General features: G+C 40.1%; 4 protein-coding genes, 2 long non-coding RNA genes and 1 other non-coding gene across 11 annotated transcripts; 3 read left to right on the top strand and 4 right to left on the bottom strand.

Moving 5' to 3' along the window:
• The first annotated feature begins 536 nt into the window (after positions 1-536).
• AGGF1 (angiogenic factor with G-patch and FHA domains 1) lies at positions 537-25224 on the top strand. Its single transcript, XM_038125870.1, has 14 exons — positions 537-951; positions 1942-2038; positions 2502-2707; positions 3423-3569; positions 5847-6035; positions 14829-15177; positions 16725-16836; positions 18163-18214; positions 20267-20368; positions 20719-20884; positions 21129-21211; positions 22286-22413; positions 23269-23368; positions 24132-25224. Exons 1-14 carry the CDS (start codon positions 772-774, stop codon positions 24330-24332), a joined length of 2112 nt encoding a protein of 703 aa, XP_037981798.1. The 5' UTR covers positions 537-771; the 3' UTR covers positions 24333-25224.
• LOC119696184 lies at positions 16928-20256 on the bottom strand. Its single transcript, XR_005255520.1, has 2 exons — positions 19504-20256; positions 16928-18234 (listed from the first exon to the last, which is right to left on the bottom strand). It is a non-coding gene; the product is annotated as an uncharacterized LOC119696184 (long non-coding RNA).
• Positions 25225-26398: 1174 nt separating the features above from the next.
• Positions 26399-26527, bottom strand: LOC119696223. Its single transcript, XR_005255547.1, has one exon. It is a non-coding gene; the product is annotated as a small nucleolar RNA SNORA47 (small nucleolar RNA).
• A 2038-nt stretch (positions 26528-28565) lies between these two features.
• On the top strand, positions 28566-123470 carry PDE8B (phosphodiesterase 8B). Of its 5 annotated transcripts, none has more exons than XM_038125869.1 (22): positions 28566-28593; positions 81183-81239; positions 85849-86039; positions 87374-87433; positions 89400-89457; positions 93710-93798; positions 96476-96554; positions 97046-97186; positions 98551-98639; positions 99029-99089; positions 105280-105331; positions 108502-108579; positions 109444-109520; positions 110715-110879; positions 111633-111678; positions 112101-112236; positions 113426-113624; positions 114584-114801; positions 115771-115906; positions 119051-119218; positions 120763-120892; positions 121414-123470. In XM_038125869.1, exons 2-22 carry the CDS (start codon positions 81213-81215, stop codon positions 121527-121529), a joined length of 2316 nt encoding a protein of 771 aa, XP_037981797.1. In that variant the 5' UTR covers positions 28566-28593; positions 81183-81212; the 3' UTR covers positions 121530-123470. The 5 variants fall into 5 exon arrangements, with proteins under 5 accessions (XP_037981797.1, XP_037981792.1, XP_037981793.1 ...); XM_038125864.1 differs by lacking the exon at positions 28566-28593 and adding an exon at positions 51427-51791; XM_038125865.1 differs by lacking the exon at positions 28566-28593 and adding an exon at positions 51427-51791 and having other exon boundaries at positions 121154-123470.
• A 1973-nt stretch (positions 123471-125443) lies between these two features.
• On the bottom strand, positions 125444-151229 carry WDR41 (WD repeat domain 41). Its single transcript, XM_038125871.1, has 13 exons — positions 151082-151229; positions 147008-147123; positions 144090-144138; positions 142293-142424; positions 141861-141923; positions 141291-141402; positions 139888-139950; positions 138026-138136; positions 136512-136696; positions 132945-133066; positions 131855-131943; positions 128165-128298; positions 125444-126355 (listed from the first exon to the last, which is right to left on the bottom strand). The coding sequence occupies exons 1-13, from the start codon at positions 151130-151132 to the stop codon at positions 126203-126205; spliced, it is 1380 nt and encodes a 459-aa protein (XP_037981799.1). The 5' UTR covers positions 151133-151229; the 3' UTR covers positions 125444-126202.
• Positions 151230-196482: 45253 nt separating this feature from the next.
• LOC119695807 lies at positions 196483-199068 on the top strand. Its single transcript, XR_005255391.1, has 3 exons — positions 196483-196543; positions 198001-198098; positions 198528-199068. It is a non-coding gene; the product is annotated as an uncharacterized LOC119695807 (long non-coding RNA).
• On the bottom strand, positions 196644-202513 carry LOC119695806 (orthopedia homeobox). Its single transcript, XM_038124952.1, has 3 exons — positions 202429-202513; positions 201058-201467; positions 196644-197174 (listed from the first exon to the last, which is right to left on the bottom strand). The coding sequence occupies exons 1-3, from the start codon at positions 202463-202465 to the stop codon at positions 196644-196646; spliced, it is 978 nt and encodes a 325-aa protein (XP_037980880.1). The 5' UTR covers positions 202466-202513.
• Positions 202514-205183: the final 2670 nt, after the last annotated feature.

The following is a 205183-nucleotide window of genomic DNA, read 5'->3' as shown; positions in this document are numbered from 1 at the left end:
CTAAAACAAACAAACACACACACAAAAAAACCAAACCCTCAAACAAAAATGCGCTCTACTTTTCCATGAAAATACACGCTAGAATTACTTTTCATTGTTTTATACGATGCAGCTGGAACCCTGAGGCCCACCAGCAGCAGCAAACTCTGCCTGGGATGACCAAGCGCAGGTGTGGCTGGAGGTCGGTAACAGACTTCCAGCACGTCCGGCGCCGAAACCGCCCCGCCTTTCGGGGTTGCTGCTCATCCTTCATCCGGTCGACCACACGGCGCCCATACCATGAGCAGCACCGCCCACCCCAGCTCCGGGTGTCGGCCCGTCCCTGGGAGCCTCCACCCCACCCCACCCCACCCCGCCCCGCCCCGCCCCGCCCCGCCCCGCCCCGCCCCACTCCGCTCCGCTCCCCCCTGCCCCGCTCTGCTCGTCCCCGGGAGCCCCGCCTCGCTCCACCCCGCCCCGCCCCCGCCCCCGCCCCCGCCTCCGCCGCAGCCCAGCCCAGCCCTTTCCCGCGCGCGCGCGCGCGCCGCTTCCGGCTGCTCCCCCCGTTTCCGGGCCCCGCGCCGCGCTCCCGCCCCGTGGGACGGACATTCGCGCACCGAGCGGGACAGCTCTCGGTGCGGCGACGGCGTGCTCCCCGCGCCGCTTCCTGCCTTCGCGCCCGGCGGGCGCCATGGCCAAGGCCGGGGCCGGCGGGCGGGGCCGCGCGGGCGCTGCGGGGCGGGCGGAGGACGGGCTCTGAGCTGCGGCGCAGGGGCGGCCGGCCGGCCGGCCATGGCCTCCCCGCCGGGCGCCGAGAGCCGAGCGGAACCGGGCGAGCAGGAGGAGGCGGCGGCCTTGCAGGCGGAACTGGGCGCGTGCCGCGCGCAGCTGGAGCGGGCGTGGCGGCGGCTGCGGCGCACTCAACGCCTGTACCGGCGGGAGCGGGAGAGCGGCGAGGCGCTCAGGAGGCAGGTAGGGTCCCCCGCCCCGGGTACCGCGGCCTCATACCCTTCCGCCTCCCCCGGGCCGGGCGGCACGGAACTCCCGCGGCCGCCGCTCCCCGACCGGGAGCCGCTCGGCCCGCGCTCCGCTTGTCTTTTCCTGCCGATGTGCCCGTTTCACACGGTCCCTCTGCTCCCAGAGCTCGCCGGGCTCTCCTGGCCTGCGAGGGGCCAGAGCAGGTTTGAGGTCTCGAGTCAGAGCTTGTTGGTGAGAACGGCCTTCTCTATCACAGGGTTAGATTTGCAGTCGGAAGGAAAAATTACATGTAGCAGAGGGAAAGAAGTTTATTGAATGAGGTGTGAGGTAAAGGAAGAGTGGCAGAATTTCTCTGTGAATGCTTATGGCAAAAGAGGGAGGTTTAGGGGAGCCCTCATTGCGGTGTATAGCTTCCTTGTGAGGGGAGGCAGGCGGGCAGCACTGATCTCCTCTCTGGAAGAACCCGAGTTGTGTCAGGGGCGTTTTAGATTGGATATTAGAATAAGGTTCTTCACACAGGGGATGCTTGGACAATGGAAGAGGTTCTGCAGAGAAGCAGTTACAGCACTAAGCCTGACAGAGCTCAGCGAGCATTTGGAAAATGCTCTCAGGCACGTGGTGTGACCCTTGCAGTGTCCCGTGTAGGGCTGAGAGTTGGACTCGGTGATCCTGGTGGGTTCCTTCTAGTTCAGAACATTCTGTATGCCACAGTGATCATTGCTTGAAATCCAAGTGTATGAGGTGGGCATTTAGGAATAACCTCGGTTAAGTTTTCTGCTCCTTTGTGAGCAGAAATTATGTGTTTCTTTATGCCAACCATTCAAGTACGAAATTGTCTCCTACCAAACAAAATCACTTGAAACACCTGTGATGCCATTATGTTTTGTTTGAATTACAGAATGCAAAATAGGCTGACTCTCTTTTCTGAGATTGCAGACCACTAAAATGCAGTATTGTGTTTTTAACATGCAATTTTTCTTTCAGGTAGAAGAACTCACTAAAGAAATCCATAATAGAAAGGAGAAAGATACGTCTAGTGTAGAAGTACAGACAGAAGACTGTGCTGCATGGTCACAAGCAGGTAGAGAGGGTGGTGACTGTTTAAATAGGGATGTAGAACAGTATCTTAGTTTGAAAATGTGTAATATAGAATACATTTCAGGTCTGTATCCTTTGCTGAATTAAATTCAGTAACCTGACATTATCTTTCAGACCATTTTGTATTCAAGGCATTAATTCAGGATAAAATGTAGCATGGACTAGCAGAATTCATGCCATTGTAATTTGTTACGTATAAATCTCATGTTGCAAACATACATGCTTTACCTATTTTTGAAGTGTATGAAAACAAGACATAATTTATTCAGTAGGATTAGAATAAATTCAGAGTAGAGGCACTACCTAATGTTTGATTTTCATTAGACTACTTAATGGCATAAATTTCCAGTTTAAGATTTAGCATCCTTAAACTGCATTAGTAAAATACTTCCTTGCTAATTTATGCAGCTTCAACTTTTCTTTCTCTTCCTTCTCTCCCCTAGCAGATTATTACTACTATGAAAATTATTACAATCACGCTGATACTCAAGATTGTGCATCTGAACTGCCAGTGCAGCACAGTCATGGGAGTGAAGGCACTGAGCAAAATTCCACAGAGGAATCAGAAGCAGGTGTTAATATTCCATTGAGGAAGGATAGCACCAGAGCTATTGAAGGTGGAGAAGAGGAGAATTTCATCCAGAATTCACAGGTTTTTGGACTGTCTGGTGTTTTACCAGTTTTGAAATCAGTACTCTGTTAATATTCCATCTAAAAGATGTGCTTGTGGTCCTGAGAGCTGTATACAAAATTATTTTTTGTGATGGTCTAGTGGTGATAATACCCTTGTACTTCATAACTAGTTCTTTTTATAGTACGTTCCAAGTGGAGCACCCTCTTCGATTTGTGTCTTGGAGTTTGAGAGATTTTGTAAAAAGGCATATATATCCTGTGTAGCCTGGAAGCGAGATTTTTTTTATCAGCAGAGTATGTCCAATATGTCCATGCTGATTTTCTTAAATAGTGCTTTTTATTTTTTCTTCCATTGACATAAGGAAGCAAGATATAAGGAGAAGAATATTGATGGTGGGGTTTCTTTGTTTCTTTTGTGGTGGGTTGGTTTTCTTCCCTGCTCTCCAGCCTTCTCTTAGGTCACTTAGTTTACTGAGTTTGTGTCTTAGCATCTAGCAACTGAAGTGGAACAGAGGGCAGAAATTTGTCTTAGGGATGCTCTGAAAGATGTTTCCTGTGTGTATATTTGGTGTGAGTCACTTTTGAGTAAAGCTGGGGAAAAACAAAAGACACAGGCTGAAGCCTTGGTTCTGTTGAAATGAGTAGGAGTTTACCAGTAAACCACAGCCAGATTTTTGCTTTCTGAAACAGTCCAGGTTCTTAGAGCGCTTACCTTTCTTGCTTTCTGTTATCAGGAGACAGAAGAAACTTCAGTACCAGAAGGTTCTTTGGCAGAGAGTTTGAGAGCTGCTGCAGAGGCTGCTGTTTCACAAACTGGATTTATATATGATGAAAATACAGGATTGTATTATGACCACAGCACTGGATTCTACTACAATTCAGTAAGGATCATTTCCAAAATCCTTGGAATTTTTTGTCTATCACAAAAGTTTTGTTAGTAAAAGTTGATATGAGCAAAGAAGTAAGATCCAAGCTGATATTATGTTTTGAAAAACAGGTTACTGAAAATGAATAGTGTTAAAAGTTTGTTAATTAGTTTATTAATTATTTCAGTCAAACAAAGATACCAGGCTAAGATACAAGTTTAGATTTTCTGGTTTTTTGATGTCTCATAGGTCTGTAAGTTACTTGGCATTGTACAAATTATATGCTATAAAGCTGATCTGTAACTCTTTCAAACCTAAAAGCTTGAGCTTAAAGATGTCTTGTTCAGAAAAAAACATATTTCTGAAGTCAGTTGCCTCTCCACAGTGAAGAGTATTGAGAAAAAATACACAAAATGTTAGTGCTTTTACTTGAGTACTGTTACCAACTAGTTTGATTCTCCAGGAAAAGAAAGCACTTTTTTTAGAAGTATTAGAAGAAGATAAGATGGTGGGTTAGAATTTCTTAATGGTTACTTTTTGCTATACCTTTTTATACAGCTTTTGCAAAGGTTTTCTTTTTGTCCTGTGAGGTGTGTTTGTGTATGTATACAGATCTGTGGATAGATACGTGTACACTGTACTGCACTGAGAACAGAGAGTTCGTTTGCAGTGTTGTATTCAACTCAACAGTAAAAATTGCATGGGGTACACAACTGTTTATTTTTAGGATGCTTCTGGACTTAATTTTTAAGGTTCTAAAGGATACCATTGGTTTTGACATCATTTATGGATATAGTTACACATAAATGTTTGGGGCTATAGATTACAGTTTATGGTAGCATTATCGAAAAGAATGTCTTTTCTTGGTACCTAAGTGTTCTGAATTACAGGAAATGTTCTTGCACTGGGTCTGCTGGCACAGTTCTGATGGTGAGGCCAGGGCTGCAGGGATAGCCTCTCTGAGAGAAGGCCAGGGGTTGCCTGGACATGGCTGGTTCCACTGCAGGGCACAGCACAGCCATTAGACAAGCTGGTGGGGCCTCTCTGAAACCAGTGTAGGAAGGGGCATAACTCTGCACAGTGAAGTCTGTATGGAGGGGGTGAGTGTGAAAAATAACCCTGTGAACACCAGGGGCAAAGAAGAAGGAACAGGAGGAGGTTCTCCAAGCAGCAGAGCAGCCAATTTCCTGCAATCCAGAGAGGAGACAGAAGCTATTCATACTACAGTCCATGGAGGATCCCACACAGAAGCAGGTCCTTATGATGCCTTCTTTGGCTACCTAAAAACAGACCAGACAAAATTAAGGGAACAAAAAGCAGTTACATTTGTTGAAGGGCCCTCAGGTACATTTAGGGCAGACAAAGACACACACACCCCCCCAGGAGCTACACCCAAAAAATGGACAACAGGTCATGTGTTTTTATACTTATGTAATTTTGGTCCATTTGCATTTTGGGGATTAATTTTCCCATTACGGTTTCAGGTAATGAAGTAATTTACCCCAAGTTTGCTTCCACCCCCAACTCACTTTTGTTTACATTTCACAGGGCCTGAGACAGTGAGCTGTCCTTGATTCCTCCCAGGCCTAGAGAGGAATTGTTTTGTATGGCCAAAATGTGAAAGCAGTAGCTAACACTCTATATGGAGTTTAGAGTTGTACACTAAAGAAGTGCAGGACTACAAATATATGAAAAATAAAAAAGCTAAAATCCTAAAGCATCACTTAGGGGACTGGAGAGCCCATGCCAGGGCTCAGAGCATGTTTACCTGGTAGGAGCTGTGGCCTTTGGAGGACCCATGCTTGAAGCAATTCTTGAAGATCACATGCTGGGCAGGGGAGAAGGAGCAGCAGAGAGGGACTTTTCATTAATTGATCTCAGCCCCTCTACTCCTCATTTCCCTGCACTACTCGGATAGGGGAAGACAGGGAGAGGAGCTGGGAATTACATGGTACCACTGAGCTTGTGATTAAAAAAGGGACTGGGAGAGATGTTTTTAATTTGATCCTATCATCCAGCTGTATTTTAGCTATTTACAAGTCGAATCTGGCTTGCCCATGATAGTGACTTTCATCTCTTGACCCATGAGCTTTCCATCTTATTTTCTTCACCAGTCTTGTTGAGGAGGAGAGTTGACAAAATAGTTGAATGGGCATCTGGTAGCCATCCAGGATCAAGCCACCACAGTTCTTTCATTTTATCAGAATTCAAATGTGGTTCTTTATTAATCAGACGTTTCTTTGAACAGTATTTCTATTGACTTGATAACATTGTTCTTCATTTCTTATAAAGGAAAACCAACTGTATTATGACCCAGCAACTGGAATTTATTACTACTGTGATGTGGAAAGTGGCCGATACCAGTTTCATTCACGAGTGGATCTGCAGTCTTACCAGGCCTCTGGTACTAAGCACACCAAGGATAAAAAGGGGAAAAAGAAGCGAAAAGAACCAGAGTGGATTGCTGCAGATGAGTATAAGGTAACCTCAGAAATGATAAACAGAAAATGCAAAATCTATTGGGTTTTCGTTCATGACGCAATTTACAGGCTATGGGGCTTGGTTTTATGCAGAGAATGTATGCTTAATTTTTTTAACTATTTAAATGTACTTAAAATATATACAGCAGGTTGCTAACGTGTAGTTAGTGTTCAAATAACTTTCCCACTGAGTGATTAAGGATGAAACTTTTAACTTGGATCTCTTCATTTTTTCAGTATTTTTTTAAATACTACTCAACTGTAAAGGAGTCTAAAACTGAGTGTTAGTGAAGTTTTTTGAATTGCAGGCACACTAGAATGAATTAATTCAGTGTTGTGTGGGCTGGATTTCCATCAGAAATTCAGTGGCAATGTCTTGGGTTTGGGATTTTGGCTTGTGATTTGGTGTTGGTTTTTTGTTTGGTCGGTATTTTTTCAGATTCACATTATGAACCAAAAAAATGTAAATTTTGAAAATACACTCATACATAATCCTTTCTCTGTGACTGCATTCCAGAGCGTTGTCCATTGCCATTTTACTATATCTCTACTATCATTTGGGATTGGTGTTTTTGAAGTTCTATTTCTTTGCATATTATGCTCTCCTGTTGATACTTGTTCACTGTATTTTCATTGTTATTAGGATGTGGATAAGCTGTACATCTTAATAAATGCCCATTGTAATTAAGATGTATTTTAAATTACAAAATTTTTCTGAGTGCTAAGAAAGCACACCATGTGGTGTGCTGTCTTGAAAAACATCACTGACTCTTAAACACCAAGAAGTACTAACACAGCTATTAAACCTTAGAAGGCATTTCTGTTATGATCACTCTTACTGATGTTGAGTCCTATTCTGTCAATTTGTTTTATTCAGGTAAAATTGAATATATTGATTTCTCTAGTTTGAATTCACCTTGGTTTGCATTCTTCAAAGCTATTGCTTTCACCATTACATAGTTTCATTATACAGGCCTCAGACATGCAGATTGGTTAAAGTCTGAAATAATTACATTACTGTCCAGGTACCCATACGTAATAGTCATTCAATAGTCAACATCAGTGCACAGTTAAAAATTTTAATCAGGATTGAAATCATCTGAAAGACTTGAAAATGGAAACTATTTACATTAAGAAAAAGTGTAATTAGGTTAAATGGATAATGGTTGTTGACTGGTTACATATTTTGTAAACAAATTGTGTCTAATGCAGGAATTTGTGCTCCTTGAGGAAACTTCAAGTGAACCCTTCCATTTGGAAAGCTTGATCTGGGAGCTTAGCAACACAAAGTATAATGAGTCTTTGTAGAATGATTCTCTTAGAGAACAGAGCTATTGCAGTGGAAGTGCGGTTTTACCCAGGTTCGGGGCCTGCTCTGTGCAAATACTGAATTAGCATTCTGCCACTCTCAAAAGGCATTGGTCAATACAGAACTTTACCCATCATGTGTCAGGAAAGAATCATGAAAAGCTCATAGGAATAAGTCTTTATCATAAACTGATGTATCGGTCTCTTAAATTTAGTTCTGTGATAAACTGTTATCTAAACCAACAAGAGTGTTTATAAAAGTTGTAAGCTAATGTATAGCTCTGACGTATCAAATAATGTTGGCTACTTTTTAGACTCCCATCATAGTCTACTTCTGTAACCTGATTATACTAGAAATAGAGGTTTGTCTTAAGCTTACTTTATACCAATGTTTTTGTTTAGATAGTTTTGTTAACAGATCTTTTCTATGAGACTTCCACAGTCACAAGGTAGGAGGTAAACATCGGTTTTTTTTTCTTGTCTGCTTTATTGATGGCAAATTGCGTCTTTTGCTGTATTTATTAATTAATTTGTTTGACCAACAAGGTAACAGGGAAAACATTTAAAGTATACCGTAGTGCACATATCTTTTCTTCTGTGAGCAGGGAGTGAAGGTCTGTGTCAAAGAAGTAATTAAGGTCTTTATTTTTTTAAACATTTAGAGGGAGACTACAAAGTGAAACATGGGAAACTCTCCATTTTAAACTTCAAAAATGAAAGAATGTCTTTTTGTTAGTGCACTTGTTTGTAAATGCACTGCTGGATTTAGAAGAAGAACTTACTGATATATTTTATATAACTGAGTTAAAACATTCTATTCTTGTACTGTGGTTATTAGTTACTTAAAAATTCCATGTTACCTTAATATAAAAGATTAAGATTTTCTAGATTAAAAGACAGTATTTTTCTGTTAACAGATTGGAAAATTAGTTTATAAGCTGCACAGTCAAGTGCATAGATGCATGGTATTTTTTGGCAGTATAATTGTTGTCCAGTTTAGTCTTGTATTGGCAAAGGCACTAATTAGTTCATGGTAGAATAAAACTAAGAACATCTGGTTTTAAATAGGACTTTGTAGTTGAAGCATTGAATATTGAAATGCTTGTCTCCAAACTTACTGCCTAGCCTTCTCCCTTTTCTTTCCCAGAATGCTGCTTAAATTATTGAAGTTATAATAATGCTTTTGAAGACTAGTACTTCATTACGGCTTTTCCCAATTGATTATTAAATTGTGCTGCTAGCCTGAAAAATGGTCCCAACATTGCCTCATTTCTTGACCAAAGTAGGTTTTGCTCGTGTTTCTTTTTCTACAGATGGTACAGGTAGGAGAACGGTTTGATTTAATGCCGGGGCTGTGGACCACTAGTGTTAAGAAAGCAGGGTGTCCTTATGGAACATGTCATTCACCCCATGAACTTTATAATTCTTGGGTGAAGCTGAGGTGATTTATAAGAATATCCATGTAAAGCAGGGGAAGACAGCAGTAGTTACAGAATCATAACAATTTCTTCTGTCTTTTTCAGTTAAAGGAATAAATGTAAACAAATATTTATAGATGTTTATAATTACTTAGAAATTGTCAAATGCAAGAAATTAGGAAATTTAGCAGTTATGTGTGTAGATTATCAAGCTGTATGTTTCTAGGTAGATGGTATTAGTAAGCAATGATTTTTAACAAAATTGCATGTGATTTTTGAATGACTTAATATAAACCAAAGTTAGTACCTTTTTTGTTTAAAAAACGATTGTAACTGGAACAATCCATTAACTTTCTGTTTCTGGTCACCTGAGGGTTTTTTGTTGTAGTTTAATTTCTAGTTATTGTGAGGAAGTTCATGTACTCAACTATCTTACATACAGTATTTATTAGTAAGTAGGAAACTAGAATACTTTACAGAAATAGCAAGTGAGTTGTCAAAAAATATTATAGCATTCTTAACCCAATATAATTCTTAGAATGTAAAGGATAAAATTATTATGTTAAAATATTATTGCATTTTTTTAAAAAGTGAATAACCTTTTGAAAAGCAAGAAAATACTCATAAGTGTTGGATAATATGAATGTAATTCTAATTGTAAAAAACAGCAGAGGGGAAAATTGTGTATTTACTATCACCTGGGGAACGCTCCTAATTCATACAAAAACTTTCCTTAAAGACATCCTTGCTTTTCAGTCACAAACTGAAAGTATATTACAAATAGTTTTCTTTTGACTTGTGAAACAAAGTGTGCTGTCTCTACTTGCTTGCTTTTAACTGACAATCAGGATTTTTTTTTTTCCAGGATGAAGTGTTAGCCTCTGTGCAGGTCATATAAAAACATTGTTAGAATACCTTGAAACTTCTAAACATACAGTTTAGTTCTGGTATCTTTTTGTAGGGGTAGGTCAGAAAAAAGGTGGGACAAGAAACATGGTATTTTCTCCTGTACAAGAAAAACCTTCAAATAAGTAAATTTGGAAAACTTCAAAAATTTTTTAAAAAGTGACATAAGTGGTAATAGGATTCCTGGCCCAATATCAAGATCCAGAGCTTCCATACTGTTTGGAAAATATACTCTGTGCAGTAGTGATCCTGCAGTTCTACTTGCTGCACTGGGGCTATTAGAAATACATAAAAAAATTTGGAAGAAAGTTCTGACACATGCCATTTTTTCCATAAATTGTTTTTAATTTTCAAGCTACCACCTACTAAATTTTATTTCAGTGTGGTACTCAAAATTAACTTCTACCGTGTTTTTTTCCATTATAGATTGATTGTAGCTACTTCTGTAGGAGAGAGGCAAGGTGGTTTTAGCAGTGTTTCCCATTGAACTCTTGAAGCAGTGATTTTTTTACTTTTTTATCACATATAGTTTACTTTTTGCTGATATTCATCCCATCTTTAGGTACGTCAGTTGACAGAAACCATGGCTAATCTGAAGATTTCTTCTTTTGGATTGGCAGCTTCTGGTAAAGGTAGAGTTGAGACAACAAACACACATTAGTCCATGGATGTTTACCTTTAACCTTGATTTTTTTTGAAGAAAATAGAAAATCTAGTAATTGATGTTTGGATACATTTTTTTCCTAAAGGAATTAATAAATCTTTTAAAGCTATTTAATCAAAATCTATTCACCTGCAAAGTAGTTTTGAAATAGATTTTAAATACTTTGTAAGTAACATCTGAAGAAAACTTTGATGGCATTCTAGAATATTTGAGAAGTATTTAGCATCCCTGTATAACATAAAGGGTCTGTACTAAAGAAACTACTCATTTTTAGGTACAGTTATTTAAATTAGAGCTGTCCACCACCAGCGTATAAAATGGCTCCTATATGCTGTAGGAAGAGTGGTTTTTTTCTGGCATTTAGATTTTTTGTACTGGAAAATTGAGTATTGTGTAGGGTGGATGAGAGTAACTGAAGGACTTGTGGAATGATTTTAGCACATGAAAGCTTAGTCATTTGAGTGAAAGAGCTATTTTTAAGTGTTTGAAAATATTTCTTTAGTAAAATACTGAATTTCAAAATAATTTCAAATTGAGAGTGTCAGTGCTAAAGGTGTACTATTCAGTCCTGTAGAAGAGTGCTGAGAACAAATGAATCTGCTAAATCACCTACTTCTAGCAGACCAAAAACCAGGCTGCACATTTAAGAAAAGTTGTATCTGTCTATATTTCTCTGCTTTGTATAAAATAAATTTAGAAAAAAAATAGTTTAAACAGTACAGTTCTTAGAATTGAGCCAATTATGCTCACAGTAATAAGTTCCCATGCATGGGGATGCTGAAGAATTGCATGAACATGCATGGTGGTCAGCCATAGTACAGAAAAATTGAAATTTTTAAGACAAAATTTCTTGCTCTGTAAAGCAAAAAGTATTGTTAAATGCTTAAAATACTTAGAAATTTTTATTAAAAACAGTTAAATTACAATGATAGTATATATTTTCTAAGTAGGACAGTCTGCATTTCAACAGGTCATTGTAATCAGTACTTTGTGGCATATTCTCTATAAAGTAAAACCATCTGTTCCACTCACATAACCATGATTTGTTATTCTTATACTATAAGTCCTCATGGGATACATAAATATCCTGATTTCAAAGTACTTTTGGCTGACTTTGTCAGGGATGCAGAAATATGAACCAACTGAACTCTGTAGTTAAAAAATAGTTCATTGTCTGTCAGACTGATCACACCTCTCAGCTTCAGCTTAGTGAGAAAAATCCCAGAGATCTTGTGGTAATACCCAGTAAATATAAAGTTTTTCAAACCTGGATCACATTGAGTCTATCCATGTCTAACTCATGACTGTTGGTGTCAGTCTAGATGTATTGGGCAAAGCAACAATGAAAAAATATATGTGTATGAAAAAATAGGGTGTAAAAAATGTTTATAATGAGCATCTACTTGCTCATACTTTGTGTCTTGTGGCATGAGTTTGGGATGAAGAGTTAGGTAGTCATTGAGAAATTAAGTACATTGCTAGAATTTATTGCATTTTTCAGGGTACACTAGTACCCTGAAATACTACACAAATATTTACCGAATTTTGTGCTAACTGCCAGTTCCTGGTTTTTAAGTGATGACTCTGTGGAGGCAAGGCATTAGGTGCTGTTTTCCTAGTTAGACTCCATTACATGCTACACATGTTCTGTGTTAGTACTGATAGTCAGCCATGGTTACTCCAGTCACCAACTGAGCCCCAGACAGCTGCTCACTCACTCCACCAGCAGCAGGATTGGGAAGAGGATTGGAAGGACAGGAGTAAGAAAACCTGTGGATTGAGATATAGCCACATATGCAAACAAAAGAAAAAGCAAGAAATTAATTCACTGCTTCCCTGCCTGGGCAGGCAGGTGTTAAGCCATCCCCAGGAAAGCAGGGCTCCAGCACAGGTAATGGTGAACAAAGGCCAAACTCACAACATCCCTCCTGCTTCTTTGTCCCTCCCCCAGCATTTTATTGGTAAGCATGATACCATGTGGTATGGGATACCCTGTGGACAGTTGGGATAAGCTATAATGATTGTGTCTTACTTCCGACTCCTTGTGCACTCCCAGCCTCCTTGCTGGTGGAGTGGTGCAAGAAGCAGAAGAGGCCTTGGTTTGTGTGAGCGCTGCTCAGCAATATTTTTTTTTTTTAATCTCTGCATTATCAGCCAAATCTTCAACACAAATTTAAACCACAGCCCTACACTAGGCACTGTGAATAAAATCAGCTTTACCCCAGCCAAAACCAGTACATAGTCATACATAATGGAGAAGGACTTGTGCAACACAAGATTGTGTCAAATGCTATAAGATTCATTCAGTATCCATATGTTTAATGTTTATACACTTTGTCCAGATGTGCTTTTTAATACAGATCCATGAAATCATGAAGTGCTCAAAATCCATAATTAGTTTTAAAATTCTTTATTTCATACAGGGTTTTCAAATGTGAAGACTGCATTTTTATCAGTACTTAACTATTTAGTTTATTTGCTTCCTTAACAGTTGAATGCAGCAATTGTGGAAAAAAATATAGAAACTGCTGAGAAGAGGCTTGATGGTCATATTGGCAAAATCATAGAATAATGTATGTGTGGAATCCATGGTCTACTTATAAGACTGTTTTTAAAAATTCCTGTTTTCAACACAGAACCAAGAGTCTTCTCTTTAGTAGCCAGGCTTTGAAACAGCACCTTTTTACTTTCTAGTTTAAAATATCTGAAATTATGCCAAAAATCACGGAATATCACGGGATTCACTGGAGTTGAGCGGTTGAAGCCTTGTACTTGGGCATCAGTGCATCACAGTCATGTCTTATTTCGCTTTGTTTGTGGTTTGAGCAGATGGTGTAGTTTCTTTGTTTTCAGATTAGATTCGATTATATTAGAATATCCTGAGCTGTTTTATTAGGTTACCCTGTTATAGAAGTAATATGTTTTAGAGTGCAGAACACCTTGGTATGTTTGGTATCAATATAATACCCGTACCAAACATAAATATAGACAAACACACTGAAAAATATAACTCATAAAAGGAAAAATCAGATTTTCCAAAAATATTTCTAATTGAATTAATGTGTTGGACAAATCTAAACTGTGTGGGCTTATTTGTAGCAGGACTACTGCTTTTTTTGTTTAAAATAAACAACATTACACAGTGACCTTGCTATCCTGCTTCTTTTATCTTGCTTCAAGAACTTAGGGGATTCAGGGAGGAGGGCTAGTGCATTATAGAGAAATCCTGAAAAAACCAATAGTCTTTCAGTTAAAGCATAAAAGTCTTTTTTAAAAGCATTGGTTTTACCTGAGAACCTGCTGTCTTACTGAAGGTGTTTCAAAGGTACACTTTCCTAACCAACAGCTGAGAGGAGTTCTTGTGTTTGTCATAGTCTGTAGCACTGATGCATTTTAACAATTCTGAAAGTGCTTTAATTTTCATTATATTAACATTCACATTATTTCACTTATCTTGAAATGGAAACGCATGGAAGAAGGTCAAGGATGTATTTTTTACCTGTTGTGTTGCAATATTTGCTGCAATTGAATGCATTTACTCTGAACTCAAAATGGCACATAATTTAATCTGAGATTTTATTTATCTTTTAAAGCTACTTCTGTTCTTCTTTCTGTATTTTCTCTTTGTTTCCGTTATTTTATTTTTTTAACAGACTTGTCAAGCTACTAGATTGAGAATTGCATTTTCAAGGTACACTGGCAAAATTAATATGAAACTTTTGATTTCTCATTTTAAAAATGTTGGGTTTTGTTCTGTTGTTTTTTTTTCCTGATGATGAACTAAGTGGAAGTGGAGGAACCTGCAATGATCCAATCTGTCTGATATTCAGTAGAGAAACTGAGAAACTTTTTGAGTAGAAAATGGATTTTTAGTATAACTATTTCACATAGCATAAGTTAAGCTTGTACTCTCTGTCTGCTGTCTTGATTAAAGGCTCTGTTAAAGATGGGGTTTTGAAAGGAGGAAGAAGGAACAGGTCTAGAGTTAAAGCATGAGGGAGCATTCCAGATATTCTGGACTCTGGTAATAAAAAAGAAGACAAAAACAGCAGGAAGATACAATGAAGATCACCTTCTAAACAAGTTGCAAGAATTGAATAAGAGAGGGACAGGAGTGAGTGTCATAAAAGCAAAATAGGAAAATATTCAAAGTGATGTTGTACAAGTTTGAAAATAAGGACAAGATTCTAAAGTTTCAAAACATTTCTAAAGTGTGAGAAAAGAGTATCGTTTAGAAGAGAAATAAGTGAAGTTTAGAAGAGATGGGCAGTCATGCTTTCCCAAATAGAAGATGGTCTCAGTCACATCTGAGAGGATGTGGCAATATTTTTACTGAAATATAAAAGTTCTGCTGACTGCATATGTAAAACTTTCTGGAAATAAACTATTTTTAAGTAGTTCTAAAAATAATTCTTCCTAAGTGAAGAATTTACTTCCAGGCTATTCTTTAGAAAAACTCAATCTGTAAAGACTATAACATTGTATAACTCCCCTCCAGGATTTGGACACAGAAGAGCAGAAATCATCTAACAGTCTGAGTTGCTTTTCCACCACCGAGCAAGTAAGTTCTACTGAAGAAGATGAGTCTCCAAATGTAAGAAAGAAGACTAAAATGGACACAAAACCACTAAACAGTCTAACAGCCAAAGAATCCATTTCTCCAGATGGTATAAATTCACATTCGCACAAAAGTACACCAGACGCTGCAGCGTATACAGATGACAGAACAGAAGACACAGAGAGTGAGCCAGAAGAAGGTGAAATTACAGATTCTGAGTGCGAAACCTGCAGCGAGGAGGAATTAACAAGTGAAGAAACTGGTGATTCAGAATACTCAGAAAATGAAGGTGAATTATTGTGGATTATATATGTTATTATTGTATTTTTCCAGAAGCCTGTTAAAAAAATCAGTTTGGATAATTTAAAAAAATATATAAAAGCATGTGACTTGAGATGATTTGAAAATGTGCTATATGTTACCAGCATTTCTTTCCCTCTCTTCACTTGTTCAAAAGTAAGTCGTAGTTTTTATAAAAGCTGTTACTGATGTAACATCTGTGCTTGTATAGAAACCTCAGGGATTGCAAAAATTTTGTTTGATTGGGAAAATGAAAGGAGAAAATAAAATTTGCTGCTAAAATAGGGGTTCTAGACCAGTAATTCACAGTAATTCAGTGTATTGACTCTCTTAAATTAATATACAGTGTTTTTGATACTGTTTGTAAACCATCGTGTGCAATTGAATGCAAGATGGGTCTACTGTGGTGAAAAGCAGCACAGAGTAGTCAGTACTAGTTGAAATCCTATTTTGCATATATTCCAGTGGCAAATTGTGAGAAATGGATATGGACAGGAAACTTGTATATTGTTTTATACCAAAGTGTTCTGCTAGGTCCTTAAAAAACAACAAAACAAAAAAGAAGGTAACCTGTGAAAGGCTTGATGCAGCCCGTCAGAACTATGTATGTGCAAAGGATATTCCAAATCACAGAATTAAATACAACCCTAGAAAACTGTATTGTAGCCATGCCCTGCTCACAGTGTATTGTCAATTTGTTTCTTATGTTTTCATTACTTAACTACTCAGATTGTAGGTGATTAATGCTAACCAAAATGTGCTTGCTACCATCAGGCTTTCAGACTTAATTGTCTTTTCTTAATATCCAGTTTTGTAGTAATGCTGAAGTAATAAAAACTGGGGACAGTTTCTCCTCCCCTAGTACCTTTTTAAGGAAGTGTGTTCTCATCTATGTCTGCTCCTAGCTGACGTCATGGGAGATTGCTTCTACAAATGTACATCCAAGTACAGAATTCATACAGTTGTCAGAATATAGTATCTTAATATACTTATCTGGCAAAAAAGCATATGCATCTGTAGGTTCTGTCTATTTTTTTTAATCCATGTTGATGAATAGCATTGCTATGAGAAAAAAACAGTAAAAATACATTTGACATAGAAATTGTCAGATATAAAGTTTGATATGTGATAGGTCTGTGATGTGGTGAACAAAAAGGTGCTGCCTTTTCTCAAAGTAAAATCGTTTTCTAATTTGTAACAATTAATGATCAATAAATTTATAGTATACTAGTAAATTTTGTGAATGTATATATATTTTACTGCTGTAACTAAATAGTTGTCCACATGTAAACCGGAATTAGGAAAATATTTGTAATACTTTGTTGTTTCAAAGGCTTTCTGAGTGCATACCTGTCTCATCAAAGTTTTCTCTCAGATGTTGTTACACATTTCTTTTAATGGAAGTTGTATATTTTTCAGCCAGCTAATGGCTGAATGTTTTTCAGCTTTGTGAAAACTCTAGACTATAAAGTTAAAACTGAAATGTGTTGGTAGTAATGGTGGTGGTGATGGTTTTTTTTTCCTATATAATTACAGATGAAGAAAAGATCTGGCCTCCTTGTATCAGAGTAATTGTAATAAGGTCACCAGTTCTACAGACTGGGTCACTTTATATTATCACTGCTGTGAAACCTGCTACAATTGGAAGGTAAAACTGAATAAAATTTATATTTTTATATATTTTTATATATATAGATATGAGGTAGCTTGAGATTTTTTTTTATATATATATATATATATATATATATATATATATATATATATATATAATCTCAAACTACCTGTCTTTGAAAGCTGTGGAAGGCACTTAAGATTGCTTGGCTCTTCATGCTTGTCATCCTAGCCTGCAGCAGTTGTGAGGTGCTCTGAGTTTGGTTAGTCCACATTAAGAAATTCAAGTCAGGTCACATAACAACATGTTGTCATGATAATGTAACAGCATACACACTTAATGCAGCTTAGCAGACCTGAATTGTTAGTGATAACTTGATGTTGTGACTGAGCCCCCCTGTGTCAGTATAGCTGCAAGCCCTTCTTTGAAAACTTGTTTCCTAGAAAGTAAGTAAATGTTGTCTCATGCCACTGAAGTACTTTTTTTCCAGAAATGGAAGAATGCCCTTCGGAAATCCAGGATCACTAGGAAGCATATCCTAGACTTCCTCACACCTTCAAATTTCAGTAGGGTTTGTTCATTTGCTTTAGATAATTAGCTGGTTTGTACTACACTGTATGCATTCTTAGTTGTTAAGCTGGTTTGTTCATTGTGGATGATGAATTTAATGATGATGTAAAGCTTTTTTCTATGCTTACTTGAAAACCTTACCCTGGAAAAGCTGTTTCTGTCTAATGCTGATAGACATGTTTTGATTTGCTCTAAAAGGTTGAGTCGTGTATGTGAAGATCAACAGACAACTCTGTTTTGAATTTTCATATAGGTCTTTTACTAGCTGCATTGCTTCTTAATCCCTTAGTATGAGAATGTAATACACAAATCCCTTCTTCCTACTGCTGCACTGTTTTGGTAACAAAAAATGCAAACAAGCCAAAATTCAGCCTGTACAGATTACTCTTTGTTTACTTTTATTACCTGCCTAATGCAACCAAGAGTTCAGCTTCACCATGGAACATGGACACCAAGGTGCATTAAAGAGCCTGAAGGATGCAGAGTTCAGACTGTTAAAGGCATTGAATGACAGTTCAGATAGAAATACCAGGTTTATAGATCAGAATTTATTGGTACTCTTTGATCATTTATTAATCATGTGCTTTATATCATTTATACAAATGGCAGAAGGGACCTGAAGCAAGTCTACATTGTGTGTACAGCAACACAATATTTTCTATCTGTAAAAAATTCCTAATAGCTTAGAAGAGAAATACAATACTACAGTTCAACTGAAATATACCTTTCATAAGCCACTTTAAATACCTATTTATGCTTTGTTGTGACTTATATATCAACTTGCCTTTTCAGAGAAAAAGATGCTGGACACACACTTCAGATTCCTGAAGTTGGAGTCAGTAAGGTAATTCTTGTTCATGTCTGCTGAAAGGTAGATCAGAAGACATAAATGTATGAATGAAGCTTTAGATTTTATGGCTTTAAATTTGGAACATAGTGTTAATTTTTTGAAAGAACTTTCAGAATGAGATATGGCTTTAGCCAGACTTGAATTTAGAAAAAAGGAAAACATACACTATTTTACTGAATGGGAAGTTAACACAAACAACAGTGTGTTTTCAAAGTCTTTGAGTCTTTCATTTTGTAGTTATTGAACTTGAGGACAAACCCTGTTAAGTACTAATGGTATATAAAATTTGATGTCAGATAGTAAGAATTTCTTTACCAAGTAATGCAATCTTTGCAGTCACGCTCAGAGCAAAAGGGTTTCTTTTATTTACTTTCAAGCAACTGTGGAAATTATGTAGAGGGAGTTCGAAAAATTAACAGAAGTCCTTTGAATAGTAGATAGAATGGAAACTTTTTTTATAAATTATGCTCTGTTTTGCTAAATACTTCAACACAGTAAATACAGCACTCCTAAAAAAATAAAACTGTAGATTGACAAAGTTGTGTCATCCAAACAAAAAGTTTGTTAAAAAAAAATCTATAAATGCAAGTATCTCATGAAACACACTTTGCTATGTCTATTTTAAATTATAGTTCTCATTAATCAGCTGCTATATTTCATACTGTTATGAAATGGCATACTTGAAATGAAATTTCATACTTTCATACTGTTTGTATATCACACTGCTATACGAATAATTGCCGGAGTAAATATTTCCCTGCTATTAATAACTTTTTCAGGCATGTGTTTGAAATTGGGCAAATAAAGAAGCCAAAAGACTTATTTTTCTGTAATGTTACAATTTTAGTACTTCACAGGTACTGAGTTTATATAAGAAGTTACTTCACTTTTCAGATAAGGAGTCAAATGTGAAAAGATAAATTACATATCTGCAGAAATAAAAAGTTATGTTCTAGTTTTTTTTACTCACTAATCTTACTTTTTAGCTGTGGCCAACTTTGGTGTTTGCTTTTCTTGAGCGGAAATTGAGATTTTAAAAAATGCTACACCCTACAGATTTAGCCTCTTTAGAAGTTTTAGTTCTATTCAGTAAAGCAGAAGTAGAAAATAAAATGTCTATTGAATGAACTAGTTAATCTGTATCATTATGGGATTGTTCTATGTAGTAAGAAATGCTAGCCAATATTCAGTTTTGTTTTTTTTAACTGAAAACAGCAACTCCATTTGCTCTAAATTGTCAAATTTGAAATGAAACTTCTCAACAGCCACTTCTCTAGACTTACTGCTTTTACTGGAAGTTCTAGTAGGTTGGAGAAGTTGATACTTCAGTTTGTTCAGTGGCCTTTTTGGAGGTAGTACACATCTTTAGGAATTTGGCCAGGAGTTGTGCTTTTTCTGGTCTGTGGAAGCAATACCTATATAGAACTGCAACAAGACCAAAAAAAAAAAAAGAAAACAAAAAATCCCACCATGTTATCAGTCTCAATATCAGAAAGGAGATAAAAGAAACAGCAAAAGATTGGTACTAATTGTGTCCTAAGTATTAAGATGCAGGAGGAGGTGAGTTATGTGAAAGTTACAAAAGCATGGAATTTAGGGAGTTATTTCAGATATGAAAGACCAAGTAAATGGAAGCAGAATAAGATCTGTTTTTAAATGAGAGTGCTATAAAATACCATTAGAGCAAAAAGCCTGTTATTTAGAAGAACAGTTAAGAAGGCTCTATTACTGAATCTTGCAGTTCTTTAAGTAAAGCATACTTGCCATGTTGGAAGAATATAGAAGAATATAGTTGACAAGTACTGAATCAGCTTATGTACAAAATCATTACGTTAACTGTATATATTAGTTCATGCTGTTGTGGCCCATTCATTTACATTTATCAAAAATGAAATCATGAAATGTGAAAACTTTATTAACTGAGAGTACCAGAGCCACTCATTTTGACGGTCTCAAAATATATTCTGAAATCTTACTGTAAAATAACATTTACATTGTTAAGTATTCACTTAACAAGAACATTTAACTTAGGCTTCTATTTGTCAGTTTCATGCAGAAGTGTATTTTGACCACGATTTGCAAAATTATGTTCTTGTGGATCAAGGCAGTCAGAATGGAACAGTTGTTAACGGAAATCAGATTCTCCAGGTGAGTGCCTACTGTTTTAGTGCTCTGTATTTTGCAGAAAACTAATCTTGTGGTCATTTTAAATGTTTTATGGCAAATCACTTACAATGCCATTGTATGTCTTCTGTCATATATAGTGCCTGCCTTGGTTCCCTTCTGATTTTAGGGCCTTGGAGTACTTTATGTTTGGTTATACTGGGAAAAATCTGCTATGGTTACAGTTGCTAGAGTGAAATACCCACTGTAGTTAAACAGTTGCCTACATTTGTGAAACCAAACTGAACTACTGAGTTGTAAGCAGTGTGCATGACATAGAGTTCGTGTCCTTCATGAGTTTTTAACTTGCCTGCTAAAACTTTCGTTTGTTGTAGCCTAAAACCAAGTGTGATCCCTACATCCTGGAGCACGGAGATGAGGTGAAGATTGGTGAAACTGTGCTTTCTTTTCATATTCACCCCGGCAGTGATACTTGTGATGGATGTGAACCGGGACAAGTTAGAGCACATCTTCGCCTGGACAAGAAAAAAGAGTCTTCTGGTTAGTAATATTATCACAGGATACATTTTTTATTATGGCTGCTTACTTTATAAAAATAATAATTAGTTCAGTTTTCATATAATTTTCTTGTCAGCTTGTAATAGTTGTACATAATGATGCATTTTCTTCTTGGTATATGTGTCTATGTATAATAATGTCAGAACAAAATTTCTCTCATTTGTCTTATGATTCAAAACATTGTTACATTAATAATTACAAATTCAATCATGTGTTCTTCTTTTAGTTTGTCCAGCACTTAGCAAAGAAGAGAGAGAGCTAGTCAGAAGAAAAGCATTAAAACAAATACGGGTAAAATATGGTTTACAGGTGAGTATACTGTAGAAGTCGATGAAGTTTTTGTAATCTTGCGGTTCTTACCTTTTTTTTTAGTCTTACCTTTTTTTTTTAATCACAATTACTTTGTGATTCCTATTTTAAGCCATAGACTTTGTTGAATAAGGGAGGTTTTCAAATGCCCTTAAACTTAGCCTCGTTTGTCTTTTGTACCTTAAATAATGATTCTTTACAAACCTCTACAGAGAAAGATGATGATAAGAGGGCATGAAAGTTCCATTGAAAACTGAAGATCCTTTCAATGTGTACAAGATTCCTATTCCTTTGGAAATTAAAATTTTGCAAGACACTTCATTTTTATTTCTGTAAACTAAGTTTTCACTGAGTTGCAGTCCTATCTTTCATTTGGAAAGGAAACATAATAAGCAACTGAAAAAGTTATGGAATGGAATAAGAATTTTTTTCAGGTTTTTAAGTCCATAGAAGAATACTAACATGAACATACAGGCAATATAATATATATGTATTCAAATTACTTCTGTTGTAGAGATAATTCTAACAAGCAGTTGCTTCCAGCATTTGTACTAAGTATTCATGTAGAAAACAGAATGCCATCATTTCTATGAAACTCTTCAGGTACCAAAATAATACTAATACAGAATCCATAAACATACCTAATTCTGTAATTTATTCTGAAAAAAAGTAGTTGCTGAGGAACAGCAACTACAGCAATAAATGGTTATATAAAAAGCCAGTGGCAAGTGCACATGATTTTCTGCTTAATATGGAGAGATTGACTCTTCGTACCAAGAGAAGATTCAAAAGAATCTGTTATTTTATTTACAGCTTCTGAGAAATTACTGAATTTGGCAATGTTATGTGATTGTAGCAGTAATATGGTTTACAAGGTATGCCTGTAAGCTAAGAAAATACTAAGTGAGGACTGCAGGTTTTGTTGAGATTTAGAATTAATAAATGTTTGAGATTTAGAATTAATAAAAAAGGCTGAAGCTCCCATACTTTTGGAGGGGAAAAGGGAAGTTAACAAAAATAAAGAATTTAAACGCCACTCTCTTTGTCTTGATGGGATTAAATCTGCTTGGAAAGAACACAGAATATGAAGACAACAAGGCAGTGAACAATCCAAAGTACAAAGACAGAGCAGGAAAACGCAGAGAGACCGTTGGAAGTGAAGGAACCTTCCAAAGAGATGATAGTTCAGCTTCTGTTTATATGTAAGTTGGGGGTGGGGGGAAGTATTCCCCATGTCCTTCTCTTGTGAATCTTAAAAAAATTATGATAAACTAAGTATCAATTTGTTACTAGTATGCAGTTTATTAAATTACAAATTACTTGTATATATTGTGTTAAGAGAGCTAGAAAATTTTAAGCTTTTCACACTTCCCATTTCATATGCTCTTTATTAACTCATCACCTTCCATATAAAAATATATGGAAGGTGAGGAGTTAAGGATGGCCGTAAGGACACTTACATCACTTCCTTACCAACTCAAAAATGTAAAGAACTCCTCAGCTGCACTAGTGACATCTTCAATAGTGTCTGTTTCTCAAGTGGTTCAGTTTTTATTTTTTCCTATTCAGTCCCAGTAATAGCACACATGCAGATTTTTCACCTGCAGCTTCTCTCACTGTCAATATCCAGCCATGTATTTATCCAGGACATGTATTTCCGTACCTCTCAATTGACACTTGATGTTCCTTCAGTTGTTACTTGCCTCTGCATCTGTATTTGGGGTTTTTTTGAAGAAGCATGAACTTGCAGGTGTGTGAAAATTAATAAAAAGAAGCGTGAGATGGTGAAATAGGAGCAGTAGGATGATTTGGCAGCGATACTGCTTTTTCCATATTATAATCCATACTCTCCTACCCATGATGTATCTTTTAACTCCTAAAGCAAACAAGTTCAGTTTTAAGAAAGCTGATACGGACCTGAGGCTTGTTCTTCTGTACAGCTCTTGATGGACTGATTCCTGATTTTTATATGTATGCACATTTCTGTTGTTCAGTATTTGAAAGCATATTCTTTATATTAACTCTTGCTTATTAGTCATCTTAAACTTTCTTCAAAGTGAAATCAGCAACAGCAACAAAGGACATAAAATGTTGGAGAAGATGGGATGGAAGAAGGGGGAAGGTCTGGGAAGGGATGGTGGTGGCATGAAGGATCCGGTAGGTCTTTCTGGTTTTCACTTGAGACAAAAATAATAGGAATGTATTTGTAGTGAAAAGTATCTAATTGTATGCCACTATTCACTTAAAACTTATAAAAACCCTAGTTAAGAAGGAATAATCTCAGTAGGACTAATCTCACATTATTTTTTCTTTGACTAATGGGGTATTTTGAAATTTTTCAGTAGTGTTGTTCCTTCACTACACTGTGTTTATTGGGAAACTAAGCAAAAGAGGACAGCTTCTAGCCATTGAATTAATAATCTCATATTTGAATACAATGTCTGGAGGAAAATTGGAGTAATTTAAGTGATGTAATTTGAAGATCGGTTTAGGGTGGAATTCTTTCACAGAGGCTGATGTAGCACAAAAATCAAGCTAGATGATGGGCAGAAGTCACTGTAGCCAGCAAATTGTGGGCCTCTGTGGCAGCCATGTTAGCCCCATTTTTGTCACCAGAGATGTGTTGGCTTTTGGCAGTAGTGCTGCTCAGAGCCACACCATACCCTGTGTTGTGAAACTAGCCAGCATAGGGATCACATGCTGCTCACTCGGTGAGGTGTATTACACAGTTATTTTTGTGGCAGGGGACATTATTCAGGACTCTAGATCATAGTTCCAGAAATGGTGATGTGACACATCATTTTCATGGTACTGTTCATGTATGATCTAGGAGGGGGTGGCATGTGTATTACCAAACCAGAATTTGTAGTATTTAGAATACCTAACTTGCAATTACAACAATATTTCATGTATTTGACAGATCCAACTGGAGTTACATCAGAAGCATGCAGGTTTAGGTACTAGGAGACCAGCCTCAATTGAAGATGTTCAGCTTGTCCAGAGCAAGAATAAAAAGAACTGGGAAAAAGCAAGAGAGAGGTTTGCTGAAAACTTCCAGGACCCTAAATCACAAAGGGATACAGCTAAGAGTACACTTTGGGTTAGAGGGACTGTAGACTGAACTATCTAGTCCTACAGCAAGGTAGTTCCTGAGTATAAATAATTGGGAGAGAATTTATTCTTTTTGCTTTTGCTAAAGGAGGAGTTTGGTTATATGTAACATACAGTTGTGGAAAAACTTATTCAAGATTAACTCTGTTATGTTAATTGGTTTTCTGTAGTCTTCATGCTTTTATACACATATTTAATACTATATGAATGGAGTTTAGAGGGATATTCAAATTTAAGTACTTGAAAATTTTCATCAGAAACAGGAATCTTCCATTATGTTTTTACACTTCACAAAAAGCTACGCAAAACATCTGTTACACTTAAATATGATACCTTTAACACTTGAACAGTCGTTTAAAATCAAGATGAAAAAATAAATCCCCCAGATCCCTAGTAAAAAAAGTACCATATTGCTGTTTCTTCCTGTTTGCCATAACATGCTCAACAAGAGGCACACCACTCTTAAATTCATACAGTTCAGTACTAACTACATGTCTTAGCATACATTTGGCAAAGGAAAAGGGGGAAAAGGCTTGTTTTTAAATGATTCATCATTACTGTTCAAAAATACCATAGTCCACGAAATAAACTACCAGCATTAGTGAAGAAAACAATGTTCAGAGACAGCTTCTAGCAAAATTTTCTTCTGTGAAGAACTTGTTTGAGATTTGTTTAGTAAATCTGTATCATGCCTTTAAAAGAGGAGGTATGTTTAGAAAACTGCTGTCTATTTGTATTTATTAACTTCTTTTTCTGATACATCCATTGCTGGCAATGGAGTTTATGCCAGAAAAAAACAACACAAATAACTGATTTTTGATGGGGAAGGATTTCCAAACTAAAGCTAAAAGATTGATATTTATTGAATGTTCCTAAACACAATAAATCATTGTCAATTTAAGCAGATTGACAGTGCTTCTTCAAACTGTCTTGTCCATGTGTTGGATGGAAGTGCTCTTCTAAAATGAGTAAAACTCAATCCCACTTTGTTCAAGTTGAAGTTCTGATACTTATCCCAAGGAAATGTGGTAGTCTCACTGTCCTACCAGATCGTGCACACAACTGTGAAGCACTGTGGAGTAAAAGCAGAACAAGTTACCAGCCATTTATCTTAATCTAGACACATTCAGTATAAAGCAAAAGATCCAATCTGTTATTTAAATCATGAAACTCGCCCAAGTTTACAACCTGAAGCACACGTTACTTCTGCAGACAGAGGTGAAAAGCAGCATAACTAAAATGAGGTTGCCTTTGAAAGCAGTTAGTTTTCTACTGATTTAGTGATAGACATGTATTATTGCTGTTGCAATAATATACAAGTATTGCTGTATTATGTACTTTGCTGTTGCATTCCTTTTTATTGGCAACTTCACATTTTCAGAGGCTTTTTCTAGCTGTGAAAAAATGTTTTTTAAGTTCTGGTCTGTAGTTGTTAAGTTTTAGTTCACCATTTATCTAAAAACCTCTTCCTGCTAGCAGGAGGAAAGAGCCCCTGTATGCTAAAAGAATGGTTTTGTCTTTTTTTTCTTTTTACTTCTCTAGTCTTCAAAGTAAATCAAACTATAAACCTTAATGTGGTGTGAGTAGGAACCGTAACTTTCCCTCTCCCCAGTTATTCAAGTGCAACAGCTCTAAGAACAGTGAATCAACAAGTTTGCATTTTATGAAGTTTTTGAAGTAAGACTTCATTTGTCTTCTGTGAGAGGCATGGTCTCACACAGTCAAGGCTGACTGCTTTCAGTACTGCAGCTTCCTCTTTCAGCAGTTCCATATAAAGGGCTGAAGCTTAGACTTGGTTCAGTGTTGGTGCGACAAATCCTATTCTCTCTTGATGCTGCCTAGGGAAGTGGAAAAAGCAGTACCATTAATACACAGATTGTTAACAAAACAGCTGGAGGTAAGTTTGAGTAATCCTCATCAAGCAGTTGTGTGCCTTTATTGAGTAGGAAGACTTGTATTGCACTAAATATGACTCTTCATCCTTTAGTGACCTCTTACAAATGAGTGAAGTGAAAATTAGTGACCTCTTACAAATGAGCGAAGTGAAAACCACCAGTGGTGTGCAAGCCTTATGTGCAAATGCAGTACTGCTTTCCCTCATGTCAGAAGGGGAACATAAGTTGCTATTGCACTGTTATAATTTTGGAGGTTATAACCAGTAAGATACAGCATAAAGATTAACTGTCTTACCTTCTCAGTCCTCCAACCATCCTGTTGCCTTTCCCAGCTTATGACGCTTCAAGTTGCTTTTTTATAGCCAAAGTCAAGTTTCAGCAGTTTGCTTTATATATACTGTTAGCAAATATATATAATCCTAAAGTTCTTAAGGATAAAATTAATCAGTTTATATAAACAGTTTTCTGTAGTCCTCACAGTGAATTTTGTCAACTTAGCAAACATATTTCTGAAATATAAAGAGTAGTAGGTACATTCTTATCTTAAGAGCTGAACCATCCAGCTGGCACAGAAAAACATGCAGTGCAATCAGTATTGTGTGCAAGGCCCTGAACTATCTGCATATGAACTGCTTTTACAAAACATAACATAGGATGAAACTGGAGTGTTTGTTCCAGCAAAGCTGCTGAGCTGGTTGTGTTAAGTGAAAGACTGAGGCTTTCTGCCAGCAGATGAATCCGTGGCAGCAGGAAGAGAGGTCAAAACCAGCATCTTGGTTTCCAAGAAGATGTACTAAAAGGTGCATTCCAGTGGATTTTTTTCTGTGTGATCTTTTTCCAAGTGCTCTGATCTCTTAACGAGGAATTTTATTTTTTTTTTCTCAGCGAGTTTCTGACTTCTAAACGTGTTTCATCTGCACCTTATTTTAATCCAGCAATGCCTCTCTGTTGATGAACATACCTGCGTACGGCTTTTACAGTAGCAGTGATCCTCGTTCTGCCCTTCAGCGCACCGGGGCATCCGCTCTCCTCCGTCCGTGCCCAAAGGTCCTGTTGTCATTTCAGCACTGCAAGCAGGACACATGCTGCCTCTCCCGCCGCTCCCGCAGCGCTTCGTTTATTAGGGCAGGGGAAGAAACGGGGCTGGCGGCCCGGCTTCCTGCGCTGTGCCCGAGAGGCCGCGAAGCGAGCCGCGCCCAGCGGCACCTCCCTCCGCAGGGGCCGGCCCCGCGCCAGCCTCCGCCCCCCCTCCATCTTGGATGGCCTGACGGCGCGGGGAAGAGGCGAGCGGGACCGGCTTCGCCCGGCACGGAGTCGGACGGCACCGCGCCGCCTGGGGCTTCCACTGCCGGGCAGGGCAGAGGCACGGCGCCGGGATGTGCCCGAGCTGCCCGCCGGTGTGCTGCTCTGTAGCTCAGGAGCAGAAGAGGGAGCAGGGAATGCATCGCATTACCAGAGGACAGGCAGACAAACGAAAACGGCAGGCGTAGATAGTAGTTTGAAAGTACGCATACATGACTTTTTAAACATATAGACTTGGAAATGATCCTAAGAATGAATGAGTGCCGTCTCAGGAGTGATCTTGAGAAAGATGCCAGGAAGCCAGCAGAGCACCTTATTCACACAGAGCTGACTCTTAAATCTGCCGTGCCCTGCTTGTCTACTGTAAAAAGCCTTACAGCCCCTGCTCCTCAGGCTACCCAGGCCCTCTGTTCATCTTCCCTCCCTTTTCTGTTCAACCACAATGATGTTGCCTGGTTCCTACTGCAGATGGTGTGCTTTGGCCAAACCTCAACTGCTGGGCTTTGCGGAACTGGAAAGTTCACAGATTGTCAAGCTAGAACATGTAGCACTCTGAGTTTTTCACAATAACCTGTTCACCTCCAACATTTTCCTCCTTCAGTCCTTTATTTCTTTGTTGTTTCCTCTGACTTATTTTTTTCTCTACACCAACAGATTTCTTTATTTAGCTGCTTTCTACACATAAAAAAACAATGTGCTGTGTAAGTAAAACTGTGATACTTAAGTTACCACCATCAGATTGCTCACTGGGCTTGTTTTTTCAGCATTTTAGCCTCTTTACTCAGCCTGTACCACCACCAGGCAGGAATAGTCTGAAGTGCCCAGTGATGTTGAGTAAGGCTTATTGTGAATCAAAATTACAGTTTCCGTTCCATTAGTTCCTTGGCAAATCCCTAATCATTCAGTTTGATTCTTCAACTATGCACTAGAAATAATTCTATTTTTTCCCTTTTTAGAGGTATTCAAAAAGCAACCATTTCTATGTGGCCCTGCTTGAGTGGGAGTTGGACAAGATAACCACCAGATGTTCTTTCCAACCTCAGCTGCTTTGCAACTCTGTGATTACCACAGAAGGTACAGTGAGGAACTGATTGGCATTTGGATATTGCAGGGGTAGAGGCCATAGGCATATTAGGCAAGCAGAAGGAAGTATTGAACTCACAATAGTAAGAAAACCAACAAAGAGACTAAGGAGAATGGGCAGTTGAAGACTTTCCAGCAAGGAAAAACCTCCTGACCACTCTGCCTTTCACCAGCTATCTCTGAAGCTGGGATTCTTGATCCTATGGAGGTTAAGTTGCAAGAACAATAAGCATGTGATGAGTGTGAATGGTAAAGATTAATGGTAAAGATTAATGGTAAAGATTAAACCAGAGTTTTGGAGATGGCTTGAAAGGCTGGCAAGTCCAGCATTCCTCTACTGAGCATAGCAAAGAAGCATAGGTTTAAAAAAAAAAAAAAAAAAAGTGATACAATCCATAAGTGGCACAGAATGGATCATTTCGGTTTTTTAATTGTTGTCACATGGTTTTTAAAGAGGCATTCTCTGTTGTGTAATGTTGTGCAAAGTTGTGGTGCTCCCAAAGATTTGGTTAGAGGTAGGTCTGCATACAACTGTCTATTAATGGACGGTTGCACAGTGTACTATAGGTGCACTCATCCTCCATGAACACAGTGGCAGGAAAAACCCCACTAAGGCATATCTGGGGTGTGTTTTCTGTTTGGAAGTCTTTCTGAGAGACTTTTTGACCCTCGTTGACCAGGAGGTTTGGGGGGTTTTAGGTTGTGATTGACACAAGAGAAAAGAGCTTCTGTCTGGTTGTGTTACTTGACCATGAGCAGTTGTTATCTACTACAAAGTCAATGTGATGTGAACATGGTAACCAGGGGGCCACTAGAAGTGGGCTTCTTCTCTTTGTTCAGGTTGAGCACAACATAACTGCATGGACAAGTCCCCTGTCCAACAGTTCAGAGCTTTTTGAAGCACTTGATGAGTAGGAGGGTATAACTGGGGTGTTCTTGAAAAGAATACAGAAGTTCAATTTTTAATTTTACCATATAAATGCTTCATTTGAGACTTTTACCTTTATATAATAGAGACTTGACTTGGAAATTGCTCACAGTACAAAAGTTCCCTAAAATAGCTTTATCTACTGTTTGTCTTTAGTGTATTTAAAGAAGGATATATCTTCTGATGAATTTGAAATATGTGGGGCTTTATTACAAACTGAGATACTTTCTGTGTTCTTTGACTTGATCGGGAAATACGTATGAAAGATGACTGTGACTTTCAGCTTTACCTGTTTTGCCACATGACTGTACATGGGGCACCCTGCAGACATCCTGCCATTAGGATGATGATTGAAGCCTGCACCTTGCTTGCTCAAATGCCCGTTTACGTTGAATTTTGCCACAGCCAGAGTTGAGTGAAAACTGTATGTGGTTTTAATGCTTGTAACCTTTCCCACTTTGGAAGTACGAACAAGCTGCTACATTCCTTCTTCCTCAAGTCTTCTGCAAAATCCATGTCTTTTTATTTCGAGTTATTTGAGTGAAGCATTACAAAAATGTTTAAACAACTGTCTACAACATCGACATGATGCTCACCTCTTTCCTCACTGTCCTGTGACTTGCATTCAGTGTTTTCTTCCCCCTAGACACTGCTGACACCTGGCTACAGTAATATGCCAATTCCCAGTATCCACCATTAAAATTAACGAACTATTGAAGCCTAGATAAATCACTTCACTCATTACAAATAAAGATTAAAAAGGCTTAACTGACTGTAAGGCTCATTTTTAAAATGCTGCAGTAGATGTGTTATCAGGAAACCTTTAAGTGGAGATCTCAGTATACTTCCAAGGCTTCCTGTAACAGCTGGCGGGATTATTAATAGCTGCCACTGCTGATTTAGGTAAAGAGTATGCTTTCTTGAGGGATTTTTACTAATTAGTCATGTCATTTTGTTCACCATAGTTTTTGTTTTGCTTTGAAAGAAACAAGTTTCTATTCACTAGACAGTGTGCCTGGGTTTGACATCTCAAAAGAGCAACCTACAGATTCTGGAATGTAAAGATAGGAGCCTCAACTGGGATTTCACCCTGACTTCAGTGAGTGCACACTGGCTGCCATCACCTAATGATCTGACTGTTGAAGCCCATAAGCCAGTATTATTAAATAGATAATGGCTTGGATGCTGGTACAGAGCTCTGCACACACCTGCCCCAGCTCTTCAAGCTGGAGGAGAAATCAAAATAGTTGTGTCAGATTGTGCAGGAACAAGGTAGTGGTTTGATGCTGGCTTGATGCCAAGCACCCACCACAGCCACACTCTCACTCCCCTTTGCCTGTGGACAGGAGAGAGGAAATACAACAAAGCGTTCCTGGATTGCAATAAGGAGAAGTTGCTCACCAAATACCATTGCAGGCAAAACAGACTGAATTTCAGGATATTACTTGAATTGATTACTAAAAAAATCAGAGCAGTATAATGAGAAGTAAGATAAAATCTTAAAATCTCCTCCCCCATTCCCCTCCCTCCTTTTCCAAGCTCTACTTCCTACCTGTGCAGGGAGACAGAAAATAGGGGTTACAGCCAGTTCATCACAAGTTGTTCCTGCCACTGCACAGGGAGAGGGGTCCTACCTCTGCTCCAGTGTGGGGTCCCTCCCCCAGGAGACAGTCCTCCACAAACTTCTCCAATGTGAGTCCATCCTACAGGCTGCGGTTCTCCATTAACTCCTCCAGCATGGGTCTCTTTTCGCAGGATGCAGTTCTTCAGCCACAGTCTGCACCCAGTGTGGGTCCTCCACAGAGACACAAGTCCTACCAGGAAACCTGCTTCAGCTTGACTGCCCCTCTCTTGGTTCACATGTCCCTGCCAGGACTGTACTCCAACAAGTTTCACAGCCTCCTTTCAGGTGTTCACCTGCTCTGCTGAGGGACTCCTCCTGGGGCTGCACTGGAAGCTTCTGGCAGTTTCTCTCAGCAGCCACCTCTGTTAGCTCCCCTGCTACCAAAATCTGTCCATGCAAACTGAATACAGTGTTGGTATAGAAGTCTACACACATACACATGTTCCCTAACTCTTCAAGCTGGAGGAGAAATTTCACAGAACCACAGAATATTCTGAGTTGGAAGGGACCCAAGGATTATCAAGTCCAGCTCTAAAGTGAATGGTCTATATGGGAATCAAACCCACAACTTCGGCATTATTAGCATCATGCTCTAATGAACTGAGCTAATCTCATTTTGTGACTTAAAATGGTTATGTCAGACTTTGCAGGAACATAATCCCAAACTGAGAAAATGTGTTCTCGTTTTGCAGCACCATCCTCCTGCCAGACTATGAGTGTTACACTACTGCAGTTAGCCAAGGAAGATCTTGCTGTTGTAATTGATTTAGATCCCCTATGTTTGCTCACCTAAATAAAGCATTTACTGGCTGTTTGTATTCAGCATTTTCTTGAATCACCAACTATTAGTGCAGTGACAGCCCCACTAATAGTTGGTGTTATCAAAGTGCCAGCCAAATTGCAGCAATGTTACAGGTGTCAGGATACTTGCTTATTTTGAAAACACCGCACTTTTCAGATTGTGTATCTTTCTTTTGAATAATTGCATGTTTTATATTCTGCATACTGTTAAAAATGGTCTAGAGCCTTGAAATACCTAACTCTTAAAAGCTGCACTGGCATGATTTTTTCTACTGGCTTCAGTTGGAGTGACTCAGTTGATGGTTAGCAATGGTTTTACAAATGTATTTTGGAATCCATAAGACTCCTTTGGAGTAAAAAATCCTTTTATGCAAAGTAAAGATAACAGTCTTCACTTTGGGCTTTCAGAATGGTATTTTTTCACCAGCTACTTGCCACTTGTAAGTTTCTGTTGATTACGTAAGAATATGATGTTATTTCATTGATGGTTGCACCTGTTTGTTTATTGGGGGTTTTTTGATGATGACACCTCTTTGAGTTCAGTTCAGTTACTTGGAATTTAATTTAGAATTAATAAGAACAGAAATACTTTCCTAGCCCTAGATCCTCAGAATGCGAGATGGTAACCAAAGCCAAAACATGGCTGAGCACATTGATACATCACAAAGAAAATCGGCATGAAGAGAACATTGTTATCATTGCAGTAAGGCCCTCAAGTGCTGCAGAAATGCGAGAACTATACTTTCCAGTTGTTAACTGCGTTAACTCCACTATCATCTCAATGATGTTTTCTTGCTTTGTGATTTAATGTATAATTATATTCTTGTGCCCTCTTTACTCTCAGAGTCCCTAGCTTTTACTGCACAAAACACAAATTTATTTAGTAAGCAAACAAATGGATCCAAATTTTTTGCCTTCAGTTTCCATTTCCCCAGTCATGTCTCCTATTCATATCTTCTGGCCTACAGCAAAAATCTCATGTTGTTCCTTGGATGTGCATGTTTCATCACTGGGATTCCTGCTGTCTGGTCTGCGCTCTACATCAGCACACTTACAACCAGTGCATGAACATGAGGCTGAAGATGCTGCAGTAAGTGGTGGCAGCAATTTAATTAATGATTTTTAGGATTTAAAATATATGCACATCAGCTACCTGCTATTTTCAGGTGATAGAATCATAGGTTCATAAAACAGTTTGGGTTGAAAAGGACCTTAAAGATCTCCTAGTTACACACTCTCCCATGGACAAGGAAACCTTCCACTAGACCACCTGTCAAATCTGGGTCTCTCCACTGTAGAGTCAAGGGTGTTCATGGAAGCATCAAGTGCTTTGCACAGGTCCAGTTAGATGACATTCCCTTATTCACCCATTGTAGGAGGCCACCAAATATATCAGACATGATTTGTCCTTAGTGAAGCCATGTTGACCACTGTGTTGGTTACTGACATATGTTAAGTCAATGAACAAGCTTTAGTGCTTTGGTGCACAAAACCAATCTTTGAAGGTTCTTATCAATACATGGTCAGTGTCTCTCTGTGCTGCAGTCTTCCAGAAGAGGTGAAAGTCCAAGATCTTCTTTGGACTATTAAAGTTTCCATAAAGCATTCATCACACATGGAAGAATTCGACCAAATTTCAACCTTGAGGACTGCAATTCCCATTGGATAAATTTCCTGTGCCAAATTTTCCCTATGTTTTTCCTTGTTGTTTCATGTCAAAAGTGGTCATGCTGTAGCTATGCACAATTGCCTTGCTCTTGTAGGGCACTGACATTATCACCAGGGCTGCAAAAGCTGGAGACCACTTTATTTCCAGCATGGCCACATAAGTAGGGATTATGATCAGAGTAATGTCACAGAGGAGCACACCTACACAACATCTCCCAAGAGCAGAAAATATTTCTGCCTGGCCTGACATGGCCTGGTAAACGTTGCTGAGATAGAGGCACCCTGAAGGTATGCAGAGAGTCTGTTATCACAAATCTGGTGGTTTCAACACTCTTTATAATTGCAGTCACAATTGAGAATTCAGCTGCCTGTTTGGCTGATAGTCAGAAGAACATGAGACCTAGGTTTTCCCAGGTTGGAAAAGTGATTTATGCACCTCTGCCCTCATGCTACATGCAGAATGAAAGCCTTGTTCTGCATGTAGGAGAAGTGCTAGAAGTTTTTGAAAGACTGATTTCACCAAGAGAATGGCAGTGGGTTTCCTGATTATTTACAGTTTGGCTTGTAAGTAATCTAAGCATTTATTTGGCACTCAGAAATCTCTTTTTCTATGCATACCCTCCTCTCAGCTCCTACTGTGCCAGAAGTTGGAAGTAATCTGGAAGACTATACCAAGAATGACTAGAGGACTTGAAAACACGATTGGAATGACAAGCTAAAGAATTTGGTTTATCAATTCTTAAAAAAAAAAAAAAAAGAAGAGTGCATGAACAAAGAGTTTGCAGGCATGGTGTTGAAGAGAATGATAACCAGTTGTCTACCAAATTTATGAGGGAAGAAACTAGTAAGAATGAGCCTGGTGTGCAGCACAAGATGACTGGATTTGGAAACTTTTCCCCTTTCATGGGTGTCATGGAATTTCCAGGCATAATGCACATTTATTATAGCAAGTTGTACAGCTGTCCCTGTGCAATGAGTTCTTGTTTTGTACAAGGTCTTGCTTCCAAGAAGGCAGCCAGGGTAGATGTCCAGGAGCTTCTCCCAGCCCTATTCTAAGTGCTGTTGTGTGCTGCAGGGACCATGTACAGGAGCAACCTAGTAATGTTGTTGGACCGCTTAAGCAGGGAGTTAGTCAGGTCGCCAGCAGATCATTTCACTTCTTGAAGTGCCCTCTGCCTTCAAGTGTAAGTTATAGAACACTTGGTTTTGGGTGTGCTTTTTTTACTATGCACCTCATGCTATTATTGGTACATCTCTCAAATTCAGACATTTGCAAAACAACAGAAACCTTTACTTTTCTGAACTTACTTTTCTGAACACTTTTTTGGCGTTAAATGAATTCACGTGATGCCACTGACCTCCATGCTGTGCAACCTTTACATCTTAATGGAGTTAGACTCCCTGTTTTGCATTTCATTTCAGTGTATTCTGAGAGACTAAGTGGAACTTATTAGGAAATTGATTTTTTCCTAAATGATTTTTCTAATTTATGTCTCTTGTTCAGGTTTTCCATTTCATCTCTGATTTCATAGATCTCTGTGTTCTTGGTCTCAGATTTTCCTGCTGAGAAGTGCTGACTGCTGTGTAGCATACGGTTTTCTTGCAGCTATAATAGTAAAAAAAGAAAAAGGAAAAAAAGAAAATTACTATCTTCATATTAATCAGGAAAGAACGTGTCCCTGGCAGCTTCTGTTCAATCTGAGCCCAACATGGAGGATGACATAACAACTTGCAGTACTGATTTAAGTGCCACATCTGTTACTGAGAAATAAAAACCTGATAAATGAGCTTTTGTCAAGACCTCTTTACACATCTAAAAACTTACAGGCATTTTTAATGTATAAATGTAGATTTAGAAGTAAATCAGCATAGATCCAGCCATACCGTTTGACACCACCTATTGTGTTTTTGCGTGAAACACTGTCCTTCATATTGGCAATCTTACCTCTAGCTGTGTAGGACTATAATTCATGCATATGTGCATCAGCACATGTGAATGGGGCTAAGCAATCCTCATCAGGTCAAAAGCTCTGGGGCGTGGTTTTCTTTAAGGTTGGCCTCATTCTCCAGAGCTGCATTGCTCAGTTTTGATGATTCAGCCTCCCAAGATCATTCAGTGTGAACAAATTGAACAAAAGTACATTCTAATAAAGCTACCAGGACTCATTTGCTGAGGTCCTCTACTAATCTAATGCCTCTTCAGACTGCTTTCAGAAAATATGGAGGAAGCGAATTCCAAGCAATGGATTAGCACCTACTGGGGCCTGATGTCTGTCACACCTACAGCTCCTGGGAGCCCACCTCACATAAGTGAGGTGGACTAATTACTGTAAGCCTAAATGCAAACTTTGCTTTGGGCTGAATGGCTTATTTCAGCATAGGCCTGTGCTTCTCTGACCCAAACCTGATGAAAATACTGGGTTTAAATTAAGGGACAACTGATTTCTGCTGGGTTTTGCACTGAGAAAACAACAAGGTTGAAATCACTTCTTTGAAAGAAGACACCAGAGCTCTGCATGCAGACAAGCCTTTAAGCTTCAGTTTGTTTGTGTGATATACAGACAGAGAATACAAAGGGCATCCTTATTCTCCTACCAATTCTGATCCACACATCTCTCTTTACTTGTTGTTCTCTGCTGGACCCATGAGATCATCTCAGTTTGACTTTCATTTGTGACTGCAATAATAATATTTTAGAAGATGATATGTGGTGAGAATACCCGTCCTAATATTGTTAACAGCATGGTGAAAGACAGGATGATCACCTGGCCAGGGCTGAAAGTAGACTCTAGAAGTGCTATTCTCCTTAGCTGGGGCTGATTTCATTCTCAAGTCTGTTTGCCAGTGTAACATGCCGACATGCCATCAGATTTCCAAAATGCTCAGAAGAAGGACTTGCGCTGACAGCTGCACTGATGAGTGCCCCTTATGATTCCCCTCCCCCAGCTCATTAGCATGCGTGTTTTCCCTTATTAGTGTTCATCATTATGTGAACAGCTGGTAACTGTTCTGTTTTTCTTCTCATCAAAAAGAGGGCTTCACAGCCATGAGGAAAATTAGTATTAGGTACAAGCAATTTTTAATACTGACTCCAGGTCCATTAGTTTTTTCATTATCGTTCACATCATCATCATGGCAAGGGTGGGCAGGTAGGCTGCAGGCCTGATTCTCACCTCACTGGGAGGAATATAATGGGAGAGAAAGGCTTTCAAAGGCAGCAGGCTTACACCAATGAAAACTGGGGTCAGTGCAGATCAGGGTCTGACTCTCACTACATTTTTCATGGCTGCCTTTAAAATATGAGTAGTTTCTCTTCGAAATCCATTTTAACTGTAATTAACTGTAATGAAGATTTTTTTTCTCTGCTTGTATTTCTGAAATACATGCTCCACCAAAGGTTTTAAATGACCCCTCTGCTACATATCTTATAATCAATGTATAAATTATTCCCCTCATGTATTTAAGAAGAAGATGAGAAACTAAAAGATAATTGTTAACTAGACACATCTCCTGGGGTTCTCACTTTGGTTTTTCTCTCAGTAGATGACTGGTTAAGAGGGAATATGCATTTTTAGTGGATCTGTATTCAGGACTCCAGCAAGGACAGTCAAAATATTTTGTGAACAGTCTGAAATACTACAGCATTTAGATATCCAGATTCCAGGCTCTTAACCATTTTGGAGTGATACCTTGCCCTGGATTTTTAAATTACTTAGGAGGGCTATTGTCTTCCATGCTTTTCCTTCCGCATGTAAGATATTTTCCATTTTCTGTTCTCAATCCATAAGCCTGAGAACGTAGTCGTTTTCCATAGGAACCCAAGCAATATATGCATGATTTTTTTTTTCTGTTGTGGGAAATTTAGTAAGGTAAGCTGCAGTAGAGGTAAGAGAATATAAGAGCTGGACTTGTGTCTGACTGCATTAGTGAAACTCTTTCTGACTACAAGTGCCTTTATTATGGCAAAGTCTCCTGGAATAATGTCTGGTGGATCTAGAAATGTGGTAAATATATGAAATTTCCATAGGAAAGAGAGGTCTCATGCTATCTCAGATTTTTTTTTTAATAGTGTTTTTAAGTTCAGGTGGGCTTGAAACACTATGTATCCACTCCCTTAAGGCCCTCTCTCTTCCCCTCCCACCATGGTGGAATGGGGAGAAGAATTGAAATAAAACTTGTATGTTAAGATAAGAACAATTTAATAATTGAAAATAAATAAAAACACACTAATAATGGTAATAAGAAGGGGAAAAAAAAGTGCTGCATTCTGCAGTTGCTCAACACCTAATAAACAACACCAGACTGCCCTTTCCCAAACCCAGACTGGCCCCCCAGTTTATATACTGGGCATGACCTTCTGTGATGTGGAGTATCCCTTTGGGCAGTTTGGGTTACTTGTCCCAGCTATGCTCCCTCCCGGTTTGTTTTTTTTTTTTATCTCCTCACTGGCAGAGCACAAGACAAGGGGAGAAAAGAGTCTTTGGCTTAGGATAAACAGGACTTAGCAAAAAGCCAAAACATCAGTGTATTATCAACACCATTCTCATTTGGAATCCAATACACAGCACTGTCAGAGCTACTGAGAAGAAATTAACTCTACCCTGGCTGAAACCAGGACAAACAGTACACTGTTTTTACACTTCTTGAACATTCAACCCAACTGAAAACAGACTGTAAGTCAAATAATTGCTGAAGAGAGCAAACATAAAATATATTCTGTACATAGGTTCATAGGTGCATTCTGTACATTCTGTACATAGGTAAAAATACTCTCATATTTATAAAAATAAGTTTAATTTTTTTCTGAAAAATATGGAACTATAAAGCTGTGATGTATGAACACGACAGATTAGATCACTGTCCAGTATTTTTCCAGGTTAAATACAAGGGCAAAACAGTGAATAGCCTTGCATTGAAACCAAGTAAATTCAGTATGTTCTGCAGTTAAATTAAAATATACTTTGATGCTATCAGTGTGTTGGAAGGCATTCAAAATTTAATTCTGTTCCCTCTATATTTCCCTCCCAATATTAATATGCTGTCATATTTTTTTCATTTGATTCTAATCTCACATTCCAAAGAAAATTAGTTTAAAACAAATTGGTAAAATAGTTTTAAATGAACACAAGTTTTTAACCAGTCAGATTATGAAAATTAAGGAAATGGTGGGAACAAGCTACATGAAGATAAATAATTAAATTGGTTTTGAATGTTGAGTTGTTCCCCTGTCTTCCAGTGAAGACATGCGTACAGTGATCAATTGTCCCAACAAAGTCGGTGAGACACTATGTTCTCCTGCATTCCTCCCCTTACGGGACGGCGTTATCATCTCTGGAGCTGCTCATTCTGGGCCACCAGAGGGTGCTCAGACAGCAGTATTACTGGGAATTCGTACATCGTCCGTTCAGGGATTTGGGGCTTTTACGCAGCTAGCCGTGCCTTTAATTCTCATGTTCCTACCTGTTTTGGCTGGTTTGTTCATTTGCTTCTTTGTTTTATCTGTGTCTCTTTATTTAGAGCTTCTACAAGGTGAGGGGTTCTTGCTGAATGGCTTAGTTCTTCATCATCTTGGCGTTATTTTAAATTTTAATGATCAGAACAGCACAAATACTCTTACTGCATCCCTCCTCATATGGCCAGACATGCCTTACTACTCTGCAAATGTGAAATCAGCATTAAACAACAGCTTCCTAGAGATTAAAGTAGATGTGATAGAATCCAGGAATTCAGGACCAGGATAAGCAAACCTGTAGGACATGGCTCACTCCCTTCTCTGTCCCCTTCTGAGAAATAAGCATATATGTCTTCTCCAAACATATCAACTTCCACTTCCCATGCAAGGAGGCATTCCATGTCCTGAAACTATTCACTGTGTCACCAGTACTAAAAAGGCTATGCAAATATACAAACTTGCATAAGCCTCATGCATGATGAGTGTTGCCACTCTTCTGTAAGTAAATTTCACTGCATCACATAATGTTATCCTGTGTTAAAAACTTCCACCAGGTGGAAGTTCTGTTAAAAACTTCCACCAGGTGGAAGTTCATTTGTGGTGACTTCAAAAACTTCATGTGTAGACTCTTCCATACTCTCCAGAGTCAAAGATAGGAAATCTTAATCAGAACGTCTGAACTGCTAGCAACCAGCCTCACAGATTAGCTAGGCTTTGGTGGTACTTGAGTAATCTGTGGAACACCACATACCTAGACAGTGCCAAGAAAACCCAAACAACATTATTTTTATTCCCCATTTCTGCTTCAGTCTACAAGATAGGCCAACAAACTGTAAAGAACCATTATTTAATTAAAAATTGTTTTGAGAGATTATAGGTCAAAAGAAAAACCCCAAACCAAAACCAAGCCCACCTCTTAGGGGATTCCTGGAATGAATGGATTGGAAGGAAAGAGAGTACCAAAAGAACAAGAAGAAAAGTATGTATGTCTGTAGGCTATTGGCAATTTTCAAAAATGGTGAGGGAAAGGAGATAAGGTTGCTGTAAAGAAAGTACTCCAGAAAAGTTCCAGCCTGTGGATACAGAATTGAGTGCCTTTGCTGTATACAGCTCTGCAGGCATATTGTGGATTAAATTGTTCCAGAGTAAGCCAGAGTTTTTAGTTACTTGGGTTAGAATGTAATTTTTCAGGGACAAAGACAAGGAGTTTTCTTAGAGTTTTAATGAATTCACTCCTTTTGAGAACAGATTGTACTTCTGATTCTTTTTTCACTGTCTTCTGTAGAACTGGGTATCACAATTTCTTCAGAGAGGTTTTTCTGACCTGCTGAAGCAAATGTATAATTGTGATCATATTAAGTACTAACTGATGCTAAACTACTCCTTGTGCAAAGGAGGAGGAGAAAGTCATCCATCTGCCTTCAGTATTTTTGATCTGTATTATTTCAGAGTCATGTGAGTAAAAGAGCAGTAGTAGCTGTAGATGATGATCTTGTCATGGGCAGAAGTATGGTATGTATGCAGGTAGACTAATTTAATTTTGATCATTTTAGTTTTGACTCTTGGTCATAAGACAGGGTGAATATGAGATGATGGTGACAGATAGGAGAAGGTAGGACTGCTTTGGGATAATTTTTCTCTCTTGGTTTTATTTGATAATTTCTTTTTTGATTTTTTTTTTTAATTTATTTAGAATCCTACTTCTGGTTGTGCTCAGTCAACTGGAAATCATTATTGCCCTGTGAGTGAATGCTCACTGTCATTATTGACTCTTCCAGCAATATGGAGGACTCTGATAGAGAGGAATATTATCAGCCTTTAAAAGAACTGTTTAATGGATTAGCAAGAAAGCAGAAAACTGATTTAAGGGGTCACCACTTAATTACAGGAAAATTAGGCAGAGATAGCAAACAGCTTAATCTAAAACCCTGGAGGTGAGAGAATGATGTGAGAAGGCACTAATTTTACAAACCATTATTGCTATGGAAAAGGTTTTTTTGAATAGAAAGCAAAGGTGTGACCCTGTAGACAGGTGGGGCAAAAGGGCAAAAACTAGAAGAGAGAAAAAGCTCACAGAGGTGGGAAAAGACACAGGGAATGGAGAAGCAAGAGGAGGAATTTGGAAGTTTGAAGGGAAACTGAGGCAGGGTACTCTCTGCAAAAGCACATTTTAATAAACATTAGTGGGTACTGTTGTAAGTCTAAGGCAGCACAATTTTTTTACTAGGGTTTGTTTCTTTCTTTCGCTGAAGTTGTGGCATTTGTTAGTATCTGAAATAACCCACAATAGAAAAATAATCCCTCTCATACAATGCACTGAGAAACCCATTATGTCATTTTAAAGTCAGATTTTAAAATGGATTTGAACTTGGCTTATTGATACAAGCCTGTAAACATTGCACACAGTGATTTGCAGCTGCAAATAAAGCATATTTTACCTACCTGACTTGCGGATGAAAATGGTCTGGGTCAGCAAACAAGTAGCAAGGAGTTGTATATTGTTGCAAATGGTCTTGCTTCCCTAGGTTTTTCTAGGAGTGTTTTCCAGAAGTAGGTTGGACTGCCCTCTGATCTGCAATCTCTTGTGTTTATTCTGTTACCAGAAATAAGCTGGGGAAGAATGGTAGTGTGTTCATACCTTTTGTCCTTGCACCAGAAGTTATCACTCAACTGAGTAGTACATTTACCTTTGTGAGTTCTGTGAGGAGTGCTTTGCTTCTGGAGATCTCACAGTCTGTGTGTTGTGATTTTCCAGGCTAGGGGGCCTGTGAGAAATCAGCCTGTCTCCTAAAGGGGAGCACATTCAGCTGCTGTAAGCTAAAAAGACACTACACAGCCATGCAGAGCAACCCAGCACAATGGCAAAGAAGGTGGTAAAATAGGTAGGACCTGGTTGCCGCTCCTCCAGTAATCCATCCATACCCATGTGGAGCCTGTGACTTGATCCTAGATTTATGAAATTTCAGTTTGCCTTCAGGAATGAGGGCCAAAGGGGCAGCTGCACCTCTTTGTTGCTGCTCTTAGAGCATTATGCCTTGAACACACCACAGCTTTTTATACTCTTATTTGCCACGTGCAAAGGACTTTTGTGCCTTTTGTGCAGGTATACTTTTAACACACCTACTACCACAGCTGGGAAGAAGGTAGTGAAGACACTGCTTGGGTGATTCTTTGAGGGCAACACAAGTCATCTTCATTGCTTATGGAAATAAGCAATTGCAGCTGTTGTACTAAAGACAGAACTGTGCAGCTCAGAGAGAAATGTGTGGTTCTGCCACCACCACATCCTTCACAAATTGGTATGCTTTATATCACACTCTTCATGGGTTTTTGTTTGGTTTGATTTTTTTTTTTTTTGGAAGTTTTGCTTTTGAAGTGTTTTCAATTCCTGCTCTGAAAATTGTTTTTCTCCAAGCTTGATATAACTACAACTAATTTATAGATACCCTGAGATTACTGTATGCAAAGGATATGCAATTTTAATATTACAGGAAATAGAATGGTTTGTTTGCTTTTTTTACTGCCAAGTGCTGGACCTAAGAAGCCTTCACTGTATTTCTAAGATTAAATCGCTTTAGTCATTCCTACAGTAACTCATTATTTTGTGTGCTACACTAATTCATCTAAATGTAGAATAGCAAGCAAAAATGCTAAAAAGAGAGTCAGACTTTCTAAACTGTGTCTATTTGTAGAAGTCTACTGGAAACTCTTTGAACTGACACCCCTCACTCTCAAGTGACCAGCAATTCTATTTCATCCCCTGTGGTTCAAGTCCAGGCTCAAGAAGAGGGACTAGGCGCAAGAACCAGCCACCTAAAAAGCAGCATAAAGCCCACAGCTTTGTCACCTTTATATTTTATATAAAATGGCAGTGAATTGTCCAGGATCTAAAAGATCTATAGATCTATTTGGATCTATAGATCCGAATCTATAACTATTGTTGCTATTTATTAACATTATTATTATTATTATTATTACTATTACTGAGTGGTGTTTGCTCTCTGAAAAAAAAATGGTTCCTTCTTAGCCACAAGCAATGCTTTTCTAAGCACGCATCACATGAAAAATCTCTGTCAGGCAGTGTCCTGTTCATCCAGCTGTGCTCTACTAGACCGTATTGTTAGATATCTGTTTACTTTAGCTCCTAACATCAACCCTTAATGATTTTTTTCTGTTTGTTTTTGTGATGGTCTGAAAACTTGCAGAGAGATTAAAATCTTGCTGGTGTATAAGGACTGCATAAAAAATAATGAAGGAGAAATGCAGGGAAAGGACTGTGAGGAAACTGCAAAAAGTCTATGTTGCTGTATCCAAAACTTCATGCTGGGGGCCCTTGGAGCCCCTGTGTCCAGATGAGCACCCTGCCCTTATTGTGATGCCATGGCTGGGTAAGATATTTCTGGGTTTTTATTGCAAAGACAGCATGGCTGCACAGAATGGCAAGTATAATTAACCAGTCCATAATTTGTCTACCTTGGGAAGCAGGGTACCAGGGCAGACTGTGATGCTTTCTTCTCTGACAGTTACTGGAAATAACTGGGCTAAGCTGATTCTGAGATTTCAAGTTGGCTGACTGATGCCTGGCACTTGTGCAGAGGTTCTGAAGAAAGAAGGTTATACCTCCTCTGAGACCACATCAGGGCTGCAGTGCCAAGTATCCAAGAGTATGGCTGTGTGCAGCTGAGGCTGTAGCTAACCTCCCACCCAGCTCATCCATGCAGGACAAGGACCTTGAGAGAGTGTCAAGGTCTCTCTGTCACATGAGCTCCCAGACAACAGCTCTTGCAGATGTATGGTCACAAAAAGGGGGATGTTCTGACCTGCTTTTGAGGACAGTTCAATATGTGCACTGTTTGGCATTTCTGGGGAGCTCAAGGATTGTATTTGCTGACTGTGTGTCTTTTTCACTAGAAATAGGGCAGATCTTCACAGTCCCTAGCCTCAATCTGACATAACCTGCTGATCAATGCTGGTTCTGTTTCTTCTGTCTAGAACTAATTTTCTGTACAGGTTTAGTGCATTGGGTTTATTTTGTGTAGTAGTTGGGGGTTTTGGTGGTTTAGGTTAGACAGTTGCTGTGACTTGACCACTACTTGTCCCAAAGTTCCCAGTCATCTTCAATGTTCCTTTGCTATTGTGATATTTACATGCTCTCCACTGCCTTGTATGCAAGCCTTTGATTTTTTTTCTGTAGGGATTGTTTTTTATGGTATTGTCTGAGTATCTTATAGAGTTCCTTCATTGAGTACTTGTGTACCTTTGAAAGCATTGACAATATTAATTAACTCTGCAGAAACAGCAGTACTCCAAAAGGAAAAGCAGACATTAGCGGTTTTTAAAGCATGGGAGGAAGAGTAATAAAGTGAAAGAGTCAAACCCAAAGATGTCACTGCCAGGATGATGCTTTCCACCTACCTCGTACAAGCTGTATACTAGAATATCTCAAAGATTAATATAGGCTGTTTGAAATATGTTTCCAGTCCCACTTCTGGCAGTTTAGATTTGTTTCAGATCGTGGCTATACTACTCTGAAGGATCCGTGGGTTTCGGGCTGTAAATCCCCCCGGCTAGTTTGGGATTTAAGCCCGCACGGATCCTACATGGACGAAGTAAAGGACGAGAAGCGCTCTTTCTCCACGTGGTTCTGATGGCCTGTTTATTAGCTGGAAAGGGACATCCGTATCATAGAGCATCCAGATGAAAAAAGAGACCGAACTTCAAACCCAAGGGACATTTATACCTGCGGAATGGGAGGCGGAGATGGAAGGCCGCAGCCAATGGGATACCAGTGAGGAGGGGCGAAGGGAGGAGCTACAGGGGACAGACCACCTTATCAGAGGGATACAAGGGGAACAGTTCATGTAACATAACACCCAGTGCAGAACATTTAAATACCTATATAGTGCATCACAACACTACTCTTTCTCAACTTCAGGCAATTTGTGTCCCTTCTCCTCGAATGTGAGGCTGGGTTTTACTGGAGGATCCCGAAAAGCACCAGCAGCGAGCTATCAGTTCTGCTCGTGCGTTTACCACTCTCTGTCAAAGAGAGCTGTGTAACTCTTAGCCGTGTCAATCATGCTAGCCTCAGCGCACTTGGCTGACCCTACTTTCCCCGGGCGCTTTACTCCATTACTAAATGATCCAGCTCAGGGCCAGCAATGATCCAGCTCAGGGGCAAGAGAGTAGGCCCGTGGGGCGGGGAACTCGGGGAAGCCTTTTTCGCTGCTTCCTCACGGGAGGCTCGGAGGCGAAACTCATCTTCCTGGAGCGCTGCCAGCACAGCGGGGCCAGGCGCAGGGCGGCGGCGGGAGCTCCGGGGGCGGGCCGGCCCCGAGGAAGGGGGTAGCGGCCGCCGTTCCTTGGAGGATGAACGGGCCGAGGAAGAAGGTAAGGGGAAGCCGGGACGGTCGGGGGCTGGCGGGACGACCCCAGGGACTGCTCCCTGCTTCAGGGTGCTCGAAGTCGGGGCTCGACGGCGTCGGGTGCTGACGCTTTCCGGGCGTTCTCCCACTCCGGTCTGCGGGGCTGGAGGAGATGTGTCCCACCGTCTGCCCGGCCCCGCTCAGCGCGGCTCGGCTTCGCCGGGAGTTGTGCTCAGTAGTGCCCGGAGCCCCAAAACCAAGGAGTCAACCTTTTCGGTGGTGGTGACCACCCGAGAGGGATTTTCTATGCAGATATTCCCGGAGAGCAATAATCAAGGGAGAAGAGTTCTGTTGTTGAAGTAATAACGAGCAAAGAACAAGCTGCTTTTGAGGGAACGACCACCAAGTGCTGCTTGGGGGAACTGTTCAGTACTGTCAGGAGAGCTGCGGGCTGCACTTCTTAGCTTTTGAGTGCTGTGGAGAATTTGATTCCAGCCACCACAAAGGCAAATCAAAGGGTCTGCTCGAGAGCAGCAGCCTAAGCTTTTAAATGTGGAGTGACCCATCTTATTCTAGAAAATTTGCTCATAACTAGACATATATGGCCACTGTCCTGCCAGAAGTTAAACTCCTCGGGTAAATGCTAACACCTGTTGTTACTGCAAGTGGCTGAAGATTGTTGTTGCTAAGTGTTTCGATATGTTACTCTTCCTCTTCAAAACGTTGTTGTAAAGGTTTGCTGTGTCTCTTGAAATAAAGCTGATAGTAAGGACAGTACCATTTTGGCCCATTCTGGGGAAAATGACTGTAGGTGTTCATCCCCAGGAGGGAATCTGCACCCCTGGGACGGCTCATCCCCTCTCAGCAGTGAGGAGCAAAATGCCAGGACTGCATCTTCTCCTGTCTGTAGGGAGGGAGAAGCAACTGTGGACAGAGAAGGGCAGGAACCAATGAACTTCCTTGCTTGCACACAAAGCAGTGGAGAAGGTAGAGAGTGAGAGAAGGCCGCCTGCCCCTCTGTGCAGTCTCAGAACAATTTGTGCCTGGAGACTCATACAGTCCCAAGGGTTGCTAGTGGAAAGGAAACCAGACTGAGTTTCCTCCTCAGCTTTGCTCCCTTGAAACAGGCTTCTTTCCCCACTTGCAAAATATCCATAATGTAAAGTGTTTTATTAACTTCTGGGCAAAACTGAACTAAGTGGCATTGTCGAAGCCCACCAAAATCTGACTGTTAAAGGAAGATCAAAGTCAAGTTCTATGGTGAGATTAGCAAGCAATTCCAGGAACCTCATTCTATTGAACATACCTACCAGAGGGTAATATATTTTGTAGGATTTTGCAACTGGGAGACAATTATTTGAAGCAGTCACAGAGACAGTGTAACAAAATCAAGGTAAATTAAAACACAGTTCTGCTGCCATGAGTGATTTTCCAAAGTTATGAAATTAAAGGAATTTGTGGCAGGAATTTTTTTTTATAAAGGATTATTTTGCGTTTTGGTTGAGTTTGAGAGAGGTCATTACTGTTAGTGATGTTCCTCTTCATCTTTGTTGAGTGAATCATTGGATTTGTGGACTGAAAACCACACTTTGCTCTTTCTCAAGCAAAAGTAACCTTCACCTCTTGTATTTAATATATTTTTCATTTCCAAGTACCATGATTTATTGTATTGTTGATAAGTAAAAGCATAAAGTTAGCATTTGATGATGCATTATACATTATCAAAGTACCATAAAGATGGGGATGTTTTTAACAAAACAGTGATGTACCAAGAAAAGTTCTATTCTTGCTGTCATGGCTATTTTTTCTCATGTCTAGTTTAAGTTAAAAACAGTGCATGGAATTTGGATAATTTAAGTAACTTTTAGGTATTGGCTTTGCTGAAATCTGGGTGTACAGTTATTTTTTACTGTAGTTAAGAAATTTGTTGGACCAATATGAAAAGGCTGAGAAACTGTTGAGCCTAAGAGCCTAGTAATTTTATTTCTTTTTTTTTTTTTTTTGTACAGGTTTATTTATATATTCTTAAACTGGTTTTACAGTAAATGACCCATGAATAGAGGTAACTGTCTTCAATTGCGGGTTGTCAAGTACCAGATTTTCAAGTCTCTGTAAAATAGGACCTCTGAAGTAGTATATTCTTACTGCAATGAACTGGGATTTATGGATGATACTTCCAATAATACCAACATAAACTTCGCAATCTACTCAGAGCATATAGCCTTAATATTGGGGTCAGAGTGAAGCCTATCACTGGCTTTGGAAGGGATATAAAGTTTTGAGGAGTATATTTTCCTCATTCTGGAGGGATTTACAGGTGTAAACACCATATAGAATATATATCCACTGCTTTCTACTGGAAAAAAACCAAAAATACAAGATGCTTCAGGGAAACCTCTGTTTTCCAAAATCATTCATATGCTTAAATTCATCATGTTGAAATTAGTCATGTGTAAAAAACTGGTTTCCTGTGAGCATAAAATTTGTTAGAATACATATTGTTGCAGTTAAAGCCAGTAAAAGCTCTTTAGTAGTGCAAAAACTGATACATGTGAATATTTTCCAGTGCCTGGATGCACTGACTTCATTCTGGGGCCATACTAAATATGCACTTCTGAGGGCAGATTCTGCTTCAACGTAGTTGTTCCTTCTGTACGCCCTTGGTTGGTGCATGCTGCTCACAGTAAAGCCTTCTGCTTTAGTGCTCATAAGTCAGGGCATACTACAGCAAGAAGACTTCAGGAGCATGACTGGAGTATGCTAGAAGAGTTGTGCTGTAAGTGTGCACCCTCTTTAAATATTCCCTCTTTCTCCTTGTTCAGTAAATCCATGGTTGTCTTCTCACAGGCAAAATGCAGGAAGAGCACTGGTGGTAGGAAAAGGAGTCTTTAACTTTCCTTCAGTTCCTACTTCAGTGACAGACACTTCCGCGCTGCAGCCACTCACTCAGCTCTGCTCCAGCTTATGCTCACACTGATCAGCACTTACTTGTTCTATATTCTTGTGTCTCTAAGCTCCTTCTGAGCACCATGCTTCTGAGGAGAGGATGAGAGTTGGACTGTTAAGCCTGGAAATGAGCAGACTTACGGCATATCTCAGTGAAACTGAAGGAGGGGTGCAAGGAGGACAGACTCTTTCAGTGGTGCACAGTGACAGGTCCAGAGACAATGGGCATAAAAGACAATGTAATATGGGAGATTGTCTCTGAGCATCATCAGGGAACTGTAAGGGTGACTGAGCACTGGAATGAATAGGTAGTCCAGAGGTGTCATCTTCATACTTGGAAATACAAAAAAATACATCCAGATATGCCCACCCTAGTCAACCAGCTATAGATGGCCCTTCTTGGGTGTGTGGGGGATTTCACCAGATGTTCTTTTCAAACTCAACCATCCTTTGGTCCTAGGACTTTTTGATTCTGCTCTCAGGCAAAGCATTGTTACTCCTCACAGTTTCCTCTTGCTTTTCAGCAGTCCACATAGTTCCCCATCCTGCAACAGCCTTCACTCCTCTCAAGCACTCTGGCATGTTGCGCAGAGAGGCTTATCCTCTTTAGTTATGCTCTTTGACCATAAACCTTAAGTAAACAGCGTGGGGGTTGCTACTTGAGGGCTGCATTTAGCAATGCTTCTCCAGAATTGTGACTTATTCCTACAGCTTATTTTCTGGCATCAACTCAAATGTGTACCTAAGCAAGGGAAATCAATGTAAGAATGGGCAGATTCCTGCAATGCTGTCTGAAACCAACAGCAAAGTTGTCACTGAATTCAATGGGAACAGGGCAGAAACTGGAATACTAGGATGTTAAGGAAACCTGATTGACTGACTGACTGACTAACAAAATAACTTATCTGATAATTGATATCAATTCAGAAAAAAAAGGGACTGTGAATAGCTAGCAACACAGTTTAGGGTAGTATATAATATTTTCATCAAGCTCATTCTGCAAAGTCAAAATACAGTTTATGTTCACATCCTTTATTAAAATTCTAAGTGCCATTGATACCTGGGGTGGGTAAATTCCAATGAAAAACATCTCAGACTAGTCAGTTAACAAATCGTAGCAGTCTTTTGGGTAACATCGCTTACCCAAAAATGATAGGTTTTGTATGTACCCAGCAAGTGTATGGGTTCTGAGTGGCATTCCTGAGCTCCTGGCTTTCTTCCAAATCTCAGTTGTAGTGTAAGGCAGGCAGCTCAAATCCCCAACTTAAGTTTACCAACCATTAATAGAAAGGAAGAGAGACTTGAGAGTATTGCAATGAATGTGTAAAACTGGCTGCTCGTGTTATTGAGGTTTTAGGACACGTTCATCTGCAACTAAGTGCATTATGCTCTGGGAGGCAGTGAGGTCTTATGCAGAACTGCAGTCTAAGCAGCAAAAAAGGCTGCATGGTTGAGTGATGAAGCACAGTCTCCTTCCTTTTACTTATACTGAGCCTATCTCCAAGGTTGTCCTCAAAGATAGCCACCAGCAGAGTACTGTGGCAGTGTGCAAACATGTAAATATGTAGCATGTGCAGGATATAAATCACAACTTGATTTGTGAATAGTGACAACTAGTGGGGAAAACAGTTACCTAGAAAATTGTGATTACCAGGGCTAACACGGGCTCACTGTGGTAACTGGAAAAACTAAAAATACTTTGTCAAACAAACTGATGATCTCAGTCTGGTTTCTTGATGGAGTAGTGCCTGTCTTATGTTGCCATAATTGCAATGATCCATGCACTGCATCAAGACAGGCAGAGGCTAAGACTCAAAGTCTCTCTAAACTGAGGCATTTTTTCTGTGAAACCATCACTTAAAAGTAAACTGAAATCTAATTCGTGAAAGTGATTCAAAAGCATTAAGAAACAAAAATAACATGTTCAGACCATTTTGTTGTACATCATCACAATCCTTGCACCAACCAGGCTTCAGGTTTCTAGTATTTTCACATCATTGACTAAAACTAGGGGGAGAAACAGTGGTCAAAGATCAGGAGGAAGAGGAAGAAAATATATATACACAAGTGTTCCTTCGTGGCTGGGTTTCAGATAAATGCTTTATTAGGCAGGAAGCATACTGCTTGGATGACATTACCAATTCTTGAAGGATTTATTATGTGCCATTTAAAAACAGAGGGATTTAAACTAAAATCTTGCAAAGACTTAAAACCTCCATGTTTAGCTTTACACCTCCTACATAGTTTCACTGCAGTCAATGAAACTATTCACTGTGGAAAGCTAAGAAGGTGTGTAGATCTCTGTAGCATTAAACATTTTTCTTGATTATCTCACCAGGGACTGGAAACAGGGATTGGCAACTATCAGACACCGAGGGTAAAATGGCAACTTGTGTCACTGAATATGGGCTTAATTGAAAAGCAGCATTGAGAATTGTGAAACAATTCTGGCCTTTTTTCCCTAACTTGCAGTGGATGCTATGTGTCTCTAAACTGCTCCCTTCACTACCCCCAAACAACTGAGATTTGCTCACCCAAGAGTAGGGCACATTTTGACTGCCAAAATAAGTATTAGTAACTTTTTTTTTTTTTTTTAAGTATTTAGCACAACCCGGGTTGCTGGGGATGTGTGTGTCTGTGTGTGTGTGTGTGTAATGTTGGCCCTACGGGAGGCTTGAAAACAGACTCTCTGCCTGGGTCACGAAGGGGCTGCACCACCGATGATCATTCTTCTCACCCTTCTTCTCATCCTTCTCCTCATCCTCCTCCGCTTCCCCCACCCCAGGTGAAGACAGCCCGGTCGATGGTCGCTGGCGCTTCGTAGGACGCTGCCGAAGAGGGGAAGGGACTTAGCAGATCTGGGGACCCCGGAGGCAGCGCGGGGAGCGGGCGGGGGTGACGGGGAGGCGCCGCAGGGGTGGGAATGGCCGGGACAGCGCCACCGGCGGGGGGAGGCGCCGGTGCCGGCGGCGCGGGGTGCGCGGCTCAGGGGCGGCGGCCCCGCAGCCCGGGCGGGCGGCAGGTGGGAGCGGAGCGGAGCGGAGCGGAGCGGAGCGGCGGTGCAGCGGGGCGGGGTGGCTGGGAAGGGAAGGGATGGGCTGCGCACCCAGCATTCACGTCTCGCATAGCGGTGTGATATACTGCCGGGACTCGGAGGAGTCCAACTCCCCCCACCAGACCACCACGATCTCGCAGGGCACCACCACCCTGCACGGCCTCTTCGTTAAGACAGACGCGGCCGACTCCATCCCCTCCGTCCTCGCCTACCAGAGCCGGCAGCCACCGCCCTCCGCCGGCCCCCGCCGCAAGGAGCGCAGGGAGTCCGGCGGCGCCTCCGCCCGGTCCAGGACGCCCCACTGCTGCAGCGTCGAGGCGGAGACCCAGACCAGCAGCTCCAGCGCCAAGGTAAGTGTCGCCGCTCCGGAGGGATCTCCTTCGGTGCCGGTGCGGGTCCCCGCCGGCCGCGGCAGAGGGAGGACGGTGCGCGGAGCCAGCGCCTCCCCCGCCGGAGGATGCTCGGCGGGCGGGATGCAGCTGGCAGGAGCGCTGCCCCAGTGCCCACTGACTCACTGCAGCTGCGGCGGCCGGACCGGGCCGGGCTGGCACTGCTGCGGGGGGGCCTCCTCGCCTAGAGCTCGCCGGGGGGAGAAGCAGCCGCCGGGCCCCTCGGGCTCCCTCCGCCTTTCTCCGCCCCGAGCCCACAGCCTCGGTGCGGCTCCGGGGCGCCCTGTGCTGGGATCGTCCACGCACACCCAGCGAGCGGGGAAAGGGTTTGTTTCGAGCTCTGTGGCTGATGGCAGAGAGTACTTGGTGCTGGCTTTATGTACTCCATCCCTTTTTCTTCCCGCCGTATCTGGATAAAATGAACTGTTGCTTCTTGGCGTGGGTGTTCGGCTGAGAACCGAACCACTATAATCTGCGCACGTATGCTAATGCACCTTGCTGGTGTAGGGCTCTGGAGATGCTCCTGGAGGAGCGGGCGAGGGCTGTGTCGTGTAACGTGCCTGGAAGACTTGGGTCCCCCTCTCAGTGGCTAAGGCAGGCACTGCTGCAACCTGCCTGTCAACGTCTTCACTTAAGTTTAGCACTTGAAAAGAGATCATTGCGTTGGATTTTTTTTCCATTAGGTTTGTTTGGTTTGTTGGGTTGGTTTTCTTTTCTTTTTTTTTTTTCTTTTTTTTTTTTTTTTTCTTGATATCAGAGTAGGAAACTTCCCTGAATGCCTTTTAGAAATTAAATTTTGCCTTGTTGCCCCCTTCCAAAATTTATTAATTAAAAAGAAAAAAAAAACCAAAAAAACCCCAAAACCAAACTGGTGTCATGATCTTAGCTGCATCTTAGATCTTAGGTTACTTTTCTGTTGTACTAAGAAAGCAGGATATCATGTCACAAAGTAATCCTAGTATTTTGTTAGAATATCAGTAAGAAATTGCAAAGTTATAAAATGTTCCTTAATAATTTAAAAATTCAGAAGTCATCTTAAGAAAAACATAAGTAGGAGAAATCACAGAAAAAACCTCCAAACACCCCCATGGCCCATTGCCAGTTTGTTAGTTCAAATGCTGAGAAACTTGTAGAATTGTCTGCAGTCACATTGACTGTTTTAATCATTTAGATGAAGAGCCTGCATCATCAACAACTGGGACAAAATTCAAGCATGACTGAAGTAAAACAATTCTTGTATTTCTTGGATTTGTAGATTTATTTTAATGTTTTTTACTAGTGAGAGTGCAGTACTTAGGACAAAATATGATTTCTTTTTTAATGTAGAGGAGAGCAAAATCAAAACATTTTAAATTGTTTTAAGTTGAGAATTGAAAAGAAAATTGGAAGAATTGGGAAAAAAAGGTTTTTTTAGAGTCATGACTTGGTTCTCAGTAGTTGTTTACTATATGTTATTACATATAGGGCATACATTGTGTGCTGTTATAAACAAATCTATTTCCCAACTTTCTAGTTATTTAAACTGCATGTATTTCAGATGTTTTTGAACTTTCTGATTGGTATTGTAATGTTATGGGTTCAATGAGGCCCAGTGCTGGATCCTGCCCTTGGGTCACAACAGCCCCAGGCAGTGGCACAGGCTGGGGCAGAGTGGCTGGAAAGAACCTGGGGGTGCTGGTGACACGGCTGAACATGAGTCAGGGTGTGCCCAGGTGGCCAAGAAGGCCAATGGCATCCTGGCCTGGATCAGCAATGGTGTGGCCAGCAGAGCCATGGCAGGGGTTGGCCCCCTGTACTGGGCACTGGTGGGGCCACACCTGGAATCCTGTGTCCAGCTCTGGGCTCTTCACTACAAGACATTGAGGTGCTGGAGTGAGTCCAGGGAAAGGAAACAGAGCTGGTGAAGGGTCTGGAGCACAAGTCCTGTGAAGAACAGCTGAGGGAGCTGGGGGTGAGAGAGAAGCCTGAAGAAAAGAAAGCTCAGGGGGCACATTCCCGCTCTCTACAACTGCCTGAAAGGAGTGTGCAGCTGAGGGGGGGACTGGTATCTTCTTCCAGGCAGCAAGAGACAGGATGAGAGGAAACGGCCTCAAACCGCTCCAGGGAAGGTTCAGGTGGTACATTAGGAAGAATTTCTTCACGCAAAGGATTGTCAAGCATTGGAAGTGACTGGCCAGGAAAGTGATAAAGTCACCATCTCTGGGTTATTCAGGAAATGACTAGAAATGGCACTCTGTGCCATTGTCTCGTTGATACAGTGGTGACTGGTCAAAGATTGGATTTGCTCTTGGACATCTTTTCACAGAATCACAAAATTAACTAGATTGGAAAAGACTTTTGAGATCATCAAGCCCAACCTATGACTTAACATCACCTTGTCAACTAGCCCATAGCACTAAGTGCCACATTCAGTCTTTTCCAACCTAAATGATTCTGTGGTTCAGAATTGTGATTATTTTGATACTTTCACTTCCTTTTACAAATTATGAGTTTGTTAGGTGTCTGGGATTTTTGAAGTTATTTAACAACTGTTTCAATTATATAGTAGAAATATTGCCATTCTTATAAAAATTAAGATCTGTAACAGTTTTTCAATTTTTTTTTTAATTGAGTTAGAGCTGCCATTCTTACTGCCAGTCCTGGCATGATTTTTTACATCACACTAAAGTATTGACCACAACAGGGTTGGGTTATTATAGAACTATCATAAAAGCAAAATAGTATACTATACTTGACAGATTATAAGAAGTGGAAAAGTGTGGAAACATGTTTCTGCAGTAGTACATGATAACAATATCTACTTCCATAAAAGCTCAAAAGTGAAGAATAATATTATTTATTTTGATATGGAAAGAGTTTCTAGCAATACCTCTTGGTTTTAGCTGCTGTTGCATGTATTAGCAGTATTGGATATTCCATACCATATGGCATCACACTTGGGAAAAGATGGAGGAAGGTACAGGGAACATTTGGAGTGATGGTGTTTGTCCTCCCAAGTAGCCACTGCACATGATGGGCCCCGCTCTCCTGGGAATGGCTTTACACCTGCCTACCCCTGGGAAATGGTGACTTAATTCCTTGTTTTGCTTTGCTCATGTGTGCACCTTTTACTTTACCTATTGAAGTGTCAAAATTCATGAATTATTTCACTTTTACTCTTCAGATTCCCTCCCCATCCTCTGGGATGCCTGAGGCTCAGCTGCCTGAGGCTTAGTTGCCATGTGGGGTTAAAAATCTCATCTAAGTGTATTAGGGGACAAAACCTATATACTGGCTGTTAGTGTTATTATATATTAAAATAATTGTCTGTTCTGTAACTGCTCAAACCACTTAAACCATGTTGCTTGGTGTGTCTTCATTTTGTGTTCTAAACTGCTCTTTAGTTGTTTATACAATCAAGTATTGCACTTTACATTTGATCCTGCCTCTATACAATGTTTTTAAACTCATCCACTCTGTATGAAACTAGCATTAAAATAAATCAAGCTGTAATAATTTCAACCCTCTTCAGTTCAAATAAAAATTAAAATAAAAGCCAGCCAAAGAAAAAAAAAATCCCATATCACTTAAAATATGTGGCTTACCGAAACGTTACTTTCAAAGTCTATTTGATCTGTATTCATTTGGTGTGAGGTCAGTGTTACAAAAGATTTTTTTTTTCTTTTTTCTTTTTTTCTCTTTTCCTTAACGAAAAGTTCTGAACTGTTCAGAGCATTGAGATGCGTTGGTCCCATCCCACTCACACTGTTTATGAGTAACCAGTCAGCAATTTTGGTGGGTGGGTGTGCTTCTTTTGATCTTGAAAGCCTGGTGAACTATTATCTACAGGTTGCCTGACAAAGATCTCAAGCGGACTTGTTGCAGGTTGATTTGGGAGAGGACCCACAGTTTCTGGTGCCCAGCCATACACTCTGTTCTTAAAGTACTTGGGTAGAAGCACCCAATTGAAAAAAACCAGACATTCCTTCCCCTTGTACCCTCCTTAACAAAGCAAAACAGTATCATGAAAAGAAAGAGTATGAATATCTCAAATGTTCCATCAGCTTTCTGTAAAGATACAAGGCATTTAGCTTCCATCACAGAAGGATAACAATGAGCTAAGAAGATGCTGACTGTATAATGGCTGCTTGACCCATTGCCCAGTTATTGCTGGTTCTGAAGTGCAGCAGTACCAGCTGTTCAGCAAGAAGTAAACAGTTTCTTGGACACTTCCTTGGGGATTTGAAAATGTAAAAAAATGCTTACCTTATGTATGTTTGCATCTTTTAATTATGGCCAAATCTTAAGCAGAAGTTGTGAAAAGTTCTGATTTTCTTGAGTATCTTGAGACTTCAGCATTAACAAAACAAAACTCATGTTGCTGACATATTATCTAGGTAAAAAAACCCTCCAAACAACTTCCAAGCTTCCATTGATTACTTTATCATATTTTTCTTCTTGAAATTACAAGAACAGCAGGTATAATGATTTGGTTCTTCTTACTCTGTCTTCTTTGTAGAAAAGACTTGTTTATGAGCCTCTCTTGATCAGTCACAATAGCAACAGATTTTGACAGTTATCAGGCTTTTCTGTAGCAAAATAATTATTAGAAGCAAAGTTCAGGAATAAGCAAAAATACAGTGGGACAGTATCTCTTACCAGCTTTGGCTGTGTTAAGTTCCAAGGTGTAAGTGTTGGAACATATCCTTCTCTTCAAAATGTCAAGGACCTAGGGTTTTTTGGTTATTGGGGTTTTTGTTGGTTGGTTGGTTGGTTGGTTTTTGTTTGGTTTTTTGTTTTGGGTTTCATTTTGGTTGTTTTGTTTTGGTTTGGTTTTTATGTGGGGAATAAGTCAAAGACTGCAGCTGCCAAATACGAAGTGGAGAACATCAACAAATCCAGCCACTGAGAGAGTCGTATCAGGTTCATAGGTCATGTAGAAATACAGTCATAAGTATTGCCTTGATTTCAAACATAATTGTCTTTCAAGCAGTACCATGTATAAGAAAAGTCAGGGTACTTCTTGCACTTCTGTTTTTATTTGAGGTGTACTACGGTTTAACTGGCTAGTAGTAAGTTCTGTGGCATGTGGAACACACCAGATGTAATGTAAACTTAGAAAATAAACCTCCCAACTCTGTAACTTAGTGTGATGAAGGTCCATTTCACAACTCAGTAGGACACCTGAGACATAAGGCACCTCTTGAACATAGCTGAGGTCTGCAGAGTTGGCATAAAAAAACTGAGCAGGCCAAAAAAGTGTTGAAATATGTTACAGTGCAGGACCTTGTTAATTTAGGCTAGCTGTTCTCTGAGAGGAGCTGGCCTGAATAGCTCTTACCATAAAGAAAATTACTAGTATATAGGTGTTCTTCTGTGACTAAGCCCAGATATCTTAAATGAATACAGTAAAAGGACTTTTTCTGCTCTGTATCTAACCTTTCCATTCCTCCTTCAAATGATGCAGGTGAACTTTGGCAAGCACTGTAGTTATGCTCTTAAGCAGTGCTAGACAAAAGAACTGTTACAGAACAGACAAAACCATTTCTTCAGAAAATATTAAACCACCTGGCAAAGACAAACCTGATTAATGACTTCACACTGAGTCACACAACATTCCGTACTTCCTTGGAAGTTCTGGACTGCTCTGGATGATATGCATTTATATCACTAAATATAAAATGAGCACATGTGCGTGCACACACACACATGTATAAGAAAAGAGAATTGCTGAAGGCTTGTAAGAGAACAATAAACCTCAATAGTTTCATCATTAGAACTCAACAGGACCAGGACCCCTCTAAGTCCTTCAGTAAAAATTTATTTTAAGACTTCGGCTTTCAGTGCCCAAAATACCAAGTGGTTTTAAACTGACCATTAGCAACATCTGTTTTCCCCTTTTACTGTTTGATATGCACAAAATGAGACTGAGAGTTTATCTTCTGAGGAGCATGGTGTGAATCTTTCAACATTTTCTCTATTGTATATGTAACTTTCCTAAAAGTGCCTTTAGTGTGTGTGGCTGCTAGAAAACAACATGTGAAGTGTTTTATGATGCAGCAGAGTTTACCATTTTTGGTGAGTCTTGTCAAACCCAGCATTACAGCTTAAGGAAATCAACAATCACATTTACTTATGTGAAGACCAAAGTACAGAGCATTGTGAAGAGCAGCCTGTGTGTTTGAAGTGGTTGAGAGCATGAGCTTACAGCTAACAACTGCCACCTGATGATCTCTTGTGTAGTACTGTCTCCCTCTGGCACAGATCAGTAGGTGCATTTCTAGCCCAGAAAGTCACCAGCAATCACCTTGCTGCAGGGCAGCAACACAACACCTGGCTGTCCCCTTGCTTCTCCGAGGGCATCTTCTCTGGGGCAGTCTCACAGACCATAAAGTAGAATGAGCTCATTCTGCAAGAGCTTCCACAGCTCCCCCAAAACACCAGTGCTTTTGGCTTATGAAGCTTGAGTCATCTTTCCCTCTGTGTGAGGAGGAAGCTCTGTGCAAAGATATATTGTTAATTCTGAGTTAAGGTGACATTCTGTGCAGCTTTTTGGTGGCAGTGTCTACTCCCGGTAACTTTCTTCACTTGAGAGGACCATTAGTCCATTTGCTGGTGAACTTTATTTTTCCCTTTTGGTTCAGCCATTTGTGTTAACCACAGCCCCATCCTTCAGCATCCAATTATTTATAAATGTCTTTCTCACCCATGTTGTCAGCTCTAAAAGAACAAAATGCATCAGAGACATGCTGTTCCTTTGTATTACCTCTGTCTCTTTGAATAGCGAGGTACTCTGGAGAATAGTTTTAAAAAATCCGTGTATATCTCTACCCTGTAAATCTCTGACTTGGATATCCAATGCCAAATATTTCATATCTTGGATGTAGAAAGGGTAGAGCGCAGATTTATGCTGAGAAACCCCTCAGCTAAATGGTGCTACATCAGAAACTGTCTCAATATTAAGCTATTAATAATGTGAGTTACTCACTTTGAAAATGCATGTCTAATTTTGTTGTAGATTTACAATTCATTGACCTTTTGCCCTGGATTCAGATTGCATCTGAGGAGGCAGCTTTTGGTCCAAAAGGATGGAAAAACTGGAACAATGCAGTTGGTTTCCTAGGATGGAAGAATGGAGCAGGAATTGTAAAGATCTGGGCCACTTGGACTCCAGTACACAGAATTCACAGACAATACAGCTAGGTGTGAACGTGTGTATAAATATTATTAAACCATATTTAAATAAGAATTCCAAAGGAACAATGCAACAGATGCAAAGGACTCTGCATCAGTAGAGTCAGTAACATCCACTGATGAAATGGGCAGAAGGGAGTTTTGAAGCAATATAGGTAGTAAAAATCAAGCTATTCAACATCTGTTTGTAAGCCTAGGAGAAACTGCTCACAGTCAGTTTTCATATAGAGCTGCAGCCTGTCAGATTTAATTACAATTCATTCATTTGTTTATATTTGGAAGAGTGAAGTCTGATTCCTATCTTGTTATATGCATGTTTTCATCAAATAGTGATGTAGTTACAGGTGGTATACTTGTCAGTGCTATAAAAAAAGTCAGTATAATTGAATGTGGAATTGAACATGAAGTCTGGTGTTAGCTTGGGAGCTACTTCCAGCAATTTTCCCTTTTCTCTTAGGTTAGCCATTTCGCTACAAGAACAGTGACAGAGGCTTTCCTCCTCCCCTGCTGCAGATTTGGAAGGCTGTCTGAGGGCACTGTGGACTTGAATGTTGTCAATGGTCTTTGTTCTCCTGCAGTTATCGTGTCCATTATGAAATGCAATTTATAAATCATTATGCTACCCCGAAAACCAAGAAACCTCTTTTAGAAAAGGAGAGAGAAAATTAGGTTTAGCTTTTTGTGTGTGTTCTTTTCCAAAGTTAATCAAATTTCTTCTGAGATGCCAGAATAGGTGTTAATGTGATGACTCGGGTGTTTTCTGGATAGACACCCAAGCTCAAGTCTCTGTTTTGAAAGTGTCTAGAAGGGTTCTCCCATGTGAGTACCCTTCTTCCTGGACTGTTGGCTATTGTGTGTTTCTCCTTCTCTTGCTTTTAAGATTGCTTCCCTGAAAGCCATGCATTCCAAAGAGTCCTGCCTGATGAATGACTACTTCCTCCTTGTCACAAAGACAAATCTTTCTTAAACAGCTGTTTAATTATATTGTGAAAAAAACACAAGATTTCATAAAGGGTGGTTATGTTACATTCCAGAATAAATCCATTCACATGTATCAAATGTTTAGGTCTGTGTTAAAGCTCTAAGCAGTGCTGTGGCTCATGGAAGAAGTCCGTAACTGCTATGTCAAATACCTTTGACATGGCCTTGTTTCAGGCAGCTGCATTTTACCTCAAATTGCAATGTGGAGACTAGGATAGCAAGACAAAAAAGTTAAGATTTCTTTCATTATCATGGTCATGGTGTACTGATCTGCAGCTGCTGGACAGCTCTCCTTCCCCTTGGAGCTCTGGATAGCAGCCACAGGGCACTGATGGAAACCTGGGAAATCTTTGGCTACCTTTGTTCCAAAGACATCAGAAAGGTCAGCTGAGGTACTATGATGGTGTGGTGGGTGGTTTGAGAAGAGATGGATGAAGTGAAGATCTGAGATGGGCTAAGCAGGTGAGGTATCATTGTTCAAGTAGTAAAAAAATTATCAATCTAGCCAAGCTGGGGTGGTTGTGGATGAGTCCACTGTTATGGGCTGGAGGAGGTCAGGGCAGAGACATGCCAAAGGGAATGGGCTTAAGGGTCATGTGGGTAGAGAGGTGTTTTGGGGGAAAATAAAAGTCTTTTCTTGGTGGCACTGGATGTCTTTGATGCTTAGGAGTCTTTAGGAGATGTGATGTCTGAATCTAGAGATTTCTGTCCAAATCTTAGAGCTGCACAGCAAAAAAAGTATCTTTACCACTCAGTGCTGCTGCAACAGGAATTGCCTAGATGGTGTTCTGTGTACAAAACTGTAGTAATGTACCCACTGCTGCCTAAAGTCATACCCACTGCTGCCTAAAGTCACTTGCTAGTCTCTGGTTGTATCTGTTTTATTAATGAGCCCATCATAGTAGCAGAGGACTCCTTCTACATCTTATAGTCAAACATTTGAAAGCAAGAGAGAAGTATTTAATACTAGTCTAGACAAACTGAAGATCACTAGTCATCTGTTTTCTGAAGGACGTTTTGACAGAAGAGAGACAGAGGCATTCTCCCCAAAAGAAAAATTTCAACAACAAAATAACACCAAAGCAAAACAAGTCGACACTAAGAATGAAAATTGTTCCAATACGGTGATACTACTGATATAACTGGTTTTAGTATAACTTCTGTGATAACTTTGTTAAATGGCAGCAGGCACTCCTGTATTGCCATCCCAATTAGGAGAGAATTCACACAATGCGTTAGCTCTGTGAGTCTGGTGCATGGGAATAATTTAAACATAATGTTTTTTCTTTCAAATGTAACTTTGTATAAATGGTCTCATTTTGTCAGTTTCTTTGAAACATTCTGGGATTTATTTTTTGGGGGGGGTGTTTTGGGGTTTTTTTTTGGTTGGTTGGTTGGTTGGTTGGTTTTTTTTTTTTTTGTTTCAGTGTGACAGAACTTTACTACTCTACTTCTTTAGGTGAGATTGGACTGAGCAACAGAACTTTTTTTTTTTTTTTCTCACACCATTAGTGGGTTAAAAACTATGTGTTTGATAGATTAATTTAAGGCTCACACTCAAGACAAGAGTTGGGCAAATCTTAAAGACCATATATTTTAAATGTCATAATTTTAAGTTAGATTCTGTGCATCCTGATGGTAGAGATGTCAGACTTTTTTCTTTCAGGTTTATGAAAGTGAAATATAAAATTATTGAGACCAGAAAAACTAGTGGGACTCATGAGTATTACAGTCAATCAGAATGGGTGTCTGTTTGCAGATACACATTAACAAGAACAGCTGATGCTCATACAGATCTCTCTTGGCCCTCTGGCATTTTAGTGGCTTAGGGACTATCCATACTGTTCAAAGAGTTCAGTAGTGAACTGTCTTCAAAGAAGGAAATATTTTTCATGGGTTCCACTGCATTTGTACAAAAGGCTATTTTTAGATGAAGCATTTTTTGCCCCTTTGGAGCTATAAGACATCTGCAACCTCACCTTAGATTTGAAAAATCTGCTGTGCTGGAGGTAACTCCTTTAAGGCCATCCTTTCAGGTTTGCTTTATTGTTATTTTTCATTTAGTTGCAAATGAAAACTGCCTACAGTTGCAGACCTGTAGGCAGTTTTAAACTGAAAAAGGTGCTGTATTTCTCTAGCTCATATGTGAAGTCTTGTCAGAGAATAGTGTTTTCCAGCATGGCTGATGCACATGATTGCCCATCAAAGGATGACCCTTAACCGTCTGAATTTTTTGTGTATCATTTCCTATCACTGAAGAAAGAGAATATTTCAAAATCTAATGAATGAGCTTAAAATACAGTGTTTACTGTACAAAACAATGTTTAATGATAAACATAAAAACTTGATATCATTTTGCACTTCCAGCCCCAGTGTAGAAATGTGAAATGCATACATATAGTCCAGTAGTACGAATTCAGAAGTTGCCATGTTAGAATGCAAATCTTGCATCTTGAAAGATAACACTGACATCAGTGAGATGATGATCTGGCTTTTTTAAAATAGGCAGTGGGTAAAAGGCTATTCAAATTTTCTGAAGATTTCCCCACATTTTATTTTTAATTCAATAGGAATAAATGACTGGTCTGTGATACATTATCTTGTGGCTAAGGGGCTAACAGGGATCAAAACAGCTGGCATTATACCTCCTACACAGCCCTTAGCTATTTTAGCTGTAGTTGGGCTGGGCAGTGCTGCTGCTCCAATTGGCTTGTTCCTAACTCTCCCTGATAACTGTTCAACATTTCTTGGTAGGTGAAGGAGGGAGTGGCCAGGCATTGGTGCAGCATACAAGATTTGCGTCACTTGGAGATGTCAGCAGTGCTTCCTTTCATTGATCTGCCACACTCCCTGTCACAGGATTTTTGGTTTTCACCTGTTCTTTCAGCTTAGGAAAGTGATCACATAGGGAGAGGATAGTTTGCCTTCTTTGAACAATGGGAGATTTTTTGTATGTTTTTACATATACTTGCGATATTCTTATCTGCAGGTTGGGTGAGCCATCTTTCTTCCAGTTTTGGTTGACTTTATTCCCAAAATACATTTCATTTATTTTATTGCCCCTCTCCTTTCCCTTTGGAATAGTTGCAGAGGTATTGCCATTACTGAAAATTATCAAAGCAGGATACTTTTAAATGTGTGAATTTCTTGGTTCTTTTTGGTCACAGTTCACAGCCTGCTTCTACCAGCTGCTAAGTATCTTCAATCATTCTTCCTCACTCTGAAGGAGGGTTGTTCTTTATCTATTCCAAGTATTATCTAAACTGATTAGTCTCTGACAATACAGGTATATCTTCTTTTTTACTATCAATATGCATGCCATGGACAGGAAAAAATCATGGCATAAATGTGTGACAGAAAAAAGTACCTTCATGCTGCCTATCAAAGAACTAAGTGTAAAACAGGGAAGAGCCTTCTGTGCATCTTCTCTAATCTCCTTTCAAATTTTTCCTGCTTGCCTTCTTAAAAATTCACTCAGCAACTGACTTGTATGCTAATGGGAAGTTAGTAAGAATTGTATTTTCTGTTTATTTGAAAATTTCACTGCAACAAGAGAAATATTTCAGCCGCAAAATTCTGGGAAAAATGTTTCATTTATTCATAAATTAGAACTTACTACAGTCAGTTTGAAATTCTGGTTATACTTTGATAAAAATGTTCACCTGATTTACTGCTTCTTCAAAATGCTTTATTTCTAATACATTAATATCTTCTTAGGATCCAGCTGAAAAATTTCTCCCTATCTGGTACTGCTAACTTCATGCTGCAGTGCAGAGGTCCAAAGGCATGTTACGATAGAGATACCCACAGTAGTTTTAAACCAACTTTAGGTTACTAAAGCTTGAGTGCTAATGATTGCTGCAACATCAGCTGCAGAATGCACACTGTCAGGATGGATACAGGCTTCAGCAGCTGACTACACCTGACTACAGCCCAGCAATGTCCTATTTTGAGGTTGGAAGCATAGGACTGTTACCTTAGAGCTCTTGCTGAGACTTAGCCACTCTTGTACTAGGGCACCTAACCAGGTGCATAAGCACCTCAGCTGTGCCTCTATTATAAGGGAGAAGTAGGTGGCCTTGAGCAACTAGATCAGACCTAAAAAGACCCAGTGTCTCCCCAAATGGAATTGCAGTGCTTGCTGCTCTTCCTCCTTTGTTTGGTAACTGCCATGAGTTTTTTTTAACTTTTTGTGATGATGTATTTCACACCTTCGGTAGATGTTGCACTGTTAGATCAATATTCAGGTGAAGAATTTAGCAATCAGACTGTAAATAAATATGGTTTCTTATTTGGTTTTCTTCTGATCCCAAATCTGTGTAAAGAAACTAAGCAAGGTGGGTGAGTAGGCTGTTGCTGGTTCTGTTCTCATTATGTTTCTTTTCATGGAAAACCTAGTTGTATGAGGCAGCACACAGATGAAATGCTTTCCTGTTATTGCTGGCAGTGACTGAAGGGTAAAGCGTGTGACAGTGGGTCGTGTATGTTCTACTACTGCACATATAAATCCATGAGGACTACTGTCCTGCTTCATGCTGTACACATTTCAGTGAGAAGTAATAATCTCAGGTAGGAACAACTGCAAGTCTGCCTGTCAGGCGCAACATAGAAAATCATTAAACCAAGCCATCTTAAATAAGATGAGCACTCTTGCAGCTGCTTCATTTTCTCAGAATCAGTCTTTAAAGTAGTAGTAAAACATGCTTATAAATCTTTTCAAATTAGAGTGTATTTATCCTATTTGTACAGTCACAGCCTCTTCGCTAGTCTTCCATGACAATAAAATAATTTGTCGTGGGTACCAGTGAAATTACTGTGTTCATAGTATAATGTAGTTACTTGAATGTGTGTAAAGGCTGTGCCTAAACCTGTGTAAATACTGCACTTTTTGGCAAGTGTCTCATGTAACAAAGAAAATTCTAACTAACCAGTATGCATGAGAAATGCAGAAGTAGTTTTTATTTGCTGTAAGCATAGGTAAGGCTTCTTCATTTTCCCAAAGTGGTAATATGATCAATAACTACAAAATTATTGCATTTTATTAAATGCAGAAGTAGGGTAAACCCTTTTATGGTCTGATACAGGTAAAATTTGACATTTCAGTGTTGCAAGCTCTGAGATGGGCCAATGCCTTTCATGCTGTGACTTTTGCCTCCCCAGAGAACACTGCGGAGACAGTTTCTGCTTTGGGATGAGGATTCCTGCAACACCGCAGAGGTTGTCTCAGTGTGACCAAGTGAGAGCAAACTCCCTTGGCTGGAAGTTTTCAATGCATAGATGAAGATCCCACTCCCCCTAAAAATGGGAACTGTGCCTAGCCTTGCCTTTACCTTGCCTTTGTAGATTTCCAAATATATATTTCTTGGATTACCCATAGTAAGTGTTTTGAGGCAATCATATTTTGAATGTGGTAAAAGTGACTGAAAAATACCTCTGCATACATGATTGAAATTAAAATGAAAGATTAGAGAGTTACTTTATTTCTAATTTTTATTTTTAATGGCAAAGTATATTTTTGGGGTGTTGTTTTAATGAAGTGAAATATAAAAAAGCCGGTTAATACAAAGGCATTTAATTTAAACTTTTATGGGACAAAATGTATCTGCAAATATATGTATGTCTCTGCTAGAAGCTTCAAAGGGAATTGAAACACAAGAAACTTCAATCAAATGAAATATTAAGCATAAGCCAGCACTTCAGACTTTTATGGGGAGATGGCATTTTCTCAGAATTATGTTTGTATTCAGTACACATTTTCTTAAAAATTGATGCTGAAATGGGTCAGCAGTGCATGCTTCTATAAACTCCCCATAGTTCTCATGACTAGCAAAATTACTTCTCACCTTCTTTCGCATCTTTCTGCTAACTTTTGTGGGGGCTCTTTTCCTGAGACCTCCTCTTGTCCTCTGGAGTACACAAGACAAATCCCCATCTCAGAACAGTTCTCTCTGCATCGTAAGTACACCATGCTGACTGTAAAATTGCCTTTAAGTCTATCAGAGCTTGTTGTCTCTGACCTACTGCAGATTCATACCTACTGCAGTGGTGTGTCAAGGCCATTTGTTCTTTAGAGTACACAAAGCAAATTCCCATTTCAGAACAGATCTCTCTGCATGGTAAGTCCACCATGCTGACTGTAAAATTGCCTTTAGGACTATCAGAGCTGTTGTCTCAGACTTACTGTGGATTCAGGGTATGTTTGTTCACACCACTTTTGAAAATACAATTATATCTACCCAGAGGACTTAAAAAGTCTTGGCTTTATTTTTAATGACAGTTTTCTGAATAATCTGTATCTGTTACGGGGCAGTCTCTATGAAAAGCATAATGATTGCAAATTACATAATGTGTCAGACTGTGCTGTACTTCTCAGCTATATATAAAAAAGGAGGTAGTGTTCCATGGTGCACATAGCACGAGTTCCCAGCAACAGTACAAAAAATAAGTAAAAGAGCTTTTTTTTTGGGAGGGTTAATAAGTAAAAAATTACTCCTGTGTGTTTTGGAAATGTATAAGGCATTCAATAGGGAATGGATGTGGGAGGTGTCACATGTGCTTACACTGGTCTGGTGCAAATTATCCTGTGTTGACCATTCTCAGAGATACAATGTTAGTTTTGTGGCTTGATATGACCCTCTGCAGCTGTTGTGTCTTTGCAGTCCTGATCTTCATTGAAGCCTGACTTAGCAAAATATTTTGGGACACAAGTGGAACCATCCAGCTTGACTGGAAAAACCAGAGCACCTGTTTGACTTTACTCTTTCTCGGGGTCATTGGACCCAGAAGTCTAAAATAGCCCTGGGGTGGTTATGACACGTCTGGCCGCAAAGTTTGGAGCAGTTGGTTAGCTCCATGCCATTGAGGGAAAAATGGGCTTTCTCCAAGAGCTGCATAAGTGAAAATTCATTGTTTTAGTAATTTTATATGGATCTGAAGACTTGAGGTCTAAATTCTGTATGGGGTAGTAATGATAAATTTGCAATGCCATAACTGAAAGGGTATGGGGTGCTCTTTTGTTAGTCAGTGTGAGGATTCAGCAACCTGCATTACCACTTCATCACAGGGTTTCTACAGGTAGGACTAGTGAGCAAGTCAGAGTGTTCTATGTGTGCTCAGAAATGAACTTTTTATGTTCTTTGACTGTAACAATTATAGATATTTTATTACAGAAGAGAAGGCCTCCCAGCCCAAAGTCTCTTATTTGCTTTTGGGAAGCATTTGATCTTTAACAGCAACTTGCTATCTGAAGTAAAATGTAATTTCTGGACTCTTGGATCAGAGAGCTGGCCCTTACAATTGTTGGAAGCCACCTCCTGTATCTCCTTCAGTTTCATCAAAGCCTTTAAAAAGTTTATTTCTGGTCTCTGATTTACTGATGGGAGTCCTGAGCTGTCATGTCTGCTTTTTCTGTTGTATTCACCTGAGAAACCTCTATCAGATAGCAACATAGCTCTTTGTATTTTGAATTTCACCTCATTTCTATGACTCCTGCAGTCAAGGCTCTCTGCTACCCTACCTATCTTGCAGTTGTTTTTTTTCTCCAGTTTTCTTAATAGCTTTGCCTGTGGCATTCCAACAAACCCTTTTCAGCTGTCTTGAACAGGACCACTTTATTAAATTTCTTTCTCTTGAAAATTTATGATTTTATATAGTCAAAAATATTTTTCATACTTTTCATAAAATATTTAAATATGGTTTTATCTGCACTTATTTTAGAATGACCCCATATGTTTTATAAAATGATATTGTATTGCATCTTTTGTTCAATATAACTCAATATTTTTGTTCTTCCTTAGAATTCTGTCACAGAGTGACACAGAGTAGTACAAGTGGCCTGAACCACTTTACCTGCTCTCTTGGCAGCTCCTTTCCATCAGTTTATGACCATCAAATATTTCTTAACTTCTTTGAAACTGAATGGTACCCAATAAGAAACTTACAGAAGTTTCCTGTCTTGTGACATGCACCTGCAGTAAGTACAATATTAACAGGGAATACAACATATTTCCCTGCAGAATGCCTCCAAAGATAGCTGTAAAATAAAGAGATATATGAGAGAGATATATAACAGAAAACTCAGCAATAGCTTTTTCTGTTGTAATCTCATGGACTGTAGTGTAACAGTGTGAATAATTTACACATAAGCAGTTATTCATTGGAGTTGTCCATGATACCGGGTCTAATCCACTGAAGTGAAGACATCATGTCTCATAAAATCTGTGTTGGTGAAAATGTTTGTCTGTGAATTGAAACAAATATTTTATGGCTTTCAGGGCTGTATTTCTTAATAAGGGTGGTTGGAAAGTGTCAGGCTTTTAATGTCCATGTGATCTCTTGGAGAGGAGATTAATACTCTTCCACAGTTCATGGCTGGTATATGGTTCCTGTTGCTTAGTAAGGGCTTAATTCTTGGCCATTTGGGCTATGCTGCCTTTAACTGTACAAGATGCCCTTTTTTGTCTCCAGAAATCTTGCTCATAAAATAGAATTAAACAATTGCTGATCTGGGTTCAGCTTCTGCAGCATAGGGTGCATTGAAACTAGGCAACTGCAACTCTTCTTTGGGGAGAGAAAATTTGGCAGTTAACGTTGCACACAGCAGGCAGAACTTCAGCTTTTGATTCTTAAGGATGGAAGCCCATGCTGTGCATGTGCAGAAGCCATGGGAGAAAGCTGATGGGCAAGATATTTGCAAGAAGGTCATGCTTCCCTGTGTGTGCAATTTTTTTTTTTATCTTCTCAATAATGTGTTGGTAGTAAGTTGCATAATTACATCCTGATAATGGACAATCCTAATGGTGAAGAAAAATGACTACATTGTGTTCAAAGACACGTCAGTACATAAAAACTGGACTAGCAGTAAGAGGTCTCTGTAGAACATTTGCATGAGTCTTGTGATGGTGGGTCTGAACCGTGGCACTTAATTTGATGGTGCTTCTCCTTAGTAAGACTGGAACAAAATGTCAAAAAAAATACATTTTCCAGAAAGCTTTTCATTTCACGCACACACACTGTGTAAGTAGTGATAAGTAATACGAAGATTATTATTGCTTATTGTGTAAGTAATAATTTGCACTTCAGCAGACCAGGTGAAGGCCTATTGTATGCCTTCTTTCCATGCTTTTGCAGAGCTTATTTGGATTGCAGCTGTATGCAAAAGTTATACCCTAAAATCAGGTGTTTATCCTACCTGCCTTTATATGAATAGAATAATGGCAGTCAAATTTTCATGACTGCACTCAAGTTTGTAAGACTGGATAATTAAGTTTCATCAGAGTATTTCTTTCTATATATTAGTTTCTGTGAGGTATGAATTCTTCAGGTGCATCTAACACCTGCTTCTCTGTTCCTCTGAGTCAGAGCTTCCCCTTTCTCTACTGCTTCATGTATGTCACTGATACCTACCTTGTATAAATACTCCTTCTACTCTTCCTCACTCTTCATCTCTGTTTGGGTAGGGCTCATAGGATCAGTCAGCCCATGTGTCCTATTATAAAAGTCTTTTGTCTTTGAAAATTGTAAAAAATGTGAGACAACCTTTGTAAACACCTTAGTCTTGAACGACAAAACACAGAGGGTGGAAATGCTGGGTTTGGGTAATGTCTGTTGTGGCTTAGAGTGGGCAAGGCATTGTGCCTATCACAGAGTGTGATATCTGGATATCAGTCTTGGAGTATTTGAGACATGACTGCTGCTGTTGGATTAGCTGCAATGGCTTTGTCAAAACTAGAATAAAAACTTGAACTGAATTAAATGTGATCATGAATTATTCAGTCAGCATAAGAGCCTTGGAGCTGTTTATTTTGATGAGAATTTGGCTTTGATTTTCGTTGTCTGCACAATTTTTAGTGTGAGACATGGCACAGACTTTCATGTTGATAATTTGTAGTTTCACAATAACAGACAGTGCTAAGCTGGAGGCTTTGTAACAGGAGACAGCATCACTTGTGATCTTTGAGATGGTAGGGTCTGCTCTGGGAATAATGCTATCTGTGGGTTTCTAACTAAAGGGTCAATGGCAAAATAGTTAATTTTGACATATATGTAAATGCTGGTTTTGGATTTTAAAGACAGTGTTAGACTGTAATGGGGAAAATGTGGTGTCTATTATCCTATAAATTTGGGGAGATTTAATTTTTGTTTTATTGGTGTTTGTACTGTGAATTTGCAATTTGGAATGTTGTTGGGTTTTGTATTTTTGTGGAGGTTTGGGGATATTTTCAATAGAGTTCCTAGGCATAACTCTAAGACATATCTTGTGGATTCTAAAGTTTTAATCAAAAGCCAAACTAGTTGTTTTCCACTGCCTGCTCCCAAACTCAACAGTCAAGACAAGTGCTGCAAAACAAATGCTGTCTGACAGTGTGAAGGAGCAGGGAGGAGAGAACATTATGTTTTCAAAGGACATGTATCTGTCCTTTATGCACAATGCCCTGTTCTTTACTGGAGTTTATTTTGGTTTTTCTTTGTAAAATGTAGATCAAAGTTCAATGCTGAGTTTTTTTCCTAACTGCAAGACAATTCAGAAAACTTCAATAAATGACTCACTCTCATCAGAAAATGTTTGTTCTGGGTTTTGTTGGGGTTTTTTGCCTTTTATTCTTCTTTGTTTCAGCAAGAGGAATATAGTGTTTTATAGAGGTTTTAGGCTGAGATAGTAGGTGGATTTCAGAAGCTGGCAAAAGCAGATAGGAAGAAGAAGGTAGGAACAGACTTCTTTGAACCAGGAAAATATTCATTCCAGCAATGCCCACCCAAGAGAAGAAGTAAGAGGGGGTAATACAAAGCCAATGCTCTGATGGTGACATCCATCATGCATCTCTGAAGAAGGAGACTGGTAACTGCTGCAGCCTAGGGCTGGTGTTGAAAGCTACCAGTGTGTACAGTGAATAGTGTTGCAGAAATGGTAGAACAAAACCACATGTTGGTTTTGCATGGTCTGGTTTTTGTAGCAGGGAGCCACAGGGCTGGCTTCTGTGAGAAGCTGCTGGAAGCTTCCACCACCACGTCTGGCAGAATCAATCCCTGATGGCTCCGAAGGAGCCATCCCTGCTGGCCACACCTGGGCCAGTTAGAAATGTTGGTAATGCCTCTGTGATAACATATTTAAGAAGAAAAACAAAACAAAGTGGGCACAGTTTTTCCTTGCCAGAGAAGAGCACGAGGTGAGAATGTGTGTGGGAAACAACATGGAGACTCCAAGGTCAGTGGAGATAGAGGGGAGGAGGTGCTCCAGGTGCCAGAGCTGAGATTCCTCTGCAGGCCATGGTGCAGACCATGGTGAGGCAGCTGTGCCCCTGCAGCCCATGGGGATCCACAGGGATGCAGAGATCCACCTGCAGCCTGTGGGGGAGGTGCCCGTGCTGGAGCAGGTGGATGCCTGGAGGAGGCTGTGGTCCAGTGGGAGACTCCATGGAGAGAAGGGCCTCTGCTTCCAGGCTGGAGCAACCTGTCCTTGGAGGACTGCACCCCGTGAAGAGTGACCACGCCACAGCAGTAGTTTGGGAGGACTGCAGCTTATGAGATTGGAACCATGCTGGGGAAGTTCATAGAGAACTGTGTCCTGTGGGAGGGACCCCACGGCCTCACAGGGGAAGGACTCCTTTCCCTGAGCAGCAGTAGGAAACCTGGGGTGATGAACTGACCCATGCCCTGTCTCCCTGTGCTGTCTGTGGGAAGGAGGGAGGGTTTGGGGGGAAAAGGTGTTGTTTAAGGGCTTATCTTACTTCTCATTATCTTCCTCTGATTCTGTTGGTAATAAACTCAATATCATTAATTTTAGACTATTTTGCCCTTGGAGTGTTTTCTCCCAGTCCTTATCTCAAATCATGAAGCCTTCATGAAATTTTCTCTTTTCTGTCCAGCTGTAGCAGAGAGAGTGAGTGAGAGGTTTTCGTGGGCACCTGGCATTTGGCCAATGTCAAACCATGACACCATAGCACATGCCTTGAGTCATTTTTTTTTCCTTTTAACCTTTGTAACAGAGTCCATAATTACCTACATGTGCACTTGCACACCAGGATTTCAGGTGCTGCTTCTGACTGCTCTAGACTGTTGAGGCATAATCTTAGTGATTTTGTTTACTTTCAGTAAAATGCTAAATTGTTTATTCTAAACAGTGGAAGCCAAGAAAACTGTATTTTTCAGGCTATTTACTACTGGAAGAGTAATGTTAAATTAATTGAGGAGGTAACTCAGGTGTATGCAGGTAACTTCCAGATGCTTTTTCTTAATCAGTGTTTGGAAGGCAAAGTAAATTTTGTATTGTAAAATAATTGTTTGATTGCAGACTAGCAATATGTCTCACAAGTTATGAGTATTTACCAAGGCCAAGAGGTGATGGAAGGCTTATCATGACTATTTAGCTAATCTCTTCCTGCAAGTTATGTTCTAGTTGTTTCTCTTCCTATTTCTATGATTGTATTACCTGAAATATCCAGTATTGAAACTCACTTCTTAGGGGTTTTGTGTCAATTTTAATAGCCATGCCCAAGAATTGATCTACTGTATTAAACCATAAGCCTGTCTGCCTGTTATCTTGTCTTGGACAAGTGTAAGGAGCCTTAGGCAGCAGAGAGAAAAGAGGGTAGATGGAGAGGGATCACTCCCTGGTAAACTGAAGGGCCTGAGAGTTGAGGTTATGCTCCTACTCATGTGTTCTGCAGCAGCACAGGGGCCTACCTTTGGTAAAATTTGTTCAACTGCTCTTTTAAGAATGCCCTTTCCAGTGGTCTGCTCTAAGTGCAAGCATCAAGTTTCTTGTATTGGGAATACTCTTGGTGAGTCATTCTTCATTCTGCTTTACGCTGCTCCTGATTTCATAGATGCTTGTTCAGTTCCTTAGGAAGCTCTCTTCCTAGAAGAAGCAGCCTAAGACATCTTGAAATTTCATTATTATTCTTGTTGCTTTCTCTTCAATTTTTCTAGTGTTCCCTAATTTATCTCAAGGAAAGCAAAAGATTATGTACAACATTGAAAGTGTTGGTTTGCCATAAATTTACATGGTATTATAAAGTTGTTTTGTTTGAATCTTTGTTCCTATCCCCACATTGGTTGCTTTTTTGACTACCTCAACATACAAAGATGAAAATACAATTAACTTTTCTATCTCTCTGTATCTATCGTTTTGGATTTTGCTCTCTCCCAGACACCAGTACATGTATTTTTGAAACAGCTCAGTCTCAGTTGGTGTGTTTTTCCCTAAGGTAAAGAAGTTTGCTCGGATTCCCTGGTAATGTGTGTGACTCATGCTTCTGCAAAGTTGAGAATGGACAGTAATGACAGATGGATTTACAGAAAGAAGTCTTACCGTGCCAAGATCCATGAGTCTGGACATAGTCTCTTCACTTGACAGATGTTTGTAAAAGTTTGTTTTCCCTTCACCTCTTCACACTGCAAGGGTATTAACATAACTTACCTGCCAGGCATATTCGGTGAAGTGAAATTTGTGTGCTAACAAAATAAATGTACTCTCAGAGAAACTTCTGTTGATAAAGTCAAAAGTATTCAAAATAAGCTTGATGCATTCTGTAGTTGTTTTTCCTTCAAAAAATCTAACATAGTAGTTTGGAAATTAAAGCACTTGTCCAGAAAATGGATTTTACTTCCTGTCTTGTCAGTACAGGCTGGAATTGATTGCTGAGCAGCAGCCATGATGACAAGGGATGGGCAAAACCATGGCTGACCTGATCAAGCATTGCAACAGCACCACTTGAAGGGACTTGATGGCCTTCAGGTGTCCCTTCATTCCAAAAGTTTTGTGATTCTTGATCATTGGAGTTTCAGTGAACATCTTGAGCCGTTAGCCAAACCCTTCTTATTCATGTTCCCAGTATCTGGGGCAAGGGGAGGAAATTTCCCAGTGCTGTGAGTTTTGAGACACTCTACATGGTCCGTGAAGAAAGGGATGATCTTAATTTACATGTCCTGCTGCTTTGTGAGCAGAAAAGCATAAGCTAAGACATAAAGCTAAGCTATTAACAACAAGGTTAGGGGGTGTAAGGGACAGTGTCACTCTGTGCTTGTCCTGCTTTTGCATTTTCCAGTTTTCCATCTGCTTTTGGCCATCTCTGAAGACAGGATGTTGGATCAAGATTGGTTGGTTTTACTGATTTTTTTGATTGTTCCACACAGGTTTTTTAAAAATGGGAATGTGTCTAGAAATCTCTTTTTTGGGTTTTATTAAGGATCATCCTACTAAAATGTGTTCAACCGACTGTATCTTGAATACCAAATTTATTCTATATTGACACCAAGAAACAGAATTTTGGTAGTGATCCTAACAGTGATCCTTGAATTCAGGTAAGAAAAATCTGCATGGTGGGAAATTGTGTGTACAAACTGCAGGGCTGCTTCCAAATGCTGTTGAAAGCCCTAATCTACAAATTATAGGAATAAATGGGAGGTGGACTACCCTCTATGGATAGAGAGTTTCTGAGTCTTTTGCAGCGTTAAAAGGTCTCAGAGTAGCTGCTGCTGTGAGCAGAATTGAGGACTGCTCAACAATGGTAGCTTGTATGCCAAATGTAGCACCATAATGGCTGAACTGGTGTCTTTTCTGCTTGTTTGTTCTATTGTCCTTTCATGATAATGTATTCACAAGGAAGCTACTACCAAGCTGTGAACAGAATGTAAAAAGTCCTAAAATAATATTCTTTCTTCAGTTATCATTTTATATCAGATACATGTTTATTATCTTAAACCTCATTGGATTATTTTACAAGTGTCAGCTTGCATGTTGAAGAAGTAATCTAAAATCTCTATCAACTGGACACTAATATTAATTTCTCAATTTTTGTTTTCCTTAGGGTGATCCACTACTTTTGACCTGTTGGTGCTAACTGCCTTTTGTTTCCCTCTCTCTTCCCCATATCTTTCAGAGGCTTACCTGCATCCCCCGGTTTGCTTTTCTTCCCTTACCACTGATTTTAAATTGAAACAGCAAGATTATATGAGCACTACTGACTCTAGTTGCTTAAAAATGGATGACTTATGTTCTGGGCAAGAAAAAGGGAGTGAGAAATAGAGAAGAAACAGATCTGTGGTTTTGACTACTTATTTTTCTAAATTCTTATTTAAAACAGAAGGCAGGAAACCATTTAGAGAGGAATGAGAAGGAAGGAAGAAAGAAATCTTAACATCTGTTCCTGAAGCTGATTCTGAAAGAAAACTTCTCAGCTTTGCACAAAAGGAGTTTGTGCAGAGGAGAAGCAGACTCTGAGAAGGGAACGCAAAAATCCCCAGCCAACTTCGACATTCATTATGTTATGAACTGTGTAATTCACAGAAGTTCAATTTTAAGAATTTTGATCCTTACTTTGAAGTTTTTATAAGGGCTTCTCCTTACCTCCAGAACTGGTGACCATCTTATCTCTACTGAGATATGGAGTCTTGGCATATGGCTCACACTGAAGAACACGTAGTTTGCAGATAGAGGCATCTGTATGGCAGCTCCCCTGAGGAGCCCAGTCAGGCTGGTATTCCGAGCGCAGGAGAAATGCAGGGACTGCAGTGGGCTGGTGGATCTGATATGTGATATTCTATGCCTAGCCATGCTTGGTTTCAAATGCTTCACTGCTAAATGAGTGCTCTCCCACCAGGCGAAGGCAAGGTTGGTAGGGAAGAAGGAAGTGGGGAAGAAAGTTAGGGTCTAATGCTCCTTTTCAGACACAGGTCACTGCAGAAAAGGAGCCTAAAGGTCATGGATGAGAGTATGCAACAGGAGCTGAATTTCATCACCCAGAGGTGAAAGTAGTCATGGAATGAAGGGCTCTTCTTCCTCTTGACTTTGTTCTGCTCCCTTGTAAATATCTAATTCTCTTGTGTGCAGTGACATAGCTTTAACTGGGGGTATTGATATGGGGCCTCAGCCCAATTCTGCTTGCTTTGAGAGGCAAAAGAACCAGATGCAGGTTTGTGAATGCTACCCTTGAGCTACATGCAGACTCTGCCAAACCTACAGGTCTTGTGGATTTGGGGTCTCGTGTGTTGCCTGTGGATGTAGTATTTTTATGTTGCATGCATCAGTGTGTTGTCACAAATATTGTTAACAGGCCACCACTTCCAAATGCATGTGTGTATTTTTTACCTGTGCATCTCATGGGTCAGACTTCTCTTAGGAGTGCTTGCAGACACTGCACTGGCTGAACCAGCAGTGATAAAACTTTATTTCTTCTAAGTGGTATGTATGTTTGATCATTGTTTTCAGAAAATAAAATAGCATGACCTTCCATTAACTGCAGAGTTGGGCTATCCAACTGTCTAATGCTTCTCTGGACTCCGTGGAAAAGTGGCAGTCGGCTGGCAAGAGTGGAGCAGCTCGTAGAGCAGAGTGAGTTGGCAGCCCTCTAGTGGGGGTGAGGAAAATGAAGAGGATGAGCAGCTCAGCAAGCAGATGTAAAAGTCGACTGGAAACCACAGCAAGGAGAGTCTGACGGGGAAAAAAAAGTAAAAGCAACAACTACAAAACCCAGCAGAATTTGACAACAAGGTGGAAGAGAGCTGTCTTTCCAGAAAGGGAATTCTGTAGTTACTGGGACAGTAGCTGTTCTGGTGCGTGGAGGGGATAAACAGTCAGTCAGTCAAATGTGTGAGGCAGGGAAAGATGGTGTCTGAAAAATTTGGGGAGGTCAGACCACAAAACCATCCAGCTCAGGACCAAGCTCCAGCGGTATAAGTGTGTACTCTAGGAGTGATTCATCCTATTTAGTCTCTCAGCCTTTGCCAAATTATCATTTAGGGGCTTTTTGACTCAGAGGTGAAAAGAGCTCTCCAGTTTTCTCCCATAAATCTGCCCCTTCTTTATAAACACAAATTGCTAAACAGGTCAAGTGATACTCTCTGTAACTGTAGAAGCTGACAAAGAAAGAGGGGGAGACTCCAAACAAAGAAAGAGTGGCCAAGTGTTAAATTATACAAAAATGCCTGTGGCGTTGGATGGACCAGAAGTGGAAAAAAAATAAAAGAGGAGAAAGATTGTTATATAGTTCCATTAAGGAAGACAAGACAAAGCAAAAAAGAGGAAGAACAGAGGAGTGTAGCTTTGCTGAACAGCAGAAGGGGAGCTGGGCACCCTTGTCTGGTGTGCTGTAGCAGGCAGAGGTGCAGGATGCCAGCTCCAGGCCAAGGGTGTTGGACAACAGCTCTTGGCCCTGTGTCTCATAAGGGAATTCATGCAGGCTAGGGCCAGGGTTGAAGTCATACATGGTTATGGACTGCAGTTTGGCTGGGGGAAAAAAAAAAAGCCAAGGGACTTGAGGTTGAAAGTAGTGGTACAATCAAACATTAAAATGGTAATAGCCAAGGAACAGGCTGAAGTGTCGATCCTCACCAGAAGTGTGGATAGGGGAAACTGAGGTGGAGGGAAGTGCAAAAGAGCCCTGGCAAAGATGCAGCCAGGGGAGTACAAGGCTGAGGTGAAAGATGGGTTAAAAAGAGATTTCTGTTACTGGCTTGCAAAACCAAAGAGACAGAAGTCTGAAAACACTACAAAGCTGAATGAAGGGATGCAGTAATGACAGGGAAAGGGGAGAGGGCAGGGAGCCTTTGGGGCAAAAGGGTGTCCAAAGGGACCTTGGCATCTGCCTGTTGCTTCTCAACTGGCACATCCATCCTGAGCCCTTTCAGGAGGCTAAATTCACCAACACCTTTGCTTCACTGCTTGGTTGGCTCTAGCTGCTATTGTTGCTCTATGGAGCAGCACAGAATTATGCAAGAAGATTTTGCTGTACTAAGTAGTCTACACTAATTACAGTGGTGTGTTGGTAATTACTGATGATTCATAAACTGCATGGGCTGTATGTCTGCAGCGATACTGGGGTAAAGACTTTTGTACTGGTCACTTAGTAGGGGAAAATTCAATGAAGTAGTAATGCATTTTGCTTAATGGCACTGCTGTGATAGTAAGGTAATTGGTGATCACTGGTTTGCACAAAAGCATTAGAGCTAAGAAAGTGCTACTGACTTTGTCTAATTATTTGTTTCATAGCTGATTCCTGGGGAGATTGCTTAGGAGATTACAATGATACTGAAAATAATATTGGGCAGTTAAAAATGTTAAAACAAACTTCTTTTTCCCTGGTTTTATGTTTTTATTCTTTCTAGGTGGTTATTTCTTTGCTTTCAATACAGTGTCTGTTCATCTGCTCACTGAAATTAGGGGTTTTCTCATTGGCCTCTTTGGAATCAGGCTTGTCTCTGCATGTTTTACCAGAAAAGTCTGTTATGAGCTACTACACTAATTGATTTAGGTTGCAAATCTATTAGCAGTCCTTCCTGGCAGTCAGTCAAATAATGAGAGCTTTATTTAAATTGGAAATCATCTGCAATGTGATATTCACTTAAGTGTGGAAATGAACAGAGGTATGGTCATGGTATCACTAATACTCAATGTCCACATGGTCAGATTCTTCTGGGAGTTCACAAGATGTGGAATTAGTTCCTTCAGGCGAGTGAGAGATCTTTAGGACATTTGTGAAGGCCAGGCATGCATGTCATTGTTTTTGATGCCTCCTTTAGCTGAGTTTGACTGAGAAAAGTGAGTCAGTCACTTATACCCACAGCATTTTGGTCATATAAATCCAAGGGTCTGATTCAGGTTGTGAAACAAGACTCAGAACTTAAACACCGGAAAGGAGGAAGTCAGACATATTTTTGCTATATCTAATGAGAAAGTTTATTTATTCTTCTCATATTCAGGTTCATTACCAACCTTAATTTGTCCCATCTGTTTCTGTGCATTGTATAAGTAATGAAGTTGAGCATTTTAGGTACTTGAAGACAATACATAGCAATCTTTCAGGTAGAACAGCACCTATTATGCGTCCCTCTGTCGTTCTGACCTCATCGAGTCTGCACTGAGCAGGTCAGGGACATGTTCACCTACATCAGGAGTCTCAGATTTCCTAATTTTCACCTAGCTTTCCTGCTGTTAGGAAAGGCAGGAGCACCCTGAATCTGGAAGGAAGGGAGGAAGAGAAAGACCCTGATTTTTTGTCCTTCTATTCAAGTGTTTTCTGTTCATTCATGAGGCTGACACAGAAACAGCCAGGAGAAAAACTCTGAGTCAGTCTCTGACTGAGCAGATTATTTTGTTGCTGTTGTTTTAAAATAAACAGGATAAATAAAGTGGCTAATCTATATAAAGTAATCTCTGGAAAGGATTTTATAGACTTGCCTTCATTGATCTGTGTCTTGGACACAGTTATTCCATTTTTGACAATACAGAGTGACTAACTCTGGATATCTTCTGAAGCAGAATAAAGTGGAAGGCATTCATTTACAATGTGAGTTCCCTGATATTCCCCTGGCATTAATAAACAGAGAATAAAATAAATATCTGTGTCCAAACAAACATGGATGTGTCTGTATTCTGCTTTTGTTGAAGAATCTCATGCTTTTGATCTACACCTTCTGAGACAGTTTGAGCTATGTATTGTCAAAAGCCACACTTTTGCTCTGAGACTGACTGAAATCTGTTGTGTAGTCTTACAGATTTGTTTAATGAGATCAAAACTTTTTTTTTAATCAAAGTGTATGATGATAAAATATTTATTTAAGAGTTTCCTTTTGAATATCATTGGAGTGTGAATGTGCTGTTTTTCTCTTTTGGTTGGGGTGAATAGGAGCTGTGAGCTTTCAGAGAACTCTTTCTTTAACTTACTCTTAACTCATGGTTGATGATGGGTGCTGACTTTCATTTCTTTTCAGATATGCTTACTGGCACTAAGCTACATTCTGCTACAGCAGGAGCTCAAGTGGGAAGTGAAGCTTTCTGTGAGAAAAGGAGAGGTTAACTACACTTATATTGGGGGCAGGTTTTGCTTTGGAAAACAGTGGCAGGCTTTGTAGTTTAATCTTTTGGAGTACTGCCCGTTACCACCTTCTGACGTACATTGCTGAGCTGAGAAGAATCGATGCGCAGTGATGCATGAAAGTCCAACGTGTCAGTTGTAGCTATACATAATGCCACTGTCTCACGTGCAGGCAAGGCTGTTAATGCTTAACACAGCATTGTATTCTCTAAAGAAAAGAGTAGAATACTGGGAACTTCATCTGTTTTAATTGTTTATACACATTCCTTTGAAAAATACATTTTTTAAGGATTAAGTATTGCCTGTATAAAAGGCTCAGACTAATGATCACCACAGAGAAAAATGCCACAGAAATAAAGCTCCAGCATTCCTATGTGCCAGGGAATGGCCTTGGGAATCTGCCTATAATTAGGGTTTTGGTCAGATTACATGCCTTGCAGGATGATTGTTTTAATTCATCTACATCTTGAGCACCTGGGGTAACTGGTGACCACTAGAGCAAAGAATCTGCGCTGTTGGAAAATGGTACTTGCAGCTAATTCTCCATATGCACGAACATTTTAAGGGTTTAGAGACTCTTCTTGTTAAGTATGTGCACCTGTGTGAGGGCATATGTATTGTTCTGTTGCTTAACAACCTTCTGTAGCTAATGGTCTGAAGTGAAACAAATCAGTAGTGTACAGGAGAAGTGTACTGAAATCTATCAAGACACAAAAAGTATTAACGTAGACTAGCTCCTAAGAAGTATAACAAACAAAGCAGCCACAGCCCACACGTACTGGCTTTCTTGAAGCAGGTTTAAATTATGATGTGTTATCATGTCTTCTGAAAATGTCATGGCTCATGTGGTAGTGATATTTTTACCTGAAAACTGAAGGCTATGGTTCTGGAAAACAACTTTCAATCTGCAACCCAAACAAGTTCCCCTTTCTCAAAAGTCACTTCTTTCCCTATCAACCCCACTAAAACATTATTATTTAGAATATGTCACAAGACCTTTAAAAAAAGTTCTGTATTATGTTCTAATGAACAACTTTTGGCCACAGATAAATAGCTTTCTGTAGTCTCCAGCAAAAACAAGTCCTTCTATGTAACCTAGGTATTCTGTTGGGGAAAGAGGGAAGAGGAAGTACGTGTTTCTTGCTTCCTTATTTAAAACCCTACCATTCTTAACTTATAGGCAAGTAAGACAAAAATAGGAATTTGGTAAAGATGATCATGTAAGATGCACTTCTTCAAAGTAACAAAATTAAGGCTGCTATTCATATGCCAGTGTGCTTTTTAGCGTCTTTCATGGTTCTGTTTGATCTTTAATTCTTGTATGTAAAATGCTACCTTCTTAAGAACCAGACAGAAAAAAAATACCTGAATTTCTCTTCTTTGGCAGGCTTCAGCTGCAGAAGTACAGGTTGGGCCCATGAGACTGACACAATACCCAATTCAGGTAAGATGTTCCTTCCGTTTCTGAGAGAGCCAATTCAGTATTGATAGATGATGGAATTAAGGTTCAAACTCTTTAGTTAACTATGATACTGATACTTCTAATTTCACTTGTACAAGGACTGTGAGAGGGATAATGTATGTTTGTTTATCTAGTTGCTTGAGAAGATCTACAAGTAACTTAACTTGGTAAATAAGACCTTTAGACTTCCATTAGCAGCCCCTCATTCCTTTTATCTGTCCAACCAGTAGGAGTATGAGTGTATGTGCATCAACCAGGGAAAGAGCTGCCTCTATGGATATTAAAAACTGTTCAGTTTTGATATACCAGAGCTGAGAGCTTCATGAAATTTAGGTATGTGTTCAGTTTTGCACAGCAGGACAGAGAACTGTAACAGGACAGAGAACTGTGTTTTACAGACTACCAATCCAAGAAATTGCCTCTAACAAGACAAGTTCAAATTCAGCTAAGGAGCAACAGCTCTTATCCATACATGCTTAATTTTCTGCACCTTTTGTTCCTGTGCTAGTATCAGATGCCAAGTGTTATTTTTTTCAGCTTATAGCAGATGTTGGAATTAAATAGCCTTTTAGCCTTTAACATTGTTTTAGTGATACATAATTCATCTGAATTAACTGATGGATCAGTTAATTTCTGTAAAATACAGACATATTTAGTCACCAGTCACCCTTTCTGTGAAAAACCTATGTGTGGAAGAAAAGCATCATAAAGCTTTACATTTTTATTGCTTTATGTTCAGTCTTAATGATTACTCAATCTGATGAAATTACTTGTTTATATTGTAATAAGACTGTGGAGTAGTGACTTCAACCTCCAATTTTGTGGAGAATTTGAACATAGAAGTGTGAAACTTTTCACAGAAAAATGTTTTTAGATCATGTTCACCTTCAGAAAGATTATCCAGAAGATATTTGACAACTACAAATACTCTCAGTGCTTTTGTCAGGACATTACTTTCTGGAAATTTGATTTGCCCAAGGCAAAGTTGGATTTTTGTTCTTTTTAAAAACTGACATTCTTCTTGGTATCTTTTCAGATGAGGATGGTATTTTGTATTTATATTTCACAACTGAGAATATGTGTAAGAAAATAATTTGTCTTAGGCAGAAATTATTAAGTAAAATCACTAACTGAAGAATTTTCCTTAAAGATGTTGCCATACATTAACTTATATACATTAAGTGTTAAGTAAAACACTTAATGTAAGCCCACCTTGTTTGTGGAACAAGCCACATTACCTCCGATTATTTGGCAAGTAGTGCACACATCCCCACATTTAAAAAATGTGTGCTAATCTTTTATTGCATCTTGACAATGCAATTATGAGTTTCTCTGTGCATTGCAAACAGCTACTGAATATCACATTTTAAATGTCTATTTGTGTATGATTAATCATGTTTACAATTGTCTGAGAAGTTAAGTTCCATTTGTTAAAACAATTGCCACTGGGGCTTTTCTTAGGAGACTTCATTTTATTCTGCTGTGTTTTATGCTGTTATGGGACACCTGTACCAACCTCAAAATGGCAGATTTTTTTTGTCTGAGAAGTGACCTCACTTGTGCCTGTGACCTGCCATAAAATCATTTAATAGATTCCCCACTGGACTTCATGACCATATATGTCAGAGTAAAAATCGGGTTTCGTTTGTACAGAATTGTGACCCAGGTGCTCCTGGCCTTAAGAGGCAAAGGGAAGAGTCCAAAGCAAACCGGCCAGCTCCAACCCTCCAAACATCCCATATACAGATTGCACAATTGCCTCAACTTTGTACCAAGGCTTGTAAATAGGAATGGTTTGATTTCAGAAATGACCATGCTGAAAGAACACAAAAATGAACTTTCTCCAGGGGACACGGGAGATGTGGTTTTATAAGCAATTAGTGCACATAAAAAAGGTGTTGGATCCTCTTGCAGAAATGCTTGCTCATAAACATTTCAATGTGTTCCTATTCAAATGCTGCATTTTCTCACCTTTTAGGACATTTATTTGCCATCATCTCTTTCACAGTGTTGACACTGTGTTCTTCCCTGATAAGCTGCAAATGAAGCACAATGATGCACAGCATTTCGTTCTTCCCTCATACCAATATAACAGGGCTATCTCTGTAACTTTATTCAGAGATACTATGTCTTTTCCACCTTGAAAGTCTCTTGCTGGGATATGATGATTTGAAAATAATTAGGTATCTTCTTAAGTTGCTGTAATTTCCCTTTCCCTTTTGGTAGCCTGTTTATCCTCAGCTGATGTTTCTTGTATTTCAAACTCTTTAGAGCAAATTTCTGTCTATTTTTAACATTTGTATAATAAAACTGGGAACAAGATGTGCAGTAGTCATGTCAACCAAACACTTAGAAAGAGAGTAAAAATTTCAGTACATCACCAAAATTGAAAAGGCCTCTACAGAGAAAGTCCATGGTATTCCTAAACTAGGGCAACACTGAATAAAATCATTTTACAGTAACACTGGCAAATCATACAGGAAAAAATAACTTAACTACATGATTTTTTTTTGCATGGAACACAGATTGAATTTAAACATTTCCTTGATGATGCTGTTTATATGGATTATTATATTTTTGCCTTGACTTTGACAGCATTGTTCAAATATACTTCTAGTTACATTATGTTTTGATGATTTATAGTAAGCTCCATAGGAATGTTAATGAGCAAGTGTAGTAGTAATACTTTAAAACAACTTTTAAAATTAATATTCTGGGAAGGATTTGTGCACTGATAATTAGCTACCAGGGAGAGATTGGATGGTTTAATTAAGCTCCATTATTTTGAAGCTGTTAAATTATTGCCTTGTGCCATCCTGGGAGTGCTGAGAGAAGGAAGATATCAAAAAACGTGCCATTCCCCCCCCCAAATTTTCTTTCGCCATAACATTTCAAACTAGGAACAAAGTAAATCTAACGGCAGTTGGAACCAACAGAAGATTGTATCAGAGTATGGACTTCGCTCAGGAATTAAAAAGTCTGCAGCTTGGCCACGTCACTGCTTTCCAGCTCTTTGATGACTGGAAAAAGACCCCAGGGATTAAAAAGAGTGACAACAGTTACCTTGGATGTTAAGTGTCAGTAAACCAAATCTGCTTATTGGTAACTGCAATCAAAAACCTTCCAATACACTGAAACTTTAACCTTATTAATATTTACAGATATTGTGAGCATATAATTTTCTTCCATTGTTTAATGAAACTCTGACTGTCACAGTAACAATGATTGATTATTTTATTGTTTAGAATTCACCAATCCAGGCAGCGAAAGATAAGAAGAAAGATAAGAAGAAAGCTATTGTCACCTTTTCTAGCTTCTAGACTGATGGTGCTGAAATTCATGTGCTGACACCACAGCCGAATAAAGCAAGGCAGATAAAGGTTATTGGCCTTTCCTACAGGCATTTGGAGCAAAATTTTGCATATTTTTCTTGAACACGTTGTTTCAGTAAAGTCAGGGCATGACTTTTATTTGTGAAATAAGTAGGATTTTGCTTTATACATGACTAATCTCTGGCTGCTGACTTTTTGTGCAATTTTAATAGCTGTGGATAAACTTTTGACTTTTTTGAGGCCTTCTTTTTCAAAGCATATTTGCACTAAATTAGCCCTATTCTTCATCTGACACATAGGGTAGCATGGTTAGTTATCAGTCACTATGGTAAATATGTGCAGGTGTAATGGGGAATGTCTGCATGACTCGGATTAATAAATTGGACACTAATAAATTGTGTGTTATGGGGCCAGGATGAAAAATTTATTCTCTCTGAAAAACACTTTCTTTTACATGAGAGGCACAGAAATACAGCTGTTTTCAGCTTCTATTCTGTGTGTCAGCTTGCAAACAGGCTTCCTAAATCATCTTCTTGGTCTTCAGAGTGGCACCTCCGTACACTTCCTTCCTGATCTTGTATGAGCAGTTCCTTAAGTGTTCAGTTGAAATTGTCTAAACTACTCTATATGCTCAGGGACAGTTTGGTGCAATTTATTGGGTAAAAATTTCTCACATTTTAATATTTTTCCTCCTGTACATACCTGCTTGCCTGTTGCTCTTTTTAGCTTTGAAATAATATTGGTTAATGCCATGTTTTTGTGATTAAAGAAGAAAAGAACAGATAAAACTGTGTTATTTTTTGCCCGTATCTTCAGGGATGATAAGTGGTAATTAAGGCAGCTGCATGTCAGACAGTTCCTTACAATCAAAAGTGTGTGTAGCTCGGATGGCCTGATGAGAATGGCAATGATATTTGAATACTCTGGCTAGTTGCTGATTGAATTGGAACAGGAGCTAGGAAAAAATAATCATGTGGCAAGCTGGCTTTGTCCTAAACTTTTAAACAGTACTTATTTAAAACCATTAACTATTTATATAGTTAAGTATGGTTAACTATTGATTATCTATTGATAACTGCAGTGTCCATTAAGAAAGATGTACTACTGCATTGGTTGTTTTTCAACCTGCCGTTCAAGCTTCCCTCTTTTAAAACAGACTTTAAATCTTCCAAAGGCCAGAAGTATTTGTTACTACTTGCTCCATGCTGAAGAATACTTTACATGCTTAATGTGGTGCTGCTGTTTTCCATCCCCTGCAGGTCTTGCTAATCTTCGCAAAAGAAGACAACCAAAGCAATGGTTTCTGGTGGGCTTGTGACAGAGCAGGATACAGGTGCAATGTTGCCTGGACTCTGGAATCAGCACTTGAATGTTTCCAGGATAAGCACCAGGAAATAATTGTTATAGATCACAGGAACTCCAAGTATTTTGATGCAGAAGATATCTGCAGGTAATCTAAAGCACTTTATGCTTCTCTTTAGCTTTGGAATACATTGTATGAAACCAAACCTCCTAATTTTAAACCAAAAAATAAGGAAAACAAAAGATAAAAACAACAAACAAAAAATGAACACCTAAAATTGTAGTAGAATGGAAGTTTGGGGACTGAGGCCAGGAGGTTTGCATACCTCTGTAAGAGGATAACAATCTGAAAACTACATTATGCCGAAGCTGAATTGTAGAATTATCTCTCGGTCATGGGGTTTCTGTCAAAGGATAAGCCAAAGCTGTTGTGAAACTATTCCCTGCTGTGGGTGCTGCTTCTTTCCTGGCTTACTGCTGCAGCAAAATCTGAAGCTGCAGACTTCAAAGGAATGTGTTTGTTTGTGTGAATGTTGTCCACAAGGTCAGGCACTGCCAGTTCTTCGCAAAAGTTTGCATCACTCTTCAACTCCACATGGTTGTGTCTAAGCTGCTTTAAGATTACAAGTGCTTAGTATTGGGATCCTTTGCTAAAATACACTGTTTCAGCTGAAGCATACCATTTGCACCTTACTGTGCTTCTAGTCTACCATGAGCTGAAATTTGTCATGTTTATGACAAGGGGCATTTTAATGCTCAAATATTTGTGCTGGTCTAAGTTCTTCTAAAAGACCAACAGATAAACATAAAGATTGTTTATTCAGAACAGTGTAATATGAGTGAAAAAAACTTATCATTAGCCAGCAAAACACAAATGGAGTGTTCTTCTGATAGCTGGTCATGTCTTTTTTGGTTTCTCAATAATATGCAACATGGTAAAATTTTGTTTATTCAGTATTTAATGAACTGTAGCCTTTTGTAATTTGCTATGCCCACTTTTCTTACTTTCATGCCTTGAAAGCACTTCCCACCCTCTAAACAAAATTTTGCAGTGTCTAGAAGGATAGTGGTAAATCTGAGAGGGGGTAGAGATTCTTGTTTAAATGAGTCAAGGGCGTTGAAGATGCTTTGAATGTACTGACCTTTCTCTACTCACGCATTCAGGGCAGTCTGCCCCAGATAAGCTGAGTACATAGGGGAAACCTTTGCTAGGTCATAAGAGTGGGTCTGAAAAGTGATGTTTTTACACTGAGGTTTTGAAGCTTTTGCCTTCTCTACCTGCATGGAGCAAAATGAGAAATCTGGTGCCAAAATGAAAACGGTTTGTCTAAATGGGGATAGTTAGGTTTGGCAGTGCACTATCGTATTGTCTAACCTCAGTGGTGTCTTTCAGTCCTGACTTTCATTTATATTTTCAGTGAAGGTACTCAGAGCAATAATGAGAAAGTATTCAGTGTAACTGAGAAATTTTTGTTTTCTCAGGTCTATTCGTGCCACAGAGCTATCAGAGCATACTGTAATACTTGCTGTGGTTCCACGCACGTAAGTATTACTGGTTTGTGAAAGATTTTCATTTTACTTTATAAGAACAGTTAACCTAGTCTCTAACAGTTATTTAAGAACAGAAAGTATCTTACTAGCAAATCTTACAGAGTAAATGTAGTATTTTTCACCTGAAATGGGCTAGTGATGTTTGATGTTTTATTTCAGTGTTCGATATCTTTCCTTTAGTGTCTTTAGACTAGTATTTCCCTGTCACCTTCATGATGGGTTTTATAGTAAGAAAGCCAGACAGATATGTGTTTTTTTTAAGAGAAGAGGAAAATACAAATCCAAACTAGAAAGGTGGGTATTACTTTCTAAAGGAAATAACTAGATAAATAACAAATTGTTGTTTATTGAACGGGGTGATAGGGCAAACTTCAATCCAGTTGATGCTAAATTCACCAGAATGTTGTCCTTAAACCCTTATTCAGTAATTCATAAGCCATGCATTTAGGAAGAATTCTTACTGACTTAATATATCTTTATTTTTAAGTCAGTAAGAGTATCTTCAAATACCATTGATAGAACTCCTACACACTACTGAATCCATTACCATTTTTATTCATTTCCTAAATCAATTAGAATATTAGGAAATAGAGTGGCAGGAGAACTATTACTACCAAGATTTGAAAATCAATTAAATTTGCTGATGAACAAGATTTTACAGCTTAGCTTCACCTTTATCTTAATAATATATTTTTAGATTATTTCTCGTAAGACATCCTAGATTGTATTTTTTATCTTCTTCATACTTTTTTTTTTTTTGCAATCCCCTTCTGTGCATGTAAAGAGATACAGGACTTCTCTGGACAATCTGTCAGATTTGCTGTAGGAGTAACTATCAAGCTGTATAGAAGCTGCAAATACCTATAATAGAAGACTGTAGCACCAACTTCTGTAACAGTATGATTTTTTGTATGTATTTAAGGAAAAACTCTTCTCACTGAGTTCATTATGTTTAGAGAACTATGTTAGATTCCTGCCATTTAATCCTCAAGTATTGCATCCCCTTATAGTAAATAATATACCAGCCCTGCTTAACATCTATATCAATGACCTGGACAAGGGGATCGGTCAGTTTGCAGGTGACACCAAGCTGGGTGGGAGTGCTGATCTGCTGGAGGGCAGGAAGGCTCTGCAGAGGGATCTGGACAGATGGGATCATGGGCTGAGGCCAATGGTGTGAGGTTCAACAAGGCCCAGTGCTGGGTCCTGCCCTTGAGTCACAACAACCCCAGGCAGTGGCACAGGCTGGGGCAGAGTGGCTGGAAAGGACCTGGGGGTGCTGGTGACAGTGGCTGAACATGAGCCAGGGTGTGCCCAGGTGGCCAAGAAGGCCAATGGCATCCTGGCCTGGATCAGCAATGGTGTGGCCAGCAGGAGCAGGGCAGGGATTGTCCCCCTGTACTGGGCACAGGTGAGGCCACACCTGGAATCCTGTGTCCAGCTCTGGGCCCCTCACCACAAGAAGTACATTGAGGTGCTGGAATGAGTCCAGAGAAGGGCAGTGGAGGTGGTGAAGGATCTGGAGCATCAGTCTTGTGAGGAGTGACTGAGGCAGCTGGGGATGTTTAGCCTTGAGAAGAGAAGCCTCAGGGAGACTTTGTTTCTTTCTACAAATACCTGAAAGGAGGGTATACCCTCCATATCAGGTGGGGTCCATTTTTTCTCCCAAGCATCAAGGGATCTGACAATAGGAAATGGCCTCAGGTTGTGCTAAGAGAGGTGTAGATTGGGCATTAGGAAAATTATCTTCCCTGAAAGGGTTGCAAGCATTGGAGCAGGCTGTCCAGGACAGTGGAATCACCATCACTGCGGATATTTAAAAGATGTGTGGATGTGACACTTGGGAAGTGGTTCACTGCTGTTCAGTGCTTAGCACTGCTGGGTTAAAGACTGGACTCAATGATCTAACAGTTTTCCAACCTGAATAATTCTGTGGTTGTATGATTTTGTTTTGTAGATCTGCTGACCAAGAAGAGACTTCTGTTCTCCCCCTTCTTGATGCAGGCTTTGATAGGGTATGTATAAATTGCTTATGTAATATAGAAAACATAGTAGCTTCATAAATTACAGACATTTCTGCTTTCTCGAATTGAAAATTACACATCCTCTTCTGTCAGAAATTTATTGATAAGAAACCAGTGGCAGTTGGTTTAGTTTTCTTTTCAGGAGTATTCCAGAAGCATATGAAACAAAAAGCTCTGTGATCTAGGTAGTCTTTTCAGAATTGCAGCTTTACTGAGATTACCTTCTTGTGATCCGGCTGGGTAGTGGGTGGGTTTTACAACTGCACTAAGAAACAGGGATGGGAGGCTCTGATTAACACATTGCAGCATGCTGACTTGTCACCCAGACCCCTCCATGTGTCTCAGGCTGCTGGGATTTCTCTTCTAAAGGGACTACAAACCTGGTCCAGCTCATGAAGATATTTTTTTCCCTCATAATGTCTGTTATGTTGGTTTGCCCCAATTCTTCTCAGTACAGAGTTAGAGACACTCCTGTACCAGAAGCATAAGGGAAGATAACTGTTCATACTGTTCCTCAAAAGGCTTTGTAAGAGAGAGCAGAAAGGCAGGAATTCTCAGCTCTGAAAATCTAGGTTGCTTACCCTCTCCCAGCCTTTGTGTGAGTGGCTTTGGATGGATATTAATGTTATGTTACTCTAAAATAAATCAGCTGCATTTTTAAGTTAGCCATTCATAAGGAAGGATGTGTACTTAAGCAAAAGAAGCACATCTGGAGAATTAGTTAGAACTAACTGGATATATTTTCTTTAAAATATACATATTTAAGAAAATTAACTGTAGTAAGGAAAATCAGAGAAGAGATGGAATTAACCCAGGCAAAAATCTCATTCTCCTATGCTCATACTGAGTCCAGTGTCTGAGCCAACTCACATTCAGCCCAAGTTGGTTTTTACAGCAGAACATGAACCAGAATTACCATTTTCAGATAATCTCCCAAAAATAGAGGTATAGAGGCATAAGATCTTGACTGTACTGCAAGAGTATTGTAGGGCCAAAGCATTTCTAAAGCACTTAGATGCTTTAAAATTGGAAATGTGAGTCTAAGAGAAAGGTCAGCCCAAGAATGCCAGTGCTTTATTAGTGTAGTTTCTCTCTCTCTCTCTCTCTCTCTCTTTCTCTGGCTTAAATATTTTTCAAAGAAAAGTTTATTACTTCTTTTTCTTCTTTTGAACACAATGCAGGGTAATATGTTTTGTAAGCTAGATTAAAACTGTAGGTGTAATACTGAGTAAAGTCAGAGGAGACTCTGTGGCTGTGAGTGGTACTCTGTGCCCTGGAAAGAAAAATCTTTATGCACCTGACAGCTGCGCCAACTACTCTCTCTTGCTGTCCCACATTTATCAGAGAGCTTGAATAATGTAATAATCCCTATTGGAACTATTTTCAAGACTTTAAAATACATCTGATGTCAAAGTTTCTTTTTTGCTGTGGGGTGGATATAGGAATTATTTTTGTTTGGATGGCGATCAGTAGGGACTAAATCCATAACCACACAAAGATTTTAAAATACCCCTCTTCAAACAGTGAGGTGGTATTTGCAGGGAGTCTCTTCCTCATCAGAAAAAAATTAAATTTATTTTTGGAAAATTGCAACCTGTTTAAATTTTTTTTTTCCCTTTATGCTGACTCATTTCTGGTTTTTCTTCCTTCTTCTTAAGAAAGTCTATTTTGTTACATCTGATTTTCCCTCTATATCATTCACAGCTCTTTTGTTTGTATATTAATGCTGTAGCTAATCCAGTACATTAATGATGCTAATTTTTTTTCCTCTCAGCCTCATAAATCTAATAGTGGTGGCCTACTTAGGATGGGCTAATTTGAATAAGCAATTTAGCTTCCTGACTGATTTTTTAGCTATGATTTAAATCAGCAAACAGGAGATCCTAATGTTTGCAGTTACTGAATTACAACCTTGTCTTGTGTTTTGAACTTCTTTTCCTAAACAAATGTTGATTCTCATTGACCAGATACTATTAAAACTTACTAGATTGGAATAAAAGAAGTCTTTAATATTAAAATGAATTCTTATTGCTAAGCAAAAAGAAGGATGCATTCCTGCTAGCTTATAACTCTAGTGGCCTGTACTAAGTTCTGCATAGAACAACAGTGGAATCCCATTATAATGAAGTAAAAAAGTAATTTGAGAGTATGTGTTACTTAAATCAAAATGTACTGCATAAATATGAAACTTTTTAAAAAGAAAGTGTTTTGTCTGCCTTCTAATATCTGCAAGTTTAGAAATCTTCTTATTCTTGTATCACATTAGAACCATAGATTATAAAAAGAAATGTTTCCTGCTACTTTCATTTCCCAATCGATTTCTCAGTTTTAAGTCAGCCAGCAAATGACCAGCATCAGCACTATGGACTTAGATAAAATGATTCTGTACATCTGCAGAAGACTATACAACAGTTAAGAGCATAGTTAGCACCTTGATAAGCTGCAGTTCTTGATTCTTAGCAAAAGATTTGTGCCAAGAGTTTTGTCAGTGAACAGCTGTGCTTAAATTTTTTCAGTAAAACTCACTACTGTAACATTCAGTTTATAAAGAGCCTTAGTATATTCTAGTAAGTTTATTTCATAAAATTGGTTGCCATCGTAGAGAAATTTTATATTATTGAGAATTTTTCTTATTGTTTTAAATTTAGCTCAAATGTATTTGAATATTTAAAAGAGCACCCAAAAACTGAAAATCTAAGTCTACACTGCTGTAGAAGAGAAGTTTGTTAGCAGGCAGTTTGATACACAAAAGCACAGCATTGTTTGCTCTGCTTCTGCCAACTTTTTATTGCACCTTTTGTTTTCCCATGCATTCTGTAGCATGTGAGGTGAAAGTTACAGAAATATTTTAAGATGTCAGCATTAAGGAGTGGGACAGACCCATGCCAACAGTTGTTTTAATGTTATTTTTGTTACATTTTACTCACAACTTGGAATTAAGCCACTGGTCTCCAAAACACAGTTTTTCGTACGGGATAGAAGCACACATTCCTTGAAGCTGTTCTTTGGAGGTTTGCATGCTCCTCTCGACTGTGCATGCAGCTGTGCTGTGAGAACTAGTGACAACACAGGGCATTTCCAATGATAACTAAAGTCAGTGCATGTGATCAACAAACTTTAACTGAAGTCAGAGAATTTACTTCTTTTGTAGCAACAAAAAATTTCTGATTTCAGCAGGACCAAGCACAAGGCCTTTTAGACCTAACAGATAGAGAACATTCTCTCCTGCCTGGAGTAAAAGCTTTTTCCACTGTGGTCAGATGCTTCTTACTTTATATACTTCTGTGTACTTCTGAATTCACAGTGACAGCTCAGTGAGATTACTTGTGAAGCAAATTACTTCACTTTTGGAGCTTTAGCTACAATATTTGCTTGGAAACAAATGCCAAATATATTTTTCTTTCTTTTTTTTAGCATGTATATTTTATGTCTCCAAGGTTTTCCATTTCCATTCTGAATTAAGGATAGGTGTACAAAATAAAACATCAAGGCAATACTGGTTTTGTGTGAGACTGTGTTTAGGGGTTTTTTAGAGTATCTGATGGGTTGCTAAAACCAAACGGGAAAATCCAGCAAAGGATTTAGCATATTTTTATACTTGCTTTTTATTTAGATATTTGTGTTGTCTTAAAAATTAGAAACTCATTCCAGAGGGAAAGATTATTATTCACAACACAAAAGGTACAACAAAAACTTATTTCTACCAGAAAACAAAGCATGGTTGCAGTTGGAAGGGACCTCTAGAGGTCATCTTGCCCAACCTCCCTGCTCAAGCAGAGCCCCCTAAAACAAGTTTAGGTCCATGCTACACAGCTTTTCAACATCTCCAATGATGGAGATTCTGCAACCTCTCTGGGTAACCTGTGCCCAGGTCACCCTTACAGTAAAAAAAAGTGTTTCCTGATGTTCAGGCTCCCTGAAACTCCTTTGTTTCTGTTTGTGCCAATTGCCTCTGGTCCTGTCACTGGGCATCACTGGAAAGAAGTTGGCTCTGTCTTCTTACAGTCTTCCTTCAGATATTTGTATGCCTTGATATGTTCTCCACTTCAGCATTCCCCTTTCCAGGCTGAAAAGTCCCAGCTCTCTTGGCCTGTCTCACAGCAGAGGTGCTTTACCACCCTTGTGGGCCTTTGCTGGCCTCATACCAGCTCTCTTTAAAAAGTTGAAGTTTTATATTCAGAAACAGAAAAAATAGTTTAAAACTATTCCAGCCTATTTCATGCACTCTTGATTTGTCTTCCAGCAATTCAAGGAGAACAGCAGCGTAACTGCTTGTTACAATGAACTGGTTCAAATAGAACATGGGGAAGTGCGATCTCAGTTCAAATTACGGTATGTAGAGATGTGAGGAACTGCAAATATCAACCTCTTGGTCTAAATAATTGCATCATGTTACTTTCTGCTTCTTCCCAGCTAAGCATATATGTGTCTTGCATCTGTATGTTAACTAATACACTACACTTTTATATTTTCTCCTTCTGTGTTTTTGTAAAGGACAAACTCAGTGCCGTTGTAACTGATACCCCGAGAAATCTTGGTCAGTGTACATGTGGGCTGCAAATTTATGGGATGGTAAAACTTCATAAAGTCATTCTTGATCTCCTGTGTTTGAGCTTTCATATTCAGAGGCTTAAACTGAATGCAATCTTGATTCAGCTCTGAGTTTTTATTTTCTTGCTTGGCCAAGACTTGGCAGACCAGGAGCACAGTTTTATATGTGAGTGAGAAGTTAAATGGTGCTCATTCCCACATGCACTTTTTCTTCAATGTGACTGATTTTGTATTTAATATAGGTGCTTTTGCATACATGTAGATATTTTTGCAATGCAACCACATGAAACCATAGGCAAGAAATGCAGAAAACGGGCTTTTCTTTCTGTGGCATAAATTAATTCCAGTTCCATCTACAGAAAATACTATCACTTTTCTACAGGTTTCAGTGTCTCTGTTTCAGAAATTGATTTTTCCTAAGATTTCTTTACAAACTGATACCAAAGTGACTTTACATTTTGAGTGATTGCATATTTATGCACGTAAACTGCAATGACAGTACAATTCCATGGAAAAAAATTGGATTTTGCTTTACACAATTTTAATAGTTGTTTTCTAAAACTCAGCAAGAATGTCTTCCCCTTACCTCTGTCTTGTTAGAGAGATGTCACTAAAAACTAATCAGAGCTGATACTGGTTATGGCATTCAGGTATAATTTTTTTTTTCATTTGTGTGGTTTAATTAGGTGGGGAAAAGAGTGCTGCACTGCATGTCTGTGCTGCTAGTTGATGATCTGTGGGTCTTCCATACAGCTTTGTGAAAGTGAAAGGGAAGAGAATGCAGAAAGTTAGTTGATAGAATTAAATTCAGGAAATGTCATGTGTTCAGACACGAGAAATGTGACGAAAAAGTAGCACCAGCACCAGAGATCAGTAGATGAGGTCCTGTCAGTGGTCAGAAGTGGCTTTCCATTCCTAGCACAGACTCCGCTTTTCCACATAGCTGGTTCTGGTTTGAAACCTGGATGGACATCTGTGTGCTAATTAAAGGGGATATGGGCCATTTAAACTTGTAATTTTGCTGGCTTGCTTGCCATATCAAATGAAAATACTAAGGCTTGAATAGTGCAGACCTATCTGTGTGTTTTCTTACAGAAAGTCTATGTAATTTCATTTGTTAGCAGCTGATGTACCAGACAGGCATCTATCAGTGGGACAAAGCAGCTCCTTCACACAGCACAAAATCACACTTGGGAACCAGCTTGAATTGCTAGAAAATCACATATAAAATTATACTCCAAAATCCTTTTATTATTGGAGAAGAAACACTTCTGTCATCTTCTGTACAAAATACTTTTTTCCTACAAATCTTCATCCACATGGCTGCATGTCTGTGTTTCTGCATATGTCTCTTCATGTATCCTATTTTGTTTTGAGTTACTTCCACAATAAGCAGAAGTAGTAATGTCCTGTATTTCTTAATTCTCTAGTTAGTGGTACTAATTCAAACCCTACTATGCAGCCTGGAAGCAAGAGGTGTCTTTTAGGTAATAATTGTGTGCAGGAATATTTATGCATGGTGCAATTTAGCTCCCTGCAATGAGAGTTATATAGAAGATAATTAGTTTGTCTTCAGACCAAATCAAAGATAAGGCACTGACATCTATCAAAGCAAGTATGACTGAATTGTTTCTCCCAGTACTCACTCTGTCGGGCCATGGTAGGGTCTTGAAACTACATGATCTTCATGTCCCTTCCAACCCAAATCATCCTATGATTCTATGACATACACATTTTTCCCTAGTATTAGAAGCCTATATTAATGCCATCCTGTGTAAACCATAATTTAAGCAATTTAAATTCTGTACCAAGAAGGTAAGGCTTTTGTTTTCCTGCATTAGTTCAAGGATAGCCCTGAAAAAAAATGGGTAACAAAGATCATCTGGGTTCTGAAAGATGAGGAGATGAGGACATATGGAAATCAGTCACTGCATTATTACTTGGAAGAAGGAAAATTGGTATTTTTTTAATTAGAACTTTGAGATGGCTCTGGATCAAATTGTTTCCTTTAACTGTGTCGTATTACAGTTTCTTTGTTAGTGCCAACCTAATTGCATGTTCTGAAAACTTTGTCTATATGTGCTGTCATGATTTTTGTATAATTTTTGTAATCTTTAATAATCACAAAACTTTCTGATGTAATAGTAATGTGTTATTTTTACTGCTAATTGTTCTTTCCTGCTGTTCAGAGTATGTGTGTAGATACAAGCATACTCTTACGATGCTGCAGCACCTATGAGCACTTTTACAATGTAATCTGCAGTAGAAGCACGTTAACAATAGACATGTTTGAGGCTGGATGTTCTGAAAAAGTCATAATAAAGATAGTGACATGGTCTAGTCAAAACAACTGCTATTTTGTGGTTCATCTATCAATAAGTACAATTTAATCACGTATTTATAATGAACAAAATGTTCTAACAATAAAACTAATGTGCTAATCATTTGCTGCTTTCAGGGCTTGTAATGCAGTGTTTACGGCATTAGACCATTGTCAGGAAGCTGTAGAAATAACCAGTGAAAATCATGTCATTCAGGTAGGGGAGGAACTGTTAACTATTTTATAGAATTTGAAAAGAGGGACCCCAAAGAGATCTTGGCTCAGTAGTTCCTGTTCTATTATCAATATTTTAGTTTTGTTGCCCATTAGAAAGTCTTGTGCAATGAACTGCCTAATTTCTGATTGCTGCACACTGATGCTTGCTGAATTTTTAAGACTTTTCCTTCTGTTACTTCGTTGAGATAATAGTTTTCAGTAATATTGTTTCTGGTAAAACCTGCATTAGTTCTTTCTCTGTGCCTTCTGATAGATTACATATTGCCCTCTCTGTTCAACCTCTTACTTGAATAAAATGTTTCACCACTACATAGTATTTTTATGTGAGAAACACTGAATTGTAGGGATGTGTGGTTATGGCTTTAGCATATAACTTTTCACACTTTGATACTTATATATAACTTACTAGCCTTTAAGTAAGTGTTGTTTTTGTTTTTTTTATATTGTCCTATTGTACCTTTGTTTTGGCAGTATGTTAATCCAGCCTTTGAACGGATGACGGGGTACTGTAAGGGAGAACTTATTGGCAAGGAGCTTACTGAACTACCTATAAGTGATAAAAACTCTGCAGATCTTTTGGACAACATAAACACATTTATTAAAAAAGGAAAGGTAGGCAAATATGACAAACTCATGTGAAGTCACTAAAGAGTTCTATTCTGATTTGGTTTTTATTGCTGTAGGCTTAAGAACACAAGATGCATTCTTCATGAATACACATGTAAGACCAGAATTCTGTTTCTCAGATGTCTAAGCACAACAGCCCATGCCACAGACGAGTGACTACAGATTTCATTCGTTTTGCTTTTAGGATCTGACTGAACTCCTGCTGATTTGCTGGCTTAATATCAGTATCGGAATGTTTTCTGTGTTTCTGTTTTGCTTAGAGCCCATGGAGCTTTTGTTAGATGGAAGTAACAGTTTGTCCCTCAGTCAGTCTCTCAGGTGGCTGAATCATCCAACCAAAATTGTAACTTCTGTCAAACAGCAGAGCCTTCGCTGACTGCATACTTAAAGCACCAAAATGTATTGGCACCCATTGGGGTGCCAATTGCTTTCCTCATTACTATAGTTAGAATATCTGCAGTGCTCTGTGAACTCCTGTCCTTGAGGCGATGGGCCTGGCAATATGTTCCTCTTATACATCCAACAGTCTCTTATCCCATCTCCCCTGGGTTGCAGAAACACTTGTCACGCTTCCCTGTCTCACGTTCTGCTTTACGACCTTTGGGGAATTCTTGAACCTTTGAGTCACGTCCAGCAATGATCTGAGCTTTGTGAGTCACTGTCTGGAGTTGTTTGCAAATCCACCTTGGTTTATTAGCAATACCTACAGGCCGCTTCTGCTGTGCTCCTCCTCATTTATATGGTCTGCCCAGCAGCTAGCCTGGTCTGCTCAAAGGTATCTTCTAGCCATTTTCCAACTACATCCTACCCTGCTGCCAGGTAGTTCCCTCCTTAAGATATTTCTTCTTTGAGGTTAGTTGAGGGACATCTTTAGATCAAGGATTTCTGAAGTTTAGCATATGTATCGCATGACAACTGACAACTTCAAAGCTGAATGGTGCTTGGGCTTATTACTGCTGGTGCCAAGGGATATCCTCTGGATGTGTTGCAGCCACTGCTCCTTGTGGTGGCACCTAGCAAGAATGTTTGTCACCTCTTTAAGTAGATGATACCTAAAGTTCCTTGTAAAAATTGTAAAGTTCCTCGTAAAAAATACCTTCTCCCAAGAGGAACATAATTATGCTGTCCTTATGTTAGTTAAAGGTGTTGCTCTCCATTGGGTGAATAGTTGCTGCTCACTCTCTCGCTGTGTGATACTTAAGAGTACATTAATTTTATACACTTTTTTTAAATATAACTATGAAATAAAAATAATAATTTAGTACATAAGGACTATGCAGTAATAAACGAATATTTGACTGCAAGCTATGTATGCTCAGATGCTGTCTCTGTTTTCTGTGTTTCTTTAGGAATGGCAAGGAGTTTACTATGCAAGAAGGAAATCAGGAGACAGTATCCAGCAGCATGTGAAGATAACACCTGTGGTCGGTCAAGGAGGGTAACTAATTTGTCTGGAACATAATTGCTTTCTAGGTTTTAGGGCCTTCTCTCTGTTTTCTGCATCTGTAAGTTTGACATGAACCTCCATGTATTTAGCAACTGGGCAACCCCTGTGTTTGTGTGTGTGCTTGTTCGTGTTCCCATCTTCACAGTTTAGGACAGACATATTGCCAAATTCTGCTCCCAGATTTGCAGGAGAATTCCTGGACCAACAGAAGGATCAGGTCCAGCAACAAAAACGTCAATGTGATGCTGAAGGAGTGCTTGTCACCCAGTTGTCTTGCTGGTGTTTGGCTTGGAGATCTCTCCTTTAGAAAATAGTAATATATCACTTCACTTCTGTCTTTACAATGTGATCTGGTAACAAGTGATAATTTCTGTTGCTAGGAAAATAAGACACTTTGTGTCCCTCAAAAGACTGCATTGTACCAATGAAAACAACAAACAGGTATTGTATTTCTTTCATGTGATAATTTTCATAGCTTTTAGTGAACTGTTATTTTTTTGGCTTATAAATTTTTCCAAGAAGATGTGATCTATATTGTCAATGAGATTGTCACTGATTCTTGGAAGCAAGAAAATGTCAACATTTGCATGCATTAGTCTCTGTAGGACTCCTGAGGAAGACCATCTTTCATTTTCTGGAGCATGGATATGACAGTTGAGTCCATGACACTGTGGAGCAATACAGATCACAATTCAAAGGGAGTTCAGGGCCTGTTTTGTAGGGCTGTTCTTGCCAGAACTGATCTGGTGTACTTACACTGACTAATGATCCAAGGTTTGACAATGTGTGGTACTTATATGAAGTGTAGCCCTCATGCTGGCCCTAAGACTTCACACACCTGCCAGAACAGGTGCTGTGGAAGGGTGCAGCTCAAGCTGTGACCCCAGTAAACCAGCAGCAGTGGCAGAGCTGGGTCTCTGCAGTCCAGATACAAATCCACACCAGCTGCTCCTGCAACAAACCTGGTGGTGTGGGGAGCTGTTTGCTGTTAATCTTCTCCTGGCTTCTTCCCTCTGGTGGTGTCTGAGGCAAATCACATACTTTGCCCCAGAAATACTCTAGTAAGTGCCATGTTGAGTAAAGAAGACTAGACTTTTGTGAGAAAAGGGGTGAAGCCTGTCTTTGGCATGTGGTCTCTAGGGGTGAGATAGAGAGTGGCTGGAAACATTTTAGACCAAGCATGTGCTCTGTAAATAGCATATGCTTCCATGTCATTTAGGAGAGGGGTTATGTATCTTGTTTTATTTAGAATTTTATGTGCTTTTACCTGTGATGTGGGTAAAGACATTTAGGCAGGAAAAATATTTAGAAAGTCACTAGTATGTCTAGTTCCCCTTCTTCAGTCGAACAATACTGAATAGTAACAGATTACTGCAAATAGTAACAAATAAAGGAGAACTCTGCATAATTCTTGAAAGATTTGCATGCCTATCATTGAAAAATAAGACTCATAGCATTTTAAACTGACTCCATCTTTGAACTAAATCATGTGTTTTAGTATTAGCAGCAAAATATCATTTATAGTCACAGGATGTTTTAAAATTCTCAGGCTAGAGTGCAAGAGTTTTATAAAAGCACTGATAAAGTTGCATGTATTTTTAATTCATTGTTTAAACCTCATAACTGTGTTTCGTTTATAGCTGCTTTGATGTTGATTTGAAAGTAAGACATAATCGAAAGGCTTTTTCTATATTATACACACAGCTGAAAAACTGGTACAAGGAGGTGTATATATGATATTCTCAATGCAAGATAATAAGTATTACAAACTTGTACCCATATGTAAAAAATAGCAGTAGGAATATAAGGACAAAGTAAAATTTTTTTGTCCTTCTTTGCCCTGTAGATTAGAGTGCTTCAACCAGTAAGAATCATGCAATCATAGATGGATTTAACTGCAAAGGCACTTTAAAGATCACCTTGTTCCAACCCCTTTGTCACAGGCAGGATCACGTTCCACTAGACCAGGTTGTTCAAAGCCCCACCCAACCTGGCCTTAAATTTCCAGGGACAGGGCATCCACAACTCCTCTGGGGAACCTGTTCCAGTGTCTCACCACCCTCAAAGTAAAGAATTTCTCCCTGATCTCTAGTTGAAGCTACTCTCCTTCAGTTTAAAACCATTGCCTCTTGTCCTATCACTATACAACCTTGTAAAATTTTCTTTTATTTTCTTGTAGGCCCCTTTAGTAATTGGAAAGTGCTAAAAGACCTCCCAGAGTCTTCTCTTCTGCAAACTGAACAACCCCAACTCTCTCATCCTTTTCACGTATAAGAGGTGCTACAGCTCTCTGGTCAGTTCTGTGGCTCTTCTCTGGATGTGCTCCTCCAGGTTCATGTCTTATGCTGGAGGCCCCTCCAGACTGCTGTGGCCCTTCAAGCAGTTGTGACACCACAAACCTTGGTGTCATCAGCCAGCCTGCTGATGGTGCACCTGATCCCACCGTCTGTGTCCCTGACAAAGATTTTATGTAATCTGGCCCTAGTGCAGAACCCCAAGGAGCACCACTTATTGCTCCTCTCCACCCAGAATCCTGGCCATTGGCCACAACTCTTTGAGCAGGAGCATTCAGGCAATTCCTTATCCACTGGGTGGTCCACCTGTCAAATCCAGGTCTCTCCACTGTAGAGTCAAGCGTGTGCATGGAAGCATCAAATGCTTTGCACAGGTCCAGTTAGATGACATTCCCTTATTCACCCATTGTAGGAGGCCACCACATATATCAGACATGATTTGTCCTTAGTGAAGATGTGTTTGTTGTTAGCAATTATCTTCTTATTTTCCACATGCCTTAGCCTAGTTTCCAGGGGAATCTGCTCCATGGATTGAATGGCACAGAGATGAGACTGGCCTGTCATTCCCTGGGTTTTTCTTTTTCTTTTCTGATCTTTAGAAATGACAGTTAAGCAAATTTCCCCATTTCCAGTCACTGGAAACTTCACTGGACTATTATGACTTCTGAAATCTGATAGAGAGCTGCTTAGCCACTTCCTCCACCAACACCTTCAGGACTCACAAATGCCGATCAGGTCCTGTGATCTTGTGCACCTTCAAGATCCTTGGATGTTCCCAAACCTGATCTTCTCCTACAGTGGGTGGTTTCAATTTTCCCTGCCTTTACCTCCTGTGACTAAGGAAGTGCCTGTAGCTGGAATGCTTGCCAGTGAAGACCAAGGCAAAAGAGTCAGACAGTACCTCAGCTTTCTATGTGTTCCAGGTAACCACATCTCCTGTTTCCTTCCAGAGAGGGACCACATTTTCCCTAATCTTTCTGAAATTCACCAAAGTACCTATAGAAGCATTTCTTGTTGTTCATTATGTCCCTGGCCAGATTTAATTCTATCAGGCTTTAGCTTTCATAACATGATCTCTGGCTCTTCAGATATTCTCTATATTACTCCCAGGCTACCAATCCTTGTTTCCCCTCTCTGTAGGCATTCTTCTTTTGTCTGAGTTTGTCAGCAAGTTCTTTGTTCATCCACACAGGCCTCCTGGCATTTTCCTGACTTCTCTTTGTTGTGAAGCATCACTCCTGAACTTGGAAGAGGTGGTCTTTGAATATTAACCAGGTTTCTTGGGCCCATCTTCTCTCCAGGGCCTTATTCCATGGCACTCTACCAAGCACGTTTCTGAAGAGGCCCAAGCCTGCTCTCCTGAGGTCGTGGTAGAGTTTACTCTGTGCACCCTCATCAATGCTCTGAGGATCTTGTACTCCTCCATTTCATAATTGCTGCAGCCCAGGCTGCTCTTGAACTTCACATGCCCCATAAGCCTCTCCTTATTAGTGAGAAAAAGGGAAATTAAGAAACAAGGACTTGTGTCCAAGGCAACATTCATATTCTCCTGTACGGCTGGAAACTATCATCCATTCCTGTTTTTTTAATACTGATTCATGAGAAGCTACTAGTAAATTAAGCACTATAGACCTGGGAAGATTTACACATTTGGTGATCCCAGGGAATATGGCCTTCAAAAGGTTCTCCACAGATACAGAAGTCTGCCACAAAGATTAAAGACTGCAGCCTAACAGAAAGTATGTCTGTGGAGATTTTAGGTCCCTTGGGGAAAAAAGAAGGTGTATTTGATAGAACTATGTAATTGTTGTTTCACTTTTGTCACAGAACTATCTCATGACTATAGGAGATCCTGGACAATGCAGTTTTCCTAATATCCATGCCTCAATACTTGCAGCAGTATAACTAAAGTATAACTTAGACTAAAAAAATTAGGTTCCTGTTCAAGCTACAGATAAATCTTTATGGAAGGAAAAAAGGAAATCAAATTAAATATTTGCTTAAGTTACAGAGTAGTAAAAGCTGTCATAATTCAAATTTTGATGTCAAATGTCTAATGTTTCACTAAATCAATATAATCTTAAAAAGCTTGATCTCAGCATTCAGACAGTATATGTTAACTTCAAAACATCCTTACATCATTACACACTGTTTCACCTTAAAAAAAGTATATGTGTTTTTTGCCACTACCAACATCCTCTGTAAAGGATATCAGAGACCACTGGAAACTTCATGTATTCCTGTGCCAGATTTATCACATAGAAAAACTCAGCATGTTAAATTTATGCATGGAAAAAGAATACCTAAAAGAGTGTTAAACATTCTTACAGTAAAGACTTATGAATGAGGATTGACTTTCATGTGACTATTCCCGTGTGCTGAGCCTAGGTAATTATTAATGCTGCCATTGTCAATTTGAGACCTGGCAGGATAGAGTCCAGTGTTTTCACATTCATAAATTTACAAGAGAGATGTTGTTTCTTTCAAGAACATATTGACCCAAGATTAACTGTGTAACTGCCCTCATAACTTACCTTACATGGCTCTTTCAGGACATGCCTGCAGAAGGGGAAGAGAAGTACTCAGAACAGAAACGTGGTTTACTTTTTTAGTAAAGCACTTGGAGGACTGCGCCTATGTTTCTGCCAGTTGTGCAGTAGACAGAGATATATCCATTGGCTTTGAGAGAAGCTCCAAGATGAGCCCAGAACAAGCAGTTTAGATGCCTTGTGTCACTGTACCATATTTGATGAGATTTCTTTAACCTTACTCTGTTTGGATGAGATTATTTCTCTGAGAGTTTCTACATGGTTACAAGAGAGGTGTTCAAGCTTTTAAAATTTTTTTGCATGAAGAGTTGGTTCTTACACTCCCCTGAACAAGAACTATATGAAGCATGAGCAAAAGGTTTCCCTTTCTTGTTTTTTGGTTTTTGGTTTTTGGTTTTTGGTTTTTTTTTTAATTCATTACAAAAAGCCATGCCTGAATTTTGTGGGTTTTTATTCCTTTCCATTTTCTTCTCTTCTCCTTTCACCCTCTGTTTCTCCCCGCCACAGCAGAAAGGAAGAAGCAAAAGGTGTGCAAGAATGACAGAAAAGAGAATTTGTATCATTCCTTTCCTTTCTTTCCTGAATAATCCCCATGAGGACCTGCAGCATGCAGAGTCACAAACTGATACAGACCACTAAGAGCACACAAGTACAACCTTGTCGTACTCTCCTTTTAACTGACAGGTTGCAACCATGAATTTCAAGCTTCCATGCAATCTAGTGCTTTGCTACAGGCAGGTGATGGATTTGGTCAGAGCAAGCAGTCACCATATGACAGTAATGGACTCCTAAATATTATGTGTACTAAATAATTTGTAATTACAGTGTCAAGCACTGACAATTATTCATCTGAAGTAAGATGGTATGTGTATCTTCTCTAGTAATTGCAGTTCAAACATAAGCATTATTCCTAGTAAGCATTATTTCTAGTCTTTCTCTGTGACTCTGTTAGCTATGCTTAAATACATCACACACCAATTTTCAAGAAATAACGTGAGGAACTGCCCTTTCTGGTCAGTTTTCCTATCAACAGCAAAACACTTTCTTCTAATAATATAACAAAGGAGAGGGGTGAGATGATTAGCAGGTACAGTACTTCTATTTTTGAGAGAAATGAAAAAGCAGAGAAACATTTAATCTGTGTTACTGTAGACCAAGCAATAGCTGTAAATTTCAATATATGGAAATATCCTATCCAAATTCTAAGAAAGCTTGACATACGTAGTTGGAGCTACCTAAAATGTTTCAGAAGAACAAAGAATTAAGATTTCATGTGTAATTCTTTGTTCATGAGAATGATTAAAAACTACTTGAAAATAAAGATCTGATGAACAACACCTACTTCTACCCCTTTTTTCCTGGAGAGTAGGTTTTATAACTGAGCTTTTTGAAGTCCAGTTTATAAGTTATCCATGAAAGGATGCATTCAAAATTATTTTTAAAGCACAAAAAATAACGCTGCAGGATTTTTTTACTTTATTCTTTCAGGTTCATATGCAATTTGCACTCAAAACACTACCTAAATGAATATCAGTTCTCTTGTAAACATAGGCATTTAAACAGGAATTCAGTACATAAAAGCACTTTTATCTGTGATTTTCTGCATGGCACACCTGTTAGCTTTCATATTATTTCTCTACATCTAATTGCACTTGAAGAAGAGTCTTTGCCGAACAATTTTTAAAATAGCTGAATGGAAAATGCTGAATATGGACAGTGTTGAACACAGTCTGTTTAAAGTTTTTCGTATACTTTTTTCTTACATATATATTTTATTCTTATCTCCAGCTCTACAAGAGTCACCATGAGGATAAGTACACAGGAGACAATTCCCAGTCAGGTTAGAATACTGCCATTTACCTGTACATTCTGCTGTGCTGGGGGTTGTTGTCAGGGTTCTCTGCTGATATGAATTCTTGTCTCTTTCCCCTGTCCGGTCAGTGGTTAGAGCTGATGCCAAGGACAGATGCCAGCTGCATCTGATATCACACCATGAATTGGACTTGTAATCATCAATAATTGAGTTTCCTGTGCAGACCTCTTGCTGTGCATTTGAAGTTCAGAGGCATTGCTCTGTTGTATTAAAACACTGTTGTTTGATCCTGTGGCTGATGTACCTTGGCACCTCTTTGTGTTTGAAATGTGGAATGTGCTGATTTGTGCCAGCACACCTGCCACAGTGTGTCCAAGTTTAGGATCTGTCAGCAGGCCATTGGTTTGGCCCCAGCACAGACTAAAATGGTTGTCTCTGAGGTGTCCAGGCCTCAGCAACTCAGCTCCAGTCAGCAGTGAGCTGCTGCAGCATGTCAACAACCCTTGTCTTGTGTCTCAGGTAAGTTTACTTACAGACAACACACTCCAACCCTCCTTGAGTTTTGCAGAGAATTTTTGACTAGAAGTGTCGAACATAAGGGAATAATTCCTTCCTCCAATGCTATGTACTGTTTGGAATACCCCTTTTCCCTGAAGAAGGAGGTACTTAAGGCAAATTTTAAGCTTGTGACTCTAGAGGTCTCAGCGAGACTGATGTCTTATAATTATGAGTGAAAAGGTTCTCATGCCTTGTTACCTTCTGGCACCTGAAGCCTTTCCTGCTATGAAAGGTGAGACAATGTTGCTGTGCAACTTCAAGCAGCTTCTGGTTTTCACATGGGAGGAGGATATAACATACTAAGAGCATGGGACATGACTGCTTGACATCACCTGCTCTTTCAAGGAGTCTAAGAATACATACAAACATCTGAGAGCTTTGTGATGCCAAATAGCAATGGGCAGGGGGAAGAAGAGACAATATAAAACTGGCTGTCCTCATTCCCATTGCTGTCACCAGAACTCATGCTGAGTATGTTAAACCATTTGGTCTTGTATCCCGGTAACAAAAGCAGATTTTCTTCTCACTGTTCCTGTCCTGCAAACAGGAAGGTGAGGAAGCCCGTAAGTTAAGCAGAACTTGTTACTAACACATTTATATTAGCTTACTAATATTTTAAATTTGCTCATTATTGTGACAGATTTCAGCAAGACTAGGAAGCCCCATGCTATAACACCACATTGATGATTACAGTGCAGTGAAAGTAGCAGTCTCAGAGCATGTGATGTAGGTTATCCTTCCCTGCAGTCCATGGCTGTGCTCCAAAAATAACTTTTCAGAGCCATGGGCATACACCAGTATGTGATGAGCACAGAAGAGTAATCCATGTGTATCATGCTGTTTGCAGTGGCGTGAGATTTGTAACAATCTGGATGATAAGATTTTCTGCTCACCAGGTGAAGAAAAAATTTTTACATAAGCATTTAAATATTTACAGATGAGACCACAGTATGGCAGAGAGTAGCTTTTATGCACCTGTGACTCTTTGGGTGGCACTAGGAAAGTATTTGACTTTTTAGCTGGTATTTAACACAAGGAGAGTCATTTTGTCAGCTATAGCCACTCACAGCTATGTTTATATGTAAATGCTTGCTCTCACTGAAGTGCCTTATGATAAAATCATCCAAATGTTAGTAAAAGAATAAATAAAATTATTTAACATGCATTAGCTATGCCCTGCTCTTAGGTGTCAACAGAGGAAAATGCTTTCAATTTCTCCAGTTCAGACTACAACAAAGAAGACCGAGGAGAGGAGAGAAGAGGAGAGGAGAGGAGAGGAGAGGAGAGGAGAGGAGAGGAGAGGAGAGGAGAGGAGAGGAGAGAGGAGAGAGGAGAGAGGAGAGAGGAGAGAGGAGAGAGGAGAGAGGAGAGAGGAGAGAGGAGAGAGGAGAGAGGAGAGAGGAGAGAGGAGAGAGGAGAGAGGAGAGAGGAGAGAGGAGAGAGGAGAGAGGAGAGAGGAGAGAGGAGAGAGGAGAGAGGAGAGAGGCTCTTTGGACTTGTCCAGCTGTGCACTGACAAGGGAAGGGCCAAGAAGGAGAGGAAGTAGCTCAGCATATGTTTGGCTTGCCTGTGGTAGAAAAAGAGAATTAAAACAGAAACAATTTCAGTAATTTTTAGGATGGATGAATTTTTAATTCTGGAGAATTGCATGTTAACATTTTATTTTGCTAAAGAGAGGCTGCATACATCCTGTCTTGAGACATTAAAATGAAAATTTGTCTTTATGTTAAGAATATCAAAATCATACTTCTGACTCTTCAAATGCTTTTACAGCTTTTGAAAGCCTGCTGGGGTCTCTGATCCTTGAGTGGCACTTTAGGTACCTTGGGAATAGGTAATATCACCACTTTCCACTCTTGGAATAGATGCATGGTTGCTGTTTTAAAACATAAGGGAGAGTGCAGACTTTAATGTATTGGACAAAAATGAAATTTTACCAGATTTTTTTTTGAGACTCCTTTCTGTCATTTCATCCAGCTTTTGAATTTAACTGGATGTGATAATTTCTCTGGATTTAGCAAACAGTTTAGTTTCAAGAATAAGTTTATTGCATGGCAATATTCAGAAGAACTAAATGGATTGTTTAATAATTTTCAGCATGTTGGATTTTCCTTAAACACAGGGTACAAATATTTATTGCAAACAAAAGCAAAAGCTGTCTGAGTCTGAACTATGCTTTGGCTTTAAGAGTGTAGAGTAAGATGCGACTTCTCAATTGGCTAAAGTTTTAGGTAGTTAAACTCAGGCTTGTTCAGTGGTCAGAGTAGAGCAAAAAGAACTCACACAAGGGGTTCAGCCCACCTGTCTGAGACATCTCTCCTGAAGCAGGATCTCTGAAAACCTTAGATGATGACAGCCTGCAAGACTGCTGCTTTTAGGGAGCTAAAGTTAGGTGAAGCAAGTCTCCTGTTCCATAAGGCATCTTGACTTCCTTACAAAAGACCCTTCCAGGTGACTTCAGACTAGTTGCTTTAAATTGATAGACACTGAGTTCCTTGTTCTGATGTGCAGAAATCGCAGTATTTCCCCCACTTGTGTGATAATGTTAAGTTCATTTAATTAAATTTCCAAATTTTAGATGGTTATTTTGTAGAGGTTTTACTTGATACAATTGTAAAACTTTTGTTTTGTACTTACAGAATCTGGTTCTTACAAGTGCAAGAACAGAAGGAAAGACTCAGTTGATGTTAAGTCAATAACATCTCAAAGTAGTGATGGTAAGAAAGCAAACTGTATGTACAATACTATAAATATACATTAATATTTATTTATAAATAAATAAAGAATAGACTTGGCTTGGGCAATAAAACTGCAGAACAAAAGAATAACCAGACAGATTCACAGCTGGTTAAATAGAGATTACTCCATTTTTTCATAACTGCTGTAAAATTTCTTTCTGATTTGCAAAGCAGTAGATAAGTACCAGCATTGCTATATACTTCATGACACTGCTGAATGCCTTCACAAGGAGGAGAAGTGACTGTGCCAAGGGATAGAAGCAGCTTGCTATAAGAGTGTGTGGTGAAGCATTAGTGTCACCTCTCTTAGAAAACTGCAGCTTGTGCTCCTAAACATATATTTTGGTTTATTAATGTTTAACATGCTCCTGGTTATTGCTCCTGATTACTTGAGAGCAGTACTTCTGATCCCATTTGTGACTGCTTACTGGGTTGGGACAATGGTGGCAGAGATTTCTTTCTGCCCCTATGTGTAGTGAGAGAAACACTGCTTATGGGGAGCAGGAATGGTTTTCATTAGAGCAACTGTACCACCAAGATGAGGGACACACACACCTTACAGGAGGAGCCATGTCTGATAGAGATCCATTGAAGTCAAAGAGCATGAAGTGTAAGTACAACTCCATTCTGAAGTGAAGGAGGGATGGAAAATCTGACAGCAAAAATGAGGGGTGGCTGCCAAAGAGGCAGACAACAGTACAAGAAATGAAACAATGAAGAACTTGCAGGGGGAGAGATACATGAGAAATGGGACACGAGGCTGTATTTTATTGTGCTGTGCCCTGGCCTTCTGCACTCTTCAAATGCTGTCATCTGATTCACACTGTGGCTCTTTAATGGCAGCTCCAAGTTTACAGACCCGACGGTACTCCTCAATGGCACGGATTCATTCTATGACAATAGAAGCTCCTATCACAAAGGTGAGTCCTGAGCACTGACTTTCCACAAACTCCAGAGTTTCAAGTTGCACTCATAGGGAAGTATGTAGTTTCTGGACAGACAAGTAGAGGCTTCCTTGCACTTTGTATTTAAAAGAGTAATATAAGTAATTTGTTTTTATTACCACTTTCTACATCTCATCATGGCCTTCCAAATGCTAGTCATAAGGAAGAATATTAAGGAGGGGAGAAGAGTGCTCTTGCTACATGCATGGCTTATGGCAGAAAGGGGATACTGCTCTGTTGGGTCATGTGTGAGTAGGAGGATGTTCTACCAGTCTCATCTTGGCTCTCACTATTGATATTTAAAAGATACCATGCAGAAGAGGGAGCACCTGCACCATCTTCTGTCTCCCCCACTTTCGGCAGCCTTTCTTCACTCTGTCACTCAAATTCTGCTGTCACAAATCAGCTGCACGGTCACTTGTAACTCACCAGGGTGTCAGGTATCTTCCACTTTCAAATAATTTTTTCCTCTCTCCCTATCTTTTCGTGCTATCATCAAGCTCTTACTTCCCAGCACCACTGTGACTGTAAGAGCAACTGGGTCCTTTCCTTTTCCTTATCCTCAATCATACCCACAGGGAGGCTTGTTGTGACTGTGCAGCAGCCTCTGGCTCCTGGAGAAGACAGCACTGGGACTTTCTTCTCGTCATTCTTGGCAGAACCAGGAGCAGTCACTGCTGCATTTCTGGACTGTGGCTGAGACACAGTATGGGTTTCAAAGAGCCATCCTCTTCTCCCACAGTCCAGTACTTTCTGCTCTCTGCCCTTGACTTCTACATGGAGAATATCATGGTATAATATCAGCGTATCTGAGTCACATCCAAGAGTTTGTGTGGATTTTCCTTCAGGGACTAAAAATTGGTTTCAGAGCAGACCTGGATATGCTGAGGTACTGGGACATTGCTGGTGTTTGGTCCACCCACTGGCAACTATTTCAGATACTTCACGCCATTCTACTTCCACTTCCCAGGAGTTTGCCAATTAAAAATAGCAGATGGATACCAGGAAATCTGAGCACAAATTTACATTTTCAGAGTTGTACTTCAAGGGTTGTGGGGAATTACATTGCATATTATGAGAATTAGCATAATCAAGACAAGAATAAAAATTTTGTAATAAGAAAAAAGTGCCATTCACTTTTCTTTGCCTACCTCCTTAATCTGCTTTCAGGTTATTAACATAATTAACGCTGCTCAGGAAAACAGCCCGATCACAGTAGCAGAGGCCTTGGACAGAGTTCTGGAAATCCTGCGGACAACAGAGCTTTATTCCCCTCAGTTAGGTACCAAAGATGAAGATCCTCACACAAGTGATCTTGTTGGAGGTCTGATGAACGTAAGTAAAATTAGTAAAGACAAAATTGCTGGACTGGTGTCCTACATCACAGTTCACTGCTTTGCTGTGCTAAAATTTCCCAAGCAATGGGAAGAGGACTTGTAATTCATCACCATTTCAGTTAAGTATTTTGGCCTCTTTACTAGCAGTACTGCAGTATGTAGTAAGCTATGGCCACATTTCTGTCCACTGTGTGCATTCATCCTCAAATACAAGTGAACAGACTTGCCATCAGAAACTATATCAAATCTCTCAGAAGATACTGAGGAGATGCTTTATAGAAACTCTAGAAGCTTATATGGGATTAAAGGGATTGCTCTATAGTTAGTCCAGTGTATCAGTGAGGTTGCTTTAATCAAGCTCTAATTTTGGTCCTGTAATAGCAGCAAGAGACAAACTATCTTAATTTTGTCATGGATTTACTCATTTTTAATAGACACTGAGCTAATCCCCATCAAAATAATATAAAGAAAATGAAAAATAAATTATAATGGCCGATTTGAATGATGGAAGTGCCAATGAGAGGGTCAAGTTGGCCAATACACTGTGTATTTAATATCTTTTCTGGAGATCTCAAACCAGTGTTCCAGCGATCCTTTCATGTTTCTTTTGAAAGACCCTAAAACCAGGATTATGCTATAGTGCTGCAATAAGAGCACTGCTTTTAGTACCCAGGAATAGTACCTAAAGTGCATGTAGTGTTTTTGAAACTAGTGATGCAAAAAACTAAGATAAACTTGCTTTCTTTTTCAGGATGGCTTGAGAAGACTGTCAGGAAATGAGTATGTGTTTTCTAAGAGTAAGGCACCATTTTAAACTTCCCTTTGCAGGAGTGACTTCTTTTGTCAGTACTGCTAACATACAGCTTCAGGCTAATTTTCAGTGGAATATATGTCTCTGGAAATGGCTGCAGCACAAGTGCTAGGCTGCCTCAATTTTGAAGTTGAAACAGGCTCAAACAATTAAAATAATGCATTTCAAGATGTTAGCAAAAAACCAAATTGTCACTCAAAGAAATGTTCACTGATATTTTTGGTTTATGCTCAAATGCTCTGTAATAAACCTTTCTATTATAGGCATTTACAGACTTTTTCATATAAGGAAAAAAAGTTATTTTTCTTGAAAAAGAGTTGCTTTCTAAATGGAATTGTGAAGAGGGGCTGGGTTAGTGTAGAGGGAATAACCCAGAAATGTGTTAATTCCCAAATTCCATTTCAACAGATACGAATGTGAGCCATACTCACCCTCCAGTGCCAAACACCATCAATGATGTTCCACCCTGTATTGCACAGCTCCTAGATAACGAGGAAAGTTGGGACTTCAATATTTTTGAGTTGGAGGCTGTTACAAATAAAAGGTACTGCACTTCTTTCCCTGGGTGCCCAGAGAAAGTTTGTTGAGGAGCTGTAGCTCTGGAAAAACTGCAGCAAGACACAGCAAATCTGTGAGAGCTGTCTTGCTTGACACAGATCCACTCTGTCCAAGTGACACTGATCAATGTAGTCTGATGTTGCCACATGCTGGATGCCCTCCAGATGGCCCTTTTTCTTGCTCATGTGCAAATGTTCCTGCTGCTCCTCTCCCCTTCCTCACCTAAATCATCCCACAATTTGGGAAGATCTAAGGCAACTGTAGCTTTTGATTATAGGGATAAAAAAATGGAATGGCAGATAAACCAGTGATAAGATCAACTGGGATTTTAAAGCTTATAATGAAAACAGACATCAGTAGTTTTGAGGTCATGCAGACCACAAAAATAAGCACGTCATCCAGACAGAAAAGTTGCTTTCATTCCAAGATGCAAAGAATCAAACAGACTACCCGTTCTTATGTACTCTCTGTCCATAAAATAGCCATTTTAGAAATTTGCATTTGCCTGATTTTAATCTGCAGATATTGGGGTTTGGTATGCCTTTCTCAGCTCAGAGGCTCTGAAGGTCATCTTGCAGGAGTGAAAAATGTAACTAATGGATAGGACTCTCTCACAGGCAACACAGAGTAAAAGACAACCCAGAGTGGATTTGGATTTAAGAATAAAAAATTATAGGTTGTACTGTGTTTACTGTTTCACACATGGGATTCCCAGCATTGTACAAACACACACACACACCCACACACAGAGCACTTTACAATTGAGATCTGACCTTTTTTGGCTTATGACTTTTTAGCCTTTGGCATGTGCTCATGTCATGTTCAAAGTCTGCTTTTTCTCCTCAGGAAAAAAAAATGGAGTTTTGTTTGATTGACAGATACTAAACACAAAAAAGGGGGTTTTAAGATGTTTTTTTCTGAAACCACAGGAATTGTTGAAACTCTAATGGAATTGTACTATTTCTACAAAACATTAAAATAACTTCTGAAAGGATTATAGATGCAATCATTTGTAACCTTGGCCCAGCTTTTTAGAGGTTATAGATATGCAATTAAAAATACTTAACTTTACCTACCCCTTTTAAAAGCCTTGGTTTCTTTGTTCAATGTATCACTTTTAGAACATCACAAGTTCCTATTTTACAGCAGTGCTTTTTTCTTCTATTGTTTTTCAGGCCATTAGTGTATTTGGGCTTAAAAGTTTTTGCCCGGTTTGGGGTCTCTGAGTTTTTAAACTGTTCGGAAGCAACACTGCGGGCATGGCTGCAGATCATTGAAGCCAACTACCATTCCTCCAACTCATACCACAACTCCACACATGCGGCAGATGTCCTGCATGCTACTGCCTTCTTTCTCGGGAAGGAGAGAGTTAAGGTAGAACGACCACCTAGGAGTTCTTTGGGTTAGGATTTCAGCATGTTTGCCATTTTATGTGTGTCATCCAGAAGTCAGATGTTTAAATAATGGTCCTGGCTTCATAAACTCTCTCTGTCCTTGAAGTCTTCCTGTGATGCAAGCAGGCCCACACAGTTTCTATAAAGTCTGTTTATACAAATTTACATTTTTAACTAGCAATGATGGAGATGGGGAGGGAACCTGGCTCTTTTCTGTCTCATGTTAACTGGCTGTAGGTAACAGTTCTTAATAAAGCTTTGCAAAAGCTGTGGAGAGGGAGGTGTGAGCTATTCTCCCTGGTACTCAGCAACAGGACATGTGGGAAAGATTCAAAGCTGTGCCAGGGGGAGTTCAGAGTGGACATTAGGAAACATTTATTTACTAAGTGGCTAGATACTGGAACAGGCTTCCCAGAGAGGTGGTTGATGCCCCGCACCTGTCAAGTGTTTAAGCGGCATTTGGACAATGCCGATAACAACATGCTTTTAACTTTTGCTCAGTCCTGAAGTGGTCAGGCAGTTTGGCCAGTGATCACTGTAGGTTACTTTCAAGTGAAATAGTTTATCCTATCCTGTGCTAAAACATAAGGTGTGTGGAGCAGAGTCAATACAGATACATTCAGGCAAGCATGAATGTGGAAGGCAAGCACAAAGTGGAAGGAAACCAGTAGGTCATCTATCCATTGAAGAATTCTATGCAAAGATATTGCTCAGGTGACAGCAGTGTAAAAAGCTTCATTAAAGAAAGCATATTTGGATAAGGGTAGGAGTGGAAATTTTGTGGTAGGTAATCGGTGAGCACAGTGAATGGAAAATGACTGCAAGGAGGTAGGATCCCTTTTTAAGTTTACATTTGTGTAATTGTGGGTACCTGGAAGTTATCAGAAAATATTTACTGTAATTTTTGTGCCACATTGTAATTTTTCTCTCTTCCTGTAGGGAAGTCTGGACCATCTAGATGAGGTAGCTGCATTAATAGCTGCCACCATTCATGATGTAGACCATCCTGGACGGACCAACTCTTTCCTGTGCAATGCAGGCAGTGAATTAGCTGTCCTTTACAATGACACAGCGGTATTAGAGAGTCATCACACAGCACTGGCATTTCAGCTTACAACAAAAGACAGCAAATACAACATTTTCAAGAATATTGATAGGTGTGTCTGCTGCACAAGGGGAGTGTCCATGTATGGACTGCTTATTCGGCAGTTTGGGGCAAACTGAGAGTCTACCTTCTAAACAAGAATACATAGTTTAAATACAGATAATAAAATTTACCCTCTTCTGGAATCCTATATAGACATGATTTATACAAAGGTTTTAATTTCCCCCCCACCAGCCCTGTCTTGCAACTTGGAATTACTGGAAGCTTCAAGAGATGTTTAATAATCTTTTATGAATTCCATTAACTTGGTCCAGTTAATGGCCTCAAGGCTGCATCTTTGCCCACTGCCTTTTCATTGAAGGAGCCTGGGCACTACTTTTTTGGGATATGTTTTACACACCAGCAGCTAGATGCTGCATGTTGTGCCTGCACAAGGTCCTATGCATCCCAGCACTACTACATTCACATGGAATTGAAAAGGTGGTATCAGAGGACATGAAGCTCTGGGAGAGCTGGAAGCTCCCTGTAGTTGGCTAGGCATGCAAGTAGCCCAGGAGTTCCTACTGCATGACTCTAGCTTTTGTAGGGACAAGGTGGGAGAGAAAGAGCTCTGAAAGGGAAAGAGCATAACCCCAAAGAGGTAATTGATCTGTCTACCTCCTATAACACTGTTGTTTTTGAAAAACCTGAGATTTGTATTTCAAGCTAACACTAACACACAGCAGAACATACATGGACACATTGGCGCCATTCCTGGAGAAGTTATCTTAGTCTTACAGCAATATGAAACTGAGATGTAAATTTTTGTTGATTTCACAGGATTTTCATTAAGTAAAAGTAACGGAGCAGGGGGAACTTGGAGAGGCATGATCTTGTACATTCCTCCATCCTTAGACTGTTCCTAACTCTGAAGGTGCCAGCTAGTGGCTGAGTCCCTGAGCAGTGTTTTATGGGCAGGGATGAGGAAAGGGCAGAGCTCTGTCTGGCAAGCTCATGAGCAAGAACTCTTTTTCTTTCCTAGAAATCGCTACCGGACATTGCGACAGGCCATTATTGACATGGTTTTGGCAACAGAGATGACAAAGCACTTTGAGCACGTGAACAAATTTGTGAACAGTATCAACAAGCCTATGGCATCTGAGGAGACCAGCCCACATGTAAGTGCTCGCAGGACTTTATGCCTTCAAGCATTTCAGAGAGGTTCTTCCCAGACAACCTTAAGTATAATTTTCATTCACTTTGCATTAATTTGCATTATGGCAATGCCCAAATGACACAAATGGATTTGTGGCCTCACATATCAAAGTGTGAAAAGATACGCTTTTTCTCTTTTCTGCTCTTAGTTCATTTAAACACTTCATTTTATAAGCCTTGTGTTAAAAGCTATCTTGTATTCAGGAAATATATGAATGGATGTTGTTTTACATGGAAAATTCTGCACACGGAGCCAGGATGGCACCTGTTCCTATGGTCCTGTCTCCAAACAGTGGGATTTGTCTGAGCCTAGGGATGTAACTGAAGAACCTCCTCGACAGTTTTGTCTCTGTGTAATCTGGAGCTTTCAAGCCCTGAGGAACAACTTCCTGAGACCTCTCCACTCCTGATTGTACCAAGAGATGTCCAGGCCTTTTTGCAGAAGAGTTACAAACCCTCATGCTCCACCAGGGTTTATTTAATAAGCTGCCTCTGAGTTTCCCATCCCCTCCTTACCTTCTCTTGCCACCTCTCGAGGCTGAGCACCCAGGACCTGACCAGGTTCTCCAAGGCAGTGTTACCTGAGGAAAGACTATCTTAATGCACCTTAGTGAATATAATGCTTTGTTGGAAACATGCAAAAAAAATCAGAGAAAACTGAAGGTCAGCAATGCTAAAACCAAATAGAAGTATCTTCCGTTAGCTATCCAAAATAAGACTTTGTACTGTAGACTGTAGTGGGTACCATTTACAACTTTAAAGACAGCATTCTGTCATCTAAAATTACCTGCTTCTAGGGACTGCTAAACTCCACTCTCCCACAATATGAGCTGGAAAACACAAATGCTGCTGAACTTATCTCACAATAAACATGAAGGACAGAACCACTTGCGGTACAGACTTCTTGTTTTCCCTCAGTATTAGGTTGTTCTGTTCTTTACTGTTAACCGTGGCTCTTTCTGGTTTTGGTCTTGAACAGCACTTAAGGTACAGGGTTAACTTGACAGCTCTTTGTTGGGCTACCCATGCTGAAAAAGGATTAACTGCTAAATATAAAGTTAGAAGATTAATGCCTGAATCGGCAAAAGTCACAGCAAGAAACTTCCCCATAAGCCACAAAGATATTAATTTAGTTGTGGTGGCAGAAAGTACTTACATTCAGTTTTTAACTCAAGAGTTGAATTTAGCAGTGAAGGGAGGCCAAAATCCCACAAACATATTATTTTGAGAATAGCATTAATGCCATGTGAGCAGAGGTGGAGGTCTTTCATTACTCCGTAATTTAACTGTGCCTTTCTTTTTAAGACCCAGAATATAATGCCACAGCAGACTGGGAACAACTACCTTGTCACCACCATCTGGTCTCCAGAGCAGTCAGTAAGAAGTTTGGTATTTTACTGTCTAGCAAGCAGAGAATTTCTGCAGTCAGTCTGCTGCTCCTGTGATTTCCTACTGTTAATCTCATAGATTACGTAAGATTTCACCCTTACCAGGAACTGAGATCAAAGATTATTCCAGGCTGAAGGTTCAAAATCTGATACAAAGGAAGCAGTTCTACTTGGAAACATTTCGGAACTGAATGTCAGAGACCTGCTTTTCTGTGTGTAAAAGAAATAGTTGTGCCAGTCAATTCAGTCACCTGTGCCTGCCTCAGTTTTCTCATTTAGGAATAAAAATCTAACTCCAGAAACTCCCCTAAGTGAAGCAGTCCCTTACCATCACCATCCCTACCTTTAAACATTCAGAAGTGAGGATTGTTTGTGGGCTTACAGTGAATGGTGAATGTGTCACGATCCACCCTCATGGACAGGATTGTGATGGTTCATTATCTGATCTCAAGGTACAAAACACCAACACGGCAAGGGGGTTTGCAGTAACAATCAAAATCAGTGTACTTTATTGAATGATCACAGCAAAATGCATTGGAGGGGATTGGGGAAGAGAGAGAGAAAGAAAGAGAGAGAGAGAAAGAAACCCTGTAGGAAAGGAAAGGAAAGACAGAGTAAGTATATCTACCAACATAGAGGCAATGCAATTCTTTGAGGTCCAGTAGATGTCCAGTCGAGGAGTCGCCTTTACGCAGGGGGAGATCTCGAGGTCTAGCTGACTCAAAGGGCTTTTTATTAGAATTTTCTGTTGGAAGTTGGGAAGGAGGGGGGGAAGGATACAATAGTCTCATGATCTCAGGAGTGGGGGAGAGCCATTGTTTTCCCTGGTTCAGTGGTCACTGCCTGCAGGCAAACATCTCAGTTTGATCAGCTGTTCTCCCACACACACACTGCCCTCCTCCCCCCAGGTTACAGGTTTCAGTCCTAGAGGAGAAAAAGGAGTCTTTTCCATATAGAGGTTTTATGTCTCAGTCTTAGAGGGAGTGGTTTCTCCCATCTCAGTCCATCTGCCACGGTGGTTGTACAGTAGATGAAGGGTCTTCTGTGGAGACCACCAAAGGGTAATTCCAGAAGAGAGTCCAGCTAGGCTTGGGGGTGGAAAACTCCAGGCCATTGTCACAGAGCAATGCAGGCAAAGGAAGGTCAAGATGCTCCTTGTCCTTTTCACGGGGAGCAGTGTAGCATGAGGTGGACAAACGCACCTATGAACAATAATTCAAGTTCCAGTCCCGGGGCCTTGGCAAGCCCCCACCAAACCAGGATGTAGGATCCTCTTTCGGTGGTCTCAGTCTTTTTTCATGACGATCGTGAGGCAGATGAGAAAGCAATCTTGGGCAGAGTCTTACAGAATGCATCCCCTATCATGGGATACATCCCCTATCATGGGATGCATCCCCCAAGAGGGCCAGGCTGGGATACAGAGAAGGTAACATCCTACCTGTTAAAGAGCCTGTGGCACTTTATTTCACGAACTTTGATACTAATATTGAGAATGACCACAGCTGTAATATGTATTTGGGTTATCATTAGTTACTTAGCAAGGCACCAGTTCTCAGACATCACCTTCTTCTCCAAGTTCCTGGTGCTCTGCATGAAATTTTAAGGCAGTAGACTGGGTGCCTGCTTAGTGCCTAAGTCTCGTAGAGCTGATAATGATGCCCTCGGTCCTGCTACCAGGGGATGCCGCCACTGGCCCCTGTAACCAACTCTCCTTTACAGAGCGAAGGCAGCAACACTGAATGTACAGCCAACATAAAGAATTTTCCAGATAACCAGACACTGATCAAGCGCATGATGATTAAATGTGCAGATGTAGCAAATCCATGTCGCCCCCTAGAGCTATGTATCGAATGGGCAGGCAGGATTTCAGAGGAGTACTTTGCACAGGTATGTATATTTTTATTATTTAACTATTATGTTGTATAAGGAAGTGCACATTGGCTGATTCACATAGGGTCTGCCTAGTGTCACCACAGAGTCCAGATGCATGTTTTTTGTTGGCAGTCAGAACTGACCCCTCAATTTCACACAGAAGGAATTCACTCCAAGCAGTTAGCTAGTTTGCTTATCATGAAGCTCATTGTACAGAAAAGTGGAAAGGAGGCTTTACGCTTTCATGATCTGACCAAAAACGATTTGATTAGTCCTACTCAATTCAACTGGCTGAAATTCAAGATGGTCAGTGCTCTAGCTTCTTGTCCCAATACCTTCCCTGAAGATCAATGCCTCAGCTGAACTATTGGGATCGCCCTTTCTCTTCTAAGATGGAACCTGAACTACTATCACTGTAGGCAGAAGAGTAGTGCAGGCATGTGGGCAGTGTAAATACTTAACACATGGGATGTGTCCAGATAGTACTGGAAGCTCAGCTTTCTTTCTTCACATTCAGTTTTTCTGACAGAAATGCAACTGGCTTCCTGAAACACTCTTTAGCTCTTTAATTAACAACTGATAAAATCTTAGCTTTTATTTGCCAGTAATGGTGCGGAAATAACAGCTATGAGTGGAGAAGAAGAAAAGTTGGCATGCCTACCCTGCAGATTCAGGTCACACATGTGACAGTTACTACTGAAAGAAAATTGTAGCTACTACCTGAGACATGTCTGAATTTCATTTTAATCATAGTGAATAAATTTTGTCATGTCCTAAGAAAGATCAAAGATCCCTTATGTTATATCGCCCTAGCAGTCAAGGTATCATAAACTAGCTTTAAATTGCCCAAATTAAGCACTGGCCTGCTTGCAGCAATGTGAGATTCAGAGAGCTCTTTTCCTATTTATTCACCTCTGCTAATTTTGGAGACTGCTCTGCTGCCAATTCCTGTTTTAAATGTTGCCTGTACTACTTTAAAGGGGATGTTTTTCCAAATTACATTCTAAAAAACTACTGAGGTGATCTGATCCTCCACCATAGTGGGTGCAAGAAAACCAGGCCTCTTCCAGTTGGGGACAGCGTTAAAGGTCACACCTTTACTTCCATTCACCTTATAACCTGATACAAGCAGAGGAAGTAGCACCAGCAACAATCTCTTATTACTTAAAAGACAAATGGTTTGTAACAGCCACTACAGATGTGGAAAAATAAGAGATCAAACCTGTTCTCTGCTAAAGGACTCTGCAATCCCATTTTCCACATTTTTAGTTGGTGTATTCTAATCACCAGATTACAACATTCTGTCCTGTTGGAGCTAAGTGCAATCACAGACTGCAGTAATAAAGAGTACTTGTGAAACGGAAGAAAGGGAAGAAAGGAAAGAAAATTAAGAGATGTTGACTTCAGTCCCTGTTCCAGACAAAATAATACACATGAAACTAAGGTTCTAAGGCTTGTCTCAAATCTCCTATTGCAATTAATCAAATGCCTTGACCTCTGCTATTGCAGCACGAAAGTCAGCAAAGGTCTAGTTGCTAACTGGAGTTTTGTCTTCTTAGACTGATGAAGAGAAGAGACAGGGCCTGCCTGTTGTAATGCCAGTATTTGACAGAAACACCTGCAGCATCCCCAAGTCCCAGATTTCCTTCATTGATTATTTTATAACAGATATGTTTGATGCATGGGATGGTAAGTACTGATTTTTCTTCCTTGCTCTGACACAGAGATTCAGAGATTCCTACAGTCCAAAATTACTAATCTTAAGCTGGCCTTGCATCCACTTTTTTCAGAGGCAGTACCTATATATAAGCAGTACAAGACAGAATATTGTGCAATCATGACACTGAAGTCTGTTTCACTGCACACAATGAAGTTGTAATGCAATCTATGTAGAGAAGGAGTAATGGCTTAAAACTAAGCTTTTTTTCATCTATGTGTTTTTTCCTTTAGCACTGTATTTCTTCTGAGCTGCAGGAACTAAGACCATCAATGGCGGCATGTTAGCATAATTTAATGAAGTCACCATGCATTTGGAAAGGGATTTTCTTGAAAGAGAAACACACAAACACAAAAAATCTTTCCCCTTTTAGTATTACTTTAAGGAACTGGAAGAACAAAAGAGAGTAGGAGAATGCCAATTTCAGATCAGGCTGGGCTGTTCTTCTACCTATTCTATAAACATGGAAAAACTCTTTTTCCTATTCTTTCAGCATTTGTACATCTGCCAGTTTTGATGCAACACTTGGCTAATAACTACAAACACTGGAAAACACTGGATGATTTGAAGTGCAAGAGTCTCAGGCTCCCATCAGAAAACAACAACTGATACTCAGTAAAGAAAACCAGACCTCTTGCTCTACCAGTTTCACTGTGAATCATTTACAGAAACTCTTGGCTACAAAGGGGATTAATGTTGCTTTTCCAGTGAAATTCTGGACTGTGTGACAAGAAGGAAATATTTTAATCATTTTTAAGCTTCTATGACTTCTACAGAAAAATGTTTTTAGAGGCTATATAAACCACAGATGACTAAGTGCTCTTCGGAAATAATATTTTGTGGCAGAAAATGTACTTCTGAAACTACTTTCTAATACTGAATATGCACCTGTTGAATCTTTTAGTTGATACAACTGTATTCACTAATGCTTCACACAACTGTTTTTCAGAGAGAGGTAATCAATCTAGTCACCAGGAGAGTAAGAATAGCCTAACAAATAAGGATAGAAACTTCCCACTTATCTAGCATAAATTTGTTCCAATTCTATCAATGTTCTTCAGCTCTATGAACCATACTTCTAAAGAGAACGTGCACAGCAAGACAAGTAAATCTTAATAAATTGGATACATAAAAAACCCAAACAAACATGACACCTTTTAAAACACTTTCTTATTACAGAGACTCTCTCACAGCACCACCTGTTCTTTCTTTTCCATATAAAATCTTCATAGGAGTCAATGTTATCTAAAACTGATCATATCATACAGGAAAATAAGCATGTTCTGTCTAGGTAGTGCCATCCACATGGTTCTCTGCCATCTTACAGATGTTATCACAAGTTTTCATCAAATTTTACACAAAAAAACCTATTGTGGCACTTGATCACCATACTTTTTTTTATAAAAATGGTGTTTGTAAACATGGTCATCACTTTTATTAAACTGATCTAAATTTTATGGCAAGTTCATTTATTGTGTTACTTCTAAGATGAACCTATCACTTTTTAAAAAAAGTTTCCAGGCTATAATTTATAAAAGCATTATAATTTGTACTGCTTTATCCTCCTAATAAAATGCTGATTGGTTTTGTGATGCAAGAAGTACTTTGAAATATGTATATCAGTTGGAAATCAAATACAGTTCTTCATTAGTTCTAAGATATGAAATTTATGCTAAGGCTTTCAAAGCACAAATGTGTATTTTTGTACATCTCATTTTAATCACATGCAGAACATGAGTTTAAATTTTAGACTATTCTCAGACTGTTCAGTAAATAAATACTAGCAGAACTGCTGATTTTTAACACTGTGCACTCCAGGCTGCAAGCAAGACTGTCAAAGCTATGGCTGCAGCTAAAGAAGCAGTCCATCTATCCTGTGCTCAAAAATCAAACTGGGTAAAGGAAAAGGGGAAAAAAAAGCACACAGCATAGATTGCTATGGAAGAATAGTGACAATGCTGTTTACTGCAGGTAGCTTACATATGTGCCAACCCTTTTTGTATGTTTTGTACCAAGTTCTGAAACAAAAGGCAACATTCATAAAATGTATGCGCAGAAGAATGTATAGAAGCTATATTTTTGTTAGAATTGTAACAGATCCTTACTTTTGTCATAGCCAAAGCAGGTTGCTGTGTATTAAAATACTGCATCGTGTATATTTGAAGATTGGTGTTTCTGGTGAAGCATGGTTATTCATTCTTTCCTATAATCTGTGGCAACATTCTTCAGTGGATTTTTATTCAGAGAAGCTTAACCTCTTTTTAAATACTGTATACTGTTTGCTTCTACCATTTCTTGATTAGAACTAGTGCTCTCTGTGTTTGTACCTTAACTATTCTGAACGGAACATTCACTGCAGCTTGCATTAGAAAACAGAATTTCCCAAGATTTAAGCTTTGTTAACTTAATTTGTTAAATATAGCAACATTGTAAGACCACATCCATGTTGTAAAAAAATTAATTCATAATTTTTGTCACACTTCTGTCACACAGAACAAAATGTCAACAGTGGAGGCATCAAAAAAATAAAGTTCTACTTCTGAACCAGAACTGAGGCCAAGGCATTAATACAGAATCACTATATTTGTTGCAGGATCTTGTGTTTCTTCCTACAGTCAGACAAAAAAAATTTAAAAATTAAAAAAAAAAGAAAAAAGAAAAAATTTTGTGGATATAGGTCCTCTTTAATAGCAAAACAAATCAGCACAGATTAATCATAATCTTCCAGTTGTGTCAGATCTCCTAGACTAGTCCAGTTTACTAACAGCTGCTTGCTTCATGCTGTTGTCAGTGCACACATGTAAAAACAGCCACCCCAGAGTTGTAAAAGTATTAAGAGTAGGTCTGACAAAGTTATTTATTTCCATGATGTGAACATATGGAATTCAGAGTTACTGCAAGGTGGAAAAATATTCAGGACATCAGATAGATGTAAAAAGTCTCATTTGGTCACCATAATTCTGCTCACTGCATCTCCCCACAGCAAGTGACAAACTCTCATTTGAGAAAGGAGTAGGATATATATCCACGTTCTCTGTTACACTCAAAGTTCATTCGTAAAACAAAGAACTCAGTACTTTTAAGTCAATCATCTTTAAAAAAAGAGATCCTTTGGAGATCTACTGCCAATGGAGTGTATCTGAGAACAATGGCACTTTTGATAAATATAAATATTTATACATGCATGTAGGACTATTTAAAGCTGAATTTGTAAAATTCACAGAGAGTTTTGTGACTAGAACTGTTCAGTTAAAAAGGTCTGTTTCTCTACCACGTATTCACTTAACAGCACTCAAATAAAAAGGAAATAGCTGTTCTCATGCTATAAGAAGACATCATAAAAATACGACCTCCCTTCTCTCTAGTTATAACTGATGGTAACAGGAGGCTCTCCAAAAAACCTAAGTTTCATAAGCTTTCACTGTAAAGGTGTCATAACAATGTGTACACACAAGCACCATCTCCAACTAAATAGTTATTTTTCAATTAAAACAAGGAAAAAGATTCAAAGAGACGTTTTATCTCCCCAGCTTCTCCTGGGTAAGCCAAAAATGCAACGTCTGCTGAAGAAGACAAGCTGAAGCAATGTAGACTTAACATGCTTTCCTCTCTCAAGTTTAATACCATATACCCAAAGGAATGTTATCCTCAGCTGTAATCCAAATGCCTTTCCTACATGAGTCAACAGAATAGCCAGCCTTAGTAAAGAACATGCAGCTCGAGCTTTAACACTGATTTAACCTCCCTGAATTGAAAGGAGATGGTAATTTAACAGGCTCTTTGGTTTCTTCTAGGAAGCTAGGAGCTTTCTCCTTTTGCTTCTGCTCTTGCGAGAATCTGCTTAGCCCTTTGTTTTAATCGCACTTCCTGCAACCACTGTATCTGAAGTCTGGAATTACAGTCATGTAGTTTCCTGTACTGAAAACAATTCTCACTGATTCAAAGGGAAGAGATGGCACTGAAAAGCTGCACAAGACTTATTCCTACACCATTTTAAATGCTCTATCTTCTGAGTTGACCTGAGGACAGTAGCCCCCTCTTCTACACAGTTTTATGACCACTAAGTTCCCAAACTTTCCCTTTTCCCTAGCTCTTCTCTGCTCAAATGGTAATGTACCACTCATTATCTGGTCCTCCATCATGCTTTCTTTGTATCAGTTCTGGGTTTAACTTTGTTTCATTTTTTGGTTTATTGTTGTTGGTGGAGAAGGGAGAGAGGGGATTATTTGCTTGTTTGTCTGTTGATTAGTTTTTTGCTTTTGTGTTTTTGTTGCTGTGATTTGAGCTTTATGTTTTAGTTTGCATTTCTTTCCCTACTCCTACTGTTTAGCTGCTGTTATCACAGACTCTTAGTACCTTAGCTACTTATTTTTTTAACCCTGAAATTTACCTTACAAACTTGATGCAGATTTCTCTGAAGTAAGACTTCAGTTGAGAATTTAGTATTCATATGGCAAAACAAGTTTCACTACTATTGAAATATCAACTCCTACTGCTTAAGAAAGGATTTTACATTCAGAAAATTCATGGTAAGGCAAATGCTTTTTATTAGATACAATTTAATTCAATGAATGCATTATGGAAGGACCAGGCTAAACTAATCACACTGCATGCTAAACTTGGTAATGGTGTAATGGTAGTGCTGTATAAACTCCAGTAATGTAGGCTAATCCAAGTAAAACTGCAGCTACTACTAGTAAACAGTTTCTGTGTACCTCAGTTTGCCAAAAATTAGAACCTGACAAACTGGCATTACCTACCTTTTTTTCTTTTTCCTACCACTGATGCAGGATATTAACTTCAAATGAAAAATTTGAGAATGCTTTCTTTCAGGGCTTTCTGTATACACAAAAATCTGAGCCATCAGTGAGGAAAGTTCAGCATCTAGAAATAAATTAGATAGAGCAGGAAGCTGCAGATTTCTTCCCATACCTTCTTCCAGCACATAGAACTGTGGATGCCCTCAACTGCTTCAATTATGATCCATCTAATGTATTTCACAATTCTTAATTTTGACATTCACCCATGATAATTTTAAACATTTGGAATAATATTAGAAGCTATTTAATGAGTCATGATTACCTTCGGTCTTTCTAGAGAACACCATTTCTGCTGACAGAGTGTAACAGAATGCAAAATCCCCCTTTGAGAAGAGTAGTATCTAAGAGAAGTTCCAATATAACACAGGACATTAAGTGTAAGCTCTACTAGTAGTCAAGATTCCTAGATTCTTTACACTTATGTTTAAAACACATCCAGTTTACAGCCTGTATTCAAACAATTTAAAGTTTGAGCTGCAAATCACCATTTTGTGCCAATTTTTTAAATAGTGTTAAACTACGGAGGCTAGATTCTCGTTCACCATCCTTCCACAAAATAATGAGGTGGTCAGCAGAGCATGTAGCCAATCCCAGTTCACCAAAGTACAGGAACATCTGTAATGAAACAACTATTATTACCATGATGCTTGCATGAGATGGTCAGCTTGCTTAATTATTTAGTGTATAGCTGGACTAAACAAACATATGTATCTGAAATGGCTCTGCTTATAAACAGGAGTACAAAATTACATACTGTATGTTAGAGATGCCACAAAATTGCTACACAAAAACAAACTCTTTAGTCACTTCATACTGAAAGAACTCCATCTAAAAAAAGCCTTACAGATAGGGAAGTTAAAGGACAGAATTCTGAAGAAACTTGTTTCAAGTCAGCAGTAGAAGAGTGAATGACTTGCACAAGCTCTGATCTGGTTTCTTGGGAACAGCAATGTTCTGTTCACTGGGTACACTGTCCCCCCCTCCCCCCTATAACACAGTAGAGGGCTAGCAGCAGGCCTGGAAAGATCAAAGGACAAACGGCAGTGACAGCACATGCCTAGTCACACAGAGGAAATCAAACAAGCAAGAAACAAAATACTGTAGGGAAGTACAGCACCAGTGGAAGGATTTTGCAAGACCAATGGAGCTGACAAATGAGTTAACCCCTGACTTCTGAGATCATCACAAAACTGCCTAAAATTAACCACTAACTGCAGTTCAACATGTCAGCCAGTGGAACCAGTAATGTCACTATGGCATGTTCACAATGCCCTAATTCTTCAGTTTGTTAAAGGGATCATCTGGGGGAAGCATTCAGGCCAAAGGCTACCTGCCCTGGGAATAGTCACTTAATAGCTACAGAGTTCCAGCAGACATAATCTGCCAAGTCCTCATCTTGGCCATCACATTTCATCACTACTCAACATTTTCTTCCTCAACAACTCCCATCTTCCCAGAGTTTAAAAAACCCCAAAATTTTCCATATGTAGAACATTGCAGGAAATCACATCCACCATCATCTCCATCACTCCTTTGCTCTGCATCTCAGCCAAGACCCAATGTATGCCTCTCACCTTCTTTGTGTCTCTTGCTGAATTACACACTATGTCCTCTTGCTTAGATAGCAACCTTCCAAGTGGATAAGACCCCCTCCAACAATTTTTCAAAAGAAAAATGGCAGAAAGGGAAAGAGAGCCTTGAAGAAATCCCTTTAGCAGAAAGGTTCACCTTAGCTATTAAAGAAAAGCCTTCAGGCTTTAGCAGCAGCAGTCTAAAATTCAGTTTATCTCATGAATGCTTGTGAGCAAAGCTACTCCAGAACCACATTATCCCCTTCTAGCGGCCCTTCTCCCTGCTCCTGCCAAGAATTTATGTAGAAGTCCACTGTAAAAAAGTGCTTTGTTACTCCAATACCTTGTGACAGAAAAGTGTGGAGGGAAAATGCCATTTAAAATGAACACAACACTATTTTACGCAGACAGAAGCATGCAATAATACTGGTAGTACTACTTAAGTTAAAAGACCTCCTTAATGCTCACAGCACAGAGGGCTAAGAAATTACTCTGTGTGTTTTGGTTTGGGTTTTTTTTGGAGGAGCCTTTCTTTAGATTGCGAACTTCAGGTGAAATCTGGGTCATGTACACGTTCCCAGCCGTATTGTCTGCAGTCTCTAAATGAAGCCAAGCACTCTGTCAGATTATCTCTAGCATTTATGTGCAAACACAGTCCTCAGGCATCAGTGAGCAAGTCATTAGAATATTAAGTCAGTGTGTATTACTGTTTTCACACTGCACTAAAGATACTACAAAATGTGCTCCTAGCCTCCAGAGTCAGATGGTCAAAAGTTACAGTTCAAAAAACACTGTCAAATTTATGTTATTTACTAACATTCACTTTTTCTCATTCTTACTAAAGCTGACCTACCTGCACAGCTGATGAATGACCAATCAAATCACCAACCAGCTCCAAGAAATACACAGGTGTATTTTCCTGCATCTTCTTAGCAGCTTGGTTTGCCTGCTTGTTTGTCCTTCCAAATCCCCACATGTTGAAAAACCCTGAGAGGGGAAAAAATATCTTATTTTGACAAAAACCATAAATACAATTTATTTCTTCTAGCTAAAGAGAGAATTACAAAAGCCACAAAAAATCTAAAAGCAGGACACTGTATGGCAAAGACAGAAGCACTGTACTGTGCAGCCCTTTAGCATCTGGATTATTCATCTTGAAGTAAGAAAGAAACATAGCTATTTGTCCCACTTAATATAATTTAGAAAACATGCTGAATTACACACCTGGATGAGACAATACACAGATTTAGGAACAAATACAAAGACTTCCTAAAAGAATGAACTGAACAGCAAAGGTAGATGCAGGACAAGTTTATACAGGTGTTTATCTTTGTTCTGCCTGCCTAAATTGTTACTTGTGCAAAGAGCACAAAAATGAGGCACCAATCTCTCCTCTGTATGGTCTGCACTACAGCATCTAAGTGTTGGTTCACTGCCTCCTTCCTTCAGCAAAAACTATCAGCAAATGTGGAGTGTAAAGTTAGTATTTCACATGTTCCATTTAGATTGCACAAAAGTACACAGCCACAGCCCCCAGAACTGTGTAACAGTACTGACAGAAATAAGAAGGTTGGGTGCTGTTGACAATGCAGTTCAGACTTTATTTCCAATCCTTCCCTCAGCCCTATCAGCACATAAAACTAGAACTGTGCTAAACCATGGCCCTGGTGCAAGTGAGATAACTGGTGAGATGAACATCTTCTCAGGGAATCCCTATAATAAAAAGAGTGCAAATCAACAGCAATATCTCCCTACAGTTTTTTCCAAACATCTTGATTCATAGAAGTTATACATTTCTAATGTGAAACCAAATACCACTTGTCATTATGTAGATCAGCCTGTCACCAGCAATGCTGAAGATAGAATATTCCTGAAAAAGTGTTTCTAAATCAGGCAGGAAAAATACATTTTCAAAAGTTACCAACAAGAGACGAATAGCTATGTAAACAAGATACACCAGGAAAATTATTCACACCTTGAATAAAAAAATTCCCACAGAAGAGCAAGTCTGTTGCTGTTCCCAGTCCTTGATATGAACTATATTGTCCAGAGCACCTGTCAAAAACCACAACTGCTAGTGTGCAGGGGAGCTTGGTCAAAGAGTAGCAAGTACTACAAAGGAACTGTCATTACTCAAGCATAAGCAGGAAATACACAGCAGATGGAAGCAGGGTCAGGCCATTTGAAATTTAATATAGAGAGGCTGTAAGAGTAAGTAAAAATGAGACAAGGAAGACCAAGACCCATCTAGAATTAAAACTTGCCAAGAGTGTCAAAGACAACAGGAAGGGCTTCTTCAAATACATCAAGAACAAAATGAAAACTAAGGATAATGTGGACCTGTTCCTAAATGGAGGGAGGGACCCTGTAGACCAGAATGCAGAGAATTCAGGTACTGTACTACACTTCAGTCTTCAGTGACAAGACCAGCTGTCAGTATTCTCTGACTCAGGAGACCAGGGTAAAGAAATGTTGGAAGGAAGACTCTCCCTTGGTCAAGGAGGATTAGGTTAGAAGCCATCTAGGCAAACCTGACGTTCACAAGTCCATGGACCCTGAGTGGATGCATCCATGAGTGCTCAGAGAGCTGATGGACACCACTGCAAGGCTGCTCATGATCATCTTTAAAAGGTCATGAAGATCAGGAGAGGTGCTGAGAACAAAAGCAAATGTCACCCAGGTCTTCAAAAGGGGCAAGAAGGAGGACTTCAGAAACTACCAGCCAGTCAGCCTCACCTCAATCCCTGGGAAAGTGATGGAGCACTTCATTCTAGAGACCATCTCTATCTACATGGATGACAAGATGATGATCAGGAACAGGCAACAATACAGTTCAAAGTCATGTTTCACCAATCTAATTGCCTTCTACAATGAAACAATTACTTGGATGAGTGAGGGATGAAAGTGGTGGATATTGTCTACTTTACTTCAGCAGGGATTTCAACATAGTCTCCCATAACATCCTCATAGACAAATTCAGGGATGTGGGCTGGATGAGTAGACAGTGAGGTGGATCGAGAATGGTTGAACAACAGATCCCAGTGGGTCAAAATCTGTGGCACAGCTGGGGCCCTGTCACTGGCAGGGTCCTCCAAGGTTCAATACTGGGGCCAGAACTGTTTAATTTGTTCATCCTTGACTTGTAAAAGGTGGAATGTGCGTCCTCAGCAAATTCACTGAAAACACAAAGCTGGGAGGAATGGCCAACACTCTGGAGTGCTGTGCAGCCCTTCAGAAGGACCTCGGCAGGTTGGAGAGATGGGCAGAGAAGAACCATCTGAAAGTCAGCAAAGGCAAATGATGGGTCCTGCACCTGGGGAAGAACAGCCTCAGGCACCTGGGGCTGACCTGCTGGGGAGCAGCTCTGCGGAGAAGGACCTGTGGGACCTGGAAGACAAGAAGCTGTCCATGAGCCAGCAGCATGTCCTTGTGACCAAGAATGCCAATGGTATCCTGGGGTGCATTAGGAAGAGCATTGCCAGCAGGTCATGGAAGGTGATCCTGCCCCTGTACTTAGCCCTAGCAAGGTCTCCCCAGGAGTGCTGTGTCCAGTTCTGGACTCCTCAGGACAAGCAAGCAGGTCAAGCAGAAGGCTGCAAAAATAATGAAAGGACTGGAGCATCAGGATAGGCTGAGGACACTGAGTCTGACCGGCCTTGAGAGGGGACCTCATCAATGTCTATCAGTATCTGAAGGGAGGTATCAAGACAATGGACCAGACTCTTCCCAGAAGCACTGGGTAGTAGGACAAGAGGCAATGATGCACAGGAAGTTCCACCTGAATAAGAGGAAGAACTTCTTTACCTTGTGGATGACTGAACACTGGAACAGGTTGCCCAGAGGTTCTGGAGTCTCCCTCGCTGGGAACACTCTAGAGCCGTCTGGACACAATCCTGTGCCATGTGTTCCAGGATCACTCTGTTTGAGCAGGGAGGCTGGACCACATGACTCACTGTAGAACCTTTCAACCATATCCATTCTGTGATTCTGTGAATGTCTGTACTTGGGGAAAATGCTCCCTTGTAACACAATCAACTAGCTCTGAGGACTGCAGTGCCTTCAGGCAGTATGTGAGTTTGGATACAGCTCCAAACTAAGTCCTAATATAATTCCAAGTTCAAAGAGGAGATGTGGAAAATACTTTTAAAACTGCCAGCTGCTTATCTGCAAGCTTTCATCACAAGGTCCTGCAACCATTTACTCTTGTATGGTATAGAATTCAGTACTGTTTGGTACAAGGAGGAAAGGATCAAGGTTTGTCAGGTCTTTTTTTTTTTTTTTTTTTTTTAACTGGCTCATACAACTGTAAACTGTTAAGTAAGCTTCATGTTAAAGAATTGCTTCAGCTGGACCTTCTATCATCCCATATCAGATCTCAGAGGACTTGAACACCCATGCTCTCTTCAGTTTGCCTCCCGCACCTATAATCAGTTGGTTAAACACAAGACATTATCTCTCTTTACAAAGCCTGAAAACCTCTCTATTCTTATATGGTGAATACTGGGTTTTTAAATGTTCCTTTTACTCCCCACTACTAGCAAACCTGTTGGAACTGGTTCAGCTGGCAGCTGCTGCTTTTCTCTGAGTTCCCAAATGCGCACACTGCCATCTTCTGAACAGGAGATCAGCTGCCTGTAAAAACAGTTGATAAGCAACACTAGCATGGATACATACCTGTGCAAATCACCTTGTGATGCTTCTATGAAAGAGACAGTAAGTGCCTCAGGTTACATGTAAGTTTACTAGAACTCTTAAATGTAGCAGGGTGTACATATGTTCCACAGAAAACAAAATTCAATAGTAGCAGAACAAAGTATAACATTTAGAATAAGTGGAAAGAAATAAACCTTTTCAACTCCCTATTAAAAGCATACCACTATGTAAACCAAAACATAACCAGTCTAGACTCCGCAAACACAGTTCCTCTAACTGGTTTCTGTAAGTTTACTTTCATTAAGCAAAACCCTATTTTTTTCTTACAGAAAAATAATGAAAGGAAAGGCACTCTGTTTCATTACACATTTAGAAGAGCTTAGAATACATGCATTCACAAGACCAAGGCCTCAGTTTTTTATCTTCTGGCAGATTTTGCCCCATTGAACAAGAACATAACAGGATCTAATACTATTATCTATAGTATATTACAGCATATACATATATATGCAGCAACTTGTCCAAGTTGGCTGTTAAAACAAGTTCCAGGTAGAAACTCTGCACTAAGAAACAAAAACTGCAAGTTATTAATTTTTGTTAAAACATTTCAAGTGTTATAAAATATTTAATGAAAAATATATTCTGAATATGCTATATGCATGTGCTTTCTAGAAATAAAATGCCATTAAGCTACATTTTCACAACACAAACAAAAGTACTTCATCAAATCTTATTTTGAAAATAGCTGAGATATTTTCAGCCTGTGTACCAGTCATACTGGAATATAGGTTTTCCTATTGAATTACAATGACAAATTTTCCAAAATGAGATGAACAAGCTCTACCTAGTAAAAGCAGCTTAAACTGAAAATCAAGTCCCTGCCCTAGAAATCCAATGTAACTTTGCAGTCTGTCTCTAGTCACCCTTCCAAGTTTTGCTTTTCTTTATTGCATTAACAAAATGTACTATGTTTTTTGCACCTGTTTGGAAGCTTCTCAATGTGCAGCACAGAGGAGTCGTGAGCAGTTCTCTGGCAGGCAATCACACGCTTCATTTGAAGATTATATACGTATATGCCTTTCCCAGCAGCAGCAAACACACACTGGAAAGAAAATTCAATAGAACAACTTAGAGAAACAGATACTGAAGGATCACCTCGCATATAATGGATTTCCAATGATACTATGACCTAGCTTGTTTCTGTCCTCATGTTACTGCTTTATCCCAAACATATGAAATTAGCAAGTTATAGAGATGGATTTTTTAAAAGTAAATGTGGGATACAATCCTATATTCTAAGCAGTAATTTTATGTCTGTATTTTTATCCTGTTCCTCACAGTCTATGTAGAAACTAAGGATACCAACCAATCAATACACTTCTGTAATTAAATGCTTATGTTTTTACAGTAAAAGAATGTCCCATGTTTTGAAAAACCCTTGTTTTATCAAGAAAAACTAATATTTATTCTTAACTGAAGATAGAGATGGATAAAGAGACCTTGCTAAAGCATTTGAGCTCTATTCAGAAAAGGAACTCTCTCATAGTGAAGTATTACACAAATACTGCATTTTGCATTCAATGCAATCTTCAAAAGATCGTAAGCATTCCATCTCATAACCATCATGACCCTAAGACACCAGAAACAGTTTACATGAAGCATGGACCACTTCATGTCTTTTGATGAGCTTAAAGAGGACAAGTGTACAATCCTGTGTATGTACACATGATTAATATTCATGAGGAGGAGTGCAGAATGTTTCCATTTAGTACATATTTGTAGTTTTGAATATGCCTTCTTTAGATGACTGTGTTCTGGAACATTTCCCTGAACAGCCAGCTTCCATTTACACAACCCAAACATTAATATCTGATACGCAATTCACACTACAGTTCTGTCAACATTTTGTACAACTTGTAGCCTCGGGTCTTTTGACTAGTTTCCTATATATATTCATCAATGTTTTGGCATTGTTCAAAACTCTTTGTTCAGGTTATTATTCTTTTTTTTTTTCCCTTATGTGTATCTGTTGCAGGAGCACTGAAACTGAACAGATTTCTGATACCACCATTACCAAATCAAGACAAAAAAAAAACAAACCACTAAGCCCATTATCCTAGTTTTGCATAAGATTTAAATTCAGTGGATTTCCACATAACTCTTCCACCTTAAGCCATACAATCTTACAGCTTTGCAAAAGATGCTCTTCATGGACAACTCTTCTATTTTCACAATCCCTGGCAAAATCCTGGTCATCTCAAAATCCAAAAAAATAAAACATATGAAGCATAAATTGCACAATTCTATTAACAGGCAAGCTAAACACACATACCAGGACAGCAGATAGCACTGTTTTCTAGTTTTGAAAACCTTTACCATCCCATTTGTTTCTGAATCATGCTTTGTCTACAAGCCCAGTGTCAAACTAGACAAGTGTATCTTCTCCAACTACCTAACTACCAAGTCATGAAAACAGAGAAAACATATATTTTAGACTATTTTTAACATGAAAAGCCGTATTCTGCTTTGAGATAGCATGTAACAAAACAATATCTTAGACAAATACATTTCTGCACCACATTTTAGGCTCCTTAAGGAGCTTTACAATACAGACAGCACTACTTTAAAAGCATCTTCTATTTTGGTATGTAACACTAGAACCACCTTTTCTTCCCATCATTCAAAACTTTCACAATGAAAGGGAAAAAAAACCCACACCTATTTATTTAGTTCAGTTTCATGAATGGAAGACAGCAGCCCCAGATTCCACATTGAATGTTTTAAAAACTTCTGTCCCTCCTCAAATTCTTTCCTACTCCCTTAAAACACACCATATGTAGCTTTCAAGCATGGAATCAAAATGTTCTGAAGCCAAATTACAGAACCTATTCTAAACAAAATTAATTTTTGGCTCACTGTAGAAATAAGCATTGACAACAAAACCACTGGATATCCCACCTTTAAGGGCAACCACATGTCTTTTAGCCCCCCACATTCCTCAATATTTCTCTCTCCAGGATTTTAGGGAAGTTCTTTTCAGAAAGAGGCAAATGCATCAGGTGACTGTTTGGTGCTTACCCTATACTCAGGCTTTTCCACAGCTTTTATTTTGTTACAGCTTATATATCTGAATCCATTTCCAAGAATCTTTCTTAATCATTCTCAATAACGGACCTACATGCCCCAAACAAAATCCCACTGTACCTCAACAATGAAAGATCTTTTATTTTGCCACATTTAATTTTGTGAACTGTTGGTAACATTTCACAAAATTAAATATTAACCTGAGCTCTCGGAACCCAGGACATCCCTCTGGGTGCCCTGGATGGCCTGAGCCGCTGGCAGGGGGCTCTGAGACCCTGGCATGCAGCCAAAGACACACGTGGGGTTTTGATCTTAGCCCATGGAGCAAATTACTAACTCTGTATGAAGAATTACAAGCCACACACACAAGTTAGGTATTGTAGTAGAAGTAATCACAAAGTGAAAGGAAGGATTTTTGAGTGCTGTACAGGGGGGTTTTAAGCCTTGTACGCAGGGGTCCAAGTTTTGTACATGGGGGTCAGGAGTTCTAAGATGGAGGGATTTGGGTGTGCCCTGTCCTCCTTCTTTCTCCTTCCTAGCCTCCATGTCTTTGGTGATGTTGGCACTCACAGATTGGTTTAGAGTAGAAAGTCACCATTCAATATAGATAATAAGCATTAAAGAAAAAGTATAAACATGTAGTACATAATATATGATATAAAAGATGGCACCAGCCCCCTGGGAGGCTGAACGGGCCACAGCAGTTCAGGGAGAAGAATCTTTTAGATAACCAACAATAAACTACCTTGAGAACAGACAACAGAGGACTACTGAGTCTTTCTTCAAAGGCACGGGTTAGAGAAAAGACTTTTCCATCTTTCAGGGTCACCCCAATCCAGGGATGAGACCCGACACTGAGCAATTTTAGTGTTTGCTGTATGATAACTGAGTTCTAACTGAGTATTCTGACCAAGAACTTATCTCTAAAGCACGACTATAGTAGACAGGATCTTGAAAACATCTGAGTATACAATTCTGTAAAGTTCATCTGAACAGAAAGAGCAACACTGATTTACTATTAAGCATAGGCATATGCCTGCTCTTAAATACTACCCCATAGTATTCTCATAGTAACCTCAGCTATAACTGCTCAAACAGGTGAGTTCCTGGGAAAACTATTTCCAGAAGCTGGAATACAAAAGATGCATGCCATCAAAACACACACCCATTTTTTTTACTTTTCTCTAGTGGTATTTTAAACAAGTAATAAATCTTTGTTAGTCAAAAAGAAATGCTGTTGTGACAGTCCATTATGTTAGTTTCCACACCATCAAATACTAAACCCTTCATATAGGTCAACAGCAAATATTTTATATAAAAACCATTGACCATATATAATGGCCATGCACATTTAAAAGAAGCCTCTCATATTCTAACAAGGAAACTGAAAGTATAAACCACTCAGTCTTCTGTGGTAAGACCATCCTATCTTACTTAAAGCAATTTACTCTGAAGTTTTTTACCTCCTCGTCAGATGTTAAGTGTTGAACTGAAGTTTCATGTGGGCTTTGGGATAATTTTATTTCTGGTTGTACATCTGGACGGACAGAGGAGTCCCAGAAGTTGCACTCAGATGCCTGCTTTGTCCAGTCAAGCGCATCCCAAACTATTAACTCACCTATGTGAGAACCTGTCACAAAAGTCAAATCTGAAGGGAAAAAAAACACACATAGAAATCATATAATATTAAAAAAATAAATTTCACACAAAGCTACAACCCTAGAAAGGGAAGACAGCCCATTTATGTGTAAAGCTACATAGAATGTGTGGTGCATAACTGACTGGACAAAAACCTCTCTCTTTGAGTAAATACTCATCTAATTACCTAACACAGCTCAGACAAGTGCTCATGTAAAATTAGAATTAGGAAGAACATTCACTGGCCACAGTACACAGCACAGAGTTGTAAAGACAAGGAACACCACCGGAAGTGTGTACAAATATTTGAACTTCATTTCTACATACAAAGCCCTTCTATTCCTTGGAGAAGCACTCCCCAGCATCTCCCAGACACAACAAAGTACATTTTTGCCATAAATAGAAATACTGATCACAAATTAAATGAGTGAGTTAACGGCAATATTGAAGTAGCTGCTCATGACTGTGTTTATCACACATGGAAAGGAACTTCTACAACAGTGTTTAATGCAGGTAGCATCATGTCTTTTAAGCCAAACACTGCTCGCCTTTCATAATCAAAAAGGAGAAAATAACGGCAACAGTTAAGCTCAGAAACATGTACCATAGAACCCAAGTTTTCTTTTTTCCTGCCTCCTGTTAGCTCTATAACACAGCCCCTTTGTGCCAGCCAGGCAGACACAGATACACCCAAGGATAAATATACACTCTCTATCACCAGTAATACCTTTTTCTGGCTGTCGGGTTGCTTTATTTTAAAAAAAAATTAAAAAAAAAAGAAAATAAAAATAAAAATAAAAATAAAAAAGCAGGGAAGAAGAATAGAAAGGACTGATGCTTGCAGCAGAGCAGACAGAATTTCAGGTATTAGGTCAGTATTACCCTAATGAGCAGCACAGATCGTATCAGCTTCCAGACCCTCTCTATAGAGGATCCATATGCAGGCTCACATCTGCACACTCAGAATTTCCAGTTACCTCAGGAGTACAGCTGCAAGGGACATGGCATTGCATATCCCATTTTAAAATAAGAAGGAACAAGACAAAAAAAATAGCATTTTTAACTTTCACAATGGAAAGACCAAGAGTTCCATTTCCATCAATGACATTGACTCTTCTACATTACAACTCACCTGGTTTCATTTCATTGCTAATCCATAAACAAAGGAATTATATTTTGTCATATCACTACCTTTGCAACTACATAAAAAGATACATCCACCAGCTACTAAGTTTCACTCCAGTTAAAACTTTGTTTCAAATAAAAACTCCATAGGTGAAATAGCCCACTGGTAACTTGGTAACTAACAAAACCAGTAATATTATAAAATTACTCTTACCATTAACACTGACTAATGATGAAATGTTATCCTGATGGTCAACAAGGCGCTTTACTTCAAGGATATTCCAACCTTCAGACCCATTGTTAGAAGCACTCAGCCTAAAAATTACTTCAAAGATAGAAAAATTGTCCAAATAAGCTTTTTCATTTGGAATAAGATGGAGCTATGTCTAAATAAAACAACATTTTCAGAGACACAAATTAAACATTGTGAGACCATATAAGAGCCACTTATATTCAAAAAACAGGAAGCACTTATTTCAGTGTTACCATTAAGGCCTCTTAACCACAGCAAATATAGGATAAAACACTTCAGCCTATTAACTCTGAAATTCAGAGAATTGGCCAATACCAGAAGTGAAACACATAAGACACCTTTATAGATAAGTTACTAAAAGTGAAACGTGTTTTCTTGAGGACTCATCTATCTGAAACATTGATATTCAAAAACAATGCAATATCCTCTAGTAAGGCAACCAATATTGCCAGAAATTAAGACTTTATTTTAATCAGTCTGGGAATTTCTTTTCTATCTCAAGGGTACTCTAAAAGCTACTCATTATAGACTTGGATAGTTAGAGATCATCAACACCTCATACTTCAGACCTCAGGATAAGGAGGCTCTAGAGAATCTGAGTATCTGACAGCTCAGGTAAGCAATTCCAGATCTTCTCCAGAAGAACAAATGTCAATTGCCATAATCAGACCTGGACAGGTGGCCCTAACACTAAAGGAGCTGACAGAAGAGCTTACCAAGCCAATCTCCATCATTTATCATCAGTCCTCATATACCAGGAAGGTCCCAGTTAAACAGAGGTTGGCTAATATGATGCTCATCTACACGACTGGTTGTAGGAAGGATTGAGGGAACCACAGGCCTGTCAGCTTAACCCCAGTGCCAGGTAAACTGATGAAACAAATTATCTTGAGTGTGACCACACAGTGCATACAGGACAACCAGGGAATAACCCAGACAGCATGGGTGTAAGAAAGACAGGTCCTGCTTGACCAGCTTGAGCCAGTGGGTGCCCAGGAGGCAAAGAAGGCCAGTGGCATCCTGGCCTGTATCAGCAACAGTGTGACCAGCAGGACCAGGGCAGTGATTGTCCCCTTGTACTCCACACTGTTGAGGCCACAACAGCCACTTGAGGCAACACCTCAAGTTCTGTGTTCAGTTCTGGGTCCCTCATGAAAAGAAAGAGGTGCTGGGGTGTATCCAAAGAACACCAAGAGAGTTGGTGAAGGGTCTGGAGTATAAGTCTTATGGAAGAGAGCTTGTGTTGTTTAGCATGGAGTAAAAGGAGACCATATCAATTCCTACATCTACCTGAGAGGAGGTTGTGGCAAAGTGGGCATCGGCCTCTTCTCACAGGCCACAAGTCAAAGGAAGTGGCCTCAAGCTGTTCAAGGGGAGTTTCAGGTTGGACATCAGAAAGAATCTCTTCACTGAAAGGGTAGTCAGACATTGGAATGGGTTGCCCAAGGATATGGAGGAGTCAGCGTCCCTGAAGGTGTTCAAGAAATGACTGGATATGGTACTTAGTTCTATGGTAGTTGGTACAGTGGTGATTGGTCAAAGCTTAGACTCAATGATCTTGGAGGTCTTTCCCAATCTTAGTGATTCTGTGATTCTAAATACAGTAAAGTTTTGTTTTGTATGTCATGCATATTTCAAAAAAAATTCTTCAGTAAGATTAGTATAATCTCCTCTCTGTCAACAGTAAAACAAAAAATGTTGCCGACTACACCCTAATACCATTCGCTTTTCCTATACAATTTCAGCAGAGTGCTCTTCACACATATCTCTGATAAGCAGCTGTTATGGAGTAGCACGAACATTGGAAAATGCAAGATACTCACTTAACTCTTTGCCAACTGCTGCTGCAACACAATTTTTGGGCAATTCAACCAAAGCACTGATGCCTTTGAAAAAAGCAGGAAAAGGATATTGATTGATCACAAGAAAACACAACAAACTACTAACTCCTTATTAATAAAGTTCTTAACAATCTTCTTTACACTTATCAAAACCAAAGTCGATTGCCTGAAGTTAAACAGCATCAGAAATGAACAGATTATCTCAAACAGAGGTAAGGTCATGAGTTTTGGTCCTGAATCAAGCAGAATTCTGAACATCAAACTTGTGGTGAAGTTGAAATTAAATGATAATTTTGTTTTAAATACAATTAAGATATTTATGTTCTAATGCTGGACAGTATTAAAAACATCGTGACAATTATTGCAGCTCTAAATACAGGCAGTACTAAATTTAGATACCAATACTATCTCAAGTATTCAGAATTCTAAAATAATGTGCAGAGCAAGACAAAGAAGAATAAAGCATACAATAAAATACCCAGCTTGCTATCATCTGTTTTCATCCTGCACAGAATTTCACCATCTTGTGCCAAAGCACCATTAGAGGAAAATTCCCCAAGGAATAAGCAACCTCTTTCCTCATAAAGGAAGTCAGAGATTAGGACAAAAGAGAGGGCCCATGCCACACATTCCATTGATTCCTTGTACCAAAGTTTCAATAGCACTTCATACTAAGCACCACAGTCCAACTGGTATTTAGCATGATATTTCATACAGAACCAAAAGAAGTATTAATATCCTCAAAGATTCAGAAGGCTTTGCCTACCACTACTTTATTCTATGACAAAAGTAAGGCTAACATCAGTTCCACATTTGAATGTGGTTCACAGCTTTGTGAGCATCTTGGTAAAGTACAGCAATAATATGCAAAATTTTCTTCACATGAACAGATAATATAGAAGTTTATTAACAGAAAAGCATGATTAACAGTGATTTCTGATTATTATATTCCTATCAAAACATGCATTTTTTACATCAAAAGTACTTATTTTTAGCAATAAAAAAGTAATCTTTACTATTCTGCTATTACAAAGCTTCACTTAGAAATATAATAAAACTCCCACTCAATCACACAAAAAGCCAGTCAAAGGATCTGGTACATGTTACAGCAAACATATAAATCAGCATCTGAGCTCTAGCCCTTTAGTCCAAGATAATGTACAGTTACTGAGATCTGAGATATTATAAAATTCCACGGCACAGAACATTAAAAGTGGTCTTAGTTCAGAAACTATCAAATTTGACATTTAAAAAAATAAAGAGTGGCTCTAATACATAATGTTATCATTAGAATTAAAATGAATTTGCCACGTTGGTTTTGCATCATTATACAGATTAATTTTACTTGCACTTTAACAGCTATAATGAGTCATTTCCATTTTTACCTGCATCAGTAAGATGACTGGTCTTACACAAGAGATCTAATTTTTGGTTCCAAACACATAGATCACTCCCTCCAGACAACCATACATTCAGTCTTTGAAGAACTGTCAAACACTACAGAACAAAAATCAGATATATGTCTCCTGCAAAAGATCTTCAGGGAATTTCTCAGTGAAATGATCATGAGCTTTAGTCAGATAAATCTGTAAGTACTATGAAATACAGTATCAAGGTCTCTGAGAAATACATATTTAATTACACATGAATATGTTAAATTTTTCATCAACAGTACAAAAAATTTAAATGTTGTAGATCGCTTTTTCCAACACAGTAATAAAACCAAGCCACAGCACTACCCTTAATCTACCTCCTCTCAAAAAGAAAACTGAGGTATTAAGAGTCCATAACCAAATTAAGAATTATGCCCACTTCTCAGCCATTCATTATGTACCTATTCTTAAATAAAGCAATGCCATTCATTCTAACACACCTGCTCACATGACCCATGATCCAGACATAAAAGCTTAATGTATAAAACAAAACAACAGACATTCATAGGGTTTCCTCAGTACCTTTACAGTAGAATGGAAACATGACACTTTTTGAACCTGTCTGCCACTAGTGCAGTCCCAAACCTGTCTTTATTCATTAAGGAAACTGAATGGTTTCTATGTATCATAAATGTAAATGCTGTTTTGGTAACTAAATGAGAGATGAGGAAAGAGGTATGCAGAGACTCAGCCTCCTAAACCCTGACAGTCTTCTCAATATTTGGCCTAAATGATATATTCAGAAAGGCCTGTTATGGATTCATTTTTGTGGCAAGGGTTGTATCTACATGTGAACAATAACTAGTGAAACCCCTGTGTAATCCAATTACACCTAGTGGGTATGGGTAGCCTTAAAACTTTGAGATGGGCTGCAGCCTGAGTCAGTGCTATCTTTAGAAGTAAAAACCACAAAAAGCCCATAGAATTTTAAATTGTCTCCAGATCAAAGGATACAATAACTGTTCTATCAGCTGATGCTGTTATAATCAAATTCATTTTTTCTTCGGTAACATCTGATGAAGAAAATGGTGCTATAGCTGTAATTTTGTGTGTGTGCCCATGAAGTTCATAAAGTTTTTCTCCAGTCTGAAAAATAAAAACATTGAAAACTAAGGTTAAAGTAGGAAAATGCCTACAGTAGCACAAAATATAGGTATTAAATGACTTTTTAAAGCAAGAATTACTATGAGTCTAAAATCTCCCTTCCTAAAGAAATTTAAGGATTTTCTACTTACTGCCTTCAGTACTGTTCAAGATCTTAAATTAAATAACATACTATGAGTAAGTTTAAAGAAGTAGTACATAATGGAAATGACTCTCTGAGTAAAAAACCTCTAAAAGCCCTTAAAAACAAAATTCTGTATTAAACTCATTTAATTTTAAGGCAAATATTGGCTAATCATCCTTAATAAATACTACACCAATTCAGATTTGTTGACAAAGCCTTACTTGAAAATGTACTTTTTTAAAATTTTAACTATTGGAAAAACCTGACCTATATTTATGGCCAAACTCCTGCCAGATTTATTTACTATGCACATTATCTATAGATTCAAGTGGGTGCTTTAGACAACTACAGCTACTTCTACTAACGTTTTAGTTAAATGGCAAAACCCTACAAACAAACATGCAGAAGCAAATTGGCATTTTAAACATACAGCTAAAATACAGAGTAATTTTAACTGCAAACTTCTTGACAAACATGGATTAATGTTTTAAATTAAAAGTGCAAAGATTTGCTTTAACAAACACAATAGAAGTCCTACAGAAGTAGAAAATGGAACTCAGTTCATAAAGCTGGATATCCAAATGAGTTTTATGTTTACAAGCTGCTCAGAATACTGGGCATATATATTCACACACGTGGGTTTTAATAATAAAAACCCTTTACTTTTACAAATTACAGAATTATGAAATTATAAAAGGTCATCAAAACCAGCAAAACACAAGCACAAACTACTCAACAGTTTCAAGTCTCTCCTTCTGACCATTATAAATGTCATAAATTTTTCAGGAGATTTTAAAGAAAACTTGAAGTCTGCAATTTTTACTTTCTCAACTGAATGACTGATACACTGTAGACCCTTCAAACTTCTTACTAAACAATGTAACTCATATACTAGACTTACTTAACCTAGGTCTAATGCTCATTGGTTCTCTACAGCTTAGTCAATGATATGGAGAAACAGAGCAGTAGAGCAAAACAGCAGGTTCACACTTACAGAGCTCTACTTGTATGATAAAACTAATGTCTTATCAAGGTTTTCAAAAGCTGCAAGAAGGTTTTTATCACAGCAAGTAACTAAGGGCGTGTTTGTGCGTGAAATGTTTAATTCCTACTAACTTTGGTATCTTTTAAATACAATTTTATGATAGCTCTCTATTAATCAGTCATGCTAAAGATGTATTACTAATACATCTTATGTATTAGTAATGTAGAAATGTAGAAATGTATTTAAATCTTAAATGTATATAAAAATCATGGCAAGTTTGGGATCTTGCTACATATTTGTTGAGTTATTAGTCAGCATTTCAGCATTTACAGCAAACACAGAACATACTTTCATAGAGTAACTAAAGTCACAACTTCATACACAACTTCTGCTTTCAAACAGAAAAACATTTTCAAACAACAGCTCTGCAGCAATTCTTACTTATTCTGCTTTTTTTGCTCCTAGACATTTTCACCTCTTTTCAACGACTTCTGCCCTGTCTCGAGCACAAAAGCCATCCCCAAAAAAGACAGCTAACCTGAGCATTCCACAGAAATATGATTCCATCATCTCCTGCAGATGCAAACCTGGAAAAAAAACAAACCAAACAAAGAACCATAACAAACTGAAAACTTCATTATAGCATAATGTAATGGAAAAGCAGTAAATACTTACAGAAGCAAAAATGCTTACAAGATACATCAGATTCAGTCTTTAAAGAATAAACATGTATTTGTAAATCCTAATACAATTTCAAACTGAAATAGTATCTTTACAAATATGTATTTGTAAATCCTAATTACAGTTTCTAAACTGAAATAGGTGATTATCAACATATACCTAATATAAGAACAAGACTTAAGAATTCCAATAGTGTTATAAAAAAAACATCTTCATGGGTCACCTCAGTCTTTTCCAGTCATGATCACCATCATCTATAACCTTGTCTGTTTCCTGAAGGAGCAAGGAATTGTCAAATGATCAACAAAAAAATGTATTCTTAAAATGTGCTATGAACTCCGTTTAATTTAATGTGTCAAAGACTAGAGTATTACTTGCAATTTTATTTCAGTCCAGTTTTTGGAAGACTCTTGCTGAGGCTTAGCCTTATTTAGCGATCTTCGAATCAATATGAGCCTTACTTCACGTTTAAAAAGTACAAGAGCAAAGAAGAAAAAACCCAAAAAAACCAACCAGCTTTCTGTTACATTCATAGAGAATTTATTTAGTATCTTCAAAAACCAATATAAGAAAATTTTCCACTCACTGGTTTTAGCTGAGCCACTGAGAAAACAAGAAAATCCTTCTGTAAAATTCTCACTAAGATGATATTATCTAAAGACCTGAAGCGTGAAACTTGGCTTACAATAGTTGACAAAAAGCACACAATAGAATAGCTGCAGAAACTAAACAAAAACATTTCAGAAGCTGAGTAACAATACTAGTCTTACTGAAAAGAATCAAGTGAGAAATATTATCATGTGTTTAACAATATAGAAAATACTATACTACTGATAAATAAAATTTAGAATTACTGCCAGTAACAACTGAAACAACTCTATTAAATTCCTCAAACTCCCAGAATACTAACCAGCTATACAATTCACTCATTATCCATATACTATTTCATAACCTATCTTAAACATTGCCACTAAGGCTTTAGTTTTACAATGATTATCATTATTTTAGCTTTAGTAATTTACCTGCCACCAAATAACAAAGCCCAAAATGGTAAAAGACTTCTTTTTATAAGACTGCATGTGCATGCTAAGACTACTGTGGTGTTTCTACAAAGATGAATTACACATATTCAGTTTACATTTGAGAAAAACATACTTTGATAAAGGGTCATTTTACTAACTTGTCTGGGGAAAGAAAAGACTGAAGAAAACACACAAGATTCTTCCATTTTTATATGAATCTTCTGGTGGACTACTACACAGAAAAATAAATGTTATAAAAATGCACATAACTTTCCTGGCATATATATGTATTTATGACATTTAAATAAAAACCAGCAAGCTAAAAATCCTCCATGGAGTCTTCTGTGAAATTTTATGTATACATATAGATATATATCATTGTAGAAAATAAGATTCTGTGGACATTTCTGAACTGGCAGAGACCACCAGCATGGTCTCTTCCAATCAATGTACATGGGGAGGGAGAGAATCTTCCTTCATGAAACACAAAACAAACTCTTGGCCCTGTTAACTTCATGCAGTGTATTGTTGACTATATTAGAATTTCCCTTCTGTGTCAAGTCTGTAAAAGATATACATTACTACAGCTTCTTAACAGAGCTAATCTTGCTTATTACTTATGTTATTAGTCACTAAATGTTTTCTGTTTAATTCTCCACATCAGTCAAGAGTCACTATATTTTATGTCTGAATAAAGACTCCACAACCTTACTTTTAAGGCAGAATATTATTTCTTCTCTTGTAGAATTATGTCAAATTAAAGAACATGCAAGGTAAATTTAGAGAAAACTAGAATAGAAACTAGGTTGTGATGTACAACTATGATAATTCATTCTCTCAGTCACACTTCCTAAGTGACAAAGGTAAATACAATTATTTCATCTTAACCAGTTTTCCAGTTTTTAGATAACTCTGTCCTCAGAAGATAGATAACTCAGCCTTCCGAAGTAACAGATAGAGATTGTCAGGAAATATACAGAAAGGTGCATATGGCTGAAACCTGAAGGAGAAAAACAAAGGAACTATCAGGTTTCAAAGAAATATAGCAAGTTGAACCAGATCAAACTGGAAGAGACATGTAATGCAGAAGTTACACATATCGTGACTTTTGCTAAGTAATCATTCTGCATAAAGTAGCTAAAAACCTTAAAACGTGCAAAGCTAAAAAAAATTGCATTAACCAAAGCTCAAGTGAATTTAGCACTATAGCATCAAAAGAAAGTGCAACAAAAGATCAGAAAGAAAGGAAAAGCAACACTCATTGTTGAAGATGTCATGTCCAATTCTACAGCACATCTGTAGAAGTCTATTACACTCTTTCGTAGAACCAGAAGGTAAAACAACAGCTATCCTCAATTCAGAAACATAAAACACATGCATCCTGTCAGAACAGCAGCAGACAGTACTGCATATTGACCTGTGAAAACCTACGGATGTACAGAAGGCAGCACTCAGACCAGGAACAGACTGAAAAAGAACAGATGAATTAACTAAAGGCAATTCTTACAAACAAATGAATCTGTACTGAGAAACGTAACATTATGATCATTATTTTCTTATTAAAGTATGACTTAAAAGTGAAGCCAAAAGATACAGTAAGATAGCAACAAAAGGGAGTATTCATCCCTTGACTTAACATCAGTTTTTCCAGCTCTCACTCCTCAAAAGTAAAAAGACAGGATTAAAATGTTACTACATTTTTACAAACATATTGCCAAGGACATTGTGAAACAATTTGAAATGGATTTCATACCTGTAATCATCTATCTGCACTAGAAATCGTGCTATATCTCGATGGCCTTTCAACACAAGAAGCTCCGTGTACGGATTCTGTATTTGCTCTTCACCAATTGTCTGCACAGAGGATTTCTAAAATTCATAAAAAAGGAATTAAATTTATTTTGTACTAACACAATTATTTTCATCAGGTCTTTGTAATGTCTAACAATCTACACATAGACCCATGTGTAAGGTTTCTGAAATAACATTTTGCCTTAATGAAAATCCTTATAAAATATAATTTCCTGTTATTTCATATAAACAATAGCTTTCTATAGAATGTAGTCTAAACTACGATACAGCATTTTCTTTTCAACAAAAAGATTTTGTACCGATTTAATTGCTGATACAGTGAGATGAAAACCCAGCTCAGTTATAAGCTGTCATGTGAAGCCAGCTTCATGACTCAATTCACCATACATTCAGTTTTTCATTAAATTACACCTCTTACAAGATGGCTGTAAATCTCTCATATCTTTCATCTACCGTTCAATTTTAAAATCCTATATAAACATATTTAAAGCAAATAAGAACAAATGTCATTCTGTTCCACAATATATAAATCACCCACTGATACTTTAGTCACAAAATACCACAGCAAACTGCTTAAAAAAACACAGAGAATGATTAATCATTTTATAGAACAGCATCTGCAATTACCCCCAACTAGACTATTAATTAAAAGAACAATCAATCACTTTGAGCAAGCTGATCACTAGGCAGGGTCAATAGAATACTGCATAGAACTGCATTTTCAAGGCAGAATAGTTCTGCCAATCTCAATCATCATTTTATTTCAAGACAACTTTTTTGTAATTAAGATCTTAAACACTCTGAAACAACTTGTCAGACTTTTTTTAAACCATCTAAATAGCTCAGTAGTAACTCAGTGACAGCACTCTCTCCCCTCTAGATTTATTTTACACAACAGTCAACATCATAGTATTTCCAAGACTGTCCTCTCTTTGAGAACTTCAACAGAATGTACATTGTAAAAACAGCAACTACAGAACACTGTACAACATCCATCACATGACAGGTAACACCACATGAAAGACAAACACGTCATCCTCAGAAAATTGAACTTTTTCTTGCAGGATTAATAAATAATTTTCTATTACTTTGATATTGGTACTATGATATTATTCTTCAGAAACTAAGAATGACATAACTAATAAACACGGATGGAAAGAAACCTGTTGTTATTTTAAAAATGAAGACTTCTTAATTTTTTAATGAAGCTCTTGTGATTTTATCTTGATTTTGTGCTACCTGATGCATTTCATAAAGCAACTGTTCCTCATTTTGTGCAATCACATGAGAACAGCAGTTCCCCTTTAAAATAATGCAAGTAGAATCTGCATGGCTGTAATAACAAATTAAATAACTTGGAGTTCATCCATTATAAGCTAATCAAAACCTTCATTTAAAAAGTGAGAGTTCTAAAAATCCTAAGGAAATCTCAGTATAGCAATACTACAGTCAGAAAATATAAATTCAGAAAACAATTTTAACACTATTCTGAAAAACTCAGAATTTATATCATTAACACCCCAATTCTACAATCTGATATTGCTTCCTATTCAATACAAGATGGTGCTATTTCTTTCGAACCATATGCCTAATCTTAATTCTAACAATGCCTGTGAATACTGAAAGGTACAGTGCTGATAAGGTACTTACATATGAGAACAAAATAACACTTTTTCCCCCAGAAATGTCATAAAACAAGTTATGCTCTCTTCAGATCTTCATTAATATTTACCCAAGTGTTGGGTTACATGAGTGTTCTTTCTCTGAAGAAATCTATTTTTTATACAAACTACTAACTGGACTCTCCTGTAGTAACACCAAGATTTTGGAGGTAAAAGCTGGATACTGATGTTAATGGAATCTATTCCCAACATGCATATTTTTATGCATAACCTGTAAGCAGCATTACAGTAATCAGAAGGAAGAAAAAAAAAAAGTTCATCTCAACCTCAAAACTTCCCAAGATGTGAAGCATTTAAAAAGTCGGATTTTCAAAAGCTATTCACGAAAAACACGGATATGAGAGTACACAGGAATACTGATCTATGGATCATGGGGCATGACAGATTAGCTAATATGGACCACGATGCTTCTGGACTGAAGTGCTCCCACCACCAGAGCCACCATGACTAAGATGAACACCATGGCTGGCCATCAACTGAAGAGATTCTGATTCCATAGTTAAAAAAAAATAAATAAAATAAATAAATAAATAAATAAAGGTAAGGAGAAATTTCTATTTCACAAACTTAGGACAGCTTTGCCAGAGGCTTCCTCTATACACCCAGTGCAATGCCACTCTAACACATCTGTCTGAAGTCACAGCACAGGAAACAAATACTGCTGTGGGGTTTCTTACCTATTGAAGAACTAATGGTGACAAAGACTATTAAATGAAACAATATTACATCATGCAGGGGGGAAAGTCTAGGGACTAACCCTCAGTAATACTAGTTCTTCAGATTTTCAGCTGAGAAGCAAAATTATTATTCCACAACTCTGTGAGAGCAAAACAATGACAATAAAAGCCTTGTGGATTTGATTTAACTGAGGCATGAATGGCAGATTGGAAGAAGCAGGCTCCACCTTAATTTATGCTCATGCTTTATTAAATCACAGTATATAAACCAAAGCCAAAGTCTAAACTTTGGAGAGGGACACACAACAATGCAGTTTTCTAGCACATCTTAGAAAACTGCATCGTATTTCCTATCCTCCTTCTAAAAACAACTGCACACAAACCTGCAAATGTGACTGCAAATCCAACTGGCATTTTGACTGATGACAAAAGTCAGAGGTAATTCCACACATCATCATTCCAACCTGGTGCAGACCCAAATTAAGTAGTGACCTTTAAAGCCAACCATAATATTGGCATAACTTGCTCATGAACAGCAGATGAAAAATAATTATTTCCTCATACTTGCATAGATTAGAAAAGCACTAAATGCATGGAGCGCAGCAATACTTTTAATTAACTCTTGTTAAATCCATGCTGAGAACTTCAGCAGACTCTTAGAGACACAAAAATTCCAGAAATCTCTTCATCTAATCCAGTAACATTACCCTTAATCTGAGAAGCAGCAAGGATGTCAGTGTATAGTGCTCTCCATAACAAAGCATATTTCATGGATGAAGTACTAAGAAGAAATGCTGTAAGCTACTACAAACTCCTGTGACATGTAAATAACAACTTACTGCCTATAGCTTACATTATCGACCTCAGAATCCTGAAAGCAGGACTTGCAAGAACAGCATAAAAGCCACACACCATAACTCCTGCAAAGCAAGAGCTTAGCTCGGTCGTTCTGCTGTTCACAGAATCAAGTAGGTTTGGAAAGACATCTGAGATCGAGCCCAGGCTATGATAAACACCACCTTGTCAACTAGACCACAGCACTTAGTGCCACATCCAGTCTTTAAACACCTCGAAGGATGGTGACTCCACTACCTCCATGAGCACTGCATTCCAATATATAAACACTCTTTCTGTGAAGAAATTATTTCTGATGCTCAGCCTGAATCTCCCCTGGTGCAGCTTGAGACTGTGTCCTCATCCTGTCACTAGCTGCTTGGGACAAGACACCAAGCCCCAGGGCTACGCCCTCTTTGCAGGTAGCTGGAAAAAGCGACCAGATCTCCCCTGAGCCTCCTTTTCCCCAAGATAAAACCAACCGAGCTCCCTCAACTACTCCACACAGGACTTGTGGTCCAAACCCTGCACCACCTCCGTTCGCCTTCTCCCGACACGCTCCAGCACCTCAATGTCCTCCTTGAACTGAAGTGCCTAGACCTAGACACAGTCCTTGAGATTCGCCTCTGTGCTTTCCCAGCTCCCCTGTTTCTCTTCGAGGACGCCCGTAATCCGTTCTATCAGTCCGACTTCCTCGCAGGCCCGGAGCACGGCCCATCCCGGGGCCAAGACACACCCAGCGGGAAAGGCCGCGGCCCAGCGCATCCCGACCTCACGGCACCACCAGCCCCAAGCGTAAGGCTCCGCAGGGAGCCACCTCACCTCCGCCAAACCCTGCGGCTCCCGGCCGCCGCCGATCAGCCAGCGCAGCATGGAGAGCGGGCCCGGGGCCGCGTCCGGCCCCTCCGGCGGCAACGGCGGGGCGGCAGCTGAGGGACAGGCTGCTCAATCGAGCCCCGCGCGGACACCCGCCCGCCGGCGGGCGGGGCCGGGCGCGGCCGGAGCAGTCGATGGCCGAGCGGGAGCGCCGTGTGGGTCGTGGCCGGTGTTGCTGCACGGCTTCGTAAAGCGGGCAAGTGAAATATTTATTGGTCTTTTATCTCGCTGTCTTCCGACGACAGAGAAGACTTATGCTGTTACCTTTTACTATATTACCATATTGCATATTACCACATTACAATTATGTTACTGCCATTTTATTGTGACGGTCTTCAACTGTTTCTTGAAGTGGAATGAGCACCGAAATATTTTCTAAGTTACAGATTTCCCCTGGCTTTAGCTGTTTCCATCCGCCTCGCTGAGGTCTTTGGTGCTTCTGTCAGAATGAAGTGACAAATATGGGTACACTCACCTGATTCCCTGTCCTGCTCCTCTGCAGCCCTTCACGTAATCACAGAACGCCAGGATGGGTCGGGCTGGAAGGGACCACAGTCAGTCATCGGGCCCAACCTCCCTGCTCAAGAGGGTCATCCCAGAGCACACGGCACACGATTGTGTCCAGGCAGTTCTTGAGTATTCCCAGTGAGGGAGACTCCACACCCTCTCCGGGCAATCTGTTCCAGTGCTCAGTCACTGCACAGTAAAGAAGTTCTTCCTCTTGTCCAGGTGGAACTTCCTGTGCATCAGTGTCTGCCCATCGCCTCTTGTTCTACTGCTTGGCACCACAGAGAAGAGCCTGGATCCATCTCCTTCACACTCTAGCCAACTATAGACATTGATGAGTTGATGCATTAATCTTGGAAGCCTTTTGAGTTTTAGATGAATGTGCAGGAAGATGACAAAACCCCTCCCAAAAGGCCATACAAACCCTGTTCTTAAGCAGACACAAGAAACTGTGGAGGTGTACTGATGTGTCCAGCAGGCACTGCCCTGAGTATCTGAATATACACAGGTCACTTGCCCTGATGGCTTTTTGCCAACATTTTTTCAGATTACTCCAAATAATGCCCTGAGATTTTCCATAGGGAGGGAGATTATGGTGCTTTTCTAAATCACAGAATCATTGAGTGGTTTGGGTTGGAAGGGACCTTAGGGTTCATCTGGTTCCAACTTCTCTGCCATGGGCAGGACCATCTTCCACTAGACCAAGATGCTCAAATCCCCATCCAGCCTGGCTTTGAACAGTCCCAGGGGTGGGGCATCCACAACTTCTCAGGGCAACCTGCATCAGTGCCTCACCACCCTCACAGTAAAGAATTGCTTCCTAATACCCAATCTAAATCTGCCCTCTTTCAGTTCAAAGGCATTCCCCTCTGGACCTGTCACTGCATGCCTTTTTAAAAAGATCCTCTCCATATTTCTTGTGGGCTCCCTTTAGGAACTAGAAGACCACACGAGGGCTGACTCAGAGCTTTCTCTTCTCCAGGCTCAACAATCGCAACATTTTCAGCCTTTCTTCGCAGGAGAGGTGTTCCACCCCTCCTGAATATCTGCTATTGACCAGTCTGTGTGTGTAAAGCATGGGATGCTAGCATGAAATGATACTGTAATAACCTAAGTTCAACAAATATTTGTGGTGTGTAACCTGAGTTTTGCCATTTGTTAACTGCTGTGATGAACTCCTCGCAGTTTTGTAATCAACTGAAGTTGATAACAGTCATAAACCACTCTTAAAGTAGTTGTTTAGCAAACAAACTTTAGCAGACTTCTGCTTTTTCATTTCAGTTCAATCATGCTGACTTCCATCTTAGAGATGCAGTTCCTACAGGCTAAGGGCGCAGCCAGTGGAATTACTTGGTGCATGTGGATACACCTGCCAGGGTTTCCATGGTAATCAGCAGTTTTGTCATCAGCAATCTGGTCCCTGGCAGTGTCCCTAAATAATTTGGTATATTCTCCAAACTGGCAAGTGTTGAGTCATTTTGTTACATTTTATTTATTGGAAGGAAAGACTGCACAGCATGACACTACTTACAGTTACGTACATGATCTGTGTGACCACTGAGATGAACTGACCACAACCTCCTTCCACCATCCCCCTGCGCATCTACAGGAGGAAGACAATTTGTGAGTAAAGTTGAGCCCAGAAAGAAGGAAGACATTGAGAGAAGGTGTTGTGAAATGTTTTTCCCTTATTTCTCATTATGTTACTTACTCTGATTTCATAGACAAGAAATTAAATTAAATTTTTCCCAATACCCTCTTAATGGTATATGGTGACTGATGTCTCCGCATCCTTATCCTGACCCATGAGACTTTTGTCGTACTTTCTCTCCCCTGCCAGCTGAGAAGGGGAGTGATAGAGCAGCTTGATGGGCACCTGGCATCCAGCCAGGTCAACCCACTGCAGATGGATTTCAGGAGAGTGCTTTTTGTCTCTTTAATTAGAACTGACTTCAAAATTCTGCTTCTGAGCATCTTTTCATTCCTTCTTTAGCCTAACAGTGCTGTCTGCTTCCAGAATTTTTCTGCATTTTCCATTTCTCTGCCTTTGTATGTTGTATAAATTTCTGTACACTTCCTTTCTGAATCCTTCTTGCTATCTTAAAAAAACAGTTTTGTTGTTACTATTTCAAGCATCTAATGTATTTGAATGCTTCCTGGAAGCAGAAGCAACTTCTCTGTTTCCCAGTGTGGTTAGTACAGGTGCTGTGTTTGTTGTGGTGCCTAGGTAAAGAGTGCAGTTGATCACAGCATTGCATTTGCTAGGCCAAGATGCATTATTTTCTGCAATTTATGGCTTGTTGCTGTCAGCTGTTAGCAAAGGATTGTGCTCAGGCTCTTAAACTATGCCAAAATGATGGAGTGTTGGAGGATAGCGCTCACTGCATGCAGCACATGTGCAGCACATGTTGTGATTAACGAGCACACTTCCTGCCAATGTGACGTTTCTTGTCCCCAGGCCTTAGTATCTGAGTATAGAAATACTTTTTCTTCCCACCCTCTAGCACAATGGCCTCCCTTTTAACTTGTCCCAGTGAGATCCTGGTCTCTGCAGTCGTGACGTGGCATAGAAACTGTCACTAGCTTATCTCTTGCTCTGTTAACTAACATTTCCAGTATGTCACATTATTTGTGTATGTCTTATAAATTGCTGAAGCCTATTGCAGTTTCCTCAAGTGACACAGTTCAAATTTTTCTGTAGATTTTATTCATTGAATAAAGTTCCTAGGAACAGGTGAACAATTTACAATCAGCCTTACTGTAAGAATTACTTGGAGAGAGGAAGTCCTAGAAAACATTATTTTAAAGGTGAGTTCTTTAAATCAGACTGTATACCTTTGAGATATAATTGTGATTCAGTTTCAAAATTCATGCCTAATCCACACAGTATTTTCCTTTATGTCTAATAAATAGATCAGTTGAAAAGTGTGTGCAAGGATTTCACACTCTGCCAAGATCAAATACAATCAAAGCACTTTACATATTAAAGAAACAGAGTTAGAAGCAGCCAACGGATGATGTTTGAATGGACAACATATGCTACAGTCCTCCACAACTAGTATATATGTCTTAAAAATCTTAAACATCCATGCTGCTGTTCCTTGTATTCAATAGTGGTTAAATCCACCCCCTCAGGAAATGGCTAACTTTGCATTCCCAGGTCAGGTGAGTGATACAGAAGTTCAGACATCTGTTATTCATACAGAGAAATTATCCGTTTCAACTCTGCATACCCTGTCAGAAGTGCAGCGTGGCCCTGGATGATGGGGGTAACACAGATAAGTGTCACTTGCATTTTTCTGGTGCTTAAGGCCATGCTGTCTAACCAGTTCACTTCATGATTGAAGGTGATTAAAAGTGCTGAGAAAAAATGGACCTGTGGCTCCTGCCAGTTCAAGGGCACTGTTTTAGATACACAGTGTGCCACCAGAGTACCCTCATGGCATTACTTGCAGGATTCAATTAATTTTGTCACATGACCACCTATCTCCCAACTAATCACCACCGTTTAGAGGTCTAGGAGAAGGGTAGGAGATCAACCAGCAATAACACCTGAACACATTGAGTTCCTCCTTTTGGCCTGAATCCCAGTTGCACCAGACCTGGCCTGGGGATATTAGCTTGATTTAGGTGAGCCTGAATCTAAACTCCAGGAACTTAGGAGGGAATGGAAGTTCAACCACGGGTGGTAATTAACTTGACCCCATTTATCCTAAGGGGATCTCGGCAGCTCCAGCGATGGTGTTGTGTCTGAGATAAATGTTGAACCTTGACGAAAGATTCAACTGCTTCCATCATGAAATTCTGGAGTTTCTCACAGGACAAATAAATGTATGTGTTCTGATTCATAGATGAAAATAAATCGTTTTGTATTTTTCTAGATTTTTGTGGCTGCAGGAAAAGCCTTTGTCACCCCTTCTAGTCAATGGCTTCAGCTACCCTTGAAGCCACAGTAGAAACTCACATGTTGCCCAATTTTATGGGGTCACCTTTGTATGCTGTCTTTTTTCTCTATTGATCAAATGACCCATGATGTGAGCAAACACAAAGTAACTCTGCCCCTAAAGATAGGCATCCTTCATGGTCCACCCAACGGACACCCAAGTTCCCAGATCCTTGACCCCAGATCAGCTCACTAGATGGAAGGAGCAATCAACAGGTACCTGAGTGCTTCAGGGTCTTAGGACTGTGATGCAGCTCATCATACAAATCAAGTTGTGCAGTGCTCCTATCCACCCCTTCATGATGAATTTCAGCAGACTGGAGAGAAGTGAAGAAGGGTATCACACTGCTCCTGTCCAAGGGAAAACTAATTGGTGACTTCATTAAAGTCTCAAGAAAATCTCCTTTCTTCCCTTGGCCTTAGATTTAACATCTAAATGTGCAAAATTTGTCTTAATTTCTCCTGTCTGATCAGATTCAGAGAAGTTCACCAAAAGTGCAGATGAATACTAGTAGTGTGGGGATGCTATCCTAGCTACATACTAACAGCCTTCATTTGTATTAAGTTGTAATTTTTGACAAAGATTCTTATCAGCTCCCACTTTCCTCATTCTGGCCCAATCCCTGAAATTAAAGTCGAGGAAGGTCTTATTTTTAGCACTATTTTAACAGATTAAGGTTATTGTCTGTGTATTTCCATTTTTAGTACTTTGATGTTGCAGTTATCTGTACTTGAACGATTCCTTTTCTGCCTCCACAAACTGTGGCTTTCTCCATCTGATGCAATCTAATTTTTTATAATGCATTGTCAATAAATAAACTTATTTTTGTGTATCTTGTGTTTGGTTTACGTTTATCTGTGAAAAATAGATTACCTCATACAGTGCGTAAAGGTGTGTTTCTCTTCACAAAGCAGATTGGTTTGCCTCTTCAGTGCCTATTTCTTGTATTATGCTCTTGCCGAAGGTCTAAGGAAGCAAGTGCCATAAAATGGAATAACACCTGCATGAATTCCTCAAAGTCTGACTGTACTTTGTGAAGAAAATGGAGCGAACAATTTCTTTATCCCACAGTACAAATTTCATGCTGCTCTGATCGAAAGTGGAGTGTGATGGCAATATAAGCCCCCAGGTGGCATTCAAACCTTGTTTTTCTAAATAATTTGTTTTCATAAGGAGTGGATCTGATTCTTTTGTTTAAAAGGAAATTTTCTTCACCCTCATGGTAGATTTGAGCAAAGAAATTAAAGCCATAAGCTGATCTTTTTTGTTGTTTTTTGAGGTTTCCAATTTGTACATCTTTTGTAGATTCAAATGCAGTAGCCTCAAACCCAGCTTGAAATCTGATAGATGTTTGATGGAATGATGTAAATTATACTATATTCCAGATACTAAAGTCCATAACATGATGATGTCCTGCAACAGCTATTCAATAAAAGATACCATTTAAATTTTGAAAATCACAATTGCAGTAAACGCTTTGCAACAAATTTATGAGAAAATCGTAAATCCAATTGTGACTTATACCTTACAACATATGGATATTAACTGATGCTGGGTTACAATGAAATCCAGGCAGAATTCAATATTATGACTGCATGAAACCAGTGTGATTCTGGTTGGATTTCTATTTCCTTCCAGGAGTACCAGGTGGGCCTTTGCAAAGAGCACAACTTGTACCTCCTAGCTTAGGCACCCTGTTTATGTACCGAGGGTTCTGATAGTTCATCTTCAGGTCCCTCATTTACCAGAGTCAGGATGGCTCTCACAGAGATTTATTTAGACTACCTCACATAGCTCCTCAGCTGAGTTGCTCCCTGCTGAAGCATTTCTTTCCCCGCCAGGTTCTCAGTTCAAAGCTGGGGTCTAGTGTTGCTTTCACAGTACTTATTCCCTTTCAGCTCTCTCACACCCAGATCTTACTTGGCTAGTGAATACTTATGTGCTTTCTTCCATACTGTCTGGTACATGTGGGAGGAGTGCCCACAAAAAAAACCCTTCACAATCACCCCTAAAGTCCTTTCTTCCAACTTTTCTTTGCAACAAAACCCACAACTTCCTTAGAAACCACCAGGCTGATGTCCTGCAAGTTGTCCTTACAGCTCTGACCTAAACTGTCACCTAGTCATGTGCACCATGGGCTGCCCCACCTGCAACCCTTTGCAACCTCTGCTGATATTTGGATTGCAACCTCTTCGAAAGGCAGACCAGTTTAGCTTGTATTTGTGCAACATTCAGGCAAAAGAATCTTTGTCCTTCTTTAGGATTCCAGTGGGATATGGAGCACAAATACGCACTAATCATATTTAATAAAGCAAATGGAGCTAATTTAAATTACTGCTTAAAATATATCGGTATGTATTAGGTCATAAATAAAAATCGACCTACACACTGCTCTGAATATCTTTCAGAGTGGGAGGAGTCACTAAGTCAGAGTATCATCAATCACGGTTCCCAAAGCAGAAAAACCCAAACTGCTGCCGCACTGTAAGACTCTACGTAGCCAGAAGGCACAGATGGAATGTTTGAAATTCAAACTTCATCTGTCTTTATTGTGTTTCAGCCCCAAAAGTCTCAATAATCCTTCTGAAAAGTCATTCCTATATATTTTTCAGTATAAGTTTTAATTTATAGCAGACTCTTGCGGGTGGTATCTCTGGACTTTGGACTAGACAAATGTAAAACTTCTTGAGTTTAAATGGATTTTGAAACAAAACCATGTATCTTTATTCATAAAGGCTTATCTTTTGGGCTGTCTTGCACCATGCACATTATACATTTCTGTTTAGTTATTTTCACATTTGTCAAACACGTTTTTTCGTGACATTTAGGTATGAATATGTTTAAGTACTATGGATAAACATAAAATTTTAACCCCTGTCCCCTTTATAGTAAGTCTGAAATTTATCACAGGGTATTCTCTTCTTCCCTAATTCAGAAATGCTTGAGACAATCCTTTGCCCTTACAGAAAAAAAAAAAAATTCCTCTTGAGAGGTGAAGTATAGCCTGCCAGCTATACAGTAAAGTAAACATAGGCTAAACAGTAAAGCTTCATACATGTAGCAAAGAGGTCCAAAATGGAAGAAGCCTCACTGTCTTAGCTGTAGTGAATACTCTGGCAGCTACAGCAAAATATCTTCAATACCTACAGCACATTAAGTAATCGCAATGAGAGGATGGGTAACTTCTTACCTTGCCAAAGAAGAAGCTGTTGAATGTCATCTACTGATAATATTTTTATTCCCTTGGGGTGACACTTAGTTCGTGTCCATATGAGTACACTGGCAGAGTGATGCAAATGTACAGCTAATCTCTGCAGCTACAATGGTGAAATACTGCTAGTACAGATTTCAAAGGACCAGCATACAGGATGCTAGACAAGACCTGATGCACCATGTCAGCTGAAGTCTGGTTCTCCACTCAGAGAACACCAACTCACAACCATGCACAAGGACGGAGCAGTCACCTAAACCCTAAGGCTCATCATATCATATGACACCAGAAATTCAGCTCAACCAAACATAAGTGAAAAGGGGTCAACAGCACTCTCTTGAGTATCTTGGAGACAGTAGAGGAGACTGGGAATTGGGAAGGGTTTTTAATCCAAAGCAAGGTTTTGGTCAGAGAAGCTCTTATGGGGCTGCACAATGGCATACAGGCAGCCTCAGAAAGGGCCTATATGGACAGAACTGGTGGTTATCCTGGAAAATCCCTTCCTGTGCTCCCATCGTCATGCACGAGGCTGGCAGAAGGCCATTAAATACCTAGCAGGGACATATAATTAGAAGGGTATAAAAGATTTATATATCTTGCTCTGATCTCTGAACTGAGCATGGTGGTAATAGGGAAATTTTAGCACGCATTTAACAAGATCCAATCTAGAAAAATAGTTCCATCAGATTTGCTGTGTACACTATCTTAATTGTGACCAAAACTTTTCACCAAAATAATAAAAGGTAAGTCTGCGTGTAGAAGTGTTGCCTGAACACTGTGAGCCACATACCTGTATAACAGAATTTCATTATTCGTTATTCCTTTCTGTTATTCAAGAGAAATCTTCCTGCTCAGATGAACAGAATAAAGCCAAATCCTTGCTCATATTATTTTAATAATTTATTCCAAGTAATTTACTGGGAATTAGGCAACTAAATATCTGAAGGAGTAAAGGCTCAGTCATGAAAGACAAAATATGGTCTGGCTGCAAAGTCCAGGCTCTAGCCAAGAAATACACTGAAGAACAGGTTACATGAGTGCCAGATATTGAGGGGTTTTTTTCTTTCACATCTCAGTCTGTAGAGTTTGCAATAAATTCTCATTCAAGTTTACATAATAAGTTAAAACAAAAATTATAATTGATGAGCCATAATGATTTAGAAGATTAGCTACGGAAAAGTTCCTTTCTATGCATACCATGGTTAAAAAATATTACTATGTTAATTCATACTGTGTCAATAAGTATAATGATTTTCCAATTCTGACTCCTTTCTCTATGAAACTACTGAAGTGCTGCAAGAAGGCACTGGTATTATAGGCCATATTCTTTGCTGCCTTTTCATACAAATTCCCCCTTGAAGTAATGTGTAAGGTTCAGTCAGGAGAGGTCCCCATTTTCTTTGGCTTTGATCTCTTAAATCCTTGCACAGTGTACAGTTGGAAGTCAGAAATGCTGTTCTCAAGGCTAATTTTGTGACAGAAGAGTCTGGATGATGTAGCATTGAGTGTGTGGCTGTCAGCTAACCAGCTGTGTCATTTGTCCTGTTGCTGTGTGGCTTTTCTTGCCTCTTTCCTGCTGAAACTTGCTGTGTTTTTTTTTCCAGAGCAAGTACAAGCGAATGCTGCATCTGGACTATAATAAAATTTAGGTAAGACCTGCAATCTTCCATTAAGTGTGTAAATGATTCACAAGAGCCTGTTCTCTTATACTTTTCATTACAAAAAGGGTAAAAAAGGGGCACAAAAGCTGTTCAAATGAGTGACCAGTGATGTGGTCAAATGAGTGACCTTGGTCAACAGAACAAGCTGGTGTAAAAGCAACATGGATTTCAGGAGAATTGGATTTTCTGACTTAACAGGGACCCTCAAAATTACACTACACCTCCTGTCTCCTCCTCCTCCTCTTAGAATAGGACAGGTTGTGTTGATACCAACATCTGGCAAGGTTATCTCTTATTTTTCAATACTGCTTTCTTGAGTAGTGCATTGTCTCTGCTGTGTCCTGGCTTGAGGGGCATTATAATAAGCTTTCAGACCTTTCTAAGCATTTTCTCTTCTTTTCCCCCAGGCATTTTTCCAAACAAGTCTGTCCCTTCAGAAATAAATAAGCCAGAAAGAGCTACGTACTTTGTTTGGCATGTCATGTCTTCCACGTAACACAAATCAAAACACTTCACCCAACTATTTCTATAGCAAGCATCCACACAAGCTGCAGCATATCTTCATAGAGGCAGATGTTCTTCATGTAGAGATTTCACATGACTGATTCTGACTCTGACATCCAATGACAAAGAATCAGAGGGTTCTACCAGAGACCATGTGTAATTTTGTGAGAGGATTGTACTTGAGGGAACCTACATAAGTAAAAACTGAAATTTCTGATATGTCTGAAATGTAGACTTTGAGGACAGATGGTTTTAGCATTTTGTCATTCAGCATGCAGTTGAAGAGACAAAAATCCCAGTTATTGCTTTTCACAGGCAAGAGATGCTTCTTACAAGAAACCACCAGGTAGGCAGCCTCAGCATGTCTGAAAAAATTAGGGGACAAAAATATATGTTTCTGCTCTAGGGCTAACCACAGCTCTTCCCTTATGTAAGGAGAAATACCAGGTCCATTGTTCCTCTCCTGCCTCTGAGTATCTTCAAAAATGATGGAGAAGGAGTTGGTGCTCTTGAATAGATAAAAATGATGTGGTGCTGTGACCCAGCAGTGTTGACAATGTTCTGCACCTGGCAGGCTCAAAGATAACCTCCTGAGTAAGAGCTGGAGAAGGGTGGAGATGAAACACAATTGGCAAAGATTCACTCGGTCAAGAGTTCAAAAAGGGAAATATTTGGTCTCTTGCTCTTCTCATCTAGAGACGTTAAACACATTTCCCATCAAGAACTACCTGGGGTCTAAATGCCAGAGGACCTTTGAAGAATAAATCTCAGTAGCTTTCATTTTGAATGACCACACTTTGGGGTGTTTTGGTGTTGAGTGCTAGGATTAAGGTCCATTTTCAGAAGTGCTGAGTGCTAGTCACCAAAGGAAGGCTGTCTGCAGTGGTCAGTGCTCACTGCCTCTGGGAAACACAACTCAATTGGTTCTAAAGAGCCAAAAATCAGGAACAGCTTTTGAAATGTGTAAACTTCCAAAGCAGCTGAAGCAGCTGTGCCACTAATCAGGCAGCTTGCTACACTGCCATTCAGCTCTTCTCCATGGCCATTTCTGCAAGTGCTTTTTTGTGAATATGGACTTGGAATCACCACCACCTTTTTCCTTGTAACTCCTTGTAACTGTGGTTATATCCAAATGGTGACTTACCATCAATTCTGGACTCAAGTGAGAATTCAAGAGATGTAAAGGAAAAGGATGAGGTTATTAAAGGAGAAGCCACAGCCCAAAAATTCTCTCACCATTCAAGAGTGTTACACACACCAGCCTGGCTTTCCTTGCTAGGACTGGAGTCTGTCCTCCATGGGGCTGATGGGCTCCCTTCCAAATGCTTGCACACACGCTCATTCTCAGGTGCACTTCTTCCTTCAGGCTCTGTCCTGGGTTTTCTGCAGCAGAATCTAAGGTGTCATATTTATAAAAATAAATATTTCAATAGAGTGTTAGGGCAACAGATCAGCTTAAGCTGACCCAGAAGCAAAAAACCTCTGGGCAATTAGACCCTCATGATTTATGCATCTGCCCTCACGCACTCTTCACGTGATTTCAAGTCCAATGGTGATTTTTGGGCTGGGATCTTCTTACACCTTACTGGATTCTTTCTCTGTCTCCCCATTGCCAGGCTGTTATCTGCTCTTATCATGTTGAACTGTAGATTCTGCTGGTGCCTGCAGCCTCCTTGTCTTCTGGTTTGTGTTTCTTGTGCACTAATCAGTCAGGACATAGTAATGACAAAAGGCCTCGACTTAGGGCTAAAACCCACTTTGCAACAACTAAACATCAGTGTGTTATTAATATTCTTCCCAAAGTAAAGGTAAAACCCAACACTGTACCAGCTACCAAGCAAACCAACTCTGTTCCAACATATCTGGGTGGAAGTTCACAGCTTACAGCTCCGGGCTCAAGTAAATCCAGCTGCTTATGCTGAGCAAACAGAGCCAAGCAAACAGCAGATTAAAGCATACAGCATTGTAATTCTGAGTGACCCATTCTGTTTAAAACTCACTTATTTAAACTAAAGAAAAGGTATCACTCAACAGAGAAGGTATTTTTTCTTCATAGCCAAAGAACAGTCACGGTCCCCTACCTGCACTTCCTAGACATCCATCTGAATTTTTGTGCATATCCACCGTGTATACATCTGGATATCCATCTTAGCATTATCTGAAGGTGATGACATGGCTTTTGTTTGTTTGTTTGTTTGTTTAGGATTTTTGTTTGTTTGGGTTTTTTGTTTTTTTTTTTTCATTTTAGTGGGCTTCGAACTTCACTCAGAGTCTTCATAGAGTCAAGGAAAATTGTGTGTACACCCTTGGAGACGGAGCTCTGCCTTCTTATGCAAGGTACTAGAGCTCCTAAGGGTCAGTGTACGTAGAAAAGACTGGTTCTTAGCCAGGTCCTTGTCAAGACCAACTCTGCCTTCAGACCGCATCCATGAGTTGCTGCAGCTGATATCAGCACTGCTGCCACCTGCACTCCAGTCTTCATGTCAGCTGGTGAGTGAGGTGTGGCCTCGGGGTATAGTAGATACCTTTTTGCTTTCTCAGGTCTGGATTAGAGGTAACTATTGTGATTAAAACAGGTGTGAAACAAAACAAAGTTACTGAGTCCATGGCTTAAGCCCCAAGTTGTGTCATACTCCCTGATAGTGACTGAGGCTCCTGCTGCTTTCTCCCCTTAGAGGGACGTGTTTTCCCTGGACTTAGACAGCCAAGAGATACCAACAACTGAGTGAAGACAAAACAAAAAATACGCAATGCTTGTAGGCAGACATTCCCATCTTTGCCAGGCGCCTCAGCTCCTCTTGTCATCTCCCACGTCAGACAAAGAGCCTTTCAAAGCCAAACAGATTGGTAGATTACAAAAGCCCCTCTGACCCACTCTCTTCTCCCAAGAGGATTCACTTCCTTTCAGCTTTCACATCATTAGCGCTCTCATGGCAGGCAGGGGGTCATTTCTAATTTGTGAATGCCCTTGGACCACAAGCTGGGATTTTTAATTTGTTTACCTTGCATGTTAAACAGTACTTTCAAAGGTACTGTCAATAAATCCTCTATGAATCAGAATCTTCACTCCAGACCTTGTTGCTACCTTCACTTTTTTGATTTGACTAGATGAGATTAAAAACATTCCATAAGGGCAATCTCAGTCACCAAACACAGTGCCATCACCAAAATCCCCAGAGTGCTGAGGGCAAAACTCTGGGGCTTTGCAACACAAGGGAAGAGCATGACTTTGCAAAGGAGAAGTCAAACCCAGCTGCTACATCAGATCCTCAAGTGGGGACTCAATTCCTAGGGTTGTGGCAGTGAAAAAGGCCTCCTGGGATAAGCTCACGCACAGCCTCTGCCCACCAAGAGGGATGAAGGGCCCTGTATCACCTTACCCAGGGTACCTTTGGGAGTACCTAGACGTGTGATATCAATCCCCCAAGCACCACACATAAGGAACCAACAGGGAAATCTCAATTAGTTCATCAGCTTAGCCTTCCCTCAGATATCCATGCCATGAAGACAAGAATAGCACTCAACAATAGCTGTTACAGTCTTACATCTTTATGAAACTTTGCTTGTTACCTTGTCTCTCCTATCTCTTCTTCAAGGTAAAGGAGGGAGTTTTATTTATTTTTCCTGTTTTGAATTCACAAAACAGTTCTATTAAGTTTATACGTCAAAAAAGGAAATGCTTGCATATGTTTGAATGTAAATGCATGAGCGTCGATCAGTACTGCTCACACTTTCTCCCCCACTTTGGCTGATAGGTGGTGTTCCAAGGCTCTTGAACTCTGGCACTGATCACATATAGACCCATGAGGAACTCAGCAATTTCAGTTAACAGGGTAGCTCTCTGCTACTAATCTTGCTCCACTTTTAGCTTCTGGGAGGTTTGCTCACACATATAGACCAGGTCTGAGTTTAGGGATATCTAAGATGTTGGAATAAAACTTAGTTCAACTCCTCATGGAAATTGTGGCAAAGCTATCACATTTAATAATATGTAATCAAATGGTCATTGGAAAGAGGTACAATCAAAACTGTCCCATATTTGGTCCTTTTTATTCTAAAATTAATTCAAAATTTTGGCCCATTTCCCAAAGGTGTGTAAATTAGAGCAAATATGTAAGGACCCAAGAGATCTCCACTGAGCCCAGATAAGTTTAGTCATAGGTTAGTTTCCTGGTCCTTCAACTCTGGTACATTTCAGTAAATTTCACTGGATGCTTAACAGGAAGCTGCAACAAGAAAAAGAAATAAAAGAAGAATATAAAAGAAAAACAAACCACAAACCTCCTCTCAAGCACTTATGACATGACCTTCTCCAGGGTAAGGAGTAAACTTTCTTTCAAATAATTCTGTTTAGAGCTTACTTTACATCCTGAAACATCAAGGATATTCCACAACACAGCATGGGAAAAGAAAGGAGTGTTGTCAAGCTAAACACACCCTTGAGAAAACACTGTCAGCCAAGGCACATTATCTCAAAAGATAATTTGCATTTTCCTCACCACCTGGGCTTCCCCTCTGCTTCGTCATGAGCAACTGCTGCAGTAGTCACAGCTTCCTCTTCTACCCACCCTCACCCGCGGTACCTGGGTCCTCCAGGTAGGGCTGCTCCATCATGGATAGGAGTTGATTACATCATGCAATCCATTCAGAGGGTAGCAGGAGTGTGAACAAAAAAAAACAAAGCAAAAAAGAGGCAAAGTGGCTAACCTTGGACTAAGACCACAAAGAGCCACATCTGTTTGCAGAATGTCTCAGCATTTATCTTCCTCGCTCTCTCCAGCACTGCTCACCAGGACTTTCTTTTCTGTTCAGCGCCATGATTCTGGGCTCAGAGGTCATGTCCTGCTTATAGTGTTTTTGCACATGCTTTTCCACTGCTCCATGAAAATCAACAAGTACAAATGACCATCCATGTCTAACACAGCGGCACAAGAAATGCCATAGGGCCTTTGTGAGCTGGGGTGTGGAGCCACACCGGTGATGGGAGCAGCACCACATGGGCCCTCCCTGCATAGGACCCTCCCACAAAGTGGTGCACTGGAGTGGAGGGACTGTGGCCACACCAACGGGGACAGCCAGCTTTATAGACTGTGCCCCTGGAAAGGAGAATGATAGGCCAGAAGAGCCTCTTAGACAATGAATTATCTAAATCAGGCAGTAAGATGTAACACTGATTGAAAAGCTTGTTCAAATTGCTTTCACTGTGATTCATAAACTCTTCATGTAAATTCATATGTTAGGATGAGCACAAAAATTAGAAAGCTGGAATAAGATTGCTTTAATTTAAATAAGAGACATGGTTGTGAATATTAGGCCTTTACACTGTTAGCAGTAACCCATCCGATGTTAACAAAATCTGATATGCAACAGTTTTACATATCCCCTTGTGGGAGAAAGATCAACTTGCAAACCGCTTTATAAATCAGCCACACTGTTAGAGTTAGGCTACTGTATCTAAATGGCTTTTAGATATGCTTCCTGTTTTCAGCTACCATATTTACAAATGAAAGCTTTTTCAAACCACGTCTTTTAATATAATTTGCATATTTAGTAATACGTTGATTAACATTAAACACGGATTATTGCAATTTATTTCAGAAACAGATGGGATACATTAAGTGAAAAGCCAGAGCATTTAAACAGAGCACACTCCCAGGCTGACTCCTGATGATTGATGAATATAAAAACTTTATTAACAAAGAAAGAAAAAGAAAAAGAAAAAGAAAAAGAAAAAGAAAAAGAAAAAGAAAAAGAAAAAGAAAAAGAAAAAGAAAAAGAAAAAGAAAAAGAAAAAGAAAAAGAAAAAGAAAAAGAAAAAGAAAAAGAAAAAGGATACTTCATGATGAGTCTTTTTCAAGCACTTCCCTCACTTAAGAGTATACAAAACTGCCATTAAGGGGAATTTTAATAAAATAATGCCATTCAGATGTGTCCATGGATATACAGAGATCTCTGGCACAAGGAAGACAAAATCCTGACCCTGGGTGTCCGCTGAAAGGAGGAAAACCTGCCCCAGGAGCCGAGGACTTGTCCCCCACCGCGGGCTCGTCCCCGGTGCCAGTAGATGGCAGCCGCCCACAACGCACATTTCTAAGGCATCTTTAGGGCTGGGGTTTTGTTGGTTTTTTGGTTTTTTTTTTCTTTCAGCCTTCGCGGAAAACTTCTCCGGCTGTGAGAAAGCTCTGTCAGGTTTCCTTCTCTTCGCAATGGCCTCTTAGCACCTGGCTTTCAAATACTGCCTTCAGTTGGCTCTTGATTGTAGGAATACCCTGCAATATGTTGTGGTGCTCTTGTGTTTGTGTGTGCAAGTATACAGGTGTAATTTTGACACAAAACCAAGATGCATATAAGCTGTATAAAATTATCTGTGAATCAGTCACATGTACAAGAATATGCATGGTTTTTTAATAGCAAAATGAGCATTTAGAACAACAATACAAAAACAATGTAAACCTGCTGTTCATTTACAAATATTCTCCTCAAGGAAAAACCTTCATGTCCCAAAAACAAGATGGCAAGTCTTTCATCTTTATTTAGGAATATACATGGCAATAGTCAAGAAAGGAATAGGCGGTGTCATTGAAAGGTAGGTCCATTGGTGGTATTAAAACATGACGGTTCATGAGCCATGGAAGTGTGGTATGGGGAGGATTATTTCTGTATGTGCCCTGCTTCTTACACTATTATAAGAAAATGTATCCACTGCTGGGCACTGATTAACCCATAGCCTGACCCAGTGCATTGGTTTGTATCTTATTTAAATTAGCTTTCTGTATAATTAATGATGCAGCCAATTAGTCTGACAGAGCCTGGATACCATAGCTAAAATAAGCTTTGACACTTCAATAGCTCTTTTCAAGTAGATTACTAGATGTTATTTCTATACTACCCATTCAGAGCCCTTCCTTTTGTCTTATATTTCTAACAGGAATGGTCCTTTCCAAAGCAGGAAGCGGAGATCTCCTAAGGGAAGCAGTTTTACCTTCAGGTTATTTTATTTCCAACGGGCCTTGTTTTCCTCTCATGCAGTTGCATGTGACCTTTGCAGTTTAGTATCATAAAGAAAGGGAAGGAGGACATTCTGTCCTCCACACGAATACAAACTCACAGGCTGAATTGTATTCTTTTCTTTCTGGATGGAGAACATTAGTTACTCTAGAGCTGGGAAAATAAGACTCCACGAATCACAGCATATCATGACCTTGGAGGAGTAAGAATGGCTCCTCTTGAGCAAAGTCTGAGGGAAGAGACCTAGGAAAGGGAAGGCAATTTTATCTAAGGTTCACCTGGGAGGTCTGCACCAAAATTTGTCCAAAGAAAAGGAGCAAAATCACCTGGGACTGATTGTACTGAAGCTGGAATTTAACTCCCAAATTCTCAAATTTTTCTGAGCTCTCGATGAACCCAGGGGAAACTAGTAGAAGGAGCCTGTGTGCCCAGTCCTCTGTGAGTCAACTCAGTACCCCTACAATCAGGTGTCTGTGAGATGATAGGACACTTCTAACTCTAGGCCTGCGGCTGGACAGGGAGATCAGCCACTGGTGGACATAAGGAAAGAAACTATTTCCTTTTTTATCTTTCACTGCTGTTCCTCCCTCTCTGCCCTTTTGATCCTATGGACTCTTGTAGTGGGAACCTGTTTACAACACCACCACTTTCTGTGAAGGGAAGAAGGAGAGCTGTGTCTGACACAGGCATCTCCTGCACAGAGCCCAGCAGGAAGATCAGCCTGAACACACCCATAGTTTGGGTGCTCGTATGTACGATGGCTGGACAAACAGTGTGGCTGAGAAATGCCACATTGCTTGGCCAGATTATACCCTACTGTTTGAGCTCATCTCCTCCTAATTTTGGCAGTAGATCATGTCTTGACTGCGCTATTTAAACCTCTTAATGTACAGTCCCTCTAATTTCTGTTCATTTAGATTTGTGCTGCTGTTACAGCACGTTTAGGTCACAATTTCAGCAAAGATGCTATGCACAACTCTATCTTCACTTAAATCTCTTTCAGATTAATCCACTGTTTAAGGTTACTTGAATAAGTTTCTTTGCATTCACTCAAATAGGGAGAATTTATTTAGGGGAAAAAATAGTAGAGGGTATTCATTCATGAGCTTGTTAACACATATGAGTTCTCCCAGCTCTGGGAAAGAAATTCTTTGTGTGTTACACTACAAAAAGCACCCAAAAATTACCAATACCTCTTTTGCCTGTCTTCAAACTTTTATTAAATACTCAAAAGTATTTAAAAGGTCAGTTATCCATTTTGCTGCTATCAGGAGATTACTCTAACATGATGTGTTTGTCTCCTACTGTGAGTAGCGAAAATCCCCCTGTATCCAGTGTGTTTTGTTTGGATTGAGATGGCATGCAGCTGATGGCTGTGACCTTCATGGTGGCTTAGATCCCTGGCTGGCACTGATTTTTGATTTAGTGCCGATCTGCTGCGCTTGTCACAGGCTGCAAGGTGCTTTCCATGCACTAATGGAACAGCTCAAGGGCAGAGGGGCCCTGTAAATGTCTATCTTTCACCAACATTGTGCTAAATAGAGAGCTGAGTTTTCTACATGTGAATGACAGAACCTGAGATTATATACAGGAGTGAAGTGGGAGTTCTTTCACCTGGGCTGATGTTCAGCAGTAAATAAATGTCATTGTAAAATGGGAAGTTTTTATTATTCTGAATGGTAATGAGTATAAGTGTACCGTATTACACAGCATACTTAATATTGCCTATATATCCACATCTGAAGACAGGAACTAGCTCTATACCTAGTCTATATCCACATGAGCAGTTATTTCCTTTGAATACCAGAGGATTTGTACCAGAGTTCAGTTTGACTCTGTCTGCATTAATAAGTCATTAATAAATCCTGTTTCTTAATGACATATTCAGCTGAAAATTAATTCACCCTGAGCTCCCCCTCTCAGGAAACCAGCACACTGGATTGCAAATGGCAAAGGATTCCAGGTTAACTCTTTGCTTATTCACTGAAGTTAGGAATTGATGAAGGGCCAAGGCAATGCTATCCATGTAGGAAAAATCTCCTACTGATGGAGGCTTCTTTGACTATGAGTGTGGGGAAAGGCTATCAGGTTTGCCTCAACCTCCCCCTTATAAAGATTAAGGCAAGTCTATAATTTTATTTATTTATTTATTCATTTACTTACTTTCTTAGTCTCATATTAATCTTATAGTTTATTTTAACAAAACAAGTCTGTACAGGATAAATGTACTTCTTACTCAGGACTTCCTGAGGAGCTCCATTCTGGTCTCATATATTAGATACAAGCTGGAATATTCAGATAACATTAAAAAAAGGGGATAATAAATGCATGCCCTCTTAAGTATAATGAACAAGATCATACCATCAGTTTCTACAAAGGAATCCTGAGTGAAATCAAAATTAAGAACTATGCATGGACTTGAGGTGGAATGAGGAATTCTGCTTACAAGCCAGAACTGTCTCTCTCTCTCAGCTGATCACCTCTCTACTTGTAATTGGAAAATTATCCAGGTTTTAACTACTTAACTGCTTTTTAAAGTTGTTGGTTTAATCAGTAAGGTTGCCATCAGTAATTTATAAGGTGGGAGATGAAAGAAAAGAGGCCACTGCTTCCTTGTTCCACCTCTTGACTGTTAAGTGCATTCTCAAGACTACTCAAAACAGCATTTTGCTGCCCATTGCCCCATGGAGTAGCAAGGGGTAATTGTAACCTGGGAGCACTTTGGCTGTGGAATGATGCTGAGGACCAGCTTTGCTGACTTCAGTCTATGTCCTGGGTAAAACCATTAAAACACTTTTCTGACCAAAGGGGTAAAAAAAAAAACATAGCAAAAGAAAATTATTCAGGTCATTTTTTAAACCAGTTTCCTTGCTTATGGGGAAAAAAACCCACAAAAACCAACCAAACAAACCAAAACCAAAACAAAAAAAAAACAAAACAAAAGAGAAAAACAAAACAAAACAAAACAAAACAAAAAAAAAACCCAAACCACCAAAAACCAAACCAGCAAAGCTATGATGTTGAATTAATATATTATGAGTACATAAATTATTAAATCAACCAAGGAATTTTTATGGGAAAGGTAGAGGGAGTAACATCCACTCTAGAATTTTGTAATACAGGGATTTATTATAATTTTCTCAAAGCCCTTTTTTTTCTCAGCAGTAATGAGTACTCAGTGAGTTTTGTCTATGGGGAAAGACCTATAGGAGAGGACCCACAGTCCTCTCATTTGGCCCATGAATGTATTTTCACTGGTTTTGACAGTCAGAGGCCAAGCAGGATCAGGCTATACCTGAGGCTACGGAGCCTCAGTTTCCTCATCTGTGACTGAGAAATTCTATTTGTAAGGGTCTTTTTGGGCTAGTTAATTGCCCTTATCAGACCACAGAAAGCCTTATCCAGCCTAGAGTGAGAGGCTAGCAGTCCCACCTAGGGCTGAGCTCTTTTTTGGTCTTTAGCCTGAGCCTTGGCTCAGAGGGAGATGACGTGGAGGGATGTGGGTGACACAATACAGTTTTAGGCTGTGGAGAACAGGGCTTCCCCTCCAGCACCTGCTGCTGCCTGGGGTTTATTCGAGCACTGTTGTGGTTTGGAAGACCTTGAGAGGGACACCTGGAGCTGTCAAATCATACACTGCCCAGAGCTGCCAGGCTGGCCCCCTGCCTACATCCAGATTGCAGCTCAGCACACAGTTCCCTCCACCACCTGTAAGGGAGCCAGTATCTGGCAACCCCATACCACTGCATTCCTCCCCTCTGCAGAAACTCAGACACCACAAGAAGTTCAATACCTAAATACAGTCTTGTCTGCCATAAGTGGAGGGCTTAGGATGCAGTTCAAGTACGTCGAAGGGCACAGTTGTGTTGTGCACTGTGTTATGCCCAGGCCAAAGCCTGGATCTCACTTGTGAAGACACAAGTGCCACCTCCCCTGAACCTTGCCCTGAGGCTGTCCCCATGGTCCCAAGACCCCAACACCCGAATTTCTGGACATGTCTGTTTAAATGGTGTTGGGACAAAGCTTGATTTGGTGGTAAAATCAAGATCCTGGAAATGCTGCTGCAAGAAAAGCTTGGACATCAGTAGTCAAGATTTGGTGTGGAATATCATAGCTGCTGACAGGCTGATGGGAGACTGCAGGTGGGCATGTGTATTGATGGTCATACTTAAAAGAAAATATTTGCTTTGCTGTGCACATGATGGTTTTACACAAATTAGTATCCCTGGATGCTCATATATTCCCTAGCATGGAACTAAGTTAGGGGAGAACAGTAAAATTACTCAGTTCACCTCTTCACTTCTTATACTATAAGAAGATAACAGATCTAAGATGTAAATGCTTTTTGCCCCAGCCACAATAGAACTATCATTGGATATTCAAGGCCTATATACACAGCATGTGAGAGCATGGATTTACCTAACATGTAAATGACATTATTTGAGAATGCTTCACCTTTACATTAACTTTTTCCTGTAAAGGTGTGAAGGTCAGCAAGACCTTGGTTCATCTGCTGCATAAGTGCCACCTGTTTAAGGCAGAACTGCTGTGGAACAAGACTATGAAATATTCCTACCTTCCAAATTTGTGAACGAGTTGAGAATCTCACATGTATGTGTCAGAGCCTTTACCAGCCCTTCTTCACCCTTACTGCCATTTAGGCTTTCTAATACAGCATTTGCCAAGTGTTCCTCTGAATACACCTGCCCTCTGGTATTTTGAGAAAATTGGGTATTATCTAAACACTTGCATCGCAAAACTTATAGAAAGAGTTCAACACACTCTTTCTTGTTCAAATTAACAGTGACATGTAAAGTACATAATGCATGTGAACCCTACATTCCTATGGATGATCTGCTCTGCAGAGCTGTCAAGAGATGGATAATGCAGTCATCACATCCTATGAAACATCCTTTTCTTCTTAATATTTTCACCATTGACTTTTTGAGATTTTTAACTCTTAATAAATCTCAAAGCATAAGCACCCCCCCCCCCCTTATTCTGGGGTTTACAGGCATAAGACCAAATTCTGAAAGAGTTTCTGGGCCCACTCCTGATCTGTCTTTTTGCGTGCATGAGGCTGAACACACAGTCGTTCAAATGGCTGGAGAGTCCCAAAGTGAAGGATATTAAAACCTAATTTTCAGACTTAATTTTAGAAAAAGCTGCTTCAGTGTTATGTGGTACAGAGATATCTCATTAACTCTTACCAGATCCCTGCCTTTGGAGGGCTCTTTCACTGTGCTAATGGCACTTTGACATTTTGTGGATTACTCTTTCAGGTTCCATAATCAATTTAACATTAACATTCATGTAAACTATTAATGAAATAATATTAAAAAAGAAAAATGTTCCTACAATACTGCAACATTTTAATGCCTCATTAAAATCATTAGTAATGCTAATATTAAAGAACTTACTTCATCTTTCAGAGAACCCCAAAATAAATCATAATCAAATGTTTGCTAACATACAGCCAGAGAAATAATTTACATGTTGCTGGCATATAGGCATCACGTACGCTAAAGATGACACTGTAAGGTCACATTATTAAGCACTCACAACTAGTTCTGGCTTTGGAAACTCATTGTACACAGTATTATTTTATAATTATCATCAAACATACTGAATATTGTTTGTGGGTTTTATTTATGAGGAAAAAAAAGGATATAGTGTGCCTCTCAGCTAGCCAGTGCTTTCATGGAATTCAAGTTGCAAACAATGACATGCTTCACTGACCTCAATGACTTACAAAGGCCATTTATATTCAGTACTCTCATTTACTCTTTCTTTAAAAATGAGTAAGAGACATATATTAATAGCAAGAAATTGGGAGAAGGATGGCATCACTACCCATCTCCAGACTTATTGCAACACTTCATTCTCTAGGAGTAGAACTGGCATGGGAATGTAAATGTCATAGATAATATTTATATAATTTTTTTCCTACATGTGTAAGGCTAGGCCTGTGGTCCTCCCTTTGCTGGCCAACTTCTGCATATCATCCTGAAGAGCTGTAACCCCAGGAGTAGCCCCTATTCAGTGAATTGTGGAGGTGAATACCAGAGCAGACTTCTGATTTGGGGTACGGCAGAGCTCTAGACGTGTAACAGGGGCATCTTTAGCAGTGGGCTGGGAGGAAAGCTGGCTCCAGGTGGTCAGCACTGCATCACACCAGCACCTTCTAGGGAGTGGTCCAGAGCAGTAACAAGGCAGATGCCAATGCTGAGCTGGAAAGAGTTCTCAAATGGGTATATAATTTGGTTTAAACCACTGTGGACATCCACTTACACCAACAAGCCACCCATTCCCAGACCAGCAGTCCTGTAATGTAAAGTGGCAAACAGGCAGGTAACTGAGCATCCAAACCCACAGCAAGGAACCAGAGAAAGAATCCGTCCAGCCTTTCCCTAAGAGCCCCACACTGTCAACCAGTTCAGCAGCGCAGGTACCAGGTCCAGCCTCCTAGCCCCTCTCAGGGTGAGCTCCATGGACACAACCTGCCTCTTGGGCGAGGGTTGCCCCCTCCACCACAGGCTGGGCTACTCAGGGCTGCTCCAAGGGCAACTGCAGCTTTCTCTGCCATGAGCCAAGCTCATTATGTTAGGCTGGAGACATGCCATGCTGCTCCACTCAAAAAAAGGAGTTAGCTGGGATTGGATGTTCTCCCTGCTAAGCCACGGTATTCAGTTTATCCCTCATTCTGGAGCAAACCATATACAACTTTTAAAAAATCACCTCCTCACTGTTGGGTTTTGCTGGTTGCTGTGCCAGATATTTGAGACCAGATCCAGGGGATTAAAGAGGAGCTTTGGTCATAACTTGCAAAAATGAAAGACCCAACCTTTGCCAGACAGTGTCTCAATCCACTCACTGAACACCACTCTCCTTTAGAGCAAATATAGTCTTGCATGTCTTCCCTTTATTTCCAGGATGGGCTGACCCAAGCCATCATTGCTGGACAGATTTTGCAAAACCTCCTTTGCAAAACCTCCTTGAGGAAGCTCAGCAAATAAATCCATTGGCATAGCCTTCTGAATTCAAAATCAGAGGGCTGATTCTGGTATGGTTTATGTTTTCTGTTTTAATTTGTCATTTGTTTTAGATGAAAGGTTAATTGTGTTTTCTCTTAATATATTTAATATATTGTAGTAATAAGCAAGCTCTAGAAATGATAAAGTAATTTGTTAAAAAACTCAGCTACATCATCTTTAGCCATTCATGTTCCCTTCAGAGAGAAAATTAATTGTTCCAATCTAGTAAGCTACAAAAGAAATACAGCTGACAAAGGGTGAAATATGAACATCAATGGTAAGTTTCAAATTTACCCTATTTATTTTGAATGTAAGATCTTGTGACCCACTAAAATTCAGTTCACAGTGTTTTATGAAAAATAATGGCTGAAATTGAATGTCTTAATTTACATTTAATGCAATTAAGAATGGTTTAAATTATGACTGATGAACAGCACACACAGATGTCAGTCAGTTTCATCAGAATAAATTGAAGTCAGTGTCAATGAATGCTCCACTGATAAATTCCACTTTACATAAAATTAATAAAAATAAGGAAATCTAATCCTTAGCTAATTGCAAAATGTTCTGGAATTCCCCTGAATTTTGGAGGGGGTGGGGGAGTGTAAGTAGAGAAAGCCACAAAGCAGAGTATGAAGAGTGATTTATTGTTAAAAGTGTCCTGTCTGAAATTGTGTAATGGTCTGAAAGTTTACTACAAAGGATGGTTTTGTGCAGAAATACCTTGCTTTACTGAAATGAGTTGTGGAAGAGTGAGGAAGACACCTGTAATGTGCAGCTGTGCATGACCATGAAAGAGCTGTCCTCCTTGCATATTCCTAGGAAGTGCTGGGCCTCCACACAGGGTACAGCACCTGAATTGGTATTTCCCCTGCTTTTGCAGCTTGTTGGGGACCTGACCTATCTTTGCCAAACCTGGTGCTAGCAAGAATTAGCCCAGAGTTTTCAACCCTCTGCAGTAAACGCAATGGAAATATGATTTAGCACTCTCACAAGAAAGGAGTGTCAACTCCTCCATACAGGCATAATCTTCCAGCTCTCTATTGGCATCAGGTCTGGCACGGCAGCATCATGGCTCATTGTGGGTCCCCTAAACACTTCCAACAGTTAGGAGGGTAATTTTCATTAAATTAATATAAATTCAGACTGATTTATAGAATGCTTTTGAGGTAAAGCAAGTGTACACTGGAATTTCACCAAACATTTGATAAATGTTTTTCATGCTAACACATGAGGATAGCTTTCATTCTGCCTTCTGCATTGAAGAGATACTGGTGCTTTCTAAACAAATACGGAACATTTTTCAGTCTGCCTTCCTGAAGCGAACGTCAGATGCAGGGAGTGCTGTAAGCTCACTATTTGGCTTACAAAGTAGTTATGGAGCAGTCCTGCAGTCCCAGTGCAGGAAAGAGAGATCCAACCAGTTATGAAGTCAGGAGGCTTTTGAGCATTTCTACTGTTTCTCTACAGACTGCAGAGGCTGATTTTATATTTTAACAAATATAAATTCTCAGGGTAAACAAAAATTCTTTCTGTGGAAGACCAGAGCAATGCTGGACAACATTGAGTTTCGTTATCACAAATGCCTACACATGCTTGGGGTGATCGCTGTCACCAGAAAAGCTCTGGAGAACAGGGTTATCTGACACACATTAACTCTTTCCTGTGATTTCACAGGTAATCATTAACACTTTTATTTGTAGAGGCTACAGGTTACCAACCATTTGTTTGTGAATACATAAAGGCAAACATGTCTGAGATAATCCCTTTTTCACATCAAACTATTTTCAGCCAAGTTGGAGAAGTTTTATGTGAAGGAAAAACCATAATATTCTAAGACCAAGCACTACACCTTCTAAAATATGGGAAAAAAAATGAATTAGGATGCTACTGTAACTAAACCTCCCAACAGTATTTTACAGTTACAAGCTTACATTTTCATGCAGCAGTTGTAGAACAAGTGACAATAGAGCAAGCTGAAGTTTGCACTTAAATGTACAGGGAGTATATTTTACATAGGTAGGAAATTACTCCTTACCTCTTTCAGGATATGCCTATTCCTGTTGTTTTGTGATAGCAGATTAATCAAGATGCCTTAATTGTGTATTCTCTCTGGGTGCAGGTGTTCATTATCTGTATGTTAAAGAGTTGAGTGTCCTACCTGTCCTTATACAATATGGCAACTGGGCCAGTGTGTGCCCTAGATAGGTCAGATGAAAAACATATCAAACTAAGGGAACTGGAATGATTTATGCAGCTCCTTTCTGGTGCCCAAAAGCAAAAGTACACAAGTTTAGGTCACTGCAGTGTCCTGCACTCCCACTTACCCTTTCCTGTGAAATGTTTCCCTGCCATGCCAAGCTCAAGTTGCTGGGCTTGCATTTCCATAGCCCTGTGCAAAACCAGACACTGACTCAAAAGCCATGGGAAGCATCTGCCACCAGCAGGATCTGAGCACTACCTCTCCCTTTTCAAACCCATGGGAGCTGTGGGTGCTCCATGCCTGGTGTTAGTCAAGTCACTCATTTCACCTATGGACAGTATGGTGTCAAACACAGCTCATTTAATCCTTGCCAGAGACTGCAAAGGCACCAATTTAAGCACTTACCTAGGACCAAATTCTCAAAATGGAGGTGCCCAAGACTGCAAGCCAAAAAATTAGGAGGTTCAGATGTGCACTCAGAATTGCATGCAGTATTAGTACATGTCTTTGCTATGCCCTTATTATCTTGTAGATACATAGTGTAATTTATGCTAATAGACTGACTCCCAAATTTACCCTTGCTGTGTTAGTTACTTTTCTAGAAAGTACAAATGGCACATTGTTAGCAAAGGACCAGAAAAAAATGGAAACAGAGGGCAGGGGAGCAGCCCCTGGTGATCCATGCCAGATTCCAGCGCACAGAAAAGTGCCTTATATTTTATTCTCCTTATATTTTCTCATGATTTTTCAATTTAGTTTTAAATTCATAGGACTTCATGTGATGGAGCTTCTCTGGTACCCATGAGAGATTGCTCCAGAGCTGTATTACATATTTTGCTCTCAGGAATCTTATCCTGATTCTTCAACCTAAATGTTTCATTTGTTAACTTCATTGTATTAGTCCTACTTATATCTCTCTTTTCAGCCTAAATAATTTTCCCCCTCTCATTTGATAGCTGTACCCTTCAAACATTTGTAGCATGCCATCCTATCCTCGGGGGTTTAACCCTTTTTTTCAGCCATTCTTTCCATTCCCTTACCTACATTTGTTGCTCTTCTCCATACAGTTTGCTCTTTTGTTCAGGCAAAAAAGTAAAGGATATTCTAAATGCATGTTTCTCTTGAAAATAAATGCAAAGCTTTTGTTTGCTTGCCTCCTCCAGCCACAAATTTTCCCTCTTGTAGGCTAAGCATACAGAGGGGAGCACAAATGAAGGAGGCAGGATTTGCATAGGCATGTAGACAGCCTTGGAGTGACACAGAATGCTAGTAAAACTGGTTTAAGGGGTTTTTCTATGTACATTTTTTTTCCATTTGACTTTAAGAGATCATAACTCAATGTTATTTCTTAAACTGAAGAATCTAAGGCGAATGCTTTGGCTTGATTTTAAAGACATTGAATTTTTTTCTGCTGGTATAAATAGTATGGACACAGTAAAAGTACTTGAGAGAGCCTAATGAACCATTTCTTACACCCCATTACCTTTAGTCTGATATGACTGAGAGTACAGGCACTAATTATCCTCTCTCTCACAGGCACCGACATAGATGTACAGTAGGTCTTAAAACACAATATTCCATACAACTCTTAGCAGTATCTCATGTAATACATTTCTGTATTTTTTTCTAATCAAAATTTAAATTAGAGGCATGCCACTTTCCATCTACCTGCCACTTATATATGTTTTATGAACAATTCTTTTAGATTATTCCTACCAAAAAAAAAAAAAAGCGCAGGTAGCACACAACCAGTCACCAGAGTGAGTCCTAAAAATTAAAGGATTTTTCTTTGAAAGGAGTGAGGCAACCATACTGCTCTAATGACAGAGAAGCTCTGCACAGGGGAGACTAGCACAGGAAAGCTGCCAGCTGAGGGAATCAAGGGAGTGTGAGACGAGCACAAGATCAGAGCTCATTTCCCCCGGGTCTCTCGGAGAATGGAAAATTGCCTTTACTAGTTTAGCTCTGCTCTTCTGTATAAGAAAAAAGTGGGGAGCAAGGCTGATCTTGGGGGATAGGAAATCATGTATTGCTGTGCATTGGTTTGCACTTCACAGATAGCCTTGCTGAGGTGATGCAGGTCCATCAGGCAAGATGTATGCCTGTCATTGTCAGTGGCTTTTGCAAATTATTTGTTGGACTTCCCAGGCTCAGGTCCTGTGAGGAAGCTTGCCTGCATCCTCCAAATTCTAGCCTTGTTGATTCACCTGGAATGCAAAGTGCAAGGCTCCAACACCTCACTGCCCCGGGGTAAGTGCTGCTCCCACCTGGAGTGTTGATTTGCACGACTGTTACTGAGCTTGAACCTTTATCACATCAGATGGAAGATGAAGTTTTCTGCTGGTTAACAAGGAAACACTTGGAAACATATGAGCTGCATATTGGGATGCAGATGGTTCTATAAGACAGTACATACATTTATAAAGGAGACATGTAAGGTCATTGGGAACCATCTGCTTTAAATATTTAAATGTCTTTACACTGAATGTATGAGTAGTTTTGCCCTGGACTTGTAATATTAGCCATCTACCAATTTTTTATAATAATGGTGAAACAGAAGAAAAATGGGAAGGTGGGAGACAAGGCATGACAACCAATTTACAACATCTGGGCCCTATATAGCCAGCTCAGCAGCAACGCAACCTGTCCAGGAGCAGTTTGCTCTTTTTGCAGTGGTTCACCCCAAGGCAAGAGCGTGTCCTCTGGTGCTGTCATAAAGTCCTGTGCTGCTCTGACCTTGAGAATGGAAGTCACTAGGCAATCTAACTATCAGGAAACCTCCATGATCTTGCTCATCCTTGGACAGGGTATTTCCATAAGAGGGTAGTTTTGGCATGATTTGCTTTGCCCAAACAGCAATCAAAGATCTTTTCCTTGCACTAGCCCATATTCTAACCAAGCATTGAAGAGCTATGGCTCCAGAAATTCTTTCCCTGCTGACTCTGCACTGATTTTCCCAAGAAGACAGGTTCCCACTTTCTCTCAGTTACTCCCAGTAACAAACCAAAATAAATCTACTATAACCCTCTCTCTGCATTGTACTCCTTGCATGGTTTGAGAGCCCTATCCTTTGCAGGCAGGCATGCTGGTACTCAGAGAAGCCATCACCCTGAACTACCCTAAGTCCTACCTAGGCAGACCCATGCTTTTTCTGAAGACAAATGTAGTGTTAAATCACTTTAGTTCTCCTTTACTTTACTGAAGTATTTTTCACCAAACAGAACCACCCAGGTAGAGAGAGAGGAGCTGGAGATCTTCCAGGAATGTACTAATGCTCCAGCCCTGACTCTGAGCTGCACCTCTGGAGCCCACAGCATTGCAGTGCTTGCCACAGCTCCCAAGGAGGAGCAGTCCAAAAGGATCCACATACTTCAGGTTTAGTTCTTCACTGCAGCTCCTGTAATCAACATGGGAAGGCAGAGAGCACCAGCTTCTTTACATCTCTGTGTTTCCCATCTGGGTTTACCTAAGGCAGGTGCATTGGGCTTGCTGGGCCAGTGTACTCATAGTGCTGGCTAACAGCGCTGAAGAGCCCTGCTGGGGCAGGGCGGACATGGTACCACAGCAGGCAGAGCTGCTGCTCATGCCTGTGCCACCAGCAGAGTAGTATCTTCATGAATTTTGTGTCTCTGACTCCCCTGTAATCTGAGGAGCAGAATCCACAGGGTGAAATTTTCAAATGGTTATCCAGTTTCACACCCTTTGCTGGGAGTATACATATACCATATTAATTATACTTCCATACATGTGTGTGTGTCTGTGTGTATAGATGTATATATATAGAGATAGATATAGATATATGTAAATGTATATACATATTATTCCTGGGGTCACATTTTCGCTGAGGTCTGTCCTTGCACTACAGTCCTCCTGTTAATCTCCCTATCAAACGTATGCAGGTATGGGGATTAACAAATTTACCGGACAGACGGATTACTTTTAATGGTAAAAACCTGCTACCTACCAAAAGAAGGAAAGCTGCTTGCTCTCCTCTGGAATTCCATGAGGAATGAAACCACAGCCAAAACAATTAATGAATGTTTTTTAGTCTGAATCATTCTCTCTCAGACTGCCTTGAGCTGTAAGAACAGTTCTGCCTGCAATTACCAAAGCTTAGGAGCATAAAAGGATAACCTCCTTCCCCAACATGAAGCCTTCAATTGTACTATTGAAAATGACAGTTGGCTACTGTTGCTATTGCATTTCACTGATGTTATGATTTAGAGCCTTGTCTTACACCTACTGAGGAGAAAAGACAAACTCCACCACCTTCTGGGAGCCCCCACGCTCTTCCAAGTTCTCTTTGAGATTGTTTGGTTTAGATTTGTTGGTTTTTTTCATTTTCCCCAGGAGAACTTAGTCTGTGTTATTACAGATTCACTACATCTATCTTATCTTCATTTCAGTATTTCTGTCCTTTCTAAAGATCCCTTTACAAATACTACTTGCACCATCTTGATAGCAGCTTTCAATTTAGAGCAACGATGTGACTTCTTAATGAAATTTGTGCATCTGTATATCCTTGGATAATATTCACAATAAGCCCCAAATAGCTACTCAGAGAAAGAGAGAAGAATCTGGAAAGAAGAGGAGAGAAACAACAAAAAGGATAGACGAAAAGCAAAAGCGTGAGAAATAATTGCACTGCTTTGCTCACAAATTAAAAAGCATATCGGAGGAAAACAGTTAAATTAGCTCACTGAGTGCATATAGGAGTTTTAAAGCTCTATTGTCAGCTCAATTAAAAAGATACCCTTACAACAGCACACTGATTTATAAAGCAGATTACATTCTCCAGCAGCCTGAGATGGTCTCTGTGACACCAACAGCAGCCACCTCCTCCTCCTCCTCCTGCTCCTGCTTTCCTTGTCCTTTGGAGCATTATAGACTACTCAGGATGATTTCAGACTGTCAGGGCTCAAAAACAGCTGCTCTTTTTCTGAAAACGAAACAGCCCAGCCTTCCACTTTCTATGGCAACAACAGTGAGCCCTTCTCAATCTGACCTGCTGAGGAAAACCTGCTGTTAATTAAATGTTAATTGCCTTAATGCAGTATGCATTATGTGGAAAAACACAAGTTATTTTAATCTGTATTTTAAAGAACACATCTGAGGCATAAAATGCCAAGTAGAGGTACCTTATAAATTGACAGATATATATTGCTTTTGCCCCTTGGTGTTAGAAGAGACTCCTATGGGTTTAATAGAGGTGTTGGTCTATTATTTTTCAGACTTTCAGGTCTCTTTCAGACAATTTAATTTTATTTCTATGCAAACCCAAATGCACCATTACAGCCAGGTCTGACTGATATTAAGATGCATTTTTTTAATTACATCAATTATTTATTTTTATTTTAAAATATGTCAGGAGCTGAGCCTTTCTAATTCCAGCAGACAGAGTGTGTGATTTGATTAAAGGATCTTTATTCCTGGGTAGATACAAACGCCTTTGTGTTGCCCCCTCTGTGGTAGGCAGACGTTCCTACAGCCATTCTCAGAGGGGTCGTGCCACACGCCACTTCCAGGACCCTGGGGAATATAGGACTGTCAGCTTTTCAATTTGAAGGGCTTCTCTAGAGCAACCTGTCTCCCTCCTGCAACCTTCTGCTCAAACACCTTGCATTCCCTTAAACTACTTAGCACCTGGGCAAAAAGACCTCATTACTGCAGCAGTTTTTCTGCCAGCTTGGCCCAGGCCCTGAGGAGACTTTCCACTCCCAAGATTGAGGTGATGGGGATGAGAAGAACTAGAAAGCACAAACTTTTTTGATGTGCAGGGGAACAACTACTTCATAGCTCTTTGCTCTGGCCAAAATTCATTGGAATGGCTGTCATGGGCATAAGAGCACACAAAGATTCCTGTCTGGGGATGGATGGGTATGTTGCACTGCTTTTTCTCCTGGCCAAGTTTATTATTTTATTTTACCTTAGACTGCTGCAAGTGCCGTGATGGTCTGTGCATGGCATGCAACAGAAATGCCAACACAACCAAAAAGAAAAAAAAGTTTACTCCCATTAACTTTTGGCTGACTCAAGAAGCAGTGGGGATGAAACAAGGTATCCCACAAAGAGTGCTTGTGAAAAATCAGTGATCATGTACCTATATTGCCCAAACTGTCTTCTCAGAAGAATAAATTGTGCAGGGATATAAAAGACAGACTTGATAGCAGCAACCACAAACATGTCATGCTCCCTTCTTCCCTTCTTTAACTTATCTGCAATTCACAATGGCAAAATACCAAAGTTAACAGTAGGGAAGGGTCTGCTGTTCAGCTTCTTTGCTGTGCAAACAGACAAACTGAAGGTGATGAAGTTCTGCTGGTTTGCACTAGCAGCAAACGCCACCTAAAATAAGCTGCATACATGCTGCCTGCAGTGGTCTCATGGGGATGTGGGAATACCTGCTTCTGTGATTTGATGCAAAACTATTTACAGCCTGAGAATTCAACCCCCTAGACAGGAAGCTGCCAGAAGAAAGATGTCAGCAGAGGCAAGTGCTGTTGGGGAAGCGACGGCACTGCCAGCACAGCCCAGGGGCCTGCCTAAACACAGAGGCAGCATCCATTCCAGAGACCCGAGCCTCTCTCAACCACATCTGGATTTAATATCCAATGTTCACAAATCTGGGGAGTGTCTCAGTGTTTTCGGACTGCTACATGCATTATTTTTCTCATCTTAAAGTTGCCCATGTAGAGAAAAACACAAGTCTTCAGTACAGTTACCAGCATGATTTGCTTTTATTACCTTTCTGTTCAAGACCCTTGTTTCCCCTTGTAGCATGTCAAATTGCCCCCAAAACCATATTATACAGCAGAGAAATGTCATTCACACTTCACTGGCTATTGATTTACTTTACTTATTGGCACAAAATCAGCCTGAGACAAACATTTTGTCCCCCATTTCCAGTATTGTAAGCGATATAGATCACTGCAAGATAGGCAAACCCCAATGTGCAGGGTCACAATTCGACATGGCTTTCTAATCAATGTGTGAAAAATTACTTAATGAATAATGGGTTGCACATTTCCACAAACAAATTAACCAGGGTGAGACTGAAACTAATGATTATATTTATCTAATGTAATTTCACATCTGTTACTGGAGCTAGTAATTTTTTTTTCTTTCCATGGCATCCTTAGAATTGCAGCCTCGCTTTTGAAAGACAGACATTTTACATCCATTTGAACACATAATGTTCAAGTTTCTTATATATATATAATTTTAAAACTGCCACATATTTGGGAAGTTTGTCATTATTTTACAACATTTTTCTGAGGGTTGAATGGCCTTTTGAAATGTGGTGTGGTTGTCACTCAACAGAGCCAGGGTGCTCCAACAGACAACACTTCCCATACAGGGAACAGCAAAAGTGGCCTTTTCCCCAGTATAGTGCCTGATAATTTTCACTGGAATTAGGCTAAAGTTATTTGCAGATGATAAGGTTTGACAGTTGGAAGAAACCTCACAGTTATGTTCTTTTTCTTCTTCTTATAATAGATTTGTTTTCCTGATTAAATTATCAGTTTTGTAGAGTAGATGTTCCTAGGATCTGACTGCTGACCCCATAAATGTTCAGAAAGTAGCCAGGACCTGATGCAGCAGGATCTTCTCAAAATGGGGAAAGCAATTGACTCTGAGGGGTTTGCTTTCCAGCTGGGGGTTTTTATTTTCCAGGCACATTAAAATATTTTGCTTGGGGAGACAAAAGTTGCTTAGGCACCCTCCCTGGCCTTAAAAATATGAGGCATTAACTTTTCTGACCCTCTCCCAAGAGACATGTTTTAAAAAAGGGCTTGCAAGATCACTAGGGAAGGACAAAGAGGACAGTGGTGGGGTTTCCTCCACTAAAGTTAGCTCACCTCAATCCCCGTGGGGGAAATAGAGCTCCCCTTGCATCAACCACCTTCCTTTCTACTGCAGGGGGCTGTGTATGCTCTGTAACATCCACCAGCTTCCAGTTATCTTTAAAGATGTTGAAAGAAAAGCAAGAGTCTCCAAATGATATCACTGCTTGAGTCAACATTATTAAACAATTTCACAACCTGTCTCAGCTGTGGTGGCAGCTTTCATAAGGATTTATTATCCAGAAAGGGAAGAAGAGAGGGGGCTGAAAGTGCACAGAGGTTTGAAAGTCATTGTACTGGGAGTTTAATTATTGTATTTTTCACTGAAGTTGAAAGTATTGAGGAAAATCTAGCCAATTTCACATTACCTAATTTGATTAAAGAAGTTGTATGATTGTTCAGAATGTCTAATTGCCATTCAGTACTACTGAGCTGAAAAAAAGCTTTTCGACTTCACATCTTTAATACTTGGTGGTATTTTGTAGCCTCATTTTGTAGGACTAGCCAACAAAACTGGGAAAATAGAACCAGCTTTATTCCAAAAACATTCTGGTAATTGTTTTGACTGAAAATTATGGTAACTCAATGTGTATTTCTGTTTGGACTTGTGAGTATATGCTGTTTTTAAAAGTGTATGTGTACATTATCACCACTGGGAAGAGTCCCACATAACATATAGGGCAATATATAAGTTCACAGGTGGGTTTTCAAACCACAGGAAATAAAGCATGACCTAATATCATGTTTATTATATGGAGTAAGATATGCAGACATCCTGCAGTTCTGTGCCTTAAAAGTCTAAAGTGATGTTTTGTTTTTTAAGTACTCTTTTGTATTTGACTTCTGTATTAAGAACAGAGACTCTAAATGTGTACTGCTACAAATACTTCTTATTAAAAAAAAAAATGAGATCAGATGGCCCTAAGTCCTTTCAATATTCATTCCAGAAATAAACAACCTTTTTTTATCCAGAAGCTTGTTGGACAGCTGAGGAACATTCTGTCTGGGTCACTCTTGAACAGTTTGGTTACAAAGTAGACCTCTGGATATCTTGATTGGGAGACTTCTTGTTCCACCAGCTACAGAAGAGTTGTCCATAATACTAGCATATTATCTAATGAAAAATGGATTGCACATTGCTACAAACAAGCTAACCAGAGAAACAGACACTATCAAGGGTCAGCCAGCCTGGCAATGGTTGAGCTGCATCCTTCTGTGGGAGCAGCTTGTTAATCTGCAGCAGCTCCTATGCAGTGGAGGACTCTGGTCTAACACCTGAAGAGGAGGGTTTCTGACCTCTGGAGTGTGAATGGACTGGGATAACACCAGTGCCTCCATTTGCTCATGGAGATTGAGATATGTGCTGCCACTGGGAGAGGTAGGAGGTGTGTAGGTGCCAGGCACGTCCTCCTGCACTGGGACAGCTGAGCAGCTTGACAGTCACCACCTGGCTCACAGGTAACTTTGGTGGAGTTCCAGGGCATGTGTGATGGCAGTTGAAAAACAGTATGAAAATAGAGCCCCACATACTAGAGACAAACTTGTTTGTAGCCACCCTGTCCCAAACACTTGATTGCCCAAATTTACAATTCTTCCTAAAGCACCTTCTTTTTCCTACTGTGAACATGACGACTGTAGTGTGTCCTGGGCTGCACAGGCTGCAGAAGCCACACAGTGGGAGGGGGTTGATGAGGCATGGAAAACCCAGGGATCTCTTTTCTTCTGAGGGCCACAGTGACAGATATAGGTAGAGTTGCTTAGGGACTGAGCTCAGGAAAACATTTGATGCCTGCTGATAACAAGCATATTCACTCAGTTATTTTTGCTTCTCCTTTATCCAGCACATTTGCTTCAGTTAATGACTCTTAGCCTAAGTTAGGCTCACTCAGTCCTGAAGATACAATTGATACAAACAGCAATTTCTGTTTTAATAATAATTCACTGATTGCTGCACAGGCATTTGTTGCTAGAGAAAGCAGTGAATTTTTTGACTGAAGAACACAAAGAATGTTGATGCAAACCCAGCACAGAGCTGTCCTGAGGGACTCAGAGCATTTATAGTGAAAGCACACCAAAAATAAACTAAGCAGCAGTTTTTCCAGCAGAGGCAGTCTGAGTGTCTCAGCCTGAGTCCAGAAGGAGGTCACACAAGAGAGGCATGGTGTGACGACAGCCTCCGTGCCTTTTCATGATAACCTGGCTGCACCACTTGTGTTTCTCATTTTCCCTCTGGTACAAATTTCTCACTGAGGGTTTTGCCAATTTTCAAATATTGTCATGGAGAGTGTGACAACATGAAATGAGAGTAGAGCACAATGATGCAGTAAATAGCTACATTATTAGAAAGGCAGATGCTGGCATTGAAGCAGGGTTGTTGGCCTAAAAAAATAGATTAGGAGGGAGAAAATAGAAAAAAAATCTGTGAGATATCAGAGGCAGTTGATAGCGTAATAACATTCATATGCAAGCAAGGGTTTTCTGAGGCAATGTGAATCAGCTCACATGCTAATATGACCAGTAAATAAACCATACTAGGATTCTGCAATTGATATTATTACTCACCAAATACAACTCCGGGCCAGTGAATCATGTCAGGGGATAGCGTTTTGGACTCCAAACCCTGACACTGCTACCCAACAGGCAAGACAAAGTCCTTTAGCAGTGCTTGAGTAACACCCAGCTGTCTACAGAAAACCTATATTCATTATAAACTCGGTGGGGTTTTTTTCCTATTGGCCTTAGAGTCCTCAGAGATGCACCCTGAGTGAGTGCATAGACACTGCTGAAATTTAGGACTTTTGAATGTGCTGTACTACCTAAATTGAAGTCAGTGAGGCTGCTGCAGCCTGGTCCCCCACTTAGGCAATTGTGAGGAATGGGTTCTCCTTACCCTGCTGTGAAAGCTGTTGCCCACCTCTTAAGCCTATTGTCCTCTACCCAAAATTCTATAAACTACGGTCTAAATACAGCTCATAAGAATGAACCTAGGAGTATCGAAGGATTTTCTACATGCTTCCAGGGTTCAATGACTCATGTAAAAATCTGGTATTCTGATTTTCTGATAATATAATATTCTCTGAGAATCTAATATTCAGAGAGCCTGGACACCAATAACCCCAGCTTGAAGAGTTTCAGCAACCACTACCTGAGAAATCAACCCCACCTGTATTGATGCAGGCACAGTAACCCACAGTAACCAAATAAACTTTCCCACAGTAACTAAATAAACCGTGAATTTGTGCAAAGGCAAACTCATCTTTAACAAATGTAGGGGTGCTGCTATAATCCTCGGTAAAGCCATGGTGAGAGCCACTTGTTCTATAGGATAATGTTGTAAAGCAGAATAGTCAAAGCAATATGTCAGCCATCTATGCTTAAATGCAGCATGTTGCATTGTGGATATTCCTTCACAGGAATGCAAACAGAGAGAAAATTTTATATGCTGTTTTCTTGCACATGGCACGGCAGACTCAGAATCAAACAGAGGCATCCCATGGAGGTACTCCCTAACAATGTTAGTCTCTCAGAATCTGAGAAGTAATGGCCTGGCCCCATGCACAGCTACTCTGGCCAGCATGTCTCAGCTAGAGTGCAGGTGGGACTCCAACTGCCTTTGCCAGTCAAACTGCTTCTCTGGGAACCTCTACAGAATGTGCTGAGGCGAACAGGACATCTTTGGGATTTTCCACTGCTGCACAGGCTCTGATACAAGGCAGGCCAATTAAAATTGCCCTAAGTTGAATGAGGAAGGCTTTTGCAACTAAACAATTTGCTGATGAGTCAAGTGCCATATGGTTTGAATTTTTTCTGCCAATTTGGAAATTACTAGACCTAGCTGTAACCTAGATATATCAAAGTCATTTCATGGAGGTTCACCAGTTGAGTGGTACCCATGATGACAGCTGAAAGTGAGGGCAAAAGGCATAGCCAGGAATGGTGCTTCAAATTGCTTTTCACCTGGAGTGATTCACACAGGTAGTCACAAGAGTATGTGATGTGTCAAAATCCTAGATGCAGCAGTGAAAGCAGGAGTAGGCAGGTAGATAATTTTTCACATAGAGAGTCATAAACTGCTTTGGATCTGTAGTAGTGGGTCTGGCTGACATAGAGTTCATTTTCCCACAGTAACCCTCACAGTGCTGTGTTTTGCATGGGTATCTTACTCTGAAGCTTGAGGCAAAATATAAGGATCAAAATGAGATTTAAACATCAGATGGGGTTTTGTGTCTTGGTAGAAAAAGCAGCTCTGGAATGACTAGACAACTGCAATGTTAAAAGTGGCCAGCTGCAGTTAATAGAAAGCAAAGATTTGTGTATTCATATAGGTTATAGATAGAGCAAGTAGGGAGTACACAATTTGATAAAGAAAAAAGTCATGAACTAGTTGAGGAGTTTGATAAGAAACTAGTAAAAAAAAAAAGAGAGCATTAAAATTGATGAAATTTGGCCACCTACATTACTTTGAAGAGGATATTTAGGTATCAAAACACTTAGATTCTTTTCAAACAAGTACCTGCAACATTGGATACTTTATTTAGTAGGTTATGGTGCAACCAACTGCTGTCAGAGTTTTAATACTAAGGAAGTTGTGCATGGAAGGCACCAACAAGCTACAGGCTAACTTTGTGGTTTGGATCTAATGGATTGACTATAGAATCCATGGGTGAAATCTATAGATTTACACCCCACTGAAGAGGCCAAGAGAGGACATGATAATGAATGAATGACTGTTGGAGCAATTTATTGTAGACAGAACAAGAATCATCTTTGACTGAAATGAGAAAGGTCTGATTTAAGTGAGGATACAAAGCACGTGATGAGTGGGTCAGAGGCAGCAGATTCCTGTGTGAGATATGAAGACAGGCCAGAGCAATTAGCTAACAACACAGGGTCCTGCATCCTTTAGAAAACATCTCCATTGTAGCTGTCTCTCCCTAGACAGGGTCCCCCAGAGCCCAGCAGCATTCCCCACACTGGCAGGGATCTGTCCAGTCACAGTTTGAGCCAACATGAGCTTAAAACTGCAGAGCAGTTAAAGCAGAAAGGGCAAAGTGGTGATAATATAAAATATGATGGAATTATCTTCATGTATCTTACAGTAATTAAAATTTAAAGAATAAAGTATGAGTCATTTATTTGCTACCAAGACCTGAAGATCACAAGCTTACAACAAATACAGTTGTGGGTGCTAATTACCGCTTGAAATAGGCAAAAAGATTAGAGCCATAAGCTGTACCAAGTATAATTCTTTATTTTGTAATTTAATATTCCTCCCTTTTCATTTCAATGCATTTTTATATGTCTGACCTTCTGTAGACTTCTCATTTTGTTCTCCAGTTGAAAGAGCAAAGCTGGTTAATTTCTGGTGACATTTTGTAGCCATGTAGAGGCTGAAATACCTTTTTTACACTTGGACTTGTTTATAAATCTGAATTCAGTGGATATCTCCCTAGCCACACAAACCTGTAAGCTGGGTGATGTTACTGGAATGAGAGCCTATTCCTTTCCAGGGACTCCCTGAGTGAAGCTCATCCTGTTTTCAAGGGCTCAGTGTAAAGTACCCTATAATGGCTTTAGCCATGGCAAACAGCTGGACCACTCTATGTCTTCTTCACGTGTCTTCTCCTCTCCCAGTGTACCATGGACTCACGTGGACTATGACTATGGCACAACCAAACCCTTCAGATTCAATGGCAGGTGGAATCTTTGTGTTACGGACATCAAGTTTTGCCTGGACTTTGGTATAAGGCAGGAATCTCAAAATCACAGCCTTCCAGTACATAGGAATTTCATTATAAAGTAATTTTTTTGCCTCAAAACAGGGACAGGTACTCCCTGTTAATTATTAGACACCAAAACCAGGGGAGGATGCTCAGAGCCTTTTAGAAATGCTCTTTAAAAAGTTAGCAAAAAAATAAACCTTAAAATCTTGTAAAGGAGCCACAGGGAATCATAGCTGCCACTTAAATTATATTAAAGGGCAATAAATTGAAACTAGTAAAAAAGAAATGTGTCCTTACAGGGTGCATTGTCAGCTTATGAAATTCACTGTAGCAGGAGGTCAGTGAAAGAAAAGTCCATAGTTTGTTTTTTCCCAAAGCACTTTTTGGATCACTACCATGATGCTTCCATTGCTGAGAGAAAAGGCTAATCAAACTTCTTACTCCAAGGCACAAACTCTCTATGGGGGTCAGGAGAGAACATCACCCTCAGAGACAGTTTATTAAGCATATTCTTCATTTTCCCTCTCGACCTTCGACGGAGGGTAAGGATCTCTGCAGAATTGTTATATAACCTCCAAAGGCAAATTCTGCACTAATGCCTCTGGATTCCTTGGTCCTGGGGAGGGATTCTCCTCTGACAGATTTCAACACCTCTAAAAGCATAATTTTATCTATGAAAATTTTATTTAAGCATTAGCATTGATGACTGAAACAACATAAAGGTGCAGCACCACACTTGAGCCCCAAAGACAGTGGTAGGAGAAGCTGAAACAGACACAATTTATTGGCAAATAAGAGAGGCAACCTCTCACCCACACCATTGTACAACATCCCAGGTGGAAGACAAAGACAACTTCATCTGTGCATGAGCCCCAGCTTTGAGAATCGTGAGAAGGGAGACATCTTTCTACCAGTGTTTCTCTGAGGAGTAAAACTAAATCTCACAGAAGGCCATACATAACTGTTCATAAAGTCCCTCAAGCACAGCTTAAATAAAAGTATGCTGGTTAATCAAGCAGCATCCCCTGCCACATCGTAGACAAGACCATCCCCTTTCACTCTTGCTGCTATTCATGTTGTGATCAAGTGGAAAATTAAAACTGTTGTACCTATTGTGCCCTTCCATCACCACAACCACCTCTGTTTTTCTTTCCCAGGTCCATCGGTGCAAGGGTAATGATTGGTCCATGGTGTTTAAAAGCAGCCAGTGGGTTCTACATCTGCTTCTCTGAGTTAAGATGTGGCTATCAGCTGTCCAATAAATTTTTGGGTATACCACACGCATTCATGAAGTCAAATGGACTCTCAGGCACCAGGTTTTACCTCCCCATGGCTTGATGAGCTCATGTGGCACGAGATGTGGTCAGATATTTGAATGTGATTTATGTGTGGTCTTCTTATATCTTTCAGAAAATAAAGTTTTTCACTGTGAGAAAGCTGAGTGGCAGAGCAATTTTGAGTACCAACCCTGCAAATGTTCACACATGCATCTGCTGAATTCACTGCCCAGTCAGTATGTGTGTTAAAGTCTGCTGGATAAGGGTCTTTGCTTCTTTGTCTCTACCATACAAGCAATAACGCTATTTCAGCTATCAAACAGTTGAAACACACCTGTGACTTTACAGGCTGCTAATTTCTGAGGATTCCTCTCCCATTTACTTCTGTGTTATTTGGATTTTTCCTGTGTTTGTAACACACAATTCCTTTGTTCTCCTTTTCATCATTTTGCTGAAAGGCCATGCCTCCCAGACTAACCACCCTGAGCTCAGCCTTAACAGCAGGTAAGAGGTGGTCATCTCCCTGCCAAAGCTTGTTTTCGAATGAAAGGAATCTTAATTCCAGCATTGGAAATTAAGAAGATTTTGTTATTAGCTCTCATGTTAATAATTTAGAAAACACTGCCTAATCACCATGTTCTCTCAGTTCTCTCTGAACATAGCTGCAAACTGCATTAGGTGTTAGAGTGAATGGATATATTTCAGATTAAATATTTGTACTGAATTATTAGAGTAGTCTGTATTACAAAATTACTAATAAACATTGCTTCTGGCTCATTTTAGCCTGAACTCAGTGAACCTAACCAGTGGTGAGAAATCAAAAACTCTGAAATACCTGATGAATTAATGTAACTAATCAAGAAGCCCTGCAGGAAGTAGATGCCAGGATTAATCACCCAGTGTTTTCACCATGCCATGCTGTTACTTCTTCACATAAATGCCCTCAGATGAGATTACCTTTGTCATGAAAAGGAGAAAAGGAAGGTTACATACTTTCAACTGACATGTTAACTGCCATACCTCCATTACTGTAAGATACATTTTCATGTGCAGAGATTTTTATTCTGAAAAATGAAAATTTAAATACCACAACAAAAATTAAACCACATTTTCATTTTTAAGAGCAGGGATCATTACTGCTAGCACAATAATATAATCCATGTTGCAATGTTACCTGATCCCTTGCCTTGCACAAACTTTCTTCCCTTATTAGTAATTGCTCAGTGATTGCAATCTCCAGCAGCGGGTAAGAGCAGATTCTGTCTTCCATGGGGATTTAAGCAGAGGAAGAGAGGAGACAGAGAGTGCCAAAGCATTTCATCAAGAGAGCAAATGAAAGGTTCAGCAACATTATCTTTATGTATATTCCTTAGACATTAGGGATGATGTTGTGTTTAGAGGAAAGTAGAATTACATGAATATGTGCCAACATGGAAATGAATCCATACATAAGAACATAAATCTTAGTCTACTTACACACTGGGTGGAACAGTTTAAGGCTAAAAAGCACCTTAACATAAGCAAATAAGCCCAGCTTGTAACAGCCCCAGAGCCTGGTGTTACCTACTTAGTCAGTAATAGGCTAATTGTTATTCAGCATAACTATTCCTTCTCAATTTGTATGGAATTCATTCATTTATTGTGATCACTTTATGTGAATGAAGCAAAGCTGTTCATGTTGTTAGATAGAACTGGTTCGTGCTGTATAATTTTTAACTTTTAACATCAGCAAGATTGAGAATTCATAGTAAAATAATTCAGACAAAGCATGTAGCATATGTGAGTGAAGCCTGTGGTCTCCTTCCTTCCACCCATGTTAAACACATAAGAGCATCAGCTTAGATGTTTTATGCTGCAAAGCTTCAGCGGATGCTAAGGGACATATAATTTCAAAAATCTCCAGGACTCAAAACACAAGGATCTATTGCTATGGAAACAAATCAAATTTGTATCAAAGTTGTGTAGGATCAAAAATCTTTGCTCATAACCAGGACTACCGTTGCACAGAATATGGAGGAAATGATGCATGTACTTAAAGCGAGCGTTAAGCTGAAAGACCTTTGTAAGGCCCCTTTCACAGAGCTGCAATGTTCAGTGTCAGGAGTAGGATCTTACAGGTTGTGTCTCAATCCCCTGCCCCCAGCCAGAAAGAGCATTTTTCTCCATCATTAAAAAGCACATCTTTTTTAAAGATCTTCCATATCACACTTTACGACATTCCTACATCATAAAGCTGTCTTGCTTATAGCAATATAAAGCAGCTGTAAAAATTATGTGCTTGTAAACAACCTTCCATACATTTGGAAGAAGTAGAGTAAGATTTGCACTCCTCTGCATGTAAGTGGAGACCTTTTGCCATCCTGGCAGCTGACACTATGGGGAAGAGAGCACAGACCAAGGGACATCCCAGCTGGCTGCTACTGCCCTTGGCCTGTGTAGGGTCACCATCTGGATAGGGAAGCTGGAGGTACTCTAACCAGCTCTGCTCCACACGCAGCCGGTGTGCCCATGCCTTTGATGGCTGCACTAAACTGATCACGGACTTCAATCTCGGAGATAAGCCTGGCGTGGAGGGGCAGCTGCTCTGCCCAAGGCTGGGCTAGGGACTAGAGGCAGGGCTGGAAGGAGAGACAGAACATGGTGACTTCTTTTCCCAAGTGCTACTGTGGTATAGATTATGGAATGGGACCTGTCTTGCCTATCCTAGACTATGTCAGGTGGAGCATCCTGGGTTGTTAAGGCACCTGCAGGAGCAGACTCCTACAGGAGGGCGTAGGGCTCTTTCTTCAGGTAACTCCCAGAAGACTCACTTGTGGTCTGGATCACCAATAATTTATTCTGCTTTTATTTCTCTTTTAAATTAAATATGCATATGTAATATGCACTTTGGAGCGGGCAAGGACCCTTCTGCGGGTGCCTATGGAGTCATGCACTCTCAGGTGTGTAATTAAGAGGTGTGTAATTGATGTACAAGGAGAAGAGATCTTAGTGTATTGCATAAAAGGCAAGGGCGAGGGGGGAAGAAGAAAAAAAGAAGCCCAAACCTGGCTGTATGATGCTTGGCAATGTACTGCATTTCTTTTTTCCCACCCTATCAAAGTTTGCAAGAGAGTAAAGCAAGAGTTCTCTCTTTCATGGGGCTTGCTTTGCCAGCAGCGTGCCCTCATTTCACATTCTGAAAAAACTGATCATCTCTCCACTGCCTGCCTGCCCCAGCCTCCCACTGACCCACTCTCCTCCATCCCTTGCCCTACTCTGCTTCACTACAGAACGTTTTGTTACTCGCACTTTAAAGGCCAACCACACAGAAAGATTAACAAAAGTTTATTAATCATGAAGTATTAAAATTGTGACAAGTGAAAGGCATCAATGCAAAGTTAAGCAAGCAAACTATCCCCAAACTTGTGACAAAGGACTCAGTGAATACCACAGAAGGAAGTCCTGTCTATTTTTTTTTTTTTGCCTGCAGTTGAAGACACCTCTCATATCTCACACGCCACATCAAAATCTATAATTCTTCATATCACATACTGAAAATGATTTTATTTATCCATTCACATTAACTCGATATAAACGTGTCCGGAAAAGTCAAGTAATATGTTTTATATTAGCTCAAACATTTATTAAGTAACCCAAAATTCAATAAATAAGCACAGACAATAAGTTAAAACATATCACGAATCGACCAGTATGTAACAAGAATGCTTTATCTACACAAAACATCCTATTTCACATCGTTTGTTCATTCCTCCAGTGGCCCTGCCCTGCGGCGGGGTGACCGGCACATGCAGGCGGGCGGGCCGCGGGGCCGAGCCGGGCCGGGCCGAGCCGGGCCAGGCGGGGCGGGGGGCGCGGCGGCGCCTCCGCCGGCGCTGCGGAGGGACAATAGCAGCAGGAACGTAAATAAATGCGTAAATAAAGGTAGGGAGGATCGGCAACTCAACTGTCACGAAATCAAAGATCCGAAAAAGGGAAGCGCTCTTGCGCGCTTGTTTCTTCCCCCTTTTATCCCCTTTGTTTTTTACAAAAAGAAGCTTTTATTTTTTTTTCTTTTTTAACCCCATCACATTCGCTGTCGCTCACTAATGCTTAATCAAAATGGACTTGATTCTTTCTGGGGTCTCTCCGTGCCTTTTCGCGAACCCGCCCGGCCGTCCCCCGACGGCGCCCTCGCAGCGGAAGGAGCCGGCGGCAGGCCGCCGCTCCTAAATAAACCATAAAAATTATGAAAACAGAAACAAAAATGCATTTCTTCGCAAAGCCAAAGCCGGACGGGCGGACAGCGGGAGAGCCGGGTCGTGGCAACGGAGGGAGGCAGAGGTGGGCTCGGGGCGGCCACGAGTCCTCCCGCCGCCGGGCGGGGCGGACTTCGGGGCACAGGGGTGCGCGGGTGATGCGCGGGGGCAGAGGGGCTTGGGGAGGGTCGGGGGTGTTTCTCGGCCCACAAACCAGTCTGTTGGTGTCTGATTTCAGATCCTGAGTCGACTCCCTGGTAAGTCGGGTGGGGGAAGGCGGGGGCGCGGGGCGAGGCGGGGGCGCGGGGCGAGGCGGCGGCGGCGGGGCGGGGGTGGCGCGGGGCGAGGCGCTGGCCATTAGGTGAAACTCATGGAGACTGTGTGCTCTAGTGCTTTGCGGCGGAGGGAGGCGATGCTAGTTCCCCGCCACACGTCGCTGCTGTCCGGGGAGCTGCAGAGCTGGGGAGAGCCCGTCACATTGCTGGGGCCGGGCAGGGAGGCAGGCACCATGCCGGGGAAGGCGGGCTGGTAGAGGTGGGACTGCAGCCCAGCGCCGTTGGAGCCCGCCAGGCTGTTGGAGAGGCCCATGGAGTTGGGCGGGGGGCCGGCCGCCAGGCTGCACTGGGACAGGGACTGCGCCATGGCTTGCTGCCGGCCCAGCGCCGGCGGCAGCGGCAGCTGCGACACGCCGGGCATGGCGGCGGCGGCCCAGCGCGTGTCGTTGGCGTGGAAGGAGCACAGGCTGTCCCCCATGGCGGCGGCGGCGGCGGCGGCGGCCGAGGGGAACTGCGGCAGCCCCGGCGTCGGCAGCAGCGTGCCCGGGGCGCGGAACACGTTCGTGGTCTTCTTGCGCTTCTTCCACTTGGCGCGGCGGTTCTGGAACCAGACCTGCGGGCGCCGGGCAGCGACACGCTCCGTTAGCCACCACCACCCCCCGCTGCCGGGGACCCCGGCGGGACCCCCGCCCCGGCTCCCGCCGTCCCCCCGAGCTTCGCCCCCACCGGCCACGGTGGCTCTTCACACCCGCAGCCCCACGCGCGGCCCCATCACAGGTTGACGAAACCGCTGGAACTTTTTATAAAGAAAGCGATCGATTTGTCCGTCCTGGGAAGAAAACTCCAGGAGAGGAGCCTGGCCTTCCCACGGGAAAAAAAAAAAAAAAAAAAAAAAACAAAAAAAGAAAACCACAAAAAAAAAAAAAAAAAAAAAAAAAAAAAAAAAAAACCAAAAACAAAAAAAAAAAAACAAAACACAACAGTCTATGGCTCTGGGCCTTGCGTGGACGCGCTCCCGAGCCGCCGTCGGAGCGCCCTGCCTCGGGCCAGCCGCCTCGCCCCGTGCCCGGCCAGGAAACCCTCGCACCAAACCGCCCGCACTTGGTTTAAAAAAAAACCAAAAGATTACAAAACCAAACCTATAATAACAAAAGCAGTGGTGGTCTAGGTGAGTAGGTGCTCGTGGTGGCACCGTGGCAGGGATGGTTTGGTGGGTCTCGCCGCACCGCGGCCGAAAGCAGCTGAGACAGTCGTAAGCCGGGAGAAAGCGCGTCCGCCTGAAATCCAAGGGAGCGCAGTGCCCCATCCTGCCGGATTCCACTCTCTCAGGCTCCATTGGCGGACTGAGAAAGGCGGAGGCCAATTAGAGGGAATGAACGGCCGTGAGGGAGCTAAGTATTATATGAATAATCGAAAAATCGCGTTCAATTATGTTTTAGGGTTAATAGTCAAATTGCGGCTACAAAATCTTTTTATGTTTCATGGTTTGCTGGTGGTGTGAAGAATCTCCATCAGGTCTGATCGCCTAAGTTCATAGGTACGTTGCATATGCTTTTAAAATGTGAATGTTTCCAGTTGAAAACTGGTGCATGACAGATTAAAATGCAAGGAAAACCTGGGGGAGATTTTGAAAATGCACACATGACAACTCTAGAAATATATTAACCATGAGCATTTGGCAACTTTGAACTCCTTTTAAAATGCAACTAGCCCCTGAAAATTATTAATACAACAGTGAGAATCTAATGGAGGTTGGAATCTAAAAACCTACCTTGATGATATCTGCTGTTACAGTAATATAGACATACTGTAAATGTATTTTAAAATATATAGCCCATTTAATTCCCCAGCTATAAACGGATGAGAGAGTGAAAGCGATAGAAAGGGAGATAATATCACTTTGTTTTTCTTCTTATTTTTTTTAAATGTTCTTTATTTTTCTTTTTTTTTTTTTTTTTCTTTTCAGAAGCCAAAGCTTTATGAAGATCTCATTGGAATCCAGCGGATGATTAATGTGAAGATTTGGTAGGAAATCTGGAGAGGTGTATTAAAACTCAGATCTCAGGTTCATTTCGATCAGCCAGCCGTGAACTCTGGGCCGAATTCATTACACTTTAATAGTGCTGGGAGAGGAAGAAAATGCAATTTCTCATTCCATTAGAAAACTAGAAAATACTCTCAGCTTGTCCCCTATTAAGATGTGGCAGGTGACGGGACCATTGTGGGGGACACGGTCAATGGAATTACAGCACATTATTTTTGTTCATATAAAATATTGGAAGGCAAGCCTGACCGTGCAGAAGTTATTTCGCTGATTTAGTTTTTATGTAAATAAAATATTGAAAGTTAATTAATCCGTGCTAGAGACTAATGATTATGCTTATTATATTGCATTTGATCGCGTAATTTGCATGATTCTCGCATTGCTGCTTAATAAGCCATTCCAGGTTATAAATAATTCTGAAATTGGTTTCTAATAATGGCATGCTATAAAAAGAATGGTTTTATTACAGCAGCTTGAAAAGCAGAGCAATATCAGATGGGGAATTGGACTCCCGTTTAAGCATCAGCCAGTTTAATAATTATTTAAATGTATCATATACATTAAATACAGATCTAAAATGAGGAAAGTGGTGATTTATCCTAGCATCTAAAACCCTTAAAAACATATACAGCTGCTATAAATTAAGCATTTGGAGCATTCCTTAATCAGTGTGGAGCCCATGTACTGAAAGGAATGTGTAGGCTATCTGTTAACTATAAAGAAAACTGTAAAGTACTCATTTAAGAACATAAACTAATTATTATTTAATTTAAATTTGATCAAGGACCAGTGATACATCGGATTGTGAAGTAAATATATTAAATATTTTTTGCCTTAGATTACATAATGTTAATCACTTTGAAGTGTTAATTAAGAAGGTTATGTTGATCTGATTACTTTTTAAATTACAGAACATTATTGTAAAAAAAATTTAAATTGACACTCTATTAAATTGTTTTTATCAGCAGTCTCGAGCTATTAGCATTGGTTTGAGATTATGCCAAGGCCATTAAAACACTTTGTCTTTCTTTCTACGAATTTCTTTGATGTGCTGTTAGAAAATAACTATTTCCATTTTATATTTTACTTAATTTACCACACTCCTAATATTGAAATTGGTATCATTAACCTTTGGGAAACCCAATAAAGTTTAATAGACCTCGTTTTCTTTTTTTCATAGAGTCAGTTGTCCAATTATATTTTATTTGTGAATCTAATTTCTTTTTTAATTTAAACTAATTATAGTTCTGTGTAGGCTGAGTCAAATTATTTTACTTTTTAAAAGCAGACGTGCTTTTTCTGTCACATTCAAGAACGGAATCTGTTTTCCTTCATAAAGCGTTCATTTAGCGATTTCTCTTCACGTGTCTTTATTTAGCTGAGGAGCCTGCGCTTGCCAATAGGGATTTTGAACAGTGACTGCGCTGAAGTGCTTCAGCAGCGGCAGTCCCCGTGCACTGTACTGAGCTGGGGTGTGCATCCCACAAGTGCCTCTATTTTTATTCCTCGGGATGGACTCGCCTAGAAAGTCGCTAAAATAACGTTAAGCACAAAAAAGCTGTGTCTGAGCAGTCTAGCGCTTTGCACCTTCTCCCCCTTTACCCAATTTCGTTTACATTTATTTGCCTAAATAGTTTCCTACTGTCCTGTGTGCATATATATATATATGTCTCTGTATGTGTGTGTATATATATATATATATATATATATATATGTATGTATAGATGTATTTTAGAGAACAAAGTGCACCCTAGTTGAAGTTACTCACTACCCCCGCCGTTCCCAGACATTATAAAAGCCAGTATGGGGAAAGTCCGAGTCCAAACACAACTGGCTTTTATCGAAGTGCCTTTTTACGAGCCGATATGCCTTCCCTCGCACCCCACCTCGGCTCTCGGGGCGCTGGGCTTTGGCAGACGCCCCTTCCCGGCGATGCCGCGGCCGTATCGCCGTCAGCACCCTGGACAGCGGCCCTGCCGTCGGCTACCTGGGCGGCGGCCCCCCGGTCGCCACCGGGCTCCGCTCCGGCGGAAAAGGAGGCATTTCCGGCAGGTTCGGCTCGACTCTTAGCGGACTATTGCGAGGACTGAGACCGTTCTTCCCGGGCTGTCCCTCCCCGGACACCTTCCAGCCGCGGGTCAGGCCGTGGAGCTGAGGGAAGGTCAGCCACGTCCTGCTCGGGACCACCGCGCTGCACGTGGGTAGGATAGAGGAAAAGGGGACACCCCAAGGTGACACTTTTGCGGAAAGGGGAGCGACGCATGTCTGATTTCAAGGCTTTCTGACCAAACTGTTGCTTTCAGGGGTGGGTTATTTACCCTGCCGTCGGGCTGAGGTTTGGGGCACCCACCCCCCTCCCCGTTGTGCCTGGCCTCGCCGCCGGCCGGCTGTGCAGCCGTCGGTGCGACTGGGGAAGGGCCGGCAGGCACTGCGCGGGGGCAGCTTTTCATACCTGCACCCGGGACTCGGTGAGACCGATGCGTAGGGCCAGCTCCTCCCGCATGAAGATGTCCGGGTAGTGAGTCTTGGCGAAGCTCCTCTCCAGCTCGTTGAGCTGCGCCGGCGTGAAGCGAGTGCGGTGCCGCTTCTGCTTCTGCTGACCCTGCTGCTGCCCGGCCTGGCTGGAGTTCTGGCCGCCCTGCTGGCCTTGCTGCTTCTCAGGGTCTTTGGCGCTGACGGCTAGGGAGCTGGGGTTGGATCCCACCGTGGTGATGTCCTCTCCCGGCAGCAGGGTGGTCCCTTCCACCGTGTCCGAGTTGGGAGCCATGTCTCCCGGGTGTCCCCCCGGATCCGAGCCCCCGACGCCCAGCCGACACTTGACCGCCTCCCGGTGTCCCAGCAACTCGGCCGCGTCTTTCATCCCTGTGGAAGCAAAGGAGCGGCAGTCACTCGGCTGCAGCTGAGCATAGATCCATCAGAGCCCCTCTCCAGTGCACTGAACTGAGAGAGACATCCAAGCACCGCCACCGCCTCCCCCGCGCCGTCCCCGGCCGGCCGCCCGCCAGACCCGAAGCCCTGCTCGGCTCCACGACACGCAGACACCCTGGCCCGGCGCGACCCGGGCGGAGGGGAGAAAACTTTACATCGAGCAGCTCCTCTTCAAGCTGAAATAACCAGTTCCCTGCCCGGCCTTCCCTTGCAAGACCAAGGGAAGGGAAGAGGAGGAGAGCAAGCTTTCACGGGGTCAACTTGGGGTTTTCCAGCGGAGCTGGTAAGAGAAAGAGACGGAGAGAAAGAAATAAGGCTCGAGCCTCCCTGTTGCCGGGAGCGCTACCTCCCCGCCAGATGCGCGGGGACCTCGGTCAGTCTGGCCGATCTTTCCCCTCTCCGTCTTCCGCTTCTCTAAACAAACTCATGAATAACCATAAATAGATAGATACAGATATTTCTCCCCTTTTTAATCTTTCTTTTCTTTTTTTTTTTTTTTTTTCAAGGAAAAGGAGGGAGAAAAGCAAACGGGTGAGCAAGAAAGGGCCACACAGAACTCCGTAAACAGCATCGAGCTCAACTGTCCTAAAATAATCATCATCATCATCATCATAATGTGTAGGTATGTATATAAAAACTGGGGAGAGAAAAATTAAATGATCCACAACTCGCTGTACAGATCTACATACACCGTAGGTCTCACTGTCTTCTTTTTTATATTAAATCAAATTAAACTTTAATACAGTACAATTACTTTTAAAGAAATTAGCCCATTTAGAACACATTAAGGTAAAATAAGGTACAAATTGTCAATTTCCTGCCCCGGCTTCCTCCCCGCTCGCCGCCGCAGCCGGTGCAGCCACCGTAGGGCGGGGGGGTGCCGGGGGAAACTCACCGAGACGGGCGTCCAGGAGGTCGGCGTGAGACAGCATCGCGCACCGCTCCAGGGCGAAGGCTGTTCCCCCCCAAATTTTAGCGGCCTTAAGTTATTTAAAATAGATATAAGATATTATATATATATATATATATATATATATATATATATATATATATATATATAGATCGTCTAAATGAAAGAAAATTCGGTGTGTGGTTAAAAAGGGGGTCTCTTGCATTATAATGTCCTTTAGAGAGACGGGGAGGTGCTTAACACTTCAATGAACCCGTGAGCAGCTCGGCGCGGGGACCAATCAGGAGGGCAGCCTGCAAATGTCAGCGCCCGGAGCGCCCCGCTCCGCCCGCCCGCCGCCCGCCCGCTGCCGCCGCCCAGGCCTCCCGCCGCCCCGGCCCGCCCGGTCCGCACCGCGCCCGCGCTCCCTTACCCTGCTCCGCTCGCCTTGGCCGCCCGCCTTCTCCTTCTCTTCCAAATGCACATTTGCCACACTCGTTCGCTCCGGGTCGCCCCTGATTTACCAGCTTTTATTGTTTTTAATGCCTCCTCGGAGCGCACCTCTCACCGATCAGTCTCCTGAGGGTCTCACAAGCTCAGAGCCCACCGAGGGCTGCGAGCGGGGCAGACGGGCGGCGCGGGGTCTAGCAACGCCGGCCCCACTGGCCGGCGGCCCCGGGGAACCGGGAGCGTCCGGGGAAACTGCAGCCAGGCTTTCACCCACACAAGCCCCGACGGCTGCTGGGCGTCGAGGAAAGAGAAACTTGCCCGAGTTCCCGCAGCGGGCCGTGCTGCACAGGCTCGCCTGGCCCCCGGGGCAGCCCGCCACCTCGGCCCGGCCCCGCTCGGGGCCGAGGCAGAGCGCAACGAAGGGCAAGGGAGCCCAGCACCATGCGTCCGGGCCGCCCGGGGAGCTCTGCCTCCCTGCCCGGGATTTGAATGCCCGTAAGCCCTATTTTTCGGGTAAAGTTTCCAAGTTCGGCTTGCCTACAAACTCAACTTAAAGCAGTAAATAAAGTTAAATGCTTTTTATTTTCCTCTTGAATATATTAAACTACTTGAACAATTTAAAGTGCTTTGCAGAAGTGAAGCGAACCATTTCTAATGTTCTGATTTTTCAAAGCCAGCCAACAACAAAGTTTAGATTAGTAATATATTTCTAACCAGAGTAATTTTCAAGATCATTAGGCATTTATGTAATTAGTGCCAAATCTATAAGCTTTTATTACGATTATTAGAGTAAAATCAGTATAAATTTGTACTAATTTACTACTGTTTAGACTTGGCTGTCAAGCCAAGAGGTTCTTATTGTAAATGATAACTGAGGAAATTAAGTGCAAAATTCTGTACCATTTCTGATCCGCTCCTAAACAATCCGTTTCAATTGTATTTGTAGCTGAACATAATGCCCTTTTAAAGTTATTTGACTTGTGTTTTTATTTGCAAAACAAGAAAAATACTCTGTACGCGGGCACAATGAAAACTGATATTTACTACTTATAACTTGATTAACATTGATTTTTAATTCAAAAGTGATGCAATTAAGATTATTCATTTAGTGCATATAAAGCTTCCACCAAAAAGCGAGCCCAGTGAAGTCTATGTTAAATAAAACGGAGCCAATGGCGCCTTTTTTTCGCCATCCAATTGACTTACACGAAACGCTGTTAAATACTGCATGCGAACAGATGCAAGAGTGATTTTGTTTGCAGCTCAGATGTGCAGGGGTTTCGGCAGAGACTGAAGGAGACAAAGGAACCAGCCGACCGATCTCTAGGGCAGTTTTGCTGCTTTTTTTTTTTTTTCTCTCCTCCCAGCTCAAGCTACATTGATTCAATTGAGCTTTCGAGACCTCGGGCTGTTGCGAAGAACCTGGGTGCCCGGGAACGGCCGCTCAGAGCAGGGAGAGAGACCCAGAGCCGGGCCGCAATTTAGCTGGAGACAGAGAAAGAAAGAAAGAAAGGAGACGGTGGTGGGGTGGGAGTTTCGGGATTATTATTTTTCCCCGGCTGGATGGGTGACTGCGGAGATAGCACATTTGCTGTGCTTTTTTCCTTTGAAAATTATTCTCTATATGCAGCTGTAGGTCAGGAGGGGAAGACCCGGCGGAGGAAACTGCTGGGAGGAGCCCCCCGGCCCGCTGCCGGGCGTCGAGACCCGCGGAGCAGAGCCGGCGGAGTCGCTAGGGAGACGGGCCGGCGGCGCGGGGGCGACGCGCAGCCCTTCGCGGCCGGGCGAGTCTGGCCCTGCCCGGGCCGGGGTGAGGCGAGCGGTCAGGGGCTGGTCGGAGCGTCCGGGGCTCAGTTTTAGCTGTGTGTATCGGCACAAGTGTGCGGGCTCTCGAGGTGCCTTTTCAGTCGGCTTCTGCCGAACGCGCCGTGGGCAGGCGTGCAAGGCGTGCGTGTACATCTATTCCGTGTTGTTGTATGTTTCAGGTCGATAAATATATGTGTAATAGTTAATGTGCAGACACATCAGAGTAATAACAATGGGATGAAATAAAAGGATTATCAATCTCTGTTAGTAACTGCTGAATAACAATGTTGCGGTGTGATTGATAGCGCGCTTCATTTTATGACTTTTCTATTGCTCTTGATTTTTATAGCAGTATAAACAAACTAAATCATTTCTTCTAAGACTTCAGATCGCAATCGTCTTAAGGGAAGGGGGGAAATCAGAGAAGGAAGTCTGCCGGAGAGAAAAGAGCGGACTGGGCTGACACTTGTGCGTGTCAGAAAGAAAATGACAATGGGGCACATGT

This window comes from Motacilla alba, chromosome Z, assembly GCF_015832195.1.
Source record: "Motacilla alba alba isolate MOTALB_02 chromosome Z, Motacilla_alba_V1.0_pri, whole genome shotgun sequence".
NCBI lineage: Eukaryota > Metazoa > Chordata > Aves > Passeriformes > Motacillidae > Motacilla > Motacilla alba.
The sequence above is the reverse complement of the archived record's forward strand: the minus strand, read 5'-3'. Positions and strand labels throughout refer to the sequence as shown.

Bases quoted from the DNA above. Each gene is read 5' to 3' on its own strand.
- PDE8B (XM_038125864.1), top strand. From the start codon at position 51,480: ATGGGCTGCGCACCCAGCATTCACGTCTCGCATAGCGGTGTGATATAC. The intron at 89,458-93,709 runs GTATGTATAAAT...TTTGTCTTCCAG, and splicing joins TTGATGCAGGCTTTGATAGG to CAATTCAAGGAGAACAGCAG. The intron at 112,237-113,425 runs GTACTGCACTTC...ATTGTTTTTCAG, and splicing joins GAGGCTGTTACAAATAAAAG to GCCATTAGTGTATTTGGGCT.
- AGGF1 (XM_038125870.1), top strand. From the start codon at position 772: ATGGCCTCCCCGCCGGGCGCCGAGAGCCGAGCGGAACCGGGCGAGCAG. The intron at 3,570-5,846 runs GTAAGGATCATT...TTTCTTATAAAG, and splicing joins CTGGATTCTACTACAATTCA to GAAAACCAACTGTATTATGA. The intron at 22,414-23,268 runs GTAAGTTGGGGG...CTTTCTTCAAAG, and splicing joins AGTTCAGCTTCTGTTTATAT to TGAAATCAGCAACAGCAACA.
- WDR41 (XM_038125871.1), bottom strand. From the start codon at position 151,132: ATGCTGCGCTGGCTGATCGGCGGCGGCCGGGAGCCGCAGGGTTTGGCG. The intron at 147,124-151,081 runs GTGAGGTGGCTC...TATGAATTTTAG, and splicing joins AGCCGCAGGGTTTGGCGGAG to AAATCCTCTGTGCAGACAAT. The intron at 136,697-138,025 runs GTAAGAGTAATT...TTTTCCCTTCAG, and splicing joins ATCATTAGTCAGTGTTAATG to ATTTGACTTTTGTGACAGGT.
- LOC119695806 (XM_038124952.1), bottom strand. From the start codon at position 202,465: ATGCTGTCTCACGCCGACCTCCTGGACGCCCGTCTCG. The intron at 201,468-202,428 runs GTGAGTTTCCCC...TTGCTTCCACAG, and splicing joins CCTCCTGGACGCCCGTCTCG to GGATGAAAGACGCGGCCGAG. The intron at 197,175-201,057 runs GTATGAAAAGCT...CGGCGCCCGCAG, and splicing joins TCACCGAGTCCCGGGTGCAG to GTCTGGTTCCAGAACCGCCG.